At 41.1% G+C, this 281617-nt stretch overlaps 1 protein-coding gene across 2 annotated transcripts; it reads right to left on the reverse strand.

Annotated features, from left to right (window-relative positions):
- Window positions 1-9333: 9333 nt before the first annotated feature.
- LOC139469812 (calcium-dependent protein kinase C-like) lies at window positions 9334-167688 on the reverse strand. 2 transcript variants are annotated; one of them, XM_071252109.1, is made up of 16 exons: window positions 167501-167688; window positions 167324-167355; window positions 166572-166654; window positions 70318-70426; window positions 64027-64155; window positions 59763-59919; window positions 57427-57661; window positions 54730-54855; window positions 51754-51927; window positions 50444-50535; window positions 48709-48771; window positions 47244-47382; window positions 46024-46104; window positions 38513-38620; window positions 37934-38074; window positions 9334-19873 (listed from the first exon to the last, which is right to left on the reverse strand). In XM_071252109.1, exons 1-16 carry the CDS (start codon window positions 167656-167658, stop codon window positions 19721-19723), a joined length of 1980 nt encoding a protein of 659 aa, XP_071108210.1. In that variant the 5' UTR covers window positions 167659-167688; the 3' UTR covers window positions 9334-19720. The 2 variants fall into 2 exon arrangements, with proteins under 2 accessions (XP_071108210.1, XP_071108211.1); XM_071252110.1 differs by lacking the exon at window positions 9334-19873 and adding an exon at window positions 31983-33389.
- Window positions 167689-281617: the final 113929 nt, after the last annotated feature.

Consider the following 281617-nt stretch of genomic DNA (forward strand, 5'->3'; position numbering starts at 1 on the left):
TGTATCTGCGCGTGGAAGATGCACCCTGTATCCGCACATGGAAGATACAGCCTGTATCCGCTCATGGAAGATGTATCATGTATCCGCGCATGAAAGATACATCATGTATCCGTGCGTGGAAGATACATCATGTATCCGTGCGTGGAAGATACATCATGTATCCGTGCGTGGAAGATACATCATGTATCTGCGCGTGGAAGATGCACCCTGTATCCGCACATGGAAGATACAGCCTGTATCCGCTCATGGAAGATACATCATGTATCCGCGCATGAAAGATACATCATGTATCCGTGCGTGGAAGATGCACACTTTTTCCGCACATGGAAGATACAGCCTGTATCCGCGCATGGAAGATGTATCATGTATCCGCGCATGAAAGATACATCATGTATCCGCGCATGGAAGATGCACCCTGTATCCGCGCATGGAAGATGCATCATGTATCCGCGCGTGGAAGATACATCATGTATCCGTGCGTGGAAGATGCATCATGTATCCGTGCGTGGAAGATACATCATGTATCCGTGCGTGGAAGATGCACCCTGTATCCGCACGTGGAAGATACATCATGTATCCGCGCGTGGAAGATACATCATGTATCCGCGCGTGGAAGATGCACCCTGTATCCGCGCATGGAAGATGCATCATGTATCCGCGCGTGGAAGATACATCATGTATCCGCGCGTGGAAGATGCACCCTGTATCCGCGCATGGAAGATGCATCATGTATCCGCGCGTGGAAGATACATCATGTATCCGTGCGTGGAAGATGCACCCTGTATCCGCGCATGGAAGATGCATCATGTATCCGCACATGAAAGATACATCATGTATCCGTGCGTGGAAGATGCATCATGTATCCGCGCGTGGAAGATACATCATGTATCCGTGCGTGGAAGATGCACCCTGTATCCGCGCATGAAAGATACATCATGTATCCGTGCGTGGAAGATGCATCATGTATCCGCGCGTGGAAGATACATCATGTATCCGTGCGTGGAAGATGCACCCTGTATCCGCGCATGGAAGATACATCATGTATCCGCGCGTGGAAGATGCACCCTGTATCCGCGCATGGAAGATGCATCATGTATCCGCGCGTGGAAGATACATCATGTATCCGTGCGTGGAAGATGCACCCTGTATCCGCGCATGGAAGATGCATCATGTATCCGCACATGAAAGATACATCATGTATCCGTGCGTGGAAGATGCATCATGTATCCGCGCGTGGAAGATACATCATGTATCCGTGCGTGGAAGATGCACCCTGTATCCGCACGTGGAAGATACATCATGTATCCGCACATGAAAGATACAGCCTGTATCCGCGCATGGAAGATGCATCATGTATCCGCGCATGAAAGATACATCATGTATCCGTGGGTGGAAGATACATCATGTGTCTGCGCGTGGAAGATGCATCATGTATCCGCGCATGGACGATACAGCCTGTATCCGCTCATGGAAGATGTATCATGTATCCGCGCATGAAAGATACATCATGTATCCGTGCGTGGAAGATAATGCTTGGATCCGCGCGTGGAAGATACATCCTGTATCCGTGCGTGGAAGATGCTCCCTGTATCCGCGCGTGGAAGATGCACCCTGTACCCGCTTGGAAGATGTGAGCATCTTTAGAAAGTATTTCATCAATAAGCGATGTCTTCTGGCAGATTTTTTCGATTGTGTATCGTGAAATTGAAAAAAAGTGCTTACAACGTCGAACCAGTTTATGGTGGAGGTTGAACGTCACGTTCATGATTATTGCACGTATATAATGATGTGCATGGACGTCAGGGTATACGGGGTATCTGAAAACGGCAAAAGTCGGTCCTTGCATGATTACAAAGCCATACGTACGGCATTTAATTTCGATTACTGTCAAACTACGGGTACAACACATTGTTCCCGCTAAACAGATGCTTCTTTAAAAGCTTTTAAACGACCGTACCGAATATGGGGGTGCATGAGCGAAAGGGTCAAGGAGTGAGTGAGTTAAAATTTAACGTCACATCGGCATTATTTCAGCCATATAGCGACGAGACCAAGTTAATGTATTTACAATTTAGTCATTAATGCAAAGTTTTATTTAAAAACAAGTTGTAAAAGATATTTGAACATACTATATTTAGAAACAATTTATGAAACATATTTGAGCATAAGCATATTATATATACAGTTTAAAACACGGGCTATAGGCCACCAGTAACCAAAGCTAGGCCACCTCGCTGGGGCTCATGGGGACTTACAATACCTCTGCTTCTTGCATGATACCCCAGCAGGATTTACGTCATCACTTTAGCCACTGGTGGTTGTGCACAATGCTAGCCAAGATTAAAAAATACTCATCAATGAGTTGGCTTAAAAACACTGGTTGATGATAGTTACATTGATTATGATAGGATTACGTGTCACACAGGGGGGCAATATTTTTACGGTACTTTAACCTCCTGGACAGAGCCTTCAGTAACGTCAGTTAGTAGTAGCATCACACCAAATTTAAAAACAAGCATTTCATTATTCATACACATATTTAAAATTTATTATACAGACCAATTTCTTTCAAGTAATTTTATGATGAGATGCCCGCTGACACGGGAAAAGAGTTATTTTAGATTTACACCTTGATAATGTGAATCCCTTGCGATTGCAAAGTCCAAATGGGTCAAGGACATTTCCCACCGGCGCTCTGAGCTCACAACAAGTTGTGTATATTGATTGTTGTACTTGTAACAGTTGAGTGAGTGAGTGAGTGAATATGGTTTTACGCCGCTTTTAGCAATATTCCAGCAATATCACGGCGGGGTACACCAGAAATGGGCTTCACACAATGTACCCATGTCGAGAATCGAATCCGGGTCTTCGGCGTGATGAGCTAACGCTTTAACCACTAGGCTGCCCGCCCGCCCCGGTGACAGTTGAAGTTCTACTTGAACTGTTGAACTTTTGACAATGACTTTTATCCACAATGTACCCCGTTGTTAATTATTGGTATTATTAACTGAATAAAGGAATCATAAACATCATTTTCGGAAATTGAATAAACAGGAGTAAAGAACATCTGAAAACATGGACGGCCTGGTGTTTAAGGAAGTACGGTATATTTATTCTGAGGAGACTGTCCTTTTCTTATTCCCTCAACGCCAATTAAGCGCCAGGCAAGGTATCAAAAAGTACCATCTTTTAACGTCTTTTGATAAAAGACGGAATCGAACCATTGACACCCCCGCTCACCGAGAGCATGTTCGCTCCACTATAAAATATGAAATAATCTCAAGAATACTGAATATGCCATGGTTTTCTTGTAAATTAAATTGCACACGATCGTAGCAGATGTGATGTACACCATCACTGAATACCTTAATTATACTTTACTATATATCACTATGGTATTTTAATAAACGAGGACAGTTATCTTCCATGTATTGGCTGTCATGTTTAAAGACACGAGGGTGAGATTTTATTCATCATCCAACATCATTCTTCCAACTTTTTCAGTTTGTAGGCAGTAATAAGCAGTGTCTTAAGTGTATAAAATACTGCTAACAGCTTCAGTAGCTGAGCCATTAGTGACGCCATGGTACCCAGTGTGGGAGCCAGTTTTGGATCATAAATAATGATAACTGGCCCCTGATGATTTAAAACAGCCAATTTGACGTTGCGTTTGAATTTTCTCATCTGTCTGCGTCCATAAATCGTCAATCATTTCAGTGTAGAACCCACATTCCCATGTACTCAAACACCAAAGTATGGAAATGTAAGAGCACTTGTGTGTTGTTGTTATCTGGATGTTTTCAGGGCTGAAGTGAGTGAATTGGTTTTACGCCGCTTTTAGCAATATTCCAGCAATATCACAGCGGGGGACACCAGAAATAGGCTTCACACTTTGTACCCAAGTCGGGAATCGAGCCCGGGTCTTCGGCGTGACGAGCGAACGCTTTAACCACCAGGCTACCCGACCGCCCGTTGATGTAAATTCCTCCGAGTTGATAATGCAACTTTGAGTATGATTTTGCATCTTTGTGTGATGGTCTACGCGGTAGTTTGAACCTTCTTGTCGGTTTACGTGCATTAAATAGAAATATACTCAACAAAAAAAGTTCCTGTGACACCAATATTTTAGTGTATTTTTCAAACAAGTAAAGTTTGGTTTTCAAAATTATAGTACATGTATGGAATCAAGTCACAAAAACACAACTGCTACAGAAAAGCATGCATTCCATGCAAAAGTTGACTTTTATGCAAGCCCCGTGCATTTTACTACCCAAGAACACGTGCGTTAACGGGATTCCATATGCATTGTTTAGCATCGTGCTGACAACATCCACTCAGAAAAACAACAAAATTACGCAATTATTCAATATTACGAAATGCCATGCCTGTCCGAAAATGAGCGTCTGTGAGCTATTGGTATGCTTGAAACAGGATCGAGTCAACGTGATGTTGCAAGACAATTAAACGTCCACAGAAACACCATTTGGTGTTTATGGCAACGTTGGCAACAGACAAATGCAGACCATCCTCGGGGTGGCAGGCCACGCGTAACCAATAATTGACAAGACAACTGGATTCGAACAACACACCTACAAAATCGATTCCAGCCAGCAACAGTGACTGCAAGATGCATTCCTGGCCTTCGACGAATATCTTACGTCGTCGCCTCAGATGTGCAGGGATTGTCGCCAGAAGACCCGCCAGATGTCACATTTTGACAGGAAACCACCGCTACCGCGACAAGATCATCAGCCCTGTTGTTCTACCATTTTTGCGTCGTCATGGCCCAGGCATTACATTTCAACATGACAACGCCCGGCCTCATATTGGTCGACTTGTTCAGGATTCTCTTCAACAAAACAACGTGAATGTCATCCCCTGGCCGACTCGCTCCCCTGATCTCTCACCAATCGAGCACATGTGGGATGAGATTGATCAGCGCCTTCGACGTCAACCACGTGTTCCACAGACACTCCAGGAACTTCGAAACATGCTCCAGCAGATATGGACAGTTATCCCACAGGACTTCTTGCGACGCCTGGTCCATTCCATGAGACGAGGATGTGTTGCCTGCATCGCAACCAGAGGTGGACACACACGCTATTGATTTGTGAATTTTGGCATGTTCATGTTTTTTTTTAATGAAATCACGCATTTTCTGAAGTCAGTATGGCAAATTAAACCATTTGAACACTTACAGGAGTCTTTTATCTGTTACAAACCGAAATTGTTTCAGATTTGGTAAAAATCATAACTTTGCATTAAATCTTATTCAATGTCACATGAACTTTTTTTGTTCAGTATTATAGTATAATGGCAACTTTGTCAAACAATAAAACAGTTATGAACACACAATGCCATTTAGAAAGTGGTCAAATATAACAAATGTTTTATTTGGGATAACACTTTCTGAGTATAGTACAGAATCTCGTACTTTTGGGTTGAGTCCCGTCCGGGAATCGAAATATAACATTTGTTACAATAAAACAGTTAGTTACTTTGTTTGTGTTATAGCAATATCTACGACTGTAGTGTTACCCCTTCACGCAGCCATCTAGTATTATATCTAAGGTTGCATTTATGCGTTTTATCTCTGGTGCTGCCTTTAAGTATACTTGGTCAAAAAAGGTTATTTTAGACAAGGTCGAATCTTGTCAACCGTTTGCAGGAATCTAGTAACCTCAGTTGACTCAACGTTAGCGACCGTTGTGCCTCCCGTGTGCGACCATTAAATTTGCCAGGTCGTCGTTGGAGGCTCAAAGGAGGCAGAATGGTTGCCTAGGTCGTTCCAAGGTCGTACACAGGAGGTTCCGACATCGCCACGAACGCCATGGTCGCCGTGAAATGGAGGGGTCTATTATATGGTCTCTGGTACGAGTTACTCTCCATTCCTTAAAAATAATGGAGCAGAGGCACCGTACACACACGCGCCCGCACGCGCGCAGGCAGGCAGGCACGCGCGCACACACACACGTCGCTTTACATAGTCAAAATTCTGTTCAGGTATGTCCAAGTTAGCTGTGAAACAGAAACAATATGCCAGTGTAATTAAATGGCGGCGCTCCAGAGTGCTCCTGACTGCACCACAACTCTTCTCTGCTTGCCTCGTCATTCTGTCACACAGTATGCTTAAATACATTTGGAATCACCAATAGAAGGTGATGGCACGAAAATGTTTTGTTCTGTATCGAGTTTATAACTCCTCTACTAATGGAACCTATTTTACACCCAACAAATTATATACAGATTCTCTTTCCAGCTAAGCATACGAAGGGTCTCGAAGTCAAAATGAAAACAGCTATCTATGGTGGCCGAGAGGGGACATCGTTTTATCGACTTCAATTACGGAAGCGAGTAAGCGATAACACGGGACAATGATAACACGAGATGAGAAGCAACACAATGGATTTCTCGTTTCGTGCAATCGCTTTCTCACCTCAGGCAATCCTTTCTCACCTCGAGCTATTGCTTTCTCGCCTGGTGTTATCGCTTCCTCGCGGCCGTATTTGAAGTCGATAAGGCGATGTCCCCTCACGGCCATCATAGTCATCAACCATGCTGGATGACAGATACCAACTCTAGGGTCAGCAAACACACTACTGACAAATGTATAAAAAAACAAGTCATTGCATTGTGGGCGGAAATAACCACGTTCTTTTTTTAAAACAGGACCTTTTGTCCACGTTCTGGAAACATTCCTACAATCGAACAACCTGTTCGTATAGGAGAATGAAAATGAGTTCTTGAATTATGCAATATTGTGATACATTTAGGGAAAATGATTTTTGTCTGCTAATATTACTTCAGCTTCAAATTCAGGAACATGCGGTGGAGTCTGTTTTTTTTAGGTTTCTAACTTTCAAAACAATGACAAGAACTATGCTCTCTAGTCGATACAGTGGGTTCTTGCTGTTTGAAGGCCTCACTCATGAACAAAAAGTTGCTGGAGTCCTTTGCTTTCTCTTAAGGCCCCAGAATATAGTCTTGTTCTTGCATTGTAAAGTCCCAGTGGTTCCTAAAGGAGGGGCAACAGATCTTTTGGCCCTCCTCCCTCCATGTGACCATGGCTGCGGCCGAGTCTTTGGGATGTTGGATACACTCAATACATTGGTTAGAAGGTGTGAGGTGAAATGGGATTTAACGTCGCGTCCAAGATTATTGCACTTATATAGCGACGTGCATGCACGTGTGTGTGTGGCTGCTTGTACTAGTCCGTAGGTGAGGTGTGGTGAAGTGGGGTTTTACGTCGCGTCCAAGATAATTGCACTTATATAGCGACGTGCATGTAAGTGTGTGTGTGTGTGTGTGTGTGTGTGTGTCCGGGCGGACGCTCTACCACTAGACCACGGAGGCGGTTCGTTGGTCAGAAAGATTGCCAAGGTCTTTCATTTTGTCATCACATCCATGTGGCATTGCCATACACAACGATTTTCTCTGGACATATCTTATGTCATCTGCATTTAAGGCTATTGAATAGTTGGTGTTTTTTCTCTCGTATACGAACCTTTATGCAAAGGATAGACTGATTTCAGAATTGAAGTGTTGGTAGACAATTGGAAACATTTCTGTTGATGCCCGATCAATGATGGCTGACTCCTGTCGATAATTCCTTTCCAACATATATCAATCCGCAAAGGGTATATTCAATGCCATAGATGACGTTTTTGGTTTGATATGACCTGTCCTGAAAACGTTTTGTTCAGTATGTTTTAGCTGTAAACTTATATTTGACTTAAGGATCAGTTATGAATATAGAACACGTTTTACAACTTTTGTGCTTCTTGAAGAAATACTATTTCCAGCATACATACGTCTAAAAAACATAGCAAAAACATTACAAGTTGCAACTGTAAAAAAGTGAAATGCGTACATCCAAAAACCCTAATGTGGCAATGTCATATTAATATTTGGACTCTCATTATTTAAATAAAAAATATGGAAGCCAAGAGAATCATTTCATTTTCACTGAAGAAATCTAGACTACCCAAAATATGGAAGACGTGATTGGGATTTTTCAAACATATATTTCAAGGTCCGTATGAGAAACTAATAAACACCTAGACTGGCTGAAGTATTGTCTTGAGACATGATTGTATTTTATCCATATATTTATGTTCAGGATCTGTATAAAAGATAATGTTCCATAGTGTCATGATCAGTGGCAAACTATCAGTCTAGATACACACATATTGTGAGTTGGGTTTAACATTGCCTTGCACTTGATCAGTTAGATCATAGACTGTCTTCATAGCATTGTTGAAGGGAGACAAAGTCACCAAGCAGGTTGTGGACCTTTTTGGGTATGATGCCCTCATATTGAGGGTATAATGAGGATCCAAATATGTACAGGAAATAGCGATAAGCATTAGGTGCTGTGAACCTACTCCAACATGATTCCACCAATGTCAGTCCATCAGGATACCCTCGAAGATCCGGGATAGAATAAGTCTTTAGCAACCCATGCTTGTTGTAAGAGGTGACTATGCTTGTTGTAAGAGGCGACTAACGGGATCGGGTGGTCAGGCTCGCTGACTTGGTTGATGCATGTCATCGATCCCAATTGCGTAGATCGATGCTCATGTCAGATTCAGTCACTGGATGTCTGGCCCAGACTCGATTATTTAGAGACCACCGTCATATAGCTGAAATATTGCTGCGTGCGGCATTAAACAGCAAACAAACAACTTCATCTGGAAGAAATGCAGGTACTATGTCAGCAGCAGTATTTCAGCTTCTTCACTACATCCTGTAAGTCTCGAGCAGGCAAACAAGTGGTTGAAAGCATGAGCAATTATACACTTCAATGACATGATGACACACAGCAAGCCTCATTTGTGGGCTCCTACATGAGGTACTCAAGGCCTATTCTGCTCTGATATCCCTGGAGGGAGGAAGAAAGGATAGCCCCATATCCCTGGAGGGAGGAAGAAAGGACAAACCCCATATCACTGGAGGGAGGAAGAAAGGACAAACCCCATATCGCTGGAGGGAGGAAGAAAGAACAACCCCCATATCGCTGGAGGGAGGAAGAAAGGACAGCCCCATATCCCTGGAGGGAGGAAGAAAGGACAGCCCATATACCTGGAGGGAGGAAGAAAGGACAACCTTATCCCTGGAGGGAGGAAGAAAGGACAGCCCCATACCCCTGGAGGGAGGAAGAAAGGACAGCCCCATATACCTGGAGGGAGGAAGAAAGAACAACCCCCCATATCGCTGGAGGGAGGAAGAAAGGACAGCCCCATATCCCTGGAGGGAGGAAGAAAGCACAAACACTGTTATCCCCACAGGGAGGAAGAAGAAAGAACAAACAACAGGTGTAAATAGGACAGGCAATCCATTTATTTAGTCGATATGAGGAGACACAACATTTGTCTAGCAGGTGAAATGCTAGGAATGGCATTGTAGTCTAGTCGTATACAGCTGGAGCTCCATGCCAAGAAATAAAGCATCTGAAACGCTGTAAGGTAGAAATCTGGAATAAATCAACTCTGTAATATAAAGAAACCTCTTGATAGCACTCCCCCCCCCCTCCCCTGCACCAGGTGTGCACACCCCTCCCTCGCAGACACTATGTGGACCACACAACATACATCACCAGTCATGAAGATCTGGGATAGACTAACATAACAACTTTAACATTCATATACATATGTAGAAATTATTCCCATTTCAGCTTGACTTATATACTGTTGAGATTATTGACAAATGATACATAGCTAACTTAACATTAAACTTACCAACCGATGCATATACTCTTAATACATTAAATACTTAGTGTAATTCCATCAAAAGAAAATTCTGAGCTCTTACTGAGTGACATATTTGAGTCCATGCAGTGAGAATATTCAAAAAAGTAACAAAGACATACATGATCAAGTTATACAATTTTTTTTGCCTCGTTTACAAATCTGACCTTATAAATAGAAAATTCAGAAACAAATAAATCAGAATGAGTTTTTTCATAAACCGCCGCCAGTAAAGATCATTTTGGGAATAAAAATAATCCAAGGGATTATAACATGACTGAAGCTGATTTTGTTCCTGATGTTCTTCTTATATCATATTACCAATCCAAATCAAAATGTAAGATAATTACAACATCCTGTACAATGGATTATATTTTTTCTAATTTCAGACGTCCCAAACACATTTTTTAAAATGAAACTCTGTAACTCCAAAATGTCGAAAAATGTCTTCAGTTACCTATAACATAAAACCTGGATTACACAGATAAATGTAATAAATATCAAACTATTTTTTAACCAAATATGAATGAAATGAATTTGATGGTGTAAATAGTGGTATGTTAAATATATCCCAGGTCTGCATGCACTTTTTCGGTCAGTCTGCATAAGATATAACAATATGATGCATATAAGACACTAAAACACTACAATGTCCCTCTGAACCAGGAGCACAGAAGGCTGGATCCATATTGGTGGTGGTCCTCGCCACAATGTTCCACAGAGATTCACAATGTTCATATATACAAGGAAGAGTGCACTGAATTGGATCTGTGGTGCCACTATGGTTAGAAGGAAAGGATAAAAAGAAAGAAAGAAAAGACTTTCTGAACAAAATGCCACAATAGGTTCTCACATCACAATTCATGAAATAAGGACATTTATATACAAGTATATATTATGTTGTTATATTCATATTTGATAAACAATGATTTTGAAGGTATATAATAATAATTTTGAAAAGTTTATGTATATTAAATAACTGTGATGACAGTTTTGGTGAACACAGTCTTTCATTGTATGTTGTAGGTTGCATACAGATTATATGCAAGTATTCATGAAGACGTCATGGGCACAAATAGTTCATGATCATGTTCCACTTGTCAATCATCCGTTCATCATCTGTCAGTCATCAAAGTGGTCTATTCTTTAGCCATGCCATTCTATAGTTACCTAGCTGGCAAGATTACATTAGAAAATAAATTATGCAAATGGTTTTAGTAAAATAGTGATATGAAAAAAACATAAATAAAACAGATTTTTAGTAATAACTTTCATTATGCATGTTTGTTTTTTTAAATGTTGCATGGTTATAATATCTCCCCCAGCCCTAGAAATTGATTTTTGTAGAGACTAGTCTAGAGGACTAGTTGAAGCCTTTATACACCAGTTCTCCAAGTTTGTTGTAGTCAAGAAAAAAAATGTTTACAACATCTTAATTTCCTGTCAGTTTTATTCCCTTCCATATGAAGCTAAACTGAAACATTGAGGACAGCCCTCAAATGCTACTAGTCAGTGAGGACTACCATCACTGGATTCTAACTTGACCTCAGCACAATTTAGTAGTCTCGGGCTAGCGGAACAGCATGAATTTCAAAGACTCCTCCCAGTGTCAGCTTAAGCTGTATAATCCCAACGCCAGTTTCCATCACATACCACATCAACACAGGGCTGTGTGAAAAGTATTCATCACTTCACAAACTTAATGCTTCTTGCCTTTTCCCTTACTGTAAAAAAAAATGTGAGTTCATTTCTGTCATTGAATGAAATTTCATATCCTACCAAAACATTTTTCAGAAATAGGCATATTTTTATTCATGTGTTGAAATGATGAAAATGTTATTTGATGATATGGGCTATTTTTTCCTTTGCCAAAATACTGAAAAAAAGCTGAATTTGTTTGATTTTTGGCAGACAATGCCTCTATTAAACTGCCCATTGTGTGAACCACCTCCAGCCCTACAGTGATGCATGCCCATGTGCACTGTGATCATTCCAAGGTCCATCATTCACGGGTGTACATTGCAACCCGAGCCAGTACTGCAGTGTTGGATCAATCTGTTTCTGCCCGACCCACATGAATCAATATCATGTATATTTCATGTCAGTCATCTCCAGCTACAGCTGACCTGAATGCAATATGTCCTCAGCCCAGCTCCACTATGAGATCCGACAACAATCTGGCGTAAACGTCCATCTGTTACTCTTGTACGAAACAAACACAAACACACAGCTGTTTCTGTCACGATCATAATATTGCTGTAAGCACTGTCGTCAATTGCGTGCTGGCAATATATCAGTCCTGGTCATAAATCCATATCCAACTTCATATTTCAAATTATCACATGAAATGGATACAAATATACATTATATTAAGCCAAACAAATTATCTGAAACAAATTAAAATCCAGAAACTTCAAAATCTTTAAAGGGACGAGGGTGTTGCATTTCATAATATACTAAACTTCAAAAGAAACATCACTTCATGAAAATAATTCATGAAAGTTTCCCATTGAAATATCAATGCATTTTTCGGAGGTATCCCATTTTTTACGTAAGTCAGTATCACAAGTCCTGGCATGGCGCTAGTATCGATGCAAGAATGTTCGATGCACGTATTGGGGTTTCGATTATCAGAAAAGGCACAAGGAAACACAAGTGAATTGTGATTATCATGATACCCATTATAATCATCTTTGTGTCACTTTTCATCTGTCGACATAAAATGTGGATACAAACTAACGCAAAAATGAGAAACCTCCTTGGGTAACTTTAATGAAGTATTTTCATGAAGCGATGTTTCTTTTGCAGTCCAGTATATATCTAGTTTCTGTCCATGACTTTGTCCATGATATAATTGCAGTTTTAAGCAGCATCAGATCGCAACATGTCAGCTGTTGAGGACAGTAACCATGACAACGTGTGTACATGGCATCCCCCTCTTTCCAGCTTATTCAGCTCCCTACTACAGCAGCAGTAGATCTTTGCCAAATGTTTCAAACCTTCATCATAACCTTCACCTTACTGCAGCCGCAGCATCACACTCTTCATCATTTCTTCATCTCTACCTCATCCTAAATGTCATTCTATCCAGTCGGAGGAGCTTCAATTCATTACTAAATTCCACTTAAGTATCAAGTTACTACCCATCAGACCAGATTCTGCTATCACTCGTGGCAGTAGTAAGGTGGTGTTGACAGGTGAGACCCGATTACCATTGCAAATGCAGAAAATGTCCTATCCAGTACCTCAGGTAACCATAGCAACATACAGTAACAGAGAGCTATACTGCTGTGTCGGTGAACATGTGAAATCAACATCCCTTGAACCACAGCACTATGTGGTATTCCGGTGCATTTCAGAAAAAAACAATTTCTCATATGTTAGTAAATTATAGTTTCTGCTCTTATTTTGTACATATTTATTATTATTGTTTTTCTGTTTTCATTTTCTGTGTAAAAAAATTATACCTAAAACAAGTCTACATGACATCTTCACAGCACTATCCTCCTGTCAGCCTGTCACTGATGTTGTCAATGTCATCTTGTCATTCACCTACGTCATGGTCAGTTACATGTGTCAATCATATCTGTCAATCATGTCAATCTGGATCACAACTCTGCCAAGATGAAGTCGAATGCTGCATAGTGAGGGGTCGAGCTGAGATGGGAGATATTGTGTTCAAGGTCATCAACAGCTGATGGTGTGACAGAGCATGTCTATACATCAGAAATCAACACTTCCTTGTACACACAGACAGGCATATATCAGGAAACTGACACTCATAACCACTAACCCACTTCCATGAACGAACAAACACAAAGCACATCCCAATCCCAACATAGTGTAAATACTTCTGAACCAGAAAAATGTCACAAGGAAATCAAATATTCCTAAAAAGAAAACACTTAAGAATTCATTGAATCTTTGATGATTTTTCTTAATGAATTTACATTCTTCTTTGATTAATGTGTATTGAACATCGAGAAAGAAACAGAAAAATTGCATGTGGATGATTTCAGACATTCATCAAATTTTGAAATATACGACATCAGATTTGGGAGATTTAGAAATGTCATTAGAGCAAAGACCAAAATGAGATTACACACAAGAACAACACCTCATACTGAGCAAAGCTTGCTGTCTTACTTCCCACAAATCAAATATACTACTCAAAAAAAGTAAAAGGACACCTGATTCTTTCATGCCATGACAGATAAACTACAGTAACAGGATATAATTGGGAGTTCCTTAACTTCTTTTGAGTAGTTTATCATTTTCTAGAGGTTTCCATTTCCTTAAAGATCCATTCTAAAAACAAATGTTATTTAAAAAATACATCAACAAGTGCTGCTGGGCACCTGACGAGAAGCAAAATATACACGCCATTATGAACTTGATCTGTATATAGTGCAACTAAAACCGACTTCTTGGTTATGTATATAAAAGTAGACTTGGCAGTGAGGACTGGGAGCTACAAATAAACATCTGTAATGTAACACAACCAGTCATTGAACAAGTAGAGATAATCAATAACATAAATCAATTGATTATGACTCACTCAAGCCTTGGCTATATTGACAAGACAATGTACAGAGTACAGAGAGTTTGAGTTTATGTTTTACATTTGACAATACTTAAAGGTACAGAGTTAGAAGTGTTTGCATTTTTTAAGCTTTATTTGAAATGTAGTGAGTGAGTGAGTGAGTGAGTGAGTGAGTGAGTGAGTGATTATGGTTTTACGCCGCTTTTAGCAATATTCCAATATCACGGCGTGGGACACCAGAAATGGGCTTCACACACTGTACCTATGTTGGGAATCAATCCCCGGGTCTTCGGCGTGATGAGTGAATGCTTTAACCACTAGGCTATCTGACCACCCTATTTAAAGTGGGGAAAAGAGTCACCAAATATCACTACTCTGAGCTAAGGCAATGATTGAGGAATGCTTTGAGCATTAAATTGAACATATTTGGCAGTCACTAAAATACCTGTAACTGAGTGTGACATACTCTCTGTCAGAAATTGCAATAAACAGTCTAAGAAAAAATGCATTTCTGATCTTGCACCTTTGAGAGATTAAGGTGGACCAGTGATTATTTCTCTGGTTGGTTGTGGAATGGAAGAATGCTTGAGCGATTGAGGGTGAAAAATTTAACAAAAAATCAACAAGTTAACAATCATAACATGCTTTGAGTGAAACTTTAACATAATAAGAAATTTTACAATAAAAATTAGTCATGTGATTATGCAGTTGAATATCATGTACAGAGGCAGAATTATTTGTGATAAATTTCAAGGTTGTTCAAGATAAAATGACAACTTGTGTCAAGTTTGAAAAATATTCAAGAGTCGAAACTGTTAAAGGTGTATCACGCAATAACCCCTGTCTCTTCTTGGAGACTGGGCAAAACTGCCAAACATTTCTTACAACATAACTTTGAGCGAATTAACACATATGACAGAAATTCTGAATGCGTGCACATGAAGCACATCTATCTGATGATATTTTAAGTAGAGGAGTTTGACAAGCCAGTTCTCCAGATCAACCCTGATCGTCACAAGTACCATACACATAATTAAAAAACACCAAGGCTAAATGTGAACACAGGTTGAGTAACTTACCACACCTGCCAATGTCTAATCACAACCTCATGGGGGGCTTGGAAATATTTGGTCTTTGAAAACTGCATAATTATACAAACAAATTAGGCATTATTGAATCTCCATTAGAAGTGTGGGTACTTTAATCAAGTAATTGAACTACCTATATGATTTATGCCCATACCAAAGACAAAATAACAGAAAAACGCTTAAAATGTGAAGCACTACCACTTCTATAAGCTACAGTACGTACATCGCATCAATACCATAGGCAACATGTTAACAGTTGGTAAAATCTCTGATTGAAAACAATCATAAGATCTTATTCAGTTTTGTCAAGTAAATTCGTGTAATTGTAAAGTAACAAAATATTACTGTATGCACCTTGGGATATGTTATAAATGAAAATAACAAACTTAGCATAGGGAAAAGACAAATACCATAAACAATAATAAACAATAATAAACACTCATAAACACCATTCAGTTGGAGATTATTCTCCATGATTATTCACATCATAAAATTGTGAGTCATAAATATCCAAATGTCAGTATGATTCATAATACATGTACATGCATACCCCTTCACGTTAATTTTGTATCTTTGAACTGGGAAATACTTAAGCTTGTAGCAAAGCTAAATTAAGATATTTTTGATTAAGCAAACAAGCAACAATGTTGTCCCTGAAAAGAAACATTTGATTTTGTTAAAATAAACAAACTATTTTGAGAATTCAACCTCACAATAATGTAATATACTCTACAAAACATAGGTAAATATAAACAAAATTGCACAAAATATAAACTGAACAAAAAATTATAATATGCTTTACTTAATTCCATAACAAATCTGTCACTGAAATGTCATAAAGCGCTTTAGATAGACACCTTTTGAAATGAGTAACAAGTTAAACACTACTGTCACATGACATGACCGAGTGGCATTGCTACTCCTCATTAATTGTGAATAACAATATATATTATCTAGACTGAAATCAATATTGAGTTGCTTGTAATCAATCCTCAATAATATCACAAGCTCTTTGATGCAATCGTTCAGAAGTCCAATTTTCCTTGTTCATTTCAACTTGAATTCAGAATATATTACGACAAACACATTGTTCATATTCAACAGGAAATCACATTTGCTTTGTAAATTTCAAACTTGATACAGAATACTGACCACAAAGTGTCACACATGTCTTGTATTCTTCAATTAAATGCAACGGTTGATTCAATAACACCTTAGGCTTCAAATAAATAAAAGAATTGGTTTTCAGGCAATGGCTTTTAAAAATAATGTGGGCGGGTGGGCGATGGTGTTTTTTTGTTGTTGTTCAAGCAAGCATAAAAACCAAAGTTCTTTTACAATAATTTCAGTGAAATCATGTTGTTCTGAAGTATTGTAGAATTTCACTACCAGGGTCGTGTGTTCAAGATGCGAAATATTAAAACATTTTAATTTTTTTGGGTTGAAAATGAAAATAAAAACGAAACATTCGGCTGACTTAATGATGATACATGCGGAGCCTGAGAACCAAGACTATTATTGTTTTAGCCTTAAATGAGTTCAGTGTGAGGCAAGGAAATACACGAGACTACTTGTCTCTCCGACATGTGAAACTATTCTATCTCTAGCAGTGCCAACACTTCAAAGCATAATTAAACTCAACACAACTCATATCAAAATACAACTCTAGTAATGAAGAATGGTTACTGAGATCGACATTCCTGTACGTGTTCAACAATTTTACTCAGGGCTTTGTTCCCCACTTCCATCACAGTCGTGTGTCATACATTGGTACGAGTTGGTGCAAGTGTTGATACTAGGTGACTTGTCAATATTACACATGTTTGAATCCTGCTGTTAAAAGAAATACTTGGTATTTACCAAATTTAACTACTGCTAGTGCAAAGTTTACCCAAACAAAACTGGCAAATAAGTTCTACCTTAGATTAATACATGAACGTCTTAAAATAGGATATGATTATGACATTTCAAATAAATCAATCTGTTATAATACAAACAGCTGATTTGATTTCCTTATCCCCCTACAAAAGCATGCATGTTGTTGACTCACATTTGGTCAATTTCAGTTGTGAATAACGATATATGCGACTAACTGAGACAAGTGACTGGTCCAGAGTGAAAACCATCTTTAAAACAGGATAAACATCTCAAATCACTTCAAACTACACAATAATAATTAAGATTCTCATGCACTGATTTCATGTCAAATATATGACACGGAGCGATAATGACAATGAAATCTAAAAGGCATGCCTATGAATGTCACTGAAATAGAAAACAGGGACCAGCAATTATCATGCACAAGATATCAGTAATACAAGTCAACAAGCAAATTGATCATCATAGGATATTATTTATCTGTTGACAGATCTTGTAATCATAATACTGATGAAGTATATAACAAACCGACATGTAGGATGTTTTCAATATCCTTGAATGAACAGACTAAGAAGAAAGGAAGTTGTATATATTAAACTGCCTTGCCAAGATCCCTCATAAATATAAAACTGCCTAACTCAATCCCCATGGTAAATATTTTACTGCCTAACTCAATCCCCATGGTAAATATAAAACTGCCTAACTTAATCCCCATGGTAAATATAAAATTGCCTAGGTCAATCACCATGGTAAATAATTAACTGCCTAGCTCAATCGCAATGGTAAATATAAAATTGCCAAACTCAATCCCAATGATAAAAATATAACTGGCCTAATCAGTAAGTCAGTAAATATGAAAGTGCCTCACTCTGCAACATATGGTCAACTGAGTAAATCAGTACTTTGTCAATAAAACACAAGTGATCGTCTCCCTCAGGCATGCAGCAGATGTGACATGCGGAAGCAGCATCAGATGATCAGGTGACCAGGTGATCAGATGATCAGGTGATCTGGTGAACAGGTGACTGGGTGACCAGGTGATCTGGTGACCAGATGATCAGATGACCAGTTGACCAGATGATCAGGTGACCGGATGACCAGATGATCAGGCAACCAGATGATCAGGTGACCAGATGACTAGGTGACCAGATGATCAGGTGATCAGGTGACCAGATGACCAGCTCCTGCTGCACTGATAGATGCTGCTGCTGCTGCACCAACTGGGTAGTCCCAAACTGATGCTGAAGCCCTTTGTTTCCTATCAACCCATGGATCATGCCAGGTAACCTTACATTCTTTCACAAGTAATAGAAATACTGTTTAACCTCTGCACATAATTTCTTTTTGATTCCTTACTTTCTGAACCCAATGGGATTCAAAAGTCCATAGTGATTGTCTTTAATAAAATGCAAATAGTCTACTTACACTCTTGACTTGAAAAAGGAGACATGATAATTATGAAGTTCCATATACAGCCTATAGGCCCAAAATGTAACATACAACGGGCTCTGCTTTTATCTTATGAATGATGATAATTTTTGTGTCGCTTTTGATTCACGTTATTGATTGGACTACTCTCGAACCATGTAGACTCCGATATCTGAACAATACTCCTTGTAACTTGGTGCAACTTTATGATTACCTGCAAATTTTAATATTTGTGCGGTGTGATAACATTGACATCCTATTAAATGATTAAATATAAATCGGCTGTCCTACCTTTATTGCCAATCAATCACATGATACACTTATGTTATCGACAGGTAGTGTACAGCTTACCTTAATCAGTAGTAATGGAACATACGTGATCTGATGTAGACATATATTTTGGCAAGATTTCTTGTGCATGTTATCACATATGTTACACATTTTGTTAAGAACGTTTTTTTTGTAACTTGGCTGAAATACATGGAAAACATATAAATCACAAATACTTAAACCTTGAAATATCAAAGTCATATACTGAATAATTTGCATGTGACTTATATACTGTCTGTACAAGACAACTGTAAACCAAACATCTATCAAGTAGACTCAAGGATGTGCACCTATACACAGAAAGTAAATCAGTCAAAACACTAGAAAGGTTTTGCCACCAGTGAATACACAAAAGGTCATACTTAAACAGATTGAAATAATTGTACACTGTATGCAACTTATCATTGATAAACAATCCTACATAGTCCCTTTATCGTAGTATGACTCGTCACGCGATGGTATCCAATGAGCCACAGTTGACAACTGTTTTAGTGAAATCACAACTTGCCAGCATCTGGTCACACTCATTTCACATCTGCCAATCATCTTCCCAGAAGTGCCAGCCACTAGTGATTAGCGGCAAGAACAGCCACAATGGGAACCGTGGCATAGCATTCTCAATAGTCAAAACCCATGGCAGCCATCTTGTTTTTCTTTCCAATATGGCCGTTGAAGAGAGCTATATTTCTGTTTCTTGTGCTGGAGAGTTACACATTGACCACAAACTCTGGGTTGACGTATGAGAAGCCCTGAAACTCTGTCTGGTCCAGGTTCATGATAAACAACTTGTCTGTTGGCGTCAATTTAGGTGGTTCGGATGTAAATTCACGATCAAAGTTGCTGACATCTTTACGGCTTTTCTGAAAATGAAACAGACATAACTTAGATCATCAGATTACAGAAATAAAGACATATTCCATGTCCTGACAAACTGAAACCTATGTAAATTAACTCAATTGAGACCAGTTCTGTTCAAATTGTGGGCATGGAATATCTTCAAAGCTATTCAAAGGAAATTATTGAAATACAATGTATCAGTGAATGAGTATGGTTTTACACCACTTTTAGCAATATTCCAGCAATATCACAGCGGTTGACACCAGAAAAGTGCTTCACACATTGTACCTATGTCAGGAATTGAACCCGAGTCTTCGTCGTAACGAGTAAATGATTTAAACCACTAGGCTACACCACCGCCCACAATGTATCAGTTTCAAGATGTAGATGTCTATTCTAAAAACATCAATATCAAAATAAATCACCGCCCTTCCATGAATTCTTTAACAAGTACTTACCTGGTTTTAAAACTGGTGACAAAGACATTTGTTGAGTTACATATAGAGACTTATTACCATGGAGAGGACACTTTCCTAAGTTTTACAGGGAATATTACTACCCAGCAACCTTTGAACCATGACATATCTATGACATATCAATATGTTATCTCACAATCTTGCATGTGAACAAATACAGCGTTTGACCATCTATGACTTCTTGCTAACCCACCTGGTGTTCTTGGGTTATGTTTTGAACAATGAGTGAGTGAGTGAATGATAGAGTTTAACACTGCTTTGAACAGTATTCCAGTAATATGATGTCATGTCAGCTTAATGTGGGTTGGTTGGTTGGTTTGTTGATTTACGTCGCACTCAGCAATATTCCAGCTATATGATGGCGGTCTGTAAATAATCGAGTCTGGACCAGACAATCTAGTGAATGACATCATGAACATCTAATCCACGCAATTGGGATCGATGACATGCATCAACCAAGTCAGCGAGCCTGACCACCCGATCCCGTTAGTTGCCTTTTACGACAAGCATAGTCACCTTTTACGGCAAGCATGGGTTGCTGAAGACCTACTCTACCCAAGACCTTCACGGGTCGCTTATGTGGGAGGAATGCAGGAAGTGATGCAGGTCTCAGAGATTTACCACTTTGGTGAAACCCAGGAGTACCGGTACATTGTTTGTGCTAACAAACTTAGAAACATAATCGGCCAAACCGGGATTCAAATCCCTCATACTTTCTGGTATGCCAAAGGGATGCAACTCTGCAAAGCAAATTGCAGCACCTTAGACAACTGTGCCATCCGTGCCTCCATGTGTTGGAAGACCCTCCAGCATTGTTAACCCAGGATGTGGGACAAGAGACGACAAGAGACACATTTAACACAGCATCCAGTCTTGTTTAAAACAAAATATACATATCTTCATACATAAACTGTATAATCATCAATTTCGTATAGGTAAATCTCTCTCCATATACAATGAGGTATCAAAAAGAAATCATCCCATTCTTTGAATGCAGAATACCAAAAAAGGCAGATGGCTTGAGTTGATGAGATGAGAATGAAATTTGAGTTAACACTGATGCAGGAATCAGATGCATCATAAATTGAAATATTATTATTATTATTATTATTTATGGTACCTTAGAACACTCAATATGGTTCTGGAATTGGCCACAAGGTGTGTAACTAGCTTGAAGCCTGCAACTGGTGAATGAACATTGAATGAGTGAGTATGGTTTTACGCCGCTTTTAGCAATATTCCAGCAATATCACGGTGGGGGACACCAGAAATGGGCTTCACACATTGTACCCATGTCGGGAATTGAACCCGGGTTTTCGGCGTGACGAGCGAACGCTTTAACCACTAAGCTACCCGACCACCCCACACAGTACCTGATGACTATTGTGACCACAGAGAGGGCTGGGGATAAAGGCTGTATAAAAACAGATGAACAGTATTTCAGAGATTTCATAGCAATACAGATATGGCAGGAGTTAGAGTGTATGGTGTCAGCATTATTCCAGGAATATTACCCCCATGGAACACAAAAATGTGCTTCACACATTATACCCATGTGGAGAATCGAACCTGGGTCTTCGGTATGATGGGCTAAAGCTTCAACCACTAGGCCACCCCACCGCTCATGATGTGGGAGAAAATCAGCCAGGTCAAAGACACATAGAACAGAGATGAAATCCATGAACACAGGCATGGTACTGACAAGTAGGGCTGGGACGGGTCCACATTAACTACCCGGGTACCCACCACCCTATTACCCGACCCTACCCGGGTACCCGCTGTAGATATTTAGAGATAGGTACAAACTGTCCAATTTGGAAAAGTTTGACCGTAGCCCTGGCAAAATGTATTTAGATACACGTGTAAGATGATCCGCTCATGCATACACTGAAGTTTAATGAATGAAGTTTTATCTTTATTCAAACATATAAAAGTCAGAAGGAATGGGTGCATTGTCAGAAAGAAATGGGATATCAGTGACTTATAGTGTAACCATAGAGTTTTAGATAATTTTTGTCATCGAACAATATATATCACGTGACTAACCACAGGTCGGGGTAGTCCTGTGGGTACCCAGGTCCTACTCAGGAACCACCCGACCCGGGTACCCGAGTTACCCGTCCAAGCCCATGATAACTTGAGAACGGCAAATATACTACTCAAAAGAAATTAAAGAATGCATGATTCTTTCATATTACTATAGTAAATCTGCGTTCTTTAACTGCTTTCGAGTGGTATACAAGGAATCAGTTGTGTTCAGATGAACTGGATGACCAAAACGTGCTTCCTCGTTCCACTGAAAATGCCCTTTCTGACACAGAGATACCGTCATCCCATTCAATATGATTCAGTGAGTGCAATGAGACATTGAATCTATGAGGAACTATTGTAAGATCTGTCAAAACAATGAAAACAGATGTAACATAATTTGTAACAAAAATGGCTTCTTTAATGAACATAAATTTCATGTACAAAAAAGTTGTTTCATAAAAAAGGATTACAAGAAAACAATGAAAAGGAACATTAGACAAGCACACTGATGTGGAATCAACAAGAAGGCCTGGCTGGGTACCCTACCACCGAACACAATCACCTCTGGGTTGGTCAGTCATTGAGCAGTCTTCTGACATGCAGCTTCTATACTGTCTATAATGGGAGTGAATGAGTATGGCTTTACACCGCTTTTAGCAATATTCCAGCTATATCACGGCGGGGACACAAGATATAGGGCAATACATAGAACCCATGTAGGGAATTCAACCCGGGTTTTCGGCGTGACAAGCGAACGCTTTAACCACTGGGCTACCCAACTGCCCAGTGCATAATGGCATCAGAGTGAGTGAGTATGGTTTTAGGCCATGTTTAGCAATATTCCAGCAATATCACGGCGGGGAACACCAGAAATGGGCTTCACACATTGTACCCATGTCGGGAATCGAACCCGGGTCTTCGGCGTGACGAGCGAACGCTTTAACCACTAGGCTACCTGACCGCCCCTAATGGCATCAGAGAGATGATTCTTGTATAAAACTATCATTAGTGTCATTCACAGCTTAACAATTGAAACCAAAGCAAAACAATATGTGCATGTTTTGCTCCCATGACCATTGCTGTACCCGATGATGAGTACCAGCGCTGTTGTACCAGAGGTTTGTTACCAGAGGATGGGTACGGAGAAAGGGTACCACAGGATGGGTACCACAGGATGGGTACCCCGGCTTGAGACATATCGGCTTTCAAAGAACATACACTCTGTTACATAATCAGAAACACATATCACCAGTACTGCAAGGGTCATTAATACCGACATGTCTACATCCACCTTTCTCACATAATACCCTGAAACCACTATTGCCACAATACTACCAAGCTAATCCTAATAGCACTGTATGACATCATCAACGGAATATTGCTGTACAGCTGATGGAAATATGTAAATGCGCACATATTTACCAATCTTATCACTGCACAGTAACATGTTTTAGATTTTTTAACAAACTTATGTTTTATTAATATGTTAAAAAGTTACATACCATTAATTATACTAAAATGCAAACCTGGTACGGGCCAAAATGATGTCCCTAAATACCTCCTCAGTAAACTCTGGAGCAGCAACTAACAAGTGACACCAACCCCTTGTTCAGACGTTTGGACAGTTACAATACATAACAAAGAGTTCAGAAAAATCTAACATAAAAAAAAGTTAAACACCCTCATTACAGACCAGCGGACATCCTAGAGTGGGCTGTACCCAACAGCACCTTACATCCTAAAGTACAAGAAATATCTGAGAGTACATCTGCCCATGGTCACCCAGGTCATGTCCAGTTCAACTTTTTCACCCTAAACTAAACTTTCCATAAGAAATGCTTACGCTACTGATAGGGCAGGACATGCTTGCCCATTTCGTGAATACCTGGTGTCATCACTCATTTTCAGTGACCAATCCATAAAATTTTCGCTGCTATTTTGCCTTTTCACCCAATGGAGCCTGTTTCTGCGGATAATCAAAGTTATTCTCTGGCGTTGACATTATATATTTACAAATGTTCTCAGAAAGTCTAAGTTCATCTGCAAGGTTATGTTTAATTGCATGCAAGGTTGGTTGGTTGGTTGGTTTGTTGTATAACGCCACACTCCAACATTCCAGCTATATGATGGCGGTCTGTAAATAATCGAGTCTGGACCAAACAATCCAGTAATTGATATCATGAGCATCAATCCACGTAATTGGGATACGATGACATGCATAAACCAAGTCAGCGAGTCTGACCTCCCGATCCCATTAGTCGCCTCTTACGACAAGCATAGTCGCCTCTTACGGCAAGCATCGGTTGCTGAAGACCTATTCTACCCCAGATCTTTAGGGGTCACAGACCAATCATATTGATTCAAAATTCACAGTTAAGCAATACAGTGGTTGCAGGGATATCAGTGAAAGGGGGCAATAGGAATACACTTAGTTAATATGTGATGTAATACTCACTAAATCATTCAGTTGGATGAAATACCTCATCTTGTCTGCATTTATTGTGCATTGTTTGGATTTCTCGATGAGGGAATTCTGTATCAGGACTGGTGACGTTATCACGTTCTATGCCAGAGGTTTATCAATAAATCAGATATCAACAGATCATGCAACAAACCTCTCTTTCAAACAAAGTCAAGATTTGGGCCCTTATCAACAGTGATGCGATTGTTGTAAGTTCATGTTAAAGTATGGGAGTTACGATCATCTTAGCACTACGACTGTCGTAAGTTCATGTCAAAGTATGGGAGTTAGAATCATCTTAGCACTACGACTGTTGTATGTTCATGTCAAAGTATGGGAGTTAGAATCACCTTAGCACTACGACTGTCGTAAGCTCATGTCAAAGTATGGGAGTTACAATCATCTTAGCACTATGACTGTCATAAATTCATGTTAAAACATGGGAGTTACAATCATCTTAGCGCTATGGGGGCCAAGGATCAGTCGATATTACAAACCTCTCCATCATATCACGTGGGTCTGTGTAAATACTGACATAATAAAAATCAAGATTTATTTGGTACATAAAACTAAGTCATGACATCAGGGACTCTAAAATTTCATCATGACAAGCGAACACTTTAACAACAAGGCTACCCCACCGCCCCTGAGCATATTAAGTGAGCCACACCATAGTTGAGAAACGAACTGATTTTGTTTGCTTAAAAGAGAGATTTGGGCAGGACATTCATATATATCGAACAAGATGAGTACCAACATATGAGCAACAAACAGATTTGTATGTAATCTGGGACAAACACATTGTGACTATGGACAAATATCACATCCGCCCTCACAGAATAAATGTGGAGTTTAAGTCAGTGTCTGCAATTCACTAATTATGCAAGTTTCTTGTTATCAAATTTAATCATGATCACGAAGACAATTAAAACGAGAAACAGTTGAAAATTAATATGGATTAGCAGATAGATATATTGAGGCAATTACTAAACTTTTTAAATTTAATAAAATAATGACATTATGTACATTAGAGACGTTTGGGTCTATAGTTTCTCTATAATCAAGGTGGACACTAAGAAATATGCTGCCACTTGTGCACATATTGGAGATGGGAAATATAAGAATCAATATTTCACAAATGAGTAAGATCTGAGAGTAGGACACTGATGTCTACTGGCCAGGATGTGTGGTTATAATAATATACTCCACACAAATGTGTCTTATACGAATACTCAACCAATAACATTTAAATAGTTTTGACACACTGGGTTGTAATATGGATCATAATCAGAGCAAAAATTGCATAGACTTGAACAAGTTACATATTTACATTTATAATAAACTTAGATTATGCAATATTGGAGATGTAAGTATATCTTAACACAAAACATTCACGCGTAATCAGTACTAACAAATATGTGATTATGCAAGGTACAAAAGTTCAGATTTTCTTTAATTTTCAGCAACTTGGAAACATGCAACCAAACAAGATATAACATTACACGCTCCAGTTAATCCAACGAACTCGTCATTAGCAAGTCACCAAGAGTGATTGGCAAAGAACGTCAGTAAAAGCATGGGGTAAGAGCAGGCTTCAAGCAGAGGACAGTAAGTGTGGGCAAACGTCTGCATGGTTTTAGACCCTGCAGGGGTAAGGAATATAGTGGCTGAACAAGCCATAGAAAATGTGATTGGTAGTAAACCTGCCCTCTTCAACCCTCCTGAACCAAGAGTGGTACGTGTTAATATACGCCGATCTACACCTACATAACAACTTATCCCGTCTGGTACAGATTATCACAGCATGCCTATTGATTTGGCTGGCTATTGAAGCTCCAGCCCATATACTCAATGTTATACCAACATTGTTTAGCTCTGGCATGGTTAATCGAGCATAAAATACTGATAACACCACAACAAACTCAGTTCCTTCTTGACTTCCTGAAACTGGCTTAAAGGATGACATTGACGGAAGAAGATACACAGTCATCAAGAACAGGGAGGAAACACCCGGAGACACAAAATCCATGTTTATAATTATAGTGTTTTTATCATGACTGTCACTTTCATGGTAATATATTAAAGGTACTTTTGTACTGAGTTCCCTAAAACAATCACATAAAAATGCATCTTGATGAACAGATACATCCTGTTTGATATATTTCTGTCTACAAAGGTTGTATTATGTACAATGAGTTTCCTCTCTCATTGAAACTTTGCATAGTATTTGAAATTGAGCACAAATGCTCATACAGAGACATTTCAATGACATGTCTTGTCATTTCCTCAGAAACAAACTTGTCATGTTAGTGTTACATACATTGACAAGGCCAACGACACCTAATCATTGAAGCACCCATAAATGTGACAAGAACTTCAAGGGAGGTAACTCTTGGATGCCTAGGCAAAGATGGGAATATGAGGCTACAACGTGGTCCGATAATAGGGAAATATTTAAAGCTGTGTAACGATCTGTCTTACATCATGGGAACAAGTTTCTACATTAAACGACTTAATGTACTTTTCTCTCAAAAGAGCAGAAGCATCATTAGGATAGCTGCTCATTCTGTGGTTCCATTTCAGAATTACGTATATATCGTCAATCTGGCAATATTGGAACATCAACAAATAGTCATTAAATATTCAAAGAGCCTATACTGATAAAAACATGTCAATTCCCTTCATATCATTGAATTTATAGTCATATAGATCAGAATGTATTAAAAAAATGCAGCGTTCTAAATTGCATTATTTAATTTCTGTCCCGACAAGATATCATTTTGCAAAGATATCATGCATCAAACAAATGAAAAAACAAAATAAGTATCCATTGACATAGATATAATGGACAAAGATAAGTATTCTTTTCTCAACATCACAAACATGATGCAATGCAAACACTACCACTAACAAGTCTGTGCAAGAAGTAATTTTGGGAATCAAATGTGCTTGTATTTCATCTTCAATCATCTTTAATAATGCAACACAAATATTTTGTTTACTTTTGCCAGATATGACAGATTAAAGAGCAAGTATCGGATTTTACAAAGATTTACACTTTAAAAAATCTTATCAATTAAATGGCAGCTCATTTGTTTCATTTTATGAATGACTGACTTGATGTGTTAAGCATTAACTATAAATTACGTTTTTTTGCCATACTTATTTTCATAATTATTGTTGAAAATCTGACCATGCTCCGTTCTTCCAAGATCTCAAGTTTTCACTAAAAACTGTCTGTGCATGATTCATGTCAGTGACACAAAGTTGGATTTTGTATTTCACCAGTCTGATTTTCAGGCAGTTTTTTTAACCTTTGCAAGTTTTTTCGAAGAGTCGAATACATCAGAGTTCACCTCTCACAAACTTTTCTCATAATGTCAAATCAATGAATGTGGCAATGTGCTATTCTCAAAATGACACAGATTCATCAAAGTCTTCCAAAATGGTTGGGAGTTGGATTTGGATGTATTGTCTATCATTTTTGTACTTCAGCTCTGTATGCTAACTTCAGCAGGTAAGTATTCTAACCTAAGAAAGGTCACAGTCAAGTACCTAGAGGATATCAGACAACATTCTCTACATATTATCCATGGGTATCCTAAAGCTTTTCCTCTCTTACAGAGTGGTCTCCCTTTATCATATCAAATGTTTCAAATCTACAATCATATTTTGGACTTTTTAATTTGTAGCACTGACCTCTCATGAAGGCACACTGATTACTAAGAGGCATCATCACATTTCAACCTACATGTCTTGTGGAACCACCATAGGTACCTTGATAAAGACCAAATAAATATATTTGAGTGCTAGTTTATGATGTTCATAAATCCACAGCACTATTGTTTTGACGAAGAAATACAGACATGACTATGAAGATTCTAAAGCTGTATGAGTAGCTACATTATCTCCATTTTCAATGAGGCAAGGGAGTTAACTTACTGTACAAGTCCAGGTTCCACCCTTGCTGAACTAGGCTGGTATTATGGAGTTATATTTTCGCTGAACAAACGAGTGTATGCATAATCCAATCAAAACAGCGTAACGAAATTGACATCTGGTTCGCAAACAACATGGATTTCAACTGCAGATTTTGGTCCACTGCAGAATTTCCAAAGGATGTGAACCATCAACTGGTCATTGACAGATCTTTTCATGTTTTTAATCAAGGTGCTCATGTGATTTGATGCACTTCACGAGGTAAGATCCTTTTTTTAACAATATAGATCTTGATCATCGATCAGAATGTCTTGACTGGGCGCCGCCATTTTGTTTGAAAACAATGCAGTTGGTGGAATCTGATAGGAGGGGGATAAAAGGGGCATAACTCGTAACAGCCACTGGTGGCACTACGACCGAGTCCAGAAATTCCAGCCTAGTTCGGCAAGGGTGGAAACTGGACTTTTACAGTCAGTTAACACCCTTGCCTAGGGAAGATGGATTATCTCCATTATCAAACTCACCACACAGTCAGCACTTGTAAATTCAAAGTGCTTGACCCTTTTCAAGTAGAAATATTGTTCACCGAGTTATTTAAGAGCATTCTATGATATAAATAGCTTGCCTTCAGGATTTGCTAAGACAGTAAAGAGGATCAAAGGGTAATATATTAAAGATTGAAAAATGTAAACTACAAAGATAGAACTATAACCCTAAGATACCACGGGGAATCATAAGCATAGAACACCCACACCCTGTAAAATATGTTCTTGTCTTCTTTCCTGTCATGTAATATATCATTCACTAACTACATGTTTACAAAGCACTATCACTACACTAAGTGATTAGCATGTCAAAACTACCAGTGATTATCATGTGACAAAGGTTATATTTGGGATAACATTTTCTTAGTAAGTACAAATTCTAGTACTTTTTGATTATCCTGTCTTGTCACAGTCTTGTGTACATACAAAGGATTATATTGTGTTAGAACATGTACCCTTTACATAACACATATTTACATATATTTTAATGTCACAACAAGGACATGATTAGTTAAACAGTCATATACTGGTTACGACATCAACATCCGGCTTTTGATTGATGAGATAAAGTTATTTATTAATTGCCCGTGAAGAGATCACCCGTTTAATAAACATACAGCTTTATTACACATTGTGTAATACCAAAACGCGTGCTTATGTACTCTAGGAACACGTTTTACGAACAAATATTGAAAGCTCTTGACATCCCTTGCTTATTCAAAGACATTGCGGGTGGAGATGATAGATCACTGAGAGGAGCTTATGCACACTCGATGACCCCAGCAACCTTGTTGCTAGGCTGACGTCACATGGCATTGTTTCGCCAATTGATCTTGCAACAAAATTCCACAAATTACGTCATCAGGTACTGTGACGTGATTGTAAACTTTGAGGTGCAAGGCGACGTTCCACAAAGCATCGTACTGTAGCCCAACGACAGTCGTTGGTCTAAGTTATTGTATGTGAGTTGCGATAACCTTAGCGCTATGATAGTTTTGTGGAACAGACGCCTGAATTCTGAAGGTAGACCGTTGTATGGTATTAAATTCATACCTTTCAACTTTTGACGTGTTTGAAGAATTATTATGTTGAACTCAATTGGATTATGCCGTGGGTCATGTAGGTGTCAGCCTATTCACACTCAAGAGTATAATTCCAAAAACTTTATAAATGGCAAGTAATAAATAAAATACTAAACTCGCTCCCGTGTAAAACAAATTTTATGAAACTCGTGAATAGTTGTGGTATCTGACAACTATTCACTTGTTTCATAAAATTGGTATTATACCGGAGCTCGTTTAGTATTCTATATATACTGGGTATGACATCCCACTTTTGACTAAGAGATAAAGTTATTTACTTGGTATGACATCACACTTTTGACTAAGAGATAAAATTATATACTAGGTATGACATCCCACTTTCGACTAAGTGATAAAGTTATTTACTTGGTATGACATCCCATTTTTGACTGAAATAAAGTTATATACTGGGTATGACATCCCATTTTTGACTAAGATATATAGTTATATACTTGCTATGACATCCCACTTTTGACTGAAATAAAGTTATTTACTTGGTATGACATCCCACTTTTGACTAAGAGATAAAGTTATATACTAGGTATGACATCCCACTTTTGAGTAAGAGACAAAAGTTATATACTGGGTATGACATCCCATTTTTGACTAAAAGATAAGTTATATACTGGGTATGACATCCCACTTTTGAGTAAGAGATAAAAGTTATATACTGGGTATGACATCCCACTTTTGACTAAGAGATAAAAGTTGAATACTGGGTATGACATCCCATTTTGACTAAGAGATAAAAGTTATATACTGGGTATGACATCCCATTTTTGACTAAGAGATAAAAGTTATATACTGGGTATGACATCCCATTTTTGACTAAGAGATAAAAGTTATATCCTTGGTATGACATCCCACTTTTGACTAAGAGATAATGTTATATCCTTGGTATGACATCCCACTTTTAACTAAGAGATAAAAGTTATATACTGGGTATGACATCCCACTTTTTGACTAAAAGATAAAAGTTATATGCTGGGTATGACATCCCTTTTTGACTGAGATATAAAGTTATATACTTGGTATGACATCCCACTTTTTGACTAAGAGATAAAAGTTATATACTGGGTATGACATCCCTTTTTGACTAAAAGATAAAAGTTATATACTTGGTATGACATCCCTTTTTGACTGAGAGATAAGTTATTTGAGCATCAATGAGCACTGTTTGACACCAACAAGTTTGCCAGTGATGAGGAACAACACATATTGTGACTAGTTCAATATAAACACCATCTGTATCATTTAATACAAAGCGTTGTATGCTGTACCATGCAGTTAGTGAAATTGTGGAGCATTCAATCATAAGTAGGACATTGTTAATAATCACGCCATTATAAAATTAGCGACTTAGGGTATTTATTTCGGTAGGACCATGATGCATTCAGTAAATACTTGTTGCGTCACTAACAACACCACATAGCCAATAACATCCATAATGGAAAGGAGAAGGATGGGATTAATTAAAAAAAATTAAAACAATTATAAGAAAAAAGTATATAAAAATATTAAAATGTTGCGAACATAAAAGGTAATTTTAAAAATAATATCTTGTTTAATGTCAAATATAAAAAATATCAGATAAATAAATGATTTTTTTTTCCATACTCCTTTCCATTTCTTGCCATTTAACAAAATAAAACTACTAACCGTGCCATGAAAACCCTACAGAGGAGAAAAAAGAGACAAACAGGTAGAGAAAAAGGAAATGTAAATACAAATCAAGAGCAAACAAAACAGGCAAATGGTCACTCTCTCAACAAGCAACTGGAGGGAATGGAAACAGAACCAGGAACATTCAACAGATGATGCCAACCTAGAACAACAGCCCTGTCTTTTAAAGAAACATTAACAAATTGAAACAGAACTTGAATAGACACAAATCTGTGATAAGCTCTTCTATGAATGGCATATTCTGTTTTATGTTAAGCACAAATACTCAGGGATGCAACTGCAGCAGGAAACTAATCAAACATTAGCTCTGTCTTAAAAGCTTGTTTCTGAAAAGAGGCCTAGCTTTTAAGTCAAAGAACAAACAGAAAGCCTGTCACATTTTGTATTCAAAAGTAATATTGCCTTTTTATTTAATCTCATGCAGGATTGCTATCCATTTAAAAAAAAGTATTTATTTTTCAAAACTGTGAGCTTATATACCACTCAACATTTGCTGAGGACCAAATCAGTCATCTTCAAAGGTGTGATCCTCGGCAAATGTGTAGTATCCAGATATTGTCAAAATGGTATAAAAATCATGCTGAATGATTGACAAGAATGGGACAAGCTTTGTAAATTGCGGAGCTGTGTAATGTTATGTTCAACACCAAACTGAATCATGGTAGTCAAAGAAATATATAAATTAACTAAAAACATTCATTTGAGTGCAAAACTGTTAAAAACTGATAGGAACAATTTTCAAAACATACCTATGCTAAACAAGCATCTTGTACAATTAAACACTTGATGGGTAAAAAAGGGTATAAAAATATGGCTGCCACATTTCTCTCAACAGGTGGAGCCTTAACCAACAAGGCTCAGCATGTGATGGACATGTTTGGAAGATAAGAAAATGTTAATTTCTTTGTAAAAGTCACAACTTTAAAAAACATATAATGTAAAATGTTCTTCTTCCACCCCCCCACAGAAAAAAACACTGTGAACATATGCATATTTTTTCCAACCAATCCCATTTTGTCAAAACAGAAATGAAATCAATCATGTTGAAATGTATTGATGTAGATTTCACAATGAATCACAAATGTTAAAAGGGCTTCTGATTCAGATCACAGTTCATTCAGTTCTGGATGCGTTTTGCACACAATTGACAACACCGTACATACAACAGCTCATGTCTGCAGATTAAAGTAAGGATTGACGTAGGAGAAATTTCTGAATGCATCATCGTCTATATTCATGATGATCAGACTGTCGATTGGCGTCAGTTTCACGGGGATTCGCGTGAATAACTTGTCAAAGTTCTCAGCCTTCTTTGGATCATTCTGGAAGTGGGAAGTGAAAGAAAAAACATAAAATATCTATAAACAAAGTGACGTCTACAACATATATGTCCACAAAGGGGAAATCTACCCCAAATAATAGTGGCATGTGCATTGTTAATTTGTCAACTCAATTTGTGAAAATTATCAGGTCAATCAATTGTCCTCCATAACATCATGGGAAACATTTACATATTTAAATTATTGAAACTAAAAAAATATTATATTAAAATCTATGAAACAAATTACCAAACAGCTTCAAGAGAGAAATGAAATTTTTAACCTTGCCTTCTAGAAAACAATTTCAAATTCAACATAAAATTTCAGAAAATATTTTGAAAACAAAAAGTTATTCTGCCAAAAGTGTGACTTTGTCGTGTTATAGCTAAAGGGAGACAATTCTTGGCCACCTGGTCCTCGAGCTACCTAGGAAAGATGTGCTACAAACACACAGACATTTTCTCGAGCCATGAGAGTTAACTGACTATGAAAGTCCAGTTTCCACCCTTGCTGAACAAGGCTGGTATTATGGAGTTACAATTTGGCTGGACTAACGAGTCTATGCATAGTCTAATCAAAATCATGCAACGAAATCGAAATCTGGTTCGTAAACTGTAATGCATGTTTCGGTCCATTGCAGGATTTGTAAAGCATGTGCACCGCCAACTGGTTGTCAAAGAGATATTTTCCAAATCTTTTCTTGTTTTTAATGAAGGTGCTCACGTGATTTGATGCACTTCGCGATGTAAGACCCATTTTATCACAATATAGATTTTGATTATCGATCAGATCATCTTCACTGGGCGCCGCGATTTTGTTTGAAGCAAATGGAAGTGATACAAGAGTTGGAATCTGATTGGTCCATAAGAGAGGCATAGAACAGACATAACTTGTTATAGCCACTGGGGGCACTATGATTGAGCCCAGGTATTCCAGCCTAGTTCGGCAAGGGAGGAAACTGGACCTTTAAAGTCAGTTAACTCTTTTGCCTCGGGAAGATGACACACAGAGGTCAACACCACAACATCAAAAAGCACTAGGAGAGATAAGACAGAGTACAGAAACACAATCATTCTGAGATGTTCTGCTATCAGACATGATGATTTATTGATATTTTTATTCACACTTCATACTGCAATAGTGTTTTAACATTACATTTTAAAAACATCTTGCAAGAAAAAAGCTACCAAAAAACTTACCAATCTTCAAACCGAGCAAGATTCTACAATCTGTAATTGCTTTATAGAATCAATATTTCTACCCCAATACAGGGATTTCCTAATTTAAATGTGAAAACTCACGATATGCATGATATGCCGGCTGAATATAAGTAGATTTCATCTGAACATAATATTTGTCTGAACTGCAGAACATCTTAGGATACTAAGAGAATACTACGTGAAAATCTGACACGGAAAATGTTTTTGTTTGCTCAAATTCTGAATTGACCTTATCATGTGTCACACATGTGTCACACACTTGTCACAGTACTTTTTACTTACCAAAACCAAAACATCATTGTAAATTTTTTTTATGGGGATATATCCAGTCATTTATACAAGAAGAGGGTGGGCAAATTGGTTCAGGGGCAAATTGGTTCAAGGGCAAAATACTTTGTTTTAAGTGATTAACTAAAAAGACAGTGAGAATTTTATATGAACTTTATACTTTTACAACAATGTAAGGGATAAACCTTTGATATCAATCAACAACCCAATGTTTGTGAGATGGGGTGGAGCGTGGTGTGTGGGGTGGGGTGGGGTGTGGTGTGTGGGGTGCAGTCTGGTCTGTGGGCTGGGTTGGGGTGTGTGGGGTGGGGTGTGGGGTGTGGGGTGTAGTGTGGTGTGTGGGGTGTGGGATGGAGTGTAGGGTGTGGGGTGGAGTTAGGGTGTGGAGCATGGGGTGTGGGGTTTGAGGTGTGGGGTGTGGAGTGTGGTGTGTGGGGTGTGGGATGGAGAGTGGGGTGTGGTGTGTGGGGTGTGGAGCATGGGGTGTGGGGTTTGGGGTGTGGGGTGTGGAGTGTGGAGTGTGGAGTGTGGAATGTGAGGTGGAATGTGGGGTGATATGTGGGGTGTTGGGTGGAGTGTGGGATGTGGGGTTAAGTGTTGGGTGTGGGGTGAAGTGTGGGGGTAGAGTGTTGGGTGGAGTGTGGGGTGTGGGGTGAAGTGTGGGTGTGGGGTGCGGGGCGGAGTGTGTGGTGTGGGGTGGAGTGTGGGGGTGGAGTGTGGGGTGAAGCGTGGGTGTGGGGTGTGGGGCGGAGTGTGTGGTGTGGGGTGGTGTGGGGTGGAGCATGGGGGTGGAGTGTTGGGTGGAGTGTGGGGTGTGGGGTGGAGTGTTGGTGTGGGGTGTGGGGGATCTTGAGTTCTTCTGCTGCAGTGTCAAAATCTCATTATACCTAACTTTTATTATGGACTTCTTTTCATTTCAAACACAACCTACACCCAATGTAATAACTGCCAAGACTTATGCCATGTTTGTATGTTCCTAACAATTAAACAGATTTTAATTTCTAGTAGAGCTGTGATGAGTCCAAATTTACTACCCGGGTACCCGACCACCTATTACTCTACCCTACCCATGTACCCAATATAGGTCTCAAGAGATGGGTACAAAATGACTAGTTTGACTGTAGCATACAGTTACACATACAGAACGATCTGGTCACGCAAACACTGAAGTTGACCAAAGCGTTATCTTTATTCAAACATATGAAAGTCAGAAGTAATGAGAACCTTGGTTGTTTGTAGTGTAGCCATGAAGTTCTAGATAACTTTTGTCATTAAACAATATATCACGTGACTAACCACGGTCCGGGTAGTCCTTTTGGTACCAGGGTCCTACTCAGTACCACCCAACCCGAGTACCCGATTTACCCATCCCAGCCCTAATTTCTAGGCTGATTTAGAATATCAAACACATGATCCAGCACCAGTCTTATTTTTTTACCAATTATTATGGACATATTCCTGTCAGACTCATCATTTTAGATAAAAAAAACGCAATTCTCAAACATATTTCATCTAATGGACCACCACCACCACCACAATATACCATAACATATATTTATACAGATGGACTGTTTAGTTTCCACAAATGCCCATGGCAAAAACACAGCTGGAGAAACCTATAAGTATAAAACTAGATACAGTCGTCATGGAAACTGGAACTGGAAATCTTGGATGAAATCTTGAAAGAGCTAAATAGAGATGCTACACACAAAAGAATAAAGTCAGTTGTACTCAAACTAAGTTGTACACAGGTACCACTACCATGATGTTGAACATAACAAAGCTACCAGAAAGGTTTTTAATGGCCTCAGTCAGGCAGCACAAGCACCATCAGTATCCAAACTCCACCCAGTCCAATGGGAACCAGTCCCGACAAGGAGCCTCTCCCATCCCTACCATCACAGGATCATCCTCTTGTAACAGGGGCTGGACCGGTCACACAAAACATACCGCATTCGACGTAATAAGCGCCCGCTCTGATAAGCGATATTAACTAATATATTGGCTAGTAAACAATCCCAATTAGCACCCCTTCCAATTGATCAATGTACACAAGACTTATTTATTCGCGTATGATACGCACTCGTGTGTTATATGCAACCTGAATTATGGGCAATAAAATTCTGGAAAAATATATCTGTTGTACATGAACATTCAGGCTGTCAGCATAAACCATGAAATTTATCTTTAAATAAAATTCTAATAAGAGCCCCCTATTTCTAATTTTGAGAGCGCCCTGGGCGCTTATTACGTCGAATACGGTAGTTCTTGATATTGTTTTAAGGTTCAGAACCAACAGATGTACTGGGCCCCGTTCCACAAAACAATCATATTGCTATGACTTTCGTAAGTCGATGTTAAAATATGGGAGTTACAATTGACTTAGCGTTAAGATGGCTTTGTGGAATGGGGACCTGATGTAGTCATTATTAGAGGTCGGACTTGCGATCGTATGTTTCAAAGTACAAAAAAATCAGGTGACAACTTTGAAATCGGGTGACACGTTTCCTGGTGTGACAAAAGAGCTATCTAATTAACAAATGATAAAAAAGAGAAATAAAACACAGTCACCTGAGGTTTGTTTCATTATTTCTAAATTTAGGGTCCTGGAGTGTGTATGAATGGGCTAGACTCATATCACTGGGATTTCTTTAAGAAATGGCAACCACAGTTCCGTGGTTTGTGAAAAACATGATCCCCCAGCCAATGAAAATATATTTTTGAAAATAACAGCATATTATTAATCAGTATGGAATAATCAAAGAAATAAAGCATGTCGTTAAAGACTATTCTACAAGGAGCAGCAGATGATCCGAAGCATCTCTCAAGAGAGAGACTCCTCTTTGACAATCCTAAACCAACAACAATTCTGTCAAAGCTCTAAATTCAAATTTCAATGCAGTTACTATCATATAAGTACTTTTTACACTTTGAAAGTTAACTTTCTGCTTGCTAATGTGTGACATGCAGAGATGTTCAAATCTCAACGTCTAGTTCCCATCCAGCTGTCACGCTAGTCATCCTGCGCGAGATACTTACAATCTTGGGTTTGTACGGAGGCTGAATCTCCATGCCTTCGATCTTCTCCCAGTTTATCCTTCTGAAGAATGCATGATCCTTTATGTCTCGCTCGCCAGTTGGGCCACACCCAAGTCGCTTCTGGGGGTTCTTCGTCAACAACTGAGGGAGGGGCAAAAATATTATTTTGCAAATTCTTTACCCCTATGAGCTATGAAATCTATATATGTCAGAGATCAGAGAATATATATTAGTTAATGCAATCAAATTCACACTCATATGCCCTTAAGAGTATTTTATCAAAATTTGCATGCACATACATAATTTTCATACAAAAATAGTAAAACTTTGTCACTAATAACTACAATTTAGCTTTTGATGAGAACCTTGGATTTTGTTAAAGAGAAATTATTCTTTTGAATTTACAATTTAATTTTTGGCAAGGAAGAGACAAAAACTTTTGGGGAAATCCATAATACCTAAAGAAATCGTTCTTTCATCTGGCAATTGATTCATTTTATCCAAGAGGTAAAATCCTGTCCAATTATGTTTAAGGCGAGATATTATTATTATTGCTACACTACTGCGCTGGCTTCTCACCCCCTTGCAGATGGACACAGCCTCCCTGGACATAGACTTGGGGTAAGACACGTTGTGGTCGGTGATCGACGTGAACAGCTCCTCCTCATCCTCACCATCAAATGGAGGCTGCAAGTACATGGTCAAGGTCATGGTTAAGGTCATGGTCAAGCAACAGACAGATACCATTTATTGCTAATCAAATATTATTCTCGAGGTTCAAGGTTTTATCATCTTATGATTTTATTTGGATAGTATGAGATGTGAATTTACATCATCAACTTCATGTTCATGTTTACACTGCTATGATATTGAAGATCCATCTTCCTGAGGCAAGGAAGTTAACTGACTATTTAAGTCCAGTTTCCACCCTTGCCGAACTAGGCTTGAATTATGGACTTATTTTTTCGAAATCGACATCTGGTTCATAAACTGCAGTGCAGATTTCGGTCGATTGATGGATGTGCAAAGCATGTGTACCGTCAGTTTAGCGTCAACAAAAAATCCAAATCTTTTCATGTTTTCAATCAAGGTGCTCACGTGACTTGATGCACTTCGTGAAGTAAGACCCGTTTTATTACCATAAAGATCTCAGATCGTCTTCACTGGGCGCTGCCATTTTGTTTGAAGCAGACGCAAGCGATATGAGAGGTGGAATCTGATTGGACAATAGGACGGACACAGAAGGGACATAACCCGTAATCGCCACTGGTGGTGCTACAATCGAACCCAGAAATTCCAACTTAGTTCATCTGGGTGGACACTGGACTTTTAAAGTCCATTAACTCCCTTGCCCCCGGAGGATGTTGAAGGTCCATCCCGATCCTACATATGTGAAAAGTGTCCAATGAACTGAACGCTCGTAGAGCAACACAATAAACAGCCCATGAGATAACATGCCACAGCTTAACATGAATATCCCACTCTGATCTGACCAGTCCTTGCTTTTCTCCCTTTGTAATGACTGCATGGGTAACAAGTACCCTCTTTTAAAATCTGTTGGTATGAGTGAGTGAGTGAGTGAGTTGGGTTTAATGCCGCTTTTAACAGTATTACAGTTATATCGCGGCGTGTCGGCTTAATGTGGGAGGAAAGCCCGAAGTGATGCAGGTCTTAGACGTTTACCAGTTCGGTGAAACCCACGAGCACGGGTATGGTGCTGACAAACCTAGAAACATAATCGGGCCCAACCGGGATTTGAACCCACAATCATAGGTTTCTGGCGTGCCCACGGGACGCAACTCTGCACAGCGAATCGCGGTGCTTTAGACGACTGGGCTACCCGTGCCCCCAGTCTGTTGTTATGATGTGGCTGGGGATTGAGTAACTGACTTTCCTCTACCTATTAAGACACAGAGGCATGTGTCATGTGTATGGTAAGAAACATAAAGGGATTCACCTGGGATTTCAACCATCAGGTTAAAACAGCATGATATACTAGTATATATCTGAATACAGCATAGCAACACAATGGTATTATATATCCTCAATTAGTTTTCCCTTACGTGTCATTGCTGCCACCATTGGATTCAACCCTACGCCTGGGAGGTCAGCTAATGATTTGTTTGTTTGTTTGTGAAAGTCTTGATGCTATGAAGAGTATACAGAAACCCATGATCGGTGAATGTGTTGTTTGTTTGTTGTTTAATGCGGCACTCAGCAATATTCCTGCTATATGATGCCGGTCTGTAAAGAATCGAGTGATTGACATTATGAGCATCAATCCATGCAAATGGGATATGATAAGATGCATCTACCCAGTCAGCGAGTCTGACCCCCCGATCCCATTTGTGGCCTCTTACGGCAAGCATGGGTTGCCGTCTTCTGAACAGAAGTATACGAGTATCAAAACTCCAGCAAAAGTTCAAACTGAAGAGGACTTCTTTTACTGTGTAATCACCATGAGCAAAACCTCAGCTTAACTACACCTTTCACTTGGCTTGATAGCAGTGTCTCTTTGAAGGTACGCTCATTCATTCATTTATCCAAACATCTCTCAATCAAGAGAGTACCCCATAAAGATCTGAGTTGGTCTTCATCAACCCTTGCTTGTCGTATGAGCCGGCTAACGGGGTTGGTTGGTCAGTCATGGTATCCAAATATCCAAAGATTGTTACTGTATCCAGATTGAGGCTCATGATGTCAATCATCATAGCTCTCCAACCCACTTTTACTTGAATTAAAACTACCCTGCCATGACTAATCATACACCCAAACTTCCACACCACTGCCCCAATTTGGCCCCATGCTATCATCTATCTTAACCCAGATCCACGACCCCACCTCCCTATCATGCCTGTGTTCCCTTAACCCAGATCCATGACCCACCTTCCTATCATGCCTGTGTTCCCCTCGACCAGATCCATGAGCCCACCTCCCTATCATGCCTGTGTTCCCCACACCCAGATCGATGACCCAACCTCCCTATCATGCCTGTGTTCCCCACACCCAGATCGATGACCCCACCTGCCTATCATGCCTGTGTTCCCTTAACCCAGATCCATGACCCACCTTCCTATCATGCCTGTGTTCCCCTCGACCAGATCCATGACCCCACCTCCCTATCATGCCTGTGTTCCCCACACCCAGATCGATGACCCCACCTGCCTATCATGCCTGTGTTCCCTTAACCCAGATCCATGTCCATACCTTCCTATCATGCCTGTGTTCCCCTCGACCAGATCCATTAGCCCACCTCCCTATCATGCCTGTGTTCCCCACACCCAGATCGATGACCCCACCTTCCTATCATGCCTGTATTCCCCACACCCAGATCCATGACCCACCTCCCTATCATGCCTATGTTCCCTTAACCCAGATCCATGACCCCACCTTCCTATCATGCCTGTGTTCCCCTCGACCAGATCCATGACCCCACCTCCCTATCATACCTGTATTCCCCACATCCAGATCCATGACCCACCTCCCTATCATGCCTATGTTCCCCTCACCAAGATCCATGACCCACCTTCCTATCATGCCTGTGTTCCCCTCGACCAGATCCATGACCCCACCTCCCTATCATACCTGTATTCCCCACACCCAGATCCATGACCCACCTCCCTATCATGCCTGTGTTCCCTTAACCCAGATCCATGACCCCACCTCCCTATCATGCCTGTGTTCCCTTAACCCAGATCCATGACCCCACCTCCCTATCATGCCTGTGTTCCCTTAACCCAGATCCACGACCCCACCTCCCTATCATGCCTGTGTTCCCTTAACCCAGATCCATGACCCCACCTCCCTATCATGCCTGTGTTCCCTTAACCCAGATCCATGACCCCACCTCCCTATCATGCCTGTGTTCCCTTAACCCAGATCCATGACCCCACCTTCCTATCATGCCTGTGTTCCCCTCGACCAGATCCATGACCCCACCTCCCTATCATACTTGTATTCCCCTCACCAAGATCCACGACCCCACCTCCCTATCATGCCTGTGTTCCCCTCACCAAGATCCATGACCCCACCTTCCTATCATGCCTGTGTTCCCCTCGACCAGATCCATGACCCCACCTCCCTATCATACTTGTATTCCCCTCACCAAGATCCACGACCCCACCTCCCTATACTACTTGTATTCCCCACACCCAGATCCATGACCCCACCTTCCTATCATACTTGTATTCCCCTCACCCAGATCCATGACCTCACCTTCCTATCATGCCTGTGTTCCCCTCGACCAGATCCATGACCCTACCTCCCTATCATACTTGTATTCCCCTCACCAAGATCCACGACCCCACCTTCCTATCATGCTTATGTTCCCCTCACCTAGATCCACTTTCCTCTGGCCATCAACCATCTCCTCCATATCATGCCTTCATAATGTTGCAGTAAAGCCTGCTCTTCGATGCCACCTCAGACAATTAGGTCTCGAGTTCAATGGGGGCAACATCCCTCTTAGCCATATTGATCGCAGCCTAACAGACTGTGACATGGCTGCAATTGTCTGGACCCATGACACAAGGACAGTAACTCTTGCTTTGAAGTCACTTACAAAAGCATTACCAGCATGGGATCAAGGATGTCTGAAACTGCCTGTCTCTGCTGACGCCAAATTTAGACATGATAATTCCAGGTGCCTTCAACTGATTGAAACGGGTTCAAAAAAGGCAATAAGATTACGTGGGCATTTCATTCATCGATCCAGGATGCTGTAATTGACAGTGAGATAAAAGACTGACCGGACTGGACTGGACTGACTGACTGACTGACTGACTGACTGACTGACTGACTGACTGACTGACTGACTGACTGACTGACTGACTGACTGACTGACTGACTGACTGACTGACTGACTGACTGACTGACTGACATGAGGCTATATGATGAAGTTGTATTTTATGCTGGCATAAAAATGTTAACATCAGCCCTTGTACAAAAGATGAGTAAGTATTGTTGGCCACTGAAATTAGCTTCTAAAGAACAGTTTGTATTCTTCACACATAAAGAGTGTCATCAAAATCTGATTGAGTCATAAATGATGTCATATGGAATGAACAGATTTCCCTCAAAACAGTATGCTTTAACATTGAAAGATTACAGACACAGCAATAACCAAAGACAAAGCAGTCACCTCAGACACAGCAGTCACATTGTACACAGAACTGATCCTCGTAAAACACTTTTGCTGACAATTACAGTGACAGACAATCTCAAATACCCACAGAACCTCAAACACTTCAACCTCAGACCAACATTTTAAGCACTGATGACAATTAATGAGACAACAATGACTCCAGACATCCTATAGATTCTCCCATCTATAGATTTCTAGCATCTACAGTGTCAAACTTGAAATGGTAACACCTAAAGCAGTTTTTATTAACAAAACTGGAGAAAGACAGGTTCTAACCTTTTAATGGAAAGATCTCCTTTATATACAACCAGAACCCCTTATAGTTATGTTGCTATATAGTTAAGGTACAAGCTGCCTTAAATTCGATTCTGAATCAATAATATTTGACTGACTGACTGACAACACACTGTTCTATTCTCAATATTAATAATCAAAAGAGAAATATGGTCATGTTAGACAATCCTATTTTTCAAGTTCTGTGCCCATAATATTTATTATGTTCAATGACACATTATCCAAAGCATATAACCATAAAATGAAAACAAATTCAGATCCTAAACTGAAGCCTGAAGAATGGCGCGGGATTGTGGAAGTATGTCAACATTGCTGACGGCAAATTAAACTTAAACAAGTTACTGGGAGATGTTTTCACAACAGAAACATAAACAGGCCATTTTGCCTAAGGAGAAAGCACAACCAGGTAATATTCATCCAACAAAGCACCATTTCCACCGAGACATATAATCTATAAATTATCTGGAATGTACTAACAGAGGGTTTACAGAAAACAGAATAATCCAAACTTGGCAGCTCATATTGCACTGATCTGAATTTAATAAACTTGCAATGAAAACAGTTAAATCAAACATGGCCAGAACACATTTGCTTCCATCCAAATGACTGTGTGGAGTGCACAAAAGTGCTCCCTGAGTGTGATGGAGTGTGAAATAATGTTGACTCAGCAAAGCTGGGCCAGGACAATTGTGACTGGACTCTCCCAAGGGAGCCTCTCGCCTTTGATAAAACTCTGTCTCATCTTGTCAAATTCTGCAGAATAGCCCTGAAGATGACGGCGGTGTTCTGCTTCAATCAATGAGGGAAAACAGTGTATATGAGCTGCCTGTACAAAGGTATCTCAGTCTTAAACAGAGCATGTTCTGTTGTGCTTGGGACGTGGGGAAAGTGGCAATTAGTGACAAATCTGCCATACATATTGATGGATGGTTTGGAGATGGCTCTTGGGTGTAACATTTCCTTCTTTGACAGAGAGAGTGGAATTCTGACATAACAATTGCTCCTCCGACGTCTTGATGGTGGTTGCTTCGAGGTCTATCCCCATCCCAACTCATCAATCACATGTGGGTTGAGAGTAAGAGGATACGCGGGTATTAGGATGACTTCTCTTCACAAGCCATGATCAGCCTTGTCAGATTCATGGTCTGAGTTAATGCCGAGTCGGAACATTTGCTTGACAATGACACTATATTTAACAACATATCCACTAGCATCACACCAACTAAACAGTACTGCAAGATAAAGCATAGTTTGCATTGAGTGAGTGAGTGAGTGAGTGAGGTTTTACGCCGTTTTTAGCAATATTCCAGCAATATCACGGCGGGGGACACCAGAAATGGGCTTCACACATTGTACCCACGTCGGGAATCGAACCCGGGTCTTCGGCGTGACGAGCTAACGCTTTAACCACTAGGCTACCTGACCGCCCCTAGTTTGCATTGATATTTCAATAAGGGACATGATCATTGATATTATAAGATAAGGCACAGCATTCAAGCATGTGTGTGGGGGGCTGCTTGAATGTCTGGACTTATGACAGTGTTTTTAGTGCCACCCCACTGCGACTCCATGCTGGCTAGTCATGGTTTCATCCCAATAATGCCAAGCACCATGCAGGTTAACTACAACTTCAATCTAAAACATCTTTTGCTGGGAGTGAGTGAGTGAGTGAGTTGGGGTTAACACCGCTTTTAACAGTATTACAGTTATATTGCAGCGTGTCAGCTCAATGTGGGAGGAAAGCCCGAAGTGATGCAGGTTTCAGATGTTTACCACTTCGGTGAAACCCACGAGCACAGGTATGGTGCTGACAAACCTAGAAACATAATCGGGGAGAACCAGGATTCGAACCCACAATCATAGGTTTCTGGCGTGCCCAAGGGACGCAACTCTGCACAGTGAATCGCGGCGCCTTAGACGACTGGGCCACCCGTGCCCCCTCTTTGGTAGAGTGCGGCCTGGGATCTAACCACTTCATGATGCGGTAGTTTTCATTCATACTTCAGGTAGCTGTATTTCATTGGTACTGCAACATGAGGCACAGTTTTCACTGAAACTTTCTGATGAGGTAAATGTTTCATTAACCCCTTAACAAAAGGACACAATTTTCATTGCTACTTCACGATAAGACAATTTTCTCTATCCCATCCAATGATGACCTCGGCACATAGTTCTCTGTTAATGATAAGACACAGTTTTCCTTGATGCCAGAACTGAGTCACCATCAGGTCAGCTGCTGATATGTCAGTCACGCTACTGAATGAGGTGAGGTGAAATTGGTTTTAACGTAGCGTCCGAGATTATTGCACTTATATAGCAACGTGCATGCACGTGTGTGTGTGTGTGTGTGTGTGGCTGCTTGTACTAGTACGGACTGATGCCGATTTATAGTGCTAGCTCACTGAGATACCATGCCGCAGTTTAACATGAATACCCCACTCAGACACAGTATACTGACTCCGAGCCGACCAGTCCTTGTTTTAGCCCCTTAATGCCAAGCGCCAAATGTCCATCTTGATTTAGGGTCTAATCTGTTTCCAAGAAAGACATTGTACGGTAACTTCTTCTGAAGTCCTAGCATCTCAATGCTATTTGTTGACAATGACAAGTTGCCTGTATCCTAGGCTACAGACAGAGAGAGCCTTAGCCTTACCTGTCCAGCAAGCATCTCGTAGAGTAACACCCCGAATGCCCACCAGTCGACCGACTTGCCGTATGGCTGGTACAACACAATCTGGGGAGCAAAACAAGAGATGCATCAACAACTAGAACACATGCATGTCCTGGACTTCATCATGGTCCTCCTACTCTTGACCACCTCACCTGAAGCTGCTTACCGGTATCATTACAGACCTCTATAGGTCACTAGATCCCTAACAAGTGCTTGTCAAAGTGGACTTGGTTGCAGCAAAGTGTGACCTGTGTGCCATTCCACAAAGCCATCCTAGCGCTACGACTGTCATAAGTCTATGTTAAAGTATGGGAGTTACGATCATCTTAGCGCTACGACTGTCATAAGTCTATGTTAAAGTATGGGAGTTACGATCATCTTAGCACTACGACTGTCATAAGTCTATGTTAAAGTATGGGAGTTACGATCATCTTAGCGCTACGACTGTCATAAGTCTATGTTAAAGTATGGGAGTTACGATCATCTTAGCTCTACGACTGTCATAAGTCTATGTTAAAGTATGGGAGTTACGATCATCTTAGCGCTACGACTGTCATAAGTCTATGTTAAAGTATGGGAGTTACGATCATCTTAGCGCTACGACTGTCATAAGTACATTAATATTACACGATAAGACAGCTTGTTTATTGTGCATATTCCCTAGTGGACTTTAAATTAATATAAATTTTCGATGACCACTAACAACTGTCTGAACGCCATAAAATCAAAATACACATTTTTCTCCTTGGTAGGCAAGTGAAACAGGGTTTAACATTGTGTCCAAAATTATTGCACATTGTGTCCAAAATTATTGCACTTATGAAGCGATGTGCATGCCCGTGTGTGTGTGTGTGTGTGTGTGTGTGTGTGTGTGTGTGTGTGTGTGTGTGTGTGTGTGTGTGTGTGTGTGTGTGTGTGTGTGTGTGTGTGTGTGTGTGTGTGTGTGCGCGCGCGCGCTTGTACTAGTCCTGGCTGATGCCAATTTCCGTGCTAGCTCACAGAGATACCATGCCGCAGCTTAACATGAATATCACAGCAGCCTATTAATAATTAATCTTTCTCCTTCACATCAATTCTTCCTTAAGTGAGGATTAATAATCAACAATATTCTCAACCAATGACAGATCCTCTGAGGGTGGGTTTAATCAATGGCCATGTTGAGCGCTGCCCCTGTGAAGAACATTGGATGCTGAGTACCGTACCTCGGGCGCAATGTAATCCGGTGTTCCACAGAATGTCCGTGTTGTTTTGTTGTTGAGGATTCCTTCTTTACACATGCCAAAGTCAGCTATCTTGATGTGTCCTTCGGCATCTAACATCACATTATCAAGTTTAAGATCTCTGAAAACAAATGACACTTGTGTAACAAAGTCGTATAACAGGCTACAACTACAGTGAGTGAGTGAGTATGGTTTTACGCCGCTTTTAGCAATATTCCAGCAATATCACGGCGGGGGACACCAGAAATGTACTTCACACATTGTATCCGTGTTGGGAATGGACATGACGAGCGAACACTTTAACCACTAGGCTACCCAACCACCCCGGTTACAACTAAACATTCACATCCCGAAAAGGAACATAATTGCATTAAAAAAACATGTCACATAAGGTTAGAAAATAGCACCACTTTTATATAATTATGTGTACTTTTCTATCAGGAATAAATGTGGGAAATATTGATTCATTCGTCCCATGTTTAATGAAGCACTGACTGTTTGAAAGCACCCACCCTCTTTAGAACGCCTGATCCTACAATTAATCCAGCAGGAAGGGGCAAGAAATGTGAAAACAATTCAGCATGCTAAAGGTTAAAGGACAGAGACTATAAGATGCTGTTAGCATCAGTAAGTATTTCCTGAGTACTTATCAATATTCAGAGCTAATGGACAAATATGAAAAAACTATAATTAAATTTGCAACTATGCATGCAGCAATAAATGTATGGAAGCCAGACTCCATACACACGGAGTTTTCATGCTTTGCCGTCTGAGAAGACTTACAAAAGTTACATGGTTCTTATTGGATCAATTTTGTTTCCAAAAGGTTTCCCAATATCAACATTAAGTATCAGAAGATTTCAGTCGTCAGTTTTAGATTTGACTGTGTGGAACAAATTGATGTGCTATCATTGGTAAGAAAAAAATATGCATGTTTCAGCTTCAGTGTCCAATTGTTTCAGAGAGATGATTACAGATGGAGAAAATTTAACAAATATAAAATTATCCGATTATCCATCAAAACAGATTCCATTGAGCGTAAAAGGCAAACTAGTGATCAGAATAATATGAATGGATCACTGAAAATCAGTGTTGACACCAGGTGTTCCCCACAACAGCAAGCTTGTTCTGCCCGACTGGTAGCACCTGCTACTCACAGTTTGTTCAGTTGTCTTTCCATCAAGTGACACAGAAACATTTCGTCTCTGTCAATAAATCATAGTTTGCTTACAGTCAAATTATCATTTGCACAATGCATAATTTTTGTTGGTATTGCAAACATAAATCCATAAGTCCATGAATGGTTTGGTATCTCAATCAATGATTGAACCACTACCATAACACATGGTACATCTTGCCTATATAGAACCAACTGACACCATAAACAAACAACTGGAAATAGCCGCTGATAACAAAGTATATGCACAAACCCTTTCCATGGTCTTACCTATAGATGATTCCTTGGGAATGGAGATAGAAAAGACCTATGGCAATTTCAGCTGCATAAAACCTGAAAGAAAACAGAGTTGATTCGTAGGAGTTGTCAATGTTGGTGTTGGATTGTACAATGTGATCAATGCATCTACACCCAGTTCAATCTCCACTGATTCTATCAGCAGTCAGCCTCGTCCCACCAACAGGCTGTTTGAAGGGGGAATAGCCATGTGCATTTCAGAATGGCTTTTGGCCTTGATGAACTCTGGGACTCAGCAGACATTTACAGTTTCAACTTGCCACCAAGTTGTCAATAATACTCCTGACCCATTGCAACCGCTACTTCTAGTACTATAATATTTTTAGTGCAAGCTGTTGACTTCAGCCATTTACAGTTTCAATTTGCCACCAAGTAGTCAATACTCCTGACCCATTGCAACCACTACTTCTAGTTCCATAACATTTTTAGTGCAAGCTGTTGACTTCAGCCATTTACAGTTTCAACTTGCCACCAAGTAGTCAATACTCCTGACCCATTGCAACCACTACTTCTAGTTCCATAACATTTTTAGTGCAAGCTGTTGACTTCAGCCATTTACAGTTTCAACTTGCCACCAAGTAGTCAATACTCCTGACCCATTGCAACCACTACTTCTAGTTCCATAACATTTTTAGTGCAAGCTGTTGACTTCAGCCATTTACAGTTTCAACTTGCCACCAAGTAGTCAATACTCCTGACCCATTGCAACCACTACTTCAAGTTCTATAATATTTTTAGTGCAAGCTGTTGACTTCAGCCATTTACAGTTTCAACTTGCCACCAAGTAGTCAATACTCCTGACCCACTGCAACCACTACTTCTAGTTCTATAATATTTTTAGTGCAAGCTGTTGACTTCAGCCATTTACAGTTTCAACTTGCCACCAAGTAGTCAATACTCCTGACCCATTGCAACCACTACTTCAAGTTCTATAATATTTTTGCACTGAAGATGCAAGATCAGATTTGTATTTACGAATCGTTGCATACACTGAGCAATAATTCCTCAACATACTCATCTTTTACACATCGCAAAGTACAGTGGTATGTGTCATTAAATGTTTAATCAAACTCTTGCCCTTTCTGACATCACTTTTTATGACTTTGCATACTGTTCATTACCACAAGAGTAAGAGTGTTACAAGCTGGGATACTGCCCTAAAATGTCCCATAACGGCCTCCTTTTCTGTATTTGTATGGGATTATCTTCATGACAGGTGATTGTTTGAATTTCTATTCTGATGAATTAATTTAGCCAACAGCCTTGTCAGATTTTCCATTTATTTGACATCACTATCTTAACCAAAGTTAAAAAAGAAGCATCATATTTATGAATTTCTTTTCCAATATCAAAATAAAGCTTCAGTGTGAAAGGTTGAAATGACTAAACAAAATAAAGGTGCTTATAACACATACGAGTGAGTAAGTATAGTAAGTACGAATAATTTTCCAGTCATATCATAGCGTGTCAGCTAAATGTGGTAGGAAAGCCCCGAAGTGATCCAGTTCTAAGACATTTACCACATAAATGGGGCAAACTGGGATTCAAACCCACAATCCTAGGTTGCTGGCAAGGAACACAACTCTGCATAACAAATTGCGGAACCTTAGACAACTGGGCCACCCACTATACATATGAATAATTTGAAACAAGATGAAGGGATATTACAGACACAGGACAGATCTGATGTCTGATCATGAATACTTACGCAGCCACAGGCTCTTTGAACTTTCCTTCCTGTTGGATTCGATACATTAAGTCCCCACCATTCACATATTCCATCACAAAATACAGGCGGTCCTGGAAGGAGAAGGGCACAAGTGAGTGAGTGAGAGAGTGAGTATGGTTTTATGCCGCTTTTAGCAATATTCCACATATTGGTTATCACATGATGTCATAGAAGTATATCCAAAAAAACTTAAGTCAGTTGAGCAAACCAATTGTTTTCTTGTGATAAGTCAGTAAACTAAGCGGGGTCTGGAACCTTTGAAGAATTCACAAACTTGAGGAAGTGCAGTGATCAAGTACTAGCAGATTGTTCCAGGTTCCATCAATAGCAGTAGACAAGGGAGCTGCTACCCATCTGTGGACAAGGGAGCTGCTACCCTGCTGTGGACAAGGGAGCTGATAACTAGCTGTGGACAAGGGAGCTGCTACCAGCTGTGGACAAGGGAGCTGTTACCCAGCTGTGGACAAGGGAGCTGTTACCCAGCTGTGGACAAGGGGGCTGCTACCCAGCTGTGGACAAGGGAGCTGCTACCCAGCTCTGGACAAGGGGGTTGCTACCCAGCTGTGGACAAGGGAGCTGCTATCCGGCTGTGGACAAGGGAGCTGCTACCCGGCTGTGGACAAGGGAGCTGCTACCAAGCTGTGGACAAGGGAGCTGCTACCAAGCTGTGGACAAGGGAGCTGCCACCCAGCTGTGGACAAGGGAGCTGCTACTCAGCTGTAGACAAGGGAGCTGCTACCCAGCTGTGGACAAGGGAGCTGCTACCCAGCTGTGGACAAGGGAGCTGCTACCCAGCTGTGGACAAGGGAGCTGCTACCCAGCTGTGGACATGGGAGCTGCTACCCAGCTGTGGACAAGGGAGCTGTTACCCAGCTGTGGACAAGGGAGCTGCTACCCAGCTGTGGACAAGGGAGCTGTTACCCAGCTGTGGACAAGGGGGTTGCCACCCAGCTGTGGACAAGGGAGCTGCTACCCTGCTGTGGACAAGGGGGCTGCTACCCAGCTGTGGACAAGGGAGCTGCTACCCAGCTGTGGACAAAGGAGCTGCCACCCAGCTGTGGACAAGGGAGCTGCAACCCAGCTGTAGACATAGGGGTTGTTACCCAGCTGTGGACAAGGGAGCTGCTACCCAGCTGTGGACAAAGGAGCTGCTACCCAGCTGTGGACATGGGAGCTGCTACCCAGCTGTGGACAACAGGGTTGCTACCCAGCTGTGGACACGGGGGTTGTTACCCAGCTCTGGACACAGGAGCTGCTACCCAGCTGTGGACACGGGGGTTGCTACTCACCATGGTCTGGAAACAGGAGTGAAGGAGAACAAGGAATGGAGGTTTGGTGGGCAGCGCCAGAACCCGTTTTTCTATCATCGTACATTCTACATCATCATCTTGAATGATGACATCTTTCTTCAATATTTTAATTGCATAAAGTTCGTCAGTCCCTTTCCTTTCTGCTAAAACTACCTGCAAATGGAGAAAAACAGCATGGTCAAGTCTTGAATAAACCAACCCCCAAATCTAAGAGAAACAGCATGGTCAGATCCTGAAACATATACCTGGGAGGTAGGAGGTGAATGATGATTTTTATGCAGTAATCAGCCAAATTAAAGCCATAACAAGGCTTAGTGAGGTGGTAAAATGGGGTTTAACATCGCGCCCAAGATAATTGCACTTTTATAGCAACGTACGTGCGTGCGTGCGCTCTTGTACTAGTACAGACTGATGCCGATTTATAGTGCTAGCACTCTGAGATACCATGCCACATTTCAACATGAAAACCCCACTCAGACACAGTATACTGACTCCGAGCCGACCAGTCCTTGTTATTTAGCCCTTTAATGCCAAGCTCTAGAAGGGTCACAACAAGTACCATCTTTTAATGTCCTTTGGTTTGATACGGCCAGGGATCGAACGCTGGACCTTCCCCTGTCCAGGTGTATGCCCTACCATTAGACCATGGACGCGGTTCATAACAAGGCAGTATGTAAAAAATTCAAGTCAGGGTCAGTCAGATAAGAGGTCGACAGCAATGATTCCATCAGCCAGTGAACACATTGTAAGAGCCTGCTCCACTCCAAGCAAGAGATACTGGGAACATACCGTATTTTCTTGAGTATAGTGTGCACCCGAGTATAATGCGCACCCCCCTCTAGCGGATTCAGTATTTAAAAACAAATATTATGTGCAGAAAAAAATTACACCGTACCCCTTCAGCGAATTCCGGTAAGCGAACGGGTGATGAGAAACTTGGTCAGTGCAAATTTGAAATAAGTGATAAAAAAATCCCCAGACATGTTGTTTTACTGTTTAAATTGTATTTTTTGTTCTGCTAGACATTGTTTTACATCCATGGATTAAGATTCCCTTTTGTATTTTCTCGTAAACTAAGCCGGAAACAGCAATCAGCTGTACACACATTTTCTTGGGAGTCTACCAGTGATTCTGTCAAGACACACCCAATGATATAACTTGAAAGTATTTTAATGCAAGGATCTGCAAAAATTGTATCAGAAACTATTTTTTATTAGGAATAATATATTCCAATATCTTGTTATTTTAGTTGCAGCTTTTACTAAATATACTTAAAATAATTATAACCCTAAACGAAACAGCTGATCGCTATTGCCGGTTATTATTTTTCACACGGAACCAGTTTGACCAGTCACCTTCGAGGCTCCTGCGCACGTGATCCCGAGAACTATGTGTTGACATAGAATCGTCAATCTACAACAAATATGACTTTTAACGAGTCGAAGTATGGCATTTATGATAAATGTATCCATTCTCTGTCAACTAAAGTTCGTTTCAAGGCATCAAAAGCAATAATATGAGCGTGGTTGCTGTTAAGTTGAGTTGTGCGATCTTCTGATCACTTCACACACGATTTCGCCGAAATTAATTAAAACAATATTAAAAGGGATTTTTGAATAAAATTTATGAAATAAGTCAACAAACATAAGTCTAGTTATACAAAGAACATTTTTTATAGCCAGACTGTGTACTTGATTAATTTGCATACTACAGTATAGATTTGTTGACATGGTATTTCCGGTGTTACGTGCTCACGGTAATGTCTTTCCGTTGGGGGAAAAAATACATCAACTCATTATTGTGTGTATAATGTGCACCCCCTTCTACACAGCTGTGTTTTTTGGAAAAAAAAGTGTGCACTATACACAAGAAAATACGGTATTCAAGATTCCCTTGGCATATCTCAGCGGAGGCAAACTAAATGTTTGGTCCTTGGTAAGACTGCAACGATACAGCTATAATCGTGCCGACTGGGACATAACACCAGATGCTCACTCACAATGGAATGCACACTCACAATGGAACACACCCACGGGTACTCCTTTGCTAGTCACAGGAAGTGGCTAAACAGGAACCCTGTGGGGATTGTGGGTCAGAATTGGTCCCAAGCTATTCCTGCTGGTTGTAAGAGGCGACTTAATGGATCAGGTGGTCAGACTCTGACTTGGGTGATGATGTGTCAACATATCATGTTGGCGTGTATCATTGCTCACAATATCAATCACTGGATTCCCTGGTTGAGATGTGATTATGTACAGGCCACTGGTCTATAGCAGAAATATTGCTAAGTGCATGTTCACACAATGGAGCCTGGTGTTCCACAAAGACTTCCCAGTGCTGTGACTACTGTAACCTGTATTACTTGTAACAAGGAAGGAAGGACTGCTTCAGTGTCAACACTTCATTATCTGTGGTCAATATTTCTTACTGAAATCTCTGAAACAATTTAACCAAACTTTGCTCTCTTCACTGCAACATGAGGAAAAATCATCATGAAAGTGTCTGGGGTTACATTCCATCAGGACTGCCTCCGTAGAGCGTCCGCCCGAAGAGCGGAAGGTCCGGGGTTCGATCTCTGGACGCGTCATACCAAAAGACGTTAAAAGATGGTACTTGTTGTTACAATGTCTGGCGCTTGGCATTAAGGGGCTAAAATAAGGACTGGTCGGCTCGAAGTCAGTATACTGTGACTGAGTGGGGTATTCATGTTAAACTGTGGCATGGTATTTCAGTGAGCTAGCACTATAAATCGGCATCAGTCCGAACTAGTACAAGCAGCCACACAAACACATACATGTGTATGCACATCGCTATATAAATACAATAACCTTGGACGCGACGTTAAACCCAATTTCACCTCACCTACATTCCATCATGATATTGCCACTATGTTAATCGTTCCTATTCAGCTCTCAACAGGTTCACATTGATAACAGTGAAACGAAAATATCTTACCTTTCCAAAACTACCTTTTCCTAAAACTGTAAGAAAGTTGAAGTCACTTGCACGTACAATGTCTTGCCGACTGACGTTCTGAGCCTTGTCAAGTGGTACCATCTTCTTTTCATTACTTTCCTGGCGCTACAAAAATAAACACATCTATGAAAAAAGTGGTATTAAAAAACCATATGATCCACATGGCAAATTTGTCTTGTATAATTAGAAATTTCAAAAAAAGATTTGTATTATCTGTGGTTGACTAACTGTCCGCAATGCACTTCCTACTTTTCGTCAATTTCGCCTGTCAGTCATCAACCTACCTCATCATCAATAACCATTGTGAAATCGACATCCACTGGAAACCAATGCAAATCCAAATACAAGTTTTCAAAGCTTCCAGTGTGAATGATTTTGAAAATGGGAAAACCTTTTCCACAAATTGACTACTTGATAATCCAAGTTGCCACAACTTCATGTGCACTATTCCAGCACTGGAATGACTGTGGAGTTGTTGAGACAATTAATGGATCATGGGTCAATAGCAGAGCAGATAGCCATGATACAGACAGAACCTTATGACTTAAACGGGGTCCTGTATTGGGGGCCTACTCATTCACCTGAACATATTTCAAAATTGACAATATAACCAAAGGCATCGATATGCTGATATTTCAGATGCTATTCTAGAGATTTGAAAAATTACGGCGGAAGTACATGTATTTGATTGAGTAAATATCTTCTGTTCATAGCTCAATTTTAATCCATTCAAGGTTGATATTAAAGAACCATACTTTGTAGATTTTTTAACAAAATTTCACAAAAAATTATAACTACTATTCCATGATGATTTGAAGTTACTAAAGATATTCCAAATAGTTTACTAAAAACCAAAATGAAAATTGTAACATGAAATAAAAGAAAAATATACAGCTATCCAAATTGAACTTATTTACAATAAAGATTTGTGGTATGGTGCCTCTCTCCTCGTCTGCCCCACATCAAGTGTATGATTGACAGGTGAATGCATGAAATGCACAGTTAGCCTGACATGGTTACAGCATAGCACAGGGGGAGTGAAGCTAAGTACCTGGCCCAGGGGAGGACACACAGCGCAACAACACTGCCAATTGATAGCTAAATATACACAGATGGTGCATTTCTCACTCATTCAATTGCACTGGACCTAATCGGGTTGTCAGATGGGATCATGAAATTGATCGGCATCAATAACAAAGTGAAACTGACAACCTGTGAGGGATCAAGTAAGAAGGCTTTGTACGAACCATATGGTTGCCAAGTCCGTTACAAATCAATGCTGGATATTGAAGCCATTTAATAGATTCCTGATATGACAAAAGTTAATATCAGTGAAATTAATCAACTCTATAATGGCTGGTAGAGGATATGAATTGTGAATGTGTTGATTTGATATTAATGTATGTCAGTCGAGATTACACAAGTCTTGTAGCAAGCAGCACAGAGAAGTGACATGTGACATGTGACCAGTGACCAGTGACCAGGCAATATACTCATGTATTCATCATTTAACTCTCTTCATCATGACAAACTCAACATTGGCAAATACTATGGAAAATCATATTACTGACATTTGTATGAAGATATGATTGATGTTAATGTTTGTTAATTGTAACTCTAATAAAATTATACAAATAACTGTAAAATAAAAAGAAAGCTGTATATACAGTTTTCTAAAAAGTGAATAAAAGTGTTATGGTGTAAGAATGTTCAAAAGCTGCCAACATGCTGTGAAATGTTTGCTGACGCTGTGGTGCCCGAGAAGAAACAGTCGTGTTTGCCTGGTGATGGAGCAAGTGGGTTGCCTTTAATGCTGCTGTCAATGGTATCTGCCACGTGAAGATCCGGGTTAGAATAGGTCTTCAGCAGCCCATGCTTTCCGTAAAAAGCGACTATGCTTATCATAATAGGCGACTAACGGGATCGGGTGGTCAGACTCGCTGACTTGGTTGATGCATGTCATCGTATCTCAATTGTGTGGATCGATTGCTCATGATATCAATTACTGGATAGTCGGGTCCAGACTTGATTATTATGCAGCGTTAAACAACAAACAAACAAAATTCAATGGTCACTCAGTCACACATGTTAGCTAAATCGGGGAGGAAAGCCCAAAGTAGTGTAGGTCCTAGACAGTTACCACTGTGCATGGGTTCTGACCAAGGGTATGCATGGCAAATCTGGACATGAACCCATGATCAATGGATCCTGCCATGATCAAGGGGCACAACTCTGCATGATAAATTGCAAGCCAGTGATTGTGTAGTGAAGAGTCTTGCAAAAACTGAAGTTGTAGTAAAAAACATAATTTACATGAGGGAAAGGTGTTCTGTCATTAAAACAGTTGAGTTCACCAAAGGCAGCCACTTACTTGGGCAGACTTTTGTGCAAACATCTTTGCAGTCTATATCTACTGCTCTGGGTGAGGCAAACATAGAACTATACTAAACAACATAGCTTACTGTTTGCAAGCACTGTCAAGGAGAAAGTAAAGATCAAGTTAATTCAAGACTTTGGCTGTCACAGGATATATTTGTTTAACAATGAACGAAGATTTTTGAAGCTGAGAATATTATCAGGAATCTTTTATATAAGAATTCAGCATATTTATAGTGTACAAGACAGTTGTTAATGGCCCTACATGGATGCTGTATGAAGATGATAAACATATCACACCTCGACCTGTAGTTGTTTGAGCTCTTCGATGGTTGGTTCAACTTCGTCACTGACTGGAATACCATAGAACTCCCCCTCTTCCTGGCTAAGGAGCTTGTACCAGCCATCTGCCGGATTCTTGAGGATCTCCGAGATCCCGAACGACAGCGACCCCATGAAGTCATTGCGGGATGTGCGGTCCCAGTCCCACACCTCCATAGAGATTCTTTTGTGAGCATCATCAGACCCGAGATCACTGAAACACAGAGCATCAGTAGACCTGAGATCACTGAAACACAGAGCATCATTAGACTGGAGATCGCTGAAACACAGAGCATCAGTAGACCTGAGATCACTGAAACACAGAGCATCAGTAGACTGGAGATCGCTGAAACACAGAACATCATCAGACTCGAGATCGCTGAAACACAGAGCATCATCAGACCGGAGATGGCTGAAACACAGAGCATCATCAGACCATAGATGGCTGAAACACAGAGCATCATCAGACCCGAGATCACTGAAACACAGAGCATCAGTAGACCTGAGATCGCTGAAACACAGAGCATCAGTAGACCCGAGATCACTGAAACACAGAGCATCATCAGACCATAGATGGCTGAAACACAGAGCATCAGTAGACCTGAGATCACTGAAACACAGAACATCATCAGACTCGAGATCGCTGAAACACAGAGCATCATCAGACCGGAGATGGCTGAAACAAAACACCATCATTTGACCGGAGTACCCTGAAACACAGAACATCATTAGACCGGATATCCCCGAAAGACACAAGGCACACAGTCTAAAACGGAAAAATGCATCTGACAAAGGACATTCAATAGAGTCAGCAAGAAAGAGAACGAATGGTTTCCAGCAAATAATTCAGCTAGATGTCACCGCCTGCAATGTGTTCTTGTGTTGGAATAGGTAAACCATCATAACAGCAATAGAAACTAACAGTTTTAGTATACTGATCCTTATAATGATAACATATAGCAAAAACCTTAAAATGGCCAATTTCTACTAGTCCTTGTGATACCTTAACTATTGGGCAGTTTGGCAAGGACTACAGGACTAGTGCCAGTTTCTATCGCTGCTTCACATGTGTCACAGGTACCACTTCTGAGTATATTTGTACATCAATTTTGATCTCTTATAATAAAAAATAACGTATACATCATGCAGCCTTTATTTTTACCGGAAACAATTTGTCTGGAAGCTAAAATGCATCGATTTATTTTTTTACATCAAAAGACTATCAACCACCAATTTCATAGAATTGTCAATACATAATTTCCTATTTATTGACCCTAAGAAAATGGCACAACGTCCAATAACATAAACCTTTTCACATTCTCCGGAAGCAATAAGTCGTAACTTGTACATACCATTACAATGTACGACATCAGCTGACCAGAAATACAATAATTTTCGACCACATTAGCCCTACATGTACACAGAAATCCTTGAGAGACATCACGTGCAGCACCAGACGAGTTATTGACAAAGTCAGACAGTCAGCTTAAAAACCCTAGTCTGGCAGGCATCTGCTGCTAAGTGGGTGCACGTCTCCTTCAATAGGCATGCAACAGCACGCGATGCGATCCCAATGAGACAGTCAGGCGATGGCAAGACAGTCCATCGGAACTGGGAGCATGGCCTCATGGATTGCGTCAAGGGTAACGGGTCTCCGGGCCCATTAGACAATCATCAAACCAGCCCTGATGTAGAAAGCACTATTACGTTAATCTTACACCACTCTGTTCAATCAGTCCAAGACCTCGGCAATAATTACTGCCGATTTTTGGTCCTCATCCTCCTCCCTACAATGGACTTCCTATTTCAGGGACATATTTCTAATGGACTGAATGGGATAATGGGCAAATCCCCGTGAAGTGGTCGAACAAATTTAGAAACTCTCAAGGAAAGAGTGATGGACCAAGGAGGAGGGCTGTAAGACAACAGTGGGCCCTTACCAACAGGCTCCTCGGGACCACTGTCAACAGAATCTCATTAGGCAATTTTCACCCTGTCGAGAATGTCTACGAACCTGCTTAGCACCTGTTTATAAACACCGCTTATTGTGCTTCTCACAATCAATTGGACCAGCCAAAAGGACGGTCTAACTCCAAGGGGCTGAATATTGAGTGGGAAGGATAATTTGGTAAATCTAATTGGCATTATAGGCGTAATTATCAACCTCAACATTCTGAAGTGACGTTCGAAGGCAATGAGAGATAATGAAACTTGAGACAAAACGATACAAATCAAAGTTGTCTCGATCGAGATCCATTGTCTAGTACCAGATTCTACTGATTTCCACTTTCTACCGTAACAAGCTCTTCACTCACAAGCTAAATGATTCGTTCCACTCAGGGTTGAGTGTAGACTTGACTGTTTTCGTCTTTTTCTTGGACTTGTTAGACTCATCTGGGATGAGCTTTACTTTGACATATGGGTCAGCCAGTCCATTCGGGTCCATGGGTGGCAGGTTTCGGGCCTCGAGGACTGCAAACAGAGGTGCATGATAAACTGGAAGTTCTTTCAGTCCTTTACACAATAAGACTCAAAATCAAGGAAACCAATTAATGACAATATCATTATTAAATGCATTGTTTAGCAAAAAATAGTATGCACACACACAACAAGAATGAAAACAACTAACAGATGTAACATATCAATTCAAATTTTTATTAATTAAAGATATTTAACATCACAACTTTGAAACAGAAAAAAGTGTTTTAAAAGATGTCATAATAACTTACGGTTCAGTGGCATCCCTACGGTGTGGGAAACTAGTTAAGTCACAATGACCTACCACTGATGTCATAACACTGACATCACTTGTCATATATAAGTATTCAAATGATATAACTACTACATGCATAAAGCTTAAAATATAGCGATTCATAATTATTCAAACTGGCAAACATTGACCTTCACTGTGAACTTGACCTTATACAACATTTTCAGATTGCATTGAGTTATCGTATAGTTAACTTTTCTACCGGCTATGACATAGAGGGTGACCTTGACATTGGACATGATCGGTCAATGTGTGAAAAAGTATATAAAGGTATAAAGGCAATGTACACGATATGTTATTCCTTGGATGTTGAAGTGCTGCATGGTTTCAAAACAAGTGTTTCATATAAAGCATTAACATATCTCCATTTACATGAAACTGCTTAAATATTCAAATAATACAATATAACAAACTTAGTATAAATATCCATATTTTGTTGTATGGTGTGGACGGTCATTATGCTGATGTTAAACCTGGTTCATCTCATCTAAAAAGTATGTAGTAAAGTATGGGTTTAACTATTTCTTCCCTTCCCTACCAGTTCAGTCTATCTTTAAGTCATGTATTTGAGTTGACATAATACCCTTCTTCTTTGTAAGGACAATGTTAACCAGTCAATGTTACCTTCCTTTAATGCTTATCTTTAGTTTGAAATGTAAATGGGATACAAGTTCTTATTTCTGAGTGAGTGAGTGAGTGAGTGAGTGAGTGAGTGAGTGAGTGAGTGAGTTGGGTTTAACGTCGCTTTAACAGTATTCCAGTTATATCATGGCCTGTTAGCTTAATGTGGGAGGAAAGCCCGAAATGATGCAGATCTCAGACGTTTACCACTTTGTTGAAGCCCATGAGCACGGATATGATGCTGGCAAATCTAGAAACATAATGGGGGCGAACCGGGATTCAAACCCACAATCATAGGTTTCTGGCATGCCCAAAGGACGCAACTCTGCACAGCGAATCACGGGGCCTTAGACGACAGGGCCACCCATGCCCCCTCTTATTTCTGAAGCTCACATGGACATGATCTGTCTAACTTCTGTCCGTTGGATCAGACTAGATGGACTACAAAAAGGTGTGGAACAGCTCAATAAGAAACTCAATATTTCCTTTCCTATCATACACAGCCAATATTTATATTTCATAATCAAGATGGGAACAAATCTTCCATTGATGCCAAAGTTTTTTGATAAAGCTTTATTGAACAACTGGAATTCAGTAATGTTCCCTTGATTACTTGACAGTCACAAAAGAAAACTATCAGGAAATTATCAATACAAAAAATATTTACATCAAGAAGCCAAATATTGTCAGAAGAAATTCAATCTATCAAATATCCTCCCTTACAATGTACTTCCAAATGGGTTCAAATACTTCCCCTTTTCCAACAAAACTTCATCCAGAAAGGCCTCTGGCTATTATCATATGACATATCAGAACCAAATTTATCCATCAAAGTATTTTCACATGCCAAACAAAGCCCAATGAACAAATTGGTTTCTTTCATTCTGAAAAGATCCATTTTTACTGTAATAAAATTGATAAACTTGTAAAAAGGTAGAAACAGATCACTCGGATCTCAAAGGAAATTGCCTCTGATTCTGATAGAGGAAATCACCAATAAATAATGCATCTGAAAGCCTGCAAATAAAATGCAAGCATACTGCTCTGGGGGTTTGTACATTTTGTGGCCATTGCTTTTTTCCTTCGTTATTATTGATAACACTTTTTCTGAACAACATAAACATGTCTTCATCTTCCCTACAGCAACTTTGCAATTCCGAAGGGGGTAAAAACTGAAAGATGTAATCTCACTCAAAAGATGCCAGAAGCCTGTAACAGGTCCAACAATCAATAACTGTGGGCCTTGTTCTCTCAGCCAGTCTTATTTTTAACAGCCAAAAATGTGTATTTATTAAATACCCTCAAATACAAAGCTACAAGACACAAACCCTCAGACACATCCAGGCACATGAAGGGGTTCAACAGGGAGATGGCTATACTCCTATTTTTTTCTTATACTATGCAGTGATTTATATCTGGCTGTGTCAAGTTTGAAAAGAAACCTCAGCCTCTCTAGGGAACTCTTAAAATGCTGTTGCATAAATAAGTAATCTTGCTTACAACATATCATAGAGTAAAAATGTTTCAGAAATTTTAGGATGCAGTTGTCAAAGTTTTTCATCATTTAAGTACACTCTTTCTCCAGCCAGTATTCTTCTGATATACATGCAAGTGGAACTAGGTTTTAATGTTCTCACAATACACCTCACAAATGTAAGTAGTGCACAGCCTGAATTCATATGGTCATATATACAACAGGTTAAAATGTCAGCGAGTTTAAACTGTAGTTTAAAATAGTTATTAACTACTATAAGTTTTTTCATACTAGGTATCCATTTACTGCGAAATGTCAAGGCAACAATTTGCAAGACCCACTGTTAAGCAGAATCAATACATAGGTCAGATAATTAACAGTAACTTCCATGGCCATTCCATTCCAAATCATTAACAAAAGTTTCCATTCGAATTACTTACAATTTCTAACAACAAAAAATGAATGAAATCCAACCAATACAAAAATATTGGAGTCATCATTAGTAGGAACATCCCTGCCAGGTTTCAGGTGATCCAAAGGTTTCAGAGAAGAGTGAGTGAGTATGGTTATATGCCGCTTTTAGCAATATTCCAGACATATCACGGTGTGAGACACCAGAAATGGGCTTCACACATTGTACCCATGTGGGGAATCGAACCGGCGTCTTCGACGTGACGAGCGAACGCTTTAACCACTAGGCTACCCGACCGCCCTTTCAGAGAAGAGGCTTCTTAAAGATTTATATAATGTTCGAGTTTTTTCAATTGAAAAACAGATTGTAACATATGAGAACCCAATGAACAGAGCTGTGTCATCAGTGGTTGGAGCATGTGTGCCAAGTTTCAGTCATATCGGTCCACTGATTGTGGAAGAGAAAGAGTTTGAAGTCACAGACAGAAATTGTCAAACAGATCACGTCTTTGCTCTTGCTTGGGCTAATCTTCAAAGGTGAGGTGAGGTGAGGTGAGGTGAGGTGAGGTGAGATTGGGTTTAACGTCGCGTCCAAGATTATTGCACTTATACAGCAACGTGCATGCACGTGTGTGTGTGGCTGCTTGTACTAGTCCGGACTGATGCCGATTCATAGAGCGAGCCCACTGAGAATCCATGCCACAGTTTAACATGAATACCCCACTCAGACACAGTATACTGACTTCGAGCCGACCAGTCCTTGTTTTAGCCCCTTAATGCCGAGCGCCAGACTGGGTAACAAAAAGTACCATCTTTTAATGTCTTTTGGTATGACGCGGCCGGGGATCGAACCCCCTACCTTCCTCCCTCCGGGCGGACGCTCTACCACTAGACCATGGAGGCGGTCCATCTTCAATGGTAGCTGATAAGAAGTGATGCCTTGACCAACATTTTAATCAAGCTGAAACAGCTATGACATTATCCGTCCATGTGTAACAGAGAGTGTTTTTGGAGGACATAAGATTTCTATTTTATGATGGTACACAATCTATTGATGACATTTGTTTAGCGTTCATGAGATGAGGTGCCTTTCATCATTCCTCTTATGAAACTATATGAATTCTTCAAAAAAATTGTGCTCCAATATTTCATAAATAATGGTCTTCCATGAATACCTCTTTTGTTATTTATTACCAGTTGACTTGTCAATAACAACCAAAATATAACCAAGGCTACTAGTATTCAAATGCTGGAACATGTTTCAGATCACCTCATGAGTTAAGAAAATTAGAAACGCAATTACCTTCAATTTTCAATTTGCCAGTTAGATGTGTAATTCTAAGATTAATCCGTCCTCTCCTTTCTGTGTGGTCGATGCCGCAGAGCTTGGGAACGTTCATTTCACATCTTTTGTGGACATTCATGTCACATGCTGAAACAAGGAAAACAACATTATTTTGACGTCATGAAAGATTGCAAATCTTGGGTGAGCGAGTGAGTATGGTTTTATGCCGCTTTTAGCAATATTCTAGCAATATCATGGAGAAGGACACCAGAAATGGACTTCACTCATTGTACCCATGTTGGGAATCGAAACCAGGTCTATGGCAATACGAGTGAATGCTTTAACCACTAGGCTACCCGACCGCCCCTGCAAATATTAAAAGAACATACATTACAAGATGGACACGATGTTCCACAATGAGGTTCCCATTCTCAGTCTTTGTCTCGACGTTAATAATGTGTGAGTGAGTGAGTATGGCTTAAGCAATATTTCAGCAATAACATGGCAGGGGACACCAGAAATGGGCTTCATACATTGTACCCATGTGGGGAATTGAAGATGTTAATAGAGTGAGAAACTGACACATTGTCTCTAAGCATGGTAATCATTATCTGATAAATTGGTATTTGACATCAAATATGAGTTATCAGACTGAAACAGTGTTTGGGATGACAGGAATCTAACATGCATGGTTTCCCTTAAAGTGAACTATATCATGACCTTGACCTTGATATGATTCTGGTGTCATATCACAATAATTCAGGAGTGACTAAAATATAGCTAGTGAGTGAGTGAGTGAGTGAGTGAGTGAGTGAGTGATTGAGTAACCACAGTATATAGCTTTGAACAGTGTTTCCGTTATATCATGGCTTGTAAGCTTCATGTGGGAGGAAGCACAAAGTGATGCAGATCTTACATACATATACCACTTTGGTCAAACCCACAAGTATGGATACAGTGTTGACGAACCTAGAAACAATATACGGTCGAATCGGGATTCACAGAACCCATGATCAGAGGTTTGGGGCACAACTAAGCGACACCTTAGATGAATGGGTCACCAGACACCAGGTGTTCGTGAAAGGGTGAGTGTATCATTAGAAGAACCTTCACAAACACATGCAAAGTAATGTCATATTCCTGTTTGACTGAGATCCCAGTAGAAATACTCGTCTGTATTAACCGCAAACTGAAATTGATGTACTAAGTAGCTTGTCATAAGAGGCGACTAACAGAACTGGGTGTACAGGCTCTCTGACTTGGTTGATGCATGTCATTGATACCAATTTTGTAGATCGATGCTCATGATGTCAATCACTGGATTGTCTGGTCCAGACTCGATTATTTACAAACTGCCGTCATATAGCTGGAATATTGCTGAGTGCGGCGTTAAACAACAGACAAACAAACAAACATTAATCAAGACTGATTATTCTGACATTAAATGAGAGTGCATGTCTGCAGCATTGATTTAAAACATGCTAAGGAGTAATGAAAATACAGGTAACTGACAAAGTATCACTCATCAAACCTTAAAAAACCCTGACCATCTATTATCCTCATGATAATTGAGTTATATTTACATTGCATCGCCAATATTGCAGCCATATCGCGATAATCATGATAAATAAGTAAGAGTATATCAAGATGTTCCTGCGCAACCTATTATAATACTTTTTATTTCTCACTCCCACATCAATTATAATTTCCAATCTCTTCACAGCTAAAGCTAATACAGTGGAATTTTAAATGTGACCTTAAAAATATGTGAAATGTGAGCTCCATGAATTGATGCTCAGTATAAAGAAAACTACTGGCTGGCTTACACAGCCATGCCTCAATTCAACATCCCCGGCAAACTTGTGTTTCTTATTACTTATCCCAGTGATATCACCAGAACACAACACAAACTCAACGCACAGACAAATCTACAAAATGTAATCTATCAAATTCATTTTATTGCTATGGAAACGCAAGCGCTGACCACGGAAATAGATCTTGCAGAGATATCTGTCTTTGTTAGTCGGTCTCTGCTCTACTGTCACCACGATGCTTTCACTTCCATTGGGTTTTTGATGTCAACTTCAAGACATCAGACTGCCTCATAAGTATCATATTTGAAACATGGTTGGCAATAGAAGAGCTTAGAGACCAACCATTTGATAATGGTGTAGGGGTGGAGGGTAGGAGGGAGGAATTTTATCGAAAGAAATATATTGTCCCAGAAAATCTTTGACAAAAATAATTATACTTTGGACAGTTGAACAAAAAAAGAAAATTTATGCCACAAAATAGTGAGTGAGTGAGTATGGTTTTCGCCGCTTTTAGCAATATTCCAGCAATATCACGGCGGGAGACACCAGAAATGGGCTTCACACATTGTACCCATGTCGGGAAACAAACCCAGGTCTTCAGCGTGACGAGCAAACGCTTTAACCACTAGGCTACCCGACCACCCCGCCACAAAATAACAGTTGTTAAGTGTTTAATGTTTTTTTATATTTTGGCTCATAGTTTTTATTCTTAAAATATCTGGTTTTGCAGCTGTAGCAGAAAAAAATATCTTGTCTCCAAACAAAATCTCCACTCCTCCAGATTAGTGAGTGGGTGGGTTTAATGCCGCTTTTAACAGTATTCCAGTTATATCACGGCTTGTCAGCTTGATGTGGGAGGAAAGCCAGAAGTGATGCAGGTCTCAGACGTTTACCACTTTGGTATGGTGCTGGCAAACCTAGAAACATGATCAGGAGGAATCAGGATTCAAATCCACAATCATAGGTTTCTGGCGTGCCCAAGGGATGTAACTCTGCACAGAGAATCGCGGTGCCTTAGACGACTGGGCCACCCATGCCCCTTCTCCAGATTATGAAATGGTCAGTCCCTTAGTTGAAATCAATCCTAATCAAAATTACCACTACTTTCGTTTGTATATCAACTGAGTGAACACAATTAGCTGTGGTGGTGAGGCAGGTAGGCTTACACACAGTCTCTGAAGACTGTTACGCAGACAAGTGAGGCAGCATGCTGTGGCTGCATCAGTAGCTTCCAGACAGATGAAGATGCTACAAGAGTGTCTCGTGTGGGAGCTAATCACCTGACAGGATACACATCAGAAACATGATTATCACTCAAATGACTTCCAGTTTCTAAATCTGAATTCTATACTGTGAATACATTCACAGGTAGAATTGCAAGAGTAAAGCCTTGATTAAGATTTTATAAATAGTGTATAATCTTCTTAGTTAATAAGCGCAATTTCAAATGTGTGTGGGAGGTGTATTATTGGTCTTCATGTTTTTCTCAACTAGCCTTGGCAATCCCATTGCCCTTTATCAATGAACTAACCTAATCAATGGCCAATAGGACTCTAATCACTACAACTACCACTTCAAAGAATCAGTTTACAGATCCATCCAATTCTCTGGACATGAAAAGTTGAAGAAATAGCATCTGAAATGAAACTATATGTTTTTGTTACCCCAATGGAACCTACATAAAAACCATTTTTAAAACAATAAAAGGTGACTGTGTGGGAGAGTCTCTTTTAATGTCTTTTGAACAGTGGGAGAAAAGCCAGAAGCGATTCATGTCCTTCACATTTACTACTTGGGAGGGCATGGTACTGGCAAACCGGAATCATAATGGTCAGACCCTAGGAGCGTAGATTCCTGGCACACCTAGGGGACACAACTCTGCACAGTAACACCTTAGATAAATTGACTATCTGTGCCCCCAAAACAAAAGTTTAAAATCTTAAATTTATTCTCTACCAACCCAGACTTTTCAACCATTTAAAAAAAAAATATTAAACCAATTATTATTTTTAAACTAGACCATTATGTGAGATGCTGGATCATCTCTGGTGGTTTTCATGAGTTTTGAACTCATCACAAAGACAAACACTACACACACATTCCCATTGTTAAATACCTACCACAATGATGATCACATTGCAAGAAAATCTTTTCAAGATTCTGTTACCACATATTACACATAAGAATGACCATAGACATTAACAGTTTGAAGGGATCTTATTTCAAAATACATGCAAATCTACAAGCCAAGGTGTCCCATGTTCCAGGAGAGTTTCTAAAAAAGCAAATCATCTCTTCTCTCTCTTTTCTGACCAACATTTACCTCATAAAATCCTATTTTGAACAAGCCTACTACAAAGCTTGATTACTTTCCACAAGCCAAACTTTTCCATTAACTATTTAATGATTTACAAAACTTCACATCTAACGACTTCAACACTCATGACTTGTAACTGCAGTGACCGAACTGTAAAAACATCATGGAAAACATATCCAAAACGGTCTTCTCGTAGTAAAAAAGAAATATCCAAATTCCAAAATGTCAAACGAGTCATGAGGAAGTGAAGCAGAACTCACAACAAACACAATCAGGGAAGAAAAAAGTTAAATCAACTTTTAACAAGGGAAAAAAGCCTGCTACTTCCCTCAAGTCAAACAATTTTGAGATCGCCATGAATATAATCAAGTGGAAATGGCTTATATGTGACAGCGTTCTGTACTCCTGCCTGGCTATCGAACCAAATGGGATACAAGAGCTGAGTATCTAATGGACATCTCATGTTAAATAGCAGCATCTTCTGCTGCATTCCCCCCGGTTACCACACAGCCATGTCCCAGTCAGTTTTGCATTGATAGCTAGTCGTAAGGAAACTGTTATCACATAAGCAACTTATTGTCCAAGCTAAGCCGCCAGGGATTTGTGCAAATAATCTTGGCAAATGTCAAGTAGTCTCTTCTTAGTTGACAATTTTCTATCACATGTCCAGCCTGAGAAGGTTTACTAGCATATTCCCAGCATCATTATCATCGTCTTTCCTGCTCCATCATATTTAGGATGGTGGGACATGTGCTGGAATGGGGACATGCATATGATGAAGGATTTGTGGTCAGGAGAGTAGTTTCCTGCCAGACGGTGAGGGATCTTGTTATTACTGGAGTGAAGACATATCATAAGTGCAGTCTCCGACAAACAATGTCATTGGGATCCTATGGCCATCGTATTGATCTAAGACCTTATTTACCTCCTAGGTGGAATCTCTAATGAAACATTATCTATTTCACAAACCATTTACATACTTCATCAAGATAAGCCTTTTCTCTCGGGTTCTAAATTTCTGTTGGTATATCCATCTATATCTATCTATCTATCTATCTATCTATCTATCTATCTATCTTAAAGAACACCAACAATGAGAAGTTGAGAAGGCTGTGTGTTGCAATGCTGACCAGCAACGACAGACTAACTTAAGTCAAATGAAACACATCAGGTTTTCTTTAACATCTTTTGAGTAGTATACAAGCTAAAGTACACTTTGAACCCCATGTGGTTCATACTTGTGATAACAAAGGGCAATCTAAACTGGCACCTGCTGGATTGAGACCCGGGTTTGATTCCCCACATGGGTGCAATGTGTGAAGCCCATTTCTGGTGTCCCCTGACATGATATTCCTGAAATATTGCTAAAAGGGACATAAAAACCATCCTCACTCACTCATACTCATAGATTCCCATGATAAAAATTGGTATTCCTTAACTTCTTTGGAGTAGTATATTACAGGCTGACATTACTGACTTGACTCAGTTGTAATATTCATTCACATTCAATTGCCACAAATGAGGCCTTTTCAGGAAACCATCTCCACAGTAAAGACCACTTCCTTATCCGAGGCCTTTTCAAGTATGTATGGGCCTTTCTTTGTGGAGTTAGTCCAGATACTGAGATCCCATTGCCTCAGAACATACTAATTTCCATGGCAAATGTACAAGTGTAACACACAGACTCTCCAGGCCAGCAGCACTTCCCTGCTGTAGGTGGTGATGGACTGTCAGCACTCTAATCTACACTGTCCATTTAGTCCTGGCACCGTGGACTCAGCTAACACAGCCATGTCCTGTGGGACTGGAGTAAGCATCTTACACACTGTCAAGCTGTCTACCTGTCGTTGGGGGCGATCATCACACTTCTGAGGGGGATTTGGGAAGAAAGGATGTCAAGCTTGTATACAAAATGTTAAAAGTCCATCATTCAGTCTCAGTCTTAGGAGTTTTGATAAGTTCAGGCAGAAGGCACAATTGTGAGTTTTGAAAACGGAATATTGAAATAGTGAGAATTGTTTTGGTGGACGAGTGAGTCGTCAGGTTTAATGCTGCTTTTAGCAATATTTCCATCAGGTTTTATGCTGCTTTAAGCAATATTTCCGTCAGGTTTAATGCTGCTTTTAGCAATATTTCAGCAATATCACGTTGGGGGAAGCACAACACCAAGACACTTACCGTCACACTTAAGGCCTTGATGTAGCAGTCCATACAATAGAGAGCCACAGTGGTCACAGAAGGTAGGACTGCCATAGGTGTGGACCTTGAACTTGTGCAAGTTTGTAGCCTGAAATGCAGAACAAGTGTGTCATTCATACAACACAAAACTGGTGTCATTAATAAGTGCAACTTGAATTCTGTTTATCTCAGCAACTCTGAGACTTGCCAATACATGTATGTCGCACAAATGTACATCTTGTGAAATAGGTCGGTGTGATTCAAGCCCTGAAAGGCTGTGAGGTGAAGGCACTTGTCTTCCTAAGGATCTCCACTAATGACCAACTAGCAGACAAATGCTGAAGACAATGATGGAGATGTACCTCCAAGTCATAAATCCTATTCATTGTTTGTTCATAGAGACTACTCATAGACATGGCATCCCCTATTCAGAAACAAGTTACCACCTATTTATAAACAAGTTGTCCCTTATTCAGAGACAAGTAATCACCTATTCATAGATATGTCATCCCCTATTCAGAGATAAGTTAACCCCTATTCATACAATAACCATCTACAATGCAGACACTGTCAGGTCGAGATTTGATTATTTACAGATTGCCGTCATATAGCTGGAATATTGCTGAGTGCGGTGTTAAACAATAAACAAACTGCTTTGCCTGTCACAGTAACCCAACAACAATACTCGCACTGAATACAAACAACATTGACATGTTTCCGTAACAGGTTAAATGATAGTAAATCCTTGAAAATGGCAATTGTAGTACCACTTGGTCAGGACCCATTAATAATGACTGTTGCCATTGGTATTATTCTAAGTACTCTGGGTCGTAAAAAACACCTACTCAAAAGACTACAAATATGTTGACCCACAACATAGTGTACTGAAGCTTTTCTCTTTGCCAAACTTTGACAGAACCAACAGTACAAAATTCATAGCAATGAAAACAGTTCAAATCTTGTCCAATCAGCATGTATTTTCATCCATATTCAACTGATGAAACAGGTACAAAAAGTACTATTTTTGCAATTCCGTCTTTGAAATTCCTTTGATGTGAACTGTTACGTCTAAGCTAATGAGAAAAGCACATGTCACCTTCTGGCAACAGTCAAGCGGCTGTGAAGGAGAACTATGTGAGAGAACTGATGCATGAGGACCCTGAGACAGGAAGACAGGTTCACCTTGACCTCCACCACGGCACACGCACACACATGGTGTGATGCTTTTGTGTTGTGGTGGTGTATTTGGAGCCATATACATTTTTTCACTGACTTTGTATGTGGGCCAGTAGCTTTGAAATACCAACATAAACTTTGACTTGATATTTCTGTGAACTATGTACACATTGGATGATAGATTGATCGTTGTTCAATGCCTCACACAGCATTATTCCAGCAATCTGTAAATAATCAAATCTGGACCAGACAATCAAGTGATTGACACAATAGGCATCAATCCACACAACTGGGATATGATCATATGCATCAATCAAGTCAGGGAGTATACAAACCCAATCCTGTTAGTTCCCTCATGGGTTGCTGAATACCAATTCTATACCTGTCAAGATCAGGGTAAGAATAGGTCTTCAGCAACCTATGCTTGCCGTAAAAGGCAACTACGCTTTTTGTAAGAGGTGACTGATGGGATCTGGTGGTCAGACTTGCTGACTTGGTTGAAGCATGTCATTGTATCCCAATTGCATGGATCAGTGCTCATGATGTCAATCACTGGTTTGTCTAGTCCAGACTTGATTACTTACAGACTACCGTCATACAGCTGGAATATTGCTGAGTGTGGTGTTAAACAACAAACAAACAAATCCCCATATATCCTTCTCACTGCCTTCTCAGCAACATTGCTGCAATGATGCCTCGCTAAAAACTTGCCCACAATCTTTACCTATCTTGAGAAAACATCCCTAAAATATTAACATAGATAATATGCTATTTTCTTCCACAAACTGTCAATCACATGAATCAAGGGCACACCGACTGGGAATCACCCTTATCTTAACTCCCAGTAATAAGCAAGACAAATGAATCTGGATGAGGTTTCCCTGCAGACAGCTAAATATAAATCATTTGGACAGACAGCTATCTGTACTCCTTAACAACCCAATTCCTCCTTTCTGTCATTAGTCTAGGCGAGAAAAGCTCTCCTAAAATATTCATAGCTTATGACAAGCCAGAGCAATTAAATTCCCAGCATGGATGGACATAAACTGTGGAAGACCTAAATACAGACTGTTTGAGCAGGACCGGTCTGGGCAGGATATGTCGGAGATAAATCTCATCTCAACTCAACTCGGCCGACTTCCTGGAAGGATTCTCAGACAGTTGAGTGTCAAGCAGTAAGCATAGGAAATAGTTCTAGGTTACACTATTACATAATTGAGGTGAAGAGCTTGCAGGTCGTAGGTATAGGCAGTGGTGTTGTGACGGTGTGTGGCATTACTGACTCATCCCTGTAGCGAGCGGTCTCACAGATCTGCTGAGTCTCTTGGCGGACATGGAAAAGGTTTATCTTATTCTCTGGCATTGTTGTGTTGTTATGTTGCATACAGAAATATTACAGCTTGATTATGGCATTCTATGAATAATCGGTGCCAGGCAGACAAGTGGTTGATAGCATGAACTTGTTGTAACTGTTGAGCTGTATCGACCCACTGTCACGTGGGTTTACATGAGTGAGTGAGTGAGTTGGGTTTAACGCCGCTTTTAACAGTATTCAGGTTATATCGTGGCATTTCAGCTTAATGTGGGAGGAAAGCCCAAAGTGATACAGGTCTCAGACGTTTACCACTTCAGTGAAACCCACGAGCACAAACCTAGAAACATAATCGGGGCCAACCGGGATTCGAACCCACAATCATAGGTTTCTGGCGTGCCCAAGGGACGCGACTCTGCACAGCGAATCGCGCGCCTTAGACGACTGGGCCACCTGTGCCCCCGGGTTTACATGAGGCCTATTCTGACCACAAAGGCATTAATGATTGAGGGAAAGTGGTGGGTTGGTAGATGGATGGATCGATTTATGGATAGATGGATGTGGAAGTGGCGAGATGGGTTGTTGAAGACCTATTCTACGGGTCCGATAAATGTAGAAGTGTTTGTTTGTTTGTCTGTTGTTTAACGCTGCCCTCAGCAATATTCTAGCTATATGACAGCATAATGTAAATAATTGAGTCTGGACCAGACAAACCAGTGATTGACATCATGAACATCGATCGAAGCAATTGGGATATGATGGCATGTATCAGCCAAGCTGAGCCTAACCACCTGATCCGTAAGTCACCTCTTACGACAAGCATAGTCGCCTTTTACGACAAGCATGGGTTGCTGAAGGCCTATGAACCCCGGATCTTCACGGGTTGGATGTAGAAGTCATGGGATGCAGGTAGTATGCCTCTATGTACGTTAGGACTCTGTTGGATGGGACAGAGATGCAGGTATGACTTATCTATACAAGTGGCATCTATGGTTAGCATCATATCGTGCTTCATATCGTGATTCCTTCCATTTTCCATGTGTAGTTTAATTAGCCTAGGGATGCAACCAAAACCCTAACTTGAGAACAACACATGGATTTCTCATTAAACTGCACAGATGAATGACCTGACAGGAAGTGAAATATGCACTTCCTACAAATGGTATTCTTGCATCATGAAGTTTAATAGCTCTAAGCTTAGTGATAGTCACTAGTATGTTAATACATTATATCTTGCATGCAATGTTCTGAGTAATCAAGTTGAAATATTCAGGTTATTCGCATGAGGCAAGGTAGTGCATATCAACATTGCGATAGTTACATCAAAGGGAAATGTTCACTATATCATCCAATCCCGCAGCTGTCAGCATGGCTTAAACCATCAAAACAGTCGTCAGGACTGAAATATTCCATGCAAATATCATCCAGCTCAGAAATACACAAGCCAGGAATAGCTACTGGAAGCCTGACATGGCGACACTCCATTTATCAATACCCAGAGTAAGAGAGGTCATCTCACACTAACCAGCTGTAAACACACTGTCTCTATACAACATAGGATATCTCTATTGACAAGCAATACCTTATTCTATTAAATTGAATCACATTAGGGATGATTTACATTTTATTTTAAACAACATTCATGCAATGACACAGATGTTACCAATTCCCTGCACTGAAATACTATCTCACTGTATTTGGTACGCATAAATATGTACATACACATACAATTTTTGCAAATTTGCAAAATATAATAAATCTATAACTTACACTTAAGTTTGACCACCAGAACAATATCTGGCAGTTCAAAGAAAAACCCATTTAAGCCATTCCTTACAGGAAGGGGCACACCTTTCAGGCACAAATGACACCATTCCTTCTACACCTACCTGTAATTTCATCCCAAATACAATACACTCTCATTGTCATTCAGCTAAACCCGAGGCCTCCCAAACTTGCTGACTGTACAAAACAATGTGATCAGAAAGTTATCAAGAGAACATTGCATTTCCTGCCACGGAATCAACACCCAATAATTAGCACAGTGCATTATTTTCTTGCAATTTAATTTACAGAAAACAGAAACCTTGATCCCAAGCAGACCTGGAAGTAATTTAATTAAAGCATCAGAGTTAGGAGATAGATACTGCATTGTCAGGCCAGTTCCAGGCAAAGGGATGCAATCCATCACGAATCTATCTCATGCAAGCAGTTCAAAGCGTGAAAGGGACACCAGCAAATCATGTTGTCTGCAGCAATTACAGTGTGTGCCACGCTTTACCTTCAGTTCTTCCTTGGTTATTGATGCATTTCAATTTCAGCAAAGCCTATGTGGCATTTGTGTGTTGACATGATCTGTTATTAGACAACCTTGTACCGGGATCCCCATCAGTGGGAAGCTGGATGACAAGAGGGATTTCAAACCACTTTTGTTGCAAAGAATACATTTTTGCTTGGAATTGTCATAATGGTAGAGTAGGCCGGAGTCTAATCCTTTCACATTTTTTCATTTCATTTGTGCTTTTTCGTTCAAATACAGCTCAAAGCCGTTGAACATTTTTAAACAGGATTTCAATGATACAGGAATAGCCCTCTTGCGCTCACCAATCTTACGTGACAGGCACCAAAACCTTTATTGTCACTGAGGGACATGGCTTGTCACAATGCCAAGATTGCAGCGTGCAAGTTGGCCCCTAGCTCATGAACCGAAGAAGACAATAATACCATTATCTCAATAGTGCTTTTCTTGACAGACTCTACACCATAGATAATTGATGACCTGGGAATTAAAAAGAAACAGAAATCCTTAATCCCCACTAGATTACTGTGTGGGAATTCTACCTTATTAAAATGATTACTTTTTCTATGTTATATACACTAAAGGCAAAATATTCATATTTTTTAAATTACTTAAGCATAAGAAAACAGGATAGTGTAGAGAAATTAAACTAGTGACATTTGGAAGTCAAGAAAGATTGAGATACATTCACAGACAAAAAATACAAAATTTTACATTTCCTGTACATTAAACTCATCAACTGGTTTCTCCTGCCTCTGTAAAATTTCTCATAACAGTTTTGTGTTCTTCATAAATTATTTAGAGTCAAATACCTTATTTTTACAGAAGAATAACAAAATATCTTCAGGTGAAAACTATTGGAATGATCAAGATACCAGACTGATTAAAACATATTGTCAATATCTTTGATAAATGAGATCAATGAAAAAAATGCTTGGTTATCTATAAGTGTTCGGAACAAACTAAACAACCATGATGTTGCCATGTTAAAATCCCTGCCAGGAAATCAAATACACAATAAATATTCATGAAGTCATCATAGCCCTTGTTTGCGCTCAAATACCCATCCAAACTATTAACTGATGCTGTGGGTTTTCAGCTCAATACATTGAACTAACAGCTGATGGTTGTCATCAATTCCCTGACAAAATAACTCTTCACTCAAAGGGAGGTAACTCATAGCTCTTGCCACAACCACCATATTTCAACTTTTCAAATTAAGTCCAAGACTGGTAGCGTGTTACCCAAAGCTTTGTTTGAACGAATGAAGCTGTTCATTTAGAGACAGTTACACGTACTAAACTCGAAATGCACAGTCAGGAAGCACAGTTAGCCAATTCTAATGTAAATGGTGCCGATTGTTGGTCAGATCCAGCCCGACTGTGTACACTATCGAACACAAACCTATATCAAACAAACGTGCAGACTCTCTTTCTCTCACACCCAGTGATGCAGTCAACTTGGGAGCACAGCCAGATTAGGCAGGATAAAATAACGTTTAATGCAGTTCTTTAATTTCTGTGTTAATAGGACGGTGTTCGGAGAAACACTATCTTAAATCTAATCAATCAGAGCGGGGATCAAATTGACATGAATGTGGCACGAAAAGGGACAAACCTTTGCGACTGCGAGTCAGCAGAGAGACATGAGCCATTATCTGACATACAATAATACAGTTACCGCCACGCTATGCCAACAACTTGATTTGAAAATGGTTTTCTAGCTGGTCTAACAGGTTACTTCAACCAGATCATAGTAATCCATAGGCGGGGGTGGGGGTGGGGGGGGGTGGGGGTGGGGGTTGAACGGCTGAACATTTGACTCTTAGTTCTAGCAAGGGGGCATGTGAGTGAGTGAGTTTGTTTTAACGCCGCTTTTAACAATATTCCAATTATATTGCAGCATGTCAGCTTAATGTGGGAGGAAAGCCCGAAGTGTTGTCGGTCAAACCCACGAGCACGGGTATGGTGCTGCTGACAAACCTAGGAACATAATCAGGGCGGACCGGGCTTCGAACCCACAATCATAGGTTTCTGGCGTCCCCAAGGGATGCAACTCTGCACAGCAAATCACTGCGCCTTAGACGACTGGGCCACCTGTGCCCCCTGGGGGGGATGTGAAGAACTAACATATGGTTCTTTCAAAGGGACAAGTGAAATATTAATAAGGCTCTACTTAAGTATTGGGGCATGTGAATACTTATCAACTCATAGAAACATCAGACCTTAACGCCAGCGAATAACCATGCAGTATCCAGAAAAGATTCCAAAGGGCAAAATAGCTGAGAAAATTATATGAATGGATCACTGAAAATCAGTGATCATTATTATTATTATATTATACATTTATATAGCGTAGGTATCCAAGAACTAGTATCTGCTCAAATGCGGTTTGTTTTTTTCCCCGACCAGTGGATTTGTTTGCATTCCAGTTATCATTCTCAACTCCCTGGGTAGTATACAGCCCAATCTGCCATAGGCGCCAAAAGGTTGTTATATCCACTTCACATGTTGGGTACCCATTCCCTGCTGGGTGAGCAGAGGCACATTTGAGCTTAGTCACTTGCTAACAGTTACACCACACGTTTTGACACTTGTGTTTCAGGTGTATGTACGTATTCGGGTTCCCACCATCTGGTAATCTACCATCAGACGAGTGGGTTCTTTTGAGAGCACAGGGTGTATGTACTGTACACTAGGGGTAGTGACAACACTGTAAGGACCTGTTAACATTGATTGGTCCCAAGGCTGAATAACAACCCGGTCACAGGAAGAGATGATCTCATCAGCTGGCACTTGCTAGCCTGGCACTTTTGACCGCTTGCCCACTGACACCAGGTGTTTGTGAAAAGGTTTAAAGGGGCACTGATCTAACGCAATTCCCCGGGACTGGTTGTTGCCTTTGTTATTGTTTTTTCCCAGTGAGTACCCGGATGTAGAGCAGAAATCTAGACTAGCTCGCGACCTCTGTTGCGCCATTCGAAAGCGCATCAGTCACTTTTATGGATACCGGTAGTAATAAGAGCGTATGGTCACATTGATCAACAAAATGAAATACAGTTTTCGAGATAATAAGGAAATGTAGGTATCTTTGTGGGTAGCATCGGTAATGGTGACGAAGTTTTGATAAGTCACTTGCTTGGTAATTTTGCGATTTTCGTTTACACTATTTTGACTTGCAACACAAAGTAAATATTTCATCAAAGCATTGCTTTTTTTATAGTGTGTATATTTTTTTACTGTCAAAATGTGTAACATATTTATTAAACGTATAAATATTCAGTTATTTTACAAAGTGACTGAAAAACATTTCCATCTGTATTATTATGATAACGAATTCCAAACATTTTGAATGTTACGTTGAAAAGTACATTTCTATGTTGTTTGGCTTCTAATCCTACATAATAATCTGTTGTGATGTTTGTAGGCCCTTTGATCGTCTTAATCAATTTGGACAGATTTTTTAGTCAAAATGACACATTTTATAAATTGCCTGAGAGAATCACATTTTACAAATTGACGGTAATCTATACACGCTTACAAAGGAAATGACCTGTGAAAACAGTCTATCGCGCATTGAAGAATTTCCCAACCAAGACGTAGAGAAACAAGAACGAATCGGTTCAAATGAAGGAAAACAAAATGCAAATACCATAATTACAACTTACCAAATTTATGTGTATAAATAGGCTACTTCCTTGTTCGAGGAATGTATCCGTGAATATCCACACAAAGGAATAATGTGCCACTCATCTGCAGCTATACAAAATAACTTATTCGATGTCACGTGTCTCTGTAACTATCAAATATTCTAAAAGATATATATCGTTTCGGGATATTATAACCAGTGTTCGTTTCTCAACTGATCACTTGGATTGTTTCAGGTGTTTCACATAGGTGTCAAGTCTCAAGGGTTGGCTGAGAAAGGCCACGTGACAACTATTTTCATTACGTCCACGGTTCCTAAAAAATCCACTGAGTTTGATAACAATCAGCAACCAATCAACGTATTATCAGTTAACCCTTTGAACAAAGTATGTTGTTTTTACATCGGCACTTCACGCCATGACATGAGTGTATTCCCTTTGTTTTAGTAAACCTAGACATGTAAACACTCACTCTTGACATATCCACTGTGCAAGATAACAGTGATTAATCAATCAACGTATTTTCTGTTAATCCTTTGATGACTAGGAACGATCCGTTGATTTACCTAAAAAAGTAAATCAACTGATCATTCATCTCTTGCTGGGCTGCCACGTGCATATTACATAACACTCATTTCACCTCACTTCAAACCTGGATTTAGATTGAATAATTACCCCAGACACAATAAATGCCAAATGAGAACCTTTGTCAGGTAATCTAAGTGGTGCTACCACTAATTGTACCTGTAATAAATTCATTAACTGAGCATCAAGTGAATGACGACAAATACACAAGTGTAGGTTATACGAGGAAACGTGGATGACAACAAGGGAGTAGTAATCGTTTTATCGACGCAATCCGAAATCCGAAAATGCTTTCACTGCATGGATACTTTTCTTTAGTATTAAACTATAACCATCTGGGGTATTTCCAAATGACGACTTCCGATGAGCTCCACCGTTCTTTTTGTCTGTTTGTTTAGGCTGAAGAAATTAATTAACATGCGCCCTTTGTCGAATCTTTATAGATCACATTTAACCAATCAGTGTTTATTCAAAAATGCGTAAAACAAATATTGCCTCCAGCCTCCAAGTTTATTTAGCTGTCCTTGCAGACGGTAGCCCAGTCTCTGGTCACGCTCAGTTGCGTTGCGTATCATCTGGGTACTCACGGGGGAAAAAACAATAACAAAGGCAACAACCAGTCCGGGGAATGGCGTTAGATCAGTGCCCCTTTAAGCATGTCCTGCCCTACCAGTAGCACCCACCTCTGACATTGACACAAGACAATAGTTGAGCATTCATTTGTTTCATTTTGGCTTGCATCACATTTGTTTCATCATATTGGCTTTAATCAACGGCTGAACACAAAACCAGATAATCCAGTGATTGATATGATGAGCAACAAGCCTCGTCGTCGGGGGTGTAAAAATGCCATCGACCAAGTCGCTGAGTCTGGCAACCCAATCAATAGGTTGCTGGGTACCAATTCTAACCCAGAATCCCCATGGGTTTCCAATTTAGCATCTTCCCGAGGCAAGTGAGTTAACTGGCCATAAAAGTCCAGTGTCCACCCTTGCCGAACTAGGCTGGTATTATGGGGTTACATTTTGGCTGGACTAACGAGTTTGTGCATAGTCTAATCAAAATCGCGCACTGAAATTGAAATCCGGTTTGTAAAGTGTCATGCAGATTTGGGTCGACTGCAGGATTTGCAAAGCATGTAAACCGCTAAGTCGTTGTCAAGAGATATTTTCTAAATCTTTTCATGTTTTTAATCAAGGTGCTCACGTGATTTGATGCACTTCGCGATGTAAGACTCGTTTTATCACAATATAGATCTTGATTATCAATCAGATCGTCTTGATTGGGCACCACCGTTTTGTTTGAAGCAAATGCAAGTGATACGAGAGGTGGAATCTGATTGGTCAGTAGGAAAGGCACAGAAAGGACATAACTCGTAATAGCCACGATCGAGGCCAGAAATTCCAGCCTAGTTCGGCAAGGGTGGAAACTGGACTTTTAAGAACAGTTAACTCTCTTGCCTCGGGAAGATGGCAATTTAGTGGCCTCTTATGACACACAATGGAATGCTGAGTGAACATTCTACCTCAGTTCCCAAATAACTTACCGTATTCTCTTGTGCATGGTGAGTCACAACTGAGGATAACATGCTACCTCATTCTTGGGTGCAAGTTTTGGGGAAAATTCCTATTTTGTATATTGAGAACAGTTAAAAACTACATCATTTTACAAACAGGAGATAATAAATTTGGTCAATGAAAATGTGATTTTTGCGATAATGCACCCCTCTTCGTGGAGATTTACAATTTCAGTTGTATTTCCTGTTATGCTAGGCATTGAATAAAATGCAGAGATGAAGATTATGAGATTAAGTGTTTAATTGTCTTGGAAAATAAGCAAGAAATAGCAACTTGCTGTCCTCAGTTTCTTCTTCATTGTCTTCATGACTTATACGCACTCTACACAGCTGGGGTGTACACTACACACAAGATAATATGGTAACTGTATCTGTGTGTGGGTGGAAATGAATATATGTCTGAGTCCGTGGTGTTGAATAATGACACGTGAACACCACCTTGCTGCACTCAGCACTTCCTGGTAGGCCGTACTTTACTGTTCATCGGCAGATCCAGAGTGGGGGTCCACAGGGTCTGAACTCCCCAACCCCCTAAATTTATCTGAGAGAGGATTTCAATATTTTGGACCCTCCCTTTTAAAAATGCTGTATCCGACATTACTGTTTGTGATTGTCAGAAGACCCAGATGACATCATGGACATCAAGTCCTTTAACTGTCACCATTACACAATCAATATCTCTGCAGATATTGAACTGTCAACAATAATGTTGTTCCTATATTTAAAAAACACAAAAATACATTTCCTTACATTTTCTGATATATCCCCAAGTCTATTGCAACAAATGCCTTTGGTCATTGAAAGAGAGTGTAATTGCCTCCCTTTGGTTACTGTATCCACCTCCTTATCATAAAGATGGTCTGTGTGTAGGACAAACCATGTCTCCTCATATTACTAGAAATTGTAAACCCTCACATGAGGGACGTTCCCAAATGTGAGGGTTTATAATCTCTAGTAATATGAGGAGACATGGTTTGTCCAACTTATAAACCGACTCATCGCATAGACAACGTTTTTAATTAAACTGTAATAAAAACTCTCAAATGTATCGGAGATGAAATATCGCCTGCAGTCGTGAACTCGGTTCAATGAAACCGGTGACCTCAGCATGTGCGTCTCGCAATGGCACGAATTCTGCACGTGCGTCTCCTAGGCTGTTCATAGTTTTTGTTCTATCTATTATAGTCAATCGTTGTAATACCTCCTACGAGGTGTTACCTTAATTTCAAAAACTCCATATCGAGTTACACAAACAGCCAGTAGGTTTATAATTTAGAAATGTATATGTGCAGTTGAAGGTATAGACTCTATAAACACTGGAGCTCATACTGTCAAGTGTTCCTCTCCCTACGATTTGTAGTTATTTCAGAAATGCTTTGAAAAAAAAACACATGGTTTTAAACTGACTGAAACTCTCATGTTTCTTTGTTCTGTTAATTTGAAGATTGCAACAGGTACCAACATGACTATAATCAGTGCGAGTGAGTGAGCATGGTCTTAGGACGCTTTTAGCAATATTCCAGCAATATCATGGCGGGGGACACCAGAAATGGGCTTCACTCATATTACCCATGTGGGGAACTGAACCCGGGTCTTCAGTGTGAATTAGACTGTAATTAGAATATCCTACAGACACACACATACATAGGAATTCAAATTTCAGGTTTGTTTTACAGAGAGTATATTTTCAGCTGTATTCACTATCCCTGGAGTTTGGCTTGTATACAAAATGACCAAACAAGTTGCCAGCATGCTGTGCTTGGATAACCTTGTCACCTATTTTTGTATTTGAAATCGATATATGTTTTCAGTGTGACAGATGTCACAAGTGTCAGCAACAGATAGGCTCCTGGGATGAGCGTCCCCTGGACGAGCATCTCCTGGTCGATTGTCCCCCCGAACGATTGTCCCTAGTCCTGCACCATGACCGTGGAATATATTTATTTTATGAAAAAAACATAATCTAGAAATGCATACAAAAGCAAGTCTAGCCAGCTCAAGCTAGCTCTATTCCAAATCAGCATAGGAAATTCTTCTTTTTTTTTTAGAGTCAAGAAGGATATTGTGTAATATAAGATTTCAGAGACTAAATGTTAGTCTAGATTGTCCTCTGCAGAACATTTTGTTGGGGCCAGTGCACTGCCATAAAAGGGACCTAAGCACTGAGACTATTGTACTCCCGTACATTAACATCGACTTATGACAATCGTACTGCTAAGATCACTTTGGGATCACAATCTCAGTGTTAAATTTGTGGACCTCCAGCAGTGGTGCAGGGGTCTCGTGAGTGAGTGAGTGAATGAGTGAGTGAGTGAGTGAGTTTGTTGGGTTTAACGCCGCTTTTAACAGTATTCCAGTTATATCACGGTGAGTCAGCTTCATGTGGGAGGAAAGCCCAAAGGGATGCAGGTCTTAGATGTTTACCACTTCGGTGAAACCCACAAGCACGGGTATGGTGCTGACAAACCTAGAAATATAAACGGGGCGAACCGGGATTCAAACCCACAATCATAGGTTTCTGGCGTGCCCAAGGGACGCAACTCTGCATAGCGAATCGCAGCGCCTTAGACAACTGGGCCACCCGTGCCCCCAGGGGTCTCGTGAACAAACCATTTTTGAAGGATACAAACATTTATACAAATGGTATCCAAATTGTAAATGTAGAAAAGCATTGTAACTAAATCATTTGTTGATATGTTGTCAACAGCGCGTTTCAACAAAATGCAAGTTGTTTCATGAACTATTTGCTTTAATCAGGCCTAAGAATTGCCTCCCTTTCCAAAAAGCTGTATCCATGTGTTTTTTATTACTCTGAATTTGGAAATTCTGAGATTTGAACCATACCCAACATCCTTGTGATGCAGCTAGTAGAGATAGGATTTCTAACATCCCCGTGGGGACTTCAGGTTAGAACAGTCTGCGGCAACCTATGGTTTGTTTTGTTTGTTTGTTTTGTTTGTTATTTAACACAGCACTCAGCAATATTCAAGCTATGTGGCAACCGTCTGTAAATAATCGGGTCTGAAACAGACAATCCAGTGATTGACATCATGAGCATCGATCTACGCAATTGGGACACGATGACATGCATCAATCAAGTCACCGAGCCTGACAACCCGTTCCCATTAGTTGCCTCTTACAACAGGCATGGGCTGCTGAAGACCAATTCTAACCCGGAATCTTCACGGGACAGTAACCATTGGTTGTCAGAAGAGGCGACTAAATGGATCGAGTGGTCAGGGTTGATAACTTGTTTGATTGTGTGTCACTGTACCCTTATGTCGCACATAACATCAATCACAGGTTTGTCTGGCCCTGACTAGATCATAAAAGGGCACCACCATACAGCTGGAATATTGCTGAGTAGAGTTTAGAAAACAAAACAAACAAATAAGAATGTCTAACTTAGGCTTTTGAGAATATTCTACTTAATTGCCCATCTCTTAAACTACCACTCAGACTTTACACGCATCCTGTCCACTGTTGATAAATCTGATAGTCATCAGGTGCAGAGGATAAGTATTAGAAGTAGATATGGAACACTTACTTTATCTACAATTACATACGATCAGTGGGTGGCTTAAACTAAATACGTGTCCTGAAGCACCTGTGAAATTGAACCCCCACATGGAGAATGCTACATCACTTGAAACACTTTCAAAGCTGTTGCACCACAAGTAGCCCTGTTTCAACATGTCATACTGCCAGCAGGCAATATAGAACTCAGAGCCTAATGGAAATCAGAGGAAGTCGACTTTAAAAAAACAAAATCAGTCTTGTTTGGCTACATTTTGAGAATTCTTTTGTGATTATCAACCTCTCAAAATTTCAATCATATTAAGTGCTGAAATAGCAGATGTCAATCTGTCGTGCATACCCTGTAGGGATTCCAGGTCTGAATGAGTTCTCAGAACCCATTTCTGTTGTGATGAAGACTCATGTTTTGTGTTTGTTTGTTGTTTAAAGCCACATTCAGCAATATTCCAGCTTATGACGACAGCCTTTAAATAATCAAGTCTGGCCCAGACAATCATGTGATCAAGATTGTGAGGGTGGGGGGTTGGTGGTGACGACAGCCCATCACAAACATCTCCCAGGATGTTCAATTGGACTTTATTCACCTGTCCTTTTTCAATTGAAATATTTCTCCACAATCTTCAACATTAAAAATATATCCTTGCATTATAACATAACCTTTCTGTTGCAGAGAAGGACGTTATTTTGTAAGTTTTAAAATGATGTGACTATTCTCATGAATGCATGTACGGACAAAATACTGAAGATGTATGCCTAGGTGTCTGTCTTTGACATCTTCACACCACATAAATCCTCTTCCTTATCTCTAGCCTTGCCATCTTGTCAAACAAAGCCTCCATTCATATACCTGACCTGGGTATGCCATGACAGCTGATAAAGTGGTTCTTCTGATTACACATGTATGAAATGCATGTTTTATACAGAATCTGACATGGTATATGTGATATGGAAGGCAATATGATCTGCTCCTCACAGAGATATAAACATTCCTGCTAAAAGTGAGTCTCCCACTGATGCCTGGCAACAGCTTACGAAATGCTAACAAAAATATTTCATTTACTTTTATAAGTCATTCATATCCAAGAGCTAAACAAGGACTATTCCAGTTTCTTATCCACTTGAATGCATCACTACCATCCAATGGGCAATCTTTGTAGAATAGGTTACAAGAGATGATTAAATGAGGATCCCTTGGCCACAGAGCCTGCAGTGACGGCCAGGGTGCAGTCAGGGAGCAATATGTTGCATTGGTCCGGACTAGTACAAGCACTGTCAGTATGTCACTCTCTCTCTCTCTCTCACACACACGCAGACACAGACAGACAGACAGACAGACAGACAGACAGACAGAGCTATATTAGTGCGACAATCTTGGACATGACATCAAACCCCATTTCACCTCACCCCCACCTTGGTGTACCACTGACCCTGTGAGGATTCAAGGTTAGTTAGTGAGTATGGTTTAATGACGCTTTTAGCAATATTCCAGCAACATCACGGCGGGGGACACCAGAAATGGGCTTCACACATTGTACCCATGTCGGGAATCGAACCCGGGTCTTCAGCGTGATGAGCGAACGCTTTAACCAATGGGCTACCTGACCGCCCGCAACTATAAAGATCGGGTGGTCCGACTTGGTGACTTGGTAGCGCATCATCATACTCTGATCGCATGACACTCACATCACTGGTTTGTCTGGTCCATATTTTCACATAGCTAGAATATTTTATTGTTGATGCAGCATTAAACAAACAAAAATAAGAAACAAAACTGTCGCTGATTGGGTCACACTTCAAACACACGGGCACAAACAATGACACGACATCATGGATAACTGACAACTAGATGTACCCCGATTCATGGACTGAATATGTCCTTCCCATGCTTTGCTCTGACTCCAGTACCAGCCAGACTGAACACCTCTGTACCAGACCTGGAACTATTTGGCGATCTCCTAAAGCTAATACATCCTTTGTCACTAACTGATCTAGATGCTTAATTCAATAATCCTGATTGCAATCTGGGAAATAGACTACCTTCTTAATAAGATATTTCCACAGGCAATATGAATGGTTCATCTCATTACCAAGCATACTGCATGCCTGGGGGGTGCGGTGCATAACAGGTATATTGTTACATAAATCAATGTCAATCATCTGGTGATTTTCACTGGAAATAGATGAATATACATTAAACATCGGAGTAAAATAATTCTAATGTACAAATGATGTTGATAACGTACATGCTTATTACAAACTGACCAATGTAACACCACTTTTGTTAGGCCTGGATATTTGCTGTGTATATATGCCTACAGCGAACTACGTTTATTATGAACTAAATTTAGTGGTCCCTTGAGTAGATCTTAACTGTAGTGTACAGTAGTTCTTAAAAGTCAACATTTAGGGCAGATCTTAAAGAATACATGACACTTTTTATGTATAGCAGCTTCCTTTACTCTTTGAACGACGTTTGAGAGCTAATTTTTGTTCTTTAATCAGGTTAATGAAGGATCAAGAAGTAGAGCTGATATGTTGTGTCAAAGAATAAAAGAAGTTGTATCCATAAAAAGTGTCATGTATTCATGTTCTTCCAAATTCTAAATGCCTGTCAAATACATCTGATGTTATAGTCTTATCAATTTGTTCATATCCTTGTTACTTGGAGAATGAACCAATAGTTGCATTCAAAAAACACAGATCTCTCAAAACGCAGACAAATGCTTCCAGTCTATAATGAGTGACATCAAAACTAGTCAAGCTGTTGTTTTCTGAATTAAGCTTATGTGCAACGAAAAAGTTTGGTGTGAGAACGATAAAAATGTTCAAATTCTCCAAAGCTGAGTTGGTCCAATTATATTAAGACAGATATAAGTCAATCAAGCGTGAATGCAGAATAGGCAGACAAAGATCAATAAATATACTATGATGATCTTGTAGGGGCACTGGTACTGGCCAAGTCTGAATGGGTGGTTGCTGAAATGTATATGAAGGCAGTTTGCCAATTATATGCCAATCTAAATCCTGAAATTTTGATACTCGTCTTGTTCCCTGTATCATACTACCCTCACACCTTCGAACATGAAAGTATTGACCCAAACTTCAAAACCAACTGCTGACAGTGCAAGAGTTCTCTAGCAGCAATTCAGTACGACACAACACACAAACCTACTAGCCTTGAACGTAATGACATGCATAACAGACAGCAAGCAGCCAGTAAAATCAATGTTTCCAACATCAAAGCAACCATCAAATAAACCTGCACAGAATGTATCTCTCCAGAATACACTTGCACAATTTGTACAAAATTAGCCAAATCCCAATTGTTTAACTGTGAATGGTCTTCGCCAGCCTCTGGCCATTGAGTGGTTTGTCCCAAAGGGAAGAGCAAGAGCGGCAACGTTAACTGAACAGGTTGCAATTAGCTTACACTGGGTCGGCCTCAAAACACCAATTAAGGGATTGAAAAATTCCTCCCTGCATTTAACTTGGTTTTCAAATTCATAGGATGAACCCTTCTGCAGTGAGTTGGAACTTGGTGGACACAGGATGTGTGCGTCACATCACGGCAGCAATCATGTCAATTTCCCCCCAGGGGCAGCCAGCCAGGATTCAACACTGCAGACATCCAGGCCAAACTTACTGCCTGGGATCGCTGTGACAAAAACAGGACCAAATGAGAATAGGTGCTTTAGGCAAAACATTGAGGAAGGTCCGACTAAATTTACAGACACGGATCGATGAGGAGCATAAATACAATGACGAGCGTCAAGGGCATCTACATGACAAGATCGCATCAATGCTACGTACATCTCAAAACTGCTGGCCTAGCATGACATGCAGGAGTCTTCTGCGTGTCATGTCTGGCGATAAGTCACAGACTGATGCCATCACTTGCTTATCATGCAACCTGTCATTGGGAAGGTCTATAAATTAGACGCGTGACTTCATAGGCTTTTATGCTGTCAGCAATATTACATCAATATGTTGGCATGTGGGGGCACTTGATTCAGGACCAGGCCAACCAGTGATTGATAGGATGAGCACCAATTAGTGTTGTTAAGGTTACAACTAATCATCCAGAGTTTTCTTCCCTGAATACCCTTGACCACACACAGCTGTTGGTTCTAACAAAAAATGTAGTCTTGATATAAGTAATGACACTTCATATTCATTCCTGTAGAATCATCCAACTACTGAGGTTCCCAGCTGTTGAGGTAACTGTTTGAATGGATTCTAGAAGGTGGTGAGAAGGCAAGAAAACGTACAACTTTATGGATAATAACTTACTGTTCATTGCATATGGCCACGTTTCGATGTAGATTCTTACACCGTTATAAAGCTGGAGTGGATAACGGTGTACAACCTTGTAAGAATCAACATCGAAACGTCACAATATGCAATAAATCAGAAGTTGTTAACCATAAAAGTGCTCAAGTTCCCAACTTTCAGGGTTCCACTTAATGTACTCTGTGCTATGGGCGGTCTACAGAAACATGACTGCCTCCGTGGTCTAGTGGTAGAGCGTCCGCCCGGAGAGCAGAAGGTCCGTGGTTCGGTCCGCGTCATACCAAAAGACGTTAAAAGATGGTACTTGTTGTTACCCTGTCTGGTGCTCAGCATTAAGGGGCTAAAACATGGACTGGTCGGCTCGGAGTCAGTATACTGTGTCTGAGTGGCGTATCAGTCCTGACTAGTACAAGCAGCCACACAAACACACACACGTACATGCATGTCGCTATATAAGTGCAATAATCTTGGACGCGACGTTAAACCCAATTTCACCTCACCTCTACAGTAACATGGCAACTGGTCAAAATGAAAAGTCAACTCCACAGAACAAAGTGATAATGTTGTCAGTGTATCATCACAGAAGAATAACTTGACATTTGCAAATAAACACAGTTTTCCCATGAACTCTGTATCTATTGATTTTCCTGACCATATCATTAACCTGCTTCAACATAAAACAAGAAATAACATTATGATGAATGGTCTTGACAAACCTCAGAATCCATTTTGTCTGAATTTTTCCCTGAAAACAATAATATTTATTGTACCTAGATTTGATTGTTTGTTGTTGATTGCTGAACTCAGCAATATTCCAGCTATATGATGGTAGTCTATAAACAATCCGAGTCTGGACAAGACAATCAAGTGATTGACATCATGAGCATCGATTAACGCAATTGGGATACCATGACATGCATCAGTCACCTTGAAGAAAGTTGTCAGCAATCAACTGGTCATATAATCACATCATGGTTGAAGGTAACTACCACTGAGGCAGTTCAACGAGCAAGGAGATGAGGCGTAAGAGTGCTACAATCAAGTCACAGGTTAAAACAAAATGTAATGCAGGCCGAACATTTTGGGGAAATGCATTAGCATGATGAGTGATTCTGAGCAACTAAGGGAAACAACTCTGTATAGAGAGTTGTGTCCCCTTGGATGACTGGGCCTCCTGTTCCTTCTAAAAACTGGAGTACAATGTGTGAGGCCCATTTCTGGTGTCCCCCACTGTGATATTGCTGAAATATTGCTGGAATATTGCTAAAAGTGACGTAAAACCATACTCACTCACTCACTCTCATGACTGGAAAGCAAATGTCAGCTCATATGCATATAGCTTCCTGTCAATGTGAGTGAGTGAGTGAGTGAGTGAGTGAGTGAGTGAGTGAGCGAGCGAATATTTTTGCAATATGCCAGCAATGTGATGGCAGGGAACCCCAGAAAATGGGCTTCACACATTGTACCCATGTGGGCAATCAATCTTGCCATGGGTCTTCGGCATGACGAGCAAATGCTTTATCAACTAGGCTGTCCCTCCTCTGTCAGAACAATTTCAGTTTCTGCTGGTCATCTGTCTGGTCTATCAGACATATAAAAGGAGTATGAATTATTGATAAGTTACAATTTACAGTCACACCGGCAGTATTTCAGCTACATGGTGACATCAATGAATTATTAAGGTTTTCATTATTCAAGTTTTATGTTAACTAGCATTTTTGTAAGCATTAATTGAAAACTCAACAGTATGTCCAATATATGTTCTGAGTATATCATGAGCCATCTTATCCTTTCTTGCTATACTTCAATGAAAATCATTCAAACTTTCCCATCAAGAACACTTAAAAGAAATCCAAACTCTTTTCCTGTGATATTTCCCTGCCTAACGATAATATTAACTCTCTATTTCACTAAACAGGACAAATATTGACGAACTACTGACGCACTGCCATTTGTTAATGCCTACCGAAAGATGCCAGCCATTTATCTGAAGGATGGTCCTAATCTATGGCAGGATGGTTGGACAGCTAAGTTGTCCTTATGCTAGTCTGTGGCTGAAAGGTGCAGAAAGGTGGGATAAAAGACAACTTCCTTCTACCAGACCTGGACAAAGGCCCACATGCTCTTACAAGTTTAAGAATCAATTAATGGGACCCCAAGGACTTGGTCGTCCATAGGCACCAGATCCATACAGAGTAATTCCCCTTCATTTGTAAGTCTTTGGATTCTCGGCTTTCAAGATGAATCGGAATCGGTGCACTCAGAATCTGTCCATGTTACATTGATTAGTTTTTTCAGATCTCCCAGTTTCCAGCATGTTGGAGAGATTGAATTCCTGGCAGCAGTTGGCTACTGTGGTGGAATGGAATGTGAAATATTCTGTTGAGAAAGAATGTCCGAGAGGATTGGTTCAACTGAGATCCCTTGTAATGCAATTAAATCAAATGGCTTCATTCCCTTTTGATAAAAGATTTATCAAGTGTAAACGAACAGGATGTATCTCAAGGCAGATCTTTTCAGGTCGCTATTCAAACAGCTGTTATTTCATGGTTAAGGACAAGAAGCATCTATTATCCTTCATATATGAAAAATACATTTTACCAAATTTGAGGATGTGTAGATGCATTTGAATGAACATCTGCTTCCAATCTGACTGCTACTTTACATATGTTTATTTTGTGTGAGTGAGTGAATATTTTCTTGTAGTTGATTCCAGTTATGACGGCGGTCTGTAAATAATCGAGTCTGGACAAGACGATCCAATGATTGACATCATGAGCATCGATCCATGCAATTGGGATCGATAACTCTCTTCAACCAAGTCAGCGAGCCTGACCACGCGATCCCAATAGTTTTAGTGTGAGTGGCTGAAGACCTATTCTACCCCGGATCTTAACGGGTCTATTTTCTTGCAGTCATCCTTGATAATCAGTATTACTTGTATAGTATAAGCTTGGACCAAACACTACTTACTAATACCAGAATCTATTACAACATTTTCACCAGGATCGTTATTCAGAAAACATTCTCTTCCATTATCCAGCTCTGCACCACTGGCTAGGGTTTATAATCAAATAATTAATTCAAGGGTCCATTGTAATCATCTGTTTCCCATCATTAAAAATTCTTGGAGTAGCCAGGATTAATTTCACTTAGATACCCCTCGGTTTATTATAATTTATATATTATAATTTGCCATCTTGAAATGAAACTAAAGACGTATATCTCCATTACATTCACTCTTAACACCATGAAGCTTGCAACTTCAGAAATTTAACGTGACATTTTGAAATTTTTCAGAAATCCTTGTATTATTCTACAACTAGATGACACTCTACAGACAGACCCTGAAACATGATATGCACAACCAGCGAAAGAAAATATTAAAATACTTGTCCAATTGTGGAATTGTTTTTTCAGATTTCGACTCCTGGGATTGTGAACTAACCGTGCACAGGAGCAACAAATTGAATTAAACGCAGACAAAAGCTCATCAGATTTGACTTCAAAGAAATTCAAAATTCATAAATATTCAGGCAGACTTACTGCAGTCCAATGGCAGATAAGGAGAGTATGACTCGTCTCAAAAGAGATAAAATATCTGATCATATTACTGCAGTGTCGAAGAGAATATAATTCTTTTAATTTGATTTGTATTGATCACAGATGTCTCAGTTCTTGCAAACACCTCTCCAGTACAAAAACAGAACCATTTGCGTAAGACGGTCCCCGATAGAGAAATTACAGTTTGCAGGCATTTCCTATTATTCTCCTGCTTAAACATTTACAACATGGTGAAAAAAATGTGTCAGTGCTTTTTTTATCTGATCCTGTCTTCACTCAGTGTTTTCCTGCTGGATTTCACCTTCATTCAGCATGGAAGATTTCCCCTGGATTGTCATTCTATCCCCCTATATGCCTCCTTTGTACATCCATCAGGTGAAAAATAAGGATTCCATGTGACAACAGAATTACAGAGCTGTAAAGAGCAATAAACATTGACTTTGTCTTGTTAATAGAACTGCTGTAGAAGTTAATTCATACTTTGGAAGGAACAGTATATATATCAACACGCTGAACATTTGAAATTGGGAAACTAAACATTCATTTGTCCTTCAGAACAACTGTAAAAAAGTGTTCTTTTTTCAGCATTGAGTGAATTGGGTTAAATCTCCATCCCTTCTCAACAAGGAGCTAGTTTATTTTATCAGGCTTCAATGGTGTCATAACAACAAGAAGGTCATGGAAAGAATCTTTCATATATATTTTGGTTTGAGCAAAATCAACATGACAAGAGAATGACCAGAATGACACATAGGTCAAACAAAGATTCAGTTATCACATGCATACACGTAGATATGACACTGAAGTCGGTTAGAGTTATCTGCCCTTGATGTTTTTGAAGACCCTGAAAAGATCTGACTTGCAGGCTAAAATAAACAGAAAAACTTATTCTCAGCCATACAAAAGGATTGATGCTTGCACACAGTCACATCACAGCATTGTCGTTGGCCCTTGTTGGCTCAGGTGCTTCATTTGCATGCAAATCCGGTTTAGAGTTATCTGCCATTGATGCTCTTGAAAATCCCAGAAAATACCTAACATGCAGGCTATAACAAACAGAGAAACTTTTTCTCAGCCAAAAACAACGTAAGGATTGATCCTTGCACAAATCACAGCATTGTCATTGGCTTGTTGGCTCAAATACTTCATTTGCATGTGTACCACAAGACAAAAGAACAAAAACAAGACTTATCTCGTCAGAGAACATATGAAAACAGTCACACAACTGTCTTCTTTGATAAAGACACTTAGAAAAGGATAATGTTTCAAGCCGTCAATATCAAAACGGAAACATTATACAGTGTCGAGTTCCTGATCACATCTGCAACCTTTAAGCGACAAGCCATTGCTGCAGAACAAACAGGAGAAATTAATTTGCTCTGTGAGCGGAAACGGAAACTGCAGCTCATGAAGACAGATGGTACTGAATACGAAACGTTGATAAAATTCCTCGTCAGACTATTTTTTGGCATGTGACAAAAAACCGACGCTAATATGCTGGTGAACAGGAATATACACTGCTTATGGGTGAAAAGATTAACCTGTCCATGTCACAGCCTTCATAATCGTGGTGCCATGAGACATGGAAATCTTGGTGGTTGACAGAGAACCATAGAGCTTCCTGCACTGCGACATGATGCTGCCTTGCTCCTTGGAGCATGATTAACCTATAGCCAGTAAGAAAAGTGTATGAATCTCAATGCAGTAATCAATGGGACTCACTGCACTGGCCACCTGAGCTCGAGAACGTGCTTCCTTCCTGCCTGGTCTCTACCATGTAATGTATTGTTGTAGCAAATACTGATGTTTTTTCACAAGCAAGTGCTGAGTGTGCTTAAGACATTGACAAGCTGGCCATTATACATGCGCTCGCTGAAGCTGGCAGCGCAAAGAAAAGTGCATGAAAGTATATCTCATCGGGATTCCCCATTTAAAATACAAACCTGAATGTTCTTTAACTGTTATTTGTGGCGGCTATTCAAATGTCATCTAAATGCAGAATATGTCAATAAAGCAGCCAGCATCTATCTGTTTGGGCAGTAGAGTGAGTGAGTGAGTGAGTGTTGGAGTGAGTGTTGTGTTGAAGTGAGTGTTGGAGTGAGTGAGTGAGTGAAAGTGAGTGAGAGTGAAAGTGAGTGAATGAGTGTTGTGTTGGAGTGAGTGATTGAAAGTGAGTGAGTGAGTGAGTGAGTGAGTGAGTGAGTGAGTGAGAGTGAAAGTGAGTGAGTGTTGAGTTGGAGTGAGTGTTGGAGTGAGTGAGTGAGTGAGTGAGTGAGTGAGTGAGAGAGAGATTTTTCACACAAATTTTAGCAATACTCCTGCAGCATCTTCTCAGGGGACACCAAAATTGGGCTTCACACATTGTACTCAAGTGGGGAAGTGAACCGGCCCTTCGGTGTGATGAGTGAATGCTTTAACCATTAAGCCACCCAACAAACCCTAGTAAACCTACTGTCATAAATCTCAAACATGTAGAGGGGCGGTCGGGTAGCCTAGTGGTTAAAGCGTTCGCTCGTCACCCCGAAGACCCGGGTCCGATTATCCAACATGGGTACAATGTGTGAAGCCCATTTCCGGTGTCCCCCGCCGTGATATTGCTGGAATATCGCTAAAAGCCGCGTAAAACCATACTCACTCACTCACTCACTCAAACATATAGAAATGTAAAATTATCACTGAAATATTAACCAGATGCACAGCAAGTGTTTTCAAAATGATTGGCTCACATTTGTATGAAAATAGAAACAAAATAATTAAAGTCATGCATCTGCGAAATCTCCAGTGCCATTCACTCCTGACCATTAGTTTATTTTTGGTCTTGTGGTACTAAATGCTTTCATTTCAAACTGATGGTGCAAGTATAACAGCTTACAGATGAACATCGTGTTTTGTAAAAACTCAATGCTGTGACAGAATATTTTCATTTGAAAGTGTGAAGTTATCAATAACTATTGTATCAGTGTCACAGCTGTGACAAGCAACAGATATCATTTCGGAATGCAGACCCATCATCAAGCATGAATAAGGTAAAACAACAATCAGTGAGTGAGTGAGTTGAGTCTCACGCCAATGTTAACAGTATTCCAGTTATATCACGGCGTGTCAGCTTATTGTGGGAGGAAAGCCCGAAGTGATGCAGGTCTTAGACGTTTACCACTTCGGTGAAACCCACGAGCACAGGTATGGTGCTGACAAACCCAGAAACATAATCAGGGCGAACCGGGATTCGAACCCACAATCATAGGTTTCGGGTGTGCCCAAAGCGAATTGCAGCGCCTTAGACGACTGGGCCACCCATGCCCCCAAAACAACAATGAAGGAAAAACCTGGAGAAGACAATTTTAGAAGAAAAAAAAAAAGTCAAGCGTAGGTGTAATATTCAATCTCATATTAAAACTGAATATAACATCAAACACAATGCTTGAGGGCTTCTTGCTGACTGGGAATATTAACAACATAACATAATGTACTTGTACACCCATATGACATATTTCTAGAAGTACATTTTAATGTAGATTTAAGAACATAAGAACTATAAGCAATGTCATGCAACATATACAAATGATGCTGCATTACCGCTTTTCTCGAAAACACTTATAGAAAACTGGCGATATTGTCTTTTTAAATTATGGGATAATGGAAGTCAAATCAATGATAAATTCTGCCCAAATGACCAAATAAATCATCACTGTTAAAAAAGGAGTAAGTGCCAGTGATAAATACGACAAATACAACGTGACATATAGCACTGTGACACCAGCCAGATTCATCAATGTTTCACTGTTTCCGGAATGAAATGGCTCCAAGCCTTTTCCCGAACTCTCTCATCACTCACAACTAGCAATAAAAACACTTTTATTTAACAGTTAACCCTGTTATAAAGCGGATGATCACTGGCTATGTTTTTCAATCAACTGACTCTTTGAATTATTCAGGAATTAGCTGTGTGAGTGTGATGATAGGCCAAAGATGCCCTATGATAGAGAGCTCCATATACACACAATCCCAGACAAGATAGATCTCCGGAATCCCATCCATGTTGAACAAAGTACAAACAGTCCCAGGCAAGACAAATCTCTGGAATCCCACCTCTGTTCAACAAGGTACAGATAATCCCCGACAAGACAGATCTTTAGAATCCCATCTCTGTTCAGCAAGGTACAGATAATCCCCGACAAGACAGATCTTTAGAATCTCATCTCTGTTCAGCAAGGTACAGATAATCCCCGACAAGACAGATCTTTAGAATCTCATCTCTGTTCAGCAAGGTACAGACAATACCCGACAAGACAGATCTTTGGAATACCATCTATGTTTTACAAGTTACAGACAATCCACGACAAGACAGATCTTTAGAATCCCACCTATGTTTTCACAAGGTACAGACAATCCCAGGCAAGACAAATCTCTGGGATCCCATCTATGTTTTACAAGGTACAGACAATCCTCGACAAGACAGATCTTTAGAATCCCATCTATGTTTCACAAGGTACAGAGAATCCCAAGCAAGACAAATGTCTGGGATCCCATCCATGTAAATATAAGATACAGATATTCCCAGGCAAGACAAATGTCTGGGATCCCATCCATGTAAATATAAGATACAGATATTCCCAGGCAAGACAAATGTCTGGGATCCCATCCATGTAAATATAAGATACAGATATTCCCAGGCAAGACAAATGTCTGGGATCCCATCCATGTAAAAATAAGATAGAGATATTCCCAAGAAAGACAAATGTTTGGGAGACCATCCATGTAAAAATAAGATACAGATATTCCCAAGAAAGACAAATGTTTGGGAGACCATCCATGTAAAAATAAGATACAGATATTCCCAGGCAAGACAAATGTCTGGGATCCCACCTATGTTCAACAATGTACACACAACCCCAAACATATTTTGGGATCCCACCCCTGTTCTGAGGGTAATTACTAATGCTTTGCTGAGCCTATTTATAAACATGAGCAATGAGCTTCCCCACCATCCAGCAGTGTCGGCAGTGTAGATGCAATGCAAGAAGTGGGCTTGACAAATGTTCATCCGTGTATCAGGCCTAGCAGCTGTACTGCAGCCAAGTTGCCAGCACAGACAATACACAGCTCAATGCAGAGCTCCAGTAAAAAGGAAAATATCATGTTAAAAAATGTCACTGAACACATCACAGTCTTCATGAAGTGATTGGTGTTGGAAGCTTCGAGTGTAAAACACTGATTAGCGTAATGAGGAACCTGTCATTGTATCTCGTACTTTAAATGGCCTGTCACTCTGTACATGTATGTGAGTTCTCTTCATTCCAGGGCCATACACTATCACTATCAGCTGGTGAAACTGGCCAACCAGGAACATGTGACAACAATAGATGCTGACTCGCAATTGTTTGTTTGACAATAGTGATGCAAGGTGGGTATTGCTTATTGCCACAGAAGACATTTGGGGGGAAGATGTGATTTTATGCAGTCAGCAATATCCCATTCACAGCCGGATATCAAAATACCCTGTCAGTGGCTCAGACAAGGTCAGAGGTCAGTTGCCAGGTCAGGGTGACATACAATCCATGTTGAAGTGGAGAGAATAAGTCAATGTTGTTTTACGTCACAGTCAGCGATAATGCAAAACTGCATAATGTCTGCCGGTCACTTTTCATGTCTCTGTATTTCTTGTTTATTGTTAACAGTCAGCAATATTCCAGCTGCAACCAGGCCTTGACCAGACAATCCAGCAACATATGGTTCGTTCCCTGGGCCCGTCATACCAAACATGTTAAAAGGAGGAACTTGTTGTTATCCTGACTGGCGCTCAGCATTAAGGGGCTAAAACAAGGACTTGTTGGCTGGGAGTCAGTATACTGTGTCTGAGTAGGGTATTCAAGTTAAACTGCGACATGTACAAGCAGCCACACACACAAACACGTGCATACACGTCCCTATATAAGTGCAATAATCCTGAATACAATGTTAAACCCCATTTCACCTCATCTCACCTCACAAACAGTGTATGAATCCTTGCTTGAAAAGATTGTATCCCCAGGAATGGTTTAATCTAAAGAAACACATACATCATCCGATCGCACTGATGTTGTGCCAACGCATATTTGCATTTGGAACTGATGAAAACTCTTATTATTAAGTGGGCCACAGCAGGTCACAGTCTGAGGAGGAAGAGAATGGAGTATTCCTCGCAGTAATGAGTCATTAGGCTTAAATGTGAGGGCCTACAATGTCTAGCATAACACAGGCAGCTGTTATCATAACAAGACTGTGTTTAGACTAGGATTAGTTTATTTACTTATGAAGTCTATTGAAACAGATCTAGAGCATAAATAAGAAAATCAATTTCATATGACATCCTCATACCCATCAGTAGTTCCATACTCAGTTGGTATAAAATGGCACACTACAAGGTAAACAGTATGTAATGAATATCAAAAAAAGAAAACATGACATAGGCCCTGGGCTTGTTATCATAGTCCTCACTCTAAATGATCCAGTAATGATCCTAGCCTGAAGGGTGGCCCAGTCGTCTCAGGTGACGCAATTTGCTGTGCAGAGTTGTGTCCCTTGGACAGAAAACCTATGATTATGGGTTCTAATCCACAGCCATGTTTATGGGTTTCACCAAAGTGGTTAACATTTCACACCTGTATCACATGGGGCGTTCCTCCCTGTGATGTAACAGGAATACTGTTTAGCATTAAACCCAACTCACTCCCTCACCCAGTAATGACTTCTAAAGTCAAAAACTTTAAAAACAAAATATGACGCTGTCATCAACTCAAATAATGCCCCAAATTAAAATAACCGATACAATCAGGTGTCTTATCCTCTCAAATCCCTGACCACATGCTGCTTCAAAAGTGGCTAAACCAATCAACAATACCAATCACAAAACTATTCAGCATGCTTGCCTCATCATTTCAATTGTAGGGGCATGTGTGGCCCAGTCGTCTCAGGCGCTGCGAATCACAGTGCACAGTTGCGTCCCTTGGGCACACCAGAAACCTATGATTGTGGGTTCGAATCCCAGTTCGCCCCGATTCTGTTTCTAGGTTTGTCAGCACCATACCCGTGCTCGAGGGTTTCACCGAAGTGGTAAACATCCAAGACCTGCATCACTTCGGGCTTTCCTCCCACATTAAGCTGACACGCCATGATATAAATGGAATACTGTTAAAAGTGTCAGTAAACCCAACTCACTCACTCATTTCAATTGTCCTCAGTAAATTTGGGAACAGACAGTTACCATCCCATCCCAGTGTTAGCAAGCAGTTGGGATAACTTAACTCTCAATGTTTAATGTTTGATGTTTGGGGTGAGGCCCTTGTGGGTACAAAGTTCTATCTGCAATCATCATGGGCTGGAGCTCTTTACAGCCTGAGAATGTTGTCGCCCTGTGTTCCTTATCTCTCCCTGGTTTTACTCCACCTGCACTCCCAGCTGCAGTGAAGAGCCAGCACAGCAGTGTGGAAAGCATGCACCTCTCAGGAGTTAACGTGGTTTCAATGTCTGAGCCAAAACAGGGCCAGACTAATGTTTTGTATGTTTTGAAAGGTTTACGTAATCTTGTGGAGTTTGGAAAGAACCACAAACAACAGAGCAGATTCAAAGGCACGGGCATCGAAAGTCTGTTAATGCTAGGAAACTAACAGTATACGCCGACCAAATATTTGTTTCCTTTTTTGTTTCACCAGTTCTTGATATAATATCTGTGAGAATCCTGTGTCAGCATAATACATTTCAGTGAACGTTCTATGAATAAAATCTATAAAATGTATAAAATCTATAAGGACAAGTATGATTCAATTAATTTCAAAGGACACCTCATGTGATGACATAACAATTTCCAAGGGTGAAATCCACAAAACTGATCAGAAGAAAAGGCCATAACTTCTTCTGATACATAAAAGTAACAATAGGAAACCAATAAAACCCCATGAAGGAAATAAACAAAATGCATTTCAAATTGAAAATATCAATGGGAGAGCCAAACAAAACTGAATCTGATCCAAAAGATTTGCTGAATTAATCCAACAATATTCAGTGGAAAGTGGGTATGTGTGTCTGTCCATAAGTCATGAACTGGTGAAAATTTACAACTACTCATGTTCTAAAACAAAACAAGTTGAGTTGTATGAGGTACGGGTTCATGCTGAGTCAAATTTAACTTATGGTGTCTACACCTGGGACATGAAGTTACCTTGGTCATTACACAAGTTATCTAACTTCACACAATTAAATGATTTTCAGAAGCAAACCCTGCAGTTTCAATTACTTGACTGAAGCTTGCTGCAATAAGTCTCCTGTGAGTGGGTGAGTAAGTGAGTGAGTGAGTGGGTGGGTGGGTGAGTGAGTGAGTGAGTGAGTGAGTGAGTGAGTGAGTGAGTGAGTGAGTGAGTGAGTGAGTGAGTGAGTGAGTGAGTGAGTGAGTGAGTGAGTGAGTGAGTGGGTGGGTGGGTGAGTGAGTGAGTGAGTGAGTGAGTGAGTGAGAGGGTGGGGTACACCAGAAATGAGCTTCACACATTGTACCCACGTGGGGAATTGAACTCAGGCTTTGGTTTGATGAGCTAAAACTTTAACCACTAGGCTACCCCACCGCCTCGTAGCCCACAGAGGTGAGTGATTTGGGTTTTATTCTGCTTTGAACAATATTCCAGTTGTATCACAGTGTGTCAGCTTGATGTGGGAGGAAAGCCCAAAGTGATGCTTGTCTGGACGTTTACCACCTTGGAGAAACCCATGAAGCACACAGAGGGTGTGGATCATCGGATGAGGCAACTGTCAGGAATAGGAGACACAGACACAGCATGCTTCCACATCACATGCCCCGGTGAGGAACCAGGAACTAGGTGGTACTTCATCATTTCCTGATGTAACAGTACACTGTGCCACGTTGTGCAGGCTGCCTGTCATTCATCCCACCTAGCTGCTGCTGCTGATGCTGTGGCACTCCTTGTCAACATGGCTTGCGGTGTCTATCTCCATACTTCCTGTCAATATGGGCTGTATTGTCTATCTCCATCACCAGCATGCCAGTTTCTTCTACCAACTTTCATAACACATCCCTATCACCAAAATGTCTTGATAAGTCTTAAATTGGAAAAGTATGACTTTCTTGTCTGGAGCAATGTCAATGCTGTAACGCTTATCCTGTTTGTCTCTCAAACTGAAATTACATTTACAGATTCAAAAACTTTCCTGGACCAATATCTATATATTTTCTTAGAAAAAACAAACAGTTTCATGTCGATTCGTGTATTTTCTTACTGAAAAACTACATGAGCAACAACAACAAAAACTAGGTGGTATGGTAAACATTGTCATAATTTTAAGATTACTCCATGCTTATTTACTGTTACAGACATCAACATAAGTCAGATGTACACTGTATCTGCTGAGTTTCCAGTAATCACAAATGTGATGGGTATACACTGAAAGCCTGGTCAAGGCTTGGGTCACTGAGAGACCTTTTTGTGAATTGATATTTTCAAATCAGATGCTTTTGAACATGTTCTGGATATGTGTGAGTGAGTGAGTATGGTTTAGCTCAATATTCCAGCAATAGTCACGGCAAGAAACAACAGAAATGGGCTTCACACATTGTACCCATTTTGGGGCTAGAACTTGGGCCTTCTGCATGACGGTGAACGCTTTAACCACTGGGCTACCCCACCGCCCTCTGAATCACTGACAATTAGATGTGTAAGTCTGTGCACCAGCGTGCGCGTTTGGTTTAACTTTGAACAGTATTTCAGTTATATCACAGAGTTGTAGCATGATGTGGGAGGAAAGCCGAAAACAGTTCAGGTCTTGTACCACTTTGGTGAAACACGCGAACATGAGAATGGTATGAACATATAATGCTATTTTAGAAAGTGGTCAAATGTAACAAATCTTATATCATTATAACACTTTCTCAGTAAAGTACAGATTCTCATACTTTTTTGGGTTGAGTCCTGCCTGGGAGACGATGCTCACAAACCTATAAAAAGAGATACCGTGGATTCAAACCCTTTATTTCTAGCACGTTTAAAGGACACAGCTTTGCACATCAACTTGCAGCACAGTACACAACTGGGTCACCCACGGCCCTGCAGCGGCTGAAAGTGCACCTTGAATGCCCACTGCTCCATTAACTAGCGCTCCATGGAACTTTATGTCACGTTCTGACAACATGAATATGAGTGTCGGGTGAAGGGCAACATAAAGAAATTATTATGAAATATGTTAATTATTATTTAACGGCAGTAAGGCAGTGAGTTAATGTTCTGTAACGCCATATGAGCAATACTGTTATTCTTCCAACCACGACACAAGCAGTCGTCAGCCCTTCCGGTAACGTGACAATACTATCGGTAATGTTCATGGGGGCGTTCAGGTCCTTACCAGGAAGCTGCTGAACAAAGGCCAGCTTCTCTGTCACATTGATGAAGATACATAGTTACCATATTCGGAAAAGCAACCCCCGCTTGAATGTAAGGTCAAGGTCAAGGTCAAGGGGAAGATGACCTATTTACAACAAGGGTTATACACAATCAAGGCAATGCAGTTTCCTTGAGAAGTAATTTGTATAGAAATAGATTTGCAAGTACACAAAACCATACTGCTTCTTTCAAACAGTTATGTCTGGGAAGGATTTAAATACAAACACTTAAAAAAATCAAATCTGTAATGTTAACAAAATCCTGAGAATATCTATTGATAATTCAGATTTCCTTCTCATCCGCAGATATACTATGGATGAGTCACATGGCAGCAGCATTATCACAGTTCCAGACATAATTCTGTAAACAAAATCTTTTTTCTTCCTTTTTGTACTTCCAACAAAATCCAGAAATAGGTTATCTAAAATCTCTGCTCACGCACATGAAAAGTCATCTGAAGAACATTATCCTCCTATAATAAATAAATCAAAAACTAAAGACTTTACTTTTAACTCTAACAAACACCACAATCTTTATTCATACTCTTCTTCATGTTTGCCATGATAATTAAATCCCAAGCTAAAAAGGCTGCAATTCCATTTTCACAATGAGCTTTAACTGTCATGAAATGAACGCAGCATCTCAACAACCTTCTCAAGATGAAATTTACAGCTCATCGTGTCGATTTCCATCACCTCATCAAATGGTTAATTTCCTCTCAAATAGAACAGTTTTCAATGCAATCAAAACCTAAAACGTAACAAGTTTTTGATGTCTGAAAGACCTTCATGATATGAAACTAGCAATAGGTCAGAAAACAATGAGAGTGGCCATCTATTCCAGGCAGACTTTGTGGATAAATGACCAAACGTTGGTACATCTCCTGCTCGAGCTCCCATAGAGGCCCACATCCCGACAACAAGCTTGTGCCATCATCTTCTAAGTCACACCAAAATGATGACCGTTTCCTGAAAAGGCACAACTAATCCCTCAAGGATTATCAGCAAACCTTATCTCTCTGTTGTGGCTTAGATGCCTGTGTGTGCAGCACGCAACCATTGATGGCTAACATTATTATTTCAATTAGTGGATTGTGGCTGCACCTTGTTGTGTATCCATACTTGCATCTCGTAATCAAAGCTCCAATAAAATTGCAAAACTCAATTTGCAGTCATGATCATAGTTGGGAGTATTTTTCCATTATGCCCAGTGCCAGGAAGTATATTGGCGTCACAAAGTTTTATTCCCCATTTGAGTCCAATACCTCAAAGTTCTCGTATTGGCAAGCTCATCAAGGCCCATTTTTGATGTCCCACAAGTATAAACGACCAAATTAATATTTTCTCTTTACATGGACACACGATTAACAATCTGTTTGTTCTAATCCGGACAAATGCCAGTTAAAGTGCTATCCCACTTAGGTACCAGGCCACAGTTTAACACGGATACCCTACACAGACACAATGGACGGACTCCGAGCTGACCAGTCCTGGTTAATGCCGAGCACCAACAGAGAAACAACAAGTACCATCTTTTAACGTAGACACAGCAGGGAATCGAACCATCAACCTTCCAGTCTCAGGGCAGATGCTCTATCCATTTGACCACGGAGGCAATTAGCTGAATTAATGTATAAACATGCCCTGATGCTGACAACCCATGACATTGATTTGCCTCTTCCAGGCCCTTGCTGCAGAACCCAAAGCCAGAACAATGGTACTCTCAATTAATCACCCCCTTAATTAACTCATTTTCTTATTTTTGAATATTTTCAGTTTTTAAGTTCATCTAAACACAAGTACAACTTACGATCTATTACTTGGCAAAACCATAAATCCATTACAATACTCATATCATGATCACCTTCTCTCCTATAACCGGATTAAAGAAATGTCTTCTCCCCTCAACTCTCTATATCCGAGCTGTTATCATCGATGATGCATTATGGTAAGCTTATCCCACACAGACAAGTCCTCTGATGCACAGCTTACACTAAGCTCTCTTGTCCACCAGCTTAGCATCAGTTGTCCTGATCAAGGTGCTGTGAGCAGAGATCAACTCATAGTCATCCTCGGCAAATGCTACATCAAGCATATGCAAGTCCTCTGTTGTCACAGCTTTTGTATTGATGTACACTAGGGCTCTGTTGCTCTGTCACATTAACTCAAAGCTCTTTTGCATGAGTTTGTGAAGGTCGCCTCCAGTGGGGCAGGACAGGCTCACCTTTCCACAAACACCTGGTATTATCATTATTTGATAGTGATTCATAAACACATAATATAGTCGTATCGTACAATGCTCTTTTAGCAAAGATTGCTTATGAATATGGATAGGATTTTGCAGCTTTTATTCACTTCAACTTCTTCAGTTGGGTGGATGGATACTTGACTACCACATAATCTGTAACATATTTTGTCACATATAAAACTGGTTAGGTTTGCCAAAGTAGACACAATTTGTGGATAACAACTTCTTTTATTACTGAAAAGGCGACATTTCGGTATAGGTCCTTATACCGTTGTCAAGCAAGAGTGGTGAGGTGAGGTGAAATGGGGTTTAACGTCGCATCCAAGATTATTGCACTTATATAGCGACGTGCATGTACGTGTATCTGTGAGTGGCTGCATATACTGGTCCGGACTGATGCCGATTTATAGTGCCAAGCCCACTTAGATACCATGCCGCAGTTTAACATGAATACCCCACTCAGACACAGTATACTGACTCCCAGCCGACCAGTCCTTGTTTTAGCCCCTTAATGCCAAGCGCCAGACAGGATAACAACAAGTACCATCTTTTAACGTCTTTTGGTATGACGAGGCCGGGGATCGAACCCCAGACCTTCCGGTCTCCACTAGACCACGGAGGCAGTCCAAGCAAGAGTGGAGATAGTAAGGTAGATCTGCTTATTTTTATCATCTAGGCAGGTTTGATCAAATATTTTCTGATCTTCTAGTGTTGAACTGAGAAGATGAGCAGCACAGAACCAGGAGGATGAGAGTTAGCCTCTGTTCTTATATCCTACATGTCTGCTATTATCTCTGTCTGTTATAATTACAAAGCTTCTTTGACTTAAAATGTGGGTGGATATTATTAATAAACAACTTTATGTCAGAATATCATTAATAAGTCAAATCAAACTTGGGTCCTGACAGCTGATAATTTGCTGTTGTTCCCGCTAACAATGCCAAATGTATGAAATCGATCATCACACGCCGTTGATCTCTATTGATCAAAGCACCAGTAGCATAAACTATCCTGTAGGTCTGGAACCGCACCCAAAGACTCAGAGACAATCAATACAGCAGCAGTGGATTGAAAGGAGTTACAGTTATGACAAGCTTTATATGTCATATCCATAATAGCTGCTCGTGCACAGAATGACCAATGTCCCTTGGCATGCCAATAACATGAGGGACCGGTCATTTATGACAGGGGTTGGGGAATCAGAGCTTTTGAAGCTTGTCTTAGTTTTGGATGACCCTCCCCATGCCTGTGTTCATTTTTTTTCAGGATCCTATGAAAATATGTGTATTATTTTTTATTACCTGCCCTTAGAGATGGTCATATTTTTGGGGTGACCCTCCAACCCCCTCCACCGCCTCTAATAAACGACCAGTCCCTTATCAATGGAATTGAGACAAACATTGATTAGCTATTTTGCCATTGTCTTATTGCAAACTAATAGGATTTCATGAGAGAAATAAATACATGCATACACGTGTTTCAAGCACTAACCTTGCAAAATACATTTTATCATAGAAACTTTTTATATTTGGAATATTTTCTAAAGTATTAAACTATACTATATGACTATATATGACAGGGATAATGAGATATGTGAGATATATTTAAATATATACTTGACATATGAGAATCATTTTTGCATATCATGGAAAGATAAAAATATCCCTATTCAATGTGATCTATTAACAAGTGGAACGAGAGCATGTCAAGTTATTTAGTTTGTGAATGATTCAGACTTGGCGGTGGTGGGGCTAACTGCTCTAAGTGTCAAAGACACATCACCAGTAGTGCTAATTGTTCTGCGATGGAGATGTGCTCCATTTCCATCTTTTTTGGTAGTCTAACATTTAGGGCAGGGATGATATGCATGTTTTTTTTTGTTTTTCTCGTTGTTGAACGTCCTACTCACTAATATTCCAGCTATATGGCGGTCTGTAAATAATTGAGTCTGGACCAGACAATCCAGTGAATGATATCATGAGCATCGATCTGCGCAATTGGGATACAATGACATGCAACAACCAAGTCAGTGAGTCTGACCACCCGATCCCATTAGTCGCCTCTTATGACAACCATAATCGCTTTTTATGGCATGCATGGGTTGCTGATATGCATGTACTTTCAGCCTGTAGTTAATGTTTGACACAGTGCCTTATTGGCAATGCAGTGCTGTCGCACAGTAAACAGATTCTCCTGTCTGTTCTCAGATATGTTGAAGAAACAGGTAGATTTAGGCATGTATACAGATTTTGATTTGTATGTAAAAGCAAGAAAGCCATTTCCATAATCTATAGAATTCTCTACTGTACGATTCTGACTATACATAAGTATGTGTTCATGAATCATCCACAAAAAGTGAGTGTGTTAAAATTTAACACTGAAAAATAAAAATGTAAAAAATTAACACTGCATCATCAGTGTTTCAGCCACATAGTGACACAAAAATCAAAAGATCCAACATATCCTAAACAATAATATTTAGTTTCCTCTTATGTAGAGGACATAATATTCTACATAAAGTCGACAAAACAATTTCTCACTTAGTTTCATGCATATGTAGAAAACATCATGAAGACACTCATCATTGTTTATGGATTCAACCACCATTAATAGTGAGTGAGTGAGGGAGGGAGTATGGTTTTATGCCGCTTATAGCAATATTCCAGCAATATCACGGCGGGGGACACCAGAAATGGGCTTCACACATTGTACCCATGTCGGGAATCGAACCCGGGTCTTTGGCGTGACGAGCTGACGCTTTAACTACTAGGCTACCCAACCGCCCTTCCACCATTAATAACAAAACAATTTCAGACAGTTGATCACCAATGAAAGAACTATCCTTCATGAATGACAAAAGTACAGTTTGGCAGTTCAGGTATTGTAAAGTAGCAATGAGTGCCTAGCCATAAAATGTTATCATACCAACATCATCCAAAAAAACCTGCAAGATGGATATCAAGCACATAGTGAGAGACTGGCCCTACTCAGTGTAGTATAAATTATTATTTGTAATCCTGGTATTTCTCTGTTAATTACATTTCTTGGCCCATCCTGACAAAGCAGAGAGGAAAATGTCAAAGGGTCTTCAGTGTCCACATTCTTGTGATATTACCTACAACACTACAAGATTAGCTGCATCTCACACACAGCTTGAGACAGCTCAACCCACATCTATTACTCTTACAAGTCTCAAATTTGGCTCATGACAAAACATCTCATTCGAACAGATAGTGAAACAGACTTGTATGTATTGCACAGGCATCTTTTGTCCCATTTGGCACATCAACGACACCGAAGTGTTTCGACTCACTAATTGGCCTGCCTCTGAAGAGAACTGAATAGTCCCCAACATTTATTATCATTGCATCTATAACATGTCCACGAGAACCTTCTACCAGCTGTCCGCAGTATGAAATATTGAAAGCAGAAAACCATGCCAACGTGTCATTTGTCTCGGCTATGGCCACATCATAGGACTCTGAGTGCACCCAAACACTGGCTGCCCCCGCCAAAATTGACCAAGACCATTTGTCAAAGAGCGGACTTGGGCAATCATGTCAGACAATTTGTGCGACCACAACTGTGTCTAGCAAGTCTCTGCGGTGTTTCCCGACAACACCAATATGCCCTCATCGCTAAACCACTGCCTCATTCCTACTCTCTTCCAAGCCATAATGAAGGTGTCAGATGCTTTTAACTTCCTAGCCAATGGATATTTCCGATAAGCCAATCAGCGCTATACTGAGGGCTTGCAGACAGCAAGGCGACAAGTGTCCACCTGTGCTTGGGTATAATGAGGGCACTGTGGACGTTACTGTCTCAGCTGCTTACGGCTTTCCATATGCACTCCTTTCTAACAATCTCAACAAACACGGTGCCATTCACCAAGCTTAAATGGACAGGCTTGATATGACAAGATGTATCATGGTGTTTCCAATTCAATGATCTCTAAGCAAGGACTTACAAGGTGCATATGGGGTTGTTGGCTTGCTGAAGAAGCTCTATTGATCCCTAAGGCTTCAGGATTCTACCCCTGGCACCCTTGTTTCAGGACCATTCCAATAAATAAATTGGTTTTGACCAATACTGCCTTTGGAATTTTTGCCCGAAAACAATCTTCAATGATTGCCCAGCTGTAGCGTGTTAATCTGGCCACCATTCATTCACGACAATTCGGATGAATGAAGCCTCCGCTGGAAGCTCAAAGTCCTGGCCCAATTTGCCCCAGCTAATACTTCCAGAGCACTGGTGAGAAATAATTCCTGCTCTAATGTTGTAGAGGCCTATTGACACCCTTCTGGGCAGAACAAGAACCGATCTTGTACAAACAGTATTGTCTTTAGTTAGATCATGAAATAGACACTGACGACTGTATGTCAATATCCATGAACTTAACTGTGATAAAAAGCTGACTTTCAGGCCCTGCTTAAACCGGGCATAGTCCTAATTCAACAAATATCACGTTCACCTTCAGTACTTGAATTTTGCAATTTTGATTCTCCCCAGACAAGAAAATGGTCTTTAACTTCAAATGTCACTATTGAAACCAGAAAAAGCCCATCCAGAAAGACTCATTTCTCAAGGCAAGGATATTTTGGGAGTTAAATGGACATGTAATCGATAACCAAGAGCAGATAACTCTGGATCAGCCGAAAACAAACTTCTCTAATACAATGTCCCTGCTACCCAGTTGAAGAAATTGGATATCTTATTGAATTAAAGTGCACTGTAAAGTTGGTGCTTATAAATCAACCATTCCTTAATTACATTTTAAATTAAGTCAGTTGATTATTTTATTGAAATGAAGTATGCATGAAGGAAGGGATACATGTCTATCCTTTCCCCATCAGTAGCCATTTAACAGATTTAATATTCATTTTAGATATTTAGGTCTTCCCTGCTTCAACAAGAGTGAGTGAATGTTGGTAGAAGCCAAATTAGTTCCAGCTTAATAAATAGGTGAAAAGGTAATATTACCCTAATATAGCGATGTGCATGCAGGTGTGCATGTGCATGCGGTTGCGGGGCTGTTTGTACTAGTCCTGGCAAATGCCAATTTCATATTGCTAGCCCACTGAGATAGCATGCAGCAGTTTAACATGAATACCCTACTCAGACACAGTATACTGACTCCATGCCGACAAGTCCTTCTTTTAGCCTCATAATGCCTAAGGTGAGGTGAAAAGGGGTTTAACTTTGCGTCGAAGATTATTGCGCTTATATAGCGATGTTCATAATGCCTAAAGGCAGGGTAATAACAAGTACCATCTTTCAACGTCTTTTGGAATGACGCGATCGAGGATCGACCCCAGACCTCCCGGGTGGGCGCTTTACCACTTCACCACAGAGGTGGTCTTCATATATAGTGATATATGGGTCAGACAAACCAGTGGTTGGCAGTTTGGGGAACGATAAGGGCATGAACAATCAGCCAGAACACAAACTGAAACTACCCAATATTCATTAGTTGTCTGTTAAAACAGTAATTGAATACAAGGAGCATTTCCGTCCTTGGAATACTGCAACTACAACTGTACCACAGTATCCAGCCTTATGGCAGCAGCCTGTAATTACTGGACCAGACAGTCCAATCAATGATGTTGTGAGGATGGATCCATGCTGTTGGGGCACAAGGACATGCTATCAACCAAGTCACCAAGCCTACCAACCAGTCAACCTGGTTGCCTCTTATGATCAGGGCAGGTTGCTGGAGACCTATTCTAAACCGGAATCACCACGGGGTAAATAAAAAGTAATTCTGAATATGTCATCTACAAAGATGAGTCCTTGGAGGGATGAGCATGTATATACCATACTCAGTAATGCAATAGCTAAACACTGACCTACACAGTTTAATGGGTCATGCAAACCACTGGTCGACAGTGTGAGGATCAGGATGAGCATCCAACCCACTTGAACTGGTGGAGACATGATATCACTCATATCCCTACATGCGTTGCCTCGTATCACCACATGGGTTACTGTGGGCCGTGCATCCTCACACTAATTGATTTGTGGAATTTCTGAGAACACTTAATTACAAGGTGAAGCAAAGCAATGTACTGGCTCTATTACAAGTGGCAGATTTGCATTGCCTTAACTTACTTAATCTTAATCAAACCCTATAAGGTTATCAATACTTTCAATCATGGCTGAAGGATACCAAGTGCTGGACTAATTTATCAGGAAATTCAAGTTACCAAGCAAACAAGGAAGTCATTGAATGGCTAAAATTATCTTAGCAGCTGGGAACAACAAAAAAATGGTCCCTTGATGCAGTGGTTGTGTATTGATCTGCAGAAGGCCTGAGCTGTGCCATCTAGCAGTGTCATATATATACCTCTTGCCTATACCATCCTTGGGAAGGGGGCACTTACACGACGGCTCATCTGTACATGGCTGTCAATACTGGTTACCAGGATGGATCACCTCCATGCTACCAACATGGAGTCAGTTACTTCCAGGTCACAACCCCAGTTTCCATTATTGCCACCTTGAGCCAGACTATCAGCTGCCCGTCAGTGCAACTCCTTCACAGCATCGATATTGGAGGCAGCAGTATTTCGCACTGCTTGTGGCAGTTTCCCAGTTCCATGATCGCAGGAGACCAAGAATAGGCATTCCACTTTGTGCCAGGGGAGAACTGAACCTCGATAGTGAGCAAACACAGTAACTACTGAGCCATGCATCATGCCACAGCATCTCATCGTAGTACTAGTAAGAACAATATCATGATTTTTTCCCAAGCTGCCTGCCAAGTTCCATGATCGCAGGAGACCAAGAATAGGCATTCCACTTTGTGCCAGGGGAGAACTGAACCTCGATAGTGAGCAAACACAGTAACTACTGAGCCATGCATCATGCCACAGCATCTCATCGTAGTACTAGTAAGAACAATATCATGATTTTTTCCCAAGTTGCCTGCCAAGTTCCATGATCGCAGGAGACCAAGAATAGGCATCCCACTCTGTGCCAGGGGAGAACTGAACCTCGATAGTGAGCAAACACAGTAACTACTGAGCCATGCATCATGCCACAGCATCTCATCGTAGTACTAGTAAGAACAATATCATGATTTTTTCCCAAGTTGCCTGCCAAGTTCCATGATCGCAGGAGACACCAAGAATAGGCATTCCACTTTGTGCCAGGGGAGAACTGAACCTAGATAGTGAGCAAACACAGTAACTACTGAGCCATGCATAATGCCACAACATCTCATCGTAGTACTAGTTGTGATCAGCCAAACTTCACTACTGGCAATCTCGAGAACAGTTTTTGTAGGCCATAATCAAGTCAGTGAATTAATGTTGTTTTCTACCATAGTGTCATTCAGGTATATCATCACATACACCATCAAGCCTTGGAGAGGTAAGATGATAAGGTACACACACAATATCAGCCTGGTCGCTGCTTCTAGCCTCCTGAACATCCACATCAGTCGACTCTTCAGGAATTTATCTAGATCTGCTCAATGTCCGATATTCGGCCATGGGTCTGAAGCAATTCAAAGGAAAAAATTCCAATTTGAATTAATATTTTTCCAATTTCTCAGAATTTACAATAATAAGAACAATATAATGATTTATACAACAAGCATAGAGTACTGATCATGCATTCTACTGGAATCTCTCTGAGTTACCATAATCAACCATAAACGGTGCAACCAATGGCATGGAACATTCTTGTCCATGACCCAGCACATGCAAAAGTATTTGATCCTATAAATTAAAGTATTTTATGATCCATGAATACATTTTGCAAAGACATAAAACTCCTTCAATGTTTTAAAAAATGCAATTCCTGTTTTAAAACACCCCGAAAACTACACTGACAGGCTCACTTCACTGAACCATGAAAAAGCTAGGTCTACGTGTGCAGTAGCAAGGTGAAAAGGTTACCAGCAATGGAATAAATAGAGATGTCAAGCTTGAGAGATGTCTTTCTTGTCATCTTAAACACCTTAAACTGGGTATTTTTAGCCTGACATTGTTCTGACTGAGGGTTAAATGAGACATTAAGGAAGCTTTAGTAGCAATAACTCATAAGGAACTTCAACAAACAACATGTCTGTCCCCCAGCCTTGTCATCTTTTACCTGGCCATCAGAAAAAAAACACAGAAGCAGGTATTCATGTGATTGAGAATGTCAATTTGGTTATAAGCAAAGAGAAAACCGATCTCCATTGATAATTTCTTTTTATTTTAAGTTTTTTCATCTTCCTTAAGAAAACAGTGTTTTACAAATTTGACATAACAATGTTATCAGCAGTTGGGGATAGAACGGCAGGTTTTTTGTTCAGCAATTGGGGTTTTGAAGTTACATCTGTCTAGTGTGCACAACGGGATCATTTGTAGTATTTGATTTTACAGATAACAGACTTCTTGCAACAGGCGCATGTCTCCATGACAGAAGGAAATACCTGACATTGTTTGTAATGGGGAAGTAAATTACTCCTGGTAAGGCTATTGAAGTAAGGAAGCTATAGCTCTAAATGTGTCAACTCTGACAAATGATTTACCTGTGAATGTTAATCAGGAAACCATACATTTCCACTCTATCATAAGACATAATTTCTTCTGACATTTCATTTATTCAAAATTGATTTTACTAATCAGTTAGTGCTCCCTTTGTTATTTAGATCCAGTTTACTAACAACATGTGAATATGGATCAAATTACTCTGGACATTGTCACTATGGACAATGTTATTATGGACATTGTCACTATGGACCAATGTGCTCCTGGAACCTGGATCTCAAAATTGTTTATACTAATCAGTTAGTGCTGCCTTTGTTATTTAGATCCAGTTTACTAACAACATGTGAATATGGATCAAATTACTCTGGACATTGTCACTATGGACAATGTTATTATGGACATTGTCACTATGGACCAATGTGCTCCTGGAACCTGGATCTCAAAATTGTTTATACTAATCAGTTAGTGCTGCCTTTGTTATTTAGATCCAGTTTACTAACAACATGTGAATATGGATCAAATTACTCTGGACATTGTCACTATGGACAATGTTATTATGGACATTGTCACTATGGACCAATGTACTCCTTGACCTGGTTCTCAAGGTCATGCCACTCCTTATCCTTTAACTTTGAACCAAGCTAATCTAGGCTATGTGCTGAACTTCAGAATGCCAATCAAAGGCTTTGTTAGATCCTATTACTTCAGACAAGGTTACTAATAGACTCCATCAATCCTTCAGACAATACTCTAGAAACTTCAATTTGACATAAAAACATTTCTGTCTTTTCCTTTAACTGAACCCTGAAAACCAATAATTGAATTACCAGGTTAAGTAGAACCAGTTATTCTTTACATTCAATGTAATACATACTGCCTGTTATATTTAATTAAATTTCCATTAAAAGAACTTTTAACATTAGGATAAATTTATCAGCAATCTCCATTTCCATATTCCTTCTTCACCAACTACAAGGTAGTACGTCACTACTGAAGTGATGTAAGTTAGTAAGTAAGTGATGCAGAGGACCAGTGAACAAAAATACTCCCGACTGTCATTTCCGATTGGTCCTTCCTAGTATTACAAATAGCCCTGTATACATACATCATGCAGCTACGAGTCAAACCCGTTTAAATCTGGCACAAAACTGTCACATTACCACAGCAAATTGACACGGAATATCATGGAAATTAGATCCAAGACAACTATTCCGTTCTCCACACTGCGTAGAACTAACTGACAATGACTTTCTGAATGTTCGCTTACTGGAACTGATTGATTTTATCTCGTGTTGCACAATGCCTTGAATCGAAGGTTAATATCCCCAGCAAACATTGATTGAGCACATCCAATGCCATTTTCATGTGTTCATGAACAAGCCTTAGTATCGCCTCTTCAATATCATTGCATGGAAATGGTTATTTTCAACTTATTGGGAGGAATTTACATGTATGAGCTGGTGTTGATTAGAAGTCTAAAGATGTCCACAGTGACTGAACGCTGTATATTCCTTGTAGCCTCATCTGTCTCCATTGTCAAACAGTATGCCATCCTATCAGTGTTAAGTTCATATCATACCATACATAATTTTCCTACAAGCCAGTCCCTCTTTTTGAACCATCAGTCTTTTATTTTCACACATTGTGAGCAAATGAATAATATGTCAATGCCAGAGAATATATAAATTATAATACATCAATGCCAAAGAATACATAATACGTCACTTCCAGAGAACAACCAGTTTTGATTATCCAACGGAAAAGATTCCATTGGGAGCATAAGACAAAACAGCAATGAAATTACATGAACAGATCATTTAAAATAAGTGCTGACACCAGGTGTTCGTGAAAAAAAGAAGAAGATAAAAATAAAAAAACATCTCTATTACAGTCTATGACAACTAGTTTCTTACAAGATGATCAATAGACTGAAATCACTTGTATGGACAGCAGAATTTACCAAATGAACAACAACACTTCAGTTTAAGCTGCAGTGTCGAGGGAGCAATCCGGGACTGTGCAGAGGCTACATACAGATAAGTCTGTCAGCACCAAGGGATATTACTCTATGCAAACATCTTTCCAAGGTAATCAATTTTCACACCTTGACTTGGAAATTGACTTAAGGACTCTTGGCTATAGATTTTCTGTCGACCACTCTAGGCCTTCTATAGTGTTAATGTCAGGCTGCAGGGCAAGCACCAAATAATAACCCAATTTAAGCTTCCACAAAGTCCCAATCATCTTGTTTGCTGTCTTCATTAATTGCATATCTGTAATTACATGTTTTTGGTTATAAGCAGCTGATCTGAATGGTCCATACAGACACCAGCAAGGTTGGCTCGTGCCACACTACAAATGTTTGATTGAGTGAGTGAGTTGGGTTTATCGCCGTTTTTAACAGTATTCCAGTTATATCACGGCGTGTCAGCTTAATGTGGGAGGAAAGCCCGAAGTGATGCAGGTCTAAGACGTTTACCACTTCGGTGAAACCCACAAGCACGGGTATGGTGCTGACAAACCTAGAAACATAATTGGGGCGAACCGGGATTCGAACCCAAGGGACGCAACTCTGCACAGCGAATTGCGGTGCCTTAGACGACTGGGCCACCCGTGCCCCCTACAAATGTTTGAACTTACAGCAAACACAAGGTGGGTGCACACAGTGTCATATGATTGTGACAGAATCTTAGGCTTCTTCATTACTTGTATTGTATAAGTTATGACAGTTGGTAACAACTGCTCTAGTGTTCCAGGTGTCAAGATACATTGTTGCAGTTGCTTACATTTCCTTACATTGTTACATGTCATTTGCTAATTGCAGTTGCAGACTACACTGTTGCATTTTTTTCATACATATTGTTGCAGGTATTTTCATCTATTGTTGTATTACATTTGCTAATATTGTTGCAGTTGTTAACCTACACTGTTGTAATGATTCTCACACATAATGTTGCAGGAATTCTTCTCTGTTGTTGTATTACATTTCATAACATTGCAACCACAAATAACTTACAAAGTTTATACTTTTCTTACATTGTTGCTTGACTCCTGTCTACATTGTTGCATCTTTTACTCACATTGTTGCATGACTCCCTCTACATTGTTGCATCTTTACTCACATTGTTGCATGACTCCTGTCTACATTGTTGCATCTTTACTCACATTATTGCATTATATTTGGTTACACTGTTGCACTGTATCTGCTTACATTGTTGCATTATACTTGTTTCTATGTTATCCTACCAGGCTTACATTGTTGAATCATACTTGTTTATAATGTTACATTACCCTTGCTTACATAATGCATTATCTCTTAATACATTTACAGCACATTTGATCAAATCAGTTTATGCCTTGCACTGTTGCACTGCATTTCCCGACCACACTGACATCAACACACTTCTGTTGCAATACAATACCCAACATTGCTGAACATGGAGTCCATGACATTGAATAACACTGCTTCAATGTTCCTGCATGTTTGCCACACTGCTGTGAGAAGAGGCACAGAGAGCAAGCTGGTTCACTATATTTGACAGATTAACAGTGGCAAATCAAAGAATCAGGTGATCATTTACCTCTTTTGAGTAAATTCTTTGATAGGCATTTAGAAGTTGGAGTACTTAGTAAGGATAAGAATTTATGGATGAACAACTTCTTTATTACAATTAAGAGCGATGTTTCGGCGTAGGTTCTAACACCGTTATCAAGCACCGAAACGTCACTCTTAATCGTAATAAAGAAGTTGTTCATCCATAAACATGATAAATTCTTATCCTTACTTCTTTTGTGTAGAATACATAATGTACATGCTGAGATGCTTGACAACGGTATAAGGATCTACACCGAAACATCGCTTTTTACAGTATTAAAGAAGTTGTTATCCAGAAAATTATGTCTACCTAGTCATCCGTCAACTTCTAAGTAATGCCTATCAAACAATCTGAAATAGATTCACACTAATTGATGATGTGTGAATATACAATCACACATTAGTGCAGGGAGACAGTGTTAATACAGCATGTGTACACACAGACCCTAGCCTAGGTGAAGTGTCACAGCTGATATTGATGATGCTCACTGATTGACAGTGTGAAATAGACATCAGGCCATGACCTTGTCATATACCACTTACTCCAAATTATCTTTCCTTTATTTCATCTTCCCACACAAGTAGACAGGATGCAAATTTACCATGAAAATGCTGTTTTGTCAACGAACTAATGCAATTTCAGACTTGACATATCAGTGGCATTTCATTCAATTAACAACTGTGTGTTATAACACATAGGAAAATCACATCAGTTACTTCTTTTTTTCCTGGAATAATGTATTGCCATTACATGTTAGCCTTTGAGTGAATGAGTGATTGAGTTTGTTTGTATGCAACATTGAGCGGTTTGAGGTGAAAATGTTATTTTTTGGTATTGAGGATTTTCATCATTCATTGCTACCAGTTGAATAAAACTTATTAAATGCATGTAATAAATGAGATATACATGCCAAAGATAAATATTTGAGGCAGTAATTAATGCTGATAAATATGAACAATAAAACAGTGGTATCTTGAAATGGAAGATATAGGTTAGATTATGAAGGAATAGTTTGTAGAAACAGGAAAGGCTTGTTACTTACTCTGACTGAAACCTTTCATCAAAAGAAAATATATAAAAGATTATTTCAATGTAACAATTATAATAATAACAAATCATCAAAGATCACTGAGATTACAAAAACATGGCACTGAAACTAGGCCTAAACTAGGAATCAGCATTTACTGACAAAACATGTGTTTCTTGGGAACAAGAGTCTCATATCCTTGCTTAGCATGTCAACTGTCGAGTTAGATTAGAATGTCATTAGGGCTAAGAACGCTTGTAATGATGTATTTGTCATTTCAGATGAATGGTAATTTCACCACAGTGCATATTAAAAGTATCCCAAAGTCACTTATGTACACGCAATTCCTACTTACATTAAATGCCTTATTAGTCCACTAAATATAGAAGCCTCTTGCCATACCCTATAGCTTATGACCACCCAATCACCTGATCTAGTAACTTCTTTTGACCACCCACTCCCCATATTTAATAGCTTCTTTTGACCACCCAGTACCCTTATCTAGTAGCTTCTTTTGACCACCCAATACCCTACCTAGTAGCTTCTTTTGACCACCCAATACCCTACCTAGTAGCTTCTTTTGACCACCCAATCCCTTCATTTAGTAGCTTCTTTTGACCACCCAGTCCCCTCATCTAGTAGCTTTTTTTGACCACCCAATCCCCTCATTTAGTAGCTTCTTTTGACCACCCAATCCCCTCATTTAGTAGCTTCTTTTGACCACCCAATACCCTTATCTAGTAGCTTCTTTTGACCACCCAATACCCTATCTAGTAGCTTCTTTTGACCACCCAGTCCCCTCATTTAGTAGCTTCTTTTGACCACTAAATCCCCTTATTCAATAGCATCTTTTGTCCATCAAATCCCCTTATCTAGTAGCATCTTTGACCACCCAATCTGGAAGCTTCTTTAGAACACCTTATCTTGTAGCCTTGACGCCATACAATCCCCACTTTATGAGCGACTGATGAAAATCATCAGCTGTTGAAGACTAATTCAGTCCTTATATGCCCAAAGGATTCATGAAATCAAAGTGAGCACCCAATATTGTGAAATCTCACAAAGCAAACTTGCACCCCAATAACCACTTAAACTGAAGCACTTAGTGTGTCTCCCATGAATGGCAGCCCCACATCAAGCACACAAACAACATACATATCGACAAACACGAACAAACACTACATTAATCAGACTAAAACCATTTGACCCAAACTCTGACCTCTCATCTAAACTGACTGACAGGTCACGTCGATCTGCCAAACAAACAACTTTCATGACATGAGTAGATGAAAACATTGATCAACAAGCTCCCTGCTCACATACTTCATCTTCTTTAACTACAGCTATTTGTAATTCCATGCAAGTTCAAAGCCAGTTCAAACTAACAAAAAGCAAGATGTACATGTTAGGCTGTGCTCCGAGAAGTTCATCCCCGAGAGATTGAGTTAGATGTCCTGAGTCGGACAGGATGTGATTGAGATATTTAAGCATCTAATCGATGCTTTTGGCATTACGACATTTGCTAACAACAGCAACTCGAGCCCTTGAAAGCTGCTGCTGTGCCAAATGGGGCACAGAACATTATTGTATCTTGATTCTGAAATGGATAATGTCATGTACTAGTGACAGAATTGTCTTTTGAAGAAAATGCTAAGATTGACTGGCAATGAGAGAATTTGTGAGAAAAAGATTTGTTTTATACAATTTTCAATAGTGTTTCAGTCATATCAAGCCATGTCAGCTTGATGTGGAGGAAAAGCCACAGTTGTCTTAAATTGAGTGTGTGAGGTGTGTTTAACGGCGCTTTGAACAGTAATTCCAGTTACATCACAGCCCATCAGCTTAAAGTGGGAGGAAAGCCCGAAGTGATACAGGTCTCAGATGTTTACCATTTCTAGTGTAGCCCATGAGCATGGGTATGGTGCTGACAAACCAAGAAACATAACTGGGTTGACCTTGGATTCAAACCCACAATCTAGCATGCCCTAAGGATGCAACTCTCCACAGTAAATTGTAGAGCCTTAGACGACTGGACCACCCCTGACCTCAGTGGTCTCACATTTTACCACTTTAATGAAACTCACAAGATTCAAACCTCATTCATAGGATCCTGGCAGGCCAAAGGAATGAAACTTTGCACTCATGTCGCCCTTACTTTCTAAATCAATTTACTTAGATGGATTTCTTAGCAAAACAAAATTATGCGCTCCCTTGTGACAGCAATATTTAAAAAACAGCAAGAACAGGTTCCAAACTATAAGCAAGTTCAGAATCAAACCTGGTCCTTGTTTCAAAAAATGCTTAACCACTAGCTGTAGGCTAGCCCACTGTCCCATCATACAGAGAGACGCCTTCTACCTAAGCTCTAGGTCTTCAGCAACCCATGCTTGTCATAAAAGGTGACTATGCTTGTCGTAAGAGGCGACTAACGGGATCGGGTGGTCAGGCTCGCAGGCTTTGTTGATGCATGTCATCGTATCCAAATTGCGTGGATCGCTGCTCATGATATCAATTACTGGATTGTCTGGTCCAGACTTGATGATTTACAAACCGCCATCAGAAAGCTTGAATATTGCTGAGTGCGGCGTTAAAGAACAACCAAAACCTAAGCTCTCATCATAAGAACATTGACCTTGAACCATCAGGAATAATAAACACGAAACTCTTTCTTCTCCGTTCATAACTGTCCGAGATACATAGAGCCAGCTCTGTATCAGTGAGTAGCTTCTTCATATGAAAGAAAAGAACAGGAATGTATTGCCATCACAACCCTTGATTAACCCAAGCCTGCCTACATTGAAACTAACAAAGGCCACATGTTAACAGTATGACATCCAGGGTCCAATATACATGACTAAACCCTACAGTGTACAAGCAGTAACCTACACGATGGTCTGTGTTAGTGGAGTTATGTACACATGTGTACATCTCACACTGGTAGACTATCTACTAGGGAACCAATCAGCGTCAGTAATGAGAGCTCATTACACTGCTCAGATAACTCTCTGACCCTCCCGATACATTCCACTTCAAACACCAACTCTTCCATCCCAGCAAACAATGTGGAATCTTAATTGTCATCCTCTGCAGAGACTGGAGCAATTCAAACAAAACACTTTGACTCAAAACATAGATAACGCATAATGTGGACTATGAAATGCAGTCTCTGCAATCCATATGCAAAGATGTGATTACAGATTCATGATGTGAGACAGAATGCTGGTCATCTCTGGTTCTGATAGAAAAGATAAAAAAACTTTCATTATGCAAATCTTTCTTAAACCTCTATCCAATTTTCTTCCAAACATATATTCCCTATCTTAAAGTCATTGCTGCCATGGCAACAGCCTGGATTTAATTCACCTCACAAGAGTAAAACCAGAACAAGTTTTTATGGTTTCAGAAAAATCAAGGCAATGTGGTGACATTTGGCCATTTTTAAGGATGGTATGCAACACTGATATATAGCGTCAGTATGATAACACATGTTGCCATACTACTGAAATGTGGTTAGAGTTACCTGCCCTTGTCATGAATTAAAATTGGGCAAAGTTTGTGAGGCGGGGCGGGGCGAGGCGAGGTGGGCGTGTGTGCTTGGACTAGCCCAGACTAATGCCAGGTTTTATAATGCTAGCCCACTGAGATACCATGCCGCAGTTTAACATGAATACCCCACTCAGACACTGTATACTGACTCTGAACCGACCAGTCCTTGTTTTAGCCCCTTACTGCCGAGCGCCAGGCAGGGTGACAACAAGTACCATATCTTAAAGTCTTTTGGTATGATGTGGCCGGGGATAGCTCTCCGTCAGATGCTCTATCCACCATGCTATCTAGACCACGAAGACAATCAGTTCGGAAGAAAGCAATGTGGACCGCATGGTGGAAAGCATTTGGGCCTTTGTCTAATTCAAAGTACATTCACTCCCCAACATCGAAAAAACTTCCTGCTATAAAAATCCTGTTATAAAACAATCTGTAGAACATCAACAAAGTTGTCACCTTCCAATGACATCATAAACTCAATCCAGTACTGTGACATATGAAGCTGTGCATGAAAGGACAACACAAGTGCCTGTGACCACTGTGTCAGCTGGGACCTGGTCGATACGCCTTTATGACAGTCTGATAACACTTTCCCAGCCATAAGTGGACACAGTTACTGTACCGCCAACCAATCTGTCATAGGTGGAAATGTTTGTGGGTTCAATTCCCGGTGCTGCTTAATGCTGACTTTTGAACAGTATTCAAGTTACTTAACAGCATGTCATCTTAATGTGGAAGGAAAGCCGAGGTGATGCAGGTCTCAATAATTCACCACTTTGGTAATACCCAAGAGCACTGGTATGGTGCTGGCAAACCTAGAAACATAAATGAGCCGAAACCATAAGTTGCATGCCCAAGGGACGTAACTCCGCACGGCGAATTGTGGCACCTTAAACGACAGGACCACCAGTGTCCCAAATAAAGTGAAGAAGAAACAGTGCTTACCTTTTCTCCAGGAGTATATGAAAAAACTCCTTGGCAAATAATTGTCTACCTATATCTCCATACGACTTCTCTGAATCTATTGGATATGTGGTAGTGTCCCACTGAACCTTTCAAACAATAAGACTTTGAGGTAAATTTTCACCCAATTCTAAAGACTGTATGCATCATTTAGTCTCAAAAACCCTTTAAAGTATGCCAAGATAAATATATATAAATGTCTTAAACTAATTGTATCCCTATCTTCCATGGTACCAATCTTATTTATTTTACAGTCTCGCTTTACATGTTTATCAAGACATCTACTACATTTATTACACCACGGCGCCTGACACCACTGAAATAGCTTTGATTTGAAGGGAACTTGATTCAGTTCTCCTACAAACCTCTAATAACCAGGAGCCATGATATTGTCCATAACAACCTTCCTGATCAACCATCAAACAATGCTCACAAAGCAGGTCAAACCATTCCCAAGTAATACCCACCCAAACAAATCCATTCCACTGAAGGACCTTCTCGAGACAGAAGCCACCAGTTGGTCCTCAATCCCCAAATTTACATATTCCCTGTTACATTTCCAACTCATGCAGTGAGATCATGCCCCTGGGACTACGTCTGATGCCAGTGATGTACGTGAGATAGTTTCTATGCAAAAGCCATGACACTAACCTACAGGCATAACAATTGCCCTCTACATTAGACCAGAGCCATAACTGCTGACTTGACAATACCCAAGACTATCTATGAAGAACCTGCTCTAGATTCACAATGTAGGAATTTACCAAGCGCCTTCCCAGCACGTGATACCTTCGTTACACTCTCGGTAACATCGCTTCCAAGTGTGGGCGCGGCCATTACAAGAATCTTGAAATTTGCCCTCTAACCCCAAATGTAGTAATATTTATACTTTTGTTTATGTCTTTGGGAATGCCATCACAGTTATTTTTTAAAAGGTTAACAACTGACCATATTTCCGAGATGAATTTACCTTTTTGTTCGGATTCGTTTGAGATTGCAAACTAACGGAAAATCATTTAACTTCCCTGTTACATTCTGACTTTACCAATTAAATGATAGTTAAAATGAAATCAAAATTTAAATTGATGAACAAAGAAGATAATTCAGCATGGGTAAGAGTATTTGGCATCACGGCAGTCATCACTTGTTTGTAAACATAACGGTCAGTCGGCTGCGAGTTCAAATCCAAGCTGTTGTGGTCACCTATCACAGTGGGGAGTTTTGACTGGTGGCACTGATAGTATGGAGAGCTCCGCGAACGGAATATCGCTGTGAGGGGCTTGAGAATTTACAGGCCAAGAGAAGAGAACTCTATATCCCCTCAGAGCTGCAAGATAACACCACAAGAGGCTTTACTGATGAATCATATGGAATACATTTAATAAACATGTCACACAGGGCAGACAAACTGAAACTAACCCCAAGAATCAGTGCACGAATTGCCAGGAGAATGTTGTATAGTGCCTCTATTATCAGACAATAGCTCTATTTCAAAGCAATGTGGGGCGGTCGGGTAGCCTAGTGGTTAAAGCGTTCGCTCGTCATGCCAAAGACCCGGGTTCGATTCCCGACATGGGTACAATGTGTGAAGCCCATTTCTGGTGTCCCCCGCCGTGATATTGCTGGAATATTGCTAAAAGCGGCGTAAAACCAAACTCACTCACTCACTCAAAGCAATGTACTTCAGATGGATTATATATGCTTGCACTTTAGTAACAAAATTGCATGTTCATATTTTTCAATATATTTTCATGACGTTATGGCTGTTTCATTTCCATTTGTTCATACTGTAAAGACAAACATAGTGGTTTTAAGAGCTTTTCTTTGTCTTCTTTCATCAATTATTCATAAAAAACCCACTTAAGACTTGATAGGACTATATATTGATAAAATGGTAAAAATACATAACAAAAAGCAATTAAAAATATAAAAGTTTCTGTTTTCACCTGTATATTAAAACATCATTCCGATTTCAAAACAAGGGGCAGGTAACTCCACTCTATAAATTGTATGTCGTCAATTAAAGGCTGGGACGATACATCAACTGTGTGATCTGATACACATCACGATACTTGCTAGTGCTCTTATCAGTGATGCGTAAGCCATCTTTTTCATAGCCAGGATGGCCAAATACCTGGCACACTAACAATTTACTATTGGCAGTGTCAAGTATGGCACAATGGATGAAAATAATTACGGTTTCACTACACATTTTCACTAGTAATTAGTGTGTGGTGTAACATTTATTAAAGAATACATTTAAGGTTAGAATTGATAGTTTTTGCTGAATGTGCGATTGTGATTGATACTTGTATCGAGAAGTGAAAAATCGTGATCCACCGATGCATCTGTGTATCGTCCCACTACTAGTAGTCATAGAGGATATTTCATGTGTCGAGTGAAATATCATGTTTCTCTCACCAAGTGACAGGGGGGAAAGGAGATCTCCTTCCCCCCATCACGTCCTTTTCCCCTGTCACGTCACATGAAATATCATATTTATTATATACTTTTGGTGTAGTTGTCTGCAGGAAGATTAAATTATTTCATTTCAAATGTAAAACCTTCAAGCATAAATTCTCCCTACATAACACACATGGATGGTTTTCCACCCCCTGTAAGTACGACTAAAAATGTAGTTCCTTCTTTGCTAAATCTTAAAAAATATAAACAAAATTAACCAAAAATATTTGATGTCACTAAAATTCTTTAGTATAAATTTGGATATGATTATATACAAAATCAATTTCTTTAAAAAATAAATTTCAAATCAATAAAACGGTTGGTCGAAGCGAAAGAATACACGCAATTCAAGTAAGAAAATGGCGCTTTGCAAACGTAAAGTATCGACTCACAAATCAGAAGAGAAATTCAGTTTAATACAAATCATTTTCAACAAAATAAACAAACGGTAAGAATCGGTATTAACTACATAAATGACCATCTGTCATAATATGACTTGTCAACGTTGAACTGACGTAACTCAACAGTTTGTGTACGAGCTGTCTCGTGTATGCCAACATAGTTCCATCAACGTGTTATGTTCACTGCAGTGAAATATCAGGTGTTATGTTCACTGCAGTAAAATATCAAGTTTTATGTTCACTGCAATGAAAATATCACTTTTCTCAACTTCAGAAAACTCAGTCTTTCACACTGAAGTATATAATAAATGTATTTAATGTCGATATAAGGTTGTGTGCACCAGTCACAGGTAAAAGGGTTATGATCTATACTCCAAGACAAAATTCCATTGAATTTCCTGGAACGAAATTATGCCAAAGGCTTAAAAAAAATGAAATGGGGAACCTTCCCCAGCTAATTTTTTAATCCTACCTTCCCTCTTCAAAAAGCTAAGAGATTTAAAGCATATCCCATGCACTACTCTCAAGAACTATAAATAACCAGCCCTACTAATTTTACAACTGTTTTCAAGCAGCACACTTTGTTGATGGTCCTCACACAAATACCAAGCATCCTAGCCAAGAAATTATAAAGCGAAACCATAGCAACCTATAACTCTGTAAACAAAAACATCAACTAATGAGGCACATTAAAACAATACCTCATCACTCAATACTAGGAAGTTCTATGTACCTTGTTTTCAAACTACCAGCTTCAGAAATAAACATGTTCCTCACGATATCACAACATTTAAAACATTCTGTTACATCTTATATTTTTATTTCAATACACATTATTCTGTTTGTAACATGAGCCCCTTGCTTCCCTAATTGATAACAATATAATCATTAAAGAGAAGCAAAGCCATTATCCTACTGCATCTTCAAGCTGAAATCACATCTACAGCTAATGCAACGTCCAGGTTTTTTTGCAACATTAAGCGGGACGTTGGAGTCCAGGAAATAGATAACATTTCCCCCAGCAATGGTACAAATGTTCTTACGTTGACAGAGGGGACTGTTTTACAAAACGAAATCCTCTCTCGGGAATTCTTTCAATTTGCCAAGTCAGCTGACATGAGTTTTTTTACATTCTCCCTGAATGTTCATCTTAAACCTGAATCAATCACATTTTCAAGGATGATGACAATTTGGGGGTGATTATGTTCTGCCCATTGCAAAGTGACTTGGTACAGAATAGTAGGAGTTGCAGACCTTACTCTGCATTTGGCTATGCAGAAGCTCATGGGAAATCAAGCTTTCACATACTTCTGCTTGATTTGTGAAATTTGTATCGCAAAACAGAGCAATGTCCAAAAATACCTCTACCCCCAAGCACATCCAGCTTTCTTTTCTGAAAAAATGTACAACTTAAAAAGAAATATTCACAGGCACATTCCCTCTTGTTTGTTTTCAGCTTCACAATTTTTTTAATAGATTATCGAAAGAAGCTCCTGGCAAAGTTTACATAGAATATAAATACCTTTGCGAACCTGAACACTACACTGGATAACAATGTGTTAACAATGGGAACGGGCAAGCTCTGTTCCGGGATTTTTGCACTGCATACAGGGTGAGAACAGGACAAGACACAATCAGCTCCTTGTCATATCTGAGTGAGTGAGTGAGTGAGTGAGTATGGTTTTACGCCGCTTTTCTGCGTGACGAGCGAACGCTTTAACCACTAGGCTACCCGACCGCCCCCTTGTCATATGTAGGTGTGTTGTAGCTCTTGCAAACTACATGTTGCATTTCAGTCATTAGATTTAATAGTATGGTGGGGAGTGGGGCATGGCTGGGAAGTTTGATGGAGACAGTATATCATTGTTTGCTTGTTTGTTTGTTTGTTTGTTTGTTTGTTTGTTTGTTGGTTGGTTGGTTTGTTGTTAAACGCTGCACTCAGTAATATTCCAGCTATATGAAGGTGCTCTGTGTAAGAAATTTGGGTAACTACTTCAAAATTCATAATTATTTTCTGTGAACCGAGGAGGCAAACAATTAATATTTTTAGCTGGACATCAGTTGAATTATTGTTTCCCCAAAAAGTCCCAGCCCCATAGAATATCAAATGGTCATTCCGTTGTGCTCCATCAATTCTGATGACAAGAAGAAGAGATCCTAAGCATTACATCCATCATTGTGAATATTCCTAGTCCATCATGTCCCTGTTTTGTTTGTTTGCTTGTTGTTTTACACTGCACTCCGCAATATTCCAGATATATGATGACGGTCTGGACTTGGTAATCCAGTGATTGACATCTTGAGCATCATTTTACTCAACTGGGATGTGATAACATGCGTCAAGCAAGCCAGTGTATTGTCTGGTCAAGACTCGATTGATTCCTGCCGTCATGTAGCTGGAATTTTGTTGAGTGCAGCATTAAACAACAAACAAACAATACTGATATGATGTAGCTGTAATGAGACATACCACCCGTATATATACTGCCAAATCATACGGAAAAAGATACATGTTTACCATACTGTTCATATACAACTCAACTGTTGAAGTGCGAAAACACATAGTTACCTGATCACAAGGGGTGGCAGTAATTTACAGTGGTGAATCAGGTCCACCAGATAAAGACAAAGCTTTTTTATTGTGTTTCACATTGAATTCAAGTTACTAGATTGCCAGATAAACATGACTGTGCTGAGAGATTTCCAAATTTTCTACAACGGTGGTCTGAAAAAAACTTGTTTAAGCTGGGAGTTAGAGATTGGAACTTTTGTGAATTCTTTTCTAATTGGCATTTTGTTTGGAGTGGTTTGAGTTCTAGAAAGCCGGAAAAAACAAATCCTTTATATTTTCATTTGGCAGGGAAAATATTGTCAGGTAGGCGATGAGAAGGAAGAAAATAAACATTGGCCTAATTGACTAACGGAGAGCAATTTCACCAAACCACTAATACCTATCCTTCAAAGATAAACCTTTCCCTTTAACTTTTCTCATCCAGTCAATCACACATTCATTCATTATTCAACTCATTCATAAATATGAAATATCAAATCCACCTGCAAATAGGATCAAGAGTTCAATTATGAAATCCACATTGATCAATTATGGATCTCCTTGCAAAGGTTCCATTAATACATTCAATTCCCCAAGGAGGACTTAATGAAGTATTCACATACTAGTCCCTGTTTCAGGGGCCAGTCCATGGGGATTGACCACTGCAAGCCACCATCAATGCCAGTGTATCCAAGACCTGCATCAGACAGGGGCATCAACACTAACCAAATTCAGCATTTGAACCCATCATCCCTCAAACCACTTAAAGGACACCAAATGGACAAGCCTGTGAAGCGTTTATTCCCAAACGCTGTCTTTCACAAATCCCTTAAAATCATAACAGATGAAACAGCTCCCCTTGGAAAACCATCACGGATTATTCTGCCAAAAATGAGGACCGGATGGTCAAACCTCAGTCCCCATAGACCCTGCTGACTGGCTAATAATATCGAGAGAAATTCAGGCTATTTGATATGAGATGAATAAAGATGGTGTATGTGTGTGATCCCCAGCTTCTTGGTCACAGCTATTGCAATGCCTGAGCCTCCTGGCCCTTGTATTTCTGTTGTAAATTTAGAACTTAAATACAGGAATACGACATATATTGTACCTGACCTAGCTCATTCAAATTGTATCTGATTTGTACCCTTGTATTTCTGTTGTATATTTAGAAGTTAAATACATGAATACGACATATATTGTACCTGATCTAGCTCATTCAAATTGTATCTGATTTGTACCCTTGTATTTCTGTTGTATATTTAGAAGTTAAATACATGAATACGACATATATTGTACCTGATCTAGCTCATTCAAATTGTATCTGATCTAACTTATTCAAATTAAGACCCATGAAGATCCGGAGTAGAATAGGTCTTCAGCAACCCTTGCCTTGTCGTAAAAGGCGACTATGCTTGTCTTAAGAGGCGACTAATGGGATAGGGTGGTGATGTTGATGCATGTCATCGTATCCCAATTGCATGGCTCGATGCTCATGATGTCAATTACTGGATTGTCAGGTTCAGACATCATATAGCAGGAATATTGCCGAGTGTGGCATTAAACAACAAACAAACAAACAGCAAAATAAAGGACTTAAAGGACTTAAAGGACCTAAAGGACCTCAACGGTAAGTGTTCTAACCCAATTGTATTTAGGTCAAGTCCTAAATAACATTGTGATAAAACAATCCAATTCCCTTCGATTTAACTCGCTCATACTAAGGACTTGAAAACGACCCAATTCAATCTGATTTAACTTGTTCATGTTCAGGACTTGTAAAGGACCCAGCATTATTCCTGAGCTAACTCATTCATCAGGTTGTAATGCTCAAAAGACATACAAAAACAGATTGGAATTGGGTGTCCGATAGCATCACTACTTGGCCAAATTACTTTGGACAAAACAAACATCATGCAGGATTAACTTGCATCTGTTTCAGAAATATTCAAAATGAGACATTTATCCGATTGCACAATGTTAACAGTAGCCCCCTGGAGGACATCATTGCACTGATGCTGCTTCAGCTCCTAGTGTCAATGCAGATAGAAGAAATTGATTGGAAATAAACTTTAGCAATATGGAGACATCTGACTGCCATTTTGGATTTGGATAACGTAATAATTAGTCCTAGAAAACAATTCCTGTAAGACCTTGACAGGCACATCCTAAACCAATATTTTTCAACCAGCCCTACTAGTCAAACTGAACATTAATGAAACCTCAAAACTGTGCATGTGAAGACTTATAAACCTAGGTCACTTTTCATGGAAAGCACTATCAAGGTTGGTGATGTTCGGATTATTCCTCAAATGAAATTCCAATGGACATATCTTTGTTCACAGAATACTCCAAATCAGTATGACAAAGGATATTACTGGAGCATTTACTTAAAGCAGATCTCTGATATATTCCAAGAATAGTGCGCATCTCAACTCCTACTTCAGAGAACTGGGGGGATTCTGGGTGAGACAAGGTCCCCATCAACTCATGCTTGAGGTGAGTAAATGGATCGGATGGTCTGATTCTGTGACTTGGTTGATGCATGTCATCTTATCACACCTGTTTCATGATCATGATGGCAATCACTTGATTGTCTGGTCAAGACTTGATTATTTACAGAGCTATCAGACAGCTGGACTATTGCTGAGTGTGTTACGAAACAACAAAACTATATGACTATGAATGATGTACTGTGTGTTCTGTCAAGGCAGATCTACTCATGGGACAAATGAGGTCAGAATTAGCTTCACAACATTTCCAAATGAGCATACCAATATTTACTTCCAGGAGTCAAATCTAACTCCAAACATCGTTGACAGGTTTCCCAGACAGCAGAGATTTGTACATGGACAGCTGAGAAAGAACATTTGTGTGATGTTAATTGTATACCAGGGTCACATTTCACACACATCTAAGACTCTGTCTCCAAGAGTTAGATTCTGCAGCCCTTTCCACTGCTTCATTAAGCTGAATCAACCAGATAGCTCCACAGGTTGACATTTGATTAGTATGTCATATCCCTTCACCCCTATCCCCTTCCTTCCTTTGAAACCTCTACTCTTCTGGTCTTCTCAATAATGATTTCTGCAAATCAATTCATTGTGACCAAATAAATTATCTGTCTTACTCTGACCTTTTCAAGGAAACAATGGTGTCGTCTGACATTACCCCACCCACACTGATCTAACACAATCTACGAACTCCTTATGACAATGGTCAATGATTTTCTGTTTTGTTTGTTGTTTAACGCCACACTCTGCAATATTCGAGCTATATGACGGCGGTCTGTAAATAATCAAGTCTGGACCAGACAATCCAGGGATTTACATCATGAGCATCGATCCTCGCAATTGGGATTGATGACATGCATCAACCAAGTCAGCGAGTCTGACCACCTGATTCCATTAGTCACCTGTTACAACAAGCACAGTCGCCTTTTATAGCAAATCTGAGTTGCTGAAGACCTATTCTACCCCGGATCTTCACGGGTGCAATGGTCAATGAAAGACAAGAACCAAGGGTGTCCATCAATATTAATATTTCATGCATGTTCAGGAGGTTGTGGGACAGCCTTGTAGCTGAAGCATTTCCTGGTAACCCACAAGATCACATTATTATTGAAGATCATTCTTGGTGTCTACCAGACCCAAATGACGGCAACATTGCAACAAAAAAGAAACATCATAAAAAAACATGTTATCATTTTGATTAAGTAGTGAGTGAGTGAATGAGTGAGTGAGTATAGTTTTATGCTGCTTTTTGCAGTATTCCAGTAATATCAAGGCGGGAGACACCAGAAATGGGCTTCACACATTGTACCCATGTCTGGAATCAAACCCGGGTCTTTGTGTGACAAGCGAACGATTTAACCACAAGGCTACCTGACCACCATTTTAATAAAGTAAGTGAGTATGATGTCATGCCATTTTTAGTAATATTGCAGCAATCCCACAGCGGGGGGTCACCAGAAAAAGGTTTCATACATTGTACCAATGAAGGAATCGAACCTTGGTCTTCCAGGCAATAAAGCAAACGCTTTCACCATAACCCTACCCTTCCACCGATTTTCATCAAACACAATCTGGAACTTGACAGAAGATTTTAATAAGACCTTCTACCTACTAATTCCATGCAGTTAATGTCTATAAAAGGCACTTAAAACAGCATGTTTCATGGTAATACTGCCACCATGAGACACACACTGAGTCACCAGTTCAAAAACAGTAGCCGGATACATATGCATTCTGTCCTAGACTGCCTGTTACTATGCACACAGACCAGACTATATAGCTTTGTGTCCAGGTCTGCTGCATCAACTGGAGTCCCCCGAGACATGGTCGAGACAGCCTGCATCTGGGATCCGTCACCACCGGTCTGACTGACGTCATCAGCAACCATCATGTACTTTATGATTTATCATTTCAAAGCGACACCTGCCTTTCAACAGCAGGATGAGAACTGAAACTGATGTCAAGGCCTTCAGGTCCCTTAATCGGTTATTGGCATCATTTTTTTCGGCATAATAAAGTATGTGCAGTGTCTTTCAGCCAAGGATATGAAAAGATGGATTTATAAAGTAAGAAAATATCATCAGTCCCAGGGTTACAAAAAGAAAAATATATCTCTTTCTGTTCAAATTTGAACCTGAGGTTGCCAGCTCGTACTTAAAACTATTCCACAAAGTGATCTTAGCACAAGACTATCACAGGCCTATGCTTAAGTATGGGAGTTACGACCCTCTTAGCGCTGAGATCACTTTGTTGAACGGGCCCAATACAACTAGTCATATACAAGAAGCAACTTTGTACACCTAACTTCACATTTCTCAGAATATTTAACTAAATACTGTCAAAATATTCATACATTGACTGGCTTTAAATAGAAAAATAGATTAACAAATAACACAAAAAAACGTATACACCACTAAACTGAAGTACAATGTAACAAGAAATCCTGGTTCAGAAGGACATCAGACAAAGGTCAAGTCATTTCACCACACCATCTATACTTGGATCCCCACAAATAAACAGGGACAGTGATAACATGGGACAGTGTGATCATGGACATACTTCAGAAAATACACACCATTTCTGAAGAAGTATGAACTCAGTTGAGTAGAGGAACACCGTCTAGACGCCTGGGATGTCAGCCGTAGCATCACGCAGGGTGAGAAGGGATAAAGAGGGTTCCTCCCATCTGAAGGGGGGCACAAAGGTGTTGCCTGTTGAGACACATTTGACCAAGGGCTGCTAATGTACTCAGGGCACCTAACACACTTACTGCTCAAGTCTGTGGGGAAAACTGTCAGTGGACAAGATGGTTCTGGATAAAGGCTTGATACTAGATTTCATAATTTGTTCAAGTGATTCTGCAGAGTAGCCACATTAAGCGATAACTCCGCCAAATCCTCTTGGGAAGGCCACGAAAGGGCTGTACAGATTGTATCCATGAGGACAAGAGAACTGTGAGTCTTCAGGGTGATGAGTGAACATTGTAACCTTGGTCTAGTATTTGTTTACTTGGTTGTTGTTGATGGCGGTCTGTCAATAATCAAGTCTGAACCAGACAATCCAGTGATTGACATCAGCATCGATCTAGCATTAATCTAGGCACTTGGGATACAATGACATGCATCAACCAAGTCAGCTAGCCTGACCACCCGATCCTGACTATGGTTGGTTGTTTGGTTTGCTGTTTAACGCTGCACTCAGCAATATTCCAGCTATATGACGGTGGTCTGTAAATAATTGAGTCTGGACCAGACAATCCAGTGATTGATATCAGGTGCATCGATCCACACAATTGAGATCGATGACATGCATCAACCAAGTCAGCGAGCCTGACCACCCGATCCCATTAGTCGCCTTTTACGAAAAACAGTACCTTTCACGGCAAGCATGGGGTTGCTGAAGATCTATTTTACCCCAGAATCTTCACGGGGTTGGCAAGCATGGGTTGCTGAAGTCCTGAGGTCATATGACACTAGGAGGGCAGTTTGGTCACCAGACCCAGGAACCCAGGAAAATCTTGGTTAGAAGAGGCCTGATTATGGCAAGCATGGGTTGCTGAAGACCTATTCTATCCAAGATCTTCATGGGTTCCTGGGTCTGGTGACCAAACTGCCCTCCTAGTGTCATAGGACCTCATAGTATCATCCCCAGTGTGACATGTAGTGAGTGAGTGAGTGAGTGAGTGAGTGAGTGAGTGAGTGAGTGAGTTGGGTTTTATTGCTGCAGTCTGTCAAGGCATGTTACGGCCTGTCAGCTTAAGGCAAGAGGAAAGCCTTAAAGTTAATGCAGGTCTTACACATGTTCCTCTATGTGAAACCCACAAGCATGGTCATAGTGCTGACAACCAAGAAACATAATTCGTTTTCGAACCCATGATCATAGGTTTCTGTCGTGCCCAAACTATGCAACAGCAAATTGCAGCGCTGTAGACGACTGAGCCAGCTGTGACATGAAGCCTGCATGGTGTGATCTTCATGATGTGAATTGTACAAGGTGATGACTCACTGATCCTCACATGCTAACTAATCAGCAAACTGCCCTGATTTTGACAGGTTTTAACAAATACATCCATGCATCATGTGGACTGTAATCACAGAGAGTTTGTGCAATACACACATGCATTCATTGACAAAGAAGCACTCTGATCAAAGCATAACCTTCTTAATAATTATCAAGCATATTTCATTGCACAGGCATGTGATAATTACAACCTTACATTTTATCAGAAATAACTCATTACACTTTTCGTTATCAGTTATCAAAAAAATCAGTCTGAACTTTGGCCCTGATGTGTTTCTTCTGAATCCATAATCGTGAACATACTTAATCAAAGGATAAAACTCTGCTTTTTTTGCAATCTAAATTGGAAAGAAAATGGCCCAAAATTGCCATTACTTAGCCATTACCCCCAGCAATAACCACAAGACAAATTAGAAATTAACATAACTGAAAAGTTACCATCTTTGATGCTTTATCAAATTTGTCAAGCGTCAAGAGTTCTTAGAATCTTTTATCAATGTCTTGAGAAAGAAAAGCTCTTTCTGAAATTTTTTGGGTGAAATTTCTGCTGAAATGCTAGAGGAGCGACAGTGGTGAGATTGGATAGTGATTATATTTGGTACTGGTCAAAATGACCCTGCGTGTTCCAGCAACCCGATGGGCTTGTGGTGAACCAACACATGCTGGCAGGCACACTTGGCAAAGCCGTTGAACGAGGAAATTAAAGTTTAATGAATCGGTCAGGGACATAATAACCCAAAGTTGTTGAATATGGAAATCACTTCTATTCTGAAAAGGCAAAAATTCAATCAAACTTTCACTGAATTAATTTGTGATCAGAAAGAAACATTTCTGTTTTTAGCTCAAGATCAATCCTAAGAAACGAGCCCTGGAAGCGAGAATGGATCATCTCAGTAAAACCCCACTAAACTCTCAGCAGCCAGGGCCAGACAAGATGTTACAATGAAACCACCACTTAAATTCTCATCCTCAGAACTAATAAAGGCCACAATAGGGGTAAAAATAAACTAACAAAGTTTCTATACAACAGACATGAATGTTGAAAGTTCAAGTATATATTGTCGCACAAAAAACTGCAGCGGGTAATGTTTGATTGTTGTACATCTGCAAATACATGTATCCCGATAAAATAAATGGAACCAAAATTACCAAGACACATAAATGGAAACAAAGCAATAAAACGCAAAAGGTCTCGACACTGGGCACCAATGTTTGGAAGAAACAGAAGTGAAGAAACCAGGCAATAATAAAACCTTTATCACCATGTCACATCTTGTTCCTGAAACTTATTCCATGACGACCCAAAAACAAACCTCAGCCCACCTAGAACAACATCCAAGACCATAATAAAGATTGACAAATGGTTCATGTGGATATCAATTATAACCCGATCATACATCAGCCACCATGACAACGTCCTCACCATCGTTGCGGACATTGTACACCGGTTGCACTGTATCACATATATGTCTTCTTCAACAAAGCAATTTCTCATCTTTCCTGGCATCAATACATCCAAATTTGGTCTAGGATTACCCCATCAAAGATGTAATTGAAAGGAAGGGTTTGGTTTGATGAGGGAGGGCAGAAGAGCTGAAGGATCTGTGAAGGTCACTTTGGCCAGGCATTCACTGCGATGATGCAGCCACCTGCTGACCAGCACTCATTCATCATCGTCCAGCACAGCTTAGGAAATACAACAAATACTGAATTTCTATTTATTACCCAGATGGGAAGGACGATGGAAGACATTACTGTAACCCTAGGGTATTACTGTATCTACTTCAAGACACTGTAAAGGAATTGAAACTTGGGATGAACAGTTAATAAGTATGAACCTGTATAGTTCTGTCTGAACCAGGGCAAAAGTGGTGTCAACCTGCTTAGCATAATGAGTGCTGACTCTTCTGAGCATATAAAAACATTAAAAGTCATTATTAGTAGTGACATTGTGAATGAGCTTTCTTAGCCAACTTTTGGGTGCATGATCATTTGTAATTCTTTCCAGGCCATAATCAATGGTCCAGTTTTCTTTGAATCAAAGACCACTTCCTTGGTCTAGTGGTAGAGGGTCCGCCTGGAGAGTGGAAGGTCCGGGGTTCGATCACTGGTCGCGTCATACCAAAAGATGGTACTGGTTGTTACCCTGACCAGCGCTGGGCACTAAAATAAGGACTGGTCGGCTCGAAGTTAGTATACTGTGTCTGAGTAGGGTATCCATGTTAAACTGTGGCTTGGTATCTAAAAAATCGGAATGAGTCTGGGATAGCACAAGCACATCTACACACGTACACACGTACACACACACACACACATGCATGCCTGTCATAATATAAGTGCAACAATTTCACCTCACCTCACCTCACCTCACCTCACCTCACCTTTGCATCAAATTCATTCCAGTAGTCTTGCCCATGGGGCAGCAATCTTACAATGGAAGAGGGAATGTACAATAATTAACTTCTTAATTTTGATGAGATAGACTCTTGATCATAATCCTCAAAGCTAAAAGTGAAACTGATCTTGAAGCATATCTCACCTTGTCAACTTAACATAAGCAGGGCAGCTATGTCAAGGGGCAGACCATTTGATATTCTGGGTGGGTGGGATGGGGTGGGTCTGTGAATTTGTATTGAGATTGGATATTTTTCCAGCTACCGCTGCAAAACCACATACTTTTAAAATTAATACTATGAGCCTAAATATTTTGTGGTAGACAATTTTCATTATTTTTCAACAGTCTGAAGCTAAATTATTTTTCTTCAAGCATTTCTGGTACAACATATTTTTTTCAATAAAATCCCAGGCACCCTCCCTTCCTCCTACAGAATATCAAATGGTAGGTCCCAAAATGATATTGCTTTTTTTCTATCTGCCATTCAGCAAATTGTGTGTGTAATCGATTCTTCCCTTGACAATAAAACATACACAAAACTGAAAGCACCACTGACAAGTACACTATTCTATTAAGTACCATTTCATGTATTCTAAAATTAGATACCAAAAAGAATAGTTGGCCGTGTGCTATCTTATCTATAAACTACAACCCTTCTGACACATGCCAACACTCTTCATACAAGCAGGCGTGAGTGTTTCCTAACAACTGATTGTTACAAGTGTGTACACAGTCAATAGAGGCTTCAAAATACCAATAGAACTACATAACACTCACATTTTCTGTAAATGTTGAAGAAATCCTATCATTACTTTGTTGCTTAGAGACAGAACAGATTTCTTCTCATTGACCTGACTGAACCAATATGTTTGAACAGATCCTCCCAATGTCAAAAGTTCAAGGTTCTATTTACAAGGAAAGGTAGTTGTCCAACAACCAATACCTAGTTTAAGCTCTAAGGGATTGTTATATTACGATAAGGGACAGAGGCTATTTGCATTAATTTACTTTTCTCAAGCCTCACAGTACTGCTCATTACATTATAGACTATTACTTTGAAATCCATGTAAAAAGCAATAAGTAAAGTTAACACTGACACTGGTTGGGACGGGTAACTCGGGTACCCGGGTCGGGTGGGTACTGACAAGCACCCGGATACCCACAGGACTACCCGGACCTGAAGTTAGTGATATATTGTTAATGACAAATAATATCTGGAACTCTATGGTTACACTACAAGTCACAAATGTTCGCATTTCTTTTGGACTATTCACCCATTCCTTCTGACTTTTCATATGGTTGAATAAAGATATAACATAAGTCAACTTCAGTGAATGCATGACCAGATTGTTTAATACATGTATCTAAATGTTGTTTGTTGTGTAAGGCACTGAGCAATATTCCAGCTATATAACGGCAGTCTGTAAATAATCAAATCTGTGCCAGACAATCCAGTGATTGACATCATGAGCATCAATCTATGCAATTGGGATACAATGACATGCATCAACTAGGTCACCGAGCCAAACCACCCGATCGCGAGTCTCCTCTTACGGCAAACATGGTTTGCTGAAGACCTACTATCTACCCAGTTGTATGAACGTACCATGTACTGCCAATTCATGACTAGATAAGAGAATAAGGGCCATGAGAAGTCCTCTTGTATTGCGTGTGCAATATCGCAAAACACTATTTTACCTTGCAGTGACAGGACTTTCCTGACTCAATTTCCTACTTTCTTAGTTCTTCCCCTGAGTTATTGCTGATCACAGACTGTACGAGGAGTGCTTTTAATGGAGCCAAGAGCAGAAAAACCACTTGCAAGCATCCATTAAACACAAATAAAGCTAAACAGCTATTCCTCCTGGCAAATGATGTTTTCATGTTGATTTCATATCCTTATAATCTGTCATATTCGTGGAAATGAGATGCAAAAAGGTTTCGATACCAACATCATGACAAATGATATTAACAAAACACTAATGGCAACAGATGCTGGGGTCTGTGATATAAACGAGATCTACAACACAATCACCGTAATAGTGGGAATTCCCCTCAACCCAGCCCAGCGGGAGAATGTCAGCTTGTACAGATAGACTGCTTCGCTACGTAACCACATCCTCTATTGTTTCTGGTAATATATCTCATTATTGCCAGCAGCACTGATGCATGGAAGGGAAAAATAGTCAGGATGTCACAAGGAACGGTAAAGGTAAAATATATTAGTAAAAGAAATTAAACATGAAGTTTTGTATATATCTTCAACAAAGAATTCAGCTAACTGATGTGCATGACGTAACACTAATGTAATAGTGATACAAGTGAACAAACAGAATAGTCAATAACAATGCACTGTGACATAACAAGGACTTTGTTTTAAATGCAACCCATGTTTGTTTGTTTGTTTGTTTGTTTATGTATTGTTTAATGAGTTTGGTTTAACACCGCTTTGTTTGTTTGTTAACACAAATCAGCAACATTCCAGCTATATGACGGCAGTCTGTAAATGACAGACTGTGGACAAGACAATCCAGTGATTGACATCATGAGCATTGATCTACGTAATTGGGATACGATGACATGCATCAACTAAATCAGCGAGCCTGAACACCCGATCCCGTTAGTCGCCTCTTAGTCTTACGACAAGCATGGTCACCATTTAATGTAAGTATGGGTTGTTGAAGACCTATTCTACCCTGGATCTACCCAGGTCTTTAATAGCAAGAATGTATGATTACCAGAAAAATCAGGGAGCTGAACCCAGTTCTAGAACTCCAAAGAAGACTAGAAAGGGAAGACATACTAAAGATCTTCATTAGGTAAGGCTTTCATAACCTCCTTCCCCCCCAATAATCTTGTGTCTGAGTCTGCAAATGGCTCACTGATATCTATAGGCACAATGGAAAACAACTGTCCTGAAAACATCATTCACCTTTCCATGTCCCTCAAATTGTAGTTCCTTTCCTATAACACGATATTATAGACACAGGCATGCACACAGCAAAACAAATTGAGTCCTTTCTACTTAAATCAATTGTAATAGGCTGTACCCCCTTCCTATAGAGCATGACACCAATCTGAACCTTTACAAGAAATTTGCAAGTCTAACATGAATGCTATTCCTATGTGAGGGGACTTTTGACTGCCCTTGCTCGAATGTGCCACCTTCCACTAAGTGGCAGGGCATGGCTGCTCGGCATGCTCTATAACCTGGAGTTGTAGAGCGCTCCCAGACAGCCAACATGATTGATTCATTCTATCAAATCCCTGCTCATTTACATACTTATGACAATTTGTGCATGAAATTGTATTGCACACTTATGAAATGTCGCCTTGATGGTAAAATAAATAGGCAGTCGTGTTAAAGAGCATTGACGGTGCAAAGTGAACACATCATATATTCGCTAACGCAAATATGTCAAGTGCCAAGTTATTCACAGTTCCGTTCATGGACTATATTTAGTTCGGCATGCTAGACAATGTCACAAGAAATCAATTTTAGATCAATTCTATCATATCTGTGGCAGACGGGCAGTTTGACAGCCTGCAGATTCCAAGCAAGGTACGGAGCACACAGAGAGAGACGAAGCAGCCTACACCGTCACAGATACATCACTGCCGACACTGCAGGAACAGAGACAAAGGAGCCTATGCTGTCACAGATACATCACTGCCGACACTGCAGGAACAGAGACGAAGCAGCCTATGCTGTCACAGATACATCACTGCCGACACTGCAGGAACAGAGACAAAGGAGCCTATGCTGTCACAGATACATCACTGCCGACACTGCAGGAACAGAGACGAAGCAGCCTATGCTGTCACAGATACATCACTGCCGACACTGCAGGAACAGAGACAAAGGAGCCTATGCTGTCACAGATACATCACTGCCGACACTGCAGGAACAGAGACAGGAGCCTATGCTGTCACAGATACATCACTGCCGACACTGCAGGAACAGAGACAAAGGAGCCTATGCTGTCACAGATACATCACTGCCGACACTGCAGGAACAGAGACAAAGGAGCCTATGCTGTCACAGATACATCACTGCCGACACTGCAGGAACAGTGATGTATCTGTGCAATGTTGGCGCCGTGCACTGTCAATCATAACCAATGGCCTCTCAATGACTGACAAGGACTTTTCATGCACTGTCAATCACAAGCCATAGCCTCTGAAATTGACAATATTTTTTCAGAGGTATACCAATACCTCTCAATGATCACAAGTCTCAAGCCTTCAGTCATAGTGGTACATTCAAGAACCCTCGCTGTCATATGGGATTAATGCATAACTAATAGCTATTAGATCCACTTCCCTGACTTGCTTCCAACTCTCTGTCCTAGTTAGCAACTTCGCTAGTTCCAAAAAACTTCTGGATTTCAAAAGAATTATTACAATGCACTTCAAGCTGACATTTTTTTACAGAGCAAAGAAAATTCTGTACAATATCCTTCACAAAGGCAAAATACATCCATAAATTGACAACAGCAATATAATAAGAACAAACAAAATGTATTAGATGAAAGAATTTGAATTTCCTGTAAATCTCACCTGTCACTCTTGTGTCAAATCACATGCAAAACACCCACCTGAGCGTGACCGGCATAAACCTGAGAGCGCTGAACCATGTAACACCTGAGAAAATCCTTTATTTGCCATGCATTGATCAAACACTCTCTAACGACGAGTGTGATGAAGTGTAGAAAAAACAACTTGATTTTTTGCCAAGTGCTTGTAAAGTGTTGTTAATTTCTAACATCAGTCAAAGGCTGTCGATATTAACGATCCGTTTCGTGTGACCTCGTCAAAGACAGGTAGCGCATGAGTGTTCTTGGACATGCAGTAGTTATGAAATTCAAACGCCAGAAATCGATAAGTCTGTTGACACAGCAAGGTGTTGTGGCAGTTTATCGTCGACTTCAAACAGATAAGGAAGTCATAACATGAAAAAGAAAGTTGACATAAACTATTGTATTCATCAAAGAGATGACGTCAGAATGTTGATCTTGTTCGTGTAGCCGTATGCAAATAACTGCTGTTTCCATCACAACAATGACATTCAAGATGAGCTTATTCTCTTGTGAACATGAAGGTGACATGCTATGACATGCTATGACATGCCATATTCTGCCATGACGAGCTGACAATGAATTGAAGGACCATGACACACTGACCACTAATATGGGAAAGTTCAGTTTTAGAGCTTGAACATTGACCACAAATTATGTTACCAAGTTTGAATGGATTGCATGATTGCTAGAAATTCTAGACAATTAATGCGCCAGTCCTCAACACTGTCTGACCACACACCTGTAATAGTCTGAATCTAGCAGATGAAGACAGCAATTCTGGAGCAACAATGCCTTGGTTCAAGACCATTCTTCATCACACAAGGGGGCATGGGTGGCCCAGTTGTCTTAGGTGCAGCGATTCGCTGTGCAGAGTTGCGTCCCTTTGGACGCGCCAGAAACCTATGATTGTGGGTTCGAATCCCGATTCGCCCCGATTATGTTTCTAGGTTTGTCAGCACCGTACCCATGCTTGTGGGTTTCACTGAAGTGGTAAACGTCTGAGACCTGCATCCCTTCCGGCTTTCCTCCCACATTAAGCTGACACGCCGCGATATAACTCGATTACTGTTAAAAGCGGCATTAAACCCAACTCACTCACCCACTCATCACACAAATTCCACAACACCCATTTCATGGAGTCCGATCAGCAATGTTTCAGCCATGTTGTCCCTCTACACCCACTGACATACATGGTCTCACAAATCAATCACTGGTGCAGGTCATTAACCACCAGGAGTTTATTCTAAAACAAATTCTTCTCCTTATCAGTGTAAAAAGACATCAACAAATTACATTATGGCTAAAAATGCTTCAGCAGGCACATCAAGAGAATTAAACTTGCATGATCAAGTGATGGCCCAAATACATTTCTGATACAGGACAATCAATAACCAGTAATTCACCGAAGCAATCACATGAAAGCGATTAACCGAAGCCAATATCATCAGACAAATTTACGATCCACACCTGCATGGCATTATTGACAGGTATGCAGAAAGCGTGCAGGGCTGTCTCAACCATACTGCTGCAAAAATATCATACCTATTGTTACTATGGCAACAAAAGTCGCAATGTGTTTTCCTGCAATGCTTGACTACACTAATCTATGATGACAGCACAGCGTTATTAAAGTGGCCAATTTTTGCTGGCAGTTTGCTGTAGTGACTTTCACAGCGTGCATTGATAAAAACAATGCATCAAAGGGGATAGTTACACATGGGGATGCATTTGGGATATATTATCAATGGTGTCAGACACAAGGAACAGTCCCCCTGTTCAACAATGCTCAATGGTGTCAGACACAAGGAACAGGCCACCTGTTCAACAATGCTCAATGGTGTCAGACACAAAGAACAGGCCACCTGTTCAACAATGCTCAATGGTGTCAGACACAAGGAACAGCCTACCTGTTCAACAATGCTCAATGGTGTCAGACACAAGGAACAGTCTACCTGTTCAACAATGGTCAATGGTGTCAGACACAAGGAACAGTCTACCTGTTCAACAATGGTCAATGGTGTCAGACACAAGGAACAGTCTACCTGTTCAACAATGGTCAATGGAATCAGGCACAGGGAGCACTCCTAACAATGGCCAATGGGGTCACAGAGAACAGCCTAAAATACTGAATGATGTAGTGCTTACATTGCCTCTTTCTTAACGTTAACACTGCAATTGATTTGATAAATGAATGGGAAATAACCCACAATCTTTCAGCAGCATCAGTGCAGTTTACCAACTATGAAATCTGCTGAGCAAGCCATCCAGTGGCAGATGGCATGGTGCCCTAGTGTTGTCGTCAGGTTGCTGGGTTGTAGTAATGTAGGTAGTTTAATCTCAAATTTACATCTTGCCTAATAGCTCCAGGAAATATAGTAATAGAGGATTTTCTTTTTCATTTTCAATAATGTACAAAACTCCCTTGTACAACATTTTAAGCATTGAGAGCACTTCTGGAAAGCTATCAGAAACAGATTTTGCCCCGTAGCAGACATACTTTGCATTTATAGCCCTTGAGTCATGTCCTCTTCAACTGCACCTTGTTACAGAGCCATTTATCACAATAAAAAAAAGAAATTCAATCGTGAGATCTGCTCTATTTTCCTGTCTGATTTGCAAAGCATTACCCTGATGAGTTGCACATATCAAGGCATTGACCGCTTCTTCAGGAAAGTATCTACTACCACGTGAGACCTTAGACAAAACCTACACTAGTCAGGTTGTATCCTTGATCAATATTCAGTTGCTACATGCCTAAGCTGAGGATTGCGCCAGATAAACTTCCCCTTGTTCCTCCTGACAGTCTCGTTGTAAATAACTCGATTCTCGTCTTTTTGTTGTTGCTACTGCAGAGATGTTCAACTGCTATTTTGTATCTAAGATTACCACAAACTTTGAAATATTTCTCCAACAAAACCTTCACAGTCTTAGCGACACTAATATGTCTGCTTTAGACCTATGAGCAAGTGCTAAATGGATTACAAAATACCACTGTGAGCCGCTAAATGTATTACAGCATATCCCAGTTGCCTGTTGAAAGTTTCCATGCATATATGATAGCGACCTGCTGAATGTATTACAATATACTATGGCAACCCACTGAATGTATTACTCTTTACTATGGCAGACCACTGAATGTATTCCACTCTACTACAGCAACCCACTGAATATATTCCAATATACAACGACAACCTATGTAAAGTACTAACAGCATATTAACAACCTGCTGAATGTATAACAATATACAACGGCAACCTATGTAAGGTACTAGCAGCAAATCAACAACCCGCTGAATGTATAACAATATACAACGACAACCTATGTAAAGTACTAACAGCATATTAACAACCTGCTGAATGTATAACAATATACAACGACAACCTATGTAAAGTACTAACAGCATATTAACAACCTGCTGAATGTATAACAATATACAAAGACAACCTATGTAAGGTACTAACAGCATTTTAACAACCTGCTGAATGTATAACAATATACAACGACAACCTATGTAAAGTACTAACAGCATATTAACAACCTGCTGAATGTATAATAATATACAACGACAACCTATGTAAAGTTCTAACAGTACATCAACAACCTGCTGAATGTATAACAATATACAACGGCAACCTATGTAAGGTACTAGCAGCAAATCAACAACCCGCTGAATGTATAACAATATACAACGACAACCTATGTAAAGTACTAACAGCATATTAACAACCTGCTGAATGTATAACAATATACAACGACAACCTATGTAAAGTACTAACAGCATATTAACAACCTGCTGAATGTATAATAATATACAAAGACAACCTATGTAAGGTACTAACAGCATTTTAACAACCTGCTGAATGTATAACAATATACAACGACAACCTATGTAAAGTACTAACAGCATATTAACAACCTGCTGAATGTATAATAATATACAACGACAACCTATGTAAAGTTCTAACAGTACATCAACAACCTGCTGAATGTATAACAATATACAACGGCAACCTATGTAAGGTACTAACAGCATATCAACAACCTGCTGAATATATAACAATATATGACGGCAACCTGTGAAATGCATAAGAGCATATTACAGCAATCTGTTGAGTATATTGAAGCATATGACAACAACAGATATATATTATTGTTCTTTAATTGTGTTTCTGTAGTTTGAGTATTTTTAAGACGAATCTTGCACACATTCACAAGACAACATTGTCCTGTAACAAACTCGAAGAAAATCTGAATATGCCCTGTATAATAACTGAAAGATAACACTGTGGCTATATTACAACTAAAACTCATGTTTTCTTTCGAATAAAAAATTCCCATATGCCAGGTTGAAAAAATGGAAATGATGATAATAAAAGAAAATTCTGCAGGTTACCATGGTAATGCCATACCGATGTTGGAAATTTGCATGTCTGAAATTGGATTTGGTTACAAGTCAACAGCTGCGAATTGCAATCAAATACATGTCCACTCGGCTTCAGTGCAGATTTTCAGGGCACAGTTGTTTTCAACTTAACGGTAATCAATCAACTTCAACATTTAATATCATCAGCATTTCGCAGAAGATAAATCAGAACAGCTTAAGCTATCAGAAAATTCCTCAATATTTCATTGAAATAAATGTGAACGGTTCCACTGTTAATTCAAACTGGTCAACTTAAAAAGCAGGAAAACAATACAATGTGTACCAAGAGCATCACAGTTAAAGCATCAGTGTGGAATAGAACCTGCCTGTGAGGACGAACACACTTTCCATTAGGCCAACAGGCAACAAATCAACAGCTGCACGCACACACACTGTCTAATAAGTGATTACCTAACTCTGAATAATGATCACTCTTTACATACTGGCATCAATTCTCTTCATAAACTTGTATCATAATGAAATATATCCATCAGAAGATACAAAATTGTTATTTTCACCTGAGTACCATGGTACTACTCTTTATCCTATATCCAACAGAGTTACCTGCCCCTTGTTTTCTCTTCTGCTGCACAGGCACTTGACACTCACCACTGCCACAAGCTAATTTGCATATCATGTGATGACTTTTCTATTGTTTGAAAACAAAACTTGTTTATTATGAAATCAGAGCAGCCCAGCCAAATGGAAATCTTTATGTTAAGCATAATTGCGACAGTGAAGAGTATGACGATATATTGTTACACATCAAAGTGACCATATCACCTGGTATCCATAAGGCTTTGATGTCTACATGTGGCACTGTTAAAACATTGTAAACAAAGGATCATTGTGCAAGTGGAAATATTTTTTCCAATCTTATGATATTTTCTCAAGAAATAAACCATTTGATTTAGATGTTCCAAAAATGAAACAGGTGAAAAACATATGCAATGTGTTGAATGGACTCTGTGAGATGTGAGAATTGTATATAAATTTAGTGAAAGAGTTTATGACTGCACAATTCAAGATTGGCATGCATCGCTAGATACCACATCACTTGAATTTTATGTCTCAAAAGCTGAATTTAACTTGTGAACATTATCTCTTAAATACTAATATAAACCTCACAGTACAACTGCATCAGGCTCATCTCCTAAATCTCACTCTCTCATCTCACTCACTCACTCACATGGGGAATTGAATATTCGTATCCAGTTTGATAAGCATCTCAACAGAACCTCACAGTACAACTGAATCAGACTTAATCTCTTAAATTTCACTCTCTCCCCTCACTCACTCACTCACATGGGGAATTGAATATTCGTATCCAGTTTGATAAGCATCTCAACAGAACCTCACAGTACAACTGAATCAGACTTAATCTCTTAAATTTCACTCTCTCCCCTCACTCACTCACTCACTCACTCACATGGGGAATTGAATATTCGTATCCAGTTTGATAAGCATCTCAACAGAACCTCACAGTACAACTGAATCAGACTTAATATCTTAAATTTCACTCTCTCCCCTCACTCACTCACTCACATGGGGAATTGAATATTCGTATCCAGTTTGATAAGCATCTCAACAGAATCCCTCACAGTACAACTGAATCAGACTTAATCTCTTAAATTTCACTCTCTCCCCTCACTCACTCACTCACATGGGGAATTGAATATTCGTATCCAGTTTGATAAGCATCTCAACAGAACCTCACAGTACAACTGAATCAGACTTAATCTCTTAAATTTCACTCTCTCCCCTCACTCACTCACTCACTCACTCACATGGGGAATTGAATATTCGTATCCAGTTTGATAAGCATCTCAACAGAACCTCACAGTACAACTGAATCAGACTTAATCTCTTAAATTTCACTCTCTCCCCTCACTCACATGGGGGATTGAATATTCGTTTCCAGTTTGATAAGCATCTCAACAGAACCTCACAGTACAACTGAATCAGACTTAATCTCTTAAATTTCACTCTCTCCCCTCACTCACTCACATGGGGAATTGAATATTTGTTTCCAGTTTGATAAGCATCTCAACCGAACCTCACAGCAGACGGCACACACTTCCGGTTGTAGATCACGCTATCCGACATAATCAGATTCCATTCCTAAATAAACTCAAATTACTGCCATGGAAGGACACTGACATCATGACACTTCAAAAGTGGAAAAACTATTTCAATTATTTTTACAGAAATAACATCACATTTCAGCCTGGAGTGCCATTGCCCTTGCTGCAGTACATCTTGGAGGAAACAAGCGTGGACTTCACTGGTGAATATTTAATGTGCTTCCCAGTCTCCCCATCCCACAACACCACTGCCTGGTGAGGGAAGTGTTGATATGTTTTTTACTTGCCAGGTTTCACCAGCCTGTGACAGTGACATTGATTTACCCCCCTCCTCCTCTTTCTCCTCAAAGAGGTCCTGCACAAGCTGCCTGACAATTGACTACATTAGAGCTTGATTGTGCCTTGAGGACTTCTATACAGTTTCAGTGAGGAATCTGTCTGATGACAGAGTGTACACTTCTTAATGGCTGCCTGGATTATGGCCATATCTTTGGGGTAAACAAGTTCCATTTACTGTCTTGATGAGCAAACAGGTGACACGATAGTCAGCAAAATTACAGCAGTTGGCAAAAATCTCAATCAGCGCTCGATACAGTGAGCACCAATTCATGCTGCAAACACACATTCACTCATGTTATAGACGATGTATGCTACTCAAAAGACGTTCACAAACACCAGAGTTAAACAATTTGGTGTTCTTTAACTTCTTTTGAGTAGCATATGACTAAATGTTGTTTTATGCTACATTAAGCAATAACTACATGAAATCCCATTACTTCAGAAACAGGCAGAACTCCCGCGGAGTTAAACAAGGTGTACTGGCAGATCCGTATTGCTGTGTGACGTACAAGTCACCGACAGCAAGACATATGACCCTTCCAGGAAGGTTAATACTCTTCTGTCACAGAAGTGTAGACAATATGCAGGATGTGTTCACAACAAACAGGATATAGACAACTAACATGTTCTCTTTCACCAGGGTATCTCCTTAACCATCTCACTATCAGTACATGTTGATGAGTCAGCGAATCTCATGTGACACCGAAGTCAATATTAAAGCTGAGTGAGTGAGTGAGTGAGTGGGTGGGTGGGTGGGTGAGTGAGTGAGTGAGTGAGTGAGTGAGTGAGTGAGTGAGTGAGTGAGTGGGTGGGTGGGTGGGTGGGTGAGTGAGTGAGTGAGTGAGTGAGTGAGTGAGTTGGGTTTAACACCATTTTAACACTATTCCAATTGTATCAGGGTGTGTCAGCTTATTGTGGGAGGAAAGCCCGAAGTGATGCAGCTCTCAGACATTTACCACTTCGGTAAAACCCACGAGCACGGGTATGGTGCTGACAAACCTAGAAACAATATCGGGTCGAACAGGTATTCGAACCCACAATCACAGGTTTCTGGCGTGCCCAAGGGATGCAACTCTGTACAGTGAATCATGACGCCTTAGACGACTGGGCCACAGGTCTGTAAATAACCTGGGCCAGGCAAACCAGTGGTAGACGTCATGACCAACAATCCACTTTGATAGGACACGGTGACAGTCAATCAGCCACTACAACCACCTCATCCTGTCTGACAAGCACGGGGTGATGGGGACCTATCCTTCCTCAGCATCCTGAGGAGAACTATAGTTAGACAAGTAATCCAGTGGTAGACGTCATCAACAATCCACGTTGATGGAGCAGGATGACACACACTCTGCCAGGTCACCATAACAACCTCAACCTCATCCTGTCTGACAAGCATTGTCTGCTGGGGACCCATCCTTCCCCAACATCCTGAGAACTATAAATGGAAATATTTTCTGACAACATCCAACCTCATTTTCATCCCGAGAAAAAAATCGTGTTGGATTTTTTAAAAATTCTTTTTGTAAAATCAGAAAATGAAAGTAGATTAAAAAGTTGGATTACTTTTATCATAAAATAAGTATTCTCATCACGTGGGATCAATATAGAAGCGCAATTGTAAGCAATACAGTAACTGTCTCTGATGAACAGTGAAAAATAACATCCACAAAGGTTAGGGGTTGGTCCTGAGGGGCCATGTGAAGTGAGGTCTGGCAGAGATTATCCAATTTGACTGTGAGGCATACATGGGAGGCTGATGAAACATTGTACATTCGCTCATCAGAAGATGTTCAAGGCAACCATAAACACTTCACTGATCATATACTACCAGTTATTGGGCCTGCCATGCTTATTGGTTGATTTTATTATCACAGTTATTGTTGCACCTTATAAATTTGATCAATGAAGTCTTTTTCATAAAGGGCATCATTCATCAAAGCAAATATTGACATTCACTCAGAAGTACATTTGCTGCACTGCAAGGGCTTACGTTAAAACACTGCTCCAGATGTAAACGCCAGCCAAAGTACAAACTCTGGCAAATTATCGCTCAGTACAAGATCCCATTGGTAGAAAGTGTGATGAGTAATATTCCGTGCCACGAGACAATGCTAACATATCCTACATTGTGAACATCTAATTGCATCTGCCTAGGTCACAGACAGCAGAAGCTGTTGACTTCATCATAGGACCAGATACTATTGACTGTTGTGTTATTAAGAACAGGCGTGGCCGAGAACATCAACGCATGTCATAAATCTCAATTAGTGTCTCAGCAGAGAAAAGCTGAAACCACATCACCTACTGCATTACCCAACACCATCCCCAACACCATCATCAACCACACCCAACCTCATCCCAAACAACATCAACAACCAGCTTGAATTCTCGCATTCAAATAACCAGCAGTAATTAAACATTCACAATTACCTTGACCTGTAAACATGGTAAATAAGACTGACAAAACATTCACTTTCATGACTGACACAACTTTAGTTAAACATGTGACAGACTTAATAATCACATTCAGGTAACAATTAATATCATGATTGAAATGGAATATATATGTTGTGGTTTTATATTAGAGCCCATTCAGACATGGTTGATATCCATTGATCATGTCTATCCTTGTGTTCCTCATGTCTAGAGGTGCAGGTGACAGGGCCAAATCAGTGAGTGAGTGAGTGAGTGAGTTGGGTTTTACGCCCGCTTTTAACAGTATTACAGTTATATCGCGGCGTGTCAGCTTAATGTGGGAGGAAAGCCCGAAGTGATGCAGCTCTCAGACGTTTACCACTTCGGTGAAACCCACGAGCACGGGTATGGTGCTGACAAACCTAGAAACATAATCGGGGTGAACCGGAATTCGAACCCACAATCATAGGTTTCTGGCGTGCCCAAGGGACGCAACTCTGCACAGCGAATTGCGGCGCCTTAGACGACTGGGCCACCCGTGCCCCCCAAGGGCCAAATCAGGAACAAGGCGAAAGAAACAACTGCTATTAATGCTGGTGCCCATAAAACACCTTGACCATCACAGACCCCCCTGGCTGAAACAAATCCGGAACAATTTACCTAACTGACAATCTTCTTCAAACCTACTCAGACTACGATAACACTTAAAAACATCCTCCACTCACAGGCTCACTTCCGATACCTCTGGCTATTAGGGCAACTTAATGCACTGCACCATGCATGCATGACCGTTTGACCAAATGTCACCGGCCAGCAGGATTGCGATCATTGTTCCACCAACAGGCTGACTTCATTACCATCCTCACACGTACACAATGTAAACGGAGACGGAAATATATGAGAGCATGAATCATATTAATGAAGCGGACTTCAGACCATCAAGAAATAATGGACATCAGTGATTATAAAAGGTGATACACAGCTATGGGATTTGGTCCTACTGTAGAGTTAATGATACAAACGGAACATTCAGACTCAGTGGCTGCTGGTTACAAAGTAACCCGAAGGTCAATTTTATTGCACAAATCCATGTGAGGCAAATAAATCAATAAACTACCTAAAAGGAGGACTAGTGATTAAATATTGCAGTGCCCTTCTATTGTTCTAGTAAATGAAACTTTCAGAGCTGTAGAAATCTGCTGCAGTGTGCAGACCACTGCAAGAACAGAAACATCTGACGATCACATACTTGGCCTCTATTTCTCAATGTACCACCTCTGGTACTTCAGTTCAGGTCAGTTTTATTTCTCTGAAAAAACACCAACGGTGGTACAAGAGTATATATATATATATACAACATATAATATACAATACAGATCAAGATGGTAACAAGCCTCAATAAAACAAATAAAAAAATATATATATTAAAAAAGAAAAAGAAAAAAAAATATAAAAAAAAAAAGAAAGAAAAAAAGAAAAAAGAAAATTAGACACCTTAACGTAAAAATAGTGAATATTCCGATTCTTGAACATACAATGTCTGATGCTGGTCACATCCAGCAACACGAAACATGTGACTCCATATGCATCACTTGGAGTCAATCTACCAACTCGGGTACTGAAGAGTCTGGTTCCTGAATACAATAATCAGACATGTCAGACACACTGCTTGACCTCCGCCTACCTGCACTAGCTCACACTGACCACTAATGACCACAAGCACTGTGAGACAACTGTTAACTAACACTTTGTCATGGACTGAGCTAGCCACTAGCCACTGGCCACTGCTCAGAAACCATGGCAACTCAAGATAGCTCACTCGGGCCAACAGAATATGCATTTATATGAAACAACAGCTGAACATTAAAATTCCATTTATATCAGATGCCAAAAGTGTATACATGTGTTAAATACACATTTCTGTTGAAGATATAGATAAAGGTTTCAGAAAGCCATGAGACATGATGAAAGTGAATTATCAAATTTCTATTTTGCACATGTTTGTTTGAGCTGGTGTGTTGGATATACAGTAAACTACATTTATAACAAACACGCTTATAACGAACTGACGGATATATTACTTACTTAGATAATTAAGAACATATCAATTATTTAAACAAATGATTATGGCTAAAACCAATTATCTTCTTCGTCTCAGATCAATCCCGCCAAATGAATACGCAGGTAGTGCACAGTATTGTGGATGACATGGGCATATATTTTTCAATACATAACTGGATATATTATTCATTCATTTGAAATTTCATCTTTATTGTTTTGTGAGATCACCACTTTGGACCGACACGAACAAGCATACCTCATAAAAAACACAACCTAAAGTAGGCACATAAACCTTGCATCTTGACACACTGGACCGAACACTATACATGCAGCAATTTTCACAAACAAATAATCAGTCTCTAGCCGCCATCTGCTAAAATGGGCCTCATTATATGGTCCTCTAAATCCAATTATTATCCTCTGTAAATGTTTAATGTATAGTTTCAGGAAAGCATACACATTCCTTCTTTTCAGGTACCCAATGCAAACTTCCCCACTACGATAAACCATCAGCAATTACAATTTGCCAGCTTCATGCATCTACAAGCTCAGGGCTGATTGTCAAGCCTTACTCAATATGATTCCAATTCTATTCAGTAAATTGCTTATGTGAAACATACACAGTCACATAACAGAATTTAACAAGAAAAACATTAATCATGAAAACACTTTGCTGCACAATAATGGCTCCACTACAGACATATTGAAACAGGCCACACAAGCTTGATTGCCTGCATTGGAATATGAAAAGCATGTGTGTTAATATACAATGACACAGCAGATGCAAGCATATGGCCAATCAGCAAGTGTCACTGAATATTGGAGGTGGAGAAGGGTCATAGCATGATTTGTATATATATTTATATGCCTGCAATGATGGGGCACCAGCTTGTCAAGGGGCTGATACTGTATGCTGCAACTAATACAACATTCTGCCAAGTGTTTTTGCTATTTTTTATGCTTCTGTATACATTTTCCTAAATATGTCAGCCTGATGTATTAGACGAGGTATACTTGATCATTTCAAGTTTGTCAAATCAGTGTCCATATTTTCATACATAAGTATATTTGTCAAGCTATAACATACAAAAATGTTCAGCATATCTTGTCCAGCCATATTCACCATGTTTCAGTTCATTCCAACCAGCTATATTCACAATGTTTCAGTTTATTCTAACCAGCTATATTCACAATGTTTTAGTTATTCCAACCAGCTATATTCACAGTGTTTTAGTATATTCCAACCAGCTATATTCACAATGTTTCACTTCATTCTAACCAGCTATATTCACAATGTTTCAGTTAATTCCAACCAGCCATATTCACAATGTTTCAGTTTATTTCAACCAGCTATACACAATGTTTCAGTTTATTCCAACCAGCTATATTCACAATGTTTCAGTTTATTCTAACCAGCTATATTCACAGTATTTCAGTTTATTCCAACCAGCCATATTCACAATGTTTCAGTTTATTCTAACCAGCTATATTCAGTGTTTCAGTGGATTCTAACCAGCCATATTCACAATGTTTTAGTATATCTTGTCCAGTCATAATCACAATTTATCCATGTTTGCCTGGTGGTAATTTCAGATCATTTTACCAAACCATACGTTACACCAGGAATACAAATTGCCCAGTCAGATATTCCTGTAGCACATAATTTGATCACACGTAAACAAAACACTGTTCACTCGTAATACAACCTTGTCCTAGTCATGGCAAAACATACACCTCGTTGATTACATCCTTATCTAACTTCCCAGCAAGGGTGCAGTTTCCCCTTTACATAAGGGTGTCTCCGACTCGCACCATATTAACTGCTAAGTTTCAATTCCTCAGCCAGACATATTATGAAAATGGGTTTTGTACATGATGACGAACTTGACCACGACGGGCCCCGTCACAATTTTCTAAAGCTTCCAATACACCATCTAATATCTCCAAGGAGTTGCTGGCACTGTGGGTACAAGTCCCATCAAACAATCACTTGAACAACTCATTACGACCATATTACTTTTTGCATTTAGTCTCATTCACCTTTTAACAAAACTCATTACTGGAATTGAGGTAGCCCATCTTTCAACATGGCTGCCACTGGGATAAGATAGATAAGGCCTGCTTCGATTAATCCAATATTGCTGGGGAGGAATGAAAAAAGATGCTGCACTTGCGTCAGATGCGACTTGTAAATGGTGAAGCTCCTGGTAAGATTCCAAGCCGGATATTGACGCCAGACATGACAATAAGCAATTATACTTAGCTGTTCAAACAGTCACCAGTTAAACAGTCAGCGATATGTTTAATCTCTTCCCAGAACTGTTCATATGACATGGCAATCCACTTTCATCCGAACTGTATCTATCGCAAGCTTTGTTTAACAGAATTAACAGACAATCAATACATGCAGAGGCAATGATTACATATGCGGAACTGTCAGTGTTAGTTGAAATTTAGACATTTATTGAGTACGCCTTTGTTTGCTTGTTTCTTTTATGATGCTGCAGTCAGCAATATTCGTGCTATATGAGAGTGGTCTGTAAATAACTGAGTCTGAACCAGGCAATCCAGTGATTGATACAATGACTGTCAATCCACACAATTGGGATACAATGACATGTCAATTTTAAATAATCAAAATTATATATGAATGAATAAAAATCATGAATGTTTCAGATTTGATAAATGAAATTTCATCCCCAAAAATATAAGAAATTTGAAAAAATCTAAAATTCATTTGTTTACTATGCCATGTACTTTCTACTGTAAACAAGTCCTCACACTTGTTTAAACACTATCCAATTTGTAACATTTACAGAGGCTAACTGGCTTCCATAAAATACCCTACAGGTACAGAAATACTGTGAAACAGAGCATATACTACTCAAAAGAAGTAAAGGCACGCCGGATTCTTTTAATTTACTGTCATGGCATGACAGATAAACGTTAATATGAAAAAAAATGGGAGTTCTTTAACTTCTTTTGAGTAGTATATATATGTTGAATATAACTGTTGAATATATGCTGCGTCTTGGCATCCTCTGCTGATGCATTTGTAATCACCAAACAGCACCCTGTGAATACTGAATTCTGAATATGTCCAAAGGACTTTGTCTTCATGTGGAAACAATTGAAACACTGCCCTCGTGGTAACAACTAACGTCACAGGTACTGAATTACAGCTAGTATGGATTACTGATGTATTTGTGAAGGCCAAGATGCACCACACGCATGGCTGGTGCCGTGGACTACAATACCATGTGCATGGCTTGTCACATAGCTGCCACCTGCATACAGCCATATACAGACACTGCAAAGTCATGCAGGTTGGGATTTCAAAGGCTTATAACTTGAAGACATTGAGAATGTGTACATGTAGTGGTTGATTGTAGGGACAAATGATTGTTCAATAAATCTGCCATGTTTACAATACTAGAGCTGCTGACATCCTGTTTTCATCACCCTGAGAAGCTGACCTTGAATTAACATTGCTGTCATAAAGGTCAGCTAGGCCATTAGAAGTTTGATTACCTGTTCATGACTCGTCAAGTGAACTGCATTAGTATCAAACAAGTGGTCATAAATCACCCTATCTACATGCTAAATCTTGATCTAAGTAAATTGCAGAGAGAATTCAAATCATCGAATAGCAAAAAAACATTACATTCACTGTACTATACAGTCAAGGCTTTCTGAAGGTCAAAATAAATATAACACACAGTCAAGGCTTTCTGAAGGTCAAAATAAATATTACCTACAGTCAAGGCTTTCTGAAGGTCAAAATAAATATTACCTACAGTCAAGGCTTTCTGAAGGTCAAAATAAATATAACCTACAGTCAAGGCTAAGGGGAACATATGAATTTGGTTAACTTGAATACTCACAAGATTTGTAACTTTGACTAAAAATATTAGTCTTCAATTCTAAACAGTTTGGAAATTATTCAATATTAATGTTCTTTCATCAATATAGAAACATCAATATTATAGATTTTAAGATGAGCACTCTTGTAGGCTCAGAAAACAGTTGTAACGTCTTGACAAATAATAATTGAATTTAAGTTCTTTAGTGGACAAGGCATAAAAGATCACCTCATGACGTTTGCATGGGTTCCGATACCTCAGACTATCAACACTAATCCATATTAGTATCTTTGGGTGTAAAAGAAAAAATAATAAAATGAGCAGACACGAAAACAAACCTTTTTTTAAACAAATTCAAAGAGAAATATTAAAGTACTTCCAAATATCTAAATATATCGCCTTCTCAAATTGTAATCAGACTAAATTTTATGCCTTTTGGTCCTTTTATCATTCTCTATTTTCAGATAGTGATATTGAGATTTTAGGAGTAGGAGGAATGTAAATGCTCAGTGCTAACTGGTAATACTTCTGTGGGGATGACCAGTTTTGACCTGTCACTCTACTTTTTACAATGTATGCACTGTTGCAGGTGATGCAAATACAGTGATCCCTCACTACAACGCTACCTTTGGGGTCCAAAGAATTGATACGCATATATATATCATGTACCATGAGGAAATAAATACATTAAATAATAAAAGTAAAATAAACAAAATAAAAAGAGTCATCCATGCATTTCCTCTGCATACTGCTGGAAGATGCCGTTAATAATAAGCATGAAGGACTTAAATCTTCACCGATCACTATACTTATACAGGAAAATTAACTGTTTTACACCCAACCAATTACTACACTATTGTAGATTGAATATCAATAGTACAAGCATCAATGACCCAGCCATAATCACCCGTCAGGCACCTAATCACTACTCATTACTTTATAGGATATAATTATCCCAAATTAATATCATAACAAAACAATATCAAAGAGACTCTCTCACTGAACATACTAAATACCTCTTTGTCTGAAAAAAGTGAGTGAGCATGGTTTAACGCCACTGTGAACAGTATTCCAGTTAAAAGTGTATCACAGTGTGTCAGTGTGATGCAGTGATACTTGCATTTGCCCTTATCTGTGGTGCCTAAGCCATCTTTTTTATATGTAGGATAGCCAAACACCTGGCACACTAATGATTTACAGTTGGCAGTGTCAAGTATGGCTACAGTTGGCAGTGTCAAGTATGGTGACAGTTGGCAGTGTCAAGTATGGCTACAGTTGGCAGTGTCCAGTATGGCTACAGTTGGCAGTGTCAAGTATGGTGACAGTTGGCAGTGTCAAGTATGGCTACAGTTGGCAGTGTCAAGTATGGCTACAGTTGGCAGTGTCAAGTATGGTGACAGTTGGCAGTGTCACGTATGGCTACAGTTGGCAGTGTCAAGTATGGCTACAGTTTGCAGTGTCCAGTATGGCTACAGTTGGCAGTGTCAAGTATGGTGACAGTTGGCAGTGTCAAGTATGTCTACAGTTGGCAGTGTCAAGTATGGCTACAGTTTGCAGTGTCCAGTATGGCTACAGTTGGCAGTTTCAAGTATGGCTACAGTTGGCAGTGTCAAGTAAGGCTACAGTTGGCAGTGTCAAGTATGGCGCAATGGATGAAAATATTTACATTTTCACTGCTCATTTACACTGGCAATTAGTGTTCTGTGTAATATTTATTGAAGAATACAGTTAAGGTAAGAATCGATACTTTTTACTTAGTGTGTAATTGTGATCGATACTTGTATCAAAAAGTAAAAAGTCATGTTCCACCGATGCATCAGTGTATTATCCCACTACTAGTTCAAGAAAGGCAGAGATCCTTGTAATATTTGTTTGTTTGTTGTTTAACGCCACACTCAGCAATATTCCAGCTGTATGACAGCGAGTCTGGACCAGCCAATCCAGTGATTGATATCATGAGCTTCGGTCCACGCAATTGGAGTGAGTGAGTGATTGAGTGAGTTTGGTTTTACGCCGCTTTTAGCAATATTCCAGCAATATCACGGCGGGGGACACCAGAAATGGGCTCCACACATTGTACCCATGTCGGGAATCGAACCCGGGTCTTCGGCGTGACGAGCGAACGCTTTAACCACTAGGCTACCCGACCGCCCCCACGCAATTGGAATATGATGACATGCATCAACCAAATCAGCGAGCCTGACAACCTGCTTCTGTCAGCTGCCTCTTACGACAAGCATAGTCGCCTTTTCCGACAAGCATGGGTTGCTGAAGACCTATTGTACCCTGGATCTTCATGAGTTCTGTAATAACTGTATGTGGTCATGACATTAATATACAATACCCAAGTCTAAGAGTTCAACAGTTTGGGGTACATATTTACAGGACATTTTATTTCAGCCTCAAGACAATGATAATATTTACATACTCAATACTTGACCAACAATTATTGATAGTGAAACCAGGAAATGATTGAACAGGACAGTACAGGTGCTCGAGTAATGTCCTTGTATCCTTCTACACACAGCAGTCACGTCAGGCTTGTGTGTTCAACATACTTGTCCCCTGGAGTCTCCAGTGTTCTACACCAACAATAGCCACCAGTAGAAACAGCTGCAGACAAGCAGGATTGTTGTTGTTTGTTGATTGTTGTTTAATGCCGCACTCAGCAATATTCCAGCTATATGACGACAGTCTGGAAATAATCGAGTCTGGACAAGACAATCTAGCGACTGACGTCATGAGCATCTATCTACGCAGTTGGGATACAATGACATCAGCCAAGTCAGATGAATGAAATGGGTGGTCTTTATCTTCTTTTGAGCTCATCAGTATGTATACTACTCAAAACATATACTACTCAAAAGAATTAAGGACCACCTCATTTCAAAAGCGATATTCTTATGCCTTTAAGAATTAGCTACAGTAATATGAAAGAACCAGGTAACTTCTTTTGACCAGTATATGTTTCTCCTTTCAAAAGGAATGTTTTTCTATCCCATTTAGGCAGCCGGAATCCTGTCGGAACTTCAGGAGTCATGGAGAAAGAAGATAGCCTTCTGCTGACAACATGTGAAACCTGAAGAACTTGGCTCTGGTTCAACCTTGTCATTAAAGATTATAGACTGTCCTAGCACAGAGATTGTTTGTTTGTTGTTTAACGCCTCACTAGTCCAGCTATATGACAGCTAGTGATTGACATCATCAGCATCAACCCACGCAACTGGGATCATTGACATCCAATGAAACCCAAGCCATAAATGATACAGATCTCAGATGTTTACCAAATTGGTAAAACCCACAAGCATGGGTATGGTGTTAACAAACCTAGAAACATACTTCAGGTAAACAGGAACTGAGCCCACAATCATAGGTTTGTGGCGTGCCCAAGGGACACAACTCTACACAGCAAAATTGCAGAACCTAAGATGACTGGGACACCTGTGTGAACCCCCCACCAAGATGAAGCACATGTTGCACTGGGAGTCCCAGTCAGTGGACCATACTCCATGTTGTAACAGCGTTACGTTATATCACAGCAAGGAATACAGACAGTGACTTAACACAGATATGCCCTATGTGATAACCTTAGGGGATTAACTTTTATGGGCATCATTTGAGTCTGAAGCTAAGCATCCTTGTGTAAACCCAGCCTGAGAAATGGAACTTATGAATCTGATGAGCTCCATCTTGAGAGGTTTGTTGTTGACTCACACACTTGGTAATATTCCACATATACAGCCTGTAAAATAATTGAGTCTTGAACAGACAATCCATTGATCGATATTGTGAGCAAAGATCCACGCAGTGGGGTTACGATGACACTCTATCAATCAAGTCATAGTGGTGAAGTGATGCAGCAAGGTCAGAATACAACAAGTACCACAATACAGAGGTCACGCTACAGTATGCATCAGGATACGCATATTTACATCATATCATGTGGATACTATCTTACAATTAAATATTTCAGAGGAGGTTCCAAAGAAAAAACTAGCTGTAGACACATGTTCATAGCGGTTATTTTTAGAAGCGAACTTGAAAACCTTATTACAACACATTTTGCAATATTTGACTGACAAAAACACTGGTGTTGGGGTGGGGGTCATTAAACAAGTCGTGATAAAAATATTTTACATTTTTTGTATCATCTTGTATCGATAGAGAAAAAAGTGTATCGTGTGTCATATTGCAGGAAAACTCACGGTGCACCGATGTATATTTTAACCTCTTCCGAGTCACAAGGTCAGACCACCCGATCCATTAACTTGCCTCTTACAACCAACCTTGTCTACTAAACGATGTTGAAAGTGTAGACGACATACGGGTAGTGACAGGTTTAGTGTTACAGTTGACACCCCATAAGTATTAATAACAACAATACCGAGAATGGAAAAGGCCTTCTGTAACTTTTCGAGCTTTCAGAACATTGACATCACAGTAACTAAAAGCAGTCTATTTGAAAAAAAGCAGCTTGTTGCATTGTCAGTGAGCGAGTTGGGTCTGACATTGTTTCAATTACATGATCACACTGATCACAATGCAGGGATATATCCAGGATTCCGAACTAAGCGTCCCTGGCAGGCAATTTGGGGAAAACATTTGTTATTGTTGCAAATTGATCAGTAATATAAAAGTCACCTGCACAAAGCCAAAACATTAGTTATTACTACATAACATGAATTGGCAATTTCTTAATTTCAATTTGGAAATATTTACTGACATTTGTTGCAGACTTGGGGCCAAATATCGGCCTCTGAGCAAGTTTAGCTAAATCCCTGCAGTGTGTCAGCTTAATGTGGGAGGTATGCCAAAAGTGTTGCAGGTCGTAACCATTTACCATTTTCATGAAAACCGCAAGCTTTGCTATGATGTTCACAGACCCTCAGCTCATCATCATGAAGAATCTGGTATTTAAAGCCACGACCACTGGATTCTCGTCGTAAGGGGACATAACTCTGGATATTTACTGTAGTACCACCAGTGCACTGACAGACAAACATAGCAAGCAGCTTTCACTGATTCAAAGATATTGTGCTGACAAAATAATAAGCACTACCATATAACCACAAACATAAAGAACATTATTTTTACATACATAACACAAAAATCAGTAGTCTGGTTGTTTTGGGTTATTTTTTCTTTTAGAAAAGTATTGACAACAAGGTAGACACAATTTTATGGACAACCACTTACTTAATACTGAATACCAAAACGCCGCTTTTTACAGTATTAATGAAGTTGTTATCCATAAAATTGTGTCTACCTTGTCATCCGTCATCTTCTAAGTAATGCCTATCAAACAAAGTATTGACATTTATGTCATGACAAATGGGAATATGTTTTTAGATATATGGGTAATGTGAGGGTTCTCAAAAGAACCATTCTACAACCTTTTATATTGGTGAAACACAATATCAAAACAACATAGATCCTTGCCCTTATATAGAAAAAAAACCCAGTTAACTAAATAATGATGAATCTATTTAGCATGCTATGCTGAAAGGACGGAGGCTGACAAAACATGTAAATTGACACAAGTGGATCTCTTTGCAAGGCTGGTCGAGGCAACGATTATCAGGTTCCAGCAACAAAACAGACAAGCCAGCTTGTCACAGCTGTGTCATATACAGATATTTATGATTCCATGTAATGCCATAATAAAACCCACACAACATAACAGTCAGACTGAAGGTCCAATGAATAATAGAATTAACATGTTTCCAATATTATACTGTCCTTTCATGACACAGCCTTAAAACCAACCGGCCTCCAAAACAACCCCTAACCCTTTGCCTACCCTCCTCCAAATTAACCCCAAAATCCTATCCATCTCCAAAAACATACATTCCTGAATAAATCCCAAAACCCTATCTTCCTCCACAACAACCCCAAATCCCTGTACTCCCCCAAAACAACCTCAAAACCCTACTCACCTGCTAAAAACAACCCCAAATCCCTGTACTCCTCCAAAACAACCTCAAAACCCTACTCTCCTGCTAAACAACCCCAAATCCCTGTACTCCTCCAAAACAACCTCAAAACCCTACTCTCCTGCTAAACAACCCCAAATCCCTGTACTCCTCCAAAACAACCTCAAAACCCTACTCTCCTGCTAAACAACCCCAAATCCCTGTACTCCTCCAAAACAACCTCAAAACCCTACTCTCCTGCTAAACAACCCCAAAACCCTGCATTCCTTAAAAACAACCCCAAAACACCCCAGAAACCATGTACCCTTCCAGAACTCCCAACCCAGTTAACTAAATAATGATGAATCTATTTAGCATGCCATGCTGAATGTGGGGAAGCTGTGCCCACTCAAAAAAAACCTTAAATATGACACCCCTTAAATATGACACCCCTCCAAATGGATCCTTAAACCCGTCTCACCAAAAAAGAAAACATCCTCACTCTTTGCTAATTTCTACATTCAAGACATTGTAGGGTAGGGTAGACAAGGTCCTAATTGTCTTATCCATCACAGATAGTCATTAAAATAAATATCACACAGCTGTAGATCACTGATCATTGCTGATACTCCATAGTTTGTGACAATCCATAAATCAAAGTTGCCTTCGTTTTTCTATGTTGAAATGTCAATGTACTTCAGGGTGTAGAATTACCATGGCTGACTTGCTTGACATTGTACCTTAGACTGCCAGACAGATAGGATACCAGTAATGCATTCCAGTCAATACCTTAATGCCCACTTTGGAATTAAAACAAAACTTATAGTGGGAATTATAGAGGATTTTTAAAAGAGCTATTCCACAGCTATTAATATTTGAGAAAAACACCTTCAAAACAACCTAGGTCCTTGCCTTTGTAGTGATAAAAACCCAATATCTATGCTGAAAGGAAGGAAGTGAGTGAGTGAGTGAGTTGGGTTTAACGCCGCTTTTAACAGTATTCCAGTTATATCACGGCATGTCAGCTTAATGTGGGAGGAAAGCCCGAAGTGATGCAGCTCTCAGATGTTTACCACTTCGGTGAAACCCACGAGCACGGGTATGGTGCTGACAAACCTAGATACATAATCGGGGCGAACCGGGATTCGAACCCACAATCATAGGTTTCTGGTGTGCCCAAGGGACGCAACTCTGCACAGCGAGTGGATCTGGTCATAATGCTGGTCTAGGCAAGGATTATCAGAGTAGAGACAGTTTATTGATAACAACATCTTTATTTATTTAGAAGGCGACGTTTCGGTATAGATCCTTATACTGTTGTCAAGCAAGGCTGAATAATTCTGTACCATGTTCACAATTCAGCCATGCTTGACAACGGTACAAGGATCTGTACTGAATTGTCGCCTTTACAGTAAATAAAGATGTTGTTATCTATAAATTGTCTCTACTTTGTCATCTGTCAACTTCCAAGTAATGCCCATCAAACAATTCAAGGATTATCAGGTCTTGTCTATAAAACTTCCCACACACAGCCTTTAACTTCAAGGAGTAGACCCCATGTTTCCCTCCTTGCATGCTGGAAACTATCCTCAGTGTGGTGCTCCCAGTGTCACAGTGTGACAGACATGCCTACCTAAATAGCTGCCACATTATAGCCTCCAGGTGATAGAAATAACACAGAGACCAACACTAACCCAATAATTTACTGCCACGACAGAGTTATAAATATGTGAGCAAAGTCCCTGTTTCCAAATCTTTGATAAAAAGTGTCATTTAAAAATGTGATTTAACATGTTCTTTCCATTTAAAGAAAAATGACTTTCAGCAAACCTAAATAAGTTATCATGGTTATGTTGTCATATAGCATTAATAGTCTTGAAACTTGCCTCTTCAAATATCAAACATATTTTCAAAAACAATATTTATAAATCTGTTTCCAAATGTGATGTACTTTGAAAAGTTTAGATTTGTGAAACAATGTTCAACTTAAGTGTGTAATAACTAAATTTTATACACCAATCATTGAACCAAATCAGTCTAATTCCCAGCAGTACATGTATAATGTTGGTTGGTTAGTTGTTTTACGCCACACTCAGCAATATTCCAGCTGTATGATGGCGGTCTATAAATAATCGCGTCTGGACCAGACAATCCAGTGATTAATATCATGAGCATCGATCCACGCAATTGGGAGCAATGACATGCTTCAACCAAGTCAGCGAGCCTGACCACCCGACCCTCTTAGTCACCTCTTACAACAAGCATAGTCACCTTTTACGGCAAGCATGGGTTGCTGAAGACCTATTCTACCCCAGATCTTCATGAGGGAGACAAGCATGGGTTGCTGAAGACCTATTCTACCCCAGATCTTCACGAGGGAGACAAGCATGGGTTGCTGAAGACCTATTCTACCCCAGATCTTCACGAGGGAGACAAGCATGGGTTGCTGAAGACCTATTCTACCCCAGATCTTCACGCGGGAGACAAGCATGGGTTGCTGAAGACCTATTCTACCCCGGAACAACATAGACAAGCATGGGTTGCTGAAGACCTATTCTACCCTGGATCTTCACAGGTCAGGAATTTGTAGAAACGATGAAGACAGTTGCCTTAGGTCTCATTTCTAACATGACTGTCAGTTCACCATGACAACATGCAATCCTGATATGTACTTCCTCTCATGATCCCTATAATGTAGTGTCAATTATTTCATGATCAGATTTCAACATGAACAGCATACACTTTATGTCCACAAGGACAAGCCCCATCACCACGTGCACAAGACATGCTCATTTCAGCTCAGCTGAAACTGACAGTTATGTATTCTTCCTGTATTCAAGATGTTCTATCTCCAACAAGGTGCTATTTACTTGCTTTCTTAAATGATAGGGGTGTTGAGCTTGCTTAGTGGATAAAATGTTGCGGAAGACCCTGGCTTGGTTCTTCATATGGGTAGAGTGTGAAGCCCATTTCTAATGTCCCTTGCTGTGCTGATATTACTGGAATATTGCCAAAAGCACTAAAACCCTAATAACTCACTCTTAATTGTCAAGATCCGCCCTGTCTTAAGCTACTGAAACATTGGCCATATTGAACAGTTTCTAAATCAAAATCAAGTCATAGTTTCATGAATGAAAAAATAAATTTGACTATCAAATTCCTGCAGATTATAAAACATTGCTAGTTTCTCATTGGTTACCTTCAAATTGAAGACTTTTTCTTGTGAACCAAAACACCCCTGCCCTTCTCAACCCCACCCCGCCCTTCTCAACCCCACCCCTGCTCCATATTACAGAAACCCTAAAGCTGTCAGCCGCAGAGTTCAATATAAGGGAATAAAATATTAAATATGAATATAGCATTGTGACTTCTCAAAATGCTTCTACAAGGCCTGTTTTGAAATTACAACATTATAACGATTATGTGTATTAGTCAAAAACTATAGCCATTAAGGGATCAACCAGACCCTCAAATTGACTGGTAACAAGACGCTCTCAGATTGCGTACACTCATGCTGTTCAATGAACATGTCCATTGATTTCTCGTGTCAGTCAATACATCATTGTCAATAACTAACACCTCAACAGGTACATGTATCTTGTTATCCGTGAGAACAGCCTCACGAATCCAGATTAGAGCATCTCGCAGGCATATCAATGACATAATCTCATTAGGTACACTGAAAAAATCATCAGGTGTGACAAGTGCCACGCCCCTTCCTATGATGACAGATATAATACACCAATACACGTACTGGAGCTTAGGTGTATTCAGCATGATGCAAAGATTTCCTTACCTGCTAAATCAATCTGTATTACGTGCTACAAGCCTGAACACAGTGAAGCACATGTATTTATGATGGTGCCTCGAAGGCAGAAAATGCCAAGCCCATATAATTTAATCATTCATCAAGATATCATGGTTAATATGCATTGTGTTAAAATATGAAAGAATGAATGTACTTACATCGGAATCAGGGCCATGATCTGCTCCAGGGCATCCAAATGACACAAACTCATGACATCTTTTATGCACCACAAAACTGCAAACTGCAGAGAGACAAATGCATTATCATAACAGAGGCACTTCTGTCTGAGCAGCTGTTTAGCAGCATGCAATCAACACCCTCCTCGACTGTAAACACACAGTCATCAACAGCTAACACGTTAACACGTCAATAAACAACAGGTAATGAAATTAACAAGGATACATTTTAGTTGACACAGATTATGATGACAACCGTTTCTAGTTCTACACCCAGGCTTGCAACCACTTACTTCAGTTTGCATTGGCAGGTATTTGAAAACGCTGTTGGCATTTAGATGTTAATAATTTTGTTGTTGGCTGTGCAATATGTGTGTAACTTGAAGATGCCTATCTGCTACCTGCAATAGCGATTTGTGCTATATTTAACCGATGGTATTGATTTGTGATTGAGGCAGAAGATCGTGTCAAATATCAAGTGTAATAAGAGACGAACAGAAGATACAGTAAATGTCACGCTGTGATATATCGGCACACTGAATGTATGTGCAGGAGAGAGAGAATCGCATTGCAAATTAAAGCAAGTGTGTGTCGCTGCAGCTAGCATCACTACGCGGACAGAACGCTCGTGTTGATTTCAGACAGATAGTCGATGAGAGGAACACTGCTCCTGTCAAACGATATACGACAGATTTTCGCCGAGTGCATAGAGTGATGGGAACATAGGTACTTACTTTGACACTGGAATCCTTGCTTTCCGAACCCCCTAAAAATACAAAATAGAGGTCTTGTTATGCGCATAAGACACTAACACGATGAAATGCGAATCTTCTTCAGGAAAAAGAAGTCACAGAAGTGTCGGAACGGCAGAGGCGACGAAAATAGTATGCCGTTTAGGCTAGAATTCTTACCAAATAAAATCCTTGCAATGGCTGCAGAAGGTCGGCTGCTTGAAAAATCTTGCTACAAACTTATGATCCTTAACTTCGTGTACATTTTTCTGTCTCAAAGCACCCCTTCGCTCAAAACGCTGCACGGCTTTCATAGACCCTTCCTTACCGTCCGCCATTTTGCTGAGCGTGAACTGACAGTTTCGTCATCCTCGATTCCGGGCCCTGCCGATACGTATCCTGGTTCCGTGTGAGAGACTTAGTTACTCATATTGCAGGGCAGATGATATTATCCATGTTCGGGAGTTTACAAAGTGAAAGTAGTAGGTAGTTTTGAGCGGAGAAATCTGGGCGACAAGGATGAATTATGCTAATAGGGTGATGTAATTTCGCCAAAGATAGAATTGTCGCGTTTCTCTCTCCTCGAGTAGGTCGAATGACAGTCCGTGCCTTGTAAACAGCAGAGGCATTGCGTGGGGTGTTGAGCGCTTAATGAACTAGATCAAGGAAATTTGCAATATGTTCGTAAATGACGGAAAATCGGAACCAGAAAATAGCACTTTGCTACTTCATGCGATAATGGTATAGTTGATTCTCCGTAATTAAGGGGGCAATCTCGACACGGGGAGTCGTGTTGAATCCTCAAATGACTAACAATTTATCTTTTTACAAAATAAATACAAAAATGGCCATTACGATTTTGTTTCACATTCCCACTCATTAACAGATAAGTGTACACTGGTAGATATAAATAAGTGTACACTGGTAGATATAAATAAGTGTACACTGGTAGATATAAATAAGCTTATACAGACAGACGGGAGTGATAATCAACATTTGGCTGATAGATGTAATTATGCCCCGATGAAAGACAGATTGCAGACAGACTTAAGGTAATATTACCAGATAATCACAAAAGCCAACACAATGTTTAAATACGGAACATCATTTGAACAGGTGGTTGGGTAGCTTATAGTGGTTAAAACGTTCGCTCTTTTCGCCAGGGCCCGGTTCGATTCCCGATTTTTTAAGGACTTTTCTCGCGGTCCATCGCAGTTGTTGAAGATGAAAAAGGTAACTCACTCACTCATTGGACAATTAACCAATTAACATTCATTAATAGAACCGTTTAAACCATATTGATACCGGAATGAAAAAAAATACATGAAAGAAGTGCTCGAAATTTTTTATCATTCAAATATTTAGATTTCTCTGCATGGATACCTTGACAACATTTTAGTGACATAAGACCCTCTTTTTAACGGGACAAAAAACGTTAAGAGAGGTTTCTCGGATAACAAATAAAGCTTGATTTGGAAGGAGGGCGATTCAGATTTGATTTTCAAAAGTCGAAATTCTTCTTGGATTATGAAGTAAGTGAATGTTATTTCTTGTTGCTATGTTACCATTATATCAGGTTGGCATTATCGATTGTGGTTATGATCAGAAACTAATGACATTAACAACGATCTGCACCCCCCTTGGTGTGTCTACGTACAATGACGTGAGACGAACTGAGCGTCTTTGTAGAATGCAGTCTTTGAACGTAAACTGCCGGGTAAAAGAAAGTATACGCCAATGTTTGATGGTGGCTAAACTGAAACAAATAAGAAATGGTTATTCGATGGTGATGTATTTGATACGGACGGGTATCGTAGTTGTGTTTTGGAACTTACGTTTGCAGTGTTCTGCGACTGTTTTCAGCCTGGTAACGTTTTGATAACGTTTGTAATTTTTTTGGTCATATCATATTTTCAGACAGAAAGCTTATTTAAGCTTTCGAGAACATTAGAGGCTTGTTTCACAAGTGAACCTTCCACGTATTGTAGAAGGGACAAACGAATGTTAAGGTCACAGCATCAAATATTCTAGCGATAACAGGTTGGCCTGTAAATAGTCGAGTCGGGACCAGACAAACCATGCATGCTGTGACTGATGCATGGGAAACCTCCACATCAGGGAGGAGTGAGTGAATGAGTGAGTGAGTATGGTTTTACGCCGCTTCTAGCAATATTCCAGCAATATCACAGCGAGGGACACCAGAAATGGGCTTCACACATTGTACCCGTGTCGGTAATCAAACCCGGGTCTTCGGCGTGACGAGCTAACGCTTTAACCACTAGGCTACCCGACCGCCCCCATCGGGGAGGAGGGTGACAGACAGCCGAGTCACAGACCAATCGGTCCCTATTTCAGTCGGCTCTTGTGAGATTTGTTTCTTTGTTGTGAAACGCCGCACTCAGCAATATTCCAGCTGTATGACGGTGGGCTTTAAATAATCGTGCCTGGACCAGACAATCCAGTGAGTGATGCCATGAGCATCGAGCCACGCAATTGGGATACGATGACATGCATCAACCAAGTCAGAGAGCCTGAACACCCGATCCCGTTAGTCTCCTCTGACGACAAGCATAGTCACCTTTTACGGTAAGCATGGGCTGCTGAAGACCTATTCTAACTCGGATCTGTGAGGATAAAAGAGGCCAACGTCAAATATTTATTGTTAAGAATAAAGAGCAGTATCCAGTTTCACAAAATGATCTCAGCACTAAGACGATTGCAACTCCCATACTTTAACATTGACTTACGACCGTCGTGACCCTGAAATCGCTTTGTGCACTTGAGCCTCTATCTATGATAAACAATGGGAGTTTCTGTTGTGTTCGCTTTCTGGAGTGGGTCCACAAACTTCTAGTCGAGCATTAACGGTACATCTATGAAAGTAATAAAGTCACTATTTTGAAGCAATTTGCTTGTACCATCAAGCAGTGTTAACGTATTAGTGGGGAGCAATATTTCTATTTCCGTGTACCTGTCCAATATCGTGGCACAGTGCAATTAGCACGGGCTCTAGGGACCTGTCATTGTGACCCGGCCAGGACATCGAGGAGGTGCGTGACCAAAATTGTCAAGTAGATTAGTTTACGGATCAGTGAACAATGATCGATTTACCGTAAAAGAAAACGTTTTTTTACGTAGGAAGAACGGTACAAAGGCAAATACACGTGTAATACATTACACGTGACTAATGTAGATCTTGTGTGTTGTTTAGCACATGTCACAGAAGGCGTCCATAGCGAGTTAGTGAGGGAATGTTGGTTGACCCTTCATCAGGATTTATAGAGTTGTACGTGAGGCCCCTCAATACAGTCTTGGTTGACAACGGTAGATGGATCTATACCGAAACGTCGCCTTTACAGTATTAAAGAAGTTGTTATCCTTAACTTGTGTCTACTTTGTCATCCGTCAATTACTAAGTAATGCCTATCAAACAATTGAAGTCTACCTTCTATCGTCTTTTGGTATGATGCGACCCTTCGCTCTCCCGGCAGACCCTCTATCCACTAGACCACGGAGGCGGTCCTTGAAATATATGAGTGAGTGAGTGAGTTGGGTTAAACGCCGCTTTTAACAGTATTACAGTTATGTCGCGGCGTGTCAGCTTAATGTGGGAGGAAAACCCGAAGTGATGCTGGTCTCAGACGTTTACCACTTCGGTGAAACCCACGAGCACGGGTATGGTGCTGACAAACCTAGAAACATCATCGGGGCGAACCGGGATTCGAACCCACAATCATAGGTTTCTGGCGTGCCCAAGGGACGCAATTCTGCACAGCGAATCGCAGCGCCTTAGACGACTCGGCCACCCGTGCCCCCTTGAAATATATGAGATACGATAACCTAAGAGCGCGCCCCTATAACATCCAATACGGTTTGTTACAAGAAGACTCAAATGCAGAGAACTGGTGAACTATAGTGCCTGTATTCCTTGGTATAGTTCTATTACGGAAGAGTGATTTCATTAACGCCATATATTCCATTCCTCGCAACCTTTAACAATCTTTGTCTATATAGCCTGTCAGCACTTCTTGATTTGAGGGCCACATACACCTTGCTTCAAGACAAAGCAACGTCAATATTTCACATACGCTGGACAAAATAAACATAAAACACAATCACAGAAGTATGATATACGTGATTGCAATATTAGATCACCGAGCGGTCTCTGAGAGCATTCCAGTGTTCTTACTTCAACACACACAGTGGCCAGCGAACCTGCAAAAATCGATCCACTTGCGCACTTTTGTCGATACCTACATCAACACAGTTGTTGCATGTGTGAGCAACGTGGCAGAACCCGAGAAACTCATCAAGTTGTGCGCACGTCTTGTGTCGCAGTCGATGGGCATATACGTCAACAAGAGTGCCAAGTGTTACACAGACAATATTCGCGAAATTATATGGTATTGTTATCACTGGCGTATTAACTCCATTGGAGCTTTATTACGAGCTTGTTACAACCGCAATTTGATCTTTACATGACACGTCATAATAACGTGGCAAGATCATATTTTCGAATCACCTAATATGGATAATTGCACATGCATTAAATTACTGCTCTGTGCAAAGACTACTGCGTGAAAATATGGGAACTCCAAATATAAGGGTCGAATAAACATTGATTCACCGAGAAGCTTATTAGATGTTAAATTGGACGCGACGCGACGCGACGCGGCGCGAAGCAAGGCAAGGCAAGGCAAGGCAAGGCAAGGCAAGAAATGCAGATGGATTTGGGAACTTCAACCATGAGTGCCGAGTAAACACTGATTCGTCGAGTATCCGTCTCTACACACCAGAAAGTTGACGCCACGCGAGGGAAGGCAACGTGACAATCAGGAAATAGCCTATGTTTGGACGCTTCCAGTGCTGCGCATGACGTATGAGAGAACGTTTTGTTTCGCTGTGCCATGACTGGCGTCATCTGTACGAACGCATAAAGTTGTGGAGCCCGAGTGGTGGAGCGTGTCAGTGAGTGAGTAGTGATGGCTTTACGCCGTGGAGCCAGAGCGGTGGAGCGTGTCAGTGAGAGAGTAGTGATTGCTTTACGCCGTGGAGCCAGAGTGGTGGAGCGTGTCAGTGAGAGGGTAGTGATGGCTTTACACCATGAAGCCAGATTGGTGGAGCCTGTCAATGAAAGAGTAGTGATTGCTTTACACCGTGGAGCCAGAGTGGTGGAGTCTGTCAGTGAGAGGGTAGTGATTGCTTTAGGCCGTGGAGCCTGAGTGGTGAAGCCTGTCAGTGAAAGAGTAGTGATGGCTTTACTCAGTGGAGCCAGAGCGGTGGAGCGTGTCAGTGAGAGAGTAGTGATGGCTTTACACCATGAAGCCAGATTGGTGGAGCCTGTCAGTGAAAGAGTAGTGATTGCTTTACACCGTGGAGCCCGAGTGGTGGAGCGTGTCAGTGAGAGGGTAGTGATTGCTTTACACCGTGGAGCCAGAGTGGTGGAGTCTGTCAGTGAGAGGGTAGTGATTGCTTTACACCGTGGAGCCCGAGTGGTGGAGCGTGTCAGTGAGAGGGTAGTGATGGCTTTACACCGTGGAGCCAGAGTGGTGGAGTCTGTCAGTGAGAGGGTAGTGATTGCTTTAGGCCGTGGAGCCCGAGTGGTGGAGCCTGTCAGTGAGAGAGTAGTGATTGCTTTACACCAAGGAGCCAGAGTGGTGGAGCGTGTCAGTGAGAGAGTAGTGATGGCTTTACTCCGTGGAGCCAGAGTGGTGGAGCGTGTCAGTGAGAGAGTAGTGATTGCTTTACGCCGTGGAGCCAGAGTGGTGGAGCGTGTCAGTGAGAGAGTAGTGATTGCTTTACGCCGTGGAGCCAGAGTGGTGGAGCGTGTCAGTGAGAGAGTAGTGATTGCTTTACGCCGTGGAGCCAGAGTGGTGGAGCGTGTCAGTGAGAGAGTAGTGATTGCTTTACGCCGTGGAGCCAGAGTGGTGGAGCCTGTCAGTGAAAGAGTAGTGATTGCTTTACGCCGTGGAGCCAGAGTGGTGGAGCGTGTCAGTGAGAGAGTAGTGATTGCTTTACGCCGTGGAGCCAGAGTGGTGGAGCGTGTCAGTGAGAGAGTAGTGATTGCTTTACGCCGTGGAGCCAGAGTGGTGGAGCCTGTCAGTGAAAGAGTAGTGATTGCTTTACGCCGTGGAGCCAGACTGGTGGAGCGTGTCAGTGAGAGAGTAGTGATTGCTTTACGCCGTGGAGCCAGAGTGGTGGAACCCGTCAATGAGAGAGTAGTATTGCTTTTCGACGTGATAAATATTACAGCTCAAAAGTAACTTCATTTTAATAGTCCAGTCTGAAAAGGGGGAAACCAGTGGTTGATCGCATGAACAACAATTCTCACCGTCGGACCACTATATCCTCATTAGTAAGTGACATGGCGTTCCATTTCAGTCGCTCCTTAATTCATTTAGTGTGTTCCAGAAACCTGGTCTCCCCATGGGTGTCGTTGAAGGAGATGATCCACTTTGTGTGAGAAGTTCAAAGTTAATATACCCTTGGCATGCTGACATTTCAGCTTTCAAGCTAGAGAGATTCAAGTAAGTTTCTTCATGAAGGAAATTACACTTCGAAGGCTATATACAGTGTATCTGTGTAGCACCTCCATATACATATCACCCGGCCTTTCAGTCGCTGGACCGTCTCCGTGGTCTAGAGGTAGAGCGTCCGCCCCGAGGGCGGAAGGTCCGGGGTTCGATCCCCGGCCGCGTCATACCAAAAGACGTTAAAAGATGGTACTTGATATTCATTGGACCGCCTCAGTGGTCTAGTGGTGGTGAGTCTTCCCGGCGAGCGAAAGGTCCGGGGTTCGATACCAAAAGACTTTAAAAGATGGTACTTGTTGTAAACCTGTCTGGCGCTCGGCATTAAGGAGCTAAAACAAGGACTAGTCGGCTCGCTCGGAGTCAGTATACTGTATCTGAGTGGGGTATTCATGTTAAACTGCGGCATGGTATCTCAGTGGACAAGCACTATAAATCGGCATTAGTCCGGACTAGTACAAGCAGCCACACACACACACACACGCACACACACACACACACACATGTGCGTGCACGTCACCATATAAGTGCAATAACCTTGGACGCGACGTTAAACCCCATTTCACCTCACCTCACCTTTGAGTCACTGGGCCCTGTAATGATACACTTACGAAGCATAACTAAAAATGACATTACTAACCATCTATTCCGCTCTGTAATTCAGAGAAAGCACGCACATTCGAACATAAAAGTGTTATGGATGCAACACGTAGGGATAAGAGTCTCTTTCATATTCCACCAGTCCACAATGAGAGAGTAAAGTCGTTTGACGACGTCACCTAATTTCACAGTGTTACGCACGTACATATTTCACTAAGTGGTCCCGGGAGAGTTCTGCGCTTGAACTAAAAGGATCCGAATTGATGGATCAAGTCGAAATGGGGTGATTATCTTTGTCTCTGTGGTCAAATAGATTTTTATTTCACAATCTGGACGTAAACTTATCAACCAGCATTGGAAACAAATTGAGTTTGTTTTTTATGTTTTTGCGATGCGGCAAATGTTTTAGCATGTACGCTCTGTCAGACTCTTCTTAGGCCAAGGTTCTCGGCTGTCCTCGCACGTCCTGCAGAATAATAAGTTACGTCTCTATAAGATAATAACTTCCTATATACTTAATTTGCACTAAAAGTAAAATTTCATTTGAAACTATTTCGTTACTCGCGTAATACATATTTTTATATTTGGTTAATGTGCACGGTAGAATTCGTTTTCAATCTACATGTATTTCGTTTTTTCTTGACAGTCTTACAACACTTCATGTACGTCCTTTGCATGTCCGCTAAATATCTGCCATTTCTCAGACAATTATATCACTCAGTTCCTTAATGAGACGCGAGTGATGTACAGCTATTGGATATGTGTGACAAAAGAGTGAAGGATCATAAATATTTGGGGGTATGTTTTTCTAAATTGCATGCTCAGTCTTTAATACAAAAAATATCCCCAAATTTATTTATGATCCTAAAAGTTCTTGTTCAGCATAGGTTGGTATAATTCACATCATCGTTTCCACACATCCTTGCCTAGTACACGAGAAACAGTTGTAGCCCGTTGTTCATGGTATTGCATGGTATCTAGTCTCTGAATGAACATATATTACGAAACAAAAAAGTTGTTAAATTATAGTTATGGGATATAATAAAAAGGAGGCAAAAGACTTTCTTCATTACTGCAGTAATCTAGACTTGCCAGATATTACAGGCTTGCATGGGCTGTGTTGGATATATTTATTTCAGGGTTTGGATGTCTGACTACCTGTCAGTAGTGAGTGAGTGAGTGAGTATGGTTTTACGCCGCTTCTAGCAATATTCCAGCAATATCACGGCGGGGGACACCAGAAATGGGCTTCACACATTGTACCAATGTTGGGAATCGAACCCGGGCCTTCGACGTGACGAGCGAACGCTTTAACCACTAGGCTACCCGACCGCCCCATTACCTGTCAGTAAGTAGCATCCAAGAATCCGGTTAGAATTGGTCCCCAGCAACAAAATTTTAATGCTTGTCGTACGAGGCAGTTTATTGGATGGGTGTAGCCAGGTGACTTAGCTGATTGCGGGTTATGGTACCCAAAAGGCGTTGCTCGTTGTTCATAACATCAGAGAGAGAGAAATTTTACAGTCATACATTGATCCTGCATTCAGTTGGTTTGTTTGTTGTTTAACGCCGCCCTCAGCAATAGTCCAACTATTTAACGTCGGCCTGCAATAATGACCAGACAGACAGTGACTGACATCATGAGCATCGAATTATACGCATGTGGGATTGGATTAATACAAGCATCATCCAAGTCAGCGAACCTGACCACCCAATACCGCCAAGCTATCATGGATTGCTGAAGACCAATTTAACCCGGATCTTCAAGGGGTGCATCATGAGCTAGACCTGTCTATTATTCATCCGCTCTAAAGAAACGTCGGCCGGAAAAGTAGACATCAATACATAGTCGGGGCGAATATCAATGACCAGCAACAGTCACAATAAACACAGTATGTGCTTAAAGGGTGCGTTGTTCACACGGAGTCCGGATTCACAACTCAGCCTTAGTTCTAAGCCTGTCGCAAAATTAAAAAAGATATAATACATTTAGCCTTACAAAGGTCCAAATTCTTTAAGATCGCTCAATCGGAACCAGCCGTCTCTTTCCGTACCCTCTCTCGGTAACTGTTCTGTCCCGGAATGACACGCTGGGCCACTAATGACGATTCCCTTGAGGCGTGGTCTCAGGTATATGTGTAAGCCAATATGTGTCTAAATTACAAGTATTGTCGGTATGTCCTCGGCGGGCGACTCGACCCATACACGTCGTCATAATACGGATGTCCCCAGTGTAGATAACTGTGAGGCCACCGTGACGTAATGCCTTGACTGAGTGAATGTTGTTTTATGCCGAATAGTCCAGGTTGGCCAGAAAGACATGGGACTGATATGATTACTCAATTCTAACGCGCCAACTATAGAGCACTGGGGACCTAGTCATCCCCGGAATTCCAAACAGCTACATCAGCTTCTATAACTACCGTAAATGTAAAAGACCGACTATTTGATATTCATTTGACCGCCTCCGTGGTCTAGTGGTGGAGCGTCCGCCCGGAGAGCAGAAGGTCCGGGGTTCGATCATACCAAAGACATTAAAAGATGGTACTTGTTTTACCCTGTCTGGCGCTCGGCATTAGGGGGCTAAAACAAGGACTGGTCGGCTCGGAGTCAGTATACTGTGTCTGAGTGGGGTATTCATGTTAAACTGCGGCATGGTATCTCAGTGAGCTAGCACTAGCATCAGTCCGGACTAGTTCAAGCAGCCACACAGACAGATACACGTACATGCTATACATGCTATATACGTCGCTATATACCGTATTCGACATAATACGCCCCGCTCTGATAAGCGCCCACGGCGATATTTACTAATACATGTATATTGGCTAGTGAACAATACTAATTAGCACCCCTTCCGATTGATCAATGTACACAACACTTATTTATTCGCGTGTAATACACACTCGTGCTCATTTGCACCCTTAATTATGGGCAATTAAATTCTGGAAAAATGTATCTCTCGTATATAAACATTTCAGGGTGTCAGCATAAACCACAAAATCTATCTTTCAACTCTGTTCTTTTTCCACCAAAATAATATTCTAATAAGAGCCCCCTATTTCTAAGTTTGAGAGCTCCCTAGGCGCTTATTACGTTGAATAGGGTAAGTGCAATAATCTTGGACGCGACGCAACCCCATTTCACCTCGCCTGATATTCATTGTGTGTGTCTATAAGGGGTAAGTGTTGCTGGGATATTTACGAAAAACAAATCGTCCGTAAAACGCTTCAAAATATTTACGCTCATAGTTGTAATTTTAAAAAAAGGAGGTTATGCCGCCGTAGCTGATAAAATATCTAGTCTCTATAAAAAAAACCTAGCCCCCAACGCCAGCCCCACCACCCGCTAACACTCACTGTTACAAACAAATTACAACCTACATATTCCTAAGACGGCAACAAGATTATTTGACAGGTCAGTGGACACGTTCCTTTTGAACGTCATTTACACCTCAACAAGGATGTCGCCCAGGTTGTGTATCTATGACTGTACTCATGTCGGAGTCCTCCGCTCTGCTGGATGCGGGACATGAACTCTTTTATGCGCGATTTAACCCATGAATCTAAATCTATACAAGTTCTGCATTTGTTCTATACAGCTTTCTTAGGGATGTTTATATTGACAGACACCATATCTGCCGCTGTTGTCTTCTTCGGTGTAAGACATACCGGGGTGTACCCGGAGATTGTGCCCTGTGGAGTTGGGTGCCAGTCACACAATCAACTCCTGCCTAACACAGGCATTTATAGCACCAGGAAGTAATATTATGAATATCTTGAAATGCGAAACGTCACACATCTGCTCTCTTATGCTAATTTCTTCATATCTAATGCCTTTACCTTTGCCCCTGGGTTACTGAGTTATTCAATCTTCTTGTAAACGTAACGTTACGTACATACACACACCGGGATGCCTCAGCATGACGTGACCGCCTCCGTGATCTAATGGTAGAGCGTCCGCCCGGAGAGCGGAATGTTAGGGGTTCGATACCCGGCCGCGTCATACAATAAGCGTTGAAAGATGATACTTGTTGTTACCCTATCTTGTTGTTAACATGGCGCTCGGGATTATGATTCTAAAACAAGGACTGGTCTGCTCGGAGTCAGTATACTGTGTCACAGTGGGGTATTCATGTTAAACTGCAGCATGGTGGGCTAGTACTATAAATTCGGACCAAGCAGACACACACACACACACACACACACACACACACACACACACACGTGCATGAACGTCGATATATAGTTGCACTAATCTTGGACGCGATCCCATTTCAGCTCAGCTCAGCGTGACGTAAATACATGTACTTACTAGAGCGTGTGAGACTGCCCAGCAACGAACTTTTAAATTAATTCCATATGGATACTGTGGAACCCGGATTCAAAAAGCAATATCACAGATACGACTCGCACATCCCGTATTTTAATACAGACAAGACCTAATTATACATGAAATGATTTTGTCTCTACCGCTGTCGTGGACCTGTATTAGACCACTGGATATACGAATTATCGCAGCGTTAGGGCCCATGCAGTAACTGCCGTGGTATCATTGCGTACGGCAGTCAGTGGTTTTTGAACAGTGATCAGCTTGAGTTACGCAGTCTTAGAGCACTGATAGTGGCTCCTGCAGTTTATCACAGGCAGTCGTAGTATTCATATGGATGCGTGTGACTTGATTAAATTACGATATCATTCGAAGCGCTTTAGTTCTGTACAGCATTGACGCTTGTAATATACAGCCTAGTGCCATGAACACTATGGACGTATTTAGTGTATACCGTAGTGTCATGGACAATATGGACGTATTTAGTGTATATCGTAGTGTCATAGATAATATGGACGTATTTATTGTGTAGCGTAGTGTCATGGACAATATGGACGTGTTTTTTGTATAGCGTTGTTTCATAGACAATATGGACGTTTGTAATGTATGTTTGAGTGTCATAGACAATATGGACGTATTTATCGTATAGCGTAGTGTCATAGACAACATGGACGTATTTATTGTATAGCGTAGTGTCATAGACAATATGGGCGTATATAATGGATGTTGTAGTGTCATGGACAACGTGTTCGTATGTAATGTATATTTGAGTGTCAAAGACAATATGGATGTATTTAATGTATATTGTAGTGTCACAGATAATATGGACATATTTAGTGTATATCGTAGTGTCATAGACAATATGGACGTATTTAGTGTATATCGTAGTGTAATAAACAATATGGACGTATTTAGTGTATATCGTAGTGTCATAGATAATATGGACGTATTTAATGTATATCGTAGTGTCATAGATAATATGGACGTATTTAGTGTATATCGTAGTGTCATAGATAATATGGACGTATTTAATGTATATCGTATTGCCATAACTAATGTCGTCGTATTTAGTGTATATCGTAGTGTCATAGATAATATGGACGTATTTAATGTATACTGTAGTGTCAAAGACAATATGGACGTATTTTAATGTATATCATATTGTCATAGACACTATGGACGTATTGAAGGTGTATAGTCGTGTCGAGGGCAAAATGTTCGTGTGCGTGCGTGCATGTGTGTGTGGCTACTTGTACTAGTCCGGAATGATGCCGATTGATAGTGCTAGCCCACTGAGATACCATTCCGCAGTTTAACATGAATACCCCACTCAGACACAGTATACCGACTCTGAGCCGACAAATCCTTGTTTTAGCCCCCGAGCGCCAGACAGGCAACAACAAGTACCACCTTTCAACGTATTTTGGTATCGAACCCCGGACCTTTCGTTCTCCGGGAAAGCACTCTACCAATAGAACACGGATGCGGTGAGTGATGAGGTTGACAAGCATATATACAGGTATGGGGCAAAGTTTATACAATTGAGCATAATAACTCTTTTTTTCCCCTTAAATCGCGGGGGCGGTCGGGTAGCCTAGTGGTTAAAGCGTTCGCTCGTCACGCCGAAGACAAGGGTTCGATTCCCGACATGGGTTCAATGTGTGAAGCCCATTTCTGGTGTCCCCCGCCGTGATATTGCTGGAATATTGCTAAAAGCGGCGTAAAACCATACTCACTCACTCACTTAAATCGCGCTTCTTAATTGAATGGGGACGGTCGGGTAGCCTAGTGGTTAAAGCGTTAGCTCGTCACGCCGAAGACCCGGGTTCGATTCCCGACATGGGTACATTTCTGGTGTCCGCCGCCGTGATTTTGCTGGAATATTGCTAAAAGCGCGTAAAACCATACTCACTCACTTAATTGAATGTGACAATGTCAGGTCCCCTTCATGTGATGAGTCATATCGTGTGAGGAAGCATTATACCGAGCCAGTGAACCACATCTCTCTATATACTACGCAATTCAATCGTCCATCGTCAATATACCATGCGTGTGAACCCCTGGTTCTATTTCATATATAAATATTTCCCTTCTCCATATCCTCGGCTAATTACATCTGTGCACTCGACTCCAGCACACCGCTGGTCTGTCACTGTGCCAACTAACACAGTGCTAACATCACTAGGGGTTCCAAATATTACCTCTCTGAAACAAAAACTTTTAGTTTGTCATTAGTAGCCAAACACTGAACTGTTAGCCCCTCCCTTGCCGCGTGGCAGGGGCAAAAATAAAGAGGCAATGAAATTAGCGTGTCTTTGATTTCCCTGGGCACCGTGATATTGACAAGATTGAGGACTTAGCCCTAATTTGGTGCAACATTAGGGACGGTCCTCACAATAAAGGCGATTGTTTTATTCGCGACCTCAAAGTATTGTTTTTATCGTTAAAGAAAAAAATAAACAAAACTTCAGCCCTTTTTTTACGACATTCAAAACAACGATTGGCATTGCTAAAGTATTTCTAAATAAATATTTGTTGGTATTTGTGTTTTCTTGGTATTTTAAACAGAATCATCAAGGAACAAGATATCTGTCCTCACCATCAATCACGGCATCCCCTTGTCCTACAAATCAGGGCAACAGAAACAGCAACTAAAGCGATACAAGATTGAGTTAATAGCCCAAGACGAGGAATGTTTTATTCTTTAACCTCCGAGGTATGCAGTGAAGCTGTAAATAGAGCCGATGTTCCTATGTTCGATGATTCTATTGTTCGAATGTTTAAACATAAAGCATTATTCATTGGATACCATCCAAGAAGAAGGCACGCTTAATAGCTCGGAAACACACTGCATTAATGAGCTATCTGAAGCTGCCTTGCCACACCTCAGTAACACGCTTAACGTGAATTAACATCTTCATGTCTATAAAGATAAACCATCCCAACCAAATATGAATTTATGGAGTGTCATTGACATGTTTAAATGTCCCCAAGTGGCCTGCTGTAAGTCCCCCATTCATCTACTGTCATTCCTTCAGTTGTCTACTGTAAGCTCTCCATTTATCTACTTTAAGTCCGCACTGGTCTACTGCAAGTTATCCATTGTTTAACTGTAAATCATTGAGTGGTCTACTGTGAGTTCTCCATTTTCTACTGTGAGTTCTCCATTGTCTACTGTGAGTTCTCCATTGTCTACTGTGAGTTTTCTCCATTGTCTACCGTAAATTCTCTATTGTCTACTATGAATTCTCCATTGGCCTACTGTGTTCTCCATTGTCTACTGTGAGTTCTCCATTATCTACTGTGAGTTCTCCATGTTCTTACTGTGAGTTCTCCATTGTCTACTGTGAGTTCTCAATTGTCTACTGTGAGCTCTCCATTGTCTACCCTGAGTTCTACATTTGTCTGCTGTAAGTTCTCAATTGGCCTACTGTGAGTTCTCCATTGGCCTACTGTGAGTTCTCCATTGTCTACCTTAAATTCTCAATTGTCTACTATGAGTTCTCCATTAGCCTACTGTGAGTTCTCAATTGGCCTACTGTGAGTTCTCCAATGTCTACTGTGAGTTCTCCATTGGCCTACTGTGAGTTCTCCATTGGCTTACTGTGAGTTCTCCATTGTCTACTGTGAGTTCTCGATTGGTATGCATTATTTACCTTGACGTTGGGGATCAGCCCTGCCGTGTCATATTACCCTCTGGTACGTACGACCCAATTACGATTGCTTCTGCACCGCTGTGATATGATACTGTTCACTCACTCACTCGCTCAGACGAAGCCGTCGATTTATTTTATACCCTTGGTTCTTGTCTTTCATTGACCATTGCACCCGTGAAGATCCGGGGTAGAATAGGTCTTCAGCAACCCATGCTTGCCGTAAAAGGCGACGATGCTTGTCGTAAGAGGCAACTTAACGGGATCGGATGGTCAGGCTCGCTGACTTGGTTGATGCATGTCATTGTATCCCAATTACGTAGATCGATGCTCATGGTGTCAATCACTGGATCGTCTAGTCCAGATTCGATTATTTACAGACCACTGTCATATAGCTGGAATTACTGAGTGCGGCGTTAAACAACAGACAACCAACCAAATAAAACACCCACTTTGCAATCATATACTCCAGGGCTAGATTCAGTCTTCTAAGTCCATCTACAATGTTCCTTAAGACATATGTACAGTCCGCAGCCTAATTTCCCATGCTACTGTATTGTTCTGTGAGACACAATTAGATGAAGTAAAGTTTCCAATACAGGCGATCCCCGTGGCTTTTTAATCTTCTTAATCGTAACGTCAGTAATTGAGCCGTCAATTAACAATTGCACATGACAGTTGAGTGGCATAATTGCATCTTTTTTTCTTGCTCATGTCTGTGACTCTAAAATATTTATCTCAGCACAGACAAAATTGTCTGGAATGTTGACCCCCAGTACAGAAGTCAATTCCGGTTATATTATTGAGCATAAACTCCTGCATATCTCATTCAGGCCTTGAAAGTATTTGGTGGACCTACAGAGAAGCCAGGCAGTCACTTTGGATGCCCAAACGTACTAGATACTCTGTATGTGGTGACTGAAGAGGCAAATACGATATACTATTTATGAATATAAAATGATCCTTTTCACAGCAGACAATGATCCTGGTACACTGGAAATGTCAGATTTCTAGACCTTGAAAAACTTGTTTTGAAAATCACTGAAAAGGCTTCATAGGACGGATTGCAAACTTGAAAAGCTGTTTTTATATTTTAAAACCACCTCATTTTTGACGAATGATATTAGTTACAAGAAACCACTAAACTGTCCTTAGGGGATGGCAAAAGAGGGGTTTGGGTCATTTAAAAAGTAAGCGTTTTTGCAGAAGTAGGGCGGTGGGGAAGCCTTGTGGTTAAAGTGTTCACTTGTCAACCCAAAGACCTGGGTTCGATTCCCCACATGGGTACAATGTGTGAAGCCAATTTCTGCTGTCCCTCGACGTGATATTGCTGGAATATTGTTCAAATCGGCTTCAAACAATACTCACTCACTCAGATGTGCCGGAGGTGTACATTGTAAAGGGTTGGTTATATAAAACATGCAGACATTTGTTGATAATTTCATCTTGGTTCACGACCCTTCACATGGTTCGTTTTCACAATTGGGAAATGACATTATTCATGCATGTTTAACATGTCTGTACTAACAGCTCGCATCAGCGAACGTTCTCTTCATTTAACAAGTGAACATATTCTTTGAGATTTCAAATGTTTGTTTGCTCCTTTGCTGTTTAACACCGCACTCAGCAATATTCCAGCCCTATAAAAAATAGAGTCTGAACCAGACAATCCAGTGTTTGACATCCTGAGCATCGATCTACGCAATTGGGATACGATGACCAAGTCTACGAGTCTGACCTTCAGTACGTACTGTCTATAAACACCGACGGCAATCATATGGCTACAAACGTCACTACTGTATATGCGAGGATAGAGCACTCAGAAATCATGACACATTCTATGCAGAGATCATATTGGTTTGTATCGTAAAATATTCCAAAGAATTATTCTAAAAATAATCCACACCTTCAACTTAATGTTAAATTTTTCTGACAATGTCCATGGATGATTGCAATCTGGTGGCATGCTGTATTTACGTTCGCCTACAAGCTGTGCAGGCCCAGTAATTGTAGTCGAGTGGCCAGGGTATGCATACATGTACATACTGCAGTTAATTGTGACACATTGATAAATAACATTGCCATATTCTGAACCTGATAACGGTCCGGTGTGACTCTTTGGATTTACATGTACAGAGTTGTAAACAAGCGTGGTGTTTATTTCATGCATCTACTTTTCTCCCGTTCGTGAATAATGTATATCCCGCGCTGTTCACCCGATGTTCTGTATGCATATATTGAATTCCGTATAAATGTAGAAAAACAGGGGTTAAGGTTTCCGAAACGGTACAATTGTTTTTACTTTCATTCTCTCATGACATGAACTATAGCTGAACAAGGTTACTTAAACTTGGCTATGTTAATTCTGACCTCCAATACGTTTGTCATCTTTCTGCCAAGCTATCTGGAAAAGGGACAATGGTGCCTGTTTCTTGTCAAGATATACACTTTGTGCCTACTTGTACACACAAAGAATATGAGCCCTACGACAGGTGTATCCATTGTGCACGTGGCTGGCAGGTGTATGCATTGTGCACGTGGCTGCCAGGTGTGTGTATTATGCACGTGGCTGGCAGCTGCAGGTTTATGTATTGTGCACGTGGGTGTACGATGTGGTTGTCTATGGTGTCTCAGTTACGCCCGCGAGAAAGCGATAACTCGAGAAGAAACAGCGCTATATCGCTTTTTTGTCTCGTGTTATCGCTTTCTCGTCTCTGGGTATCGCTTTCTCGTCTCTTGGTATCGCTTTCTCGTCACGTGTAATGGCTTTCTCGACTAGTGTTATCGCTTTCTCGCGGCTATAATTGAAGGCGAGAAAGCGATGTCCCCTCTCGGCCACCATAGCTGTCAGTTATGCGTTGTGCACGTGACTGCCAGGTGTGTGTATGGTGCACGTGCCTGGCAGGTGCGTCTATTGTGCAAATGGCTGCTTGGTGTGTGTACTATGCACATTGACGGGTGTATACATTGTGCACGGACGGTGCGTGCAAGGCCAAGCTATCTGTCAAAACAATACTTACTTGCGTGAACCGACTTTCACCAATGGGTGTCTGCGCTTCTTCAACAAGTACGTGCCATGCCCGAAACTGAGACATTAGGTCTCTGACTTTTCTTCGGTCACTGCTGTGTTTTTTTCGTCAACGACGTATTTTATCAGGTCACCCATCACATCAAGCGAACATTCTATTTCTAGGGGGAGGACATGAGAACAAATTATTTTTTACAGTCTGTTCTGTCAGTGCGACTGTGGCATTTGAACCTATGATCCTGGCACAAAAATGGGCGCAAATCCGCACAGCCCGTGTCAGCTGCATGAGCGAGTGAGTGAGTGAGTTGGGTATAGCGCAGCTTTTAACAGTATTCCAGTTATATCACGGCGTGTCAGCTTAATGTGGGAGGAAAGCCCGAAGTGATGCAGGTCTCAGACATTTACCATTTCGGTGAAACCCACGAGCACGGGTATGGTGCTGACAAACCTAGAACATAATCGTATCGAACCGGGATTCGAACCCACGATCATAGGTTTCTGGCGTGCCCAAGGGACGCAACTCTGCACAGCGAATCGCGGCGCCTTAGACGACTGGGCCACCCGTGCCCCCGTCAGCTGCATGATATAGATGGTAATGATATAGATATGTAAAGTAAACCACCTGCTTTGGGACCACAACCCGGCGTGTGAACGTTCCTATTCTATCGAACACATCATAACATTGACCTGTGAAGATCCGGGTTAGAATAGGTCTTCAGCAGCCCATGCTGTGCTTGTCGTAAAAGGCGACTAACGGGATCGGGTTGTCAGACTGTCTGACTTGGTTGATGCATGTCATCGTATCCCAATTGCGTGGATCGATGCTCATGATATCAATCACTGGATTGTCGAACCAGACTCTTTTAATCACAGACCGCCGTCGCATAGCTGGAATATTGCTGAGTGCGGCGTCCACAAACAACAAACAAACGACACTTTGGAAACGGTTATAATTTTCTCATATATTGAATTAATATATCAAATTAAAATATGATCAAAATTTGTAAGATACTTGACCTAGATATTTAAAAAGCTGAATCCAATGTGTATGATTAATGCAGAAGGAAGTGACATATTTTATTTACACGGAAGGGTCTATGTCAAGGTCGGCATATGTTTATCCGTAGATTGCGTGTCGACTTCCGTTTTCCGCTCACATCTTCTCAGAATCCATTGGGCCCATTCGTATAACTTCTAAACTAATTTTGACAAAGTGTTTTCCAAATGGTCTTCAGCTATGAAGATGAAGCTGTTAAGTACTTGGACTCTTTTAAAAGTGTTTCTGAATCAACACCAGATCCGATAAAAAGAACCATCCTATATACTGTGTATCCTCGTTAATCCGGATTCTCTACTTTCAGGACCAATACTTCCTGTACATAGATACAGAGAGGTCATCAATAAGCATGATTCGTTAACCTGGAAATTTGTAAAATGTCAAATCTCATTAAAGTCAGATCTTTTACTCCTGTACAATACTTCTTCCCATTGACACGACCATGGATGTGTCCGTAGATCTTCTCCCAGAATGGCATGGTGTTGGCGTAAAAGCGTGGGTTTTAATGAGATTTACATGTCCGATTTGATTGACACTGGTACTTTCTGTTTTAATTTGGCTGAAGTACATATCATGTGTATGGCCGGAACAGCACCAAACCAAAGGACATTCCAAACTGAAATGGATGTAAACTAGTGTTTAAGTGGACATTGTTCAGATAAACATCCCGTACACACAATGAGAGTTCATTTTTTGTACAGCAGTATTCCAACTACACGTATTTCATTGCGGCCTGTAAATAATCCAGTCTGGGCCTAACCAACAAGGTGCTTCGTATTATCTGCAGCGTACCACACTGTCAGGATAGGAAGACACGAAACCAACAAGATCCGGGAGTGTGTATGGTTTTACGCCGCTTTTCACAAACTTCCAGCAAAATCACGACGGGGGATACCAGAAATGGGCTTCACACATTGTTCTCATGGTGGAATCGAACTCGGCGCGACGAACCAACGCTTTACCCACAAGGCTACCCCCATCCCTTTTTAATCGACTCTTAGAAGAAGCATAGTCTACTTGGAGACATTACTGTCCCAAAACCCCTGGGTTGAGTCACATTGAGATTTGGGGCGGTCGGGTAGCCTAGTGGTTAAAGCGTTCGCTCGTCACGCCGAAGACCCGGGTTCGATTCCCGACATGGGTACAATGTGTGAAGCCCATTTCTGGTGTCCCCCGCCGTGATATTGCTGGAATATTGCTAAAAAGCGGCGTAAAACCATACTCACTCTCTCACTCACATTGAGAATTGTATATTCCTGATCAACAAAACCTTGCAATTGCAAGATAGGGTCTGTTTCACATTTTGCGTGTTTGCTAGGTAGTCTCCCTTTCCAGTATACAATAATGGTAAACACCATGATGTGATCTTCAGAGTAAGGAGTAAGGAGTATTAATCCAGATCAAACCTGGTACGTCGCAGTGGGACCCGTGAAGATCCGGTCTTCAGGTCTTCACCAATTCATTCTTGCTCTAAGAGGCAACTAACGGGATCGGGTGGTCAGGCTTACTGACTTGGTTGATGCATGTCATCGTATTCCATTTGCTTGGATCGATGCTCATGATGTCAATCACTGAATTGCCTGGTCCGGATTATTAACAGACCGACGTTATATAGCTCGTATTACCGAGTGCGTCGTTTAACAACATACAAACAAACACACAAAAAGTCACCGTAGAGTGAGTGAGTATGGTTTTACGCCGCTTTTATCACGGCGGGGGACACCAGAAATTAGCTTCACACATTGTACCCATGTCGGGAATCGAACCCATGCCTTCGGCGTGACGAGCGAACGCTTTAACCATTAGGCTACCCGACCGCCCCAAGTCACTGAAGAGGGGCCACTGTTCTAAGCCATATGTCATACATATTTACAATACGAAAAACAGAAATGTATGAGCTTATTTTCTTTTAAATTATGTATCCCATGTGTAACACGAGAGCGTATTCGTTGATAAAACTTTGTGGTGATTACATAACCCAAAGCGCAGAATGTGATATTTCATCAGTAATGTGTCCCAAGAGAGCAGTTCCCTAACGAAAGGACAACATGCTATCGCCATCGATTGACCTGTGTCTCCGACCAGACTGACCCCTACAACGGCTCTGCAATACATAACTGTAAACGGAACCTCACAAAAATGCCTGGCGTTTCCTGAATATTTGTATCTCTGCACAGTCGTATATTTGGCGCCACCATCTTATCAATAATGTACACCCAATTGATTTGTCTGAAACAATGTCCACGTTGCGGACAGGAATACTTATATTTATGTGAAAGTGAGATTGTATATTAGTTGTATATGTAATGCAGGTTATGTATATGACTACCTTAATACATACATTTTTGTAGACAGATTACACAGCATGATAGTGCTTGTGAGTGTGTCCCCGAGAAGGTCCGGGTTAGAATTCTTAAGCAACCTATGCGGTCGACTATGCTTGATGTAAGAGGCGACTAACGGAATCGAGTGGTCGCCCCGATTATGTTTCTAGGTTTGTCAGCACCATACCCGTGCTCGTGGGTTTCACCGAAGTAGTAATCGTCTGAAACCTGCATCACTTCGGGCTTTCCTCCCACATTAAGCTGACACCCCGTAATGTAACTGGAATACTGTTAAAAGAAGCGTTCAACCCAACTCACTCACCTGACTAAACTAAAACTGACTAAACTAAAATTTGCTGTCGGCTGTATAGGTATGTGACCTACACCTAATAAGTATTATATCACGTGTCAAGGTACCTTATGTGATAACATGTAACATCATAGAATGGAGTGAATATATATAAAAAATTGAAAAAAAAAATTATGAAAAAAATGAATAAATGCGTAAAAGTATGACGCTCTCTGAACTCTTGGTGGAAAGAGTATGCTCGATTGTATCTACAAAACCTGTGAAATGTAAACACCAAAGGCTGGAGCTGCTGGAATACTGCTCGACATGAAGGGAAAGGTGACTATTGGAAAGTTGAAGTCATCCCTCTTGTCATACAGTCTTGTGGAGAGTGTTTCGTCACCCTGAACATGTTTACCAAACACTTGCCTTACTGGCCTAGAATTGACTCGTTGCAGGTCAACGTGATATAGCTGATGTATTGATGACAGCGGCGATAAACAATATTCATTCATCGAATTCATTTCATGCCATTTTTTTAATTATTTTTCTATTCATGTTAAAAGATACATAATGTTATAATTTCATTATATAACATTACACATCATTGTTTAAGGAAACAAAGGCTATACCGCGTGGACACAAGAAGTAATGATATATCTTAAGGGAAACCATGTTTAAGATACTTCTTGAAACCCATTAAGTTTTAGTTTAGTAGGTCTCATAGATCAGACCATTTATAAAAAAAATCATGGTGTTATTATTTTGCCAAGATGTTTTCAACCAGATAAATGTTTTTCAAAATTTTGTTGAAAGAAATTAGTGTTTATTTTTCCTTCTTAATAGTGAAAGTATAGATATATCTATTACTTGAAATAATAATGAGTTTGTGTCACTGATGGATAATAGTACCTGTTTTTTTTATCAAATCTATTTTCAAAAGGTAAGCTATTATTAAGATAGTTCTGCAGTTGATTCCACTATAATTTTACATAGTGGCATTCTATATAAACATACATAAAAAAATATGTTCCTTCTCACAAAAGGAACAAATGTTATCATCAACAATATTCATCTTAAACTATTCTGTTTTGGTATAAATAATGCTATATATAAATCTATACTGAAAGTCTAACAGCTTAATGTCTTTTGTAAATCATCTGTATTGTATTGTATTTCCTCCCGAGAAATGTCAAATGTGATCATGTGTTGCCATTTGTAACAAATATTTGGATAAATGTGGGGAGAGCTAAGCTTTTCATAAAAGAGTTATTAGGCGTTGTGTGGTTTCATCTTTTCATACATTACAGAATTTAGTCTCAGATTACAATGAGTAGCTCGTAATAAGTCAGTTATGGTCTTTTTCCAATTACTGGGAATATCATTTAGCATTCAGATATATATCCCCTTTATGTTATTACTTCTTTTAAGAACATTCATAAGAATGATGCGTTGTGCATTGCATAAATCTTTTATAAAGTATCTTCAATTATTTCATGGTTTATTTTATGTTTTCTGAAAAATCTTCCACAAATCAAAAGTAATTATTTCTAAAATGTGTTATCAACCTTAGTAAAATAGTCACGGTCACTATTTGCTCGTATGTGAAGGATGGGGGGGGGGGGGGGGGGGGGGGGCGGGGGGGGCTGTGGCCCGGGTGGCCCATTCGTCTAAGGCTCCGCGATTCGCTGTGCAGAGTTGAGTCCCTTGCGCACGCCAGGAACCTATGATTGTGGGTTCGAATCCCGGTTCGTCCGGGTTATGGTTCTAGGTTTGTCAGCACTATACCCGTGCTCGTGGGTTTCGCCGAAGTGGTAAACGTCTGAGACCTGCATCACTTCGGGCTTTCCTACCACATTAATTTGACACGCCGTGATATAACTGGAATACTGTTAAAAGCGGCGTTAAACCCAACTCACTCAATATCCGTTTTTTCCTGTGCATATTCAAATTTTGTCTTTTTATAAATTCCTAGCTAATTTTATGTTGTCCTCTTTGTATAATAAGGATGCGTTTAATTTTCAATATCCTCTACGCTTAGTTTTACTGATGACATTAGAAAATTCCAAAGTAATAACAGAGTGATAAGCTTTATAACCTGGTAGGATATTACAATCCAAAGTAAGATTAAAAATGTCCTTCTGTACCAGACAAAAAACAGGTCTCTCTTGTTGTCTTGGATTTTCACTCCACCAAGTAATTTTTTAACTATCATGTTATAGTTCACTCAAGATATCAAGGAGATGAAGAATTTCCATATTATCCAAAACTACATTTCAGGCTTTGGGATTGTTTAAATTTTGGTAATTTTCAAGATCGTTTGACCATATATTTCATGTTTTACTTACCTCCTTACCATGCGGGGCAGTCGGGTAGCCTAGTGGTTAAAGCGTTCGCTCGTCACGCCGAAGACCCGGGTTCGATTCCCGACATGGGTACCAATGTGTGAAGCCCAATTCTGGTGTCCCCTGTCGTGATATTGCTGGAATATTGCTAAAAGTGGCGTAAAACCATACTCACTCACTCCCTCCCTTACCATGCTCCAACTTTGTCGTGAGTTAAGTGACTATTCAAAGTATATGAACCAAACTTATCAGACGAAGCAGTCGCTGTCTTTTATATCAGAAGTGACCCGTGAAGATCCGGGGTAGAATAGGTCTTCAGCAAAAGATGCTTACCGTAAAAGGCGACATTGCTTGTCGTAAGAGGCAACTAACAGGATCGGATGGTCAGGCTCGCTGACTTGGTTGAAGTATGTCATCGTATCCCAATTGCGTGGATCGATGCTCATTATATAAATTACTGGACTGTCTGGCCCAGACTTGATTATTTACAGACCACCGTCATATAGCTGGAATATTGCTGAGTGCGGCGTTAAACAACAAACAAGCAACAAATTATATCAGAAGCATCTCAGCCCTCCTACTTCTATTGGTACACGACCATAGCTCTACGGCTCTACTCCAATATTGACCTACGGCAGTCGTAGCAGCTTCCTTGATCGTATTAAGGATTATGGTCAATCTTTGAGACAGAGATTTGGTGGTACATTTGTTGGACCTAGCAATATATTTCTCATTAAACGTATTTTTATGGGGCTTTGGATATTAGTATACAAAAAGATGTTCTAGAGCGTCCGGGAACAAGAGTCATGTTTTGTTACCGCCATCCCCATCCCCCATCCCCCATCCCCCAGCGTCCCTTACCAATCACTTAGCTACGATAACATAAGTGTTGGCTTCCATTGTCTATTGCTAATAACCTATCAGCGCCATTCATCGGTTGGCTTCCATTGTTAGCTTCACCCTTAGTTATTTTCCACCTTTTGCTACCTTATTAATCTGTTGTCCTTACATGTACATATATATGCTCTCTGTCTCATGGCATTCATTCACCTGATGAAGGAGTAAGCATATAGTCCGAAACGTTGTGTTCCTCATAATAAAGAAGTTGACATCCATATATTCTCTTCCTTATGTGTATCACTTCTAAATGCCTTTCAAAGACCAGATTAGAAAGAGTTGAGAGAGCTACCCATTTACATTGTTAACATACGATCATTAAACAGCAACATCACTTTAAGTTTCAAATTCTTTTCATTTACTTTATCACATTTTCATTGCTCATTACTTACAAGGAGATTTCACGTTTAGTTGATTACAAGGAGATTTCACGTTTAGTTGATTACAAGGAGATTTCACGTTTAGTTTATAACAGAAAATTTCACGTTTAGTTGATTACAAGGAGATTTCACGTTTAGTTGATTACAAGGAGATTTCACGTTTAGTTTATAACAGAAAATTTCACGTTTAGTTGATTACAAGGAGATTTCACGTTTAGTTGATTACAAGGAGATTTCACGTTTAGTTATTTACAAGGAGATTTCACGTTTAGTTAATTACAAGGAGATTTCAAGTTTAGTTGATTACAAGGAGATTTCACGTTTAGTTTATAACAGAAAATTCCACGTTTAGTTGATTACAAGGAGATTTCACGTTTATTTGATTACAAGGAGATTTCACGTTTATTTGATTACAAGGAGATTTCACGTTTAGTTATTTACAAGGAGATTTCACGTTTAGTTGATTACAAGGAGATTTCACGTTTAGTTGATTACAAGGGGATTTCACGTTTAGTTTACAACAGAAAATTTCACGTTTAGTTGATTACAAGGAGATTTCACGTTTTGTTGATTACAAGGAGATTTCACGTTTAGTTGATTACAAGGAGATTTCACGTTTAGTTGATTGCAAAGAAAGTTCATGTTTAGTTTAGTTTAGTCTTCCACTGCAAACCGCCATACACATAGAAACAAGTTCTGAGCATTTACTTTATATTCCAATATTAAATGGCCATTTTATAAATTCGCTTTTAAAAACAAAACATGTATTCATTAAATATAGTGACAAATTTCGTATTGAAAGAGAGAATCGGGACATGTTCTTTTAGCACTCTCCACAAAACTGTATGACAAGACTGGTGACTTTAACTATCCAATAGTCAACTTTCCTTTCATGTCGAGCGATATTCCAGCAGCTCCAGTCTTTGGTGTCCACATTTCACAGGTTTTGAGATACAATCGAGCGTGGTCTTTTGACCAAGATTTCAAAGAGCGTCATACGACCTTTGCTCGGAAGTTTTTTTTATCAAGGTTACAACATTCAAGGCCTCAGTTAAGCTTTCAAAAAGTTTTATGGTAGACATGTGGAGGATATTTCTCAATTTAACGCATCAGTGACAAAACAAAATGTTCGATGCAATTCCCTATTTTTACTTGTACCATATAGTCCCGTGTTGACTTGCCCTTGCATGTGTTTGTGACGGGTGCCAGTGTTGCGGCAGGATATGCCCACCTTTCGCGAACACCTGGCATCATCACTATTTGATAGTGATTTATGAATACAAACTCATGATGTACTTGTGTTTTTAGCAGAAATTTCTATTGAATATAGAAAGGGTTTTGTCGCTTTTATTATTAATCTTATTATTTGTAACAAACCGTTACATGAAAACAGTAATTTTACAAACATTTTAATTGCTTTCTCTGAAACATTGGCACAGATGGACATTTCCAAATAATTCATAGACGTTGGGGTGAGGTGAGGTGAAATGGGGTTTAAGGTCGCGTCCAAGATTATTGCACTTATATAGCGACGTGCATGTACGTGTGTGTGTGTGTGTGTGTGTGTGTGTGGCTGCTTGTAGTAATCCGGACTGATGCTGATTTATAGTGCTAGCTCACTGAGATACCATGCCGCAGTTTACCATGAATACCCCACTCAGACACAGTATACTGACTCCGAGCGGACCAGTACTTGTTTTAGCCCCTTAATGCCCCTTAATGTACTAGTCCGGACTGATGCCGATTTATAGTACTGGCCGACTGGGATACCATGTCGCACTTTAACATGAATCACTCAAACACTGTATACTGACTCCGAGCCGACCTATACTTCTTTAAGCCCCTTAATGCCGAAGGCCAGGCGGGGGTAACAACAAGTACTATCTTTTAACGTCTTTTGGTATGACGCGGCCGGGGATCGAACCCCGGACCTTCCGCTCTCCGGGCGGACGCTCTACCACTAGACCACGGAGGCGGTCCATAGACGTTGGGAAAATATGAAACTGAAGAAAGAACGGTGCTTAACGTATGTCGAGGGTATATAATGTTATAATCACTCATGCTTGATCAAGATTGATCTACTAATCAAGCCATCAAACCTGTGAATAATCACACGAATACATTGAATGATAAAGGGCATTGACACAAGTTGGGATTTAAATTATGACGTATTACGTCTTCCAGCCTTTGGTATGACTCGATGTCTATCTTTAAGAGGGATAGAATAACATCGTCTTAGCTTTTGTTTGTTTGTTTGTTTGTTGTTTTGCGCCGCACTCAGCAATATTCCAGCTGTATGACAGCGGTCTGTAAATAATCGAGTCTGGACCATCCAGTGATTGACATCTTGAGCATCGATCCACGCAATTTGGATACGATGACATGCGTCAACCAAGTCAGCGAGCCTGACCCCCCGATCCCGTTAGTCGCCTCTTACGACAAGCACAGTCGCCTTTTACGGCAAGCATGGTTTGCTGAAGACCTATTCTACCCCGGATCTTCCCGTCTCAGCGATCCCGTGAGTCACACACGGGGAAAACACGTTAACAACGTTTCAGTATAATACACAGTTTTGCTTTGTATTAACAACGTTGCGACTGCCATCGTGAGGTAGGATGGCAACACTATACGAGCCAGGCTAGATGTGAAGGAGTGGGAGTCTTAACGGGCGTGACGTCAATCGATGCTCCATTCACACTCTTCACAACGTTGGCCATTTACACTACTAACATGACGTGTGTGGAGCCTATATGTTGTTCCGGGTTCATCAAAGTGGATGTGAAACGACATATGAACATTTTATGAAACGTTTGTAAAACGTCTTGCGAAAGAACGAATTTGTAAAACGCCTTGTGGAACGCTTAGATTCTAAAAACGTCTCGTCATACATTTTGTCAAATGTGTTGTGAATCACCTTGTTTTTAAAATGTCTTGAGAAACACTTTGTTTGTAAACCGTTTTGAGAAACACGTAGCTTTTAAAACGTTTTGAGTGAGTGAGTGAGTGAGTGAGTGAGTGAATGAGTATGGTTTTACGCCGTGTTTAGCAATATTCCCGAAATACCACAGCGGGGGACAACAGGTATGGGCTTCACACATTCTACACATCTGGGGAATCGAACCGGCGTAACGAGCGAACGCTTTAACCACTAGCCTACCCCACCGCCACCTCCACGTTGAGTTTGTTCGGAGTAATGCGTCCTTTACAACACAATAGGATATGCTACACATAGACGTCAACTAAGTCATGTACTAACAAACCAGGTCGCGATCGTGCAACAACACTTCACGCTGAACAATCACCTGTTGTCACCATCTGTTGCACAGCAATTTATACACAGCGTTTTTATCATTTCACTAACAAAACAACTGAAGGATATGAAAATATTTATGTACAAAACTAGGTTCATGTTTTGGTCCCGGGTTCAAACACAAGCATTTATATAGGCCATGGAAAAGGCATTTAAACACTGAACATTATTTACCTTTTTTAAATGTAAAGAAATCACGAATAGCTCTTGCTAGATTTTGAGGTTCCATATCCAAATATTGTAAGAGAAGAACGAATTTGCCTGTCATGTAACTTGAAGGAAGAGAGAATCAGTATCACTGTCTCCAGGATTTTTCGTCATAAAGAAATTCGTACATATATCAGAATATCACTTTTCCTATCCAAATGTCTTTTTATTTGGGTGTGTGCTAAATTCATCTGGCAGCGTAACATTTGTCACTGTTTATGTGCGGGACACGGGTGGCCCAGTCGTCTAAGGCGCCGCGATTCGCTGTGGAGAGTTGCGTCCCTTGGGCACGCCAGAAACCTATGATTGTGGGTTCGAATCCCGGTTCACCCCGATTATGTTTCTAGGTTTGTCAGCGCCATACCCGTTCTCGTGGGTTTCACCGAAGTGGTAACGTCCGAGACCTGCATCACTTCGGGCTTTCCTCCCGCATTAATCTGACACGCCGTGATATAACTGGAATACTGTTAAAAGCGGCGTTAAACCCAACTCACTCACTCACTCACTCACTCACTCACACACTTCCACGCTCCACTGACTTACTAAAGTAGTTCTTAACAGACGTGTCTCATCTAATGTTTATTTATTAAATTATATAAATCCCATGCTATTTGTACATATACTTTGTGTAGAGTACTTGTATTTTGATCAGACATGCCCTCGTTTTCAGTAACTTCTTCAGCGATTTGGCTGTATTGCTGTGTGGGTGTCTGTTAGTGTAGACAAGAAATCAGACACACTCAATATAAATCTACTTGCTTATACATCCTTTGAGATACAAAATATATTATTTTAAGAGTTGACTTTCGCTTTGTGCAATCTCACTTTCTAACAATTTGTCTGTGAAAACGGTGACAGAAAATTTGCATAGATAACAACAATTGAGAAGTACCGAGACAATGAAGGGGATTAATGAAGAGAATAATAACTAACAGTGTCATGTCATTCATCAAATGACTGTGAAGGTTGCGACCTTAACGTAGAGATAGTTGACTCAATGACATTCTCCTTAATTAATCCCATGTGATTGTTTATGAGGTTTCAGCATGCTGTAAACGTAATATTGCCCACTGGATTTATGTTGAGATAACTTGATATTCATAGTAATTGTCTTCACATTCTGACGCACTTTAGCACAGATACAGGCAGACCAGTGGCAATGCTTACTTTTGACAATGCTTGAGATATATTTGTACATTCTTTCTCCATGTAATTTATGACCCGATATAAGATAGCTACGCGATAAATCGCAAAGAACATGGTTTATCATGTTTTACTCTCCATGCAGTGTTTTATTGTACGATAAACAACCCCCACTCATCATTTATTTCTTAAATAAACCCATTCGCTATCCTGAGAATGTATGATTTGGCCTTGCTTGCCTAGCTTTGACGTGTTTATTTGTAATTAACTTTTATTAAACGACTTTTAGATAATTCGGGTGTCGACTTGTCACACCGACCTTTTAATAGTGTTATTAACAACAAGTGTGTCCACGGGAGGGTTGTCAATCTCATCGTCACGACCTACGCGTGTACATACACGAGGTAAGGGTGTTTACTGATTACAAAAGTCCAGTTTCCAACCTTGCCGAACTACGCTGGATTTTCTGGGCTCGATCGTAGCGCAGTCGGTAGCTATTACGAGTTATGTCCCTTCCATGCCCTCCTATTGACCAATCAGATTCCACCTCTCATATCACCACTGTATTTGCTTCAAACAAAATGGCGGCGAACAGTCAAGACGATCTGATCGATAATCAAGATCTATATTGTAATAAAACAGGTCTTACCGCGCGAAGTGCATCAATCATTTTACCACACTAAACGACCAACCCACACAGCAACACAAGACCCGAGTGAATAAACAGTCAGTTTATTAGACAACCAGAATCATATATATAATCAGTCAACAATAGAAATATTTACAATCAATAATTACAGTCAATTATTAGAGCATGTTGACAATCAGTTGTAGAAGTACATATATGGGAAGAACATTAAGTGAACATGGTATAGAATCATTACACAAGATATATACATGTACAATAGGGCTGGGACGGGTAACTTGGGAACCCGGGTCGGGTCGGATACTGAGTAGGACCCGGGTACCCACAGGACTACCCGGACCTGTGGTTAGTCACGTGATATATTGTTTAATGACACAAATTATGGTTACACTACAAATCACTAATGTTCGAATTTCTTTCTGACTATGCATCCATTCCTTCTGATTTTACATATGGTTGAATAAAGATATACCTTAATTTAACTTCAGTGTATGAATGACCAAATTGTTTAATACGTGTATCTGAATACGTTTTGCCAGGGTTATGCTAAAAATGTTCCCAATCGGACATATTGAGACATATCCTGAGACCTACAGTGGGTACCTGGATATGGTCGGGTAATAAGGGGTTGGGTACGCGGGTAGTAGATTTGGACACGTCCCAGCCCTAATGTACGATATTAGTCACATTACCCGAGTGGGCATTCACACAAGCTGCATTCAGTTCAGCCACAATACACATTCTAAACGGTAAACAATGTAATACAGTGAACGACCGCCTCCGTGGTCTAGAGGTAGAGCGTCCGCCCGGGGAGCGGAAGGTCCGGGGTTCGATCCCCGGTCGCGTCATACCAAAAGACGTTAAAAGATGTTGTGCAAACAGGATGCTGTGAGGCGTACGTGTAGGTCTTACCGTAAAAGTAAATGTAACATTGGAATTAGAATTATCTGCCCTTGTAGTAAAACGGATGCTGCAGTATTTAAACCTTGCTGAAAATATATTCTGCACTTAAAATCACTTTATCATAATCGGCCTGGGAACAAGACAACATCATCAACATCTCCGGAGAGCGGAAGGTCTGGGGTTCGATCCCCGGCCAAAAGACCAAATCATACAAAAAGATGTTAAAAGATGGTACTTGTTGTTACCCTGTCTGATGCTCGGCATTAAGGGGCTAAAGCAAGGACTGCTAGGCTCGGAGTCAGTATACTGTGTCTGAGTGGGGTATTCATGTGAGACTGCGGCATGGTATCTCAGTGAGCTAGCACTATAAATCGGCATCAGTCCGGACTAGCACAAGCAGCCACACACACACACGTACATGCACGTTGCTATATAAGTGCAATAATCTTGGTAGCAACGTTTAACCCAATTTCACCTTACCTCACCTAATGCAGTTAACAGAATTGGCATTATCTATACACAGAAGCAGTACAAAGGGATACACAGGTATGACATTTTTAGTTACCAAACAGACTTGCAGACTTGGCAACGGTAAAAGCATACAGTAAAAAATTAACATAGTACAAGATAGTAAGGTTTCGTACATGAGTGAATAAACTGTCAGTTTATCAGACAGCCATAGAATGATTTGTGTCTGTCTGTCGTCCGTATTAATACCTATTCTAGCAACTACAGATAGTCTCATTGACTGAAAGTTGTTATTGCGAACTTTAGTGGCACAATCTAGACAGAATTATATCATTTAGCTTAACCGAGGCATTGATAATAAAGGTGTTTAGTAAGAGTTAAAGTTTACCAGTTGCTAGTATGCCACGAATGTATACGTGGTATGTGTGATTTGATAAGGGTGGATGATAAACAGCTGTAGATACAGATACAGACATTAACGTCTTACATTTGTTTGCCTAACTCCATCTGACCAGCACCATGAGAGATGCGGGTCCTGCCAGATGTGCGTTATCGGGTTGACCCTTGGCAGTCTAATGATAATGGAACGTGGTCGTTAGTTGTAATATTCCCTTTTTTCACAATTTCGAATTCTAAATATGTGGCATTTGACGTGATAAAATATTTGTCAAACTTTGTCCATTTCCCCAATTTAATTTGATTAAAAACATGAAAAGATTTGGAAAATATCTGTTGACGCCTAAAGTTGTCGGTTCACATGCTTGGCAAATCCTGCAGTCGATCGAAATCTACACGTTGAAATCGGATGCCTGGTTCGTTGCGCGACTATGATAGGACTATGCAAGGACTCGTTAGTCCAGCCAAACTCCGGAATTCCAGTCTAGTTGGGGGCACGGGTGGCCCAGTCGTCTAAGGTGCAGAGTCGCGTCCCTTAGGCACGCCAGACAACTATGATTGTGGGTTCGAATCCCGGTTCAACTCGATTATGTTTCTAGGTTTGTCAGCACCATAATCGTGCTCGTGGGTTTCACCGAAGTGGTAAACGTCTGAGACCTGCATCACTTCGGGCTTTCCTCCCGCATTTAGATGACACGCCGTGATATAACAGTGTTACTGTTAAAAGCGGGTTAAACCCAACTCACTCACTCACTCACTCCAACCTAGTTCGGCAAGGGTGGAAACTAGACTTATACAGTCAGTTAATTCCCTTCCCATCGGGAAAATAACAGTTATCGAAAAATAACATTCAATTTTGAGTTCAAGTCGGTCAATCAGAATCGCTGAAAATAGGATAACGCACTTTGTAATTATTCACGGTTACCATGTCTATTAATTAATCTATAGCTGCAATGTACGTATTTCATAAACGAAAGACACAGATATATTGTATAACATATAAGGATTAATAGATAAAATATTGGCTATTGTAAGAGCAGAGAAAACAATACTTTTTATCAACAGTGTACCGTTAACTACAATGGCCGACTGATGTGACATGTGTTGCACATTACATTGTCAGTCACGCTCTCCGAAAACTCATTTTTCTGTCGAATGAAAGCGTGGTATATTTCCATTTAAATGAAATGATTTATTACATAGTTTATTTATTGCTTCCACCAATCGATATGTTCTCCCTGTATGTGTTGAAACGTCATACTCAGACACACACATGGCTGAATCTATTTAAATGAGTTAAGAATTCAGCTATTATTACTTCGGAGAACATTTACCATAGTCCTACTCTTTTTCCGGTCGTTTTATTTTCTAAAGTGCGCACTGAAGCTTCTAAATGAAAATATATCTTCATGAAAATCACCATAAAATTTTCAAAGTTGTTTTACGGTTAGTCCCATACTTTAACACAGACGTGGAGGGCACGGGTGTCTGTCATTTAGGAACTGCCATTCGTTGTGCAGACTTGAGTCTGTTTGTCGAGCCAGAAACCTAGGTTTGAATTATTCCGGGTCGCCGTGATTTCATTGCAGTTATTAAAGTTAATGAATTAAATGCAACAACATGTTTCTTAAGTTTTGATTTGCTGTTTTCTAGAATTATATACTAAATTTGAACCGTAACAGCGAGCTATTTTACATAATCCGATGTGCCGTGAAAAGGTCCCCTGTTTACTGTTGCGTAGGGATACATTATTTTGTTTGAGTTACAGCCGCTAGTAATTTCGAAGGTGGTCAGTGATGGGATCTAGTGACGGTTGAGTTACTTTTATTATGGATAAGAAAGAGAATACCCAACTCGAAACTCGGAATTACAGTTCATCTTTCCCTTCCGAATTGATGTCACAAATCCCTCGTCCGCTTCGGTCACTTGGGATCTATGACATTAATTACCTTGTTAAAGATAAACTGTAATTCTTTGCAGCTCGTTGGTGATTCTCATAATACATATATATGTGATGTGCAAACATACATTGTCCTCGGAACCTCGAAGTCAGGTTGTCATCAAAGGTCAGGGCAGGGCAGGGCAGGGCAGGGCGGGGCGGGGCAGGGCAGGGCAGGGCAGGGCAGGACAGGACAGGACAGGACAGGACAGGGCGGGGCGGGGCAGGGAAGGGCAGGTCAGGACAGGGCGGGGCGGGGCGGGGCGGGGCAGGGCAGGGCAGGGCGGGGCGGGGCGGGGCGGGGCGGGGCGGGGCAGGGCAGGGCGGGGCAGGACAGGGCGAGGCGGGGCAGGGCAGGGCAGGGCAGGGCGGGGCGGGGCGGGGCGGGGCGGGGCGGGGCGGGGCGGGGCAGGGCAGGGCGGGGCGGGGCAGGACGGGACAGGGCAGGGCAGGCCAATGTACTTGGGAAGAGGTCACACAGAAACATCACTACATGAATGCGACGAGGGTTAGCCGGAATGAACTATTACTAACTAGTATGCAGAACGTGTTCAGCACTTTCACAACGCTGACTTGGAGACACTGACGCTGTTCCGTGTTCGTCGTTTAGTGTTATGGACGTGCATTAATCGGAACATTCCTTTCCCGCTGTTTCAAATATAATATCGTATTAAAAAATGCGCTTGACTGAAATTCACTGGTTGATGACGCGACGAAAAGACGAAATAGTTTTCCCAAAGTTAATACGGTAAGAGGTAGCATTTGGAAACTTATTTCTGTCCCGATGATGACATGTGAAACTGACCTGTTTGTTTGTTTGTTTGTTTGTTGTTTAACGCCGCACACAGCAATATTCCAGCTATATGACGGCGGTCTGTACATAATCGAGTCTGGTTCAGACAATCCAGTGATTATATCATGAGCTTCGATCAACGCAATTGGGATCGATGACATGCATCAACCAAGTCGGCGAGCCTGACCACCCGATCCCGTTAGTCGTCTCTTACGGCAAGCATAGTCGCCTTTTACGGCAAGCATGGTTTGCTAAAGACCTATTCTACCCCGGATCTTCACGGAAACAAATGCCTGTGGTTGTACGACATGTTCATAAATGACGTTGTCTCCCATAACCGGAAATAATGTAATTAACCGTGTGAATGAAACTGTAAAAAAGTGTATTTAGGTATCTAGAGGCATGGTGATTTCTGTTTTCCAAAACAGGAATTGATGTCTTTAAACTGGAAGTGAATGAAGAAGACAAGGGATCCCCAGGTCAGACTCACTGACTTGGTTGATGCATGTATCCCAATTGCGTGGATCGATGCTCATGTCATCAATCACTGGATTGTCTGGTCCAGACTCGATTATTTACAGACTGCCATGATATAGCTGGAGTATTGCTGAGTGCGGCGTTAAACAACAAACAAACACACATTATCAGAAAACTACATGCACTTGCACAGTGATGCACCGCCGATCTCTGTACTGCCGTATCTGAAGGGAACATGTTGTGTTAATGAGTCATTGCAGATTTCGCTCATCAACAATTTAATGCATTATTAGGGAGTTATGATTGTTGGCCCTTTGATCAACTCTGATTAAGAGGCAGAAACGAATCAAATGATATTCACCGGTCACGCGAGAGTGAGAAACTTTGTGATAGGACAACTTTATACAAGTCGGCACTTCTTGCCTTATGGTGCCCGAGTTGATTTACCACTTCAAACTGCAGTGCAAAAGAACACACACTCGTCTTTGGTAGTGGCTAAGTATGAAACAAAGTGAGTGAGTGAGTATTGTTTTACGCCGCTTTTAGCAATATTCCAGCAATATCACGGCGGGGGGAGCCAGATATGGGCTTCACACATTGTACCCATGTCGGGAATCGAACCCGGGTTTTCGGCGTGACGAGCGAACGCTTTAACCACTAGGCTACCCGACCGCCCCTGTATGAAACAAAGAGTAATGGTTCTTCTGTGGTGATGTATTTGGCCGCAGGGAGTCTGGCCAGAATGCATCCCAAGTACCCCAGGCTTGACGTAAGATCAACATAATTAATGGGGATCGGTTGGTTACAATGCGTGACCTGGCTGCTCGTGTGACGTCGTACTCTGACAGCATGGGCTGTATTCATGCTATCAACCACTAAGTCGTCTCGTCCAATATCGAGTATTTTCCGATTGCTATGTGGAGTGTTGCTGAGCGGCCTAATTGTCGAAGGTATTTTTAAGATGTCATTAACGGCAATTAGAAGGTAATTCGTATACCTTCACCTGACTACGGTATTTCCCACGTACGATTGGGATGCTGCGATAGGTACAATATCAGTACCTTGGACCTATTACCGTAGTCTCTCCAACAACCACAAAGGATGCTCCTCGTTCAATGCTTCTATTCTCCTTGTGTTGTCGGTTAACCCACTCTATTTGTCACTTAGTTAAGAGACTTCGGCCGCAAAGCTTCAGTCCCAGTCAAAATGCTGATGGCTTAAGATGATTTCTAAATACAAGTTGGGTGACCAATCTGCCAAGTGGGTCTCACCGGGTCTCTCTCTTTGGAGCTCTGCCTCCCCTTAAAACCGGTTCCTACGTCACAACGCTAATCATGTTTTCATCTATCATTAGTCAACAACCTTTTCCTCCTTACATTAGATCATTCTAACCTTCCCGTGTTCCATACCAAAACCATCTTCCCGAGGCAAGAGAGTAAACTTACTTTAAAAGTCCAGTTTCCACCCTTGCCGAACTAGGCTGGTATTATGGAGTTACATTTTGTCTGGACTAACGAGTCTATGCATAGTCCAATCAAAATCGCGCACCGAAATCAAAATCCGGTTCGTAAACTGTCGTGCAGATTTCGATCGATTGCAGGATTTGCAAAGCATGTGCACCGCCAACTTGTTGTCAGCAGATATTTTCCAAATCTTTTCATGTCTTTAATCAAGGTGCTCACGTGATTTGATGCATTTCGCGATGTAAGACCCGTTTTATCACAATATAGATCTTGATTATCGATCAGATCGTCCTGACTGAGCGCCACCATTTTGTGTGAAGTAAACGCAAGTCATACGAGAGGTGGAATCTGATTGGTCCACAGGAGAGGCTTAGAAGGGACATAATTGGTAATAGCCACTGGTGGCGCAACGATCGAGCCCAGTAATTCCAGCCTAGTTCGGCAAGGGTGGAAACTGGACTTTTAAGGTCAGTTAACTCCCTTGCCTCGAGAAGATGTACCAAAACCCGTATTAGGTCTTTCGTAAGACTATTTTCTTAATGCCATACACGTTTATCTGTGGTTAGTCTCTGCTTGGTCTCTTATTACTCTTGCCCTATTTCTAGTAGCTTGGATGTTCTTTCTAATCTCATTACCATCGCTATGATATGATATCCAGCAGCCCCCCTTGCTCTCGTGACCTAATGGCTGTGCCCTCGTGCCCTAATGGCCAAGAGCACCCGCCTTTAAGGCTGTATATCTCCACAAGATGGTACTCACATCCGAATATTGCTAGTTCTTGACACAGTATCTGGCGTGTAGTTTCCCTTATTTCAATGTCTTTCTGTTTTAATTTCCCTCTAATTGTGAGTGAGTGAGTGAGTTTGGTTTTACGCCGCTTTTAGCAATATTCCAGCAATATCACGGCGGGGGACACCAGAAATGGGCTTCACACATTGTACCCATGTCGGGAATCGAACCCGGGTCTTCGGCGTGACGAGCGAACGCTTTAACCACTAGGCTACCCGACCGCCCCACCCTCTAATTGTCTAATTATGTGTTATCATTCGTGTCTTAATGTCATTGATTTGATGATTATTAGAATTTCATGCCTATAATATAATTTCTAACACTAACTTACCAATATTTTAATTTCCTATAATCCCCTCCCATCGAGAGAGTGAATGATTCTTTACATAAAAACAAAATCAACCTGTTTTACTAAAAACAAAACAACTTTTGAAAAAAATAATGTATTCTTTTTTCGCAAAAAGAATGTAATTCGAAATAAGCGCCGGGCCTCCAATCAGGGCTGGTTGAGCTTCTCCCAATTAGCTTTAAATTCCAGAACGATTAATAGTGCTCAACAAAGCACATGCCTCAACCTCCCCCCCAACCTTCAGTTTTGTAAGGAGTGGTCAATCACTGGATTGTCTGATCCAGATTCAAATAATTACAGACCGGTGTCATATAGCTTAAATATTGCTGAGTGCGATGGTAAACAACAAACAAACAAATTCAAGGAGTTACTTGTTGATTTAGGCTTGCTCAATTCCCCCAGACAGTGTTATACAGAGGGAGATGAGCTAGGAATACTCTAAAACTTTTGATGTTCCTTGCAGTTTGTGAGGCCCTCGATGAGAGCTGAAGGCTCAACTGAAAAACACACTGAATAAACAATAAAAAAACACAACATCCATTAAACATTTAGGGTTCTGTTTGTCTTTGAATGTCTGAGTAGTCGAAAGAGCATGTGTATTTTGACAGTAGAATTTTGACCGAGGTCGTTTTTTTCGAGTGGAAGGTTATAGTTCCCGCAGCGACCATGTCAAGGAGGTACGGGTTGTTTGTGGTCCAAGACGCCACACGTCTCTGTGCTAGTGGGTTTCCCAAAAATGTAAAACGACCCCCAATCACCCCCCTCCATCACCCGCCTCGAGTGGGCACGCTGGATCTACTGAAATAATGTTCAAAGCGGCATTAAGGAACTATACTCATTCCAAAACGAGGCTTCTTCAGACGGATTACAGCGGTAGTGTTGAGAGTGACCTACAGGGGGCGCCACACTGCTGAGTGATCACGCTGCCTGAATTGGCTGCAACCCCCCGACAAGGCTACACCAAATTGATTACCTGGTCGTCTGATTCGTCGCCTGCTTGTTTAAAAAAGGGTATACAGGATAGTGATTATATTATAAGGGACATGTTTCTATACTTAGCCACATAATTTACTTGTCGAAAAACTCCCTCTCCACCAAAGGAAGATACCGTCCAGGATACTTCGCATGTCTGATGGAGGACAATGTTGGTTAGAGACTATGGCTATACCTACCAAGAAAAACTTTGTTCTTTAATCAATATTATTTTCCTTCATTTCGTAGTTCCGACTTAAAAACTTCATACGAAGGATTGATTTATTTGCCGTGGCACGACTTCTTCGGACGCAGCTATGGTAGAATGACACGTGTTTTATTATCGTGTGGTTTTGAGGTGAGGTGAAATGGGGTTTAACGTCGCGTCCAAGATTATTGCACTTATATAGCAACATGCATGCACGTGTGTGTGTGTGTGTGGCTGCTTGTGCTAATCCATACTGATGCCGATTTATAGTGCTAGTTCACTGCGATACCATGCCGCAGTTAAACATGAATACCCCACTCAGACACAGTATACTGACTCCGAGCTGACCAGTCCTTGTTTTAGCCCCTTAATGCCGAGCGCCAGACAGGGTAACAACAAGTACCATCTTTAACGTCTTTTGGTATGACGCGGCCGGCGATCGAACCCTAGACCGTCTGCTCTCCGAGCGGACGCTCTATCACTAGACCACGGTCTAGTGTGGTTTTGATCCCGGAGATGTTGATGATGATGTCTTGTTCCCAGGCTGATTCTGATAATGTGATTTTAAGTGCAGAATATATTTTCAGCAATACTTAAATACTGCAGCATCCGTTTTACTACAAGGGCAGATAATTCTAACCACACTTAGAATTCCAATGTTACATTTACTTTTACGGTAAGACCTACACGTACGCCTCACAGCATCCTATTTGCTCAAACGAGGAAGATGACAAAAGGCTAAACGTCGCCCTGTGGGATGTGGCCGCTCTAACGAATTACACATCATTGCAATTAAGGAATATTTATATTGACAAGACACAGCTTTTGAATTCTCAAAACAATATTCACAGAACTCATAATCGGAGGGTTACAAATCAGCATGACCTTTTCCACAAAATGTTACAAGTTTCGGCCATAAAACAGATAACGTTAGAACTTATGAAGATCGATTGCACACAGCGAGATTGCGACCCTCTTTCAATAATTCCATATTGACTTGGATGTTTTATAGTTAAAGAGCGTCTTTTTTAAATTCATATCAATTTGCTTCTGGGACATAAGCAAGCATAACGTTTGTCTGACATTTCAAGGGTTAAGGGAGTCTCGGGATTTGGCACGGTCAGATTTACTGGACTGGCGCTACCAATCCTATTCAGCTGGAAGAAATTGTAATGGATAACAGGAAATTAATATCAGTTCCAAAGTCTTTAAATTGTCCTCTTGGGGAAGATATACGTTGTGGCTTGATGGCGCAACAATGTAGATCACAACTCATCAGCGACACTCCCGTCAGTATTTGCCTATCCTCTCGCAGACACATCAACGTCACATCCTCCCTAACCGTTCAAATGCAGCCATCAAACAAACTCCCACAACTTCAAGATGGTGGGTGTGCATTACGAAAGCTATGGTAGGCGATTTAGACGCCTGTGGCGTATGAATGTCCAATGATAACGGAAAGTTGAAGTTATATTTTCCGTACCAGGATGTACCTCATGGGATGAGATGGAGTTTCTTCATTTTTGCGTAATAAATCAAATATGGCGTCAACAGGGGACTCGTGGATCCTTCAATGCTGCTTGATTAATTTAGTGGCAAGGAGACTCCATTGCCAGCCTACGTACCAAGGACGTATGTTATCTATGTCGCGCTCCGAGGTTTTCTGTGGTAATTATCAAACTAACAATTGTTTTAAACTGTTGTAGTGGAATCAATAATAACAGCATTTTTTCCTACACGTGTTGGTTTTGCCGTTATATACAGTAAGGCCATACGAAATATTTGTTTGCATGATGTGCTGATCGTGTCTTGATATACTTTCAGCTCACTTGACAAAGTGTGTTTATGATACGGGCTGCTTGCACATTCCACGTTGACTTCATCTGTAGACATTTTCTATTCATCCCATTGGACAATAGGCGGATCCAGAGGGGTCCACTCGGCTACCCCGCAGCCGCTTTTGTCGAGGAAATACGGTACCTAGTGATTTACATGTCATACTTCATGGTACGTATACTTATGTTACACTATGTACTAGTAATTACACTCTTCAAAAAAATATATATATAAATTAGATATATGTTATTGGAAAATGTTGGCAGCCCGATATTCGACAAACGGTGCTTCAAAACTCAGCCATTGTCGATTTGCAATCATGGCTTAACCGGCATTGTTTTCACACTTGTTCAAAAATGTCATGGAGGAAAACAGTAAAACTAAATGAACGTGCAAGTTATGATATTCGTAACTCGTGGTGGTGGCTATGAAAAGGCAAGCATGAGCCAATAATTTGTCATTCAATTGTCAACATTTTTCAAGTTCGAAAATGCCGAGATTGGAACATCGCCATAGGAACATCCAAACAGGGGAATCGCAGTCTTCTGTTGCACGCCACTTCAATTGGCCGTAAAATGTTGTTTGCGTGTTGTGTAACGCCTCACTCAGCAATATTCCATCTATATGATGGCAGTCTGTAAATGACGAGTCTGGACCAGACATCATGAGCATCGATCGACGCTATTGGGATACGATGACATGCATCATCCAAGTCAGCGAGTCTGACCATCCGATCCCGTTAGTCGCCTCTTACGACAAAGACAAAACAGCGGTGAGAATTATATGAATGGATCACTGAAAATCAGTGATGACACCAGGTGTTCGCGAAAAGGGTAAGCATGTCCTGCTCTCCTGCATAAAAGTAAGACTTAGCGTTCGTTGCCTGATGCCGCACAGCTCTACCTCTTCCATACGAAGGCGGCCTGTAAACAAACCAGACAATCAAGTGATGGACCGGAAAAATCCAGTTCCTGATTTTGTTGAAACTAAAAAGCATATGTTCATTTTGAATTACGTCTATCACCATACATTTGTCTCTTGGACTCGATGATGCTACTATATGCCTTTATACCAATTACTTGCATGTTTCATTACATTAAATCAGCTTATCCTAATGGCAACAATCAACATGCATAAACCCATTGATACGTTTAACAATGGTCTGTTACTATATCCGTACCTGCAACCATTGTCGCGCAATAATATTTTCAGTAATGCGCAGTTATTGTTTTTATTTAAATAATAAAACATTCACCGAACTCTTCAATCGACTCAAAATTGTCCTTCCAATTACCGATTATCTCTCTTGGGCAAAGTCATAATTCAAATTTGGTTTGTAATAACAAACATGTGAAAGAGGAATACGCTGTGTTTTTACCGTTATTGTTGTGTCATGGGTAACAGTACCACAGAGAGACGCGCCAGGTAGTCCACTCCTGAACGAGCTATGGGCAGAGGATATCCTGGTCCCACTGGTCTTGCGTGACTGCTAATTTTTGTGTATATGGTAATGCCCGATGCATTGATTAAGGCTATGCATGAATCAATGTACGTGACAATGTGGCGTGACAGGAATATTATCTGCAATCATTACTCCCATCAAATTATACGGCCCGTTCTATCTAGTGGGTGCGCTCAATCACGAGGAAGATTCATTAATATCAGTATGGTTCTTCTAGGAAAATAGTCATCTGATACATTGCATTGGCAAAGATGCATGGGAGACCTAATGCATTTTGTTCAGTCGAGGGAATTTGTTTGGGAGTTTCGAAATTAATTAAGCATTTGTAACGCTGTTGCCAGGATGGTGAAACAGTTTGAAAGACTTGGTTGAGGAACGGTTTGAGATGCCAGAGGTAACATGATGAGTGAGTGAGTGGGTGGGTGGGTTTAAGTGGGTGGATGGATGGATGGGTGTGAGTGAGTGAGTGAGAGTGAGTGAGTGAGTGAGTGAGTGAGTGAGTGAGTGAGAGAGTGTTTCAGTTATTTAGCGGCGGTGAAGATCTGAGGCTCTGAGGTTCGAACCTTTCAGCTAAGGAGATAATTACCCAAAGCGCCCGGATCAGTGACCGGATGAGACAATTCTTTCACCCTGCATTCTTAGGTTAATTGAAACAATTTCAGATGTCTTTAAATAAAACCGTTGATCTGGCGCGTAGTGTTTAAAGTCGCGTCCAAGATTATTGCCACTCATATAGAGACGTGCATGCACGTGCGTGCGTGTGTGTGTGTGTGTGTGTGTGTGTGTGTGTGTACTTGTAATAGTCCGGATAGTGCCGACTTATACCATGCCGCACACACTGACATATCATGCCGCAGTTTAACATGAATACCCCACTCAGACATAGTATACTGACTCCGAGCCGACCAGTCCTTGTTAGACAGGGTAACAACAAGTACCATCTTTTGGTATGAAGCGGCCGGAGATCGACCCACCGACCTTCCGCTCTCCGAGCGGACGCTCTACCACTAGACCACGGAGGCCGTCCTGAAACTGTAGTCAATATTTTCGTCGCATTGAACCCAATGACACACTGTTGCTTGTTTGTTGTTTAACGCCGCACTCAGCAATAGTCCAGCTATATGACGGTGTCGCACGACAAGCATAGTCGCATTTTACGGCAAGCATGGGTTGCTGAAGACATGTTCTACCCCGGATCTTCACGGGTCGCAAATGCACACTGAACAGATTCATGTGGCATATATGGGCGGTCGGGTAGCCTAGTGGTTAAAGCGTTCGCTCCTCTCGCCGAAGACCCAAGTTCGATTCCCGACATGGGTACAATGTGTGAAGCCCATTTCTGGTGTCCGCCGACGTGATATTGCTGGAATACTGCTGAAGGCGGCATAAAACCATACTCACTCACTCATGTGGCATATATTGATGACAATGTAGTGTCGGAAAAGAATACGTCACCAGTACCTCATTGTATACACAGTTTTTAGGCCGCTTTTTGCTGTCCAAACAAGAACAAGGAGACCTTAAATGATGTTTCCATGTAGAGAATCGAACCGGACTTACGCTTTAACCACTTGCCTACCCAACCACCGTCGTATGACCCAGTCTTAGTTCATGGCAAAGGTACACTGAAACGATTTATAAGGTGGTTACAATAGCCCAGCCTCGCTCCCCAAAAAACATAAGGACTTGTTGATGTTTGGGTTGTGTTCAACGTAGATATAAATAGACACCCCCAAGTGTGTTAGTAATTCCAGAGACATGTCCCCTTTGGTGTGTAGACTAAACATAGTTCGTCTACTAATACAGATATATAAATATTTCAATACCGTTAGCAAAGCTTTTGCCCGTTTGTTAACATTTTTTTACGTCCAACTGAAAGGTCCATCGAGGATTTGAATTTACGGACACCAGCGTGCAGACGTTTTTAGTGGTTTCATGAGTTGCTTTGTCCGTGTCACTTGTTTTCCCACGGAGCAGATTAGGCGAGGACAAGCGCATGGCGGAGGCAGTGAAAATACTCTCGTGACCACAACGCCATGTGATCTCAATTGGGATGTATCGATTTGGGTTTGAGGCTATCTGGGTAGGGCATTTGCTTTTAACAACATTATTTTCGTTTGATCTATCGCTCTACTGAAGAATGAAATCCATCAAGAAACACAAAAAGTGTCTAATTTAAATGAAATAAGGGCGCGAAACGTAACTACGAACCCTGTCCTACAAGACGGCATCACCACATTAAGGGCCTGGATGCCGTTGTACAAAACGACTGTCGTAGGTCTATGTTAAGGTATGGGAGTTACGATCACCTTAGCGCTAAGATCGCTTTATACAACGACACCCAGGTGGCTGTATCATATAATGCTTAGGGGGGGGGGGGGGGGGGGGGGGGGGCGATTTGAAGTCCGAAATATGGCCACAAGGATTGACACGCCACAAAGACTTGACAATGACCATCTTGATGCCATCTTTGATTTTGCTTTGGTTATGCGGACCTGTGGCATAAAGTGCCCCGATTGATTCCTTCACACGGACTGTGTTTGCGTTTGGAGTAACGTGTTCCTGTCGACAGGTCCCAGGCGTACCGGAGTAAGCTATCCAAAATGTGTGTCTACATTTCAGAACTTTTAAGGTACAATCAAAAACGTCATTTTTCAGAAGATTTCAAACAGCGGCATACTCAAACTTGTTTGATGAAGGTTAAGACTTTGAAGGCCTCAGCAAAGCTTTCAAGCAGGGACATTTCCAAATTTGACGCATCAGTGACAAAAATGATGTCAGATGCAGTTCCCGATAATGACTGGTACCATAATGTCCCGTGTTTTTTTCGTGGACTGTTGACTTGCCTTTGCATGTGTTTTTGGCGGGTGCCATCGGCGGGGCAGGATACGCTCAGCTTTTCGCAAACTGCTGCAATCATCGCTGTTTGATAGTGATTCATAAAAACACGCTTATCATACGGTCAGAATCGTTCTATAGTATATGGACTCTGCTTCAAGCAGAGATTTCTTATGATTGTAGAAATGGTTTTGTCGCATTAATTTATCTAATATTTCAGGCCAGTATAATTTTATGCATTGTGATCATCACTGTTTGAGAGTAACACATAAACACATGCTCATGAGATCGTACACCGGACGTTGCATTTAGCTGAGATTTCTATTTGACACTGTTCTCGGGTGAAATGGGGCGGTCGGGTGGCCTTGTGGTTAAAGCGTTCGCCTGTAATGTTGAAGACCGGGGTTCGATTCCCGACATGGGCACAATGTGTGAAGCCCATTGCTGATGTCCCCCGCCGTGATATTACTGGAGTATTGCTAAAAGCAGCGTAAAACCATACAGAGACGATGTTGCTTTTGTCACTTTTGTTGATTTTTCGCCTGGTCTTACAGATCACAGTTGCCATGTCATGTGTCCACATTGGGGGACCCGTCTCGAGCAGGGAACCAGGGTCCTGCAGTGGGAATAGGGTGGTACGGGAGTAGCATCCCGCTTGTGTCACCACAAGTTCCCCATCTGTCTTCGAATTTGGATTTAAGTGATTAAATTAGAGCTAGGTTAACGCCAGTGTTTAAACATTTTGTTTGTTTTATAGCCGAGTGCATTTTGAAGTACAATCACACTGAAGTGAGGTGAGGCGAGGCGTGGTATGGCGTGGCGTGGCGTGGCGTGGCGTGGCGTGGCGTGGCGTGGCGTGGCGTGGAGTTGCGAGGCGAGGCAAGGTGAAATGGGTTTTAACGTCGCGTTCACAATTATTGCACTTATATAACGATGTGTATATGCACGTGCGAGCGAGCGTATGTGTATGTGTCTGCTATATTAGTCCGTTGTGTGATTTTGATTTAAGTGATTCAATTAGAGCTAGGTTAACGCCAGTGTTTAAACATTTTGTTTGTTTTATAGCCGAGTGCATTGGGAAGTACCATCACACTGCGGTGAGGTGAGGTGAGGCGTGGCGTGGCGTGGCGTGGCGTTGCGGGGCGAGGCGTGGCGTGGCGTGGCGTGGCGTGGCGTGGCGTGGCGTGGCGTGGCGTGGCGTGGCGTGGCGTGGCGTGGCAAGGCGAGGCGTGGCGTGGCGTGGCGTGGCGTGGCGTGGCGAGGCGAGGCGTGGCGAGGCGTGGCGTGGAGTTGAGAGGCGAGGCAAGGTGAAATAGGTTTTAACGTCGCGTTCACAATTATTGCACTTATATAACGATGTGTATATGCACGTGCGAGCGAGCGTGTGTGTATGTGTCTGCTATACTCGTCCGTTGTGTGACAGCCGATTTTGTATCATCGAGCTGTGAGTGAATGAGTAGTTTTTCTTGCTATTGGACTCACTGGGTTGACTAAACGACTCACTGTTACATCCAGTCCCCATTGATATTGACGTCATTGCTAACTTCACCCACTCAAGTGAAGTGTCACCCACTATGACGAGGACAGAAGGTATGCATCGATTTAATGGTGTTAATATCGATATTGCTTAACATGAACGGTTACTCCCAGTGTGTGTGTAGAATGTGGTTTGCTGGTCATCATTATCCCCGCGGGTTTACGGGGGATTGCGGGGGTTTGCGTGGCATATAAAAACGTACTCAGTCAGCCTGTCTAGTTTCCGGAGCATAATTCATACACCGTTCTCAGTGAAATTTTGTATATGTTTCAGTCAATGACTATAATCAGGCAATAGATATATTGACTGAATTTGTAAGTCAATATGTGTATTGACCGATTCACAATGTACATATTGCCTGAAAAAAGACTCCTTAATTTAAGCTCCTCATTTTAATTTGGATCTATTTTGATCTTACGATGATCAAAGAAGCTTATATAAGTACGCAGTTTACACAATTTATTGGAAAGAGTTGAACGTTTAAACTGTGATGTAAAGGACATGCTCACTGCGTGGTTAGGGTACAATAATTCAACAGACTGGCCTCCGATTAAAACAACCCAGCAGCTACCATTCTAGAGTCCAACAATCACCATACAACGCCTTACTTTGATTCTGAAGCCAAATTGAACTTCGTTCCAATTCTGACCGCCTCTGTGGTCTAGTGGTAGAGCGTCCGCCCGGAGAGCGGAAGGTCAGGGGTTCGATCCCCGGCCGCGTCATACCAAAAGACGTGTAAAGATGGTACTTGTTGTTACCCTGTCTGGCGCTCGGCATTAAGGCGCTAAAACAAGGACTGGTCAGCTCGGAGTCAGTATACTGTGTCTGAGTGGGATATTCATGTTAAACTGCGGCATGGTATCCCAGTGAGCTAGTACTATAAATCGGCATCAGTCCGGACTAGTACAAGCAGCCACACAAACACACACACGTACATGCACATGCATGTACATGCAATGCAATAATCTTGGACGCGACTTTAAACCTCATTTCACTTCACCTCGTTCCAATTCCCTACCAACAGAGCTTCTCCAGAGAATGGTGTCTGAAGACTATCTTATTGCAGCATACTCTCCCACAAAGCGGAGTGAAAACGCCACAATGCCAGAATCTGAAGATGAGACAGAAGATGTTTCCGAGGCTCAGCTAATGACCATAGGACTGAGCATCCAGGTCCAGTAAAAAGGTACAGCAGATGGTCAACTTGCACGGGCTGGACGCATGGTCAAGCGAAGTCGTCTTGAGCACGTTACTGGCAACCCCGTAACATTGTGACAGTTCCCATCCCGCGTGTAACGGCGACCCTCGTAATGTCATGGACGTGATTTTGGACAGAGACGACAATGATCTGCTTCCGGTAGATGCTCGTGCAGGACTTCTTAAGGGACGCTACAACAGAAACCAGTTTGACCTGGGCACCAAACAGCTATACAACATCGAAGACAAAGAGGTGGGCCTCCGTCAGGCAGTGGCTAAATGAGTCTAAGTGCGGTGGTCAGGGATTTGCCAGGTGTAGTTGTGTAGTAGATGGCAAACAGTGTCACGCAAATGGATGCAAATTTTGTTTGTCTGTTGTTTAACGCCGCATTCAGCAATATTCAAGCTATATGACGGCAGTCTGTATAAAATCGAGTCTGGACCAGAAAACCCAGTGATTGTCATCATGACCATGGATCCACGCAAATGGGATACGACGACAAGCATGAATTCGAACCAAGTCAGCGAGCCTGACCACCCGATCGCATTAGTCGCCTCTTACGACAAGCATGGGTTGCTGAAGACCAATTCTACCCCGGATCTTCACGGGTACAAATAGATGCAAATGTTACAAGGCCTTGCATAGATGTAAATGTTACACTGCAGATTTAAGATGCAACAGCAGGTGCCATTCCAGTTTTACATGCGACAACAAGAACTGTTAACAACTAGACTTATGATGATATATTTATTCGCATGTAACAACTTCGAAACTGTTAGTGCAAACAGTATCACTGGACTCCAAGTCATATATTTGTTCACAACTGAGTAGCATAAAAAGACTCGGCTCGGTGACTTGGTCGATTGTGTGACACTGTATTCTCACATCCTCGTACGTTGCTCATAATATCAATCACTAGTTTGTCCTGAATCAAATTTGTACAGGCCGACAATAGCAAATAAGAAACAAACATATCAAACAGGTGTGCTATACTTTGTCCTACCCTGTATTAATTGCGTGTCAGAAAAGGTCACCAACACCTAGACCAGGGTGGCTGGTCATCGCGTGTAACCTTGCTAATAATGTGTTATCGGCCTTGGTCGTTGCTTATGCTATCAACCACTGGTTTGAGTGGCTCAGACACGATTTTACAGAGGACCACGTGACCAGACTGGAATAGCTTCAAACCGATTAGATATTCGTCGGATGTGTTTTAGCTGTCGCTGTTCGTGAACACCTGGCGTAATCACCATTTGATGATTCATTAACAAATGCTTATGATATCATCGGAATAGTAAATCGAAATTATAGAAAGGATTTTGTAGTTTGTTTTTACATTCTCAATGAGTATAAAACAGCCGGGCAAAAGAAAGTATGCACTTGAACATTGGAATTGACCAAAAGAAAATAACTGCTTAAACCAGTTGCCGAAACAAACTTAAGGTTCAAAACACAACTATAATACCCGTATTAACTGCATCACCATCGAATAACCATTTCTTGTTTGGTTCACTTTTAGCCACCTTCAAACGTGGGAGTATACATTCTTTTGCCCGACAGTATATCTCTCAAAGTTCCCTTGATCAATAAATTCACATTGTAATAATTAGTTTAGACTATATTACCAATGTTATTGCCTAATTAGGAGAGGTGAGGTGAAATTGGGTTTAACGTCGCGTCCAAGATTATTGCACTTATATAGCGACGTGCATGTACGTGTGTATGTGTGTGGCTGCTTGTACTAGTCCGGACTGATGCCGATTTATAGTGCTAGCACACTTAGATACCATGCCGCAGTTTCACATGAATACCCCACTCAAACACAGTATACTGACTCCGAGCTGACCAGTCCTTGTTTTAGCGCCTTAATGCCGAGCGCCAGACAGGGTAACAACACCATCTTTACACGTCTTTTGGTATGACGCGGCCGGGGATCGAACCCCGGACCTACCGCTCTCCGGGCGGACGCTCTACCACTAGACCACAAAGGCAGTCTATTGCCTAATTAAGGACATTAAGGGTTTGTAGAGTAAGCAGCTCTTCCCAGCATGTAATTCTGTAGTTAGGCTTGAGCTATTCCGACGAATATATCATCCGTTTTTTGTGGCCCAATTGAGCTTCTCGTGTCCCTCCTCTGTAACTGACAAGGAATAAGCCAACAAGACTGTGAGGGTGGTACATAAATGTGACACACACCGCGATTACAAGACGCAAATGATTATAGCCACTGCAGCCTTGGTGTGTATTTATGTTCAGATGTGTGTAGAATAAGAACACAACTGCTCTCTATTAGTGTTAGAAATGACACTTTGTAGGATCGGTGTTGATGTTGGAAAACGACAAATAAGCGGGGTGTCATGGCGAATGCTATTCTCTGTATAACATACACGAGAACCATGGCGTCAAGGTTGTCCTCACGGCTTTGCCCATTTTCTGAGATATTACGTCATTACGAGCCAGTGAGTGAGTGAGTGAGTTGGGTTTAATGCCGCTTTTAACAGTATTCCAGTTATATCGCGGCGTGTCAGCTAAATGTGGGAGGAAAGCCCAAAGTGATGCAGGTCTCAGACGTTTACCACTTCGGTGAAACCCACGAGCACGGGTATGGTGCTGACAAACCAAGAAACATAATCGGGGCGACCCGGGATTCGAACCCACAATCATAGGTTTCTGGCGTGCCCAAGGGACGCAACTCTGCACAGCGAATCGCGGCGCCTTAGACGACTGGGCCACCCGTGCCCCATTACGAGACAGAGACTAATAAGTATGAAGTAGAAAATGCCTAATACCTCAGTTCAGTGGGTTTAACGTTGTTTTTGACCAGGAGTTCACGGCATTTCAGATAAATGGAGGTACCAAACACAACGAGCAAAACCAAAACCACTTGGTGAAGCCAACGAGCTAAGGGTTGGTGTAGAGAAACCCTAAGCAATAATCAGGAATAAGGTAGGATTCGAACGTACGACCTGAACCTAGTCATCATGTTACGACCCCTCTTCCATCAAAACTTGCAAAGCTGTAACAATTGTAAGGGTACGTTAAAGTATTTATAAATATGATGGCCCACAAACCTAGGTTGGCATTGCCAAACCAGCCCTCGACCCAATGTCAACACCAGCAATCCTGCAACCCTTGGTAGGTAGGTGTGAAGATCATTACGGCCGCACGACACAAGCTGGCTGACCATCAATGGCCACTCCGATAACGACAACGCATAATGTCCCACGCGTACAAGGTCGCTAGTTGAGGGACAAATGAACCCTGCCCTCGTGGCGATGACAGTCGCCTGATCTGTCTGACACGCGAAGCTAAGGTTCAAAATTGACACTTTTACCAACGAGGGAGCCCAGAGCGCTGAAACTTCACAACTTCGCAGCAAAACCGAAAGGTCGCAGGTGGCCATGAAATAGCTATGGTCGATATAAAATATTTCGACAGTTCAAGGAAACTAATGTATGTAGACGTGCAAAGTTCCGTCATTACCCTACTAACGTAGTTATAAAGTCGATGAAATATGCACAGTTAATATTGGTCGTTATAAAGATGTTCCATTGGGAAATTAATGACCATATGTCAGTACAGAGCTACCTAAAGAATTAGACAGCAATATAAGAAAGGGGTGTCCTCTTGGGACGCGCATGACGTCGTTCAGAACATCTGCGTTGCTTATTGCGTTGAATATGATAGCATCCTTTCCACAGAGATATTAACGATTAGCTCGTTCTTTGGACATCTGTACGACAGGGTAGCCGACAAGTGTTAGAGGTGAAGACGTCCCTGACAGCATCTGTCCATGTATATTGTGCTGCAACCCCCAGAAGAAGTCTAGGCTCCAGAAAGACTGGAAGAAAATAATCATTTTCTGTAAGCGTTAGATTCGGACTTGATAATCGTCATTAGCTAGTCCTATTTCCGAAGACCAATCGGGAGAACTGAATTGCGGACATAAAGGTAGTCTGAGAGATGCAGTGTGAAGAGGATGGAGAAGAGGTGTATGAAGTAACAGAACATATGAAAGTAATGAACACGTTTGATGCCACCGCAGTCGTTGTAGGGATGCTGGTTACAATTCTAATCATTGGGTTCAGAAATATTGCCAACAGCATGTGTTCAACTGGCCTTCTTGCAACCACCGAATGCACTATTACATCCAAACAATTGTACTGCATTCGTTCGGCATTATTTTAGAATGCTACGTTTAAAGTTTTGTCCAAAATACTTGTCTGACTGTCTACACTTGCACATTGATCATAATCCAAATTACTGAACCTGGGTCCCAAGTCCAGTGAGTTCATGGTGACATTTTTATCTTGATTTGGCATGCCAAGAATCTGACGACATGTACCTACGTAACCATTAATGTAATATATCATTATTTCTATATTAAGCCGCCGCCTCTGCATCATGATGCAAGGGAACATCAGTGACAGATCAAATATAATTGGATCTTTTTCCTTCAACCATTAACGTATTACTGTTTACAAGGGCGTCGGTTTTTTCACAAAAAGGTCCTCAGACTCACTGAGGTCTAAAAAAACTCCCAGCCCCTCCCCAGAATCCTAAATAGTGAAAATCCTTCAGTACATTTTCACCAAATCCAACAACAGATTTTCAAAAGCCCATATAAAAACTGGTAATGGTTGGTGGGGATATCGCTGAATTTATTCCAGAAATTTCATTTCAGGAACTTCATTTCTAATTAACCAAGTAATAATGGATTAGACGTAGCACGACTTTGATATCAAATAACGAAGTGATAGATCTAAACCATGATTCTTACTGCCTAAACGCTGCTGTCCTGTCATATATGATCTTATGGGCTTATGCTAAAAATAAATTAAACTTCGCGATTCGAAAATGTGCATGTAAATCTTCTGCCACAACTTGTGAGGATGTGTGTCCCTAAGTCCTGGATAAGCTGGATAAGGGTTTAAATTTCCAACCACGTATGATCCGTGGTTGATCTGGACCGTGCTTCGAACTTTCACCTCAGTAGTAAGCCCCTTCAATGATAAGCACCTTCCATGGTAAGCATCTTCAATGGTTAGCACCTTCAATGGTGAGCATCTTCAATGGTGAGAACCTTCAATGGTAAGCATCTTCAATGGTTAGCACCTTCAATGGTGAGCACCTTCAATGGTAAGCACCTTCAATGGTAAGCACCTTCAATGGTTAGCACCTTCAATGGTGAGCATCTTCAATGGTGAGAACCTTCAATGGTAAGCATCTTCAATGGTTAGCACCTTCAATGGTGAGCACCTTCAATGGTAAGCACCTTCAATGGTAAGCACCTTCAATGGTTAGCACCTTCAATGGTGAGCACCTTCAATGATAAGCACCTTCAATGGTAAGCACCTTCAATGGTGAGCACCTTCAATGGTTAGCACCTTCAATGGTAAGCACCACCCACTTACTCATTGGAAAGCAGCCATGTATCTGCACGTGTATCAACACCCATACCTGACCAGACTGATGTTCAGTTGGTTTGTTTGATTGTTGTTTGTTCAACCCACACGACTAACCATATGATTGAGGCTTGTACATCGAGTCTGGTCCAGACACCTCACCGATTGATCTTGCGAGCAACAATCAACGCCGTCGGGATGAAAGCAGTCAACCAAGCCAGCGAGCCTGACCTCCCGTCCCGCTTGTCGCCTCTTACGACAAGCCTGGGTTGCTGAAGACCAATACTAACCCGGATCTTCACGGGTTCCGATGTTATAAATCGCCTATGTAGGTGCCCCAGTTGTGTAAGGCGCCGCATTACACGGTCACTAAGACGTACCTGGATGCACTGGTAGTGTGTTGGTTTCCCTGACCCTTCGTATGTCAACAGCGCCAGAGAATGCAAGTATTCAGTATCCCCCTATTGAAAGCCCAAGGACGGAAAGATGAAGTTCTTTAAGCGTCCCGCTTTTAACAGCATTCCAGGGATGTCAGCTTGATGTGGGAGGAAAGCCGGAAGTGATGCAGGTCTCAGACGGTTACCACTTTGGTGAAACCCACGAGCACGAGTATGCTGCTGACAAACCTAATCGGGGCGGACCGGGATTCGAACCCACAACCATAGGGATACGGGGATACAACTCATTGCGGCGCTATAGATGACTGGACCCCCCATCCCTCCCTCGTCACTTGACTCTTGTAAGCCGCCAATGCCATGATAGAACTGACGTAATGGTCAAACCGGCTTAAACTCTTAAACCCGGTACTAATAGTAACGGTTAATCGTATCCCAACGTCCTTACCGTTACACACGCAAATCAAACTGCACCTATGAAACATTATTAGCCAAATCAGACAGATATTACGGCATGGCATGAAACGTATTCCGTTATATTTACACCTTATCCAACCGCTCATTCTATAGCACATATATCCCTCGGTTTCATAACGCGTACATCTGAACGATGTGATGTCCTGACATACAATATTCCCAGTGAACGAACGCTCTCATTGCATAATTCAATGGCCGACGCCAAAGGCATTTATATAAGAACGTCAGTGCCATAATGAAGACCAGCCTGGACTAAATTAGTTGTTCTTGTAAATAAGATTCCGTAGAGGACAAACGAATATGGCCTTCCTGTACATTAACCATACATCGGAGTAGAAAGCTTTTCTTTACCTGTCCGTTAAACAAAGACGAATATTTTTCATATTTCTGCTTTAAGGTTATTAAAAACATCCTTCAAGATTCCTGGAATCTATTTTTGTTTTTAAGCTGATAGTCGATCATTGTTCTTAATATGTTGTAGTCTAGGTCTGCACCGTACTCGGTCACAAAGGCGGCAAATGGTGCTGTGGTGGAAGTTGAGGTGGCGTGCAACAGAAGACTGCGATTCCCCTCTTTGGGATACGTCCTATGGCGATGTTCCGATCGGCAGCGTTGAGTCTCGGCATTTTCGAACTTGATAAATGTTGACAATTGAATGACAAATTATTGGCTTTATGCTTGCCTTTTTATAGCCACTACCACGTGTTCAAACGCCATAACTTGCACGTGCATTTTGCTTTACTGTTTTCCTCCATGACATTTTTCAACAAGTGTGAAAACAATGCCGTTTAAGACATTTCAAATCGAGAATGTCTGCGTTTTGACGCACCGTTTGTCAAATATCAGGCCACCAACATTTTCCAATAACATATATCTTTTTTTTATACCGATTTTTGGTGTAGTCAGGTTCAATTCAGTGAACTGCATACTACCTGTGCGTTTCTTTTTTTGAAGAGTGTGTAGTCTCATAGCTCAAGCTGTCGGACCGTGTATGTATATATCACTCAGACATTCAGGGAATGTTATCTATCACCTATACAATGTGTATGTATGGCAGTCTTGGGTCAGTGTACATTAACCTTGGAATTCATTGCAGACTTTCAGACACCTTCTCCTCTGATATACCAGGGCGATGGGGTAGCCTAGGTTCAAGCGTTAGCTCGTCACGCTTAAGACCCAGGTTCGATTCCCCACATAGGCACAATGTGTGAAGCCCATTTCTGGAGTGCCCCAGCCGCGATATTACTAAAAGCACACTCACTCACTCACTCACTCACTCACTCACTCACTCACTCACTCACTCACTCACTCACTCACTCACTCTGATGTACCGCGAGGGCGTTTTTGCTGAAGATGACGTTTACTAAAGCCGATATATGTCTTGATCTATTGGGGGACTCGGGCGGTCCAGTCGTCTGAGGCGTGGGAACTGTATGCGTGGAGTAACGTCCCTTAGTGCTGCCAGAATTCGATGATCGTGTGTTCAGATTGTTGGTGTTCTGCATCACACCTGTCCGTGTGGGTCTCACCAAAGTGTTAGATGTCTGGGACGTCCGTTTCTTTGGGCTTTGTCTTCATTACAGTGACCCGTATACACATGATACACATACATGAAGACCCAGGGTAGAACAGGTCTTCAGCAACCCATGCTTGCCGTAAAAAGGCGACTATGCTTGTCGGAAAAGGTGACTAACGGATTCGGATGGTCAGGCTCGCTGACATGGTTGATCCATGTCATCGCATCCCAATTGCGTGGACCGATGCTCATGATATCACGCACTAGATTGTCTGGTCAAGATTCGATTATTTACAGACCTCCTTCATGTTGCTGTAACATTGCTGAGGGCGGCGTTAAAAGGCAAACAAACAAACAGGTTTGCTCAACGTTGCGTTAAACCCAACTCACTTATCATATTCTTTAGATTAATTCTAGTTGTTACAGAAAGAGGTTATTTTAGGAAACGAAGTAAGCCTAAGACGTTTCATTCAAAGGCACTTTTTAATTAGTTTACGGGATGGTTTGTTGGTTAAGGGATAACTTTCATGTTTCTGAAATCTTTTTTTTCTATTGCGACAACCGATCACGCGGATCACAATTTAAAAAATCAAGTTAAAATTAAGAAAATAAGCCCCATCATAAAGAGCATATCGTGGAAGATAGACAAGCACACCCCTAGTCGTAATTATTTTAAAATATAAAATTAGCCCATTGACAATGTTTTATTTATGAACATTGAACGTGTACCAATGGAATTGTTTACATATATTCCAGATTGAAAAAAACCCCATGCAATTGTGCATTTTTGGAAGAAGTGGGATGTGGTAAATCAAACATTATGTAGATGTAATTGTTGCCGTCTCAACATTGCTTAAAAACAACAATTGGCAGATGCGTATTGAACTAATACTCCCATCACCGGGGCGGTGGGTTAGCCAAGTGGTTAAAATGTTAGCTCGTCACGCCGAAGGCCCAGGTTCGATTCCCCACGTGGGTAGAATGTGTGAAGCCCATTTCTGGTGTCCCCCTGCCGTGATATTGCTTGAATATTGCTAAAAGCGGCGTAAAAACATACTCACATCATCCGTCGTGTCAGAAAGCATCACACTATGTTATGAGCATAGATAAACAACTCTTGCTTGGCAATGCCATCTTAGAGGATAAGCCTTTATCATGATTTGACTTTAATCTATTCAGGGTATTTGACTGATCTTGTCAAATGACATGATTCTTCCATTGAGAGACCTGACAACCTTGATATGTTTTTGAGTAGCGCATTTCATTGGTGCTCATGCAAAGAATTTTATACATATATAGATGCCGCCCCTAACATGTATATGTAGTATTTCATCTCTAAATTCACAGTAAAATCACATGACGAAAAGTGCTGATTAGCAGAATATTGGGTGTGTCCAGCACAGACTAGGGAGCACAGGTCGCATTCTTCCTGCAGAGCTTAGCCATAGCATAGACTGACTTTGCTTTTCTCGAACACCTAGAATCATCACTATATGAAAGCGATTCGTAAACACATGCTCATGATATAGTCAGAATCGCACAGTCGACTCGGCTTTTGGCAGTGATTTTTTTATGAATGTGGAAAAAAGGGTTTTCAGGCTTATATCATTTTGATAAAACGCTTATCTAACATTGCGTCTATGTTTCACAATTTGTTAGGTACAATCGAGCATGCTCTTTCTACGAAGATTAAAAAAAGCGTCATACGACTCTTGCTCAAAAGTTGTTTGATCAGGGTAACTCAGTTAAATTCTCAAACGTTTTCTTGTAGACTTGTGGACAGTTCCAAATTTTACTCATCAGTGACAAAAATTATGTTCGAAGCATTTCACTATTTTGACTTGTATAATTTGTTCCAGTGTATTTTTCCTGTGAACAATTGCCTTGCCTTTGCATGTGTTTGTGACGGGTGCCGCCGGTGGAGCAGGATATGCTAATATATTCGTGAACTGCTTCTACCTGTATCATCCCAATTTAATAGTGATTCATAAACACATGCTTATGATACGGTAAGAATCGTTCAATAAGGTGGAGATTTCTCATGATCTGGAAAAGGGTTTTGTCACTTTTATTTATCTAATACTGCAGACTAGTATAATTGTAGGCATTGTGATGAAACCACCGGTACCACTAAAGTGAGCGAGTTGGATTTACCGCCGCTTTTAACAGTATTCCAGTTATATCGCGCCGTGTCAGCTTAATGTGGGAGGAAAGCCCGAAATGATGCAGGTCTCAGACGTTTACCACTTCGGTGAAACCCACGAGCACGGGTATGGTGCTGACAAACTTAGAAACATAATGGGGGCGAACCGGTATTCGAACCCACTATCATAGGTTTCTGGCGTGCCCAAGGGACGCAACTCTGCACAGCGAATCGATTAACCGATTAACCGAAGTCATATTTCTTGGTGTTGACGATGAAAGGTGCATGTGTGCCATACATGAAGTATCTGGAGAGTGTGAAGTTAACACGCTGGATATTGTACGTGGCATTGCATAAGTGATTTCCCTAAAGCAACCTCGATAAGCTACTTGACAGCCTGGATAGGTCCGAATACTGAGCCACCCTGGTTATATTGTTACGAGGGAGTGAGTTGGGTTTAACGCCACTTTAAACAGTATTCCAGTTATATCGCGGCATGTCAGCTTAATGTGGGAGGAAAGTCCGAAGTGATGCAGGTCTCAGACGTTTACAACCTTGTTGAAACCCACGAGCAAGGGTACGATGCTGACAAACCTAGAAAAATAATCGGGCCGAACCCGGACACGGCCATAGGTTTCTGGCAGGCCCAAGGGACGCAACTCTGCTCAGCGAATTGTGACGCCTAAGACGACTGGGCCACCCGTGCCCCTGTACCACTCTAACACCAACACTTTGATACTAGCGATCCTGAGCTGGAAGCTATGTAATCCCCATAGACGCACACCTCCATGCCCGCTACATACGACTAGGCTTAATTCATAACAAGTTAATACAAGGCAGATTGTATTTCTAGCTTAAAGCTTTCTGACTCAAACACCATCCTGCGATAGAGGGATGCAGACAAGGAGTTGTAAAGGTATGACTGAGATCCCCATAACCTATACTAACGGTTGGTTTTGACGTCGTAATGACTTGCATCACTCAGGTGACTAACGGGATCGGGTGGTCAGACTCGCTGACTTGGTTGATGCATGTCATCGTATACCAATTGCGTGGATGCTCATGATGTCAATCACTGAATTTTGTGGCCCCGACTCGATTATTGACAGACCGCCGTCATATAGCTGGAATATTGCTAAGTGCGACGTTAAACAACAAAGAAACAAACAAACAATTTATACGTGACACTGTCACGGATTTCTCTGGCTTCTTGCCTGAATCTAATTCGTCAACCACATTGAAAAAAGATGTGCAGTTGTAGAAACGCTGAGTAATCAATAATTACAAGCATCACGACACCAGCAACTTCTGCTATATGCATTCCACGTGTCTCCGACACTCCATCTTTCTCCTTCTAGCAGTACTGGCGAACTGGCCCCAACTGGAAGCTCACTCAAACTGAAGGCAATGGTGTTTGAATAGCCGAGTGGGAAGGTCCCAGCTTAAGAGCCCAGGAAGTGCCGTATAATTCCTCACTTAGTTCATAATGGCAGAAGAGATCTGTGAATTCCTTTTCCCATTTGGTCAAGCACCTGTCCCGGCCATCGATCACCGTTGAAGGAATGACCAGGAAGCAAGATGAGTAGCAGGTGACAGTTCTTACATCCATTGATGACCCTCGCCAACAGATCTGACATCATCATCAGAACGTCCATTGTCAGCTGGGTATATAGAACGTCCTAACACAGCCGTTGTTAAACTTCCTAAAGGCTGTAGCCATGACGGAGAATAGAATAAGCACTGAAGTTGGTCCCACTGGGTATTGGGGAAATTCATTGCCGGTAACCGGTGACTAATCCCTTAACAGTCGTTAAGGATTTGAGGATGATCAGATTCTTAACGCCCTAGAGGCAGACCAATTTTTTTACATACTAAATCTTAATATTAGATGAGGACTTGGTCGGGGGGGGGGGGGGGGGGGGTGTTTGTTCATGGGAATCAGAACAGGTAATATGTCTTACTCTACCTCAGAAGGATATGTATTGCCCCCCTGGGACATAACTTGTAAGGCCCAGATCCACAAAGTGATCTTAGCGCTGGGACGATCGTGACTCCCACACTGAAACATATATTTGCAACAGTCGTAGTCATAAAATCGCTTTTTGGAACCGGGCAGTTCTTAATATATTTTAAAATATAAATCAATCTTTTGAAGGGGCATGTAAATTGAATCTTAAGTTCTTTCTCTGTAAATGGAGAGCGGAAGGTCGGTGGTTCGAGCCTATGGCCACGTCATACCTAAAGACAGTAAATGGTAGTTGTTGTTACCCCGCCTTGCGCTCGGCATTGAGGGATAACATCATGATTAGCCGGCTGTATAATGTGTCTGGGGGTATCCATGTTAAACTCCCTATTCCTCCTACAAGCAACAAAGACCCGTAAAAATTCCGGGGAAGAATAGGTCTTCAGCAACCCATGCTTGCCGTAAAAGGTGACTATGCTTGTCGTAAAAGGCGACTAACGGGATCGGGTGGTCAGGCTCGCTGACCTGGTTGATACATGTCATCGAACCCAATTGCGTGGATGGATGCTCATGATATCTCGATTATTTACAGACCGCCGTCATACAGCTGAATTATTGCTGAGTGCGGTGTTAAACAACAAACCAACCAAAACCAATCCTACAAGCAAAGACACACAAGTACATCAATATCGCTCTATGTGTGAAATAACCTTCAGTGCGATCTTAAACCCCATTTCATCTGACATCACACCTCTTTAAATAATATTCAGTTTCACGTTCAGAAATCAAAGACGATTGCTTTGTGTATGTGTGTCCATATATACTACTCAAAATATGTTAAAGAACACTTGTTTTTTTCATAAGAGTTAATCTATCATGCATGACAGATCAACTATAATCCAGTAAAAAGAAATCGAGTGTTCTTTAACATCTTTTGAGTAGTATATATTATTTCGGTACAACTGGACACTTATCCATCACAGTGAGTGCATGCATGTTGTTGTCCGCCGTAGTGTGTGACAGTGTACCCATGCGAGAAAGACCGCCTCCGTGGTCTAGCGGTAGAGCGTCCGCCCGGAGAGCGGAAGGTCCGGGGTTCGATCCCCGGCCGCGTCATACCGTTAAAAGATGGTACTTGTTGTTACCTTGTCTGGCGCTCGGCATTTAGGGGCTAAAACAAGGACTGGTCGGCTCGGAGTCAGTATACTGTGTCTGAGTGGGGTATTCATGTTAAACTGCGGCATGGTATCTAAGTGGGCGAGCACTATTAATCGGCATCAGTCCGGACTAGTACCAGCAGCCACACACACACACGTGCATGCACGTCGCTATGTAAGTGCAATAATCTTGGACGCGACGTTAAACCTAATTTCACCTCACCTCACCATGCGAGAAATCGAACAAGGGTCTTCGATGTGACGATTGAACACCAAACCATGGCATATGTTTCTACCGAACGCAGAGGGAGTGAAAACCATTGGAGTTCCTGCCATACATACCGACCCAAATAATGTAGAACCCACGCCCTGTCCTCCCTCTGATACGTGACCTGTCGCCTAGAGTTCCCAACCTTCCTCGGGTTGCATACCGATGATGTGTACCCACGCGTAGCACCTTAAAATGTTTATAGGAAGTGTCCAGAAATTGTTGATTTGAAACAATCAGTAAATGCTTAATGACAAATAATTAGTGGTGAAGTTTGTGGGTTCGTTGTGGAAAAGCCCGTGTTCGATTCTCCATGTGGGTTCCGTGTGAAGCCCATGTTTGGTATCCCAGGATGCGGATCTGACAATGCAATATAGGCGGATCCAGAGTGGGGATCCAGGAGGATTTTGATATTTGGACTCCTCCCTTTTAAAAATGCTAGATCCGCCCTTGTGCTGTATATCTAAAAGCAAAACCCAACCACAATGGCTTTCTTCCTTCTGACTTTTGATACGCCCCCTACTTTATTCGCGTGCATGTTGTTTCTTGTCCCAGTTTACTCTGCCTGATCGTGGATGAGCTATGTTCCTCGTCACCGTCACAAGACCGTGAAGTCTTATGTCCGGACTTAATTGACCTTGAGAAATAAGGTGAAGGTGAAAGGTTATGTGCGTACTTTTCATTTAAATAAAGTCCACCTCTGAGAGTCTCTGTCTTTTCCCTTTGGACAGGAGTCATGCCGGACTTGTCCCCGAAAAGAAATATCCTTTGTAATCTCCAACACCAAAAAGCCTTGTCATGTTCGTCCTTTTATTGTCACATTGAAATAGACGACCCAAAAAATCGCGACACATAAACTTTGTGTCGGGTAAAAAGATGAATGAATGTGATTTAACGTCCCTTAAGACAATATTTCACACAACGGCAGTCAGCTTAATGTTCCGGAGGAAACTCACACAGAGATGCAGACGTTTACTACCTTACCTTACCAAGGAACACGTGAACGATGCTGACAATTATAGACTGCTAAAAGTTTCGCCGATGTTCTGACGATGTCCTTACGATGTACTTCAGTTCTTAGCGATGTGAAACCGTTGCGCTACCGTACTAGTACCGATCCCCTAAAATCGCAAAATGTATGCTCCGGTATAGCTCCAGCGACCGAAATTAGCTAGGTGTGACAGGCCATAGGGAAGAGAATTTATGCATGTCAACTTCCTTATTATAAGGAACACAACGTTTCGGAGTACATACTTACTCATAAGGTGAATGTGTGAAGGCCATTTCTTGTGTTCCCCATTCGTGATATTGCTGTCATATGTTTTAAAGGCGGCGTAATACTCACTCACTCTCTCCCATCCTCCCTGACGGACAAAGGAACCTCCGTATGCTACTCCCATTATCGCTTAATGTGGGAGGAAAGCCTGAAGTGATGCAGGTCTCAGACGTTTACCACTTCGGTGAAACCCACGAGCACGGGTATGGTGCTGACAAACCTAGAAACATAATCGGGGCGAACCGGGATTCGAACCCACAATCATAGGTTTCTGGCGTGCCTAAGGGACGCAACTCTGCACAGCGAATCGCGGCGCCTTAGACGACTGGGCCACCCGTGCCACCTTCATGAGTTTGAACCTTAAGTTCGCCCTGCCTACGTTCTGTGGTCGTTGGATTAACCAAGGCCATATATATATATCAATGACCCGCTGGACGTTCATAATATTGCTGAAATATTGCTCCCTCGCTTTATTGGGTTCATCTTAATCCAGAATCGGATACATAATTCAAACATGTTTTAATCACACAAGTATTTCACATAGCATGTTTTAACGCCGCAATATAGCATTTTTTGCCAAAGCAGGGTCTTTCATATTTGGTTTCACTTGCTGTTAAAATGTAATAACACAAATGTACCAGGTAGTATATCATTCACTGAAAATATTGAACATTCATCCATGAATGATATGAAACGTTTACTCTACTCCGGGGGATATAGCATCAGGACATGGCTGTACTTAAATGAATTACAACGTTGCGTGATGAAAGTCTCAGAGGGCTAGACCAGGAGGTGTACCCGACCTTTGCTTAAATGTCAGAACCACTGACAACCATATACACCAGTAACAACTTAAGCCAGAAAAAGACCGCCAAGGGAGAACGGATGAAGTCTGGGAGTCCGTGTAGCCTCTCGATGGAGACGTGTAACTGCTGCCATTGTATTGGCCGTGGATCAGTGATAGTCGATCCCGCCTGGCGTCAGCCACCTCGCTGGCTCTACATACAAGGCCAAACGTGTGATGTATCTCCCTCCAATTCACACTCCGCGAGAAGCTCTCGTCTGCTTGCAAATTATTCCGCGCCATTCGGATTCCGTTTATCGCATTAGTGTAATGGCGTGGCCCTTTAATCCCTCTCCGAATGGGTTCCTACCAGGGATCTTCTGGTGCTAAACCTGCCTTACGTGTGTCAACGTGGTCAACGCCGGCAACAACATGATATCGACGAGAGCGAGACCTGTCTTAGCCTAGACAAGCCAGTGTCAGATGGGAAACTGGACGGCAGGATTTCAAGGTCAACCCTATTAGCGGTGTTAGTAGTGAGTGTCTTTGGAAATAAACTGCCATTCATAATCGTGTAATAAGATGACCTTCGCCTTAGATAGTGTACAGAATACTATTACATTAATTATAATAATCCTTTTCATTAGCTGCTTTATTAACGAATTCACGCAAGCATGATGAAGCCATATGTATTCTGATGCTTCCAAGCCACGTTTATCCGGAGCAGCAGCGTTAGTTCCAGCAACACATAACTGGCCACATCCCCTGGATTAGGGTTTTCATTCATTTTTGCACATATCAATCTTTGTCACATTAGACAGAAATACCTCCTTCGATCAATAAATCCCCGTTCAAAATGCTGTAGTTTGATGCCCAAAAACTCCAGCTGAGCCATCTGATCCCAGCCGTCCTACATATAAACAGAAACACACTGAAATGCTTTGTGTGAGGAGGGATGCAGTTGTGAACGTGGGCGAGAGATGACAAGCTCCGTCTACGACGCTTAAAGATGTTGAAAGAGAGACAACAATGACTTTGCAGTTATGTCACCAGGGGTCCTGTGGGCGATACTATGTTGCAATACAGACACAGTTTGGCTCAAGGAAGCGGATTGTGTGTGTGGGAGGGGGCTCTTACAGTTTGGTAGGGAATTACTCAGTGAGTTTTCATAGTTGTATAATGCGGGGAGCTTATAAGGCTCTCGCAAGAATCAAGCGGTACCATTACGTTTTCTTAAAGGGTATCGTTCGGACGGGAAAATGTCTACCTTTAATGGGAATTGTTTTACGCTGCATTTAAAACGATCACGACGGGGGAACCTAGAAATGAGATTCACACACTGTTAATAAAAGCGGCAAAAACATGTTCCAGAATCATAATAAAAATCCACTAAAAGCAGGGTCCATTTTTTACGATTCCGAGGACAAGAATATCATCATTTGTTTATTAATTTTTATCACATAGTGATAATACCAGGTGTTCGCGAAAATGTGAGCGTATCCTGCTCCATCGGTGGCACCTGATCGTTATCGTTTTCACGAACATCTTGTGTCATCACTATTTTTCATCGCTATTTATCCTTTTACGCCCAATGACTTTTGTTTCGGAGATTGTCTGTTTTCTGTGTTAACGCTTTATATTTATGAAAGAGTGAGTGAGTATGGTTTTACGCCGCTTTATTCAATACTTCAGGAATATCACGGCGGGGGACACCAGAAATGGGCTTCATATATTGTACCAATGTGAGGAATCGAACCCGGGTCTTAAGCTGACGAGCGACCAACATATTACACACGTTATCACGTTACAAGGCTGAAACCTGCAAACGTAAGGTCCAAAACACAAATATTATAGTCGTATCCTAAACATCACCTTCGTTTGCCCGACAGTTTCTTATTAAAGTTCACAAGTAGGGGATAAACAGCTGATATTCTGTGTGGATGTACTTTCATTCAGCGTGAATACCCGCGCTTTTTATATGGGACAGGGGTGGTGTGGAGTGAGTGAGTTGGGTTTAACGCCGCTTTTAACAATATTCCAACATTTTAACAATAATGCGGCATGTCAGCTTAATGTTGGAGGAAAGCCCGAAGTAATGCAGATGTTTACCACTTCGGTTAAACCCACGGGCACGGGTATGGTGCTGACAAACCTAGAAACATAAACGGGGCGAACCGGGATTCGAACCCACAATCATAGTTTTCTGGCGTGCCCAAGGGACGCAACTCTGCACAGCGAATCGCGGCGCCTTAGACGACTGGGCCACCTGTGCCCCCTGGTTATATTGTTACGAAGTAATTTCCGGATTGAGGTTAACAGATATAGGTTCAACTATTGGCATTTTTAAGTTGGTAAGTAACAATAGAGAAGATGTTTCATGGATGACAACTTATAGATCCTTATACGTCTAGCACGAGTGAAGTACAGCCTTATATAGGCTAAATTCAATCTCTATAAACAGGCAATATTAATAGGCAATATGTATACGAAAACGCTCAGGCAATGTACACTACTGCCTAGAAGTTCATTCCCCTTACACGCATGGGCAACGCGTTACGCAACCAGTGTGCATCGGGTTGGTCACGCGTGTGATACCCGTGTGCAACGCGTTGCACACGGGTGTGCACCCCGTCCGCCACTCGTGTGCAACGCGTGACACACTCATTAGAGGGGGAACAAACTTTTGACCAAAGGAGGACCCGTCTTAAGCTGAACCTGGAGGTGGTAACAAGGAGAGAAAATGTTGTTATCCTGACGAAAAATGATAATACACATGTATTTGCTAATGTCTCCTTTCTTTGTGTGATTTTGTGGGAATAACATGAATACTTTTGTGTTTAAATAGATCTGTCTTGTTTTATACGACCATTGCTTCTAAATCCGATGGTGTTAAAAGAATACATGGTCCTGGAACATGTTATTGCAATTGAAATGCTTTTATTGTGATTTGACATTAACCGTCTGTAGTACGACTTTCAGTGATAATATGTATGAGGTTTGGCGGCGCATTGTTTTTATTGGACCCTAATTAATTTATGATGACTTGGACTCTTTATCTCAGCTCCATAGCCGTGAGGCTGGAAAAGAGCAGCATGTAATTAATGAGGGTGGGTTATATCATTGAGGATACACTTGAGGGAGAGAATACTAATTACCGTACTACAGGAAGAGACCTGTAGACGTAAGCGCGGGGTTGTGTTTTAGCTGGCCGTTCGATAATGGCCGTCAGGAGAAGTGAGCTTTGACTGCGTCATCTAAAATAAATAGTAAGATACAGCAGTGTTATTTTCACGGGTCTGTTGAATAAACTCCCAGCGCTACGGTCAATGTATCTTCTACTTGATCCTTGATACATCATTTTGGCATTCACAATATTTAGTATTTCAACGTACAAAGGAGCACTGATCTAAAGCAATTCCGCGGGAGTAGTTGTTACCTGTGCATTACTGTATTTTCCCAGTGAGTACCCGGATGATATAGCAGAAATCTAGACTTGTTCGCGACCTGTGCTCGCCATTCGTAAGCGCATTTTTATTGAAAGTAGAAGGACGTATGGTCACATTGATCAACAAAAATAAAATACAGTTTTGGAAATGTAGGTATATTTGTGGGGAGCATCGGTAATGGTGATGCAGTTTTGGTAGGTCACTTGCTTGGTAATTGTGCGATCTTTGTGTACACTATTTTGACTTGCAACACAAAGTAAATATTTCATCTGAATATTGCTTATTTTACCGTGTGTATATGTTTACATTCAAAATGTAAATATATTTCACTAAGGAAATTTATTAAACGCCTAAATATTCAGTTTATTTTACAAATTAACTGAAAAATATGTCCATCTTTATTAATATGATAACGAATTCCAAATATTTGTTTCTGTTTAATATCATCACCAAGTACAGTTCTGTATTGTTTGGCTTCTTTTCTTAGCATAATTAATATATTGTGATGTGTTTAAGCTCTTTTGATCGTCTTTATCATTTTTAGTCAGTCGGTTAAATAAATGAATGGATTATTCAGTCAATTTGTAAAATGACTGAAATATTTAGATATTTAATAAATTGCCTGAGTGAATCATATTTTACACATTGACTGTAACATATACACGCTTACAAAAGAAAATACTTGTGAAAACAACGTCTATCGCGCATCGAAAAACTTCCCAACCAAACGGAAAGGAACAAGAATGATTCTGTTCAAAGCTGCAGCGAATGAATGAAAACAAAATGCAAATATAATTATTACCACCTACCAAAGTTATAATGTATCCGGGAATATCAACATAAAGGAACAATATCCAGTGCGTCTGCAGCTGTACAAAAATACTTATTCGATGTCAAATGTCTATGTGAGAATCAAATACTTTAATAATAATTATTTGGAAACAATATTTGGAATATATACGAAATATATTAAAATATTTAAATATATCGTTTTTAAACGTTCCAAATGTTTAAATGTATCGAATATTATAACCCGTGTTCGTTTCTTAACTGATCACTTAGTTTGTTTCAATTGTTTCACATAGGTGCCAAGTTAGCTGAGAAAGCCCACGTGACAACTATTTTTATAATGTCCTCGGTTCTTAAAAACATACATTGAGTTAGATAACAACCAGTCAGTGTATTATCGGTTACCCTTTGAACAAAGTATGTTGTTTTTACATCTGTACTTCCCGCCATGATATGAGTGTATTGCCTAGGTTTAGTAAACCTACCTTCACATGTAAACACTTACTTTTGACATATCCACTGTGCAAGATAACAGTAATTAATCAATCAACGTATTTCCTGTTGATCCTTTGATGTCTGGGAATGATCAGTTGATTTACAAAAAAAGAAAAGCCACTGACCATACATCTCTTGCTGGGCCGCCACGTGCATATCACATAACTCACATTCCACCTCACTTCAAACCTGGATTTAGATTGAATAATTACCCCAGGTACAAGAAAGACCAAATTTGAACCTTTATAATCTGAGTGGTGCTACAACTAAGTATACATGTTATAAATTCATTAACTGAGCAGCAAGTGAATTACGACAAATACACAAGTGTAGGGTTATACCAGAAAATGTGGATGACAACAAGGGAGTAGTAATTGTATCATCCACGCAATCCGAAATTCGCAAATGCTTTCACTCAGGGATACTTTTTTATTATTAAACTGTAACCATCAGGGGTATTTCCAAATAACGACATCCGATGAGCTTTCGCCGTTATTTGTCTGTTTGTTTAGGCTGAAGAAATTAATTATCATGCGCCCTTTGTTGAAATCTTCATAGATCACGGGTAACCAATCAGTTTTCAAATATACGTAAGCTTATTTAGCTGTCCTTGCAGACTGGTAGCTCAGTCTCTTGTTACGCTCGGTTGCGTTAACGAGCAAATTGACTCACGGCAGCTAGAAAGCCCAAGCGGAAATCCAAAGGTCGTATTACCTGAAGAATCAACCTTCATTTGCGAAATATCTACTGCTCTCAAAATTAAAGTCAGAACTTTCTAACCAAGGATTACCAGTTGAAACAGGTCGATGGCTGAACATTCACAGGGAAGACAGCCAGTGTCCACTCTGTGAATCTATCGCTGTGGGAGATGAATTGCATTATTTATTCAAATGTGAAGCTATTTACCAACGGTGATATGAACTCTTAAATAAGCAATATCTTAAGTTTCCAAACATTTAAGAAAATTATGACCACTAACAGTGTAAGAAATCTAAAAGGCCTATCTAAATTCCTTAACAATGTGTACAATACAATTGGTAAATTGTATTAGAATCCACGTATCCTATTTTTATTATTTTTGTTAAATTGTACATTGTAAATTGTAGATAATTGTATGTCATGTTATTCTAAGAATAAATGAGTTTGAGTTTGAGTCCGACACCCGAGAAGAAGCCAGAGATTAGTGCCCCTTTTTGAATAGTTTACAATCATGTGTTTTAGGGTTAGCTGTGTTGGCTTAAACGTATTTTTATTTCAAAAGAAATCTGGATCGGTAAACAAGCAAAACTTGCTTATGTAATACCTCTCCAGGTAACAACTTAACAACAGCTGGATATATATAAGAGAGTGATGAACATAAACATACAAAATGCACAAATGAAATACACGAAGCCAATACACTGAAGCAAGTGGTGTCTGTGAAATAAGGTAATGCAGTTTTCCTTTACTACATGCATAAAATTAAGCTACTCAAACCTTTTGTTTTTGACAATGATGTCGTGAACTGATTTAAGAAGAGCCATGTTTGTAGAACTGCTTAACTACTGCCACGTAATATCATTTTTAGACCATACCCATGTGTGTAGAAATACACAGTGTTTCTGATATTATCGTATTTTTTGACAGTTATAGAAAAAGTGAATTTCATCTTCAAGGTGATATCCACAAGTGCAGTCTGGTATGTCAATTTGCTTAATTGCATCACTGTCGTTTATCAGAACATGTACAATGCTTTCTTACGCTTGGTGAGGCAGACTGAAATTGAACATTAGGATAACTTCAGCAGTGATAAAAGAGGTCATACCAAAGAACTTTAATTACCAGTGGAAAAGTTAGACATTCCGATCAACCACTACAAGGCCCACCCGGATCTCAAGGTTGACCAGATCAACACCCCAAAGGAACATCTCTACGCCCTTTCGTCATGGTGCACAAGACGAGGGGACAGGACATCGAGTACGACATCACAAACTACACAGACTTGTACCACTTCTTCCAGAGTAGTGGCGTACCGACCTCAAACCACTTCGTCGCCAATACCGCCACCCTCCTTGCCAAGAGTCTCTACCAGAATCCCAACCCCCGGGATGAGAGGCTGACCAAGAGACTACTAGAAGGATACCGTCCGCTAGACTTCTAGCCACACATGCTCGCCAACCGACGCCGTGCCTTCCCACGCTTGCCCCCCCACCAGGCCCAAACTTTTCCATATTATTGAATATTCTTTTATCTCCCACTCCCACCTAGCCAAACCCCAACCCCTTTAACTTTATTAGAATAGGCTGTAAACTTATATTTTTTTGGGGGGGTGCACTTCTTTATTTAATCATTACGCTTTTTTACCCTAATAGTATAAGTGCTTCCCCGTGTGCGAGATGGGCTTAAGTCGGAAAGCGAACGTTAAATCTCCGAGGTACCTATCTACCAGAACTTTACTTGCTGTTCTGGTCATACATAAATATATGTAAGTTACGTACATGGAGAGGCTAGATTATTTACAGCCAACAGCAATATAGTGCAAATATTATGTTCACTAAAAGAAAACGTTGATAGATCTATAACATACTTTTTGTACTATTAAACAAACTGTGGACTTTTAAGACATTTTCGCTTATTGTAATAACATCTAGCTAACAAATCATGTCTATCTCTGAAATCCACAAGCATAGTTGCTGTCAAACCCAAAAAAACATATTCAGGGAGATCAGTTTTGACTTGCCAAGCACCTTAAGGTGAGTTTATTTTTAAACTGTCAAAAGCGATTGTCCCTTCAATACTAGTATATGGCTGGAAGCTGTTTCTCGGACTGTTATTAGTTATGATGTATTTTATGATATTACTGGGGAATGTTCAAATTAGTTACTGTCATTTAATCCAACGTTCTAACTGTCAACTGTCTCAACATGACCATAGGTTTGGTTATATATCTCCTCCCTGTCTCTATGTGTTAAGTTGTTAATCGGTAACTGCGGTCCAAATGTATCAACGTATTCATCTACTGTTGCAAACTTGACTGATTTAAACATATCTAATGGATCATGAACTACTCAGTCAGTCAAGCACCTGTATCAGAAATGTAAAACCAGCCATGTTTCATGTAGTCCCAATATCACTGAAAAATGCCGATGAAACGTGACATATAAATTTACTAACAGGCAATATATTTTTCTTGAGAGTGAAGCACAATTTTATTAAAGTTTTATTAACAATTTCATAAACTATAATAATATTAATATTAAAATTCATCATTACTTGCCAAATTTATGAACATGTCCCCATTTGGGAGATGTCACATATAAACAAGGATTCGAACTAAATTTGATCGTCTTTGACACTGGGGTTTATCCCCACTTTGCCAGCAAACTGCAGAAGATTAACAGTGAGTGAGCATCGTTTCTATGTTTATACAAGAAAAGATGTTGTGCCAAAAACGCTCACAGTAGTTAGTGAGTAAACTGACGACCTGTCATGACGTGGTTGAGTGACTTCCTCCAATCAACGTGAAAGGATTACCCACAGAGAAAGAAAGGATTAAAGTCACCCATCAATCTTATCCTAACGTAGTACTCCAACTTCTAAATGCCTCTCAAAGAAGGATTAAAATCCTAAATATATCCTATCTACGCGGTATAGGTACTCACAACCTCTAATAATAAACTGTTACGTTTGGTAACCCCAGCAATACTCACTATGGTCATTGGGCAAATGTAAAAATCACAAACCCTAACGAGATTCTGTCTACATGGTCACACCCGGTGATTGTGAAGATCTCAAATTCTATCAACAGTCAGACAGCATGGCTGTTCATATTCATTTACAACATCCTCTTATAATTAGTATAAAAGTGTCCCACACAAAACCTTCTTTTATTTATTCTTTCAAAATACAAAACAGAAAGTGGGGTGTGGGGAAATGGGACATATTCCTACGTGAAATAATGAGACATTAGTAGTGGTGACGGCTATATCATAATTGTACTGTCTAAAGTATAAATTTGGCGAACGAAAAACGTTATATTTGCAATCAAATGGAATGACTCGTGTGGGCAAATGAATATGTTCGCAATCCACAAACAATCATTTTATTAATGGCGAACATTTACCAACCCGCGACAATCGTGTCAACACGGGGGTTCCCCTAGCAATAAACTCGCATCTAAATTCACTACTGTTCTACTGTCGGCTAGCCACAATGGCTAGACGGAACCCTAGTGGAATGGTTCATGCCATAAAAGTCCAGTAACCGAACACTAATTAAGACGGGCCGACCTTGTATTTACGGTCTGGCGAGCACAGCTCAATGGCCGCTCATTAACTCAAATTTCACATCTCACTGTTTTGTTTTATCTCACTATTCATTTGATAATTTTGTCAACTTCAACTGGAACCCAGTCCCGTGTTACACGCGTGGCACACGCGTGTGCAACGGGTTGCACACGCGATGCACACCCGTTGCACACCCGTGTGCAACGGGTGCTCACCCCGTGTGCAACCCGTTGAGCACCCGTGTCACATGCGTGTTACACGCGTTCTCAACGCGTGTTAGGGGAATGAACTTTTAGGCAGTAGTGTACAGCACTCAACATTCTTCACCGAAAGTTCAACATTTTGCCGCCACCGACAATCACTGCACACATGCACAACAGATTACCGACAATCACTTCTCACATGCACAACAGACTCTACCGACAATCACTACACACATGCACAACAGACTCTACCGACAATCACTACACACATGCACAACAGACTCTACCGACAATCACTACACACATGCACAACAGACTCTACCGACAATCACTACACACATGCACAACAGACTCTACCGACAATCATTACACACATGCACAACAGCCTCTACCGACAATCACTACACACATGCACAACAGACTCTACCGACAATCACCACACACATGCACAACATACTCTACCGACAATCACTACACACATGCACAACATACTCTAACGACAATCACTACACACATGCACAACAGACTTTACCGACAATCACTACACATATGCACAACAGACTACCGACAATCAATACACACATGCACAACAGACTACCGACAATCACTACACACATGCACAACAGACTACCGACAATCACTACACACATGCACAACAGACTACCGACAATCACTACACACATGCACAACAGACTACCGACAATCACTACACACATGCACAACAGACTACCGACAATCACTACACACATGCACAACAGACTACCGACAATCACTACACACATGCACAACAGACTCTACCGACAATCACTAAACACATGCACAACATACTACCGACAATCACTACACACATGCATAACAGACTCTACCGACAATCACTACACACATGCACAACACTCTACCGACAATCACAACACACATGCACAACAGACTCTACCGACAATCACAACACACATGCACAACAGACTGTACAGACAATCACTACACACATGCACAACATACTACCGACAATCACTACACACATGCACAACAGACTCTACCGACAATCACTACACACATGCACAACAGACTCTACCGACAATCACTACACACATGCACAACAGACTCTACCGACAATCACTACACACATGCACAACAGACTCTACCGACAATCACTACACACATGCACAACAGACTCTACCGACAATCACTACACACATGCACAACAGACTCTACCGACAATCACTGCACACATGCACAACAGACTACCGACAATCACTGCACACATACACAACATACTCTACCGACAATCACTACACACATGCACAACAGACTACCGACAATCACTACACACATGCACAACCGACTCTACCGACAATCACTACACACATGCACAACAGACTACCGACAATCACTACACACATGCACAACAGACTCTACCGACAATCACTACACACATGCACAACAGACTCTACCGACAATCACTACACACATGCACAACACTCTACCGACAATCACTGCACACATGCACAACAGACTCTACCGACAATCACTACACACATGCACAACACTCTACCGACAATCACTATACACATGCACAACATACTCTACCGACAATCACAACACACATGCACAACAGACTACCGACAATCACTATACACATGCACAACATACTCTACCGACAATCAATACACACATGCACAACAGACTACCGACAATCACTACACACATGCACAACAGACTACCGACAATCACTACACACATGCACAACAGACTACCGACAATCACTACACACATGCACAACAGACTACCGACAATCACTACACACATGCACAACAGACTACCGACAATCACTACACACATGCACAACAGACTACCGACAATCACTACACACATGCACAACAGACTCTACCGACAATCACTAAACACATGCACAACATACTACCGACAATCACTACACACATGCATAACAGACTCTACCGACAATCACTACACACATGCACAACACTCTACCGACAATCACAACACACATGCACAACAGACTCTACCGACAATCACAACACACATGCACAACAGACTGTACAGACAATCACTACACACATGCACAACATACTACCGACAATCACTACACACATGCACAACAGACTCTACCGACAATCACTACACACATGCACAACAGACTCTACCGACAATCACTACACACATGCACAACAGACTCTACCGACAATCACTACACACATGCACAACAGACTCTACCGACAATCACTACACACATGCACAACAGACTCTACCGACAATCACTACACACATGCACAACAGACTCTACCGACAATCACTGCACACATGCACAACAGACTACCGACAATCACTGCACACATACACAACATACTCTACCGACAATCACTACACACATGCACAACAGACTACCGACAATCACTACACACATGCACAACCGACTCTACCGACAATCACTACACACATGCACAACAGACTACCGACAATCACTACACACATGCACAACAGACTCTACCGACAATCACTACACACATGCACAACAGACTCTACCGACAATCACTACACACATGCACAACACTCTGCCGACAATCACTGCACACATGCACAACAGACTCTACCGACAATCACTACACACATGCACAACACTCTACCGACAATCACTATACACATGCACAACATACTCTACCGACAATCACAACACACATGCACAACAGACTACCGACAATCACTACACACATGCACAACAGACTACCGACAATCACTACACACATGCACAACAGACTTCCGACAATCACAACACACATGCACAACAGACTACCGACAATCACTACACACATGCACAACAGACTACCGACAATCGCTACACACATGCACAACATACTCTACCGACATTCACTACACACATGCACAACAGACTACCGACAATCACTACACACATGCACAACAGACTTCCGACAATCACTACACACATGCACAACAGACTACCGACAATCACTACACACATGCACAACAGACTTCCGACAATCACAACACACATGCACAACAGACTACCGACAATCACAACACACATGCACAACAGACTCTACCGACAATCACAACACACATGCACAACAGACTTCCGACAATCACTACACACATGCACAACAGACTCTACCGACAATCACTACACACATGCACAACAGACTTCCGACAATCACAACACACATGCACAACAGACTCTACCGACAATCACTACACACATGCATAACAGACTCTACCGAGAATCACTACACACATGCATAACAGACTCTACCGAGAATCACAACACACATGCACAACAGACTACCGACAATCACAACACACATGCACAACAGACTACCGACAATCACTACACACATGCACAACAGACTCCACCGACAATCACTACACACATGCACATCAGACTACCGACAATCACTACACACATGCACAACATACTCTACCGACAATCACTACACACATGCACAACAGACTCTACCGACAATCACTACACACATGCACAACAGACTACCGACAATCACTACACACATGCACAACAGACTACCGACAATCACTACACACATGCACAACAGACTACCGACAATCACTACACACATGCACAACAGACTACCGACAATCACTGCACACATGCACAACATACTCTACCGACAATCACTACACACATGCACAACAGACTACCGACAATCACTACACACATGCACAACAGACTCTACCGACAATCACTACACACATGCACAACAGACTTCCGACAATCACAACACACATGCACAACAGACTCTACCGACAATCACTACACACATGCACAACAGACTTCCGACAATCACAACACACATGCACAACAGACTCTACCGACAATCGCTACACATATGCACAACAGACTTCCGACAATCACTACACACATGCACAACAGACTTCCGACAATCACTACACACATGCACAACAGACTTCCGACAATCACTGCACACATGCACAACATACTCTACCGACAATCGCTACACATATGCACAACACTCCACCGACAATCACTACACACATGCACAACAGACTCTACCGACAATCACTACACACATGCACAACAGACTCAACCGACAATCATTGCACACTTGCACAACAGACTACCGACAATCACTACACACATGCACAAAAGAGTATCTTCTGGGTACATAAGCAATTAAATGACTAAATCATTTATACTCTATACATGGGCAGTAAGGAATGTCAAATAGTTTGCGTCAAGGTGTCACCTCAGAAAATTCAAACCAAAACCGAAAGCAAAATAGAAGGTTGACTCAACTGACGCACCGTACTATTCTGGGCCTCCTTGCATAGGCGTAGACATAAGAGAATAGACAGACATTTATAAGTGTTTATAAGTGTCCATCTATCTTCATCTGTGATGATGACTGTACACTGGTAATTTCCCCCTCCATGTAAGGACCCAGTACTGACCATAGAAAGGTGGTACGTTGGTGCTTCTCTTAATGATTGATCATACTGCCCACAAGTACTGGAACCTCAGACTGACCAGGCAGTCCCCGCGAGCCAAGTAGGCAACTATGGTATGGTATGGTATGGTATGGTATGGTATGGTATGGTATGGTATGGTGAGGTGAGATGAGGTGAGGTGAGATGAGGTGAGGTGAGGTGAGGTGAGGTGAGGTGAGGTGAGATTAAATGGGGTTTAACGTACGCTATACCATTAGATCACGGTATGGTATGGTATGGTATGGTATGGTATGGTATGGTATGGTATGGTGAGGTGAGGTGAGATGAAATGGGGTTTAACGTACGCTATACCATTAGACCACGGTATGGTATGGTATGGTATGGTATGGTATGGTATGGTATGGTATGGCATGATAAAACACAGGAACAGTGAATCCTGGCCACTCGTGTCAATCCGGATAACCAGAAAAATGACTCCATTTATTAAATCTCATCTTTTCCCGTTATCTGCAAACGAATGACATGAATGCTCAAGAATGGGGCGACTTTTGTCGGTATCTTAAAAACGTGGTTCTGTCTTAGCGCGTATGTCAACTTGGCAGCTACCGGCGACATTGCATTTTAATCATGAATTTTCTTAACCACAGCGTTGTTGTACCCAATTTGCAACCACATTCGTATACCTCAATACAAAACAGACATATCATTCGGAAGATCTTTGATCAAAATTATTCTCTTTAGTTAATCTGTTGAGAAAGTATAATTTTCCTCTTTCTTTCTTCCTTGGTTACGGAAAGAAGCGAGATCCGTCAAAATACCTTCTTATGAAACATGGTTAATTAAAAGATGTTTCTTCCGATCAATGATACTGTGATTCAATTCCCAGCGCATCAAATACGGGCTGGACAATTATGTGAACAGTTCAGCAACAACACTCGCTTGACAACGAAGAGCCTTTTAAGAGCCTTCGTTTACCATTCCTCCAACACGGTAGCTCAGAGAGGCAATTTGCCTGACAGCGTTTGTCTAAATGCTTCACTGTGGTAGCTTTAGAAAGGCGATAATGTCGAATTATGTCTATATGTGCGATGTTTTGCTTTATGGAACACGTTTGTCTGTCGCCTAGGTTACCGGTCTTGTAATATGCAGCGAAACATTAGACTTCCTACTGGCAAGTTGGTAAACACAATCAGTTGCTCGTGAGCGTCACCACACGTATGGGGAGAAATACACCCATTGTCTATACGTCTTATTGCTTTGGTTATTGGTTTTCTCTATTGTCGGGGGGAATATTGGAGTAGGGTACCTGTTATCATCACCAATGATCTTTCTCGTACGTTAGGTGAGGTGAGGTGAGGTGAGGTGAGGTGAGGTGAGGTGAGGTGAGGTGAGGTGAAATTGGGTTTAACGTCGCGTCTAAGATTATTGCACTTATATAGCAACGTGCGTGTACGTGTATGTGTTTGTGTGGCTGCTTGTGCTAGTCCGGACTGATGCCGATTTATAGTGCTAGCTCACTCAGATACCATGCCGCAGTTTACCATGAATACCCCACTCAGACACAGTATACTGACTCCGAGCCGACCAGTCCTTCTTTTAGCCCCTTAATGCCGAGCGCCAGACAGGGTAACAACAAGTACCATCTTTTAACGTCTTTTGGTATGACGCGGCCGGGGATCGAACCCCGGACTTTCCGCTCTCCGCGCGGACGCTCTACCACTAGACCACGGAGGCAGTCTCGTACGTTAGGTAACGTAGAGGCACATAGACTAGGATAGTGACTCGGGAACCGTTATCATATTTGCGAATCTTTGCAATTTAATAATGAGTATAATTGATTTTACAATCAGAAATATAAAATGTGTAGTTTCAATCTTGGGCACATAATCAATTACTACAACTACACTGGGGTAGAAGAGGCTGTTACCGGTGGGGCAAAAACGTCAAAACTATTTACAATTAAAGATATATCTATAGAAATCTCACTTAAATTTAGTTGTGTCTCTATATATGCATACAAGAAGCCCAAATGAAGGATTCCTCAGATGCTCTATACGAACAGCAGCCCTAATAAGCCCAACTGAACATACATTGATGGTGCATATATCAATTGTTTATGGTTGTCCAAAGGAAACGGATACCAGGTGTTAACATATAAATGTCTTTAATCATTAACCCAATGAATAGGTAATCGGTGGAGGTCTTCAATGTAACAGCAAGGTTAATTTCTTTGGGTGAATGTTCAGTGTGACACTTGTGATAAAACCTACCTGGCTTCTTCTGCAAACATCCACTAGCCAGTGCTTCCATAAGTCCTGGTAAAAGTCACGATGATTTCTTGAAATATGTGTCAATGGGTACTCGTATTAGAATTCGTTCACACAGACACAGACACGCACACATACAGAGACGAGAGAGAGAGAGAGGGAGAGAGAGAGAAAGAGAGAAAGAGAGAGAGAGCAGAGAGCGGAGAGAGACAGACACAGATAGATAGAGAGCAGAGAGAGGCAGAGAGACACACACACACAGAGACAGAGACAGAATGACAGACAGAGGGAGAGAGAGCAGAGAGCGGAGAGCGGAGAGAGACAAAGACAGAGAGACAGACACAGATAGATAGAGAGCAGAGAGAGGCACACACACAGAGACAGAGACAGAATGACAGACAGAGGGACATAGAAAGACATAGAGACAGAGACACAGAGAGAGGGGCGGAGAGAGAAGAGACAGAGCGATAGACACAGAAAGACAGAGAGACAGAGACAGTAAAACAGACAGAGAGAGAGAGAGACAGACACAGACAGACAGAGACAAAGAGAGTGGAGAGAGAAGAGATAGAGAGATAGACATAGACAGACAGAGAGACAGAGACAGAGAGAGCAGTGAGAGAGAGAGAGAGACAAACACAGACAGACAGAGAGACAGTGACAGAGAGAGCAGTGAGAGAGAGCAGAGAGAGAGAGAGACAGACACAGAGAGACAGAGAGACAGTGCCAGAGATACAGAGAGAGACACACAGAGACAGACACACACACACAGAACATCTCCATCAAATATCGACAGAAGTTCTGCAGCTTGTGTTATCCTGTTTCTCAAGATATCCGATTAAAACTTGTCTGAGACGGCCACTTTGAGGTCGGCGTAACTCTCAGGTTTCACCCAGTTATTATGAGGAAGTATATCCACACAGATGTCGCCTTTAACACCGGCACCGACTTCTTAACGAGCGCTCGTCACTACACAGACATTCTGCCTGACGCTGTGAGGTAATTCCGCCATTATAACCCAGTGAAGAACCTTATTTACACCGACAGGATGAAACCGTTTAACGAGAATACATCCATGCATATGTAAAGCTATTCGCTTTGGGAAGATATTAATTATATAAGTATAATGTGAATAATTCACGTTAAGCGAAATCAGGGGAAAATGAGACTTTACTAACAGGTTGCATTGACGGGGCTTTTTCCTTGCTGAGTAAAGTGGTTAAGCTTCTTGGCATTAGGTGTGGTAAACGGTTTATAAAGACACCCTGCGGTTTATGCTCATGAAACTGGTCGGTTGGGACCCCGATCCCACCATCTTTATCCAGCATGGATGAAGCTAAGCCGTCACCCCACCCAGCTTCAGCTACAGTGCTGCATCTGGTCTTACACGTTCGCACTATCTTTCTTAATATCACTGCATGGGTGAGTCGGAGAGTATGGTTTTACGCCGCTTTTAGCAATATTCCAGCAATATCACGGCGGGGGACACCAGAAATTGGCTTCACACATTGTACCCATGTCGGGTCTTCGGCGTGACGAGCTAATGCTTTAACCACTAGGCTACCCGACCGCCCTCACAGCATGAAAAACAAACATTGTCAAATGTCTAACAACTATAATGTTATCAACAGACATTAGTATGATATATTTCTGTAAAGTGGGCTGTACATAGTATTTAGTGTGAAGAAAAATTTGACGCAGATCTGCATTAGCCTCACAAACAAGCAAAAACTGATACTGATTTTTTTACATAGTTTTTTTAAATTCCATCGACCTGTTTCTATGTCTAATTACTTGGACCTACATCGAAATGGGACTGATTTTCGACTTTTTAACTCTAATATACACAAGGATCCACATAGAAAGAAATATTAAACAGCTAACAGGACAATTTTAGAACCACCTGTAAGTGAGGCATGTCAGTCTTGTTGATCCATACATTTTAGTCTTATAACTGTTGCTAGTTTTCACAAATTTCTCGAAAAACTATTCCATACAGTACCTGAACATTTGAGGCCCAGTTAATTTTACCATGGAACATATCCAACAGCATCATAGACATGTTTATTTACAAACCGCCGTCATATTGCTGAAATATTGCTGAGTGCGGAAAAACCAACCAACAAACAAACAAACTTGACATACGACCCGTGAAGATCCGGGTTAGAATTAGTCTTCAGCAACCCGTGCTTGTCGTAAGAGGCGACTATGCTTGTAAGAGGCGACTAACAGGATCGGGTGTCAGGTTCGTTGATTTGGTTGATTGGATTGTCTGGTCCAGACTTGATTATTTAGAGACCGCCGTCATATTGCTGGAATATTACTGAGTGTGGCGTTAAACCACAAACTTTTGTAATTACCATTACGTCCGCTATGTTGGATAAAAAAAACTTTCATGGCCTATTAAATATTTTAAACCTTTTTACTCGAACTCATTTTTGTTTGTTTTTATTTTGCTGTGTGTTCTATTAATTTGTACGCTAGTTGATATTTTCACGATGATACCGAACTGAGAAAGACTGCACTGTAGTATTAAACTCCCGGGCGTCTGATGACACCTTTCCGGACGCACCCAGACGTTCCCGGACGTTAAATAGTAGGACTCTATTATAGCATGTGATTGGTAAATCTGTCATGCATAAAGTATTTTACCAGTATTTAATACTACATATATAAGAATACATGTAAAATGTACATCTTTGGCATTCGCCACGAACAAGAAGATTTGAAAATGACACCAAGAACAGGTCAGGTGAGGTGAAATGTACTTGTGTGTGTTTGTGTGGCTGCTTGTACTAGTCCGGACTGATGCCGATTTATGGTGCTAGCTCACTGAGATACCATGCCGCAGTTTAACATGAATACCCCACTCAGACACAGTATACTGACTTCGAGCCGACCAGTCCTTCTTTTAGCCTCTTAATGCCGAGCGCCAGACAGGGTAACAACAAGTACCATCTTTTAACGTCTTTTGGTATGACGCGGCCGGGGATCGAACCCCGGACCTTCCGCTCTCCGGGCGGACGCTCTACCACTAGACCACGGAGGCGGTCTACACCAAGAACAGACTTGCAGGATACCGTATTAACAATTTCTAGATTTCAATTACAGTCAATATCAAGGCAACATACCTGAGCCCCATACAATCAAACTGACAATATTTTGCTGTTAATAACCTTAAAGAAAACACCATATGGCAAAGGTAAGTCTTGATAAACTTCTTAAAATATCAAAATTAATACACTCTTGGATTGCAAAAAACACTAATAAAGTGCTAATTCCAAGACATATTTCTTGAGAAGGTTATGCCTAAATATCTATGAGAAGTAATGCATTTAATAGGAATTTTCCTAAAATACAACTTCTCCAATTTAGAAAGGAAGCCTTCATTTTTGGAAACAATCTTACTTTTATCTAGATTAACACTAAGATTGTATTCATTACAATATTCCTGTAATGTATTATTGATGCGTCTTTGAAGATCTGTTTCCTAATCAGAAATTAGAACCACATCATTTGCAAATAACAAAAGAAAATGTTGAGTTAAATCAGGATGCAACTGAACACCTAGATAACGGGATTTCTATTTTGTCGGCCAAGTCATTTATGAATAAGAAAAACGAAAAGCGACTCAATTCACAGCCCTGACAGACGCCCACGTTGCATTTAAACACAACCAAAAAAACTGATTCATGAATAGCCTTACGGCAAATTAGCATTTTTGATGAAACTCCTTTCTGGCCTATAGTACGTTTGCTGCAAAATCGTACCGATGAAATGCAAAGTAGATAGACAACAGGCATTGAAACATATACAATTACATGACAGTTTGTTAAACAACTGTTTCTACCCTTCATGACGATGTCTGAAATTATGGTCACAAGTTGGTATGGACAAATAAATAACTTTCATGCCATTTAATAACTTTCATGCCAAATAACTTTCAGACGAATTGTTGCTTTCGGATTTATATTTATTTTGCATTTCATCGGTACGATTTTGCAGCAAACGGACTTTAAGACAAACTACAATTTAGTCCGATTAACCATATTGAATACCTTAGAAAAGTTAACAAAAACACAAACTTTACCTTTTTTCATCCCAAAAGGCGATTAAAACGGAATGTAGGATAAACACATTGTAGGATACCTCGGGAATAATAGATATGATGAGATAGTTTAATGAAGCAGGTGAAGAGGCAACGAGCCTCATCAGGAGGCAGTGATGGCCCAGGTGTTCAGTGAGTATGGTTTTACGCCATCTGGTCTTACACGTTCGTACTATCTTTCTTAATATCACTGCATGAGTGAGTGGGTGAGTCTGGTTTTACGCCGCTTTTAGCAATATTCCAGCAATATCACGGCGAGGAACACCAGAAATGGGCTTCACACATTGTACCCATGTGGGGAATCGAACCCAGGCCTTCGGCGTGAGTACCGAATACGTTAACCACTATGCTAGGGAGGAAAATCATCCTATAGTGGAAGCATGGAGTTCACAGTCACTCAGTCGGGTCGAGTCATCGCCTGTCACCAGTTTGTTTTCCCCTCACTTACAGATCCAAAAGTGAATGATTGTATCAGGCCATATAGAGCTTACACACCATGATATAACTGGAATACTGTTCAAAGCGCTGCTAACTTAACTCAAACAACTTAAACAGAAAATAAATGTTGTATTATAATACGGATACTGGGGGAACCTAGAAGTGAGGACCTGGATTCGATCCCATTGGTGGTACAATGTGTGAAGCAGAATCTTGGTGTCCCCTGTCTTGATGTTACTTGAAAAATATTTAAAACGGTGTAAAACAATACTCATCTACTAAGTACGCCTGCAACTTCCCAATATTTTGGTAAAGCCTCAGAGGTCCAGGAATCTGCTTCCTATGTTTCCAAAACGGGAACTGCTACCTTCTGACCGAAAACTACCACACGTTACCAATTCCATATGGCCTTCTCATGCTGTATTTAAATAGTGTCAAATTACCCAAATAAAGACATTTTCTCACCCAGTTCTTAAGACACATTAGGAATCAATAAACTACATAAAAATCAAATATAATTCAATATCTGCCATTGCGGTAATCACTTCTTGAAAGGCTTCGCTTCCTCCACGTCCGCTGGTCGCAAGGAATCGATGAGGCAGTGGTGAGGTGTTGCCACAAGTAGCCACTAGTGTATGAGCCCAGTACCTGCCCTTCAGGAGCATGTGACCCTTAATGCTTGTCCTCCACCACCACATAACCCCTTTAGCGGCCCCTAAAGAGCATGTGACCCCAATACCTGCCCTACCAGAGTGTGACCTCAATAACACCCTCCATAACTATGCTTTCCAACAGTATGCCTCCAATATGTTGCTTTCCAACAGCAATATTTTGTTTTATTATACCTTAATATTTTGTCTCGGAAGAACACGTGGCCCTTAATTTTTGCACTTCACCAGAAAGTGACCCCAATACTTGCCCCCTACCAGAGTGTGACTCCAATACTTGCCCCCAACCATCATGTGACACCAATACTTGCCCCCAATCATCATGTGACTCCAATACTTGCCCTCAACCTTCATGTGACTCCAATATTTGACCTCCACCAGCATGTGACCCTAATACCTGCTCTCAACCATCATGTGACCCCAATACCTGCCCTCCACCATCATGTGACCCCAATACTTGTCCTCCACCATCATGTGACCCCAATCCTTGCCCTCCACCACCATGTGACCCAATACTTGCCCTCCACCATCATGTGACCCCAATACTTGCCCTCCACCATCATGTGACCCCAATCCTTGCCCTCCACCGCCATGTGACCCCAATACCTGCCCTCCACCATCATGTGACCACAATACTTGCCCTCCACCAGCATGTGACCCTAATACTTCCCAAACCAGTATGAGACCCCAATAGTTCCCCTCCACCAGTATGTGACCCCAATACCTGCCCTCCACCAGCGAGTGACCTCAATACCTGCCCTCCACCAGCGAGTGACCTCAATGATTGTTCTCTAGTACCTTGCCATGCTTTATCTCGTCACGATCACTTTCCTATTTACCTCACTCTTGACTGAGTGGAAACACAATACCTCATTGTCAATAGAATGCGATTTGGGGCACACGTTTCCCCATTCTGTGAAATAATCTATAGATAGGTTATTATTTACGAAGTACTGTCGACCCCAGGCTCTTCTCATAGAGACAGTTATTACAGCCGTGGCAGGTGATTATTTCATTTCCTTGTTCCTGATACATTGACAGACAGAGATACAGGACTACGGTAGATCGCTATGGCTTCTATATCCATGGAGTGTTAAGACTGTCAACGATTCAACACTGCCCAAGTTCAACAAGGGGTCGACAATCGAATTGATAGAGAAGAATACGACTTATTAGGAATATTAGAATAGACGGCTTGTATGAATTAAATATATGTTGTTTCAGAGGCACGTGTACCAGGCAAATTATGCGTGTACAAAGAAATCCTTAGAAGTGGAGTTTCGGTGGACAGAGCTACACTAAGGTTAATTCACAGACCTGCTCAATGAAATTAGAAATTGGCGGTAATATGATTTCAGAGTCCTTTGTGGGATTATTACCGATGAACAGAATGCGCTACCCTTGCCTGGCAGTCGGTAGTGTGTGGCTGTCGCTGTCTCGAGGGACCGCTCTGACGTCAGAACGTCCATGAAGGGTGTCAATAGGGTTGTTGTATCTGTCCAGTCCCGTCACTGTATGAGTCACAAATACACAGAGGTAAATGGGCCACTCTGTATTTTTTTGTTTTTGACAATGAGCTTGGCATAAAAACATGACAACGTGGAAATGTAAATTTTTTAGATAAAATGAACAATATCACTATTTGTTAGTAATACTATTCTGAACATGTAACTCCTAACGTATATTGACTTGATGCAGGTCGGTCGTGTCAGGGGAGTAGGAAACTACAGAGTGTACCGTATTCGCCGTAATAAGCGCCCAGGGCGCTCTCAAAATTAGAAATAAGGGGCTCTAATTAGAATATAATTTTGGTGAGATAAAAAACAGAGTTGAAAGATTGTAAATTTTGTGGTTTATGCTGACAGCCTGAAATGATATAAAAGAAGAATCTGTGCGTATTATACACGATATACATATTTTCGAGAATTTAATGGCCCATAATTAAGGGTGCTTATCATACACGAATAAATAAGTCTTGTGTACATTGATCCAGCAATCGTCCAGCTGCTAATTGGGATTGTTCACTAGCCAATATATTAGTAAATATCGCCGTGGGCGCTTTTAGAGCGGAGCGCTTATTACGTCGAATACGGTATTTTATTTGTAGTACATCGTTTCAGCTTTATGTGGGAGCAAGGTTGTCGTAGACGTTTACCATTTTGTTGAAGCCTATCAGTACAGATGTGGTGGTGACAAGCACAAAGCGTCATAATGGCGTATTGGAACCCGTTATTATTGGCCAGCGGAACTCTGTGGGATGCGTTGTGCCCCGTAATCACCACGGGAGATGTTATTGAAACTATTATTTATCTTCAGTTATATGAAATCGTCGTCCTCTTATGTCAACGTTACTGCGAATCATTTCCCGGCTGTTCTATAATCAGTATATCTTGAAACAAAATAACGATACGGATTATTTCGGAGATGACACATTCATCTCTCAACGTAGTTCATTTTCACACAAATGTGCAAATGTGACTGGTAGATTGACCATTAAGCTCCCCGTTGGATAAAAACCCTCCTCCAAAAATCGATACATTCCAAGAATGCACACTAAAAGCGCCACTATACCATTTAAAAAAAAATAAACCCCCAAAAAGCTGTCTGTGGAAACGAGGATATCAAGTAATATCCTGTGTACTTTTAAAAATAGAGGCTTCTCGCAAAATGTCGAATAAATGTCAAAATTGTTAAAATGTCAATCGAGTGTCTTTTTGTCACAAAGCGGATCAAGGACAGGTGGTTCTGTAGGACGTGGAAAGTCCCACTAGGCTCCTTCCAAAGGGTCAATGCAGTCGTTGAAGATTTTTACCAACCCTGATATATTTTAAATGACACAGACAGAACGACTACAACATGGACAAAGCCTATGGCATAAGGAGTCATATGACTCATTTATATAACTGGTGATATTATGGGAAAAAGGAGATCAGTGGTGATCTTCTGAGTACCTGCGGGGGCGGTCGGGTAGCCTAGTGGTTAAAGCGTTCGCTCGTCACGACGAAGACCCGGGTTTGATTCCCAACATGTGTACAATGTGTGATGCCAATTTATGGTGTCCCCCGCCGTGATATTGCTGGAATATTTCTAAAAGCGGCGTAAAACCATATTCACTCACTCACTGAGTACCTGTGAAATATCAATATTGGTTGACTAGAGAAGCTGTTCTGAATGTAAGTTGATCTACAAATTGCCCAGACCATGATGCCCCAGCAACTTCATTCCCTCATTGTAGCAACCACACCTTGTCATCGAAGGGGGGCACGGGTGGCCCAGTCGTCTAAGGCGCCGCGATTCGCTGTGAAGAGTTGCGTCCCTTAGGCACGCCAGAAACCTATGATTGTGGGTTCGAATCCCGGTTCGCCCCGATTATGTTTCTAGGCTTGTCAGCACCATACCCGTGGGTTTCACCGAAGTGGTAAACGTCTGAGACCTGCATCACTTCGGGCTTTCCTCCCACATTAAGCTGACACGCCGTGATATGACTGGAATACTGTTAAAAGCGGCGTTAAACCCAACTCACTCACTCACTGTCATCGAAGCATTGAAACTGGAAGGGATTGCGTTGCAGTTGTAATTATTACGAAATAAACGACGAGTGGGAGTTGTTTGTCGTACAATGAAACACTGCAGAGAGAATAGACCATGCGGGGCGCAGCTTATATGAGATATCAACATATCGAATGATTCTTGCACATTCCGGATGTATTAGCTCTTGAATGCAGCTCGAATGTAGTTGGAACACAGTAGGAATATTTAGAATGCTGTTAGAATGCAGTCAGACTATTTAGAATGCACTTCACATACCATACGAGTGCGGTTCGATTGCTGCCCGAATACCGCCCGTAGTCTGGTTGGAAGGTGCCTCGAATGCTATACGAATTCACCCGGAATGCAGTCAGAACGCTCCCGGAATGGCCGCCGAATATGGTTCGAGCGTCCGAGAATTCAAACAGAATGCAGCTCGAATACTTAGAATGTACTTAGAATGTACTTCGAATGTAACACGAACGTCCCCGGTGTATTAAGAATGCCGCCAGAATGCATTCCAGCTGAATTCTTTTAATATCGAAATGAATTCCGGATGCAATCGAGATGTATTTGAGGTGCAATTCGGTTAATTCGAGGCGCATTCGGGACATTCTGGCAGGATTTGAAGTGGCTTGGCGTTTCGATTCTCCTTCGAATGCGATCAGATTGTTTCGAATGCTGTTGGAATGCCGTGAGAATATTTAAAATGCAATCAGAGTGCAGTCAGAATACACTTCGAACGCCGTTCGATATTGCTCCACTTCGAATGCACCTCGAAATTCTTTAGCATGAGCAAAACATTCGGGCCGGCCACAAGAATGGGCCCGAATATTAGGAATGCACACAGAATGCAGTCAGAAGTTTTAAAATGCACTTCGAATATCAAGGAATAAACAAAGAATATTCACTCCGACGGCATTCCGGCTCATTCCGCCTCTAGTGTGACTAGAGTTTTAGATCTTCAATGGCGACCAGAATCAGAACAGCCTATTTCCTCATTCACACAACCGACAATAGACAGCAAAACATCATAAAACATGTTTGAAGAAACTTTATTCATGACATATTGTTTACAAACTTTTTTGTGATCGATATCCATTGCCATCTCCGTCTGCCACAACCGTTAGGATTTGGCAGGAGAGAATTTAGGCCTAAAAGTCCATCAGAAAACACTCCTAGATTCTCAAGCTCCCTTCGGAAGGCGAGAACAATGTTCCGACATCACTGAAGTGTACATTCGTCACCACTCGCCCCTTTCCGTAACCTGCAAGAAGACTCGTCCCCCTATCGATGAATGTTATGTGCAAAAATACGACAAACCAATCAGAATGCGCGTATGATTTCCAGTTCTTCGTCAAAGAATCCCTCAGAAATATTGTTTTATTTTACATATGTCTTGCATCTAAAAATATGCCAAAGACAATGCAGTGTTCAATCATACTGCATAATTCCGCATGTCCCGATGTGCTTTAAATTGCATCTGAAATATATATAATATATGGGGAAATGTAAGTGAACCATTACGCAACGAGTTGACAATTGTTTTAGGTATGCCCGTTTGTGCTGAGACGGAACCCGGTCGCAAAAATGGCCATGAGGCGGGGCCCGAGTCGCTATTCGGCTTGTCCCGGAATAACACGAGTTGGTCGCGAATGTGAAGTGTAAACACACTTGAGCATAGCAACTTATCAAACTTTATGAGATTCATTTCAGAACACGCTCAATTAAGAAAATCATACTCGAACCACTGGTTCTGACCCACAACTGTCAAAATTGTCTTTCACACGCTTGCGTGGAATCCGTGAAAACTTCAAATTGATAGGTCAAGTCATGCAGATTCCTCGGGTCAAAATAGCCGACTTGTCTGCAGTCATACTCCAGTTCCATTGGTAATCACATCGTACCAGCAGGCTCATTCCTAGTGAATCTACAGGTTAATGTTGAACCACATCATAGATCGGGGTTGTCATCCTGCTTCGTAACCTGTCTGCTGAAGCACGGACAATGTAAACATTCGCGGCCTTATTGGCAGTTTTGAAGTTTGAGTAACTGTGATGTAGGTCAAGTTCTGCCACATCCACGTTCGGGTGGAGAGGCGTATATTTTGATTTTTTAATTATTTATTGGGATGATTGCTAAGTAACTAATAAGACTTACACATGTTAAAGAAGTAATAGAATGAAAATTCATGAAGTTTGTTGCTGAAATATATTCAATCAAACTCGCATATATGAACCAAAATACAAATTACTGTACATACAGATATTTTGTTTTCTGGTAAATGGGTGAGTATGAGTAACATGAGTTACACAGGGCTCTGTGAGACCACAAGAGCTATTCCAACTACAGTGGTAGAAGCAGGTGATTGTGTTTTGTTTTCAGCCGCTCTTCAGGTTTTGTGCGAGATCAAGGCTATTTAATCCCATCAGCCTCATCCCGAACTCATTAAGCATAAAAACAAAACAAAAAAATCAAAAGTAAAAAAAAAAAAAAATCCCAAAAAAAATCATTCAGCAATAATCACTACACCTATACAAACTTATCCTGTTTAATTGGCTTCATGTCCCATTGGCTTCCACCTATGTGTTCTCTGTCCATCCTGTTGTGGCAGTATTATCCTTCTGTTGTCATTACTTACTCTTGTTCTCCCACTCATGTATGCACTTGTTGTTACTGTTTATCCTCTAGTGGTAGAGCGTCCGCCCGGAGAGCGGAAGGTCCGGGGTTCGATCCCCGGCCGCGACATACCAAAAGACGTTAAATGATGGTACTTGTTGTTACCCTGTCTGGTGCTCGGCATTAAGGGGCTAAAACAAGGACTGGTCGGCTCGGAGTCAGTGTATTGTGTCTGAGTGGGGTATTAATGTTTAACTGCGGCATGGTATCTCAGTGAGCTACCACATCAGTCCGGTCTAGTACAAGCAGCCACACACACACACACACACACACACACACACACACACACACACACACACACACACACACACACACACACACACACACACACACACACACACATACACACACACGTGTATGCACGTCGCTATATAAGTGCAATAATCGTGGACGCGACGTTAAACCCCATTTCACCTCACCCCACCTCACCTCACCTCACTTTTAATCCTCCACCACTATATATATTCTGTGCAATGTTCCTCATTCAGTCTTGCTTGACAACGGTATAAGGATCTATACCGAAACGTCGCATTTACAGCATTAAAGAAGTATTATCCATAAATTGTGTCTACTTTGTCAAACAATATATTTACGAGAGTACAAGTCAGCGTCTTTCCTGGTATTCAATCACATTAAACCTGAGTGTCATCGGTAGTAATGGAGGCCTGAGGTACAAGAATGACCCCGGTGTTACAGGGTGCCAATATGAAGCAACGTCACCAGTTGCGAACTGAGATGCAAGGTTCTGCCTACGTTGTCTCAGTGCCTACGCCAGGCTCCGTCTTTACATATATGCGTAAACAGTTCGTGTATAATTTCAGAAAATAATCAGAATTTACCTAACCGATGTGATCTATCATCCTTTCTGGCTACTGAAACTACCTCATTCCTACAACATATATCATCCATATAAGTGAAGATTCTATTAACATTGTCATATTGATTGAACGTATGAGGATTAAATGAATATTTGACGTTCATTGGCTGATGAGGCACGTGTCACACAAGAACAAACGATGTCTTTTTCAAATACTGTACCAAGAAGACATTTTAGCATCTATTGACACGCATAACCACTTAGTTCATGAAATAAATTGGTTTATTCCGCGCATAATGTGTTGCCGAGTTATTTCAGTGCTGTGCGTCAGTTCATGAAATAGGTTTGTTGTCTTTTTCTCTCTATCACACATTGTCAGTGTATGACATGACTGCTTGACTATCATGTCCCGAGGAGCTGGATCGTTGCTCATGCTATCAACCGTAGGCCTTGTGAAGTAGCCATTTTTGCAGATCACCGTGACATAGCAAGGATGTTGATGGTATAAGCACCAAACACAGTCAAGTCTGGTTATCGCAAACTGACGGAGTAACACCATCGTCATTGTACCAAGTTACTGATGACTGATCTGCGCTAATCGTTCCTTGCTACTGCATGTAAAGTGCTAACTGTTGTCTTTTTCCTGCATCCCTGTTCATTCAGTGTAGTCATGGTAGAACATGGAGATTTAACTGGATAAGTGAGGATGTTAACCAATACGAGTATCACTTCTACCATGCTAGCCACGGCTGTTGTGTACGTCCTACAATGCTAGACAAGGCTGTCTTCCTCCTACTATGGTAGACACGATTGTGTTCGTCCTATCATGCTAGCCACGGCTGTTGTGTACGTCCTATCATGCTAGACACGGCTGTGTTCGTCCTACCATTCTAGACACGGCTGCGTACGTCCTACCATGCTAGACACGGCTGCGTACGTCCTACCATGCTAGACACGGCTGTGTTCGTCCTACCATTCTAGACACGGCTGCGTACGTCCTACCATGCTAGACACGGCTGCGTACGTCCTACCATTCTAGACACGGTTGTGTTCGTCCTACCATGGAAGACACGGCTGCGTACGTCCTACCATTCTAGACACGGCTGCGTACGTCCTACCATGCTAGACACGGCTGCGTACGTCCTACCATGCTAGCCACACGGCTGCGTACGTCCTACCATGCTAGCCACAGGGCTGCGTACGTCCTACCATGCTAGGCACGGAGGTTTTGTTCATCCTTTCATGCTAGAGACGGCTGCGTACGTCCTACCATGCTAGACTCGGAGGTTGTGTTCGTCCTACCATGCTAGCCACACGTCTGCGTACGTCCTACCATGCTAGACACGGCTGCGTACGTCCAACCATGCTAGACACGACTGTGTACGTCTTACCATGGTAGACACGGATGCTGTGTTAGTCCTACCATGCTAGACACGGTTGTGTTTGTCCTACCATGCTAGACACGGATTTTGTGTTCGTTCTACTATACTAGACTCGACTGTGTACGTCCTACCATGCTAGACACAGTTGTGTTCGTCCTATCATGGTAGACACGGCGGTTTTGTTCGTCCTACCATGCTAACCATATGACTGTGTTCGTCCAACCATGCTAGGCACATGACTGTGTTCGTCCTACCATGCTAGGCACATGACTGTGTTCGTCCAACCATGCTAGGCACATGACTGTGTTCGTCCTACCATGCTAGGCACATGACTGTGTTCGTCCTACCATGCTAGGCACATGACTGTGTTCGTCCTACCATGCTAGGCACATGACTGTGTTCGTTCTCCCATGCTAGGCACATGACTGTGTTCGTCCTGCCATGCTAGGCACATGACTGTGTTCGTCCAACCATGCTAGGCACATGACTGTGTTCGTCCTGCCATGCTAGGCACATGACTGTGTTCGTCCTACCATGCTAGGCACATGACTGTGTTCGTCCAACCATGCTAGGCACATGACTGTGTTCGTCCTACCATGCTAGGCATATGACTGTGTTCGTCCTACCATGCTAGGCACATGACTGTGTTCGTCCAACCAGACCAGGCACATGACTGTGTTCGTCCTGCCATGCTAGGCACATGACTGTGTTCGTCCAACCATGCTAGGCACATGACTGTGTTCGTCCTACCATGCTAGGCATATGACTGTGTTCGTCCTGCCATGCTAGGCACATGACTGTGTTCGTCCTACCAGGCTAACCACATGACTGTGTTCGTCCTACCATGCTAGGCACATGACTGTGTTCGTCCTGCCATGCTAGGCACATGACTGTGTTCGTCCTACCATGCTAGGCATATGACTGTGTTCGTCCTACCATGCTAGGCACATGACTGTGTTCGTCCAACCAGACCAGGCACATGACTGTGTTCGTCCTGCCATGCTAGGCACATGACTGTGTTCGTCCAACCATGCTAGGCACATGACTGTGTTCGTCCTACCATGCTAGGCATATGACTGTGTTCGTCCTGCCATGCTAGGCACATGACTGTGTTCGTCCTACCAGGCTAACCACATGACTGTGTTCGTCCTACCATGCTAGGCACATGACTGTGTTCGTCCAACCAGACCAGGCACATGACTGTGTTCGTCCTGCCATGCCATACTAGGCACATGACTGTGTTCGTCCAACCATGCTATGCACATGACTGTGTTCGTCCTGCCATGCTAGGCACATGACTGTGTTCGTCCAACCAGACCAGGCTCATGACTGTGTTCGTCCTGCCATGCCAGGCACATGACTGTGTTCGTCCTGCCATGCCAGGCACATGACTGTGTTCGTCCAACCATGCCAGGCACATGACTGTGTTCGTCCTGCCATGCCAGGCACGGGTCTTTTGTTCGTGCCTACTCTGGCTCGGCTGAAGCCGCTAGAGCCCCTCTGTGGTCACAGATTCCAGCCATACATCACATGCTCAGCTCAATATTTGATGAGAGGTCCGAAGGGACAATCATACGTCAATCGTAAGAGGCTTAGATGCTTTATGGCATCCACTTACCTCTGTCATATATATGGACAACGTTGAAATGGGGTCACGTCTTCAGCGTCAGTTAAACACTTTTATGATGTGGGAGACGAGCTGGGGACGCGATATCAAACCTGTTCATTCATTGCGGTGCTCACAAGTCTTATATGCTACCATTCTGGACGCAGCTTCGATGCTTCGTGCGAAAGACCTGGTGGTTCTAATTTGGCACGAAGACCTGACACCAAAGGCCTTTTGGGAGTGTCATAGAGACAAGCAGATTTCTAAATCGGGGTCAGAGGAGACCCCTGTACACTAATGGTTGTGGCAAGAGTCGTTTAAAATAGGGTTCGGTTGTTGACCCTAGATGTGTATTGTATCCAACGACGTGGATTGTGACTCGTTTTAATGACTACCGGTTTGTGTGGCCCACAGCATGTACAGGTCACTGTGGAATATTGATGACTTCGCGGTTAAACAACATGCATTCACTTCCAAAATAATGCCTGTTTGAAACTTTTGCTCAATAAATTCAAACATCTGGAGACGCATCACTGTCAGCTCGATGAATGACGTAAAATTCAGAGAGAGAGAGAGAGAGAGAGAGAGTTAACGTGAACGCGACGTTAAAAGGCCATTTTATCTCACCTCATATAATATATTTCATAATGGTTATTTTACGCCTCGTCTACGTGTAATCTTCGTGTAGTAGGAGAGCGATATGCTACAGCGAGATTGGTGTGTGTAGAGGATGTAGCACTACATACATGGGTGTGTGTAGGGGATGTAGCACTACGTACATGGGTGTGTGTAGGGGATGTAGCTCTACATACATGGGTGTGTGTAGGGGATGTAGCACTACATACATGGGTGTGTGTAGGGGATGTAGCACTACGTACATGGGTGTGTGTAGGGGATGTAGCTCTACGTATATGGGTGTGTGTAGGGGATGTAGCACTACATACATGGGTGTGTGTAGGGGATGTAGCACTACATACATGGGTGTGTGTAGGGGATGTAGCACTACGTATATGGGTGTGTGTAGGGGATGTAGCACTACGTATATGGGTGTGTGTAGGGGATGTAGCTCTACGTATATGGGTGTGTGTAGGGGATGTAGCACTACGTACATGGGTGTGTGTAGGGGATGTAGCACTACGTATATGGGTGTGTGTAGGGGATGTAGCTCTACGTACATGGGTGTGTAGAGGATGTAGCACTACGTATATGGGTGTGTGTAGGGGATGTAGCACTACGTACATGGGTGTGTGTAGGGGATGTAGCACTACGTATATGGGTGTGTGTAGGGGATGTAGCTCTACGTATATGGGTGTGTGTAGGGGATGTAGCACTACGTATATGGGTGTGTGTAGGGGATGTAGCACTACATACATGGGTGTGTGTAGGGGATGTAGCTCTACGTACATGGGTGTGTGTAGGGGATGTAGCACTACGTATATGAGTGTGTGTAGAGGATGTAGCACTACGTACAAGGGTGTGTGTAGGGGATGTAGCACTACATACATGGGTGTGTGTAGGGGATGTAGCACTACATACATGGGTGTGTGTAGGGGATGTAGCACTACGTACATGGGTGTGTGTAGGGGATGTAGCACTACGTACATGGGTGTGTGTAGGGGATGTAGCACTACATACATGGGTGTGTGTAGGGGATGTAGCACTACATACATTGGTGTGTGTAGGGAATGTAGCTCTACGTACATGAGTGTGTGTAGAGGATGTAGCACTACATACATGGGTGTGTGTAGGGGATGTAGCACTACATACATTGGTGTGTGTAGGGAATGTAGCTCTACGTATATGAGTGTGTGTAGGGGATGTAGCACTACATACATGAGTGTGTGTAGGGGATGTAGCACTACGCACATGTGTGTGTAGGGGATGTAGCACTACGCACATGTGTGTGTAGGGGATGTATCACTACGTACAAGGGTGTGTGTAGGGGATGTAGCACTACGTACATGTGTGTGTGTAGGGGATGTATCACTACGTATATGGGTGTGTGTAGGGGATGTAGCACTACGTATATGGGTGTGTGTAGGGGATGTAGCACTACGTACATGGGTGTGTGTAGGGGATGTAGCACTACGTACATGGGTGTGTGTAGGGGATGTAGCACTACGCACATGTGTGTGTAGGGGATGTATCACTACGTACATGGGTGTGTGTAGGGGATGTATCACTACGTACAAGGGTGTGTGTAGGGGATGTAGCACTACGTACATGGGTGTGTGTAGAGGATGTAGCACTACGTACATGGGTGTGTGTAGGGGATGTAGCACTACGCACATGTGTGTGTAGGGGATGTATCACTACGTACATGGGTGTGTGTAGGGGATGTATCACTACGTACAAGGGTGTGTGTAGGGGATGTAGCACTACGTACATGTGTGTGTGTAGGGGATGTATCACTACGTATATGGGTGTGTGTAGGGGATGTAGCACTACGTATATGGGTGTGTGTAGGGGATGTAGCACTACGTACATGGGTGTGTGTAGGGGATGTAGCACTACGTACATGGTTGTGTGTAGGGGATGTAGCACTACGCACATGTGTGTGTAGGGGATGTATCACTACGTACATGGGTGTGTGTAGGGGATGTATCACTACGTACAAGGGTGTGTGTTGGGGATGTAGCACTACGTACATGGGTGTGTGTAGGGGATGTATCACTACGTATATGGGTGTGTGTAGGGGATGTAGCACTACGTACATGGGTGTGTGTAGAGGATGTAGCACTACATACATGGGTGTGTGTAGAGGATGTAGCACTACGTACATGGGTGCGTGTAGAGGATGTAGCACTACGTACATGGGTGTGTGTAGGGGATGTAGCACTACGCACATGTGTGTGTAGGGGATGTATCACTACGTACATGGGTGTGTGTAGGGGATGTAGCACTACGCACATGTGTGTGTAGGGGATGTATCACTACGTACATGGGGGTGTGTAGGGGATGTAGCACTACGTACAAGGGTGTGTGTAGGGGATGTAGCACTACGCACATGTGTGTGTAGGGGATGTAGCACTACGTACATGGGTGTGTGTAGGGGATGTATCACTACGTACAAGGGTGTGTGTAGGGGATGTAGCACTACGTACATGGGTGTGTGTAGGGGATGTAGCACTACGTACAAGGGTGTGTGTAGGGGATGTAGCACTACGCACATGTGTGTGTAGGGGATGTATCACTACGTACATGGGTGTGTGTAGGGGATGTAGCACTACGCACATGTGTGTGTAGGGGATGTAGCACTACGTACAAGGGTGTGTGTAGGGGATGTATCACTACGTACATGGGTGTGTAGGGGATGTAGCACTACGTTCATGGGTGTGTAGGGGATGTATGTAGCACTACGTGCATGGATGTGTAGGGGATGTAGCACTACGTTCATGGGTGTGTTTAGGGGACCTATCACTACGTACATGGGTGTGTAGGGGATGTATCACTACGTACATGGGTGTGTGTAGGGGATGTATCACTACGTACATGGGTGTGTAGGGGATGTATGTAGCACTACGTGCATGGATGTGTAGGGGATGTAGCACTACGTGCATGGATGTGTAGGGGATGTAGCACTACGTTCATGGATGTGTAGGGGATGTAGCACTACGTTCATGGATGTGTAGGGGATGTAGCACTACGTACATGGGTGTGTTTAGGGGACCTATCACTACGTACATGGGTGTGTAGGGGATGTAGCACTACGTTCATGGGTGTGTAGGGGATGTAGCACTACGTTCATGGGTGTGTAGGGGATGTAGCACTACGTTCATGGGTGTGTAGAGGATATAGCACTACGTACATGGGTGTGTGTAGAGGATGTAGCACTGCACACACAACCCGTTGTCCAATATATTATTGAGGAATTGGATACTACAACATCAGATTTGATACCTGATCTCAATTACATAATCAAACATGATTTTTATATGTTCAATATGTAAAGCACAAACCAGCCTGCCTTGTTCGTTTACATTAGACTTGTGTTTTGAAACCAGGATTTTACACAGTAATGTTTGCATATCATGTAGGTCAAAACTAATGGTAGTCGACGTTTTGTATCTATAGGTAACTCAAATGAGAATTGCTAAAATGAGAATTGCTATCATTCCATTCTGTCAATTTTCATGAATGTATGAATAATTGTTCCACCAGTATAATACAACATAGAACCATATGTTTGTAAATGGAAATTGCACGTTGCGGCTGGATCTACATCTTTGGTCTTCTGAAGTCTTTATTGTCTACTTGGTCAGGTTCTACAAAGGGATCTGATTCGTCATTCAAAATCCCTCTCTATGACAGCGGCTTGTAAATATTATTTTTGGCCAGACAAACCGGTGATGTTAAGAGCTCCAGTCAATGTTTTGAGAACTTACAGATAAATCATCACGAGTATTGACAGTCTTCTTTGGGTATTCAATATGTTTTTTTCTCCCTTGGTTCAATCTGTTGGGTATTTGTGCACAAATGAATAGACATTGTTAGAAATAATTCAGAATCTGCCTAAATGCTGTTAAAGGTGACTTCTAATTTGTGTCTGTTCATGTGCTGCCCTAAGTGTGTAACACTTCGCATAAAATCACAACACCCATATCTCCAATTAACTAAACATGGCGTCTCTGTATGCATTATTCACTACAGTAGAGTTTGTGTGGGATGTAGATATAGATGTATATATTGAAGCGGCTAGTAAATATTGATTTGTAAAGAAATAGAGGTACGAAAGTTGAAAAGGAAACATGCAGTAATGATGCTGTTGCAATACTATTTGATTTTATGCATATTTGTAGGCAAGCAACGCAAAAGTAATTGGGCAATGGTAATTTATTTGGCGTATATTCCATAAATAGGCAGCTAAGTTGGATCTCTTGTGTCATAGTATTTGCAACGTCCTTCGCCGTCGGGGTGCTATTCCACCCAAACAACCAAGTCTGACAACGCGATACCCGTTTCTTACGGACCGGTGAATATCCGGGGTAGAATAGGTCTTCAGCAACCCATGATTGGTGAGAGGGGACTGACGGGATCGGGTGGTCAGGCTCGCTGACCTGGTTGATACATGTCATCGTATCCCAATTGCGTTGATCGATGCTCATCTCAATCACTATCTGATCCAAGCTCGATTATTTACAGACTGCCGTCATTGGAATATTGCTGAGTGCGGCGTTAAACAACAAGCAAGCAAACAAACAAACAAACAAACAAACAAACAAACTATTCACCTGAAAGCCTTACGCTGGCGACCTGTAAAGGCCGGGACAGAATACAAAATTCTCTGGGTGACTCTCAACCCATAGATTCCACCAGAAGCCTTCGATCAGAGCACCCACACCTGCTGAAAGTGCCTAAGAAAAAGCTCAAATACTGTGGTCACAGCTCCACTTTCTCTCCCAACATCAAGCACTCTCCCTCAGTGGCCTCTTTCAAATCGGTCCCGACAACCCATCTCTTCAGACGTCTCTACGTCTCTACGTCTCATTCCCATCTCTTCGGAAGTCTCCACGTCTCATTCCCATCTCTTCGGACGTCTCCACGTCTCATTCCCATCTCTTCGTTGTCTCTACATACGCTATCATTTATTATCATTGTTGTCATTATTATCATTACCTGGGAAGTTGGACTATATCCTGGCCGCTGTAGGTCCAGTCGTGAGTAGTCTCTCACTGCTGTCAAGGAGAGACTGGTCACAGGAGCATCAGCATCGTTATCCTTCCATGCTATGATCACAGCGTTATCTGCATGCAGGGGGCGTAATTCTTTGTTTGGCCTCCTGTTTTCATAATAGCATAATAAAATAAGGTTGTCGGTCTGCTAGTGTTTGAACTGTCATTGAAAACACTGGAAACCCTACACTAGGATTTTGGCAGACCATTTTCAATAACACAGCTTTGAATATTTGCCTCCAAGACAACTAACTGTACGTATTGTCCTCCAATAAGGTCCAAGAAATGCCCCCGCAATAACAATGTGTCTTTATCCCATATGCTGTGGATTGCATAACGTAAGAGTATGCGTTGAACAATTTGCATGTGTCATTGAACATTTCTTTTCTCTATTGTAAACTTTCCATTGAAACTTAAAATGTGTCTAAATTATTTCTTTGTTTTTATTATGTAAGCTTGTGTTTGCAGTGGTTTTAATGGAGATGTGTGAGAGATAAAATGCTTTGTTGGCAAACAATGTCTAACAACTGCTATCTTACATGTTCATTGACACTGCCAAGGAGTCGAAAGCATTAATTTCAATGATGATTGCATTTGACGATGGTTGTTGTGTATCTGGCTGTGGTGCCTGTGGGATGCCAATGGTTCCATGTGAGGCGGACTGGTTTGCATGTTTGTCCGTGTGTAAGTTGCTGATTGTATTGGGTTAACGCCTGCATGTCTGTTGCAGGTTTCTAAGTGTTAATCTGTATGTAACTTTAAGTTTCTGAAATTAGTGTAGTGGTGCTCTGTGTGAATGTTGTATTGTACAGCATAATTCTGTCTCCATAACCCATCATTCCAGTCTGCCGCCTCCTTGCTTGTATATAAAGAAGACCGACTCCGTGGTCTAGTGGTAGAGCGTCCGCCCGAAGAGCGGAAGGTCCGGGATTTGATCCTCGGCCTCGTCATACCAAAAGACGTTAAAATTGGTACTTGTTGTTACCCTGTCTGACGCTCGGCATTAAGGGGCTAAAACAAGGACTGGTCGGCTCGGAGTCAGTATACTGTGTCTGAGTATAGTATTCATGTTAAACGGCGCCATGGTATCTCAGTGTGCTAGCACTATAAATCGTCATCAGTCCGGATTAGTACAAGCAGCCACACATACACACACACGTGCTTGCACGTCGCTATGTATGTGCAGTAATCTTGGACCCGACGTTAAACCTCATTTCACCTCACCTCACCTCACCTTGCATACAGAGTCCCCATACTTGTCCAACCATCTATTGTTGAGTGCTGGTCCGCACCCTGTTTGACATCATCATTAAAAGGTGCTATCCACGGAACTAGTGAGGCACCAAAGCGGCTGGACCTCACTTTCATGATATATTTATTGTAGTTGACGATTGGTTTAAATACCATTTAATAATGTTCAATCACTGCATCACCACAATAGTTGTTTAATGCATCTGTTTCATTCGTGATAGTTCATATGGTCAGAAATAGAAATTCGAAAATTAGGAATAAATTTTATGAATTATAGGAAAGTTCGGTGCCTAATTATTTGGCTAGATGGAAAAGTCACGTTTTGACGAATCTTCTTTCGAGATAATATCATTCTAGGACAATTGTTTATCTTTATCTCAAATGAAGCCAAGGCATCTCTATTTCAAACCATCAAACTCTTCCATAACTCCCTCTCTGCTCACAGCAATGTCTCTGTGGACACACTGGGGCGATCATTCTCACTAGGACACTGATATACAACCACAAAAACATATTTTTAAAAATATAGAAATATTTATTTTTAGAAAATGTAAGTGTACGCACGTGCCGTTTGACAGCGACTCCCGTTCACAGTGAATGTCTCTTTGTTCTCCAGCCATCAGGCTTGATTCAAAGACATCCATAGATGTGACTACTCGAACTACACCTGTGTTGTCCACTGTTAGTGAAGACCCCACAATGCGTATTCAACATCTTCTCGTGAATAATTCATCCCATGCTAATTGTAAGATGTATTGTTCTACAGAGTAAACATTCAACGTCAACGCCAGAGAATAATCACTCTCGATTTCCATTGGGAGTAAAAGGCAAACCCATCCCACGTCTAACCATACAATTAATAATGGTCTACCGCTACAAATGTCAGCCTGAAACAAAACGTGGTAGCTGTGAGGGATATGACAACGTACCGTTTGCATAATTCATACTTGACACGCTAATATACTCAAAGAGAATAATACTGAAACACCATCCTGTATCGCACGGCATAAGCCTCATCCACGGAGCGGAACGTTTCCGTTTATTTTTTAGCAATAAAAACTACATAAAAGAAGAAAATTTATGAAAGAACACCCCATTCCCAATCTCATTAAAATCAGATCTTAGTTCTCGCTATCGCTAAACAAAGATCTGAGGACATCCCATTACGGGTCACGTCAGAACGACCTTTCATCCGATCAATCAAAGCGTCGCTTACCAGATCAAGAAAGTCGGAATGTGTTTTCTAATCATGCAACCTCGAAAACGTTAACACGGGGTATTCCGAACGACAGTTACGACCCGTACGACTGATTCCGTCAAAATTATCGTCTATCTCTCGCTTCCGTGGGATAAACATTTGAATAGAGGAGGCGTTGCACAGTTCGTGGGAAGCACTGCCATACAATCGCAACCATATATTAGACATTCCGGAATGTTCGTTTGTTCAGTTTTCAAAATATCAATAGAGAACTGTGTCAACATATTTTTCACGCGTAGTCTGAAAAGTTATTTTTGTAATTCTGTTATTCAAACTGGTTTTGTAGGTGTCGATTGCTGCTCATAGTACAGTGTGGAATTGATTGATGTCTATTTACTTGCATACCACAGTAGCATTTGTACTTCCACCGCCTCCGTGGCTCAGTGGATAGAGCGGAAGGTCGGAGGTTCGATCCACACACACATACGCACACACACGCATGCACACACGCACACGCACACACACATACGCACGCACACATACGCACACACACATACGCACGCACACATACGCACGCACACACATACGCGCGCACACACATACGCGCGCACACGCATACGCACGCACACACATACGCACGCACTCACACATACGCACGCACACACACACATACGCACGTACACACACACACATACGCACACGCAGTCACACGTTAGTCGCCTCTTACGACAAGCATAGTCACCTTTAAGGGCAAGCATGGCTTGCTGAAAACCAATTCTACAGCATAGTCGGCCCGGATCTTCACGGGACATACTCATCATGCATTTACGGCAAGAATGTTGGAGAGAAACTTCAATGTAAAATAACTGACCTGTAGGCACAATGTCAAATTCTGTTTGTTTAACGCCGCCCCATTATTATAAGTAGATAAGGTTGAGAAGAGCTTTTAAATTAAGTTGAGTTGAGTTGAGTTTAACCATGGTTAAAATTCACACTGAAGATGTCATGGTGAAGTATTAGAATATGTCTTCAGCAACCCATGCTTGTCGTAAAAGGTGAATGTGAGTGAGTTTGATTTGAGGCCGCTGTAAGCAATATTCCAGCAATATCACGGCGGGGGACACCAGAAATGGGCTGCACACGTCGGGAATCAAACCCGGGTCTTCGGCGTGACGAGCGAACGCTTTAACCACAAGGCTACCCGACTGCCCGCCGTAAAAGGCGACTGTGCTTGTCGTAAGAGGCGACTAACAGGAGAGCGTGGTCCACAAACCATATGCGTATACCAAATCATGTTACTGTGTACATGTGAAGATCCGTGTTAGAATTGATCTTCAGCAACCAATGCTTGAAGTAACAGGCAACTAACAGGGTCGGGTGGTCAGGCTCGCTGACTTGGTTGATGTATGTCATCGTATCCCAATTGCGTTGATCGATGGTCAAGATGTCAATCACTGGATTGTCTGGTCCAGACTCGATTATTTACAGACCGCCGTCATATAGCTGGAATAACCACTAGGCTACCCAACCGACCCAGGGAGGATTAGAAAAGAATTCTGTAGTGATATATAAGATTTTGAACCATTAGTCAACTCCATAACGTCATCGACCTGTCTTCACAGATTTGTACAAACAAAATTCCTCCATCGGAATCCAGACGATGATATCACACTGAAACGCGCTGATAGTATGATTTTAATATAAAATAGCCGTGCCCCGGACGCTGTCATGGTGGGACTAAATCACTGGCAACAAAAATCCCTACCCTATGATTTGTGCACATTATTCCTGGAAAAAAAACTTACATCCATAGCCAGTATTTTATCCGACTAAAAAAGAATAGCTTAACTATAGATGTATGTTGATGGAAGTAAACAACAGCTCCCGTTGTATGTCAGGTAAGACAGGCCATACTTTCCCGAGACATATATAGTAATTAAACCTGGCTCCGTGGTCACGTGGTTAAGACAATAGCATCCCGCGGTATGATTGCGCTAGTAAATAAAACACAGATGCGAAGTACATGAAACAGGGAATTCAGCGTCCTGACGAGCTGGCTGCATGGACGGGCTTTCAATGAAAACAACGTTAGCGCTGATTGCCCTATACAGCAAAGTCAACAGGTTCTCGTGGTGGTGTCACAGAATGTATCGCGCCATGGTTCAGTAGATAAAGCGTCTGCCAGGAGAGCGGCGGGTCTGTGGTTCGATCCCGACAGCGTCATACCAAAAGACGTTAAAAGATGTTACTTGGTGTTACCCTGCCTTGCGTTCGGCATTAAGGGGGAAAAAAACTAGAACTGGTCGGTTCAATGATCTTGAACGCGACGTTAAACACAATATAATCTCAAACCACAGAAAAAAAGAAACTAAGTTTTCAATTATGCGCATTACATGTATATATACGCCATCATTATGTGAAATCTGATATCACTCGTCGATAAGAAGTAAAAGACATGAGAGTTACACCCGTGCATCAACTTGGTTATCAGACACTACATAGTTACACTTTGTATTTACAGATGCCTCCGTGGTCTAGTGGAAGAGCGTCCGTTCGGAGAGCGGAAGGTCCGGGTTCGATCCCGATCGCGTCATACCAAAAGACGTTAAAAGATGGTACTTGTGGTTACCCCGCCTGGCCTTCGGCATTAAGGGGCTTAAAGAAGTATAGGTCGGCTCGGAGTCAGTATACTGTGTCTGAGTGATTCATGTTAAACTGCGGCATGGTATCCCAGTGGGCTAGCACTATAAATCGGCATCAGTCCGGACTAGTACACGCAGCCACACACACACACACACATGTGCATGCACGTCACTTTATAAGCGCAATATTCTTGGACGAGACGTTAAACCCCATTTCACCTATTGATTGATGAAGGTTTAAAAAACAACATGCACACACAAAATACAATTTAAAACAAAACACACGCAGCCACACAAATGTGTAGCCTCTGGGTGAAAGTAAATTGAATGACACATTAACTGCACATCACGCAATATTCGTATTTGCTTTCGTGCAACCGGGGATAGAGGATAGGCGGTTCCCTTTCTTGCACCTCCAACCAAGGTAAAACTAATCAATTAGGTTTCTTAGTACACCACGTGTTCTTGAATACGGTCCCAAAAGGTTGCATTGTTTTCTCAAAAAACAACAGGTAAACTTCTGCATGAAAAGTCAGTTTTTAGACGTTTTCTCTGTAGATATTCATATGATATGTTTCACACACATCGAGTCACATCACATGGTATCGTTAATTACGTCAGGGCCGTTAATGTATTGACTGGCATAGTAATGACTTGGCCTATTGACATCATGACATATCCCTATAACGCCACGAACCCCCACTATCAGGTTGGTTGGTTGGTTTGTTGTTTAACGCCGTACTCTGCAATATTCCAGCTATATAACGGCGGTCTGTAAATAATCGAGTCTGGACCAGACAATCCAGTGATTAATATGATGAGTATCGATCCACGCAATTGGGATCGATGACATGCATCAACAGGCGATACAGGGACGATACAATGTGAACCCATCTATGGCATTCATTAACACTGGTGATGGTATCTGTGAAGAGTGAGTGAGTGAGTTGGGTTTAACGCCGCTTTTAACATCTCTCCAGTTATATTGCGGCGTGTCAGCTTAATGCGGGAGGAAAGCCCGAAGTGATGCAGGTCTCAGACGTTTACCACTTCGGCGAAACCCACGAGCACGGGTATGGTGCTGACAAACCTAGAAACATAATCGGGGCCAACCGGGATTCGAACCGACAATCATAGGTTTCTGGCGTGCCCAAGGGACGCAACTCTGCACAGCGAATTGCGGCGCCTTAGACGACTGGGCTACCCGTGCCCCCGTATCTGTGAAGAGGTATGAGAAAAAAGCGTCTGTGCATCCTGGCATAATTAACGATCGTGGGTTCATGTAAGACTAACTGACATCTCCCTGACATTGTTACGATCGAGCTCCGCACGTAGCCCCCGCTGTTGACTACATAGGAAACATGTACCACGGGGAAGTTTATCTTTCTTTCCTATTTTATTTGTTTCGTTTTTCAGTTTTTCTTTAAAGGATTCGGGTCATCTTGTGAATATTCCAATTACGTACATAATACGATTTCATTTACAGTTTTTTAACTAAACTTGGTATGGCATTACAATGGGGCTATTTCAGAAATCCGACTGAAGGTTTCCGGGGTATGTTGAAAGGGAAGCAACTCTGTTTCTTACCGCTTCGTTATAACTGACATCGCACGAACTGTAGTCATATGTCTCACAACGAGTGTTCGAATCTGGTACATTTATCTAAGTTGCAAAAATATACATTTGAGATATAAAAAAATGAATATTGGACAAACACATAATAATGTAACACCCTCAGATGTAGAATACGAATGGTGACTGAGTTAGCAGAAAATAGTATGATGGAATGGATTTTGTTGCCTAATTTACTGTTGTTTTTCGCCGAAGTCTGCAATATTAAAGTATATCAAGTCACTAAACAGTAAAATTGAATATCGATATAAACAAATAACGTTACATTTTGGAGGGATGTTTTCATGCATTCAGTAGATAAATATGAACGTTTAAAATGAATGCTAGCTGCAACTCGCTGGCAAGTCCCTTCACAATTCCTCGTCACAGTTCAGACCCGTGAAGATCTGGGGTAGAATAGGTCTTCAGCAACCAATGCTTGCCGTAAAAGGTGACTATGCTTGTCGTAAAAGGCGACTAACGGGATCGGGTGGTCAGGCTCGCTGACTTGGTTGATGCATGTCATCGATCCGAATTGTATGGATCGATGCTCATGATATCAATCACTGAATTGTCTGGTCTAGACTCGATTATTTACAGACCGCCGTCATATAGCTGGAATATTGCTGAGTGCGGCGTTAAACAATAAACCAACCAACCAACCAACCAACGTCACAGTTCAACAGTTCATAGAGAGGTGGGCATGGGGATGTGTACCATCCATTCAAACTCAATTTTCTTAAAATATGGGGGTAACATGTCAGTTTGAATCCTTTTACGTCCAAATATTAGGTTTAGATTTGATGTTTGAGTGATCGCAAACCACCACACACACCGCACGGTCACACATACACACAGGCACACCACACACATACCCCACATACACCTTCTCAAGCACGCACACGAGAGGGTATCAAAACATTTTGGAATGGCCTGAAATATTTTCGTGAGCTTTATTTAATTTTATGTTTTCAACAGGGTCCCCTTACAGTATAATATACTTGTTCCATCTTTTCTCTAGGTCGGTCATCAAGGTCAAATCCTGGTCTGTCGATTCTTGGTCCTCGAGTGTTTGACCAGGCAAATGGGAGAACCTGTCACTATGGGCGAGATCTGGTCAGTAAGAGGATGGGGAGGACCGTCGCATTGACATCCCTGTACACAAGACACTGTAAGGTTTACTCCCGTAAGAGTGAGTGAGTGAGTTGGGTTTAACGCCGCTTTCAACAGTATTACAGTTATATCGCGGCATGTCAGCTTAATGTGGGAGGAAAGCCCGAAGTGATGTAGGTCTCAGACGTTTACCATTTCGGTGAAACCCACGAGCACGGGTATGGTGCTGACAAACTTAGAAACATAATCGGGGCGGAAAGGGATTCGAACCCACAATCATAGGTTTCTGGCGTGCCCAAGGGACGCAACTCTGCACAGCGAATCGCGTTGCCTCAGACGACTGGGCCACCCGTGCCCCCTACTCCCGTAAGGACTACAGCCCATAAGATGCGGAGGCAGCTGACCTTGACTTCGTTATACCATATTATATGTATGAATGCTATGTTATCATGTATCTAAGAAGGTGAATGAAGTACATAATAAGATATCAAGTGTTATGTAGTTCTCATAGCAGTAAAAGGCGGACCAGTCTATTAGAATGAAGGTAAGTAACACCTACCGCACTGACCACCACACTGTTGTTGTTCTAAGCTGTAGTTCTTATGGGATGCAGTTCTTTTGGGATGCAGTTCTTTTTAGATGTAGTTACTATGGGATGCAGTTCTTATCGGATGCATTTCTTACGCAATGTAGTTCCTATGCGATGTAGTTCTTAAGGGATGCAGTTCTTATGGGATGCAGTTCTTATGAGATGCAGTTCTTATGGAATGCAGTTCTTATGCGATGTAGTTCTTATGAGATGTAGTTACTATGGGATGCAGTTCTTATGGGATGCATTTCTTACGCAACGTAGATCTTATGCGATGTAGTTGTTATGCGATGTAGTTGTTATGAGATGTAGATCTTATGAGATGTAGTTCTTATGCGATGTAGATCTTATGAGATGTAGTCCTTATGTGAAGTAGTTCTTAAGGGATGCAGTTCTTATGAGATGTAGTTCTAATGCGATGCTGTTCTTATTGGATGTAGTTCTTATGCGATGTAGTTCTTATGAGATGTAGTTCTTATGGGATGCATTTCTTACGCAATGTAGTTCTTATGCGATGTAGTTCTTATGCGATGTAGTGCTTATGCGATGTAGTTCTTAAGGGATGCAGTTCTTATTGGATGTAGGTCTTTTGCGATGTAGTTGTTATGTGATGTAGTTCTTATGCGATGTAGTGCTTATGGGATGTAGTTGTTATGAGATGTAGTTGTTATGGGATGTAGTTCTTATGGGATGTAGTTCTTATGGGATGTGACTCGTGAAGATCCGGGATAGAATATGTCCACAGCAACCCATGCCTGCCGTAAAAGGCGACTATGCTTGTAGTAAGCGACGACTAACGGGATCGGGTGGTCAGGCTCGCTGACTTGGTTGATCCATATCATCGTATCCCATTTGCGTGAATCGATGCTCATGATGTCAATCACTGGATTGTCTGGTACAGACTCGATTATTTATAGACTGCAGGCATATAGTTGGAATATTGCTGAGTGCGGCGTTAAACGGCAAACAAACAAACAAAACCACCCATACGACAAGCATGGGTTGCTGAAGGCCTATGAATCTTCATGGGAATCGTAGCAATGTATAAGCAGCTAGTCCATGTTGGATAGTATAGCGGAGTTCTCAAGCGTAAATACTTAGTAAGTATGTAATGAGGGTACGCATGTCTCTGTATAACCACGCGCAGTACAAATGTTATTTCTTGACACATTATCACACGAATTTCCAACCAGCTGCTAGGTACAGGGGGTTGCCAATGAAGAACAGCAACTTGTCGTGGGAGAATTTAGTATATTTTACGCACGTTTCCTGAACCAAACAACCCCCAGACCACATAGTCCACAGATTTATTGACGTACAACACATTTCTCAGTGATTGAGGACATGTATCACGGAATCTTTCGTCTTAAGTTTTGAGCTGAGGAATTATCTGTTTCCTGTTAGCAGGTTATGTACTTTTGGAAAATCAATGTTTATGTTTCAAGGATTATCGACTGTATTTCATCCTTTCAGTGGGGGCACGGGTGGCCCAGCCGTCTAAGGGGCCACGATTCGCTGTGCAGAGTTGCGTCCCTTTGGCACGCCAGAAACCTATGATTGTGGGTTCGATTCCCGGTTCGCCCCGATTATGTTTCTAGGTTTGTCAGCACCATACCCGTGCTCGTGGGTTTCACCAAAGTGGTAAACGTCTGAGACCTGCATCACTTCGGGCTTTCCTCCCACATTAAGCTGACATGGCGTGATATAACAGGAAAAAAGCGGCGTTAAACCCAACTCACTCACTCATCCCTTCAGTAAAAGAGCGAGTTAGTTCACTCACATAGGGTCGTGGCTGCACGTGTGTGTGGCTGCTTGTACTAGTCCGGACTTAGGCCGGTTTTATAATGCTGGCCCAGTGACATACCATGGCGCAGTTTAACATAGATACCCAACTCAGACACAGTATACTGACCAGTCCTTGATTCATCCCCTTAAATGCAGAGAGCCTGGCAGGGCTAAAAAAAGTTTGTTGTTTGTTTGTTCTTTAACGCCGCACTCAGCAATATTCTAGCTATATGACGGTGGTCTGTAAATAATCGAGTCTGGGCCAGACAATCCAGTGACTGATATCATGAGCGTCGATCTACACAATTGGGATACGATGACATGTTTCAACAAACTCATCGAACCTGACCACCCAGTTCCGTTAGTCGCCTCTTACGACAAGCATGTTCTTACCCAGATCTTCACATTTTTAATGTATTGAGGGATGATGCGGTCTGGATCGAACCACCTACCTTCCGCTCTCCAAGGCAGACGTTCTATCCACTGGGCCACGGAGGCGGTCTCCTTCGGTAGAGCCCGGACCCGGGTCTTCGGCGTGACGAGCGACCGCTTTAACCACTAGGCTACCCGACCGCCCCATAGATCATAGGACAAATAATTGTTATGTAGGGTCACGTATAGAGTTATGGAGATAAGTTAACCAGATTTCATCTGTATTCCCTTTTCAAAATTTGTGCTAAATTTTTTTGTGTGTGGAATGCGCATACATACTAAACAAAAAAGGTTAGGGATCATGAATATATTTAAGGGGGATATTATTATGAAACTGTGTGCTCAGTCTTCACTACAAAAAATATCCCCGTAAAAAATATTCAGGATCCCGAGAACCTTTTATTGTACAGTGTACAACTGATTTTCCTGAATTTGAAAATGGCATGTATGCATTCTGCTGTCAGAGATAATACATGCAACAATCATATCCATGTACCCATGTCATAATGCCTTTGCTATCCATCCATCTGACAAAGTTCGATACAAAAGACGAACATTTTCACCATACCTTGAAGACTTTTCTGGTGCCCTTTTCAGAATTATTTGTGATATCATAGCTTTGTTTGTTTGTTTGCCGCCGCACTCAGCAATATTCCAGCTATATGACTGCAGTCTATAAATAATCTAGTCTATATCAGACAATCCGGTGATTGACATCATGAGCATCGATGCACGCAATTGGGATCGATGACATGCATCAACCAAGTCAGCGAGCCTGACCACCCGATCCCGTTAGTCGCCTTTCACGACAACCATAGTCGCCTTTTAGGGTAAGCATGGGTTGCTGAAGACCTATTCCACCCCGGATCTTCATGGGTCCATATCATAACTAAGAAACGTAACAGGTAACCATGGCTGTAAGAGTGCCTCAACAAGGTGTCAGCCAAAGGTTCAGGATTCTGGATTGAGTGTTACCATGTTGGCAGAGCCGACATCAGTGAGGATGGGTGGTTATGTACAGGTGAGGTGAGGTGAAATGAGGTTTGACGTCGGGTCCAAGATTATTGCACTTATATAGTGCATGAAGGTGTGTGTGGTGTGTGGCTGCTTGTACTAGTCCGGACTGATGCCGATTTATAGTGCTAGCTCGCTGAGATACCATGCCGCAGTTTAACATGAATACCCCACTCAGACACAGTATACCGACTCCAAGCCGACCAGTCCTTGTTTTAGCCCCTTAATGCCGAGCGCCAGACAGGGTAACAACAAGTACCATCTTTTAACGTCTTTTGGTATGACACGGTCGGGGATCGAACCCCGGACCTTCCGCTCTCTGGGCGGACGCTCTACCATTAGACCACGGAGGCATCGTTTATGTACAGAGTGTGAGTTAGCTGATCAAGTGCCATGATGCTCTGATGGCTAGGGTCTACAACCACTAGTCTGTCAGGCCACTCAATCATGTTTTGTTTGATTGTTTGTTTGTTGATTAACTCAAAACTTAGCAATTTTTCAGATATCTGACTGCGGTCTGTAAATAATCGAGTCTGGACCACACAATCCACTGATTGACATCATGAGCATCAACCCACGCAATTCGTATACGACGACATGCATGAACCAAGTCAGCGAGTCTGACCACCCGAGTCTATTTGTGGCCTCTTACAAGCATAGTTGCCTTTTACGGCAAGCATGGATTGCTGAAGACCTATTCAATCATGTAAAGCCCCCTCCATACATGTACACCAGCCTTCGGCATTCACGCAAATCAGCTAGCCTGAGACTACAAAATGTGCCGAGGACTAGTGATCCAATGATGGTAGACCCATGACAAATAGATTTGAGGGCTATAATTCTGAACCCTTTCTTAATGCTTCAGTTTTGCTGCCACAAGTTTGTCTTGTTCAAGCTGGACCAACTACAAACGCCCCGGAATAGTGAAATAAGGTTACCACAAGTCTTCTCGACTAGTCTTTAAAAAAATAATTTTCTGAGGTTGTACACACAAAACAAACAGTCATAGTTGGTAAATACATTTTATTGCAAAATGAAATTCATTGCATAATTTTCTACAAAATAAAGTACATACCATTTAATGCAATAAAAATGCTGCATAGGTATATGAAAATAAGAGTCTCAGACAGCCCCTGGCTTCAGAAGAAGAGTGGCACACTCTGGCCTATGTCAACATGCATTTGCAGATAATACCCAACTACCAATCCATATTTGGCTTAAGTAAAATTTTGGTGTGGATTATCGTTGTTAATTTCAATTAATTTCACATACATCGCAATCAGATCTTCAATTTCCATTCTGCAGTGAAATTGGATCAATTTTGTATTGATGCAACATTGTAAGTTTATTTTCACATTTTAATACCTCTGGGCTAAGCTTCATGTAGACTTGTGACCTGGGCAGCTGAGGTGATGTCAGACTGAATCAACAACAGTCAAACGGTTACACTTTTGGTATAAGAAATTCTTTGACACAAGGGAGGTAATCTGTGAAATTTGGAGGCAGCAAAGAAACATGTTCATCCAACAATGAATCAAGACAATTCACTGTTACATGGATTTCTCGGAACTTGATAACATAGATTTACATATAACTTAATATTGAGTTTGTGGTGGTAGTAGATTCAATATGTAATCTCTCTAATAGAGACAGTATCATCTTAAGGTACCATATAGTACAAGCTAATTAATGGTATCCTAAGCAAAGTGCTTGTCAGTAAAAAATGTGCATACATCTACATCAGATTTCTTTTCTTGAATATTTAACATAAACCTGATAATTTTTACGGAGCATTAATCCTTCCTTTACAGAGGAAATATACACAGAATGAATAAATTCAAACCATTCATAGTACTTATTATCAATACCATATTCATCATAATAAGCACCTTGAGTGCTTAGTAAATGGAAACGGGGCGCGTATTAAAACATACACAAGTTTAATTTATTGGCCTAGATCAAGTGGTAGAGAATAAAAGAAAATGAAACTAAAACATTTTCAAGTATAGTTACTGGCCAACTATGTAGCCTTTCTACACTGCTGTGTTTTCTGTAAAAACTCAGAAATATACAAAAAAAATTATGGACTGTCAT

This window comes from Haliotis cracherodii, unplaced genomic scaffold (assembly GCF_022045235.1).
Source record: "Haliotis cracherodii isolate W230 unplaced genomic scaffold, xgHalCrac1.p SCAF_2, whole genome shotgun sequence".
Classification (NCBI taxonomy): domain Eukaryota; kingdom Metazoa; phylum Mollusca; class Gastropoda; order Lepetellida; family Haliotidae; genus Haliotis; species Haliotis cracherodii.

What these genes read in the sequence shown, in the direction of transcription:
- LOC139469812 (XM_071252109.1), bottom strand. Translation starts at nt 167,658, where the DNA reads ATGGCGGACGGTAAGGAAGGGTCTATGAAAGCCGTGCAGCGTTTTGAG. An exon ending in GAAAAGGTAGTTTTGGAAAG is followed by an intron (nt 51,928 to 54,729) that starts GTAAGATATTTT and finishes CTCCATTTGCAG; the next exon opens with GTAGTTTTAGCAGAAAGGAA. An exon ending in ACTCCTGTTTCCAGACCATG is followed by an intron (nt 50,536 to 51,753) that starts GTGAGTAGCAAC and finishes TTCTCCTTCCAG; the next exon opens with GACCGCCTGTATTTTGTGAT.